Source organism: Xiphophorus hellerii, chromosome 15 (assembly GCF_003331165.1).
Source record: "Xiphophorus hellerii strain 12219 chromosome 15, Xiphophorus_hellerii-4.1, whole genome shotgun sequence".
In the NCBI taxonomy this organism is placed as follows: Eukaryota; Metazoa; Chordata; class Actinopteri; order Cyprinodontiformes; family Poeciliidae; genus Xiphophorus; species Xiphophorus hellerii.
The window spans coordinates 9,017,565-9,305,918 of record NC_045686.1 but is presented as its reverse complement, the minus strand read 5'-3'; the positions used below and the strand labels follow the sequence as shown (position 1 = coordinate 9,305,918).

Genomic DNA, 288,354 nt, shown 5'->3' with positions numbered 1-288,354 from the left:
CCATGGAGACTCAATGTAGACCCATCAATAAAGTACCAGGAAGACTTCTTGCTCTCGCTTATTATCCCATTTCCTACTTCCTGCACGTCTCGATCGTTTGTGATCTTGTTCAGTGTGTCTTATTTATGGGCTGTCTTGTTATTTTGTTACTCTTGAGGGCTTTGTGGGGAGTTTCATTACAGATCCCTCTTTAATTTCGACTGATCTGCATGCTTCATTGGATGCCCATAAGGAAAGTCACAGAGCCGGCAGAGAAGATTAGCTTTTTAGTGTAAGCAAGGAAGAATAATAGTTGGGTTTTTTTTGTGTGTTTCTCTCTTTTTTTTTTTGTTCCCACTTAGCTTTGACGAACAATATGCGACCAATTTAGCCCACGTTGACAAAGTGTTCACAATGCACATGCTGCAACGAACATATCTTTTCACTGGAAAAGCATCCCTTGCGGGCTTTATAAATGCACCCAGTAACTGGAGGGCACTTTAATTAAAATACACTCGTCGCTGTCACAGCGGCCTGTTACAGTCATTTAAGAGAGACGTTAGTTCAGTTAATTATTCTGTTAATTGGCCAGCGCTTCTGATAGATAACACTCAGGTTTTCAACAGGCAGATTTCTTTCTTTGTGTTTCTAGTCTAATTAAAGTGTTGCTTATTAAGAGCACAGAGGCTATTTGTGAGCCTCCCACACCGAGTCGTGGCTTCAGAGGGGGACCTTTCCTTACATACACGTGTCATAATGTTCAACTTTTCCACCTTTTCAATTGTTTGTCTTAAATCAATAATTGTTACAGATGCCCAGAAATGACAGCTGCTTTAGACTTTGCTCACCAGGAAGCACTGATGGGGCTTTAAATGTAGTTTATTTCCTCTAAAGTATTTTTTTGCCCAATTCTAATAGGTTCTGTACAACATCTGCAGAGAATACACTTTAGTGGCAAGAACTGGTTTCAGTATGTGCCATTAAAAGTTGTTGTAATGTCATGTTTGAAGTCAATGCAACTTATACTGTAGTTCCTCTTCTAAAGTCACTTGTTACAATGATTTTTTTTCTACCACTTACAGTTAAGTTAAAGAATAAAATTGCAAGTTGAGAACATGTTAGAGCAAAAGTTGTAAAGTTACATTTAAGTGCCTAACTGAAGGTTTTCTTCATTTTTTTTTACACTATGCAGTAGTGTAGAGGAATTTTCGCTTTAAGAGTTTGTCTGAACTTCAATACATGAATTTAACCAATTAACCACAACTGAGTTTAGTATTCTGATTACTACCAGTCCTGTCGAATGAAGAATCCCTCAAATAGAAAAGCCCAAAGTAGGTTAAATGATCTCAGAAAGCGTTACCTCATGCCCCAATCTAAGGAAATGCAAAAACAGATGGGGAAACAAAATCTATGATGTCTATCAGTCTTGAAAGCCTTTGGGAACTCCAGCATATCACATTAAAAGTCATTATCCACAAATTGGGGAAACTTGGAATAGTGGTGAACTTTCACAGGAGGGGACGGCCTACCATAATCATCCCAAGCCAAGAGTGTGGCAATGACTCATAAGAGAAACAGAACAACATCTAAAGGATTACAGCCCTATTCAATAATAAGAATTTGGGGGGGAATGTCATCCAACACAACACAAAGGTCTGTCTCACATTTTAAACCTTTTTGGAGGTAGTGTTTTCAGTTACATTGGGCCATCAGTGTGTAATCTTAAGCTCAAATGTGCTTAGGTTATACCACAAGTTTACTTCCAATAGTTCAAAACAAATATTTGAGATGCTTTGGCATGGCTAGTGTATTTCAGATTGAGTCATAGCATTTTTGTCAATTTAATTTTATGCCCTTTTACTCTAATTTGAAATATGCACAAGTGACATTTATATGCCAAATGCTGTCATTAATTTTATTCAGTACTATAAGCTATAAGTGCCTTTAAAACAAGGCAATTGGAGTCTTTAAGTTTCATTTCTCATTCAAAAGGCTTCCTCAGTTCTAATGATGGGTTTTCCAGGTTTTTATTATTCTAGTAATCAACACATGCTTTGCTTTTGACACAAGTCACCCATCCTGTGAAACGTTTGGGCTGTTGTCACTTACAAGATGCTTCCTAACGAGCTCTGAAGTGTCTTAGTCACGTGTTTCAAGGTGCAAATGGTTTTGAAACCACCTGGGCATGAGAGTTAAAGCTGTACTGTCTGTGTTTGGAGGGCGAAACTTCAAGATGTTGTCCCCCTTTAAGCTAATATTTCTTGATTTGAGTTCTGGCTTACACATGAGCATAGTTGCACCAATTCTTTAAATTACTGGTTTTGATTTCATCTCTTCCTATTTTTATTCCCTGGGTGTAAACAAACTATTGTGTAGCCATTCCTAAGCCAGAATTAAAGGTCCACTAATGTGCAAAATTTCACTTTTTGCATCTCCTGCTTCCAGAAAAAGTCCAAGGGCAAAAAGAAAGATACCCAGGTCATTTTTGGGAATAGGTAAATGTTCTGCTGATGTCTGAAACACAGCCTGTTTAAAGACCGGTAAATTGTTGGCGTCACAATTTGTTACCAAGCAACCTCAAACCAAGCCCCTCACCTGGCAACCCAAGAAGAGCACCGCCCACTTCATTCAAAACGTGAAGGAAAATGTTTTGTTATGGGTTGCAATACATAACTTGTGCCATGTATTTTCTCCCAGTCACAAAGAACAGAGTTGCGCGGCTTAATTTCGTTTTTGCTGGCTATGTCCCTGCGATGTTGCCAAAGAAGTTTGCGCTAATCAGTTTTGGAAGGAGTCCTCTGAAAACTACCAACAGAAAACGGCGAGATTTACCAAAAATACGTGGACCAAAGGAAGGTTCTGTTCCTACTGTTCATCAGAAATCAGCAGATGACAGCGATGTAAGTAGGCTACATAATAAAGTTATGTGTTTTGTGTTGTTGTTTGGCTGGAACATGGCAGTTAGCATAAGCTAACGCGGTGCTAAGTGAGGCCTCCTGTGTCACACTCACCGTAAGTTACCCGTTTACTGTCGGAATTGTTGTAAATCGTCGACAATGAGAAGATGCTGTGCTTATGAAAACGTGTCAGACATCTGGACATTACCAAGACTTTTTTTTTTTATCCCATGTTGAGAGAAGTGCTTCTTTTTTTAGCCTCACAAATATATAATGGAAAAGGGTCGCAATTGCTTTAAAAACATCTGTTTTTGTGCTGACTTATTGTGCTTTTGGGTTTGCTTTGGGGTCAAAGCTGTAAGGTTTTACCACTGTCTGCTTGCAACCATTTTCACGGGTCTGACGCGCTAATGTAAACAGAGTTAGGAGGGTTTGGCCAGCAGCAGCTCATTTGCATAATCGTTACGTAGCCCTAAAGCAGCGCATTCCTTACTGAGCTCAAAACAGGCAGAACTGATCTGGTGGTGGTGCTGGTGTGGGTCTGCGTTTAGGTTCTCTGAAGTACAGTTTTGAGCTTTCCAAGTCTCTTTGTGTGTACTACACGGTCTACATATTAAGAGATCTGGATTTAGGAGAATTTGCATGGTAGCTGAGAAAAAGGGGAGTCAGGGTTGTTTTCTCTAAAGACAGAGTTAGGAATACCATCTAGAAGGTACATTTGGGGGATAAGTGAGGATCTTTTGCATTTACTTACTGGAATATCCTTTTTTTTTTGTGGGGGAGGTGGCGGTGGATATTGTGATCAATCAATGGAATCAACAAAGTAACCATGTTTGCACAATAGTCTGGAGTCTTTTACAAGGCATTTCGCAAATCAAGTGACATGAACTGAACTGAGTTGAATGAGTGTAATGAAAATAGCCATTATGAAAACTGAAGATTATTAAAGATATTAAACGACAAGATGAGTCTTTAATGTATTTTAGCTAGATGGCTGGAATTAGCCTTATTATTTACAGCTGACTTGATATAGATGCAGTACTGTGAGAGCATATGTCCCCCATTACAAATTTTTATTACACTTTTCTTGGCAGGAGTGGCCTTTTTAAATTAGAAGGTGGGCAAGAGGTTAAATAGAGCAGGGTAAGAGATGCAGTAAATGGCCCAGGGCCTGGGAATTGAACCCAGAACAGCTGGGTTGAGTGTAGGCACAGCATATGGTCTACCTGCTTCACCACTGAGCCACAGGATTTACCCCATTACGCATTGTTTTTTCTGTTCTTACAGTGAAATATTTTAATCAAATGCTATTGTTGCACTCAAGACCGAAATTGTCAAGATTGGTCTTAGGAAAATATGTGCGTGGGTCGGGTTAGGGGGAGGGGAAGCAAAAATGGTAAGAGTATTGATACTTTTTCACAAATTGTATGAATGTACCTTTGTATTAGCTCAGTTTCACATAACTGCAGGACAGGATTGCTGTTTGCCTGTTTTCCTTGTGCACTTTACTCAGATTTTATGTGGTTGGAAATAATTGGGATCTCGTACATACAAAAGTCAACAAAACAAACAAAAAAAAAGTTTAGCTGTTTATATATCTTATAGCTGAAATGTTCTACATTGTCCCAGTTTTCATTGTCATGTTAGTGGAGAGTTGTGCTAACAAGCAGTTCTGCAAAGGCTGAGTTTGCCACAGTAGCGCTCTGAAGTAAATGCACACATCAGCATCCTAGCATTCTAATATTTAGCAAGTAATGTGCTTGACACCACAGTGCAGCTTTCTTTATCGTGGTAACATTTTCTAGCAAATACTCAAGTACAACTTTTCATATTTTTGGATGAGAGGAGAACCCCACAGTCATAGGTCAGTCTGAGTCTCGTGCATAAAAACATTCATAGCTTTTTTTTTTTTTTTTTTTTAGTAGCTGTTTTTGTTTATGTTTGTGACGAACTTAAGCTGCTCCCTTTCAGAGTGAATGCAAGCTGTAAATTGAGAAACCTTTCAAACTTGATGTACTGTATTTTGAAAAAAAGCTGGAACAATTACCATCAAGGGCAACAGTGTGTTTTTTAGGGCTGCTGCATATTGATTAAGTTACACTGATGTCTCAGAGTACTCAGTATGCAGCACAGGAATCTCAGCCAAGCTCACTGCAGCTGTCTTAAAATAACTTTTAGATGTAACTATAAAGAAGATAATTTAACAAATAGGATATTAATAAACCTAATAAGCCTACATTAAAGAGGGGGAGCGCATATTCAAGTGTCACTAACTAATAAGCTAGTTTTCCTTTGTTATACATTTGCAGTAAATGTCACTTAGATTCCTTAATGTGATACACAATAACTTGTCAGAGGAAATATTGAAAATGGCAACAAACCGTTTTATATGTCAGTAATATACTCTGTGACTTAAATAATAAAAGCAGATAAATTATTACCTATTGCAGAGACCTGCTCACAATGACGCACCCCCACAGACGTGGATTATCATGTACTCATGAACTTTTCTAATACATTTAATCATGTACATGGAAGAGTGGAGCAAATCAAGAAAAAAAAACACCTTTTTTTTTTTTCTTCTCCCATTGCAGTGATGAATAAAATTTTCTGATGTGGAAATAACTTCCTAAAGTACAAAATAATCATATTTTGTAAAACAATTCTTTGCTATATTTAAGGTTTGAGTAATTAGATGTAAAGATGGGCCAGGAAGCCATGCATGGGTCTATTTAGCTAGAGTATAATCCTGGAGGTAATTAGCTCTTTAAATGGAAACTAATGCCTCATATTGACTTTGTTTTGAACCAATCTTGAGGACTGCAAAACCCTGAATGGGCTATCCACATAAAAACCTATAAAGAGTGATCAATAGCTTTGGATATGAACTTTCTCTTAATACTTAGAGATTTCTGCCTGAAAGTTTCTTGTGTGGGTATAAATCTGTCAAAATATAAATTATATTATATAAAGATGGTCGGGTACTTTGTTGCCTGGTTGAAGTCTAATCTTGTAAAGGGCAGCTGAATTAATTCTGACTGAGTCATGAAAATAAAAAAAAAGGAAATGGGAGCAATGATTGTAGTCCTCGACGGGTGCAATCAGACCTCTGCTGACGTGAAAGTAACAAGTGAAAACTGTCCTATGATAGCTTCCCCACATCAAAGCAAAAAGGGAGCGATTTGAATTAGAAATTGTGAGGTTTTGTGCAATTCAGACAAGATTATAGATGTCAATTCCTCTTTATCGTAACAAAAAAAAATGGAAGCAGTTAAGGTTTTATTAGCTCAGTGTTTTTAAGTCCCACTCAACTCTTCTGTGAAATCTTATTCTATAGGGCTGATTTCTTGCAACAATACGGTCCAAATTAAGGTGGGAAATAACTCGGAGCAAGAAAGGCATTTTGTCAAATGCATGCACTCTACTTAACCAAGATCTCTGCAGTTACCCTCATAAATCAGTCCTTCTAAAGGAGTGGACAAAAGAACACCATATACTTTACATTTCCCGTTACATTCTGTGTTTTTCATCTTCTTGCAGTATGATGCAAGAAGATGATACTTTGTTGACAAAGTAAACAGATGTCTGCCTCCTTCTAAGCATTTTGGTTTAATGAGCTGAAATTTGAATATGTCCATTTTATATTGCTAAGGTCTGTAATGAGGATTATTTGAGATGGCAAAGAGAATATGAGGTCAAATGGCAGCAAAGAAAACAGACATGAAGGAAGATGAAACAAAGGCAGACAAAGAGTCCCTTGCTCTCTCATCATGTGACTTTGCCCAGTGAAATAGGGTTTAAGACTCTTATTTTGAAGTTGTAAAGGAAGTCATTATTGCATTGACCTTTTGTGTTGAAAGATTTGGTTAAGCTTTCACCACTTTGAAAATGTTTGTAGGCAAATATTTTGGGGGGAAAGACATAGCAGAAAATATGAATGAGCTATTGGCACTGTGGAAATTCTGACTGGCTAGTCCTTTACCTCTAAGGTTAGCATATCCCACTGACATAAATATTTACTCCGTTTTTTTTTTTTTTTTTTTTGTGTGTTTTGGACTACATTTTGACCATAGTTGGTAAAAAAAACCCCCAAAAACTAAATAGTATATAAAAAAAACAGACTGGGTGTCCTTCGTCACCAAAAACTCCTATTAATGCTTTGCCTCCTTCTCATTAGCCCAGTGTTGCATATTTTCTTGTGAGCTAAATATTTCATACTGTGTAGACCCATTTTGTAAATTAAAGGAAAGACATGTTAACAGAGCAGGTGATCTTCTTAGACATGATTGGTGTCAAATCTATATTTCAGATCTGTTTTACATAAACAGATATGCAAAAGTATGAAACTCACAAACGTCTCAAAGGCATTTGCCTGTTGAAATATCCAAGATTTTCCATGTATCCAAATATGTGAAAAATGTATTTGATCAAAGCTGTGAAACTGCACTTGCTCATCCTAGTCGTTAAGTTAAGGCCCACTGTTCCGTATAGTTCGCATCTAATATTTCAAACTACTACTTGGGGTACTTTGCGGTATCAATTATCTTGAAGATAAAATACGAACAAATTAACTGAGATGTAAACCTAGTAAGCTCAAACAACCATTAAAAAAAAAGAGTTTTTCAAGCACACAAAATTTTGTTTAGTGTGCTCCTTTTAAGGAAAAACTTCTCAAAAGGAGAGTGTAGAGGAACAAATATTCAAGAACTCGCATATGAATGGAACCAGATGGCTGTGAAACCAAAAAGATCTGGTGGCCACTCATGGAGTGTTTCATTTACCATCTGAAGTTGGATTTGGAAATGAAGTCAAAACTAATTCAACTATAATCCAGTCCCAAAATTAAAAACTAGTCGGTTTTGCCAATCAGTATGTTTGGTTATCAAGCAAACATAATAATGAATTTGTCAGAATTTATGTTTAACCCAAACAGGTTGTGTGGTGCTGTACAAGTGAGATGTTTGAGAGACAAATCAAAAGGATTAATGGTAAATAAAATAGAAATGGAATTTTTTTTTTAATTGCAGCTATCAATAAGTTTTATATAAAGGGTAGCCATGTTGGATTTTGAGATCAGGTTTAGTGTAATTCCAACATTGGCTGAACTATTAATTTTTCCATCTTTAACTTTTTTCCTAAGTTTTTCCTAATTTTTTTCCAACTTTCAACTAATTGTTGGTGAATACGTATTTATCTCTTTCCCAGTCGTGTTGTAACATTGCTTTAAAATGTCTTGTATTATGGTGGTATTTGGGAAACTGGATTTTTTTTTTTTTTTTTTTTACTGAAATGGTATTTGTTCTACAAGTTTTTTGGAACCACTGTTTCAGATGTTGCCCTTCTCCTGCACACCTGACACAAATGATTGCATCAACTCCCCAGCATGATGTCAAGTTTCTCAGAAGGCTATTAATAACCCACATGTTTAGCACTGGTGCATTGCATCAGATAAACATTTAAAGTATGCAAAATAATGAGCACCAAGGGTGAGAGGTTGGTAGACCACTGATCAAGTCTTTGCTCATGGATTTTAAGATTGAGATGGCACACTTTAAAAGTGACACTAACTTATAGTCTATAAGTCTGATTCTTCCCAGATATGTTTCATCAAAATTTGGTCACTTTGAATGTAAAAATAACTAAAATCATGAAGGTCAAGTATTAAAAACTAAAGCTTCAAACTGTTTTATAAACTAGAAAATTTTATGTTGACTCATCTTTTGTATATAGCATATGATCTACAGTCATGCAAAGTGGATTCCCAATAAGCTCCCTGAGTGCTTCTACTGATGAAAATTGGATGCAAGTGGCTTGGAGATGTTGACACTGAGAACAGCTGACGTAAGCAAAAAATAAAAAGTGTTTCAAAAGATTTCACTGATTAGATTTATAGCACTTTTTGGCCCAGCATGATAAAAAAAAACACAAAAAAAAACCAGGACTACTCCATTCACTCAGGACATTAAACTACAACTCATATTGCAGCCTCAGGTCCTCTAAAAAGAAGCCCATCTGCCATGGTCCGATTTAGGACTGGAGGGGAAGGAGTTGTGGATCTGCCAGAATGGCTCAGACTTAACTTTTTCTTTTGTCTTCTTAAAACATTTTTTTGATGTTTCAGGTTATAGAACATTTTCTGTTTCAGTCTTTTATGTGATATTTGTTCATGTCTTCATCTTCTTTGGCTTTTTTATTATGCTTATTTCAAGCAAGCAACAACAACCAAAAAATAAAATAAAATAAACTGTGCTATAAAATAAATTGCAAAAAAGAATTCATTTAATTTGAAAAATATGACTTTAGTCATCCGAGGAGATGGGTTGGACAGACAAACTTTGAATCAATATATAAATCAATAGAATAAACATTTAAGTAGTCTTCCTAATTGAGCCTTAAGATTTAAATTCTGATAAGCAGTTTGCCTCCACAGTAAGAGCAAGCTTTAAAGGACAATCTATCAGTGTCTGCATCTCAGTCATATTCCAAAAAATTAAAATTCTGTTCAACTCTTGTCAACCTGAAGGGTGACAATACTCCATGTTAACATGCGACTTTTGTCGGGAGCGCTGTGCTGATTTCCTAAATATCAGCAGAGCAATTCTGCAGTTGGAACACAGCTGGTTGGAGTCACAGATAATTGAGCTGCAGCTATTCGACTCTGCAGCTTCCCTATTTGTTGCGAAGCAGACAAAGCTCTTAGTAATAACAGCTTTGATGAAAGGCCAAGCATGTTATTAGCAGTGGTTTCTTAATAATGGCATATCAATGCCTGATGATATGTTATTATAATTTAGAACAGTTTTATTGTAAGATAATTGTGGGCTCTCCCAGTTCAGGTCTCAGTGTTTACATAGTCTGGTAATTTAGTAAAAGAAATAAGGAAATTTGTGAAATAATTGATGATTTTGAAACATGTTTTACAGTTTAAAGACCAAATAATCATTACTGCACTTTAAATGCATACTATGTGCAGAGAGAAGTAAACCCAGCAAAGCTTAAATGTTTTCAAGCAAATTTGTATCTTAATTTTCCACATTTAGATAATCTAGGCCACAAACTAACTACTGGACCTAAAAAAATCTCAATTGATTTGGGGAATTATGATTTTTTTTTTTTTTTTTCTTTTTGGGGGTCAACTGATGGGAAAGAATTTCTGCAATATTTTTTAAATAGCTTAAACTTAGAAAAACTCATGTTAAAATAAGTCTCATGCCATTTAGTCTTGAATTCTCAATTATTGATTAGATTTTCTTTTTAAATTAGGATTTGTAAAGTTCCCATCACCTGCACTGTTGTTAAAATGTCCCTTTATGACACAAAGTCTTCATTTCTAGTTAGTATTTCTTTTACTGGTTTGTATTGTGGAGTGAGAAACATTTTTTATTTTTTTGTCTGGGGAAAAATGTTCCAAGCCTTTTCACATATTGTGGTAATAATTACAGCTTTGTAGTCAATACACTGTATGAAGATGACTAACAATTGTTCTTTTGCTAGATAAATGTATCTAAAAGTTCCACCTCTTAACCAGCACATTTTCAGTGCAGAATCACAGATGAGAACTCAAGAAAAGAAGTGTTTAGAGTTTTATTTTGTAGTTAGGTGCAAGCTGTGGAAAACATGGAAACTGCACAGGAAGGCCCCCAGCAAGATTTGAACCTTTGATATTTTTGCTGTGGGGCAACAGTGCCAACCAGTCTTCCACCAAACTGCTAGTATTTCAGAAATCTTTACACACCTTGAGAGGCAGTTCCGCAAATGTTCCCAAATGTGCTGAATTGAACCACGCTGAGCAAACAGAGCTGAGTACATTTCAGCTCTCTGTGGCACAGTGCTTTGCTAAGCCAATAAACTGCTTTTTTTTTTTTTCCCCTCACAATGCCCCTTTAAAAAATTTAATAAAATAAAACTCCACATTTTAACTGGACAAGTCTGTGACCAACAGGTTGGAGCTTTCTTTTCAATAACCGAACCAGGGCTGAAGAGAGTGCTCAAAAGAAGAAACCCCATTTTTAATATGTTTTCATTCAAGTGATTGTAGAAAAAGAACATTATATGTGAAGGAGCATGTTTGATTGAATACAGATACTTCAAAGGATTGTTTGGGTTAAATCTGTGCTTTTGTTACATAAAGACAACATTGTGCAGTTAGACCTCCTTTGTGCATGGATCAGCAGCCGAATGGATGTTTTGGTGGAATGCACCGTTATCACCATGATTAAAGGAAATGGTTTACTATTACTCTTTGTAAGATGGACATTTCATAAATGGAATTATAAATGGGGTTCCACTTATTCCTTCCAACAGTGTAAACAACATACTAGAGGAGCATCGACACTAAGAAAGTGCTGCACTACTGCACCAACAAAACCAGACAACTTATTTTATTTTAATGCTTCATTGTTTCAAAGCTTATCTCATAATTGTGGATGAAATGCAAGTCAGTCTTCTTTTTTTTGACATTGGTAGAGGGAGAATTTGTTTTAAATTAAAAGCAGCCAATGGCCAACATTTCAAACTCATTTATTTTTTGATATTTGGCTATTACCTTTTTTTTAAAATAAATTTTCTTCTTAGGGTCAAAGTTTTGCCAATTTCTTTGGCTCTGATGACCATGGTTTTATAGGTTGAAATAGGCTGACTGAAACAGTAGCTTCATTCTTTTTCCGTGCCTATATAGATCTGATGGCAGAGACATTTCAAGTGACTCTCTTGCATTGGTTTTGGTGTAGTAGACCGGTTTTAGGACCGGACACAAAGATTCAGAAGCACACATGGATGATAACGTCAGAGTTTCTTGCTCCGAGACCCGACAGGTCAGAACTCACTGTGGTGAGCACAGTCATGATGATTGAAGGCTTGCTATTACTGAATGACTGTACTGTGATGTTTAAAAGCATGTAGTGTCACCCTAGCAGTCGCAGGCAAATGAATCACACACTTACGGCCCACAGAGCCACAGTGTTGCTGTTCATCCACAAACATAATTGGTTATCTCTTCAGGTAGAGTAGATTGTCTCTGTATTTTGAAATGGGTAAATATAACTCTAACATGGGCAGACTCGCCAATACATCAACTTCTTCTCCTGCGACTGCATTAAGAATAATACAGAGTGCTTGGCATCAAATTAAGCATGAAGCAAACATTGGTTTAGATGTTTGGTTATGTATGCAGTATGTTTTTCAATGATTTGATTAACCATTTGTGGTTTGTTTCTCTGATACTGAATATTGTCGAGGACTGACTAGATGGCAAAAGCTGGGCCATCATATTTTTCCCTCTTGAAAAAAAAAACCTAGTGGGATAAAGATTATAAATACCCTTTTTGATTATTTTTCCATTGACAACCAAGCAGACTGCAGTATAAAAGTAACTGAGCATGGTAACTTCATGGTGGCAATATTCTGGTAAAAGCAGGACTTTGTAAGTCAAAGTACTGGGAGCAACAAGTCTGTTTGGCTTTTTTCATCTATGAAGCAGCAGTATGTAATGAATAAACTTAAAATTTAATTAGTAACATGTATAAAACTAAAATCTATAAAAAAACATGTCTCTGAGCAAGTGGATATCGATAGCAAACCTCTATATTAAATCTACCGAGAAAAGGTTTTTCTCAGACTGTGAGTGCTTTTAAAACTAAAGTGGTTTTTCATTTTGGCTTTTGACAGAATCAATTCCTCTCCTCATACAATGATTTTCCAAAAAATTTGAAAGGTCTCTTCTGCGAATTCTGGGCTTCAGGAAAGATAATATTGTGTGTCAAAGGCAACATGGATAACTGAAAACATTGTAGAAGCACATCTGGATAATAGACACAGCACTACAGGTGACCTTGAAGGCACACTAACTTTCACTGAACTATGATTACTAACCCGTCAAAAGCTACTTTAATTCAAGAGAAATCATTAATCAGTCATCACTTAATTTCTACCAGTTTTTTGAATTTTGAATATGTGCAACTTGTTTTCTAGCTCATCTCTAAATGTACTGAAGGCAGACTTCATATGAATAAGCTCCCGAGAAGTTCCTTTATCCTTAGATTTCCTTTGTTTTTGTTTTTTGTCACACTAGAAAGTTTTAAATCAAACAAACTTTAAGATCAAAGATATTTATAATAAATCCAGATTCAGCTGACATTTGGTTCTGTTAAGGCCAGAGTTCATAGTTCAACAGAGACCACAGTACGAATGTTAGACCCACTGCTGGCCAAGAAATACACAAACACTTGTCTCGCCTTGATGAGAACAACTTAATAGTTTCTACAAATTTGGGGGAAATATTCTGTTGGCTGATGAAATCAAAGTGTCAATTTTTGAAATGTGGCCTCTGTGTAAATTTGACATAAACTAAATCAGGAACAAAAAAAAAAATACCAACAGTCAGACATGGAGCAGGTGGTAGTGTAACAATACTGGGCTGCTTTGTTACATCGGGACCTTCACGACTTACCTGATGGTTTGTTTCTCTGATACTGAATATTGCTCAAGAGCAAAACATTTTAAAGAGAGTATCTAATCATCAGTTTGTGATCTTAAACTCGAGCACACTTTAATCATGCAACTGAATAATGAACTAAAAGACCAGCAAGGCCACCCCAAAAGTAAAGATTTTGGAGTGGCCTAGTTAAAGTTGGAGTTAAATCTAATTGAGATGTTGTGACATAATCTTATAATTGCTTCTCATACTCTTAAAAACCTCCAATGTGCCTGAATTGAAGCAATTCTAGGAAGAATAGTAGGTTGCTATTACAACAATAAGCCCTTCCATCCAGGGATGTAAAGGACTGACGGCCAATCACTGCAAATGGTTAACGGCTGTTCTTGCCTCAGATTGTGGACAAAGTCAGTTTTTAGGTTTAGGGCATAATTACTTTTTTTGCAGTGCCAGGATGACCTGGGTATCTTCATTTAATAAATGAAATACTCATTTGCTTTTCGTATTTACATTTCTCTTTGTATAAATGTTTGATCTGAAACGATAAATTGTGCAAATATTGGGTAAATACTTTTTGACACAGTTGAAAAGCAATCTAAAACAGACATGTATTTCAAGCACAGTTTACAAAATAACACCTTTATTGTTGAAATTGTTGCATGGCCTCAAACACATCTCAAAGGTGTGTATGAAACTGCACTTAGGAGCAAGAATGGTTTGGTTATTTTAAACGATATTCTGAAATCTATATATTCTCTCTTGGGCCTTCTTTGATGTAAGATGGACCTGAGGAAAGGGGGGGACTGTTCTATATTCTTAAAAATTATGAAAGTCATCCAGCTTCTTTACATCTTCACATTGTTATGGATCTTAACTTTTCAGCTGTGTTCTGCCTAGGAAACGGCATTAGTAAGCCACACATCGATCAATAAACACAGGATCAGGAGAGAAACCTACACACTTCAATGCCTGCAGCATTTTCATATCCGCTCTTTTGAAGACAGTGTGACTTCTTTTGACAGAACACCTTTTGACTTTCCACGTTTTATCAGCATTTATATATGTTACAAGGAAGTTCAACCAGACATAAGTTATTTATTGTCTGGCACTGAAAAATGTACATCATCTCAATCCTTTATTATTATCTCCCCATGACCATAGATTCCTTCCTTCTTTCTGCATAGTCTATATGACATCTAATCTCACTTGCATTTCTGGTGATTATGCTGTCGCATGGATTAAAGTCTTGTTCTCAGCTAGTCTGAACATCTTGAGTTTAATGCTCCATGCACTTCTAGAATAATACTAAAACTTCAACACAACCAACTAAACTACGGAATAAAGTCCAACACTTCAAAATGATTATTCCTTAGCTGAAATGTGCTGATGCTGGAGTTCAAGTGTTTTTATACCACAGGTTTCCTGGATAGTGATGTCACGTTGTGAAGTAAAATAATGGGCATTGTGCCAGTGGTTCTGTCGGTTTTACTGTCCAGCGCTAGGAGTAATGTTCCTCCTAAAGCGTCTGCTCTCCCTCTGTGTGCCGTCATGAAGCTTGCTGCAGCAGCAATAGCAAAGCACAAACCCCGCCCTCTCTCCCTCCTCCCCGAGAACTGCTGCCTGCGGGGTTTAGCCCGCTGTGATGACCATTAGCGTCTGGCTGAGGCAGCAGGAGATAACAGGTGATTTAAGGCCCTGTACCCCGACATAGCCAGAGAGAAATGGCCGGCTGCTGCTTATCTCCCCCTCTGCTGTACTCCACACACTTTTACATTAGGCTCCCCCTATTCAGAGCCATCTGTCTTCCCAGTCAGGGTTTGATAAAACCTCCAGCGTTCTTTACGAAGAGGAGGAGCGGGAGACGCACACCGCTACCCCACCTGCATACTTATGCGCCTGCAATTCAGAGGTGGAAACTGACAACACCTCACTGCCTGAATACTTCATCTGCAGTGACTTGGAGCCTAGGGCGACACAGTGAGACTCAACAACAATAGCTTAGCGCAGCATGCAGTTACACGCAGGATACAGTTCCTGGTGGTGATAGGTGGACCTGTGTGTAACATCACCCCTGGACTAATTGCAAATCAATGATCTTGCTGAGATGAATGTAGTACATAATAATTGCCTTTGGCTTGGAGTGTATGAGCCATTCAAGACTGGTGCAATATATACCAGTCACAGCAAGAGAACTGATAAAAGCTGAGATGTTATCATCCCTGAACACTAAAAAAATAAATAAAAAGCTCTACTGTCATAAGACTTTCTACCTCTGAACAGCTCAAAGTCAATGATGGGAATATAACCGATTGCTCTGACAGCTTTTCTATGTCTATAGAGTGCTGATTAAATCTTAATACCATAACATATTGGGCAGCCTCTAGTCAGAAAGGAAAGGATTACTCCATCCATCTCGGATGTGCATATGTGGAGAAATATCTGCTATCTCTGGGGCACGAGTGGGGGAAAAAAAAAAAAGCTTGTTATCTTAAGGACAACACAGAAGATCCAGAGATTGGATGTAAAAACTGAGATGGTTAAATTCAGCTGAGGCTCAGAGCTGTATAATTGCCCTGTGTTTTCTGTGCTTCCTGCTGAGGAGGCTATGTGGGCAGTGGCTGTCTTCCTTTGGTCCCTGCTCTGCAATTACGGTGTCATTGTGTGACAGTGGAACAGCCTTGGCAGCAGTAAAAGGACACAAAGTTCTCTTGTGTCAAACTTGACAAACTGAAAGAAGAGTGGATTCTGTTTTATTCTTGAATGTCATTTCTTTCCTCTTGCTGTCTTCCATCTCTCTGCCTTTTATGTGCCAACGCTTCCATTAACCTTTGTCCCAACTAAACCTGAGGGCCAAGTACAAGTTGAGAATTACAATTAACTGCATTGAACAGGTTAATGCAGTCTTCTTTGAGACTTTACTGCAGGTCTTTAGGTCAAATCACAAGTGGAAGTGCAACTGTAAAGAATATACTCTCAGTAGTGGATGAGCCCAATTTATTCTCACAATTGGACGGCTGAATGGCAATGAATAGGTTGTCTTCAGAATATACTATCAGGATTGCATGTCGTTTTGAAGCCATTCAAATCTTTGTTGACAAATTGGATGACATTAGATTAAGGACCTAAAGCAGGGTTTTCAAACTCCAATTTTCAAGGGCTAATGTCCTGCAACATCTGTTAGAGGTGAGGCTGACATGGTTTTTTTTGTTAAATGGTTTTCCATTTTCTTCATGAATGTCAACTACTTTGTTCTGGTCTACAACATAGAAGTCTTGGATAATACATTAAAGTCTGCGGTTGAAATGAAACAAATGTTAAAAAAAAGTTAAGGTCGTATGAATATTTGACATCTTTTTTTACATTTCTTAGAAATAAAACTTACAGAGAAGCTAAATTCTTGCTCTGCATAATGTATCAAAACTGCAGTCCTCTTGTGAAAAATTTCACAAGATGTAATCCATTAAAACCAGGGAAGAGATGGACTGTGCTTGTGCCATTTCGACTGGAAGTTTTGCCAGCTGGCTCCTAACCAATGAAAAACTGTTTTAATACATTTCTCCGGCTGTGATAAATTTACTGCCACGTTTTGTAATAGACCTTCGTGCTGGCCTGCATTCAAAAGAAATGTCAGCTTCAGTTTGATTATGTCTACTTTCATCATATTTTAATTCAGGTACATGTATCTGACAAAACCTCTCAATTATCCAGCTCATATCTGAAGATGCAGCTGTTTAAGGAGCTTGAATGAGTGGTATTACCTATAAGCCTTATTACGGATAAGCCCTTACTTTCCTGAGCATGTTAGTCATCAGAGTAATTCGACTGAGGATACTTTCTCTGTCAATTATCCTTGTTCTCGTTTTGGGGAAGATTACAGGAGGCTGGTTATGGCTATTTTTCACCTTACTCCGGTATTTGATCTCTGTCTTTTTAGGTAAAGCGTATTCCGCCGGTTGATTCATCCCTAAACAGTTGATTTATGTGATGCTGACTTGCGGGATTTAAACAGCAAGTCTGGGTTTTAGGAAACTTTGCTCAGTAAGGCTTTTGTATTTCAAGTTGAGCTTTATTTCTTCCACGCGTATGAGTGGAGCCTTGAACTCTGAAGACACAATTAGACATGCTGTTAGATTGCTGCCTTAAGCAGCAGTCCCCCTGTGATGATGTCCTTGCCATTGACCCAGCTCTTCTGTCATCTTGGGTGTCAAACCATGTGCATTGACACAGTTGCTCACTTCGACTCTGCTGCAGCGGTCACCCTCAAACAGATCTCCAGCCTGGTGAACTGAGTTTCTCATTTTACATCCTTCTCCTTTCTGTTACCCTGAGCAGGGGGTGAATGAGCAGAAGAAAGGCAGCCTAAAAGGAAATCATGGCTGTGTGTTTAGAGTGTGTGACAAAGGTTCACATGGACATTTTTAATCTTTCGCTCCAGGCTGTTGTTGCCACAAGGTTACAGGCTGCAACCATGGTTGCAAACCACTTCTGTATTACAACTCCAAGTGGCATTTCATGCTGCACTCACCTTCACCACTCCAAAGTAATTTGAGACACAGTTTCTAACATATCTGGAATCTTGCACTACTCTGGATTTTGTTCAATTTACAGATGAATCCAATACTTTCATATAAATTTGACTCTTAGAACATTTTGTTCCTAAATGCACAACACTGATGGGATTAGGAGTGTCTTGTTAACAGGTAACAGGGATTTCTAATATTATAGAATTACAGGAATATAAAATAACAATCAATCATCCATACCCCATGAGGATCAAAAAGAGAAATGAGGGATTAGCTCATAACTATACAGCAGGAGTTTGACCTGGAGTGACCACAAGCACCATTGGCAGCACACCATGCTGGAATGAAATGCATTGGTGCCTCTTGCTATAGAGCACACATGTACTGTACTTTCATGAGTTTGCCAAGGAACATTTAAATGATTCATAGACGCCTTGGGAGAAATACGGTCAGATGAGACCAATATCAAAATCTCTGCCATCAAAATATGTTGCGATGTCTGGATTTAGAGAAATGTTGAGTATGATCTGACACAATCTGCAAATTCAACTGTAGTGGCATAAAATATGACTTTGGGCTGTGTTTCTACCAGCATAAAATGACTTCACCTTATTGAAAGGCTAATGCAAAGAGGTAAAACCTTTATCCTTCGATCAGAGTCTAACAGAAAGGCAATAGGGGTCTCCCCACATGAAAAAGGCAATTTTATCAAGGCAACAAAAGGGTAGCTTAAAATCTTGAGACGTATGCAAATATTGTGACCAACTGAAGAAAATACCTTTATGCTGTGCTTTGCAAATTAAAGTCTCTTCTTCATGTTCTAAGTCCTGTTTTGCTTTAGGGTCAAATTACATGGGAACCCATTTTTAACTTTATGTATTTTTTTCTAAATTACTTGGATGAAAGTCCTTTAGCAATTTGCACTTTGACAGTTAGTTTCTGTTGCCAGAAGCATAAGTCTGGCTGGCTTTTTGACCACCTTTTTTGGCAGGATAGGAAGAGCTTGTTTAGGCTTGATTACATGGAATCAGCTTTTCAGCGTATTCCAAGCTTTTTGTTTGCCTGCTTTATCCGAAATGAAACCCGTTGTAATGTGTTTAGAATATTTGTCCCGTTTGAACATTCAACTGCAGGCATGAGTTGGTTTTTCATGTATTTATGATGAACTGTAACGGCTTTAAAACGTGTCACTATGTCATCTAAATGAAAAATCAAGATTTGTGAATGGTAATACCAGTATTGCATAATGTGATTTATCAAAAACCCTTCAGTTTTTTTTTGTTTTTGTTTTTTTACCCCATCCTGTAATAATTTCACCTTTGCTCCAATGATCAAAAAGACTTACAGCGCCTTAAGCAATCACATAAGAGATCCCAGCTGCCTTTTGGATTTTTTTCCCCCTCTATCACTGAAAGCCTAAAAACCAGCCGCATCTCAACATGCAAAGGAAGTTGCTGTACACGAGCCTCTACAGTTGTAAAGCACTTCAGTAGGCGGTTTAAACCGTCAAACAGATCTCCTCCTTTGAGAACGTTTGCCCATAAATGCTGCCTGGCCAGAGCAAACAGCATTATCAAAGGCTCACCCACCAAAACCACATGTTTTTCAATCTGTTCCCATCTGGCAGCTATAGCAGAAGCTTACCCCCTCTCTCCAACAGCTCAGAAAGAGCTTCTCCCCTAAAGCGGTGACCCGTCTGATCTTCAGCACCGAGCATCATTGGATTCATTACTGCACTGTCTCTTTTCTTGAGTTTTGAATAAGTTTTCTTTATATTATTCCCACTATATATATATATATTTTTTTTTTTTCAAAATATGTAACGCTACACTGTTTGCAACAATGCATTTATGCTTGTCTTCATACTATTTTTTTCACTATTTATTAATACTTAATGCATTTCATTTATTTTATATAGTATAGCTGATCACATTGAGAAGATGCTTTGCTAAAATAAATATTTAACTTTTTATAGCACTTTTTTTATTTGACAGCCACAACTTAAAACTGTAGAGGTTATGTGTGAAAGACCAACGCCAGCTAGGGCATAGATGTCAAATGTAAAGATCATGACAAATGCTTTGATTTTTAGTTTTTTTAACAATCAAACATGTAAAGTGAAAAATATAGAGTGTTTTTCAGTCCTGTGTTATTCTGACACACCTAAATAAAGCCCAGTTAAATTACCCTCAGAACTCACCTAATTAGTAGGCTTTACCTGTGCATAATTTAAGATGTTCTGTGAAGGCCTCAAAACTTTGTTAGGGAACATTACAGCAACCTGAGGAGAGCCATTATTGAAAATAGCCATAAGTCATCACATTTTGCAGTTTGAGACAAGCCACACAGGGGAAACTTCTAAACAAATGAGAGATGCTCTAATTAACACACCTGTGGTCTAGTTTGACCACAGGTGTCAAACTCCAGTCCTCAAGGTCCTGCAGTTTTTAGATGTGCCACATGTACAAAACACTGGAATGAAATGGCTTAGTTACCTCCTTCTTGTGTAGATAAGTTCTCCAGAGCCTTGCGAATGACCTAATTCTATTCAGGTGTGGTGGAGCAGAGGCACATCTAAACGTTGCAGGACACCGGCCCTTGAGGACTGGAGTTTGACAGCCCTACTCTAAACAGACATTTGATGGGATACATAAAAATGGATAGAACTAAAATACAGGGATATGTGGGGATGAATTTGCCTTCCAGACTTTGTTGTTTGATGTTTAGTTGGAAAATGCTGAAATGCACCTACAGTATGTGTGGTCAAGCTTTTATGCATATATATATTATGCAGAAGTATACCATATATGCATATCCCTTTATTTTTCTTTTTTTTAAATGGATTTTTCTACATTGAATATATTGGTGTTTGCTGTTGGCAACATTGTGCGCATGTATGTTAGCCTTCGACACTTGTCTTCTACCCATTGCATTATGAACCAACTCAGTTCCATTCTTCTGTACAATAAGGGAACACTCCTTGTATTGCTGTATACATTTGTTGTGAAGCACAAAGGTGGATTAAGTTAATGCTTGAATGAGTATATCTTATGACCTGGAAAAATAAAATATTGTCCATTTTACTGCTTTCTTTGTTTCCTCCTGTCTGATCCCTTCAAGCTCTCTATTGTTAGCCTCACAGATTGTCCTTGGTTTGTATTTCAATGTGGCTCTGATTAAAATGTTTCCATTTTTCTCCCTCGTAAACACATGAGAGAGGACAAACAGGATTCAACTTTCTGTTCTTTCTATGTTGTCTTTGAGGTGTAATTCAGTCTTGACACTCGTTATAGTTTCTGTTAGATCCCATTTCCTGAAGCTTCCCAAATCACAGCTTTTCAAAGTAAATGTTCTGTTAGTTAGTGAAACATTAAACAATATTACTCTGTTAATTGCAGTTTCAGCTTGAACTTCAAATTATACAGTTAATTAACCAAACCCTTGCACATGGTGCTCATGCCAATTTTATCCCCATGGCCCTAATAAAAGCCGTGTCACCTTGACTGTCATCCCCTCTCAGCATGAGAGGCAGGTTGAAATTACGTGAAAGTATTTATTAGACTGCACAAGCACGCTGTTCATCAGCAGCACAGCAGGGGTAATCTCATTTCCAAGTTTGGTGGAAAATTTAACTTATTCACATCTTCTCAGATGTTTGCTAATTTACTTTATACCCATAGCATATGTTATACTGTTCCAGAGCTAAATTTGTCCCTCAGAAATTCTAGGTTACTCACCCAGGAACCGTCAGCGTCTGGATATTAGTAGACCAATCTAATGTCTAAAGGCGGAGGTTGAGTAATGGTTTAACAAACTGGATGATCTTTCATCAAAAGGTTTTGTTCTTACAGTTTAGGCTGTGATTTGCAGGGTAAGTTGTGGAGATTCCACATGTTTTTTTTTCTTCTGTTCATTCAACACTTAATGAGCTTTTAAATCTGTGGCTTCCTATGAGAAAAAAACTTGAGCAATTAACACTTAATTACACATTTTTGTAATTGAGTTACAATGATAAGTGACCTCTAATCATGTAGAATCAGAACACATTTAACTCTATTACTTTTAAAATTCTGTTGGATTTTTAATAGGACTCTGTTTATGCAACTTAACAGCCTTTTGTAAAGCTATAACTCTTTATTCAAATCCATATGCTGCACTTTAGTTGCAACATTGTTCCATTCCATGTGCAGTGTATACAAACCATTTTGTACCCATTTCATATCAGTTTGAAATCAGCCAGTCACTTAAATAATCTGACTACATAGATTTTTAATACACATACAACACAAATTGTTGGTGCAGAAGTTAAAACAGGAAGGTAGTTTCAATAGTTACAGCAAACAACTGCAGCAAACCAGTGAATACAAAGAAGGAACTTGTCTTCCTCGCTGTGACTGTTTCTGACTATTAGCTGTGAATTTCTGAAGATGGCAGTAGGACCATAAGGAAAATACGGAGACCCTCCCCCCCCCCCCCCCCCCCCCCCCCCCCCCTACCCTCCACGAGATTATCTCTCATGTTGTACTGTTACAACATAGTAACATTAAAAAATATATATGTACCAAAACATTTTTATACCATTTACCTACTGCAGCTCTAAGGGGATGAATAATCATAATGCTCAAACTTCCCTCACATTCGGATATATTTTTTTATTTCCTGAAAACTATGTTACACCCTGTTTCCATGGTGATAATCCTGGTTTCGACCTGGTTTCGAATCTTAATAAATATCAGAGAGCATAACCCCTGATCAAACCAAACTAATGTTGAGAGACCTTTTGTTGAAGGACACTATTTACTACAATCTCAAAAGCTGTCTTACTCCAGGCAAACGGACTTTTGGAGTATCAAAAAGCCTTTAAAATAATTTGAATTGTGATAAAACCTATTTTTTTAAATGCAATACTCAACAATAAATGAATTCTAACAGCTTTTTAGGAGCTTGAAAGCTTCCAAGATGAGTTACTGAACATTGGTCATTTTCAATCAACAGAACTTCTATTCTGTGGTTATCAGAGAAAATGTCTGCATGCTGCCTTGTCAGGATGAATATAAAAAGTGTATTACTTTTTCTATACATCTTGATCACAAGCCAGCTCTTATAAAAAAAAATTTCAACCTAGAAACAGAGACCACTTTATAAAACATGCAGATAAAATACAGGGACACACTCCATAAAACATGCCTGTGCACAGTGATGACCGCAACTGTGGAATGCTTCCCTATTAATCAGGAGTATGTTATTGTAATGATATTAAACCATCTTAGCCAGTAGCTTATAAATGTCTGTAAAAGAAAACAATTATAGATTCAAAAAGCTTTAATACATGCTATTATTGTTTTTCTCCTAGCTCTTAAAGACAGGCAGAAACTTTAGTCTCTAACAAGACTTCTTGGGTGTGACATGATTTTTTTTTTCCTGACATGATATAAATTGGTTTCTTCTCATGTCTGTCATCTGACAGCTCCATAGTCTCCCTCAACTGATCATGTGTCAACCAGCTGGATAAGCTCCTGACTGGTCCCTCATTTAAAAGGCATTCTGTTCCCCTTATGCAATTTCTCTGTTTCTCCTTTCTTTTATTTTTTAACCCAAACATTGGATTATTTTTTTTTTTAAATATTGGAATTTGATTTCATACTTCCTACTTTATAACTAAACCTGGCAGAATAGTTCTAAGTCAGATGTGCCAGATGCTTTTGATGACTCTAATATAAATGGCACAGTTCTACAAGTCACCAGTTTACTTCAAAGACAGTAAAAATATACAATATGACTGTTAGGTTTGGAACTACTTAAACCTACTAAACGAAATGTCCCCTCATTCCCCATTAACTCCAGCTACAAGTGAGCCTGATGCTAATCTGAATAAATCATTATTTAATATGAATAACAAATTACTATCTTTCTGAGTAATTTTACACACATTTTTCATAAATTCAACCTTCATTCTTGTGAAGACATCTATTCTTGTTGGTGTAAGATAAAACCGTGAATAATTCACCCAGTTGTGAAGTCACCTTGATTGCATCCAATCTTTTAAAGACTTGAGAACAATGTCTAATGAACTTCACTTTGACATTTGTCAATTTGCATAAATATACCATAAGCCTAAAGCGGATTGTGATGGGTTCATACTGTATCTGTCAGACCAGCTTGAATAATGACATGCAAAGCAGTAATGTGCCGCACTGTGTCTTTAGATTGTCACAGGATTAACATAGCTGAGCTTTTATTCATTCTGGGAATGTTTTTGCCGAGTGGGCAACTTCCTTTGCATACATTCTCTTTTATTGCTCTGCTCTTTTTTACAGCCACCATTCCTGTAGTGTATATCCTCTCTAGGGAGGTTTGCTCGAACAATTCTGTGTTGGATTTGTTGATGAAAAGAACCACAAAAACGCAGAAATATAGCCTCCTCGCCTGACAGTTCGTTTCAAGCAGACCTGGAAGAACAAAAATTATGGCTAATAAACTGAACATGGCAACAGAGGGTATGTTTCAACTTGCCTCCAAATTAATAATTCACTGACATCGATTGAGATCTAGAAGTCCCAGAAAAGTTCACGTCTTTGATATCTTTATATGAAAGTTCTTCTTTCTTTGTCTTGTGGAGCACCATCATGAGAGTTTACAAGACGAAGCCAAAATCCTAGTCAATCCACCCTAAAAGAGAGTTTGTCTTGTGTACTGAGGAGAAGGTTTCCAGCACAAGGGTGTCATAATCAATATTCCGGGGAGAAGCTGGCAAGGCTCCTGTGAGATGAGCTAAAGACAGATCTTATCTACTTTGTGTGTTCGAACGAAGGGGCTGTAGGGTGAACGACGAAGAGAAAGACAGATGAAACAAGAGTTAGATGGAGGGAGTTCGACATTAGCTGAACAGCCATTCTCCATCAGAGATAAATGGAAGAGGATACGCTCTGAATAATTTATATATACCAAAAATAAAATCAAAAAAGCTTTTCTTGCTCCTTACAAACTGATGAGTTTCCTGGAATCCTCGGAGACTTGGAAACAACGTAGGAAGAGTTAGAGTTTGTGCAGGGATGCTTATGCAGGTCCTTTTTAGTCAGCTGAAATATTTGCGGCGACATTCATAACTCGTTAATGATCATGCATCTTTCAACAGCGAATTTGCTGGGACTAATTTGTCTTGACAGGATGTATAGAATGACTCAAATTGCAGTTTGCACTCAATTAAAAAGGCTCTAAAACTACAAAGTGGACATACAATTTAAACTTTAGCACATTACTCTGATATATGCAAGTTGGCTGCTGTTGAGATTTATTAGGAATGGGTCCTTTATGACTGTTGTTTCAGAACGGATACAATAAAATGGTTTGCAATATGAGATAAATAAGACAAAGTCCCTGATTGATGTATGTTTACAGAGTAGAATGATACGGTTAAGTCGGTTTGGAGGTCCTTTTCACAGAATTTTGGGGTTTAAAGACTTATCCTACACTTCTGTACTGTAGATATGAAATGCACTTAAGGTAGGTAAAGGCCCTAGGCCAACTCCTGCTTACCCTGCAAGGTGAAAATGCAATGTCTTAACCAATGGCAAGCTTGATAGTCTCATAAATTTCTTTCCACTGGTTCTGACCTTTAAGGCAAGCCCAAAAAAATTGGATCAGACTGCAACCAAATGTCCTCCGGCCATCTAAAACTTTATTACTTGGACCTTGTAGAGACATTTTAAAAAATGTCCTGAAAGTTGAGCCTAACTTCTCAGATTGTACAAAAGTTACTGAAATCCATCTCTTTATTTGCTTTGTCTATTTTTCCCTGTTAAGGATGGCAGAGGAATGAATGGTAGACTAATACCTGTCTCTAATGACCGTCTCAAGCTGGCAAAAAGCCAGAAGCAGAGTAGACCCTGAATAGGTCGCCAATCCATCACAAAGAAAAACAACTGTGGACACACATACTCCTACCAAGGGAGAATTTATGATGCATCCGATTTGTATTCAGAAGGTATAACTTCTGAGTTTAAATTTTAAAAAATTAGAGTCCACTGCAGCCAGATTTGGTATTTTCCCCAAGCCACCCTGAGTTCAATATCCACCAAGGCTGTCACTCTTAGAAATATCAGAAAGGTTGTAGCTTAAACTTTGGCTATAACTTTTAGCTGTTTAAAATCTAGAAGGTGTAAAGAAAATAATTATTGTTTGGTGCTTAATATAGCTAATCCACGACATGTGTAAAGGTATAGCCAACACTTTAATTTGGAATAGTTTTCTGTTGAACATTTGGGAATTCAGCTGAAGAAGCAGGCCAAAGCAGGGCCTTTTTTCCTCCCCCTTTTGACAGACACAGCAATAAAATTTACAATTCCGAGAGAGCAGAAGAGACTTCTTGGCGCCTCTCCCCGTACCTGGCGCGGCCCAGGACGAAGTCGTCCGCCCTTTGACTTAGATAAAAGCCAGACATCGGAGCTGAGATAGGGGGAGTCCCAGGATCTCTGGGTGTTGAGGAAGTTTCTAATTGGTCAAAGAACGGAACGCCTTGACTGCATATATTAAATAGGGAAACACCTCTTTCATTAAAAGTACAAGTCAGCAAGCCAACGGAGAGGTTTTTTCATCTTTTCCTCCACATTTTGGGCGCCTTTGTCTGTCTTATGTGTTTCGTGTTGTCTGTTTTGTGTAGTCTGTATAAAATGTATATCTCTGTTCCTCTGCAGCTTTGTTGTTCATTGCTTTGTATGAGATTAAACTCTGTGATCTGTGACGTCAACACGTTGTGTTGTTTCGTTTTACCAGCACGCGGTCGCTGCACGTCGCTGCACGGAGAGCGTCACTCGCCAAGGACTCGGAAGATCCCGGGCAAGATTAAAGAGGAAAAGAGCCAAACGTTTTGTCCAAAGCTAGCATATAATGATCCTCATTTTTTAATATTTGGGGGCTTCGTCCGGTTCTGGAATCTTGGCGGGTGGCGGTCTCTCCCCGATCGATCCGTCCGGCTGGTGCGGTAAGACGTTTTTTAATTACTCTTTTGTTGTGCGCAGCCACGCGGAGTTTCGGAGCTGCAAGGGTGGATAGTTTTGCTCTTAAAATAGTCTGTTGTTAGTTATAATTGGAATTTAACGATAGCCTGCGGTAGGCTTTGAGTGTGTGGTACACTGTATGGAAATACGCATGTACAGCGGACCGTAGCGGGTTCAGACTGAGGATTTTGCGCTCCCTCAGTTGTAAAAGCTGGGTTTTCTTAAGTTTATGTCTTTTTCCCTGGAGACCCATGGCTGTGCTCCTTAAAGAAAGAAATTTAGGAATTGTGTATTTTGAAATAACCTGGGGTAGGTTTATTCAGTGTGTGGGACACTAGACAGGTCTGAGGTAGGCCGTCAGATAGAATTTGTGGTAAATTCATATTATAAGTTTGTGGTAAACTTTGAGTGTGTGGGACACTAGACAGGTCTGAGGTAGGCCGTCAGATAGAATTTGTGGTAAATTCTTATTTTACGCTTGTGGTGAGCTTTGAGGTTGCATTTTTATTTTTAGTTGGCGCCTTTTTTGTATTTTTGTTTTCCTTCTCCTCTTCTCTTTCTATTTGTCTATTGTTCTGTTTAGTGTTATCTGTATTTGTATGTTTGTGGTGTTTTTGAAGCTAGCGGCTCTTTTGTGTGAAGTGTGCGTGCAGAGCTCTGCGTGTGTATATGTGTGTGTGTGTGGCCGTGTGTGTGCGCGTGCACGACTTCGGGCTGGCTGTGTGTTTCAGCAGAGTGTTAAGTTGTTTGGATAGCGCTGTGTGTGTGAATTTGCATTGATTTTGCTGCGTTTTATTGTGAAGTTATTATGGACACTGAGTTGCGACACGTGCTGTACGCTATTTTATGGTCGGGGTTCGTTGAAGAGTCGTAACGGGGAAAGTACAACGATGGCGAAAACGTGGTCGTTTAGTTTAAAACATAAATAAATAAATAAAATAAATAGGAGTTCAGTACATAAAACTGGTACCAGAAAACAAAATTATTGGTTGTGGTTTGATTTTAACATACCTTTGAGATGTCTCTCTTTTTAAACGTGCACGGGGATTTAAAAGGTTACTGACGATTGGGGTTTAAAATTAATTAAATTGACACATGACAACATTGGACAATTTCTGAAGCTTCAGTAAATTTGATATAAATTTTAGTAAAATTGATATAAATTACAGTAAAATTTGATAGAATAATGACCACAGACTGACACTTGGGGACTGATGAAATTTTGACTGACTATAAAACCTGGCCAGATGTGTGTGTTTTGTGTTTTCTGTAATGTGTTGTGTGTTTTTGTTTGTGTTATAATTCATGTTGGTTTGACAGAGTGTGTGATTGGAGATAAAATACCATTTGGTATTTTATGTCATATAACTACTGAATTTTTCTCAGTGCTGTTTGATGGTGCAAAATTTCTAGTTTTTTCAAACATCCTCTGTGTTAAATTGAACTAACTTCTTAAAATTAAACAATAACAGCAGTAACTGTGACCTGCAGTGTACAGTTTGGAAGGTGATTAAAGGATAGAATCTTGATAAAATACATTATCTGAACAAATTGAACATAACTATGGGTTTTACGGTTAAATAAATGAATAATTAAATAAATAAATAAAGAAAGACAAAATAGACCAAGAAAATTAGATCACAGAGGATTGTAGTAATGATGTATTGGCAAATTAATAGATAAATACATAAATGAAGTGAATGAATAAATAGCTAAATACATGACTGATTAAGTAGAGAAATACATAAAATAAAACTGTATATAGAATTGAGAACTAAAATAGTAGATAAAAATGTTAATTATTCATTCTAGGCTGAGAAGGTAGTTGGAAAATAGGATAAAATACAATGAGTTAAAATAGGACCTTTTCAATGGGTTGAGGATACAGACAAAAAAACACAAAAGATCTTTAGAAAAACAGGCTCTAATTGTAGGAGGTAATTGTTCAGATAACAACAAACTGCAATATGCAACTGACTCTAGATATTTTCACGATCAGTCTTTTTCAAACAGACCAAAACTTTAAGATAGATAAAATATTGTTAAATCTACAGGACTTACGGATAATTAGACAGGATAAATTAGAAGTCACTCTCTTGTTAAATAGAAATTGGTTAAATATAGAAAAGTTTGCTAAAATTTACTAGATTTGTTGTTGAAGGATAACATTAAGTTTGAAATAACTTATTGGTTAATAAATAAAAAAGATTATATGGAACTATTGTAGAGAATCAATATTAAACTGTAATACGAGCTGATTCAATACTGCCTATAGACAGACGAGAGGGCTTCGAATAAAATGAAATAAGAAAATTAAGTAAAATAAATACATAGAACAAAACAAGAAGAAGCGACAAGTATGTTTATTTAAGATATGAGAATAATGGAGCTCAGGGAGGAGTTTCAACCCCCATTCACAGAAGTTCAGCACGGGAGAACAAGCTACAGCTGTGCTGTAATTTCTACCCCCACTAGATTCAACTAATTAACATGTGAAACCTTTTTTGCATATCACTAATTTTAAGTACAAAGCGACCTCTGCTCACAGCAGCTCAGCAGAAAAGAACAAACAACTGTAAGGCAAATAATTTTCTCTCCCATCGTTTAAACTACCTCCTGGAAAATGTAAAATATAAGTTTGTAGCATCGAAACACTGAGTCGCCTGTCACACACAGACACTCTTGGTAATGATTTTCTGTTTTCCTTTCATATTACTTTATATATTAAGTAGTGAGTAATTTAGGATTTTAATCTTTACATTTCTTTACATTAGTCTGATTTTTTATTTGGCTATTTGTGTCAGTTCTTTGTTTATTTTGTTAAATATAACGAATTACTTTTTTTTTTTTGAGTTATCAGTTTCCTCTGGACCCTTCACCAGGGGATAGGGAACTTTGGTCTTTAGTTTAATTTCTTTCATTTGTAGATTTGGTTATATTCTGACCAGTATTTTTCGAAATTTATCATTTTTAGATTTTCTTGACTAAGACTATATTTTTTTCTCTTTCAACGTCTCTCTGCCTGGTTTATGCATAACCTTCACTGAGTTTTTAATTGGTAAACACGTTTTGTCAAACACTGCTGAAAATTTTTGAGAAGTTTCTACAACGAATTATTTGATAATCATGAGAGTTAAATTGAATACTGAGTTTTGAAACTGTAATGTGAAATGTTTTTTGAACATAATAATCTTGAAGGTTTAAAGCATGCTACAATAAATTGTTCTGTTTGTTTTTGAAAGGTTTACTTTTTAGACGAGGGCAACGTTGCATATCGGTGGGATTTTTCTTAGCTTGAATAATAACCCTGTTTCATCAACATCGTTATTTCACATACTAGAAATAGTGATACATTAGCCAGTAATGTATCAAAGGGGGAGAAGATGCATGGGTTCATCTTTTATAATACTTAAACAAATTTTTGAAGAACATGTCTGATCTGTGCTACACATAAAAGTGAAAGGAAAATATTTTCTGGTAATATATGTGCTTATTTTAGATAGGTTTGAGTTGTTCTCCATTAAAAGATTTTCTGACAATGGGCTAACATATTTTGAGAAAATAGATAAATTTATAGTGATAATGAAGCATATTTTGGTTAATTAACTTGGGAAAATAATTATAGAAATTAAAATATTATTGTGTCAGCCATGTTCAGAGCATTAATTTAATGGAGCATGAATGTTTTAAGAAATGTTTTGAAGAATCTGTCATTGATTAAAGTTATCATTAATCAGGAAACGTACACAGGTGGGATTATAATGGTTTTTTCTAAACTTGATTTTTGTTTTGATTTACATCCATTTAAAAGATTTTGAATAAAACTTTAAATTCGACGACAAGTATAAGCCTGGGTACAATTGGTGTATTTTGAAAATGTCTGGATTTGTTTCATTATAATTTCTCCAAGTCTAACTTTTGAATTTTGTTTAAGGAATGCATGTAAAATGATTTACACAGATAACCAATAAGATCTAGTTTGTTCTATGAAAGTAATTTAAACTGGACTGTTTAATTCACATTGTTATTCATTTTTTGGTGGTACATGTAAGCTTTACAACTACATTTTTAAGTTTTTGTGATTGTTTTGTTTCGTTTGTTTAATCCTATTTTTACAAGATTGGTTTAAGAAAAGATCTGCATATGTTTAACATTCTGGGAACATGTTACTTTGGAAACATGTCTTTTGAAGCAAATGATTACAGGGTTTTGGTGTTTTCCATCGGTTAGGAGCTATAGTATATTATAATAGAAACGTAAATTGAAGGGATCACATCCACCATTTGATGAACAGAACTGGACAGAGTAGGAGATAAGGTTTCACGTGATGTGTTGCTCATGGTTTTACACACAGACTGCCCTGGAGCTCGGAGCTCCAGGACTCTGGACTCTGTCATACAAGCTGTGTCATGCGAGGCGGGGGTGGGGCTCCTTGGAGAAGCGGCTTCACACTTATTTCGAAGATAACAGCCACAGAGCCACGAGCGTTGGAGGATTCACTTGAACACAAAGTGAATTGAAGATGTTTGTGTTGAATTACACAAATGAATGATGCCTTTGGATAAATCTGATCTCTGTCTTGTCATTATAGTTTTGCAGCTGGTTTCCTGGTGCCCTGCGGATGTGGTCTCCTTCAAAGTCTGCGTTCTTTGATAATAAGGATTAAAATAATTTCCCTGGATGGAAAATAACAAAACAAATTTATTTTTAGGTGAAACCATCGTTTGATTATGCTGACTGTAATGAAGATGATATTAAAGAATGTGGTAATTGTGTTTCTGATGCTAATGAAATTCATGTTGAACACAAAATGTCTGTGTAATGACCTGTGACAGGTCGTTTCTTGAGGTTTCCAGTCGAAGAAGATCAAGCTGCAAGAGGATCATCATAAACTTTTATTGCGTGTTTTTCGTTCGTTGTGAACTCTGGAAAGGACTGTCGTTTTGTTTTTTGCGCGCATTTTTTGAACATTTCCTGACGAAGACTTCATATTTTTTAAGAGACTGTCGATGGACATTTAAAAAAAAAAAAAAAAAAAAAAAAAAAAACAGAAAAAGACGAGCAACAGATTGTAATTTTGTGTCTTTCTCATTTGACAGGTTGTACTTGGGTGGTGAATGTTGTCTTTTAAGTTGCAGAGCATTTCTTACTAATTTTACTATGTATGTCCCTGTTTTATTTTTTCATTTTTCATTGTGCATTTTGGGTTTTGTTTATCCTGTGTTTTTGTTTTATGATTTTATATTTCTGTAAGGATAAGTCGTTTTTACCCTTGGGTTTTGTTTGAAAAGGGGGAACTGTATATAATTAGGCTACGTCAACCTTTTGTTTTCTATTTTTTGTTTTGTTTTATTTTTTTAATACATAGTTTTGGTTCTGCATTAGAAGGCTTAATCAATTTTTATTGAGGTCTTTTTGAAGACCTCAAAAGGGGGAACTGTAAAGAAAATAATTATTGTTTGGTGCTTAATATAGCTAATCCACGACATGTGTAAAGGTATAGCCAACACTTTAATTTGGAATAGTTTTCTGTTGAACATTTGGGAATTCAGCTGAAGAAGCAGGCCAAAGCAGGGCCTTTTTTCCTCCCCCTTTTGACAGACACAGCAATAAAATTTACAATTCCGAGAGAGCAGAAGAGACTTCTTGGCGCCTCTCCCCGTACCTGGCGCGGCCCAGGACGAAGTCGTCCGCCCTTTGACTTAGATAAAAGCCAGACATCGGAGCTGAGATAGGGGGAGTCCCAGGATCTCTGGGTGTTGAGGAAGTTTCTAATTGGTCAAAGAACGGAACGCCTTGACTGCATATATTAAATAGGGAAACACCTCTTTCATTAAAAGTACAAGTCAGCAAGCCAACGGAGAGGTTTTTTCATCTTTTCCTCCACATTTTGGGCGCCTTTGTCTGTCTTATGTGTTTCGTGTTGTCTGTTTTGTGTAGTCTGTATAAAATGTATATCTCTGTTCCTCTGCAGCTTTGTTGTTCATTGCTTTGTATGAGATTAAACTCTGTGATCTGTGACGTCAACACGTTGTGTTGTTTCGTTTTACCAGCACGCGGTCGCTGCACGTCGCTGCACGGAGAGCGTCACTCGCCAAGGACTCGGAAGATCCCGGGCAAGATTAAAGAGGAAAAGAGCCAAACGTTTTGTCCAAAGCTAGCATATAATGATCCTCATTTTTTAATAAAGGTCATTAATCTTTAAGAAAATTAAAAACCAAGTTAAGAACTCGGTGTACCACCTGGAAACAAGAAACTAATAATTAACAATAATGGTGTCAGCCTTAGTATCTATTGGCCTGAATGTGTCACGTTGTACAGATAAGACACCTGGAAGACAGAGTAATGAAACCCTCCCAGCAAATGCACACAGATTATGATAAAACCAGCTCTTCCTTAAAAAGTGTAATAGAAACTATTTAAATTAGAGGAATTATTACAATGAATTTTGCTAAACTTTACTGACTACTAACTATCATTCTATTTACAAGATTTCTTAATGACAGCGTGTGTAAGGGTGTATGGGGCATGACAGACCAAAAATAACTGTTTTCTGGTTGGGTGTTGATACAGTTAGAATACTCTATTCTGGAAACAAGATGGCCACCACGAACAAAATGACAATCTAAAATAAAGCAGAACTGGGGGAGCACATGTTTTCATGTAAGATCACTTGTTTCATACAGATTATTTTAAAATGCATGGTAGAGAGAACAATGGAACTTGGGAACAGCAAGATTTCTAGAAGAAATATGTCGATCAAGAATTAGCCTCTGAGATAAATTGTTCTGATCACTCTGTTTCCCCAAGTCCAATTATATCTGGATTCAATTGGCTACTAAGGAAATTCCCACTAAATTTGTGCTGTTGATAAAACTAAAACGGAGCAATCACTACTCTACTGCAAGCAAGTGGGGCTTTTTCAGGAAAATGAAAACTTGGAATGGTTTCTTGGAGGTCAGGAGTCAAACTTACCATTGGAGGCATCTTTAGCAAAGCATTGCCTCAGGAAGATGCGTAAGGGAAGACATACTTCTCTTACGTCTTCCCTTGAAATCCTACTAGCCTCCTATCTCTACTTCATTCTATTTAGGCTTTCAAAAAGGTCCCTCTGTTAAAGGGTGGCAATTTTCCATTGTTTATTTCAGTCAGTAAGGAGTGCATGCCCTCTAAGAAAGTTTATGTAAAAAAGCCTCCCAGCCATGTTTAATTATCCTTTTCAACCCATAATTTAGAAAGCTAAAACAGTCTCATATATTACAATCAAAGCAAATAAACATTTTTCTAAGAACAGGAAAAAAACAAGGCATCAGTAATGTAATGTAAAGTGTGAAACAACTTTAAACTTCCGCTATATTCCGAAATTTACAACTCGTATCCAATATTTAGAAGCAAAGACATCATTAGAGTAAAAAAAATGTCTGTTTTTATGGTTGATATTCATACAGTGTTGACATAAGGGAATCGTTTTGCCTGAAGGGAATAATTTAGTTCAGGATGGAGTGTGCCTTAAAATCACTAGCACCATATTGTCATGTTTTTTCAGCGCACATTTAAAAATGGCCCTTTGAACATAATACTTATTCCACTAGACCCTCAGCACTATGTTCAGCTTATTCAGATAAACAACAACAACCAGACCATAAAATAGGGCAATCAAAGCTGAAGCTGTGGAAAAATAGAACAACACCAACAGTCTTCTGATAGCAGTCCCATGAGGGTGGAATGCTCTTCACTCAACGTGGAGGGAAAAAAAAGTGTTTTGTAGACCGAAAATGGGATTTCACCATCAGTGGTACAGAAATCACTTTGGCAAGAGCTCTGTTGGGGGAAATGCAGCATTTATTAATGGATTTAGACTCTCAGGAAGCTCGACAGCATCAAGTTTAGCTCAACTTTCATCACTCTGAGCTGCACTTTATTAACCTCATTTGTATGTAAGACTTGGCTGTGCTTCTAGGTGAAATGGAGCTGCACAACACCTCCGGCTCCAGTAGTTTCCCCACTCAGAAAGCACTGAGGAATGATAATTAGCATCCCGGTTGCTCTCACAAATAATGTCATGATGGACTTTGTAATTGAGGCAGAAACCCACACTGGTGTTGGTTGCTCCACTTCACTTCTCTTAGATGAGTACTACAATATGAAACGTACTAAAACAATAATCATGTTTCGAGTTAGGCTATATATACAACAGGCTGATTAGCTATGACAGATCATTGCAGTCCAATCTCCTCAATTACTGCAGGAGAATCAAATAACACTACTGTATTTGAATATAAAGTATTACACGAGCCAGAAGGCTGCAGGTACTTTTGCCTCTAGCTGATGAGGCGGCACATTCTTTGGCTTTGAGCAGTTATAATAAGTGAAACTGGAACCATTGGGTTTCTTAATGTTTAGGTTCTGTTTAGACATTTAAGCCATATGTTGGCTAGCAAGACATATGCTTAATTGCTTCCTGTTTGTTTTTTTTATTCAGTGTTTGTGAGGCTGAGGCTGGTGCTTTAGTTTAGTAACTGTCTTACTTGCAGCAGAAAATGATGTCATTGTTTTCACTTTAAGTTTTTTAACTAATGGACAGACGGAGCAGGGCCAGGAGAAATATTTATTAAGATAAAACAATATTGTAAACCTACAGTACAGACCAAAAGTTTGGACACACCTTTTAATTCAATGAGTTTCCTTTATTTTCATGACTATTGACATTGTAGATTCACACTGAAGGCATCAAAACTATGAATAGCACATGTGGAAATATGCACTAAACAAAAATGTGTAAAACAACTGAAAATACCCCTTATATTCTAGTTTCTTCAAAGTAGCAACCTTTTGCTGTGATTACTGCTTTGCACACACTCTGCATTTTCTTGATGAGCTTCAAGAGGTAGTCACCTGAAATAGTTTTCACTTCATAGGTGTGCCCTGTCAGGTTAATAAGTGGGATTTCTTGCCTTATAAATAGTCATGAAAATAAAGAAAACCCATTGAATTAGAAGGTGTGTCCAAACCTTTGGTCTGTACTGTACATGTTACTTCACATTATTATTTTAAAGAGCCTGTTTCGTCATATTTTGGCCGCAAATCTAAGTAGTACTAACGTAAATAAATCGGCTTCTCCTCCGTATTTCAAAAGCAGATGAATAATTTTAAAATTTTCTGGTTCATTAATATGCTCACGGAAAAATAAGATGGAAGTCTGCTGCTTCAGAAGAAATTTTAATTGATGTTAAATTTCTTACTGTTGCCAAGCACTTTTTTTGGACAGGGATGATGATTCAGCAAGTGACTCAAAAAACACTGAGAAGTTGGTGTTTATTTTCATTCCTGCAATTTATAGAGAGCTTTATTAGCTGTGATTAACCTGGAAAACAAGATTATTTTTTTCATAGAAATGAGTCAACATCAGTATCTCTGTTCTGCAGACTCATTACATTTTTACAGCACGTTTCTGCAGCTTGAAGATAGATGGCAGTTTTCATGGGTGAGAGCCGGCCTGAAAGGATTACAGCTAACGATGAGTGGATAAAATGTTGTTGTGCAACAATAGGCTTGATTTGGCTATGAATAACTATTAAAAAATGCAGAAAGCCATTACTAACAAAACTAGTAATTTAGATCAAAATTACCAGAAATTATCAGGAAATAGCTTAATAGTTATCAGTCTCAGTTGTTGTTAATAAATACCTTCCTGATGAGGGTTTGGTATTAAAATAACAGATGAAGAGATAAGTCCATCACTGGTGTTTTTTTGCGCAAGTTCTACACGCATACAGAAATAAGTTTTTAAACAAAAATAATTAATAGTTAAAATACTTCAATCAACAAAGTCACTACACTAGCAATCCTCAACTAAACTATTAAGAAGTAAAAGTGAAAGAATGGAAACCACTAAACTACCAATAAAAATTATGCAATTATGTCATGTTGAGTGTGAAAAACCAGATTTATGCGAGAGGCATTTGGAAATGAAGACAAGTTAGTTATCAAGTATAGTCAGCTTAGGTTGCACCAGAGCTGACTAAATATGCTGTTGATTACTCACACACACCAAATATGGAAAAAAGTTTGTGTATTGACTATTTGTCCCAAAAACTTAATTCCAAAATCGAAAAAATTCAAATCTCAAAAGTGATCAAAACAAAATGAAGTAAACTCAAACAGTCAATACTGGGCATCATGGGTTCTGGTTTACGCAGTCCAAACAAAAGGTCAAAACAGTCAAAATGCAGCTCTTTGTTTACTTTTATTCAGTTTTTTGGCTAAAACAAGTTACAGTCTTCGGATAGTGAAGATGCATAATAGCCCTATATTTTCTCTTCTATTTCTCACCAACTCCTTCCATGAGGACATTAGATGTGCTTTAACCCAGTTGGTCAAAGTTCAGTTCAACTGAACAACAGTGTAGCATGTCGAACAGGCACATCTTAAATAGTTTCCTTTAATAACTACCACAACATGCCTTCCAGCTGGATAAAACCTGAAGGAAACATAGAAATATTGCAGTTGTAACGATATATTGAACAAAATCCTTTTATTTAAGCCATAATGCAAATGCCTGGGAGCAATGTCAAGTGCACAACACACAACAAATAGCACAATTAAAAGTGAATATGTTAGCCCCACATTATTTTTCATTTAGCACATTCACAAGAGAAGTCAAACACAAAATATAATGAAATTGTTTTTTTACCCCACAAAAAATGGGATCTTGTCAAAGGAAACAGAAAATCAAAATAAATTCACAAACATGAAATCCAATAAAAACCAGCATATGAATCTATATTTTTCTCTGTATTGTGGTATGAAGTTCTACCCTGTAGGCGAACAGACAAATCTATTTATCACATGAATCAGATGAACTTCAGTCTTTAGGAATATGAGATTACTGTGAATAATGTGACGTCTTTTATTGAGTTGTTTCTGCACAGCACTTAGCTGCAGTTTTCTTATTCTTGCCATGTGTTTGTCCTTTCTTCAGTATCAATATCACATTTGACTAAATTTTCCCCTTAGCCGCAATGGGTCACTGAGCCATTTAAGTGTTCAGATGTTTAATATTGGATTTTGTACCTGAGGGAGAATTTGAAATGATGATTTATGCAAGGTTTTAACTGCTCCCTCAGTTGACATCAAGCTTCATTGTCTAAGTGTGGTTCTGAACGCCCCTGATGGCACAGCCAGATTCTCTTTTAAAGACTAAAATCCATTGCTCTTTAACATTTCCCCACGAAACAATATAGATTTTTTTGTGTTGCTATTTTATCTCTCTGTCTTTTTCACATTTTTTGGTTTTTTCCTTGAATCTCGTCAGTGTGGGGTACATGTGTATTCAGCTGACAAATGGGAATCCAATTATTTAATCTGAAGCTAAAGTGCTGACTTTACAGAGGCGCCTGTTGTCTCCAAAACCCATGGGTCTGAAAGTCCGTCTGCTCGGGGCATTCCCCCAAGAGTAGCATCTGTTGGTGCATGTAATTACTCGAATTAATCAAAAATTGTTACAGGAAACCAAGAAGGCTTGTGTGGATCTGAAAGCTGTCTGCAGATAGTTTTCCTAATACCCTGTGAATCCATCTTCTACTAAAAATGTCCGTAAAATTGAAAATGAAAGCTAACCTAACATTTGTTTTGCGTGTACGTTGAATTATACTTTTTTTTTTTCTACAAATGCTGTTTCCTCTCTGCCCATTCAAGTCTTCCTTAATTTTTGTCCACTTCCTAATTTTATGAATAATTTAAGGCCCCTAAGTAGGAACATTTCTCTGCTTTCCTGCTTTTTTGCTAAAGCAGCACGTTTCAAATGATCGCACATAAGATGATGTACCTGAGGTTTTAGAACCTGTTTGCCAACATAAAGTAGGGGGGAAAAAATCAAAAAGCATCATACTGTGCCTTGATTTGAAGAAATTCATGGACCAATGAGAAACAAAGCCACTTACCTCCATCATTCCACGTTAGAAAGGTTCTTTTTATAAGGCTTTGAGATTCCCATGAATCACCACGAAAGGCATCGTCCTTAAAAAAAGCTTGTTTTTGCTTAGTTTCTACTCAAAATCTTGTGGTTATTGAAAATAATAATAATAAATTAAGTTGTTTTCAAAATCTTTCACCAGTCTGCAGAAACTGACTTTAAAAAATCTAAATCAAACCCATCGCTGCTTTTATCTCTTTCCAATCCATTTTTTATTTAAAAGAAATAATTTTCCTTTCAGAGTTTTATCTCTAGATTTTTTTTTGTCTCCAATTTTCCTTCAGTTCCTCTTGTGGACTAAAATTATTTGACTTTGACCACATCTTACAGGCAGATAAGCCAAGGATCAACCTTAAATCAACAGATAGGACCTTCCCCGCAAAACTAAGAGATCTCAGAGCAGTGAAGGCGATAATCAAATCATTTGTCCAATCTCTTTATTCTTCAAAAACCCACCCGAGGACTAAGCTGCAGCAAATCTGATAGTTTTTTTTTTTTGTTGCCACATAATAAACACGATCATACAAAGAAACTGACAGCAAGGATAAAAATCTGAAAGTAATTGAAAAATAAATTCAGTACTCCAAAGGAGATGAGACTGTGTCAGTCCTCGTTTTACAGTTCAGAGAGAAATTTAACAGACAGGATTTGCTAATTTTACTTTTTTCTTTCAAAGAACCAATACAACTTTAGCATACATTATGCAGGGGTCTCCACTCTGTCCCTGAGTCTTCTGTTTTGTTTTAACAAAACGTTCACAAAGAAAGCGCCACACTTTCCTGCAGACGGCTTTCTTTGTGAATGATGACTTTGTAATTTCCATCCAGGAGTTTTTAGCAACTTGACATTTGAAGGCATTTTGTGATGAATCTTACAAATGTACATATTCCTCACCACGTCCGATAATGAATGATAAGAAATGAATTGGGACAGCAAACGTCTGACCAATCACACCTCATGTTGTGCAGAGTTCTGCAAAAAAATTCAAGTTTGGCGTCTCAACGGGGAGCAGTACATCACACGAGTCACATGATCAACAAGTGGATGAAGCCACAGGCAAAAACCATGAAGAAGACGACAGAAAGTAGTTGGATAATTTTTTAATGACTAATTGCGTGAACGACCTTATTCACGTGTGATTTTAATTAGAATTAATTTTAATTTAGTTAGGAAAAACACCAATGCTGAAATTGTTTTTTTTTTTTTTTTAGCAAATTATTGACAATTTTGTGAACATTTGTAATAGAAACATGACAAGTGTTGATCTTGCAGAAAAGCACAGATAAAGACAGAAGTACTTGGCAAGTAATACTGTCCAAAGGATAATGTTTACATTAATGGCAGCTTCGATCCTTGAAGGATTTTGTCCATAAAAATAGATGGTTATACACTGAATCACCAGGTCAAGTCTATCATCCATGAAAAGACAAACTGTGGAACTGACAGAAATAAACAGATAAATTATGGAACAGTTTTTAAAACTGCTCAGTGATGGGAAACATTCAGAAACCGTTGGGTTTAAAATGCACATAGCAGTCACTCGAGTTTTTAGGATTTTTAATCATAATCATATCACTATGATCTCTGCATCTATTCTCCCAAAGTTTTGATCTGAAAATCCTCAAAGACTTAACTGAAGTCTCAGGTGGAGTGTTTAATCGTTTTAGTTTTTGATAAGGGATCAAAAACAGAATTATAAACAAGAACTAGAGAATAAATATGTTTGTGACCAAATCTTGTTTGTTACCCTGAAGGACTCGGAAGCTTTCAGAAGTGTTTCTACATGGTGTGTTGAAGGCTCAGGGCTACTGTGCTTGTCAGATCACCAAAATCACAAGCAGTCTGACGCTGACATTTCAGCTGTGTGTGCGCGCGCCATTTCCTTTTACAATTTCAGGTTTTCCTGCTGGTGATCTTTACACAAAGTGTGAAAAGTAAATGTTGCTTTGCCATTCAACAGCATGTGCAAACCTGAGATTGCTCTCAACTAAAATAGTAAGGACTAAACGCACAAACGGAAAGAAACCCGCTTGTTCAATGCATATTTGATTTGCTGCTTTTACTTCTTCTTGTCACTTTTTTTTTTCAGGAAGCTCTTGTTTCCATGCAACCAATCCTGTCTTGTCGAATCTGCCTGTTTCTTGTATCTATTTCAGAACTACTTTGAAAGCCAGAGTATAATAAAAACACATTTTTATCATTAAGAAATCATGTAAATGGCCTAGTTCACTCTGCAGCAGAGTGAACTAGGCCTGCTGCTGGTGAATAGAAAATAAGTTGTTAAAAATATTTTTGTGGACCTTTATGTCCAGCTCCTCCTCGACATGCCGTAAAATTAATCTTGCATTTACATATTAGGAATTCCAGTATTTATTGCTGTGAAGAGAGCCATTCTACATAATAGCTGTTTTTGAAGCACGAAAGGCAGTGCTCTGTGTTGTTAATTAAAACATTAGGCAGGGTTGTTATTTCCTGTGACAATCTTCATATGCAACACGTTTATGGCTCTGCACAGAACTATGGAAGAAAGCGGCGCCAGCGAAATACCCGAGTGAACCTTTAACTACCCCACTTATGTGGGACTGAAAGGCTGTGGTGCTCATTTCATGGGTAAACATGTATTTCCACTTGGCTGCCTTCCATCTACCCTATGTGACAGTCACTCAGGCTGTGGCTTACAATGGCATTGTTGTGGGGACTGAGCAGAGGACGGAGCACAACACCATATCAATTTCTCATCTGTAGCTTTTATTTACACATTAACGCATGGGTACCTGTCATCTTTTTACGTCTCACTGTAGACCAGACTATGTTTTTCCTCTTTCTTTTTTTTCCCCTTCCTCTCCATTTTCTGCCTTCACCATCATCCTCCTTATCACTTCACACCTATGCAGGCTCACATGTGCTTCACGGATTAAGCTGCCGATGTTTTATGATGCATAAATCGGTAAGAAAGTAAAAATGTAATTTGTAGATTCTGCTAAGTAATTTCACATCAGAGTGACTTATCACTGAACTGTGGATTGAGACATATACCTCAAGGTTTTCAGCTGAGGATGGTATGGTGTTTTTCAACTGGAGAGAGGCAATTTTTTTGATGTAAATTAGCATTTAAAAAGCCATTGTAATTGAGGCAGTGTTCCTTAACATTGCAACATGGGAATGTCAAGTGATTTAAGCCATACCTTTGATTTGTTATCTGTTCAAAAATATTTATTTATTCTATGCCCGAGAAGTTTTCAATCCATCTGGCAAATTGCTCCAAGTACTATGGAAACCATTAGCCTCAGCAGCTGTTGCTATGGCGAAGATTTTTCCTGGAGGCATGAATATAAGATGGAGGGAACCCAGATTGCTTCACTGTTGCATCTGGATATAAAACACCATGACAGAGTTGCTAAATTGAACTGACTGGGAGAAGCACAGTGGCTTCTTTCTCTATTAGCTAAACAACAGTGACTGACTTTGGATATTTCTGTCATATTGATGTGGGTTATTTGTTGATTTTTTTTTTCTGTGTTTTGAATAAACAGCATTTGTTTATTCCAAACTTTTTATGTCTGAACATAGATTTATAACAGTTTTCAAACCATCTGTCAAATTAATTAATCCATGCAGGCTAGCTTACTTACAAAACACATCTTCTGTAAATGAGAATGACTAAATATTTTCTGTGAAGGGAATTAACATGATTGTCAATTTAGTCCAAAAGAACAATCATCTTTCTCCAGTTTTGTCTTGCAAAGTTTTGTAACTAAATAATCAGACTAATTATATTTATTCAAACACATTAGGTTATATAAAAGTAAGCCTGAAAACTATAAACTCCCTTGTATTTAATTGGGATGTTAAGTAACAAGTGGATTTTATGTAATCGTGAAGTGGACAAAGGATGATAAATTATTTTTTTAAAATCTTTTACAAATGAAAACCTTGAAAAGCCTGTATATGTAATCTCATCTGAGTCAATCAGCTGAACGTCTTTTGTTTGCAATCGCAGATGGATTTATTTTTGGAATATGTCTTGACCATTTAGAAGCATTTAGCAATATTTTTGTATTCTTTCTTGCAGAAAAGCTCAAGCTAGGTCACAGCGATTGATTGGCGTCTGTTGGAGCAGATTTTTAAAGACGTGCCACAAATTCTTGATGGGATTCAAATTTGGACTTCGACTTGTTAACTCTTCCATCGTAGCCCTGGTTGAGTGTAGTGTTGTCCTGTGGGAAACACAACTAAACAGTCTTCCTCATAGTCTTAGCAGGTTGTCATGTAGGATCAGCCTCTGATGGGAAGTTGTATCCATCTTTCCATCACCTCTTCGTTTCCCTGTCTGTTAAAAAAAGCATCCACACAGCATTCTTTTTTTTAGTCTTGCTGTGTGGATGTGTTTGCTGATTACCTAACTTCAATAAGCAACTGGCAGAATTTTATGAATACCATAAAATACTTTTCCTTGCCTCTGCAGTCACACGGGGCTTTGACTGCCGATGGTTTAAATGAGACGATCAAAAGTGCAAATACAGTTTATTGTTGAAACTTTCACCGTATGTTTTATTCGCACGTCAGGTATATTGGATTTTTAAGCCTATGAAAAACTTTTCGTCTTTCAAAAATGCAATTGCAACTTAATGGTTTTGTCTAGTTTTTTTTTCTGGCTCAGATTTTGGAAAATCTGACTTTCTGACTGTTTTTTTTTTCTTTGTAAGCTTTAGTACAAAGGTACAGTACTTAACACTATCCTCTCAGCTAAAACATTTTCAGACCTTTCTGTGAGGAGGTTTTTATGTGTGCGTTTCTCTGGTTACTCCAGCATTCAGCTGAACAGTCCTTGTGTAAGTAGCGAACTTTGACCGCAGTGTTGTGAAGCATGACTGTGGAGCTAATAAACTGAAGCTATACTGTATGTCAAAGCACTCCCGACGGAGCTGAACGTAGCCGATCAGTTTGGAAACAAAGTTCACACATCTCATATTGCACTCTGCATCACTGTTTTTCAGTATCTCTCTACCCTGATGTTTCTATTCATCTCCTTTTCATTGTCAGAACATTGTCATTGCTTTTGTTTTGTTTTTAGCATTAAACAGATGTTTAGTCATAGCTGACAGCACTGCAGCTTTGCACCTCTAAAACATAACCCATCTTATTATAAAAACTGAATTCACTACACTCCAGAAAATTTTACGGTTGCACACAAGGTTCCTCACTGAACCCTGTGGATAGCGCAGTCTTTATCCAGCCGTGACAAAACTAGAGTTAGGTAACAGATAAAAAGGTAGATTTTTCCTACCTACCTGGTAGATAAAGGTAAAAAAAAAGTATAATATACCAATACAAAAAATATGAATCTTGAATTTTCTTAAATATAATTTTCTATGATGTATAAAACAAATTTGTGTCATTCTCCAATTTAAAACCACAAAGTTATCCTTCCTTGCAGGCTTAGTCGACACCAGACTCTCTCTACTATGCTGCCGTTCTCTTGTGGTTTCACAGAAATTCTATGATTTAATATTTATGTATTAGTGTTTTTGATTTAGCTTCTGTAAACTGTACTACAAATGCAGTGACATCAATCACTACATACATATTACATATTAATTAGTGAATGTAAGTACTTAGATGAGATAATTAAGACCGCAAGGAATTCAGATTTCAAGATGCACAATGCATCTAATAAGGTGAAAGGAGAATTTAAGTGTTTTAAGCTAACATTAGGTAACAGAAATAATATGCTTGTAAAATAAAAAAAAATACTAAACACCAAATTTAAAAAAACATGTTTAACTAATTAAATTCAAAGCAATATCAGAATTGGGATTTGATATCTGTTTTCCTTTAAGAGAATTGAGTTTAATTTGTGAAAGATTTTTCAGATTTCTAAGTGAATCCCGAGCAAAGACTAAATTTCTCTAGTCTCTCTTTAAAAACAGCACATTGCCACAGAAACACTTTGGTAAACCACCTTTGGCTGAAATTCATGCTAATTAAAACTCCATTCTACAAAGGGCAAAAATAAACAAAACAAACGCCACATACTCTTCCACAAATGGGTATTTGAGTGCATTTTTGATGGACTGAAGTAAAGTGGAAACATTTGCTATTTGGGTAATTAAAATTATTTTGTATGTAATGACCCCATTAGCTGTGCAGTTATTTACAGTACTGGCACAACGCATTAGGGATTTTCTGCGTACTGGTACATTTGAGAAGGTGAAAATACACATCTGTTAGGACTGTTGGTTGTTTGCATAGTTATATTGTTGTGAGAAAAAGTATGCAATCATTCTGTACGTATCACCACATACTAGTTTCATAGTTGGCATATAAGCTGGCAATTCAGCCCTGGTATTAGCTGGAAATATTTAGAACATAATATAGCAAAACAACATTCAGTTCTGGACTTTTTTATTGTTTACAAATGAATAGAATTAATCTTAGAAATAACTGGGAAAGGATTGGTTAGAAGAGATGCGACAGCATTATTACAATTTTGTCATTTTTACATTTTGGGCATTTAAGATGCTTTTGTTTGAGTTTATCCAATATATACAAAATTAATGGAAACATTATGTTTACACAATGCCTGTTCAAAACAAAGTCACCACCAGGATTTAACTAAAAAGAAAGTATGAGCCTCCTGTTTGATAATTACTGCATGGCTGATCATCTGTCTGTTGGCAACAGGTTATTTAACCACAACTGATGCAGTGAGTAGTTTCTTGTTTCTTAAACAACTATGTCCAATTGTCCAAAGCAATATTAAAAATTGGAGGGAAAGTGGGGAATCATTGTCTTCCAAGATGACAATGCCAGTGTTATTTGAGCTCTAATTGTAGCAGTGGTTCAGGGATCCTGCATCGTCCACCACAGTGTCCATACCTTAGCCACATGAAGTATCTTTGGGATGTTCTGGAGAAGACTTTTTGCATTGATCAGATTCTCCCATCATCATTATAAGCTCTTGGTGATGGCAAAATATTATGTGACCTTTTTTGGTGGTAATTCTTTTTGTTTGGCCAGGCAGTGCAGTTATCTTTCATAGATGTAATATAATATGCCATCCATGGTTGTCTGTTGTGCATTCTTGCTACTACAGCAAGTAAAAAAGACAGCAAAAGACATATATATTTTTAAAACACATTTCCAACTGCACTTTTTGTGCAGGCAATAAATGTACAGGCCCAAGGTACAAATATTTTTTTATTTCAGACAAAAACATCAAACATGAGAAACAATGTTTTCTGCCAGGAGAGAGAATTAAAAATGATCCTGAACTGAAGAGGCAAGGCTCTATTTGAAATAACCTGTGCTTTGGGACTGAGGTTTGTTATTCCTTGATGCTTTATTTTGAGAAGAATGTGGGTTTTCTTATTTTTTCTTCTCAGTTATATGAGAATAAAATAAATTTAAGGTCCAAGCATTTATTATTCAAAACAGAATTGATCCAGTGCTAAGGAAACAGAACTCTGAGCAAAGAAGACTCAAATGACATAGAAAATCTATAAATACAACCTGCAAAGAACAAAACATGACTGAATAGGTCTTTCGGTCTTAACATATTAATATCTTGGTTATGAATAGTCTTATACAGCAGTATACATAATACTGTAACTGAAGACGGTTACAGTTCTGAAACTCGTAACTTTTCCTGCATTTTTTTTCTGCTGACTGAAATTCATCAAAAAGTTTTTTTCTGTCTAAAATGCCTTGGGTTAATTTTTTTTTTAGCCATTGAGGATAACCCATGGTTAATGAAAGAAAATTTTAGAAGTTATAATTCAACTGTAGTTTGGTAATCGCCCACATGTCACTGAAGGGAATAAGATTAGAATTGATTTTTTATATTATTTTTTTTAATCAGTTCAAACTTTTTTGATGGAGCCCAACTCTCAGAGGCTTCAAAAGTTAATCGAAACTGTCAGATGAGGTAGAGATATAAGGAATAACTGAATTTCTCCCTTTGCTATAAATCCATAAGAGATCAAGGGTATAATGATGAGAGGGTGAATGTCTGTACACTTGGAATTTAAATAAAAGGCCATATATGAGCAGAAATGCAGAGTATAGTTGGGGGGGTTTTTCAGGTACATGGTTCACTACAGTAAAGTAGCTTTAATATTTTGGTTCGGAGATAAATAAGTCTCATTGTAAAATGTCTACAACTTCACAGGATCAAAGATCTTGATGGTGAGTTGTCTTTAGATCAAATCTACTTCTAATCTGTGGATCTTTTTTTTTTTTGAGAAGTGGTTTGTAAACTTTCATTAGAAAGGCCACTGGTTCAAATCCCAGCCTGGGCTGTAGCTGCATAGGACTTACATGTTTTCTACAATATCTTCTACGCATAGATTACTTTAAATTGCCCCATGAGGAAATATGTGCACGCATGTATCTAGCACAGCTGGCCTGTGATGTACTGGCAACCTGTGCAGGTACCAAGCTTCTCCATTACTATAAACAGGTAATGGAGAATTTTTCCCTTTTATTTCAGTTTATTTATTGCAACTGCCATCACTTCATGTAGTACATAATGGGCCAGAAATAGCTACAGAAATTAAACAGCTGTCCTGTTGTTTATGGTGAAAGAAATGCTTTAGGTTGCATGTCATTTGCAGCCTAAAGCAGGACAACATATTTAGCTCTGTCCATCTTTCTGACAACTATCCATATATCATGATGCTTCTATAAATATGCAATGGCAGTTATTTTGACACACAAGGTTTTCCATGTTTAAAAAGTTCATCTAAATTAGAGGACCTTCTTCTGTAGGTACTATGTGGCTTATTGCCAGTGGGATTTGAGGAATGTATGACTAGTATTTGTCATACAGCCAAAAGATTTCCCTTCCTGTGCTGTTGATCTACCATGACTTACCATGGTCCTCTTGACTGCTTCTCTGATAATGATCTCTTTTCCTGGCTTGGAAGTTTAGGTAGACAGTCTTGTTTTGGTAGGCTTGCAGTTTTGGCATACTCCATTTTAGATTTCAGAAGAGAATAAAAGAAGACTTGAAAAGAAAGGTTGCTCTTTTGTAGCTAAAATAATTAAGGGGTTAATAAAAACAATAGATTTAGCCAACAATTTAATCAGATCCACTTCATCCATCTTAAAGGTATGAGATGGAGACTGAGAAAGTACCTATGCTAATAGAAAACCTAAACATATCATAGAGTTTTTCCAAAGAAATTAGGTAACGTAGCTGAAAGCAAGGGTAATTCAACATCTTTGATGTGTTAAATTAATGTAAAAATGTTACTTTTGCTTTCATCCAACAATTTCATCCAGATTCATGAGTGTGAAATAGTGTTTGGAAACTAATATGGTAACCCCTCTCTGGTTGTTGTTTTACGCTAGATAAGGTTTTACATGGCAGTTCTTTTTTTTTTTTCCCCAAATAGTCATATCGTATTTAATTGTACTTCTTATTTTTATCAAACATCAGAATGAATTCCACATTTGCTTGAAATTGCAATGTGGTGTTGATAAGCATCACGGAGTGGGATTTACTTCTGTGGAGGCGTGAACTAATCTCCTAATAATGAGGTCCGTCTGCAGCAGTGACAACAACCGCAGCACCTGCACTTTAATGCTCGACACCGGTCGACACGGACGACATCATACTGCCAGACTAATCGGCATTCACTATCAAGCCTGAATATAACTCACCATTTCATTTGAACCTCAAATATTGCTGTTGCCAGATACACCTGTTGATTGCTGCACTGCTCTGCCTTTGCACCCGCCTGTTGCTGCACACATGCACACCCCCGTACCGCCCGCTCTCCCTAAAATGGTTTCTCCTGCATAGTTTCCATAGAAACAGTCTAGTTTTAGTGATCTGTTGTTTAGCCTCAGACAGACTGGCTAATTTTTTCTTTTTTTTCTTCATTTTTTTACAATGAGGGTCTTTGATGATAAAGAAAGCTAGGTTGCAGGATTTACATAATGAATGGATGCCACGCTAGATCAGTCACAACCCAGAGCTGATGATTGCTTTTTGATGAATTTCTTTCCCCTGTGTCCTTAGGTAATTCAGCTGCAGAGGTCCATTCTGTGCAAAAAGGGCAATACACACATTTAGACATTTAGGTCAGCTTCTATCTGTTTATCTGAATGCAGCCTTGACACAGCAGTCATAAGGTACAAAACCAAAAGATTACATTTTACATAAAGCCTCACAACAAGGCCAGCAGAGAATGGCCACTTCACATTCAGCTTTATTGGGAAGTTTTGTTTTTTGAGGACATCTGAAGACTTTTTGCACCTCGGGGTAAACTTAGTCATCCATGCAAACATTGTGAAAGGCCTCTTCTAATCTGACCCATGCGAAGCACAAAGACGAGCGACAGGTATACATTTATATACATCCGAGTTTGCGTGCCACACTGAACGGAACGGGGAAATTTAATCGCTTCTCAACAGGTGTGAATGGTATTGATTTTTGCCTGCTTTTTGAGCTCCAAACCCTCGGGAAGGGACATGAACCCCTCAATCAATGCAACCTCCCCTTGGGGTCTAACACCACTCTAACACACTGCCTCCTATTTTTGTGAGTGTGTGTAAACAATGGATTCTTGTGCTTATGTCTGTGAGGGTTGTACAAAGGTGAGCTTTAATGTGCTTTTAAAATTGTTGTTTCTTCCTGTGGGGAAAAAACGTAAAGGTCTTAAACAGAATTCTGTTCAGTTTTCAGCTTGCAAAAATACTTCACCTGTTGCTGGGGAGAGGAAGAACATCAAATAGTTGAGGGAGTCCGTTTTGGCTTGGTGAGTGCTTACGTCGATAAAAGGCCTTTCCTTTTCCGTCTGTCAGAGAGCTGAAATTACGTGACCTCCGGCAGAAGCAGTGCCACTGTGATCTGACCCCTCTTAGTGGCATAATCTCATCTGCTTGCATTTTTTTTTTCTCCCACTCTTGCCACTCCTCTATCTATATCCAAACTCGCAAACTCCCACTTCTTTGTGACTCTCCAGTAATGCTTGCCTCAGCAGGCAGGAGGGCCAAATGGACTGGATAAAGGGACTGTGTTTACTGCCACAGCTAATATCCTCGTTAACACTAATCTGTGGGGAGTGTGAAAGCCATGGCGAGAGATGGAGGCTTTTCAAAGCGGAGAAAGAAGGGAGGAATGGGTAGAATGGAGTTTGGGGGGGCGGGAGACTAGGAAACAGAACCAGACAGACTGAGAGACCAGTGAGCTCGTCTGAGCTTTTGATACCTTTCATGATGGAATGAAAGGTATGAAATTAACTTCCCTCACCCATCCACTCCCCCCTCTGCAAGCCGGCTGCACTGCGCGCTCCCCATGCTGTGTATCTGGCACACAGACCCACACCTACACCGCAACATAAATTCCCTCATACATGCAAACAAGTATTCTCATTAACAACCCAATGATGTTGGCAAGCTTCCATGCATAATCTGTGTCTCCATTAGACACATACAGCTAATGGATCATTACTTTAAGTATGTTCTCTGTCAAGCATGAACCTTGAGCAACAGAAAATCCCCATGTGGTGCAGAGGCACGCAAAGTTCAGGCTGCTTGTTCAAAGGTTCTCTGATCATAAGTAAAAAGTCATTGTCTATGGCTTAGTTTTTTGAGGAGGGCAACTTCTCTGTAAACATAAATCCTTTTTGGGCCATCAGTAAAAACTGAACTGGACTTGAGGTTGTAAAAAAACCGTGAGATCACTGTTTTTTCACCTGTTCTGTCTAAAAAAAAAATGGATATAATTTTTGGTAATTTTGAAACCGTCTGTCTCAAAACACAAACGGCAACATCTGTATTTATTGACAACTCATTGTGTTAAACTTTGAAATAAGGGGTTTTATATTGCATCCATCTCATAGGACAAGCAACTCTAAAATAAAAATGGAGTAATATTACATCAGTGTGAAAAATAAAAATGATTCTAAGCATCCAAATTAAACCAAGAGTATTTTAAAAAGCCATCTTTGCTTTGTTTAACAATAATACTTACAGTAAGTACTACTGCTAAGTTTTGACTTGTCTAATTCTAAGGTTGTCCCAATACTAAAAAGAATTAAATGTGCTTGTATTTTGCATTTTTATCAAAACAATGATTTTTTTTTTTTCTTCATAAAACTCAAAATATTTTTTTTAACAATCCCTCTGTTCAGTGTAGCACCACCAGCTCAGGTTTGATCAGCCCAACCACAACTACAGAAACACACTTCACCTAATTGACACACACACACACACCTTTTTTTTTTACAAAATATTTGTACTTGCCCCCTCAAGAACCTCAGCAGATCAAGAAACAAAAGTTTCTGAGATCTTTATGTGAACAATGGCTGGAAATATGAACCTTTTCTTTACTCCACCTATTTTGCTTTAGCAGTCAGTTGGGATATCATAGTTCTCATTTTTTGAGGAAGCTGTTTTTGTTATTTTGTTATCTCGTGTGTATGCTGATTTTTTCTAAATCCATCTAAAGACATTAAAGATCAATTTAGTAAAAAAAATTACTTGGTGTAAAATTTTATCGCAAAAGATGAGTAGGACACTGGCATACATTTGAAAGTAGCTCTTTACTTTGCTATATTTTCTTAGATGCAGAACTGTTATAGCATTTGAAAAGCCAGATTCAGTTCAGTTACTCCTTAACTTGAGCTGGACACCATATAACTAAGATCAGGTTGAGATAATCTCTATCAGGAAATAGAGTTGGACCTCTATTTACTGTTCAACACGAGCTACAAAAGTCAACCAATTCAGAAGGAAGCAGAACTAACCCTTTGACATAATTTCTTATGTATTTTTATTTGCCAGTTGAAAACCACATTATGAGAAAAGAGCAAAACCTTTAAGTTGTCTATGTAATTCCACATCTGCTTTTGTTTAAACTGTAGCAAAGGCTCTTTTTTCTGTTTCTGAATGACAAATGACTCACATTTTTTCTTATCACACAGATTGTTGCACAAGACTCAACGTTTCCAATTCCACAGTCCTCTTGAAGGAGTCAAACATGTGTCAGCGCTCAGACCGACGATCAAAATTCAGCATGGAGAGTACTCGCTGTCAATTGGACTGGCCTTCCATTGTCAGCCATTTCTCAAACACACCCCAACATTTTGCTTGTGCTGCTCCCCACTTGCTGATTGCATCTTTCATGTCAAACCAGAAAGCAATTTTTCTTGCAGCTATGAATCATCCCTGCAGATCCGTTTCAGAGTTAGAAATAATAAATTGAAGCCTTGGACAAAAATAAAAAAAAAGGTTGTGTGCATCAATCTAGTGCATTATTTGCTACAACCCCCCCATCCCTTGAGGTTGCTTCACTTCTAGTACAGGTTGTACTATAACCGTACAAACTTGCCTGTTAAACAAAACCCATTCACATCTCCCTAGGTGCTGGGAGTTGTCCTGTTGTGGTTGTTATTTCTGGGTGTCAAAAAGTAATGACTAGAAGGTTGTTAACATTTAGCCTCCGTTATGTTTTATGTTCACATTACTATTAGATATATTGTTCAATATTTCATTTTGCGTGCTATAAATCCCAAGGACATTGGGTACACTGAGACTGTAAAGCTGTAAAACACTTAATATTGTGTTTCTTCCCCATGTGCTGATTTACCAACAGGTTGAGGGCAGTGGATGCAAGGAGCAGACAACACGTTACTGGAAGTCAGTAACAGCAATGCACTTTAGCTATAAACTATATATATATATATATATATATATATATATATCACATGTAATAGTGCTCAAAGTGCTTGAAGCTCCACAAATCAAATCACAGCAGGAGACAAAGGGTTAGTAAGACATAGGAATCAAAGTATAAATAAATTCCTAGATTTGCAGTTTTGCCAAACATAATTATATTTCAGGGCATCAGAATAAAGTGGTCATATGACAATCACTATTACATGCTAGGATTAACGGCATGTAATAGGTGTTAATCCTACACCAGCTTAATCAGATTATCTCTTCTAAACCTAATTTAGGGTAAGACTTGAGGATTTTAGAGATTTTCCGGACCCGTTAGACTGAGACCTGGTGCATGCCACACTTCTGAATTTTTAATAAATGTTCAATTGTAGCTCCAGTTTACTTGGTTTCCTTTTACTTGCACTTAACATGTCTGCACTGTTTTGTGTTGCTCCATAAGGATCTCCATAAAAAGCACAGAAGGCACTTATAGCTGACATGTTTTGTTGTTTTTTTTTGTGTGAAGGGTTTTGCCTGTTTCAAGAACGAGAGAGAAATGCTAATGCCAAGGAGAAGTCGACTGATGGTACAAACCAATGGCTTGCTTTAAGCATAAAACCATAAAGCTGATCTGATGAATTTTAAGAAATACAGCATCCCTCAACATGTCAACACAGATGCTGGCAGGCTGAGATTTAACGAGAACACGTAAAACTGATGCTTCACGTTTTACTCACAAGTCACAGTCCCACTGTGAGTCCATCCATTTTCTAAGATCACTCTGTTGTGCTTTGGGTTGTGATGTCTGGAGAAAATCCCAGCTGTCACTGGCATGGGTGTGGCACACTAAATGACCATGAAGAACAGAACACAAAGCACAATAACATTTCACATGGTGAACAAGACAAAGACACTTTCTCCTTTTCATTATCCTTTTTATTTGTTCTAAAATGATGGTTTGTCTGTGGTTTGATGTTGCTCAACTCTGTAATTGGTATTAAGGTTGTGCTAACCAAAACTTATTTCAAACATTTCTATCTCAGGTCAGGGTGATTTCACTTCGACATTACTGCCAGCTTCACTTTTTGTTATTAACACACATGCCACTCATAGGTAGCCTCTTGTCTTTTTTTTTCAGTGGGCTATGAAACATTTAAACTCTGCTGGATAAAGCTGGAGGTTGTTCGTTTCTCCTTTTGGACCATGTTAAAGAATTAAAAGCTTAAATGTCAAAAAGCTTATCCTGTCAGAAGATTCACCAGCTGTTAATCCTAGCATGTAATTGTTTCTTTTCCTTATCAGCACATTTACAACAGCAAACTGATAAATCTATGCTTATGGATTCAAATGTCAGCCTTACACAGCCTGCTTTTGCTCTTCATTTATTTCAAATTAACTTGTTATTTTTATCCTGTGGGGCGTGTTCAAGTCCTTGTCTCTCTCTGATTTCTGTTTAATGTGCACTATGGATTTGTCTTAATCAAATCGTCATTCACCATGAAAGCGACTGTTTTGGTAATAGCTATGCCTCTGAAAAGTAGATACAGCTTGCACACCCACTTTGAGTCACTGAGCAAATGGATAAAAAACATTTTTTGAATATATTCCATAGAATATCTTGAATTAGTCATTCCTGGGTTTTTTCTCGTGTATCAATATTCCCTGGGGGTTTAAAACATAAATGCTTCCAAGTTAGTGGAGATCCATGCTTACAAGTGCCGAGGAGTATGTCGTCTTAGGGTTTTAAAAGCTAGAAATCCACATTATTGCACTGTTTCTTATAATTTTTCATTTAGTTCCTCTGAGGTGAAAAGAGCCTTTTTTAAGCTCCATCTTTCATACTCTGAATTTTTCACTAACTGGGGCATAGGAACCCCATATCAGGTCTCCAGGTCAATAGCTACGAATGTGAAAAACTGGAATTACCTTTTGGGTCAGTTGGGTGGACTTCATATAAGAATGTATACGTGGAAGGTGGAAGATCGAATAAACTGTCAGGTTCTGTGTTTTCTGTGTTTATTTAGAGTTCTCTGTGTCCTTAAGTCTCTTCGTTGTCCTGTCCTCCCCTTGATTGTTCCCAGGTGTGTCTCGTTCTGTGATTACCCTCCCGTGTATTTAACTCCACCTGTGTTCCTTGTTCCTCGTCGGGTCCTCGTCTAATGTGCGTTCGTGTTGTTCCGTTGTCCATTCCTTTTTACGGTTGCTACCGGTGTCGAGCCCTGGTTTCCGCTCGGCCGTGCTGCCCGTTATTTTGGACTGTGTTTTGCTGGACATTCATCATTAAAACCATTAATTTGCCACATCCTGGGTCTACAGCGTCTGCCTCACCACCTCAACACACCGTATCATGACATAAACTGGCTTAGGAGTATCAATTTATTTTTGTACATTAAGTATCTGTGTGAGAAGGACAAAATATATTAGCCTTGAGGCTTGTTGAAAAATGCAGCCATTTCAAAGGAAAACAGGTTAAAGCATTTATATTTAATTTTTCTTCATTTGGGTGCATTACATCAGTATTTTTCAGCCCTACTCCTCAAGGCACACTGTCTTGCATGTTTTAGATGCTTCCCTGCTGCAACACACCTGATTCAGATGATTGTAATTTATCAAAAGCCTGTTAATCAGCCATCAATTGATATCAGGTGTGCTGAAGCAGAGAAAAATGCAAAGCGTGCAGAACAGTGTGCCTTGAGGGCCACGGTTGGGAAACACTCCCTTGGATTATGTATTCAGCAATCAATACTGATTTAATAACAGAGGATGGTACTAAGGAGCTACCATTGTTTTGGGTGCTGGAGTCAGATTGAAAGTGTGTAACGTAAAAGTATGGAGGGCCTGGCTGTCTTGCAGTGTCAGAGCAGATTTGCTCCACAAAGGAGAGTGGGAGATTCCTTAGACCAGTGGTCCCCAACCACCGGGCCGCGGACCAATTGGTACCGGGCCGCGCAAGAAATAATGAACTACTTTCGGATCTTTTATTTTGAAAATCCTAAACCGGATATTACCGATTACGTCTTGCGCGTCAAAATTGAGCCAACTTGCAGCAGAATGAGTAACAAAACAACATCGGAGTACTGCGCACCCCCCGGTCCGCAGCAAAATTGCGAAGGGCTGACCGGTCCACGCGACTAAAAAGGTTGGGGACCGCTGCCTTAGTCGATTAACTTTAGTGACGAATCACATCCCTTAATGGAAATCACAAGTGATTAAGTGGATAATTCTTAAAAGTTAAAAAGAAGTCAGGGAAACAACAACAATCACAACCACAATGGAAAAATAACAAAAATTAAATAAATCGAAATAGGAAATGTAAATAAAAGATCACGATATATAAACCAAACCACCACACAGTCTAAAAATGCTACATTTCCCCACATAAGAGACGAAGGTCATGCCCTTCAATATGAACAACGATTGCTCTCTGCAGGCATCAGTAGGATGTAGTTTATCCAAAACCTGTGACAGGTTATGACCTACAAAACATGGGATCAATTCATCTCCAGTAAATGCAAAACAAACACAAAAACAGTCATTCAATATTTTGGAAGTAAGGACACTTACTAACTTTTAAAAAATTAAATGTGCATCAGTTATTGTGAGACGCAGGCAAAATTCCAAACCGTAACCAAACATTTCCACTGAACTCTCAGCTGACTCTTCCTCCTCTTTGACTAAGTATCCCACTATTATCCTAAGGAATTTTCCAGCACACTCCACTGCATTAGGTTGTTCTTTCCATGTCCGTTTCCCCCTCCTCCCCCTCCTGACACCTCTTCTGGGCCGGGATGTCCGGCTCCACCTCCTCGATGGCCCTCTCTGCACTGCGACACTCCAGAATTTCCTTTGCCTGCTGCTTGACTGCTAATCGGGATTGGTGGGGAGGAACGAATGGCTGCGAGACATGGTTTTCCTCTTGAGCCTATAGAACTAGGCCAAGGTCACTCGTATCACTCTTTCGCTGCCACTGCCCACAGCCAGCGGCAACAAAGAGAGAGTGAGGGGCGTAGGACTTAAAGGAAAGAAAGATAAGGCTGAGCTCTGCTCTGCAGTCAAATGAGGTCTTGTGAATTGAAGAAAACACTAGTCAATAGCAAAGCTGTGGTTCATTTTATTTTTCAAATTAGCAATTAGATGGAAGGCACCGAAATATTATCATCTTATGAAATGCCTATTTACCCTTTTTGATGAAATATTCAGGCATGTCACCGTGCGTGAGAGTGAGCCCATAGGTAGCCTATTTTCTGCTCTCTCCTTGATCAACACTCATCAATAATTCACTCACGGCCCATTAGTTTTGTGAGAAATGCCAGAGAGCAACTTAAACTCGTCAGGAATTAATTTCTTACTCGCTGTGTGCCGAAACATATGGCATGGAAGCTGCTCTCATTGTGCATTTAGAGAGGCTTCACTGAGCAGAATAGTTACACCGTACACTTAAAAGGAAGACGGCTGGCAGTTGACCTTGAGGCAATATTTATATCAATTCCAGTCCAGATCTACATAAGATTGTTGGTATTGAGCGACTGGAGAGCCTCACCTCCCTCCTGTCCGATCAAACGCATTTGAAAGAAGGGTTTTCTTGGATGGCAAACAAGGGATTGTTATGATGTAAAAGCATTCAGTGGCCCATTTCCTCTCCATGCACACATTGTGTTTTATTATGAAATACGTTGATGGAGACTGGGACGAGGATCTCTGTCTCAAAAAGCACAGAGCGTTGACATCAACAAGATTGTTCTTGTTCCGGCTCATTGGTCTTGCTGTAATTTGCTCTCATGGGCATTGCCCCCTCCGTCTCCGACACAAGATGGTGCTTCAGGAATCACGGCTGGTATTCAAACCAGTGTTCACACATTTGACATTCGACATCAAGAGCCCGGAGACTTTGCTGGATCACTTGGCAAAAAGCAACTGTGATCTTAAAATGCAGCACAGTAGTAGAAGCTGACGCGTACCTGCACCAGAACGAGGCCTGTGGTCAGACACATATTTAATGATATTTGGTCGAGTGCCTGGTTGTACACATCAGCTATTTTATGAATTCTTGCCACAGGCAAATGTCTCTGCCAGCCCTTTTTATTTATTTATTTTTTCGACCTTTCATTCTAAACCCCGTCCCTCTAACATAATCTGGCTCTTTGTGCACAAAGTGCCATGTATCAACTTCCAGGTTACGTAACGCCTTTCTAAGTATTCATGCAAACAAAATAGTGTTTCATTAGGTCTTTTACAGATTACACATTTTCTTACTGTAAAAAAAAAGGTGTTGGGTATGCTGACTGGGTAGAAAGTACACAAAAGTTAACAGCTTAGTGTTGACATTGTCACGGTTAGTGTCAAGTTCTCTGAAATCTTTCATTATAACAGTGTGAAAAATTAATTTTCTCAGTTCAATTCGAAGCAAAGGTAATTCATTTTAAGCCCAATTTTTATGTCTTTTAACACAACATTTGCTGTATCTATTGGAACTTAATTTGGACATAATTGCTTTAGCTGAGAAAAGCACTGTTTTTACTGTGTACTGTTCAACAACCTGATACGATAATAAGATACTATAAGAGAAGGAAGCAGATTTAATTTACTGCATACCTGGTATCTATAGACCTAAAAAAGTTTAGAAATTCACAGATGGATGTTCTACGTGTAGCGTTCTTGTGCCTTCTATCACTCTTAAGAGAAAGAACTTTCTCATTCAAATCTTGAGGTAATTATTGTGGTCTGTTTATTATTTTGCCACATGATAATGACTGTTCTAATAAAGTATAATGCCCTGCGCGTTTTTCTTGCTACATTTGAAGCTATGCTGACTCAGTGTGGGCACAAATTGTAACCAGAGCGAGAATTAAGCACAGTGAATCCAAGTAAGCAGCTGCATTTGGTGGCAGCTTGAGTAACCGCAGAAAGAAGATGCTGACATTTCATAAAAGACACTTGCTCCATATGTTGCAACGCAGACAAATGTCAAGAGATGAGAGGGGTGTGGGCATAGGCTGGAGGCCTTGTAGTCTAGAGTGTGAAAAAAAATCAAAGCTTGGAAAATAACATCCAGTCTTCTTTATTGGAATGTTAAAGATTTACCATAACACATAAATTAAAATGGAGGGCATCAAGATATTTTTACTTTGACCTTAATTAAATAATATTCTTAGAATTGCCAAGAGAGTAAAATCCTCAGATTAATTCTAAATCAGAAAATGTCTGCTTGAATCAGCTTGTAATGATGTTGGATTCAGCTATAAACTGCTGCTTCCTTTGAGTGGTACATGATCTTTCCTGACATTTCCTACTGTGTCCTTCAGCAGTTCATGCAGACAGATTTGACAGATACGACAAGACTGAAGACAACAGAAAGGCATCAGATGGACATGACATTGTGAAGGACTTCATAGTCAGAGCGCAGCTGAGACAGGTAAGAACGACGATATCAAAAGCTGGTGGTAAGGTTTAGAAGAAGATGTAGTGTGAAACGCTTCATGAACAGCAAAAAAAATGCAAATATGGGTGTCAGTTTGCCCAAAACTCATTACAGAAGAGGATCCACCTTTTAGATCTCAGTCTAAAAGAAGGAAGAGTAGAAGAAAGACATCAAGGTGAAGAAAGTATAGAAACCCAATGTCTGGTGTCCATGATACAGCATAAAATTCCTAATCAGTCTAGCCTTTATTCTGACTTCTCTAGCCTCTCATGCCTTCTCGGCATGTCAAGCTCTGTAGAAGGCTGCCTACTTGATCACTTCGATTCAGTTGTGTTGGACCAAGGAAACATCTGAAACATGCAGAGTGGCAACTCTCTAGAATGAAGTTGTCCATATCCAATAGTCAACTCAATCCATTTATAGGGACAGATTCAATAACATACATTCCAATTTCCTAGTTAAGTCCATTTTATTATGCCAATTAGTAAAGTTTTTTTAATATTTGTCAAAACCCCGCTAATTGCTTCAAGGACTTTGCATAAAATCCCCCTGCTCCTGAATGAGTATGTGCTGGCAGTGAACCATTGATTACACAAAGTTGTTTACTTTATAGCCGTCCCTCATTCTAATCATGCATGTGGCAAGAGTGAAAAGGAAAGACCTTTTTAAGAGAGAGAAACTTTCAGCAAAACAGGACGTAGTGTAAGCAGCTCACAAAAACAAGGCAGCACTGACCCAGGAATACTTTTTAATGTTAGAATTAGAAAATATATCATTAGGAGAAGTTATGTGCATATATATTCTTAGCTTGTGCAAATTAAAAATAATCTGGCGCACCCAATTTGTTTTAATGAAAGATAATTGAAGTTCTATAATAATTTCACCTAGGAAAAAAAAAGCATAAAATAAATTAAGAGCACAAAAGTGAGTCACTGTACACTTCTGACCTGAAGTATTTCCATACCAATGAGTTATAGCTGGTTAAGTATCAGTAATTACATCATGTGTGGTACAGTAAATGAACAAAATCCCTCTTTATAATTGTTAGAAAACAAAAATAAGCTGTTTTTGAAGGGCAGTCTTGATAATGAGGTGCTAGAATAAGAACGTGATCACCCCCTCAGCAAAACATACTGCCTTTGAAGACATACACTCCCATCACTTAGAATGGTTCAGGCGTGAAGCTGGTGAACAGCTTGCAGGGCTCCTACAGGGAGGGATTTCACAGCCTCCCTTCGTGCTGTTTTGTTTTTGAAAATACAGCTGTCAAATGGGCTAGAGGAAGACTCGCCAGATCACAAAGAAGGCAGCAATCAGTTTCATTTTGCTATTGCACGCAGGTCTAATCCATTTCTGCCACTGGTGAAAAATGCCAGAGTAATCTGATCTCAAATGGAGCTGATTATTTCTAGGTTTACCCAGGACATGTTTAGTGGAGAGAATGGTATTTTGATTAGATGAGACAAAGTGGCGTGTTTCTCTAAACAATTTTTGCCGATAACGCTAATGAAGATGCAACCTGACAAAAGAAATAAATAACTTTTTTTGCTGGGGTCCAAGAAAGTAACATCTAAAAATGACTGAAAAATAATCACATTTTATCTGCAAGTCTATGCTTGAGTGATGCATTTTTTCCTGCGGGAATATTACTCATGGATCTCGACTCATGAATCTTCCTGATTTGACATGAACTTTTAAACAAGCAAGTCCTTGAGCTAGACCACAGACATGCGACTGCTTTTGAGTTAATTAGCGGCATGCATCATACGTCCTTTACTCCACCTACTTGTGGCTGCAGCGACACATTAATTGGGTCAGAGAATGACTTTGTGCTGGCAGAATGTCACAATAACTGTTTTCATAATCGTCAGAGATCAAGCTACCAAAATGAGAGTCAGAGCGGTCATGCATCTGCAGTACCAGTAAAGAGCCGCAGTTCTGGGCTGTTAAGCCACAGGTTACAAAAGTCCTCAATGACTAAGATTTTGAACTAATTGACATAAAAATAAAAATGAGCGCCACATAAGGAGACATTAAACTGAAGTAGTTTTTCACACATGCATAATTATTGGACAGATGCAATATTATTCCCTTTGACTTTTAGGCATGCAGGCATTAAAATACTACCATTAACATCATTACCACCATGAAAACAGATCAACAAGTCATGTTGAATTAGGGCTAATGTACCAGCCAACAGGGCACCCGGCTGAAACGCCAGCATGCTGTTCTCCGCTCAGTCTTGCAGGAGGTCTAATCTTGCTGCCCACTCACAACCCTGAAACACTTGCTGTTGTCACAGAAATGGATCTGCCTTTACTGATGTGCTCAGCTCTTTTGTGCATGTAGGGGTGTATTTGTGTGTGTGTGTGTGTTCTTAAATTGGATTAATTGAAGTAATGGGAGGTTGTCTCACCCTCCCTGCCACGCTTTTTATCTCGCACTAATTGCTCTCCTCTTCCCTGCCTCCATCTGTCGCTCCACCTTCACGCAGTATTTGTGTATATTGTCTCTTTCTTCTACTCTCTCCGTTAAACTTCTACATAAAGAAATGTCCAACTTTCTCATGTGTCTTCACTATTTGTTACTTATACGCTCTGAAAAGTAAACCATCATCGAAGCTAACAGTTCATAGTAAAACAGGACATAAAATGTAACAAGAAAGAGTAACCACCCATCATAAGAAGGATTTGTGAAACTTGTTTCCATGGTGAATGTGCAGATGAACAGCCAAAATATTAGAATTTTTTTACAGTAAATTATTTTTAGCCATGCAGTCAGATGTCAGTGAAAAGCAAAACTTCAGAAAATACACTGGACCAATCATTTACTTCTGCTGCCTTACTTGACTTATTGATGAATGATTGTTCCAGTAAAAATAACACACGAGGATCAGCATAATATGACTTGAAGATTTTGAGGACGTGGCACTGAGGAGACACTTGATGAACGAGGTCTGCGAAGGTTCGTGCGTTGCGACACACAATGAAGGAATCTGAAATTCACTTAGTGTTTGCTGTTTTATCACAATGTCTTGTTGTGAGAGAGGAATGCAACTGAAATTACAGAGAAATATAATCACAAGGTCTTTCAGAGAAAACTTTTCTTTTCCGAAGAAGAATTACTTGCCAGTAAGACCTTGAAAAAGATAGTGACCCGAAGCATACATTTAACAACCCAAACGAATGGAAGAGACATACATTCACCAACTACTAAATTAGGTCCACCTGTTCAATTGCTTGTTGATAACTGTAACAAATTGGTCAAACAAATGAGAGTGACTCTCTGTGCCTTTTGGCATCTAGATTTGGTGAAGATGCACCTAATATGGATGTTTGTGCCTGATGGGTTTGGCTGCGCATCTCAGAAACTGTTCATCTGCCTGGATCTTTTCACGCAACCATATTGTTGTGTTGACTGAAATTTCATGATGATGATTTTAGAGGTCAGCGTAGAACAGGCGGACTGGTTTCAAATGACAGAAAATCAAGAGAAGCTCAAATAACTTAAAGCCAATCTTAATTGGCTTTAAGTTATGACTAGGTGCCACCGCTGACTGCATAGAATATGAAACTGGGCTTCCAGTTTCAGAAGAATCATCCGTTGTGGGCCATGACAGACTGAGAAAACCTTTCCCAGACCAATGAATCTCATTCAGATGGTAGGGTAGAGATTTGGCACAAAGAGCAATAAGAGCATGCATCAATAATACCTTGTTTCAGTGATTCTGGCAGGTGGTGGTATTCATCTCAAATTGATTTTCCAATTATGGCAATGTGTTCAATGTGCAACAATTGTCCCCACAGTGACAATATCTTAGTGTAATAGCGCTCTTTTGGAATGTAGTTGAGCGGAAGATTCCTATTATGGATTTTTAGGCGACAATCTCCAACAACTGCATGACCTTGTCATAAAGAATTAAGGCCATTCTTCAGAAAAAAAGGGGCAACCCAACCTCAGTACCAGCAAGGTATTACTACTAAGTTGACCAGAGGGTGAAAAAGGATAATTATGTTGTTGACTGCAAAGAGTTGTGATGTAGCAATAAAAAACAAAAATTACAAAAGTTGCTTCAATATGCAAAAGGGGCAGTCAGAAGGTGCTGACGGAAAGGACCAAGAAGGTTACAGAGAGTTCCAGAAGACTTTTAGAAGATCAAACTCAATACTATGGCTGTAAGATACTTTAAAATAAAACACTAACATTAGAAGCAGGCATGGTTTGTGCTCATCGTGGTAGAACTGGGGCACCTGCTCTCACTGGTTCAATTTAAAATGGTCAGATAACATGTCCTGCACATACTTTTTGTGTGGGTTCCTACAGGAGTTTCTTTTTGTTTATGGATGCTCTGAAGTGAAGAATTTGTTCCAGTATTGATATTCCCTATGGCTGGTATGGTCAATAAACGTTATTTAGTAATATTTTATGTATTTCCTTACCCTTTCAACACTGTGAAAAAACAACCACATGCTGACTTTGCTTCCCCGCTTCAGTTATCCACCCCACAATCCTGTGCTATATTATGGTCACATACCTAAACAAATACCACATGGCCATCCTCCTCTTCTCCTCCTTCTGAGAAACATACACAAGTGGCAGCAAGATGGAAAAAAAGACATATGTTGTTGATATCTGCCCGGCTCTACTCATCAGACTAATATCGATAGAGAAAAAAAGGCCAACATAGGCCGATAACGATGTTAATACAGATATATTGTTCATCCATATTTTCTTTTCTTTTTAATTTACTGAATAAGCTCTGAAAATGAAAACAAACATAGGCACAGCCATTGGCAATCAAAGGTGGAGTTAAGGGTGCAAAACACAGTTTAAACATCCATCCATCCATTCATTGGATGCAAGGACTGTGGCCACTAGTCCTTGCAGAGTCTTAGGGGACAGGTGCCCATCTCCAGCAGTTATTGTGGTGAAAGCTTGGTACATCCTGAAGAGGTCAGTAGTTCATCACAGAGCAACACAGACACAGAGCAAATTAACCATCCACTCTCATACTCATACATTAATCGGTCTCTCTAAATGTACAAACACAGCAGAAGTTTTTGTACTGTGGGAGAAGCCGGATCACCCGGAGAGAAGTCCTTAAAGATGCTAGCTTAAGTTAGCTTACTTAGCCATGGAGACTCAAAAAATGGTGGAAATAGATTAACTTTCCTCTGTACAAAAACATGCAACTACTGGACATTTTAAATGTTTCGGCATCTTCATCCCATAAGAATATAAAAATGTTTAAACATTATAGTGAGCTTACAAGTTTTGGCACAAGAGGAAAGCAAACTCCTTAGTCCTGTTTGAGCTTTTATTCTTAGCTATTTAACTGGCTGCCATGTGAGCTCAAGATGTTACAAATAAAACTTGTGCATATTTTAGATTTTATTACAGGTGTGATAAAATAGGTATAAAACAGAAATGGATTAAAATAAGTCTAACTTGATCTTATAGGTGATTCTGGTAAATTCATCCACTGTAACCTTGACAAAAAAAACGTTTGCAGGGAAATTCTGTTTGATCACTTGCCTTCTATTTCAAATACAGTATGATGTGCTTTGTCGCTTTTTGTGTTTGTAACCTAACAAATGTGATAAGATTCATTAATTTTATGCTTTATTGCTATAATGCTTTTTTTTTTTTTTTTTTTTTTTACCCCTCCAGGGGGTCTTTTGTGGGCTCTAGTGTCCCTTATGTGATAGTGGGCTGACAGGAAACAGGGAAGGAGAGGGGGGAAGACATGCGGCAAATGTCGTCGGGTCCGGGAGTCGAACCCGCGACGGCCGCGTCGAGGACTCAAGGCCTCCAAATACGGGTCGCGCTACGCCCTACGCCACCACGGCACGCCCGCTATAATGCTTTTTAATTAAGCCCACAGTTCTGTATTAAAAATGTTTATTGCTCTGATATAATCAAATTTTAGATGTCATGATTTTATTAGTTGTAAGTAGAAAATCATCATAATTAACAGAAGTATAGGCTTTCAAACATCCATATGTGTGAATAATCCATTTAATGAGTTTCACTTGGTGATAAAGTTCCTAAAATACAATAAATGGGCTTTTCAATAATACTTTAATTTATTGAATGTGGCTGTATACCCTTTAATTGCAGTTTGTACATATAAAAACAACAGCTCATGTGTTTTGGGATTGGTTTCCAGTAATGCTGTAAGGTTCCTTGTCAGTCTCACACAAGCATTATGCATACTGCATGGGACCTTTATGGAGCATGGTCCATAATTAACTAGATCACTGGTAGGCAATCAGGTTAAAATAGAAGCTCTGCTCTGTGGGTAATCAATGGAAACAGATCAAAGGTCCAGGAGTGGTTAAATGTTTGCATGTGGTATATGACCTGCAGGAGGAACAAGGAACCTCATAAAAGAGAACCATCAAACTCAAATTAGTTATGTTTTCATCTCTTGTCTCTTAGTTAAAGGCTTCTGAAGGGGAAGGAGAAGAAGGTTTGTGACTTTTAAAGTCCAATTTCTTTTCCAATTCATACTCCAGACGGTGGACTGACACCCTCTGATAGGAAGAAGTGAATTATAGTTAATGACTGAGGAGACTCCTGCTGGCCAGAGGCTCCATAAATTCTACACTGGGCCATGTCACACTGCCCACACAAGTTCGCTCTAGCTTATTAATAGTAATTTGCCCACCTTGTGTTTGATGCAGTGCGGCTCTGGCTGGCCAGTTCACTGCAGGCCGCTCCCCTCTGTATTTCACTCAAGGTTCATTGTTGCCTTCTGAAAGCAGCAGAGCGGTTTGAGGGCTACACTGACACCTGCTGGTTACCAACTCAGCCTCTAGTTGATTAATCTCTTTCCCCATTAACCCGTGCAATGATCCCCACACTGAATTGATGATATAAATGTAACACAGCTCACACTGCACACCACAGTGGATGTATTCATATGATGATTTGACCATTAGCCTATGACTTTAGACAAATGGAGGCCCATTATGGAGGTGTGAAGGGGGAGAGCTAAGCCTCCAAGAGTGGTTTAAAATTTTCCCCAAGATATTAAATCATGCCCTACTTTCGGTTATATGTCTTTGAAAAACCAGCATTGCTTTTAATGAATCACAAGTTTGAGGTAGAATGATTCCCAGTACTGGTAGTAATTTATTTTTCAAACTTAAAAAAAAAAAGGAGAGAGAAAAGAAAAGTGGCCTCACTCTGAATATGGAACATTTTCCCAGACTGTTCAAACTTAAGTTTTCCTTCTCTTCTAAAACACTGTCCCTAGGCAACCTCTTCACTGTCGACTGGAGTCATTAATAGTTGAGAAAATGCAATATTAATGTGTGTACATGAGTGTGTGTGCTGTTTGATTCCTAGACTGGCAATGTAAGTATGCAGGTAGTTTCGAGCTATTTCCCCCCTGGGGCCTCTTCATTGCTACATTTGATTTTTCACTCCCCCATCATTTCTTTAAGCACTCATTTTCTCTCTCTCCTCATACATTTGTGCATGCGTGTGCATGCACACACCCACACGCGCGCACAACCCCGCACACACACAGACACACACACACATTTTCCCACCAGGTGATATTAAGTTAGCCTCCGAGGCGGAGCAGTAATATCTGCCTGTCAGAGAGACCTAATGGACACCCTTCTGTCAAATTTTAATCGGAGTTTGATGGATGAGTGATTAATGACCCATGACTAATTGATATTAATTTCCGGTCACATGATGCCCCTCCCCCCATCCGGTCACATGACACCCCTCCCCCCATCCGGTCACATGATACCCCTCCCCCCATCCGGTCACATGATGCCCCTCCCCCCATCCGGTCATATGACCCCCAGGATGTCTCATGACCTCAGCGTGCTTAGCACGTGTTACAATATATTCCCGCTAATTTCAATTCATCCAATAGAAACAGAGACAGGCTCCGAGTTTTATGAGTAATACAATTAAAGTATAAAAAACAATAAGTGATAAATAATCAAGAATAATATACGATATAATATATTTAAATAGAATGTTGTAATTAACTCCGGTTTTGCTCACCAAGCCGTACATGTTTGTGCGTGTGTCCGGGCAGAATACTGTACAGAGATGTCCCTCAGGATGTCTCAATGCCATACAATGTTTAAGGGGAACTCCTTCTGACCTCTATGAGTTTGAATTAGCCGATAGAAGCAGAGACAAGGGGTTCGGTGTTAGAAAATCATTAGTAACATACAATATATTATATTGAAATAGAATGTTGTAATTAACTCCGGCTTTGCTCACCAAGCCGTTCGTGTTTGTGCGTGTGTCCAGGCAGAATACTGTACAGAGATGTCCCTCAGGATGTCTCAACGCCATACAGTGTTTAAGGGGAACTCCGCGTGACACGTGTGGCAATGTATATTCCGATCATCTCAATAGGGTCTCTATCGGGGGTTGATTGATATGATGTTAACGCCAGCACAGGATTCATTCTCGTGACTTTAGGGAGGGTGGGGGTGGGAGGCCCCATGACAGTGCTGTTCACCAGGCCATTTGTGTGTGCGTGTGTGTGTGTGAGCGTGTGTCCGGGGAGAATACTGGGCACATATGTCCCTGAGGATGTCTCAACGCCATACAGTGTTTAAGGGGGAACACCGCGTGACACGTGTGGCTCTGTATATTTCCGATCATCTCAATAGGGTCTCTATCGGGGGTTGATTGATATGATGTTAACGCCAGCACAGGATTCATTCTCGTGACTTTAGCGAGGAGGCCCCACGACAATATTGCTCACCAGGCTATTTATGTGTGTGGGGGTGTGTGTGTGTGTGTGTGTGTGTGTGTGTATAAAGACATATAGAAACAAAAGTCCCCTCTTGATAGGGTGGGTGTGCTTGTCCAAGCAGATGAATGGACAGAAACCTCTTAGGCCTCTTTAAAAGGAGCTAGCATCTCTACGGAGAAGAACCACAGCTCTGCACGACGTCAAGTGACTTCTGGTACAACAGAATTTTTTTTTAGACTTGTAAACTTATTAATTTTCTTTAAAGAAGTATTATTTTGAATTATGTCTGACTTTTCAGGAAGATCTGCATTTTTAAGTTCCCAGGTTCTTTCAGGGTTGTTTAATCGTAAGTAAATTCAATTCTTAAATTATCTTTCTCTAATCATATACTGTACATTTATATATATATAGAAATGCATCATGCTTAATAATGATTTTCTTATTTTTAGATGCAGCCTCAGAAGATCCAAACATCGTCTTAGAATCGGAATTTATAAGCGGTAAGTATGTTTTCAGCATAGCTTTTCCTTTTTTCTTTTTAGTCAGAGTTGTAACATAATTTAAAATATTATTTGCTTACAGATCTTGCAAATACTCAGGAGACACACCAGGATCTTACAGGCTTAAACAAGACAATCGGTAATTTATTTTCCTTTTTTCTTTTTAGTCAGAGTTGTAACATAATTTAAAATATTATTTGCTTACAGATCTTGCAAATACTCAGGAGACACACCAGGATCTTACAGGATTAAACAAGACAATCGGTAATTTAGTACCTCTGTAACCAGAATTCTAAAAAGCGGGAAAATAAAAACTAATATCCATTTACTATGTATCTATCTTCTTACAGATGTCCAGGACAACCACAGAAAGTACCGCTTGTCGCTGAATAAGAAAAGAAATCACTCTGAACCTATCAGAACATCACCTCACACAGTGAATGCAGCTGTGACACAATCCGGTTCTGCTATTACAGGAATACAGAGTAAGTTTTTTTTCTTCTAAATAATAACCTATTTGAACCAATCAGGAAACTGATTTTTTTTTCATTTTACAGGCTTAACCCCTGATGAAGATGATGTAATCATTATTTCATCTGAATCAGAAGACGAACTTGTGGCAGACTTGCCTTCAGGGCAGAGATTTGATTTCAGCCCCGTCACGCCTCCTCCCACGCCACGGGAAGCTGCCGAAGCAAGGCCAGAACCTGAAGCGGAGCCAGAATCGTTACCTGAACCGGAACCAGATCAGCTACCTGAGAGGTCTACTAATTCTCTCCGCCTATGTAAGTTTAATTATTTGTTTTAGATAATAAAGATATATACCTTAAATGTTTCTCATGTCTGATTCCAATGCAAGTCCCTATTTTCAAACTCTTATTTTAAATGGAAAGAAAGATATATATCCGTAACAGAAACGCTAATAAAGTTTGTCTTTATAACACCTCAAAATGCGAAATATGGGGAGGGGTGTGAATATTTTTCTACACTGGGAACATGTTACTCAAGCCACCCCGACACACAGAGACAGAGACAGCAGAGGGGAGGGGTGTGTGTATGTGTGTCCAGGGGTGTGTAGGGCTGTGTGTGTGTGTGTGTGTGTGTGTATGTGTGTGTCCAGGGCTGTGTGTGTGTGTGTGTGTGTGTGTGTGTGTGTGTCCAGGGGTGTGTAGGGCTGTGTGTGTGTGTGTGTGTGTGTGGGTGTGTGTGTGGGTGTGTGCATGCGCTTTTTTGTCTCCAGGACATAACAGCCGATGGTCAGGGGTGAGTGACCCCCTCCCCTGCAGAAGATCCCTTGCTCTCTCTGTGCGTGTGTATGTCTAATGATTGTGCCATGATGTAATAAAAATTAGTTTGTGTGTATTTATTTCCCCACACACCATAATTTAAAAAATAAATAAATAAATACATAAATGCTTTTTCAGTAAAGTATTGTTTAGAATTAAAGCAGCCTTACCTAAATGATTGTAATCACATTAAATATATTTCACAGCTTTCAACGCTCGTGAAATACGAAAGAGGCTCACTGCAGAAAATCTACAAGCTCGAGTTGTTTTGCTGGACGGATTGATTACAGGTACATTATTTGAATTTATCTAGTAAAATCACATCTCATAACTGTTAGAAGTTTATTCCTAATTATTTATTCCTAATTATTTATTACAGAATCTTTTCTACTTCTGGACCGACCTCCAGCTCGAAAAAGACGACAAGCTCTGGCTCGCAACCGAGAAAAAGTTAAAATCCTGCTACAAGCCGTCAGAACAGTGCTGCAAAATGTTTCCTCCGATGCAAAGGTGATTGTGAAATGATTTGTCTCTTATAACTCAGTAAAGAATGGAAGACCAACAAGCTAGAGTTGAATCATCTCAATCAGATTATTCTCAACAAATAGCTGACAATATCCAAACTCTGCAAACACTTGCATTAGCATTGAATACTGGGGGAAATGACTTTTCACAGAGCCCTGCTCTTAGCCCTGCTAGATCATCAATCTCTGATATTTTAAACGCATCTGAACTCTCAGACTATTTCAGACAAATTAATGATGCCGTTCACGGTTTAAATGACTACATATCTCCGCAAAACTCACCGGCTGCCTCATCTGCGTTGGATGAAACTTTTCAAAATACAGAACCTCAATCAGATTATTCCCAACAAATTATTAATTCCATCCAGATTCTACAAACAATCGCTTCAGCTTTGAATACCGGGGGAAATGACTTTACACAGAGCCCTGCTCTTAGCCCTGCTAGATCACCAATCTCTGATATTTTAAACACATCTGAAGTCTCAGACTATTTCAGACAAATTGACGATGCAGTCCGCGGTTTAAATAACTGTATATCTCCGCAAAACTCACCCGTTGGTTCACCGGCTACTTCGTCTAGCATTTCATTAGATGAAGGTTTTCAAAATACAGAATCTGTGTTACCATCTGAAACAGTTTCTGCAGCAAATGATCAAGCACAGCAGCAACAGCAGCAGCGAGGAGGTAATCTAGATCAAAATCAGAGAATTGAACGTCAGCGTTTCAATAACATTGAAATAAGGAGATCGTTATCAATCGCGCCTCCAACCCACGGTGTACCTGACATTGCTGAATTCTACACCGCAGTTATGAATGTTTTAACTGATCTAGCTAATGCTGCAAGATCAATAGCTGTACGTAATGACGTTGTACAGTTAGAATTAGCATGGGGTAATATTTCTCATCACATAAATATCTCTGTTACTGATAACGATGCAATCCTGCCTGCATTTGAGGAATTTTTAGATGAGCTCGTTCAATCTAATGCAGAGCTGCCCTCAGAAAGTAATTTGGAGCTGATTCTCCAGATAGTCAAGAACCCAACAGGAGGTTCAAAACGCAAGGCTGAAAGAACATTGGAATGTGAATTGATTAATAAGAAGAGGCGTCACCTGTATATTGTAGAAAATACAGGAAATAAATTGTGTTTTGCTACCAGCCTGGCACATGTAGCTCACCCTGAATTTACAGATAAACAAGCTCTTGAACAGGGAAGAAAGTGGCAGCATCAGGCAGGTCTAACTGATCAGACAGCGGTTACATTCAGCGACGTCACAAAGTTTGAAAACATTCTACAAAGAAAAATTGTAGTGTTTCATCGAACCTCAAAAGATAGGGCTTTATCTAAATTTGAAACAGATTTCCAAAATCGTTCAAATCCCTGCTTTCTCCTCCTCCATAATAATCACTTCTATGGCATTAGGAATCTTGCAGGTTTTACCGGATCGAGATATATTTGCAAATTTTGTTACAGCGGTTATAAGAATTCTAACACCCATCATTGCCAAGGCTACTGTGGTGTCTGCTGTTCTTACAGTTGCACACAATTGCAGTACAATCCAGTACGCTGCGATGACTGTAACAGAATATGTCGAAACTCTACATGCTTCGATAGGCACAAAGAACCTCGCAACAGACCTCATGCTGAAATGCTTGTAAGTGATTGTGAGATGATCAAATTATGTTCTACGTGTAAAAGGCTGTATCACGTACCTATGACCAAAGAGAAAACTCTACACATATGCGAATCAAAATGTGTCGTCTGCGGTGAAAAAAATCTACCTCCTGGTACAGATGTAACTCTTAACGATCATCAATGCTACATTCAAACCAGTACTACTGATGACAAACTTCATGACAAACTTGTGTTTTATGATTTTGAAACATTTGTCGATCAGAGCGGCGTACATAAACCCTTTCTAGTCTGTTCAAAATCCATGACAGGTGTTGAATGGCACGCTTATGGCCTGGATTGTGCACAGCAATTCCTTCTTCATTTTAGAAGAACTATGTTTAAGGGATACACTTTCATCGCACATAATGCTCGTGGGTTTGACAGTTATTTAATGCTTAACTCTATGGTGCAGTTAGGTATCAAGCCTTTTCTAATCATGCAAGGAGGAAAAGTTCTTTGTTTTACAGAACCCGATTACAAATTGAAATTCATTGATAGCCTGTCATTTCTGACTATGAAACTGAGTGCCATGCCGAAAGCACTGGGCTTCCATGACCGCTCGAAAGGATATTTTCCCCATGAATTTTCCGCCGAAGAGCATCTCAAGTATGTGGGTGTGTTTCCTCCTTTAGATTCTTACGGCATCAAACTTATGAATCCAGATGAGTGGCAGAAAATTACTGATTGGTACGGTGAAGCATCCAAAGGCATTTTTGACTTTGAGAAAGAATCCCTGCATTATTGCAAAAATGATGTGGACATTCTTTTTCAAGGTTGTGTTAAATTCAGAGAGGAGTTTTTTAAGGAGACAAATGTGGATCCCTTTAAGAACATCACAATTGCTTCTGCATGCATGCAGGTTTTTGTGACCAATTTTCTTCCGGAGAAATCCTTGGCGATCCCATCCGCTGTAGATTACAGGCGTGGGTCCAAAACTTTCTCCAATGCTTCAATTCAGTGGCTAGAGTGGAAGATGGACAGTGAGAACTTACATATTGAGCACGCGCTAAACTCGGGCGAACGCAAAATCGGACCCTATTTTGTCGACGGATTCGCAGTAATCTCAGGTTTAGCCACCGTATTCTCTTTCAACGGGTGTCTTTACCACGCATGTCCCCGGTGTTTCAAGCAGACTGAAACGTGTCCTTTGAGAAAAGTACCGTTTGAACAAATTTATGCAGCTACGGTTGAAAGATCTAAGATTCTGCAAGCCGTTTATGGTGTTCGAGTCGAGACTGTGTGGGAACATGAGTGGAATGAAATGAAAAAGTCTGATCCAGGGGTAATCAGATTCCTGGAAAAATTTGATGCGCCAGAACCTTTGGTCCCTCGGAACGCTCTGTACGGAGGTCGAACTTGTGCTCTAAAGCTCAGGTTCACAGCTGGACCGGGTGAGTCCGTGCATTATGTGGACTTCACATCTCTCTACCCTTATGTAAATGCTACGTGTGAATATCCGCTAGGTCACCCCACCCTGATTTACAAAGATTTCGATGATCCCGTCAACTATTTTGGTTTTATCAGAGCTACCGTTTATCCTCCACGAGGCCTGTTTTTTCCAGTTCTGCCCTACAAGACATCTAGGGGTAAGCTAGTTTTCACTCTTTGCCGCACATGTGCAGATATTAACAATCAAACAGGGATCTGCACCCATGAGGACGAGGCTCGATCTCTGACAGGTGTTTGGGTGAGTGCGGAGTTTCAAAAAGCATTGCAATGTGGTTATCGTCTTGGAAAAATCACTGAGGTCTGGCATTTTGAGAGAAGCAGTAGCTCGATCTTTAAAGGCTACATTCACACCTTTTTGAAGGGGAAACAGGAAGCCAGCGGTTATCCCCCTGAAGCGATGGATCAGGAGAGCAGGTTGAAATATGTGAGAGATTATCAAATTAATCAAGGTATTCAACTAGATGCTGGGAAAATTGAGGTGAACCCTGCTAAAAGACAAGTAGCTAAACTGTGTCTCAATAGCTTCTGGGGAAAGTTTGCGCAAAGAAATGATCTCTCTCAGACCAGCTTTGTAAGTGATCCTGATGAATATTTCAATTTTTTTTTCTCAGGTAAATACGTGGTGAAGTACTTTCACTTTATCAACCCTGAAACCTGTCTGATCCAGTGGAATTACAGCAAACGTTGCATCGTTCGTCCTAACAAATCAAATAATATTTTCATCGCAGCATTTACCACAGCTTATGCTCGTTTAAAACTTTTCAGCTGTCTGGAGCGAGTGCAGGATAAGATTCTCTACATAGACACAGACAGCCTGATCTATGTGGTAAAAGATGGTGAGAGTCCTCTAGAACTGGGAAATTATCTCGGTGATTTAACCGACGAATTAGGAGGTGACACCATTCAGGAATTTGTAGCAGCGGGGCCTAAAAGTTATGCTTACCAGACAAAAAATCAAAAGAAAGTGGTGATCCGGGTGAAAGGCATCACTCAAACTTATGAGTGCAGCGAGACAGTCAATTTTGACAGCATCAGAGAGCTGGTGGGAGGGTACTTAGAAGGGTCCCGACACGGTGTTATCAAAACACCGCAACACACCATAAAACGCGATAAAAAAGGGTTCGTTTTAAGAAACGTGACATTTCTTAAAAGGTTTCAGGTTGTGTATGACAAACGCAGGCTTTTTCCTGATGGTTCAACTCTACCTTTTGGTTATTAGAGTTTAAGAGACAAGGAAAAAATAAAAAAATAAAAATGTCTTATTCCAACGATGTTCAAGAGGTATACTTTGACCCCAGATTCACGAAACCGTTCTCATGTATGATCGTTGGGGCAAGTGGTTGTGGAAAATCATACTTTGTAGGGAAAATGTTGCAAAATCTTGAGCATGTCATGAATGTTGTACCGGACAATATTGTTTGGATTTTTACTTCTTTTCAACCATTATATGCTGAATTGCAAAAACTGAATAAAAATATTAAATTTGTGGAAGGACTGCCTGCTTCTTTCGACGACGAAGAATTATTCCCTGTGAATCAAAGTCACTTGGTCATTTTGGATGATGTCATTTTCCAGGCTTCTAACCACCCTGAAGTAGCCAAATTGTTCACCCAATATCGACATCATAGAAATATGTCTGTTCTATATCTCACCCAGAATGTATTTCAGCAGGGAAAATACAGCCGCACCATTAGTCTCAACAGTAATTATATGGTGCTCTTTAAGAACCCTCGAGATAAATTACAGGTGGATATACTAGCGCGTCAAGTCTTCCCATCAGCTAAAGCAAGTTTCCTGGAGAGTTTTGAAGATGCAACCAAAGAAGCTCACGGATATTTAATCGTAGATCTTACTCCTAGCTGCCCAGAACGTTACAGGTTAAGGACGGGGATATTACCCGGCGAATGGCCAGTGGTGTATGTACCTAAATCAAAGTAAGTCAGAATGTCTGCACGCATAAAAAGGAATGCTCCGATGCTCAGGGCTCTTTACCAGGCCACCCCTCAGAAGCGTAAAGATATTTTAGCTCATTGCTCACCGGATTTTCTTAAAACTTTATGTGAGATTGCTCTGAACATTCTAAAAGGAAATATTAAACTAACACCTTCTCAACACCGGAAATTGAAAAAGCAGCGAAAAATTATCAGACTGTTGGCGGATAAAAGAACCGGATTAAAGCGTAAACAGCTGGCTCTTAAAAGTCAAGGAGGAGGATTTATTCTCCCCCTGCTAGCTGCTCTGACTCCGTTAATAGGAAACTTAGTGGGCGGAATCCTCAGCAGATAGAACAAAAGCAATGGCTCTTAAAACATCTCAAAAGATGTTTCTCATCTCACCTCATCAGTTTAAACATTTGAACTCCTCAAAGACTTCAATCAGAGACGCGGCGGAGGAGGATCTGGATTCTCAAATGAGAGCCATTTTGAATGAATCAGGGCTCACTGCATACGAGAAAATTAAGAAATATGATGCTTTGCTACAAAGATCTCTATCTTTAATCAAGCAAGGTCAACTAGAAGAGCCACAGTTATCTGTGACTGTGCAGCGTACCAAGGATGATCCTGAACTTAGAAACCGTGAAGATGATTCTATTCAAAAAACTACCGAATTGGATGAAACTGCTAATGAAGTTGTGAAAGCGCTTCCTGAAAGAGATCGTAAAAATGCTGAATACATTTTGAAAAAGCTGTCCAAAAGTAACAGCGGTTGGACATCTAAAGCAGAATTTGTTTATAAAGGAAATGTCACGAAAGGTTCTCATTTGGTTGATTTACTCAAAAACCTTCTGCTTCCGTTTAAAAGAAAATCCCAAAGCCTCCTGCCTGCAGGATGGACCGATTTCCTTTCCACACTGGATGAATTAAATTTCCCGGTATCGTCTGTTAATAATCCACAAGCTCGTGAACAATATTTGCGTGTCAAGACAGACGGTGTCAAAATCCCTTCCAGAAGAGAAAAAAAGAAGAGTATCCTATCCCCTAAATTTGATTTCGGGGATGAGGTGACGGATGTAAAAAGTACGCGTAAAAAGAAATTTATCTTATCCCCTAAATTTGATCTACAGAATAAGATCAGAAACAGACAAAGTATGCGTAAAAGAACAAAACCATCACGTTGGATTGCTTTCACTCCATAAACTCTCTGACAACAATTCTTTTTTTTCAATAAAATATTTTATTAAAGAATTTTTCAGGTGTACAGTCTCTTGTTTTAATACAATAATATTAGAAAATCACGTTAACAATTTGTGACAATCTTTAAACATTTGCATAGAACATGTTCCGTGGTGAAAAGAACAAAACTTTTGGTTTTTTACACAGCGTTGATATTTTCTCACAAAATCTGAAACCATGACATCGTTTTTTTTCACATCCCCGGGGTATGAATCAAGCACTTGTTGCATTGATAAACCACATGCTCTATTACATAAGTAATAAACACAATGATGACCGCAGACAACAGACAGAGTATCTTGAAGTTGATTATTATGATATATTATTTTTGAAGACCTGTCTTTCAAAAATTTTACGATGCTCGTTGGATAGAAATCAAAGTCTGGCCGAAAGCCATAGGAGTCAAAAAACGTGGCAATCCCGTTCCCTTCCAAAGTAAGAGCTAGCCAGTGTTCTCCGGGCATGTGAGCAGGATGTGTGTTCACAATAAAATATGCGGGTCCTGCGTACTCGTGTGAGAGCAAAGACAGTTCATCGCATGCCCAAACTCCGCAAAATACTTTCCCCAACAGCTGGTGTAGCAGACTCTCAAGTTGATGATTATTCATGATTAATAATAATCCACCAAAACCTCTCTTTTAGAATTGATCTCCAGAATGGAATCGTAACACGTATATACGACCAGAGTGGTCGTGTGGGGTAATGGGACTCTGAACCGGATCTCTAACCTCAAGTTTCCGTTAGAAACCGGTGATAAAGCTTCTGTGTCCTCTCCCGGGTTGAGATTAAAGACAAACAGTGAGTATCCCTGGTTAAAATCAGTTCGGTCTATGCTCAGCGGAAGGTCTTTAAGATGACGGCCTGATGCAGAGAATATGTTGTAAAATTCCCTGACCGATATTCCTTGGTTGAATTGGGGCTGGAAAGCTTTGCCCGGGATCTGTCTGCCCTCCTGACACAGAGCCAAGTACTCAACATCCATATGTTTAAAATGAAAAGGTGACAGGTCCCTTCTTCCTGTGAAGGCCTCGTGATGAACCATTCCCAGAACTATATACTTTGGTATAGCCCCCAAAAATAGGTTCTCCTGAGTACATATTCTTGAGTTTTCAGGGATAGAATATGTTTTAACATTAACTCTGGAAAGTGGGTACAACGCATTTCCCCGCATTAAAGCAGAAGCGTGTCCTAAACGGACCGCGGGAGAAACCGATACTTTTTTCACAAAAAGAGAAGCCCCCAAAATTTTCAATCGAAAAGTTGAGTCACGGGCTCCCATCAGACAAAATGCATCGCTGGCTCTTGTTAATTTAATCCTTAAATCCACAGAATTAAGCAGCACCCTCTCACAGAAAAATATATCAGCATGCAGTGCCCCCAACAGGTGCACTTCTCTGGACTCAGCGGTGAAGGAGGCCCTTTTATTTAAACCCTGGTTTGGACCATTATTTACAACTATAGAGTCTATGGCTCCCGCTGTATCTTTGTAAAAAAGACCTGCGCTAAATTGGCTTCTCAGCGTATCTTGAGAGAAATTAAGTAAAGTTTCAATCACTGCCCTGTAAGGATGGGTGGAACTCGACTGAGATATCAGCCGGTCTCCCAACGTGACGTCGCATTGGGAAAATATTGTGTTAAGAGGATAATTAATTAATCCCACAGCAGCATCATTAGCCAGGTTGCTACCATCGGCGTTGGTGATCTTGATGCGTAGATGAAGCAGGGTGTCGTTTAAGTCCAGATATTTCTCTCCTCCCGGGATCATAAATTCGATAGGACCGTTGTCCGTAAGAGCTGACAGCGGTAAAATTTCAGTGTAGACCTTGTCCTCTATAGATAGCTGGGTCATAGGGGCTGAAAATAAGTCTAATTCGGCTAAAGTGCATTCCGGTGATTTGTGATGCAAAAGAGCCATGTTTTATTGAAATATATCTTTGCTAGGAACAGAGTTCCTCGCTTTAGCCTTCCTTCTCCCGTTTGATTTCTTTCGCTTCAGTGCTCTACGTATTTGTAAGTTTCGCGCACGCTCTCCCGGTGGGCGCGTCCTTGCTCTTCTTGACAGAACCATAATTCCTGACCCTTCTTGACCCTCTTTAGAACCAGATATTTTATTCATAGCTTTGCCTAGAACATCCGTGGCAATATTGGCGGCTGCTCTTTTTAAGTGAGGTTTAGCCAGGGCGAAACCTGATTTGACTAGGGGCGACACAAATCTGAATAATCTTGAGAATACCGCCCCTATACCTCTGCCGTACATCACCGGCGCCCCATAGAAACCAGGTAACGTGCCCCCTACCTGGTTATGGTAATAATGTACAAACCGGTGAGGATCATCTCTCAGATTTATCTGACTCATGTTACCTAAGATTTATACAGTTCTTCTGTTAAGGTAAATACTCTCTTTCACGCTGCGAGGGTGAGCCCATATGAATGATGACCTTATCATCAGCCGTATTTTATACAAATGTTTCTCATCGAAGTTCATACAGTTATTATCTCAGGCTTCCTCGTGACCTCACAGGTCGAAAATGTAATTTCACGATTGCCTTTCCGTAGGTAAAATTTATCGGAACGTTCTGGTCTGATTTCAGTTCTATTTGAATAGATTCGATATGTTTCCGCGCCACAGGAAGATAATCGGGGGGGTTAAAGGTTTGAGTGATTATATCACCGAATTTACCGTCCACTTTAACCGTACGCAGCAAAGGAGCATAACTATCCCCCACTATTTGCTGTTCGACCACATCGCTGTAACAATAAATCATGTAAAATCCTGCTTGCATGTCCGTTGGTTGAGAAGCTTTTCTATCAAAAGTTAACCATTTTCCAGGTTCCATGCCGAGCATGTAAGCAATCGGAGCATGGAAACGTATTTGATATTGTCCTCCTGCTTGAAAGAATAATTTATTTACAAACGCGTAAATCGGTTCAAAGTAAATGTCGGATTTTATTTCTCTAAGGATAGGTTCGATTTCTCCAACCAGATGTGTCGTGTTTTTGTAGTGTCCGGGAGTAATACTTTGCCGAAACACCTTTTTCACTTTTCTTTCCCTCCATTCAAAGTAAGCTGATTCTTCCGGGACATTATACCAGGTGTGAGGATAAGAAATCTCTGTCAAGGCAACTTGCCAGGAACCTTCTAAATTAATATGCTGCGCTAAATTCACACGAAAACTTGAAATGGTATTATCCTTAAAAACATTTAAACCCGCATTTGAGGGTAAAGTAACGTAGAACCCTTCATCCTCTACCGAACGCTCCATGGTGTTGTGTCAGGTGTAAGATTTACTGCAGGTGTCTTTTATACATCTTGAAGGTCAGCCAGTCTGATCCAACTGTTAAATTTCTGAGGCCAATTTTTCCACCGCACAAAAACCTGTTTAACCCCCCTTACGGTGCGTCGGCTTAATATCTTTTCCACTTGGTACATTTTATCTTTACACAGTTTCACTTTCTGAAGCTCCTCCTCGTAAAAAGAACCTTGAATAGGTTCGTTATCAAGATCTTTGAGTTTATACACAGGAGGAGATCGAAGTATGGTATCAGTCACTGTAAATACTTCATCCGTAAAACTCTGCTCATATTTTTTATCAAAAACGCCGCGTAATTTAGATAATCGAACCAGATCCCCGGGTTTAAGCTTAGGTTTGGCATTCTTATGACGTGTGCTCGAGGATGTACCATACAGGTTCTGAAAGATTTGAAAGGCATTTTTTGAATTCACTTCCATAGGGGTAGTTTTAATACTTGCATGGTAGCTGTGGTTGTAGCTTTTCACCAAGTCTTGCACAACATCGACGTAACGACGGGTATTATTAGCGGTGAAATATCTCCACATTCTTGTTTTTAACGTACGATTAAACCTTTCAATCACTGAGGCTTTTGTTTCGCTTGCTGTGGCAAAATGCTCAATGCCGTGCTTTTTCATTAAAGCTTTAAATTTTTGGTTAAAAAATTCTTTACCCGCATCTGTTTGCAATTTTTTAGGAGTCTGACTATCTTTGAAAATGGATGCAAAGGCTTTTACCACTTCATCCGCAGTCTTCCTCTTTAAAATTCGTACGTATGCTCTTTTAGAAAATATGTCAATGACTGTTAATAAGTAATTATAACCATCATTTTCCTCAGTCAAAGCTTGCATGTCACAAAGGTCTGCTTGAAACTGTTTTAAAGGCCTCGTGACAAAAACTCTGTTTCTTGGGAAATTTATGCGTGCAGGTTTATGCAAAGTATAAGTGTCTTGTTCCGATAAAAAACCTTGTACCTTTTCCACCTTAACCTTCTTTCCCGTTTCATCCTCCAGACCTCTTTTCAGTCTCTCTATTCCTCCTAAACTACCGGGATGTGATGGAGTGTAATATACCGTCTTCATTAACCTTTTCTCCGCCATCCTTATGTCAACTGCTTTGGTGAGCGGATGTTAAATAATGAGAAAACAAGATCATGGTACAAAGGATTTATTCTTCCTTTAATAGTAAGAAATCACAAACAGTACAATTATTTACTAGAAATTACAATTAAATGTTTTAACGATAATACGTGTATAAAGATATATTTAATGCTAGTCAATCAGTCATAAAACACAGGTAAAGGATAATGAATAAAATACTTAAACATGCTAAATAAGATGAAAAAAAAGGATAATAGATGTACGAATTAAATACTTAAACATGCTAGATAAGATGAAGAAAAGGATAATACTTAAACTAAATCTATAGAACTAGAAAAATACAAGTCAGAACAGAAGAGAGATTACTTTTCATTCAGAGTGTAACACTCTGAAACAGAACGAAGCTGGTTGAGTTTTTCATCAGTGGACATGCTTTGATACATGTCGTTAATTGCAGTCTGGATTCCGAATGCCGATTTCAGTTCGTGTAAAACTGTTTCTGCAATCATCTTCACTTTTGCATCCTCAACCTGTATGTGGCGCTGTTTCAGCAGTTTCTGGACAGCCGGTATGAATCGTGGAGTCAGGAGTCGCTGTGTGATGCGATGAAAGTGGAGTTGGTAATATTCTTCCTCCGGTATTTCCAGGCACTGATGCTGTCGCTGGCTTGGGTGATCTGTTTTGCACCCGTAGCAGGTTTCCTTGACATATTTGGCACAAATTAAACTGAATAGATGTAGTAAGGCTGTTTTTACACCACCAATCAGCGTGCTCGGTATCCATCCATCAATTTCATCTTCTTGTTGAATTGGAGAAGGTGGAGGTTCGGAGTAGCCGGTTGCATGCTCTCCAGAATTCTCTGCTGCCGGTGCTGGGGGTTGGGGGTAGATGGAAGCAGGTTCCCCAGAGTACTCTGCTGCTGCTGCTGTCGGAGGGATACCCTCTTCAGCTAGAGTACTCGGTATCAGAAATTTTGTAGGAGAGAGTGCCGGAGATGATGCTGATGAGGAAGAGTATAAAACAGGAGAAGGCGGGTAATATGGACCCATGTTGTAGCTTCCAGGAGACGGAGGAGTGAAGAGGCTCTCTGTAGAATAACTGGGCTCACCCCAGTTTGATCCCCATAGTCCATAGCTCCTTACTTCTTCCATTCTAAAGGTCTGGTGTCAGAAGTCCCCGCAGCGCTCTCATTATATAGGGTAGAGGGGGGGCGGGTCCTCAGAAGAGGGTCGGGCCAGAAGAGGATGGCAGGACAGGAAATGTCAGAGTTTTCTTCACTGACAAAATATCGAGCCAGCAGCGAGATTTTCGGAACAGTTCTGAAATCCGATCCCCGACTTCCGTCATTTTCTCAGACCAGGCCTCAAATGGGAGAGCCAGCATGGTTCTGAATACACCACAGTCCACATTGAAAGCCTCCAACACAAACAGGTCTGGGGAATTCAGGCTCTCGCCCCTCCGTCTGCTCGCCCTTAAGGACCAGCGCCCAGATTCTGTAGTTTTCGATTCCCACACTGCGCTGAAGAGAATTTGTCCCTTTCCAATTTCAGTATCAGTCGGGAAACACTGTCTTCTGGTTTTCTTTGCAGATCGAGGGTCAGCCTCATCTTCTCTTGTATTTCGCTCTAAGACCAATTCCATATCTTCATTGGCACGAGGAATTGCAAGCCTTAGCACTGCCCAGTCATTATAGGTGAGGCTGCATGTATCCGATATCGGTGAAAGCTCCTCATCCTTGTCCAGCTGGTACAGGTAAAGCTCTCCGGTCTCATAACGGAAAACATAACCCCATGACCCCCATAGACCATGAGGTTTTAAAGACCAGTCTGCCTTGAGGGATCCAAGTACCGGGCTCTGCACGCGGCACAGATAAAATTTCGATTTCTTTGGGGCATCCGCTCTAGGCCCGGAGTTGTCATAGATGGATATCGGGGTCTCGCATAGAAGAGACGTTCCGCCTGTCACTATTTCTCTTTTATCCACAGTATTTGAGGCAGATGCATCAGGTGACGAAGGTGAGCTTACAGGTTTATCCAACACTGGGCCCAAATCCGGTTTCACTGCTATTGGGATCTCATATACAACAGCACGTTCTTCTTCAGCAAGCAAGTATTTGTTCATTAACGGTGTTGACTTCATCATCTTAGCGAATGTCTTAGGGCTAGGTAACTTCGAATCCGTATCAGCTGATGCAGAGGAGGTAGGTCCATTTTTCTCAGCAGCAGGATGAACTCGTTTAGTTCCATTCATTGTAAAGTTCTTGAACAACTCTTACAAGTAGAGTGCTTGATTTTTCCAGCATTACTTATAGCAGAAATAGTAAAGGTCAAACCCCCCTGTCTGTTTCTATTGGTTGAATTGAAATTAGCGGGAATATATTGTAACACGTGCTAAGCACGCTGAGGTCATGAGACATCCTGGGGGTCATATGACCGGATGGGGGGAGGGGCATCATGTGACCGGATGGGGGGAGGGGTATCATGTGACCGGATGGGGGGAGGGGTGTCATGTGACCGGATGGGGGGAGGGGCATCATGTGACCGGAAATTAATATCAATTAGTCATGGGTCATTAATCACTCATCCATCAAACTCCGATTAAAATTTGACAGAAGGGTGTCCATTAGGTCTCTCTCCTGTCATCCCGGGTCTGTTCAATAAAATCAGCAGGATTATATTGACACAGAGGATTAAATTATTTTACATGAGAGATTATAAATCCTCCTAGGGTATCTGGCTTTGTAAATTGCTATTAACACTTAATTCAATCTTATCTCTATTTTAATGCATGTCTCCTCCACAAGCCCACATTAGCATAATTTAATGCCTGGAGATTGTAAAAATCCACTATCTGCAATTTCAGAGGGATTCGGGATAACAAACATGACGTTTAGTGTTTGATTGGCTCGTGATGACGAACATTCAGGTGTAGTGAAATGAGATCACGCTGAGACAGAATGTAAAACTTATGTGATTTTGTTTATTTGAATTTACCTTGAAAAATATTTTTCAATGAAAAAAAACTATGTGGAAATGCTCCCTCTTGTGCTCTTGTGCATGCAGATTTGTCATATTAAACATTCAAATTAATACATCCAGATTTAAAATTACTTATAAATAAATAAATAAGGTGTCATAGTTTGGCTAAAAAAAACATCGGTCTTTTAGGACATGAGGTTCAGACAAATAATTTCCACGTTATTTCTAGTCAGCCATTATTTACGTCTGCGTTACCAGAGTTCAGGTTGATCTCTGGTAGGTTCACCACAACTCAGAAGGTTGTGGTCCACTGTGACTTTCTGCAGGGAGAGGCAGCTGCATTTATCAAATATTAACACAAGGTGGTGCTCTTGCTCTCTGGGAAAAAAAATGCTTACTATGTTTTGTGACTCCATAATGTTCTGCAACTTAAAGAGGCGACAAAACGTCTCTTAGAAGATGTGGCTTAAAATAAAAGTTGAAGTTTTCTGGAAATGTTTTATTATATCTATGACAGCATCACTTAGAACATTTTTTATTTTATTATCTATTTATTTTATTAGTTTACAGTTTAAAATGAACTTGTCACATGAGTAATAATTTAGAGTGAAAAGGAATAGTTTGAGGGGAAAAAAACAATATACTCTACACCTTCTCTCAAAAGTTAAATTACCATAAGCAACTAGGTTTAACTGATAAATATTATATGCTCAACTTGACTATAGAATATAATAGTCAAGCACAGTGGTGGAATAAGTTTGCTTTTTAGTAAAGCTACACAGCCTTGCTAAAGTATCCATACCCACACATTTAGTGTTTTTTTTTTTAAAGGTTTTAGTGGCTCTAGTGGCCTTTATTCGACAGTCAACCGACAGGAAAGTGGGCAATGAGAGAAGGGGGAAGACATGCGACAAAGGTCGCCAGGCTGGGAACCGAACCCGCGACAGCCGCGTCAAGGACCAAGGCCTCCCCACGTGGGCCGTGCCTAACCTCTGCGCCACCACAGCACATCCCACATTTAGTGGTTTTGATGCAGGTTTTTGTTATTCTTTTATTTTTTTTTTAGTTTTTATGTGACACACTAACAAAGTATTACATGTTTAGTGAAGGAAAGAAAGTAGCTATAAATTTTATTCCATATAAGCAGATGCATTTCTTATCATTGTAAACAACAAACAAAGCAGACATAAAATTCTAAGGATAAAATTAATTCAATCAAATATTTGATAAAGGATGGAAATGAGTAAAAACCTGGATAATCCATATATTCTTCAAATAGATTTAACCTAAAATAATTTTGCACCTTCATCCTTTTTATATTACTAAGAAAGTGTCATGGAAAAAATACTATTTCCAAGCACTGTTCAGGTGAAAACACTCAATCAGGTTTATTCATATATTGTGCACAATACAGAGAGCTTGTAGGACAATCAGTAATGAAGCAGATCTGGGTGAAAAGCTCTGTCATGCAGAGACAACACATGAGTTTTATACCAAGGATAAAGAATTAACAACAAGGGGTGAGACAGTCTGATTCTGATGAAACTGTAGTAAACAACTTCCAACCTTCTACATGTAACCCAAATAGTTCTTTTGGTGAGAGTTCACAATCATTCATATAACATGACTAGCAGATGTGACCTTAATGTAAATTTTCCATCACAGAAAGCAATAAATGTTTTGTGTGTTCAGTGTCAGATTGGATGGAGAACATCAGGGCACAGCAGTTTTGAAGTTTTGCAAAATGTTTGTATTCAGGCCTGAACTTTGGCTTCACCATTCTAACTCTTGAATTGACATTGATCTAAACCGATCCACTGTCTTTCTGTCTGTATATCTGGATGGAAGGTTAACCAGTCTCAAGCTTTTTTCAGCTTCTAACAGAATTTCTCCAGGATTTCCTTGTGTTTAGCTTCATCAGTATACTGTACCCAACAAGTCTAATTGGCTTTTCATTTCCTAAAATGAAACACAAGCTTCCCCCCAACATGATGTTTCTATTGCCTTCTTTTAATGTGGGAGTGGTGTATTTAGGATCTTAGTACCTTTGTACTGAGATGAAATTACACACAGGTGGACTTTGGAAGTTTGTTGCAGTGGATGTAATTTGGATGTCAGAATTTTAGTTGCTCAATTTGAATACAAGCTACATTTTTCCAAAGACTTCAAATATCTATTTCCTTCCACTTTACAGTGAAACATTGTTTTGTGTGTACCACAGTAGCTTGTATGACATACAAGCTATACATTTTCCAAGGGGAAAATTGTTGAACAACACAATTACATTGAAAATACAGGACCAATATTGTGTGAGGAGAAATATTAAGTGTTTGTTTTCACTTCCATTCGGAGGGCAGGGTACGACATCAGTAAAAAGGCACCTGATCTGTCTGCTTTGGCACAGGTCGTGTTAAATCTTCTAGAAAATTGACCAGGGTCATTTTAATGTCATTAAGACACAAATTGAGCGCAGTGCCCACCTCCTCCTTGTCTCTGGACAGTGCAAATGTCAGCCATGTCCTGCTAGCGAGAGAACAGAGCAAAGAGACAAGTGTGGTGCACAGGCCTCAACTTGCCTCCTTCAGGACAGAGGTTCAGGAACAATGTGTGTCTTTTTGTGTATCAGTTGGATGGAAGGGGGGGAGTGGTTGTTGTACAGCAAACACACAATCCCACCTTTCTTCCCTTCTCTCCTCCCTTCTGCGGCACTCTGGTCTCCTGACCATTCCCAAGTCATTTCAATCTAAATGCAAATTTCATCAACCTCCCACTAAAAAGACGGATATAAGTATCAAAGCCGGTGTGTTATTCATGCGTCGCGTGGCGTGTCGCTTACCATAGCATCTCTACTGCGTAGGCTGACCATCTCCCCCTCAGCAGCAAAAAATATGTCAGCTTTCTTTCCGTTTCCTTTGTAATAAATGCCTATATCTTCTCTTTTTTAAATTTTTTTATTCTTTATTTCCTCTCTTGTTCTCGCCAAACAGCATCTTCCATGAGAACTTGTCTGGAATCAGTCCAATTTGTTTCATTGTTTTAAAAAGCTCCTACACATTCATGCTTAGCCTCTTCCAACTTCCTTTTAGAGACTCTTGTAGTAGATGTAAATACTCCATGTGTTTTTTTCACCTTCTTTGCCCTAAACAGCTCATTGAGACTTTGCGCATGCTTGCAGACCAGCACTCATCACTTCCTGTAAGATTGTTGTACTCGAGCACACATGCACGGGAGAAACACTGTACTTAAGTGACATTAAGTCAACTTTATTATTTGCTAGGGAGAAACTATAGACTTAGAGCTGCATGTATAATTTTGATTATTATGTTGAAAAATTTCAATTAAGTGCGTGCGTATTGGCTCAAAAATAATAAAATGGGAAAAAATGATATTCATATCATTTTCTGTGATAAGAGTATGAAAAACTTCACAGAAAGGAATTACAGATTGAAGATTATTTTGGACCGCACCTCAGAACAGCATTCGCGCAGTCATTTTGTGATCTTTCATCAGCATGAAACTTTAATCCGTTTTTTAATCTGGGTAAAATTCTGAGATGCTGACAGAGCAGCTGGCAGTGTTTTATAAATATTTATATGATTTAAACAGGGCCGCTTTCTCAAACTACATGCAACTGCTAATACTAACTGAATATGAAATGCATTAAAAAATCATTTATAGCATATAGAAATATTTAGTATCAAGGAGACTGCTGAGAAATACTAATATTCAGCACCCTCTTCATCTTTGGCTCTCTAAACCCTGAACCCGTCGCAGTTTGGCCTATTTGTGTTGGTGTGCCCGTCACACGGCCAGAGGATTTAAGCTTTAAGCCATATCACCAGCTGAAAAGGACTCTGCTCAGAAAATATACTGGCATGGATGTGGCAAATCTATTTCTGTAATGCTTTTTACATTTGCAGGGGCTCAGAGATCAACAGCGAAGCCAGAGAAGTTGAAACAGAGAGCTATGCCTCTGCATGAGGTTTCCTCAAAGATCCTGGGTGGCAGTTTAGCTTATTCCCAACAGCAACATGCTCCATTCAACCCTGAACCACATTAAAGCAAAGAGCGATGCTAGTCGAAAACGTCAAAAGTGAGGCTCTTGTGAGAATAAAAAAAAAAAAAAATCAATCTACAAAGTGAAAGTCCCCTTTGATATGTACAAGGAACCCCAGGGTTGAATTACAGCATTCGTCTGGAACTGGTCTTCCTACATGAACAGCAAATCCTGTAATACATTTTAAATGGTTGCACTAAAAACAAAGATAGTCACAATCATATATAGGTGCTCAAGAAGACTTATTCTGACAGAACAACATGATTTACCTTCTTTATATTTACTTACCTTTGTGAGAATATATTGTTTGCAAATGTGGGAAGTACTACACTCAGTACTATCCCAGAATATTGTGTCAGCCTGTATATTTGCCCAGTGAAACTGGTCAGAGATGATGGGAATATGCCTAGAGCCAAAACCTTTGCACCAAATAATATTGTTATGTTGGCAGATTTCCAGTCAAAGTCCAGAATTCAAACGCAAATGAGAATTAGTTTGAAATATTTGAAAATTACAGTTGCTACATGCCATCTATCCAATCAAACTGAGCTTGACCTGTTTTGCAGAAAGGCTGGGCAACATTTCAGTCTCTGGTTGAGGAAAGCTGGTAGAGATAAACCTCAGAGCACCTGCAGCTGTAACTGCAGCAAAAAGTTGGCTTTATGAATTATTGACTGTGGGCAGCTGAATACAAATGCACTTCAGACTGTTCAGATTTCTATTTTTTTCTTTTTTTGAAAAAAAGGATCCTTTTCCTTGTATTATTTAGTTTTGCACTGCTTTATCCTAATTATATTACATAGGTTTGAGATTGTTTACTCACAAAATGTGTAAGTTCAAGATTCAACAATGTTTGTTAAAGCGTAGCATCGTTGCTTCTATCTGCATACAGTATGAATGTTATAGACATGCTTGTGTGTATTTCTAACATTCTCCAACACAAACCATTTCCAGACATGTTCCCACAACAAAGTCAACAGAAGTTTTATGTCGTGCAGCATTTTTCCACCCACCGTCTCTTTTTGGCACTCAAAACACTCAGGTCAAAACTGAAGCGGGAGAAGCTTAACATTTATCAAAAGTCACAGCATTGCAACCAAATAATTGCATGCACAACCCACAATCTGAACTCTGACCCCTGCATGACACTGTTATTGGATAACGACAATGGGGAGGTTTTCTGACAATGCAGTTGCTGTTATGCTGTGACAAGTGCAGGGGATTGTGACAAGGATGTTAAGAAGGAAAGCTCATTTAGAGCCCCAGCGCATGTTGACGGTGTGCAGGCCCAGCATTCAACAACTGAACCTGACCTACCAAGGACACACTCGGGCATGAAAGCCAGATATTGAATGGAGGGGTATGCAACAGAGAGAGAGAAAGAGAGAGCGCCGCCCCTCTGGTTAAAACGTCTGATACCCTTTAGTGCAAGCTTTTATCTGGCAGACCTTAGTGGCCCACCTGAGAGCAAAGCCAGCTGGGGAGCAGAGTGTTAAGCTGTTGGCTGTAGCTGTGTCACGTCTGTGTGTTAACAGGAAGCCGATTCTGTGCCGCCGTTGCTGCTGCTGCTGTATCCGAGGTCTTCTGTGAGATGCGTGTTGCAGTTTGATGAGTGTTTCTTGCTGCAGTGCGAGAAAGAAGGAGAGGCAGAAAAATCCCTTCACATCAGTGCTTCACGTTTGCAGCTGCTGCTGCCGGCGTGGCTAGATACACATCTGCATGTAAACAGGCACACGCACGTAGAAGACTTTCACTCCAAAACGCATGCATATGTACTGAAACGCTGCACCCGTAGAGGGGAGAAGTGCTTCAGTGACCCAGTGCTGCAAGGTAAGGCTGCTCTGCAATTCAGAAATATGCAACCTGCATGTTAACAACCCCTGGAGCGCAGCCTCCCCGGGGCACCGTGCCTCTTTCCATCAGCCTCCTCACCACCTTGCTCTCAGTGCACCTATCCTCATGCTATCCACCTATCACTCCGGTACCTCAACTCACCCCAACTGACTGCAAAATGAACGCAGATGATAAAAAAAAAAGAAAAAAGAAAGATGGATTCTTAAGTGACACTACAAGTTCACATTTTTTATACCCAGATTCTGGCCTAATTGTGTCTGTTTTTGACCACTTGGCAGAAATCGCAGCATTCATTTTAAACATAATCTTTTAAATATAGTCAGCAACTTTTTATTAGAGTTCAGGTTACAAATCTCCAAGGGCATCGAAGCTTCAATCAATCAATAGATTTATTCACTTCACCAAAACCATTCTCTTGTAACAATTCATCTACATGAGTGAAGAGGAGCAGGAAGAAGAAAAACCTTATAAAAACCTGCCCCTTTCTCAATAATTACAAAATTATTTTTTCTGTTTTCATTGCCGCATATGTAAAATTGAGAATATAAGTTACAAATAATATATAATTCTCCTCATTGTTAACTCATAAGTGTATGACATTATTTTTTTAAAATTGGTTTAAAGTAGGACATTTTTTCGAATCCTCATCCAAACTATTCCATAATTTGACTCCATGCACCAAAATGCACATTTGTTTTAAAGTAGTCCGCACAATTTTACTTTTGAAATCATACTTACTTCGGTTATTTCTGAGCTCAAGACAAAAAACTTTTGTAAAGCTTAATGTTGCTTTTGAAGCAGCAACTTACCTCTTTGTCAAAACCCTTTTACTTGATGTTAAACTTAAACTTGGTTGGTTTCCTGGCACTGACTTGACTTTTCAGCATAGTAAACAGACTTTCAATTTGGTTGAGATCCAGGTGTTAGTAACCTTCCAAAAAACTAGTTTTAATGTGTCCTTGGGATCATTGTGTAACTGAATCACACACTTGTCCCAGTTTCAACCATCTGACCCTCATTTTTATTTTTAGGTTAAATGCAAAGTTTCACAGAGATACACAGACTAAAGGTTAAGCCACAGCAAAATTAACAATGTTTGAAAGAGTCGAGGTGAGACTTTTAAATCTAAAAACACTGACAACTGAAATAGTTGCATCATTCTGTACAGTAGACCGTTTGCTGCACAAAATGGAAGAAATGAAAATAAAACAATACCTCTAAATTCTTTAAGCTTCATCTCAGTTCAAACATAGATACCATAATGTTTTTTCCAATCAGACAATGATCTTAGACATGCGCCAAAACTAGCTTTTCAGTGGTTTATGCTTGTAGAATAACCACCGCTTTAACTTTATTGAAAATGTGTGCAACATATTTAAAAGCAGATACTAGAAAATCAAACAATAGTGGTTGAATTGTAACTTGACGAGGGACATTTACCCTGTATTTATTTGAGGTTGTGTATGATTTTGCATTTAAAAAATTCTAAATGTATTCATTCTTTCATACCAAATACTTATTTTTAGCAACCAGTGCAGTTCTATATTGTGTAACCTTTCCACTCAGAAAACCCAGTTCAAATGCACCAACAAAAACCTAAACTGTGTTTACATTGATTTAAAAAAAAACCAAAACACAAGTAACTCCCCCAGGCAGATGCAAGTTTCACTTTTGGTACATTAAATTATTTACCTGTATCTATTGGTCTCGGCAGAAAACAAAAAACTTTTTAAGCTCTACTTGGTTAAATATTCCCTTCTTGATCATCTTAAATTGTGAATTAGTGGCTAGTCTTACAAACACAGACTGTATATTATTCCTTCCACTCATTTTCCTTTCTTTATCACTTACTTGGGAAAGTGTTTATAAAAGGTTGCGTGCCTTCCTTCACTACATCGGATCTTTTCCACATGACTGACTCATTTTTTCTGACTGGCCTGGATGTGAGTCAGGGCTCCTGCGGTGAAATAGGAGACCATGCAGTGGTCACCTGGGGTGACAGCAATGGGTCTTCATGCAAAACAAACTTTTAAAAAAATCAAAGAAAGTACCCTGAGTGCAATTTTAGGAGCTGCCGATGGGAACAGGGAACGACCCAGACCAGAGGGGGGCAAACTGTGAGGCTTCTGCCCCGACTGTCAGGATGACTGCTTGGCTAGTTGATTGACAGGCTGTCAGATTGACAGCTGCAGTAAAATGCCAGGAGGCATGGATGATGCTCAGAGGTCCACCAAAGGCCTCAGTGACCAAGAAGACATGTAGATCTAGCTGCCATGACTCTTTTCCCGTCCTCGCAGCAATTTTACTCGCAAGATGAGGCGTAGAGGCTGGAAATTATATTAATAAGGCAGTATGGGAGTAAAGGGCAGAAGCGTGTAGACATGGGCGTTCCAACTGGCTGCAACATGTTTGCATGTTAGAGCTTCAGGGGAGGAGCTCTCTGCAGGAAGGTGTCCAATCCACTCAAGCCACGCTGCTGATTCCTGGCTTCTGCATCCGCTCGCAGGCCTTGTCAGGTCCAGCTTCACTCTTCCTCTGCCTCCTTCTAGTTTCTTACCTCCCCCCTCCAAAACGTCCACCCGCCCACCTCCAACTCCACCATGGAGCTGACAGCTTGGCCCCAACAGCTCGCTAACCACATTACCTGCACTCACCATAGTCATTATCCTGCACTGGACCCACTGGAGCTTGAAAGTCATTCCAACTTCTCTGCCGGTAGAGGTTAATAGGTGTGTGGATGTGAGATTACATCCCGAAGGCTGCGCGGCATCGAGCAAATCCCAGAATTAAATTCTTTCCAGGGAACGGCTTGGAGGGACAGATGCCAGAGGCGTGTTTTTTTTCCCCTCCCTCCTTTCTCTGTAATTCAGTTCACACTACCTGACTTGCATGTCAGAGCTGATGATTAGAGACAGCCACAAGTGTTCTGAATCAACAGTGCATGTCCACTCCTGGAGGATATGGTTCTCTTGTGCTCAACCTTTAATTACGTTTGAAATTTTGTGCCATTAATTTATTTTAGTGACTTATTGCTGGTCATATAGAAACGGACATTTCTTATTTCAGCAAAACCTGAACTTCTTTAATACATTTCACAGAACTATGGCTTCAGGTTCTCATCAGTCTTGATTTATCTGGTAATGAACAGGAAAGTACAAAGAGAAAAGGAGAATAATATAAGGTGGACCAGTCGAAAAATGTTGGATTCATGGTTTCTACATGTATAAAATGCATTCCCCATAGGTCAGATTACAATTGAAGGAAAAAAAGCGCAATTCAGATAGTTTAACTCTGATTTGACATGTGTAAAGAAAGCAAAATGTATGCATTCCTGAAGATGTTCAGATGTAGGCCTGAGTTTGGTCTAATATCAATTTATTTACAACTGAAATGGGAGAAGCTAGTAAATGCATAAAATCTGATATTTATAAGCAGTTTATAAGAAGACACACCCTTTTTTCAGGTAGCATGCACTCACTCAGAATACTGAATCTGAAGTAAACCTTGTAGCAAAAGTAAAAACAACCAGAGAGAGAAAAAGATTGATTCATTTATTGATTTGTTGATTATGTGATTGTGAGGCAGCCTAGAGATGCAGATCATGTGTTTAGGGGTCTACACTACAGCACAAATAAAATTTGCAAAGTCAGCTTTTTTATGGCTTCTTACAAACACAGATATGTTACCACCACTGTATTTCACTCTGTGTGCCACAGTTTGGTTTCCTTAAATCAGTCACATAAAAGTTTTTTTGGGGTAGCAGGTTTCTGTGTTTGTCTCCTCTGCATTAGGAGCCAATTACACAGCTTAAAAAATGACCTCGGTTAGTGTAGTGTCCGAGGTTGTTTATGAGGACATTCTGCTTTTCAAATGCCAGTCTTTTAATTATGCAAATGGACTACAGGGAGCATGTGTAAACGTACAGCCCCCCTGTCTTGTTTGCACAATGCCATATATCCTGAGAGTTAATAAAGACAGCCAGCCCTTGTTTCAAATCGATACAATTTGAAATATGAAATAGCCCTTTCAGCTGCAGCAAGCCTCCCCCTGTCGGTATCCCTCTTCGCATCTCAGGCCTTCAGTCTCCTCCCCTGTCCTCTTTTTCTTTTTTCCCCTGTGGTCCAGCTCTGTGCATGCCGATACTATGAGACACTGGCCAGCTTTAGCGAAAGCAAGTCCACATTGCATTAATTCTGAGCGGTAAGAAATCGGGTATCAGATGTAATGGGTTTGATTCCAAAGCCCCGCGGGCCAGTGTTCAGCACTGCTGCAGTGGTGGCGGGAGTCGGCGGAGATCCTGCACTCATAAGAAAGCTGCCTAATTCTCATATGCACTCTTTTTTCCCCTCTGCTTCTCCCTCTTCCTCCATTTATACGTTTCCTCGGATGAGCGTATGTGTGCTCCAGCATGCCTTAGACCCGTACCAACCTCCATGTCATGTTGTTGCCAAATTACTGCCTCTAAAGAAAGGACTTTGTCTCCAGTAGTCCTTAATTAACTCTGTGCAGCTCATTCACAGATGGATAATTGTTTTTTCTGTCTTCCTGGCTGACATTACCTCTTCAGCTGGGGCCAGATTTAGACAGGTATTCTAGAAAAAAAAAACATCAAGGGATAACACTGAACAAGCCCGAAGGTAAGTTTGACTATCTTGGTGTTTTTCTTTGGGAGATATTTCAGTAACCACTGCAGGGCGCGTTTCCAAAGACAGGCTGTGACTGGATACAGGAATAATGACATGAGCCAAAAAAATTACCCTCTACCTTGTAAATGACAGAAACGCCTCAACTCCCTTTTACAGAACTAATATGCTGTCGGCCAGTCAGATGCACATAAAGTGCAATTTGATGTTCAGCAAGATGTCTTCTGCATGAGGCGATCAGGTATCATAAAATGTGTTTAACTTTGCAGAACTCTTTAAAATTAAAAGCTGAATGTTTTATCAGGTGTTAAACAACTTTAAACTTTTCAGTTGAGCAGCCGGAGCAGGCTCTGGATCAGTATTGAAAAGTTTTAGGGTCAAGTGGCTGCACGTTTAGTTTTTTTAATTGTTTACATCAAGATTTATTTAAACACTTTTTTTGGCCATTTCAAAAATCATCTTCAATAGCATAAACAATAACACGGTATCTGAAAATATGGCATATTGCAGACATTACCTTGCAAAAGTACATACACCTACAACGTCTTTGCATTTTTATCAGGTTCTAACTACAAACGTCACTGAATGTTATTTGAATTTTATGTAATAGACCAACATGGGGCAGCACATAACTGTGAAGCGGAAGGGGGAAAAAAATCACTTTGCTTTTCCACACCGCCCTTTCAACAAGGATGGTGTGCAATTGTATTCATGCCCAAACATTCACTCACCATCTTTCAGGGTACGTGTCAAACATTACTCATCTAAAGGCAGATGTTTTGGGGGGGTTTTTGCCCATTATTCTTTGCAATGTTCAAGTAGTAAAGCTCAAGTCCCACCACAGATTTCTGGCTGTTTGGTGTTATGATTCCCCATAGCATAATTCTGCCACCGCCATGCTTCACAGTGGGGATGGTGTTCAGGGTAAGTCCAGTTTAAATGATCTACTTCACTTTGTGCTCTGAATTTGGGCAAAACGTTTACTTTTTAATCACATCTGACTTGAGTACAATCTTCAACTATTGCTTTCCAGACATCTACACCAATGTCTTAGATGAATAGAACAAAAGTGTAACTTTTTTTAATATCTTCTCCACAACAGCTGTATTTATGCAATGGTCAATTTACACAAAGGTAGACTCTATTTATAGACTCTCTTTTCAGAACTTTATTCATAAAGCTATTGTATTACCTTTCTCAATTATGTGCTTTTTGTGTGTATCAGTCACAGAAAAATCCTTATAAAATGCACTGAGGTTTGTGGCTGTAACTTGGAAAAAAAGTGTGGAAAAATTCACGGGATATAAATAATTTTGCAAGGGGCTGCATGTGTAAAGAAAAGAAAAAACAGAAACCCACTGTTCTCATGCCAGACTGCTCACCTGCCTGAAAGTGTACCATAAGCAGATCTGACTTTGCATAATATGAACCCAACCAGCACCACTCGCCCCCCTTCCTTCATCTGGCAGTAAGGGACTTCCCTGTCTGAGCTCACCATGAACTACAGGACCGTTTACTTCAACAACTTCTTCTTTCTGCTGAGGCTCTCCTTAACACTGGCATGGATACAGTGGTGGGGTCTTATGACTGATAGTCCCTGGCTACATTATCAACCCATCTGAGATCAGTGTGCAGCTTTACTGAGGATTAAGCGATTACATCATCTTTACAAAATACTCGCGTGCACAAGCAAATTCATTCTCATGCAACATAAACATGGTCTTCAAGGTTCCACGTGGTTTTCCTGGTGTCTGGAAAACCAGAAAAACCAGGTTTTCCAGGTTTTTTTCCAGCCACTGGGCTTCCTGTCTCCTCCTACACATCTTGCTTTCTCGTCTTCTCTCAAGCTTGACACCGACTGGGGATTTTCCAGTTTTGATGGAAGCCTCTGGACCATGAAGTGGCCTTCATGTTTGTTTGTGACTGTCTGAAGAAGTATCTGCACCTGCATTGGCACTGCAGAGGTAAATATCAAAATAATTCATCCGAGAATCCTAATTCTCTGTATTAGAATGTTTTTGTTTAATGTTTGTCTTTTGCTATGGACAAGATGACAGATTTTTAATATCAAGATGAAAGATCAGCAAAGTAAATAGGTTTTTTAATACACTTAATATAGTTGTTTCAACTATTGTGGTGCGTCCCTTCAAAAAATGATTACTTAGGTCTGCACATCTAGTGGACAATCTCACACAAAAGTTTTATAATAACAGCTTAATAGTGTTGAATGAGACTAAATGTTCCCATTTTATCACGTTACAGACATACACTTCAATCTAATTTTATTGGAGCTGTATTGGGATTTAGCTCTAACAACCCAGAACAGCTTCCCTAAACCTGAAAAAAAAAGACATCCCTGCAGCATGATGCTACCACCATTGTGTTTCAAAGTGAGTTTTTCTACCTGAGCTGTGAATCCCTGCAGCTCCACCAGAGTTACCATGGGCCTCCTGGCTGCTTCTCTGATTGTTTTCTCATTTGTGTCTGAGTGGGATTTCACTTCTACCAAATGTTCCAATTTTATATGGCTTGAAACAAGCCATATAAGATGTTCAAAGCTTAAAGTATTGCTACTAATTCAGTGACTTCTGAAGGCAGTTTGTTACACTGGATTGTATTTAAAGGTATCAGAGTAGAGAGGGTTCAATAAGGATGCGTGATCCAGCTTTTAGATTTTTATTTGCTAAGAAGGTTTGCAAATAAACCCACTGTAAAATTAACTACTTTAAATTATCCAATCATACAAAATCTTTTTACATTTTTGGTCTGAATGCAAGAACATTTGGAAAACTGTAGCTACAATATGCTTTATTTACTTTATTAGCACCAATGGGAAAATCTGTTTTGTTTTTTTTCTTTTTTCATTGTAACGCAATAATATTCGTATTATTCATAAACTTCTAAACGCAACATTGTTATAGGGGGAGAAAACTAATTTGTCTAAATAAAATCAAAGTACCTCAGAGGCAAAAATCATGTTTGTTCCACCTCAGGGTCTAAGATATGATAGAGCAATTTTCTTCAAGTAAGTGCAGCTGTAATATGTGGAACATTTCCCATAAGTTAGTCATTAATTCCTTTAAGTTATCTCTGCCGGTCCCAGGCAAGTGTCAAGCAATGCATTAACACAATTTGCCCTTGTGAAAACGGATTACTGTTTGAAATTGGAACACGAGGTTGTAATTAATGTAATATTTTGGATTTTAAAAAAACTATTTAATCCTGAAAAACCCCATGTTTAAAATACGTTCTTGGCTAATCTTTGAAGATATACGCATTTTGTTTGTAACAGAAACATGTACATTTATGTAAACATAAGAATGTTAACTATTAAACCATGTGTAGCAAGAAAAAAAGAGGAGTTATTTGAAATTAAATCTTTATAAAAGCCTGGATTCTCTCTATTGTGTCTTTGGGAAGGATATATATTTTTGAAAAATGTATCTGTGTATAGAGGGTAGAAAATGTGCCATTTCTCGCTGTCATGTCACAAGACGCAAACATAACTACATTACCGAGGTGATCTTTTTTGGAGTTCTTTCGTTTCTGAGCATTATTTCTCTGTTTCTATCAGAGCCTGCATGCCTCGCTTAATGAATTATGCATACTGATTGATTCCCAGCAGATGCTGGAGGATGGACCCTTTCTCCATGAAAATAAACAAGAGACATTATACACCATGGACGAATGCAGGGAGTCTATAAATAGCACCTTGATGCTTGTTTAGCCCAGAGATGCAAACTTGCATTTTTAAAGGGTCAGACTGAAGTAACGCTTCTGCATTGAAAAAAAGAGCCGTTCATTTGTTTTAAAATGGAGAAAATGGTTGTTGAGGAGAAAGCAATTGAGTGAGGAGGTTGTGTCTGTGTCATTGGGTTTTTAAGCTAAATTTATTCATTGGGTTACAGATAAAATGTTAGGGGCCCCATAGAATAAATCTTTTTCCTTTTTCCCCCCCATATCTACAGCATGATTCTACATTCATAATTTTACAATAAGATGGTTAGTTTGTTCTGGGTAATGTGCAATGTTGGTTTTACTGCCGCACGAAATGTTTGGCATGTATGCAAAAAGTTCAGTTGTGTTCATGTGACCAGATGATCTTCCTCCACATGCTTTGCCACCTGCCTGGCTAGAAACAAACTTCAAAACTTGATTTTTATAATTTTCTTTCCACAACAGGCTGATTTCTTGCCACTCTTTTATAAAAGGGAGAATTCTATAGTATACAGTAAATATTACTGGTTGTGTAGATGGAGCACAGAACTGGGGATTTCTGAAGCTAATGTAGAATTACATTTTGATTGCTTTGTTGACAGCCATGTCTTGGTAGGTTTATAGTTCCATACACTATTCATTTTAAGTTGTACGACTGAACAGTGGGTCATGATGCTTTAAAATGTTCCATGGCTTCTTCCCTGACCTGTCCGCTGTCTTACTAGGTCGTTATGATGCTGATTATTTTTCTAATATTCTCCTGCAAGCCTCTGAGGGCTTCAAACAGCTGCCTTCACACAGAGATGCAATTGCGCACAGGTGGACAATATCTAAATATTGGATCACTTCTGAAGGAAAATGGTTGTTTACAGATATCAGAGTAAATTTCAAAACATGTTTGCTTCTTCGAAATTATGCACCACATATATTATATAAAATTCCAATAAAATACATTGAGGCTTAGCGTTGTTCTGTGACAAACTCTGGAATAATTTAAGCAAGAGTGGTCTGTATGAGAATTAATCAAAACTACAGACTACTATGATGGCAGCCGGCCAGCTGAGTGATGCGTGCGGTTTTAAACCGCCCCAGCATCCAGCCCTACTTCTCTGTTGGCGTCCTAATGATCACTCGGCTCTCTACTCATAGCGTCTGGCTGATTTTTTTTTCTTTTTCTTTTTTTTTTTTTGTGCTGTATTCCAGCCCTCTCTCCTCCTCTTCCTCCTCTCCCTCCTCATCCTCCCCTCCCCTTGACTCTTCCGAGTTCGATGAGATCGGCTCTGGGCCCTGCCGTGAGTTCTCGGTGCGGGCGACAGCGCTGCTGAACATGGCGTCAGACGGGATGATTTTAACGAACCACGACCACCAAATCCGGGTCGGAGTCCTGACAGGTAAACGGCACAGCCGCCAATCTGTTCCTTCACATCGTTCTCATCTTTCGTTGGGTTGATTTTACGCCGGCTGTCTGTCTTGATCTTTACAGATGTCTGCTGATTTTTTTTTTCTCTCCCTACTTTGTGCGGCGGCGGCGTCTCCGTTTCTCGCTGGGTTTTTCTTTTTTCTTTTTTTTTTGCATCCTCTTGGAGGCGACGCAGGCTTACAGTCTGGATTGTTCCCCTTTCCTCTCATATTTCCTGTATACATGAAATCCATGCATTTAAATCTGTAGACGTGCGTTTTGCACTGTAAATGTCTTTTCCAGCCGTGCTTCCCCCCGCCCTCCCCATCCCCTCTGCTTGGGGAAAAGGCGCACAGTTTATGTGTACTGAATAATTCATGTCTCTATCAGCTTGTCAGAGCTAGAAAAAATATTACAGCTCACGGTTTGTTGTTGGATCACTGATAAAGATGCTCGAATTTGTGTTATTGACATTCAACTGACCACAGCGATTTTTGAAGTGTTGCTCACGACAGTCGCGTTAGGTAAATGATGAGCGCATCCTTGGCCTTTTTTTTTTTTTTTTTTTTTTTTTTTTTTTTTTTAAAGAGCAGGACGTGATGTTTGGAGGAACATTTTTCTTTTTTTTTTTTTTTTTTTAAAAATTGCATACAGACATTAGATGTTGCATATGTTGTGTGAATAAGGAGAACTTTGTCTTGATGAGGCTCCGCACGCCAATAAATCCTGGCATGCTTATTTAATTCAACGAGTTTACGGCGTGTCTCCGATGTTCGAAGCCTTATGCGGATGGTGTTGGAGCTGGTCGCCGCCGGCCTTCATGTCTCTCATTCTTTACATCTGCGTGCGTGTGTGTGCGTGCGTGCATTTGTGTGTGTTGCTATGTCATGCTCCTGAGCGTCAATCAGGCGAAACCAGCGGTTGCGGTCATGATCGGCGAGTAAATCAAACAGATTTTGCGGGGAATGTAAGGAGGGAGGGGTTTGGTGGAGGTGATGGTGCTGCTTGGGTGGATACATGATAAATGCTGTCCAAAGAAATACGCTCCTCTCCCTCCCCTTCCCCTCTCCTCTCGGCTTCTTTCCTCTCTGTCCATCCTGTGTGAGGCAGGGTCGATCAATATTGCAGGAAAGCCACGCACGGACCCCCCCACCCCTCCGCTCCTCCACACATACACGGATACGGTAGGCTATTCCCTCCATATGTAAATCCGCAAAAGGAGGAGGCGGAGGTGGTAGGAATCACTGTGTAAGACCCTCTACTAAAATCTGCCAGGGAAACCCCCACTACCGTCAACACTACAGCCACTCGTCTCCTTCCTCTCACCCCCCTCCTTTCCTCTACGCCGCGTTGGAAGGAGGGAGCGCGCTGTCCGCGGTGCTGAAATCCAGCGCCGCTCACAAATCAGTGCGGCACTCAGAGCCGGCTCAAGGTTTTATGAGAACCTGGGCAGATCTTCCTCTGGGGGTCAATTTTTAACTTTTCTAATACTCATTTTAATCATCTGTTAAAGGATTTTTTTAAAAAAAATCTGACTAAATTGTGCTCTATTTTCATTTTCACTTCAAGATAATGGTGTATTTGATCTGCATTGAGTCATTTCTTATTAACTTCTACAATTAAGTTGAAGTCAAAAGGCCTCAGATCTGACAGACTAGAATTGTATGCTAATGTGTAATGTACTAACGACTCAACCAATTACATGAAACCCATACGTTGTGGAGACGACTTGTTCAAATGAAGCTGCCAAATTAGGGGAAAATGTTATAAAAGTGACGTTGAATGTGGAATGGTTATTGTTGCCAGACAGGCAGTTTCAGAAGCTGCTGACACAGTATGTTTTTTTTTTCCTCTTCACCAAACCATTTCTCTTGTTCAGAGAATTTCCAGTGAGTTGTTGTTGTTGTGCAGATGAAATTGCCTCTTTTTGTTGCCAAAGGAGACTGGGCAGACTTGTTTCAGATGAAAGACAGCAGCAGATTCAATAATCACTTGTTGCAATAAACAACACTACACCACACTAAACCTACAGAAGCTGAAGACCAAACCAGGTACCTGTCCTGTTGGCTTAGAAAAAGGAAACTGGTGCTACTGGACACACCCACCAAAATTAGAATATACCAGATTGCCCATTCCAACAAGTTTCCATTTCAGCTATGCCATTAAGATGGCCATTTCAGCTTGCTTTGTATCATTTATATAGACTTGTGGTGGTGCTGCATCAGTGTGGAAGATATTTTTGGCACACTGCTGGTGTCTTAGTACTAATTGAGGATTTCTGAAATGCCACAGCCTACATGAGTATTGTTGATGACCATGTTCATCCTTTTATGACCAAACTGTTCCCATCTTCTGACTATTTCCAGTATTTCAAAGCTCAAATCAACTCGAGCTGGATTTCTGATCATGACATTTCTATACTGTACTCCAATGGTTCCCACAGGCCACAGATCTCTGTACAAATATGCACCTTTGGAATGCAGTGAAATGGTGTATTTGTATCACAGATGTTCAGCCAACAAATCTGCAGCAATTATTTAATGCTGGTTTGTCCCTGTAGAACAGAATCTCTGAGGAACTTCTAGAACAACCTGTTGAATGCATACAGGGTAATTAAAGGCAAATTAGGGTTTTGAAGGGAAAACAGGATCAAGCCAGGCGCTAGCAAGATGTACTTAATAAAGAGGCCGGAGAGTGTGCGGTCTTTTATTTATTTTTTTTAATGTGAAGCCTAATAAGCAACAAGTTTATTAACTCAGACTAAATATGCTGTTTTGGTTTTGGGAGGCATTATTTTTCATTCTCAAACCACTGCAGTGCAGACAAAAAGGATCATACTTGCTGAATTACAAAGTTAAGCTGCCCTTAAAATATTTGCTAACACAAGCAGCTCAAACCACCAAATTACCTTTCATATGTCCATCACCTTATAACCACTCTGGTTTCTCTCTAGTATGACAGGGACCACATTATGATGGTTAGATAAATAGGTACGACCTCTAAAACTGTAGCTCTTGTAGTCAACAGTGATAAACCCAGGACAGGGTCATGGCCCCTCTTGGCATTTAGACAAGCTGGTTGCTTACATGTTGCTGGACAAATTTGCTTTACTAAAATAATATCTCAATATAGAAATTGTATGACTGGCTTTTTAAATCTAGACTGCATCCAACATCAAAGGAGTAAGGCCAAATTGCTGTAATAGTAACCCGTGTTTGTCTGACCTTCAAAAAGTCAGATTATTTACGTGTCACTGCCTTCCTTGGTGTGCTTGGGGTGGGTTAATGTAAATGAGCTAGTTTGTCACATGGAGGTGCACAGTTGTTAGTGTTGAAAACAGTAGAAAGCTGGCAACACGCAGCACCCAAGAGCAGCAAAGGACATGCAGACTCGGCTCTGGAATGCGTCAGCAGCTCCAGGTAGACCAACAACAGACGCCATTCCAGGGCAGCCCTATGTCCTGCATAGAGGTAGGTTGTCAGGGAAGCACAGGAGTAGCTGCCCCCTGCCCAAAGAGCCACAGCATGAGGCAAAAACTGCTTTGCATCAAGTAGGAGAGACCCCTCCAACAAGGCAGGCAGGCAGCAGCCCACTCCTACACCCGGCAGTTGGAAGGACCAAGGTAGTGATGGCACGTCACTATCCCACCTGGGTGGCCCACCAGAGCTCAGCTTATTCTATGTGGTCAACACAAACACGCCACCACCACCCTGATGCTGTCTAGTATATATAGTATATTAAACACGGAGGTATAATCATGCCTGAAAACCTGAAGTTATCTATTTAAATATTAGCTACTTGTTACTAATATTTAATGCCCAAATTTGCAAAGATGTGAAATGGGCGAAATGAACATCACTTGTTTGCGCAGCAGGAAATGAAAAGTATCTGACATAAAACAAGTAAAAATAAGAACATGTTGTACTTACTGCACATTTCAACATTTACAAACAAAATTAATCCAGAATTTAAGGAAAGTTGACCGGAAACTTGTTAGGACGTGCAACCTAACCCACTGACTCTACTGTATTTGATCACCAACAACAAATATGAAGCAAAATATACGGAAACATAAATTAAGCAGAGCTTATTTAATACATTTCCATATCATTGTTTACTTTCTTAAGAAAGCAGTATTCCTATTACTTGTTGAACTGAATTAATTTTATATTTAAGTCGCAGCTGAATGTTGACCATTTATTGGTGTTGCACTAAAAAATACAAAAAATGCTATTTATTCCTTAAATGGTGTAGTATTGCAAAGTACTGCCTTCAAAAACTGGTCTTCTGCAATATTTAAAATTACATACAGTAGATATTGAGTTTTAATTATTTTTTGTATTGTAATATTTTCAAATCGCTTTGTCTACACTAAAGCTCAGTTAGCACTAACAAAATCTGCATGATTAGGAATCTAGAGGTCAGAATATATTCATGTCATGTCCCGTCATTTCTATTGGGGCCCACCACCACATCAGAGGGGGTTAATGTCTCCATGTGTCATCAGTCACTTGGAATCCTCAACTGCATCCCCTCCGTTGTGACAGATTGCCAGCTTGATCTCACTGTGCAGTGTTGACAATTCCTGCATGCATATGCAGACGTTGAGATGCGTAGAGACACAACTGACAGGCTTATTTGTCTTTTTGATGTATATCTATGTGCAAGAGAAGGAGGGCTTGCATTGGCAGGGAAACGGCTTCAAAGGAGCAAGGGAATAAACTCGGGGAAAACTGTGCACAATGCGCATTTTATCTGACCTTTACCATGAAAAATTGAACGATGACAATTTTGATAAGACAATTTGGTTATTGCAGCAAAGCTCAGCCTTCTGTGGTGTCACATTACGATTAAGGGAGTTTGTGTGAGCAGAATGTTTATGAACTTCAGAGGATTGGATCAATCATTTGTCTCTCTGGGGTCAAAGGTGAGACAGCGACCTTGGCTCACCTTCCTCCATCACTTAGCTCCACATCCATTTAGACAGGAGACAGACAGCTGTGTTTAGACCTTTACACTGTGGGAAGGAGCTGCATTTAACATGTGCATGTATTTTGTGGCTTGCATGGAGAAGAAGTGGGGCTTATTAATCAGGAAAGGGAGAGGGGAAACGTGAGGTAGGATAACTGGGGGTGAACATGCTGTCACTTGTCAGAAATGTCTTATAAATCTTCGCTTATAGAGGCGATGGAGGCTTCTCACGCTGTGCTCCACATGTTAGGAAGTGTATTTAAATCCTTGTGTGTTTTTGAATGTTGTGTATATCGCTCGGTGTTCCTACGCAGTCTGAGGATTCGGCCAACAATGTCGCTGAGTTATGCATATTGATTTTTAGATACAGTTCTTGAAAAATTCTTTATGGGCTCCAGATTCTGTTACTGCAAAATATTGCAACTGATGGTGAAAACCATTTTGAACTTGCAGTGATGTAAAATTTATTTTAACGTGACAATTTTACATTTTGAATGTGTCGGCGATGGGCACAAAAGAATTCTCTTATTTTACCTTGTTTGTAAAATGCATGTTTTTTGGGGGGGGGTTTGTGTAAGACTTGATGCATGAGCATCTGTTGTGCGTTCCACAAATGCACCTCTACTATGGGCAACACAGAACACAATATGTACCGGGAATTTTTGGTATCAAACAAATATAGCATTTCTTAAGCTAAACAGATCCACAATTTTTGTGCAGAACCGAGTTCACTAGTGCTACTGTCCATTGTACAACTTCAGAAAGAAATACCAAAATGGTCCTTAGAACATCTTTTTGTGAGGAACATTAAGGTTCCTTATTCAGCTAAAGTGAGGATTGAGAAAAAAAGAAGCTCTGAACCAAGCGTTTGTCAGCTTTTTTCAACACTTAACTTAATTATTCAACAGAAACAACTTTAGCTGAATATAAACACCACTGGTATTGAAGAGAAAATTGCTAAGTTTCACATTCTGTTGCGTGTAGTATCACTCAATGGGCCTAAAATGCTGCATGGTAGCAGACATGTTGATAGCATTCCCTGAGAAGAGAGGGGATAACTCAACAACTGAACATTTAAAGAGCAGATAGGGACTACTCATATGAATAGAATAGAATAGAATAGAATAGAATAGAATAGAATAGAATAGAATAGAATAGAAGTACTTTATTCATCCCAGCAGGGAAATTACTTCGCAGTTGCAGCATAGAGACAAGACACAATAACAACTACCACTAAGTAGTAGTTGTAGATAAAATAAAAATAAAAAATAAAATATAAAATGCTATAGATTGTAAAAATATAAAATGCTGTTAATATAAAAAGCAACTTAAGAGCAGTCCTTGCAAAGATTCAAAAAATGCAGATATGTATATGTAAATATATGTACAGCAAGTGTGCCACAGTGCAGTTGTGCAAAATTGGACTGATTAGTGCAGAACAATGATTTAGCTTTTATTGTACAGTGAGATGGCATGTGGCAGGAAGGATTTCCTGTATCTGTCCCTACGACAGCGGAGCTGGAGCAGTCTATGTGAGAAGGTGCTCCGCTGTCTGTCCACTATGTGGTGGAGAGGGTGCTGTGTATTGTCCATAATAGACAGAACCTTCTTCAGTGTCCTCCTCTCCACCACAGTTTCCAGGGACTCCATCCTTAGAACCAGTACAGAGCCAGCTTTCCTGATGATTTTGTCCAGTCTATTAGAGTCTTATTCCAACATTCCCTGAAATTGATCCGTGGATTGGCTATCACTGCTTATAGTTGATTAACTAAAAATTATTATGAAAAATAAAAATCTCCACTTTCGTTTTATACTAGCTACTCTTTGATGATGATACAATCAAACTAATTCTTTGTTCACTGCTGAATAAAGAAAACAGAAATGATTAGTTTCTTTCGATCAAAGCATACAAACACAAACTGAGCCACGACTTTGAAACTGATCTACGTTCTCGACTGATTTTTGTTTACTTCACTAAGCTTATTATGCTTTTAAGAGTTTTTTTCTATGTTAATAATCAAATCCCAACATAATATAATTACATTGGATGTAATTATCATAATTTGAAAAGTTTAAAGGGTATCTAATACTTTTGCAATGCATTACAGATACATATACCTATATTCAATAGCTTATCAAAAGGCATCCAATTGATTTAAATCTGCATAAGTTCCACCTTGTGTGTGGATGATGCCACATGGCAAAATTAAACCGCAGCACACCATGCACAGCTATGGTTGCTCTTGAATGTGTGGTGTAACTCACTGACCATAGAAAGCTCCATTGATGCCGATTGCTGAGTGTGTGACTTAGCTTGAGGCTTTCCTCAAAGAGACTCAGATATCCTCTCACCGGCCAACTTCTGAAGAGGACAGGGAAACTAGATCATGCGACAAACAGTTCAGATCATTTTCTGTTCTTTCTCTCTATGTACCGGGTCCATCTTCATTTCTGTTTCTCTCTCCCTCAATTTTTTATGTGTCTCCCTTATTTGCAACAACTGAGACACAGAATGTGCTGCTGGGTTTCCAAACATATACGTTTGTCACAAGGACATACAGTTGTGGCATTGAGTGTTCCCATAATAGCTGCATTCAGTCCCTCTTTGTTTGCAATCACGCGTCCCCTAATATGTTGCCACTTTATATGGTTATTGTATAAAATGTAGAAATAGAATAGTGTTTATAACATCACTGTCTATTATGTGAAATGTAAAGGTGTCAAAGTATGTCTGTTTACAGATGGGCTTGCAAACTTGTATGTGAAACTACATGTGTGGGTGTTCTGTTGAAGGTTAATGATACATTTTTAATATAATTTAACACCTTGATTTGTGTTGAGAGATTACTAAAAATGCACATGTACTAAAGAAGCCGAGAGGAGAAGCTAGAAGTTGGATTGATGAGAAGAGAATCTTGAATCTGGACAGTCTTCCTGTCCCAGTATAACCAAAGCCAGCTAAAAGACTCCTTTGAGGTTAGGATGCCCCCCTGGATGCTTCCTTTGGGAAATGTTCTGAACATGTTGGAAGGAGACCCTATGGCAGACCTAAAACTCACTTGAGGGACCAAATTATTAATGATAGGAATAATGGGAAGTAGAAGGTAGTAGTAGAAAGGTGTGTATAACCTTTCAGTGTCAATGGGATTCATAGGTGAGATCAAACTTCTCCCCAGAAATCCCAAATTAGGCAAAACAAAATTGTATATTTCAACAATAATGTGAATGTATTTCTGTTTCTCTTTAGTCTTGATGAGTTTGGAACTTTTCAAGGTTTTCTCTATTAGTTTCTCAATGTCAGCTGTTTGATCCTTAAACCTCTTTCACTTGTGAAAGGTGCAAATAATGATGGATGCGAACAAAATTCTCCAAATGCTTGGACATTTTACACCTTTGTAGTTGTGTTTTTCAATTATATCCTTTTCAAAACTTCAGCTCTGTTTCTGTGTTTAGCTTTTGCATCGCAAAGTCTTATGTGAACATGGCGATCCTATATTTCCAATTTATGGTCAAATATAAAAGCTGTTATATCCTGTAAATGAGTACTAGAATAATGGCTAAATTAAATAAAAGGAAGGACCATCTGTTAGCAATCATCATTTCATTTGTGCGTTTTGCTGCAAATTACTTCTGCCAACTTACTGGGCTACCCTTAAAAGTATTTAAAATCTCTTTATTCTCTTACACTGGAATTAGTGGGAAAATAAATGTTTGGCTTATACGTGGTCTAAAAGGGATTTGTTCCTATTTTCCTTTTGTACCTGAAACTATGACACAAATGAGAAGTCAGATGAATTAGACGTCTTAAACTGTGGGGGGAAAAAGTAATGGTAAAAAGAAAATTTTCTATCACAGAAACTGAAAGTTACATTTTGAACGGCAAACAAACATAATTAACTACAATGCAACTAAATAGCAACTTTCATGGCCATTTTTAGAGAGATTTTCAAATTATTTGCTGGAAAGAAAAAAAATGTCATGCTGTTGCCAGACTTGCGTGGGTATTTTTTTCCCCACAGTGCGTTGGCTTTGCTTTAGATGCCCACATGCCTAAATTAGATGGCACTTTTAAGTTACCCATAATTAGGAAGCTGGTTGTTTACAACAGGGGGTTCACTTTCTTTCTCCCAGCATCATCTTGGATCAGCTTGCCCTCCCGAAACCTTCTTAGACGGTCAAAAATTTGCCAGTGCATAGATGGAAGACATATAAAGTGACCAGCAGAGGCAGAATACTTTTATTAATACTGGGATATTATTAAGACATATATTTCCCAGCCCTAGTGGGAAATATACTCCCTCCCAGGTAAGAGATGACATTTCATACAGTTTTCTGGAGGAATTCATATTTTGTGTTTGACAGTATTTTAAGTACCTCATCATAGAAAGTATTAAACATTTTTTTAAAAGTATTTTCTCCTCAATCTTAGTGCCTTTGTTATGTCACAATGCCTACTTTCCCCATGTCTCCACAGGGGACGCCAAAAATACACCACTAAACTACAAAGCAGACATTAAAATAAGTAAGTACTTACTCCCTCATGGCCACTGGTGTGTCTCTGCTTGCATTAGCAACAAAACATTATTATCCTTCCCTGTTTTCTACTCTGCTGACTCTGAGTGGGACAAATGTAACATGCTGATAAAGGTGACATCACGACTTAAAAAAAACAACAAAAAAACCCCCACAGAATATAAATGTTACCTTTCGGTTCAGTGGTGATGGCTGTTGGATGAGAATCAGTGAGCCCTGGGCATGTGACTACACACTAACATGATTTTTGCTCTTCATTTTCCTGCTTTGACCCAACTGTCTGTGTCTAAGTGTGTTGGAGTCCTTGCTGCGCTGCTACTGGGTGATGTCTTGTAATGATCTGTGGGCATCTGCTCAGCAATATGCTAGTTTGAGAGGGATATGCTTGAAACAGAGGCGCTTAAATGGAAAGAGACATGACAACTTGGGCATTTGCTTATTTCTCGTGTTTCCATATTTTAATGCGTTTTCTGCATTTTACATTTGTAGCCCATTAATTCATATCTCTTAAATCTTGTTAACATTTTGTCATATTACAACTATGTTTCAGTATACACAACATATAGCATAGCGTGTGAGAAAATAAATCATGCTTTTCCAATTTTTTTGACCAGTTTTGAACATCTCACATAGTACTCTTTAGTCTGACATTCAAACCAACCAAGAACTCACCATCAACCAAAAGTGATGGGGAGAGTCAGAGAGGCAGCCAAGTGGATCATAGCAACTTTGGAGGAGCTGCATAGATCTACAGCTCAGGTGGGAGAATCGGTAACACTTCATTTGACGGGTTGTGAATAAGACTGTCATGACACCATCATAAACATGACATAACACCTGTCATGAACATGAGTAAGTCTTCATGAATATTTATGACTGCTGTCATAAAGTGTCATTCGGTAAATCATGACACTTTTAATACAAAGCTGACATTATTCAAAATGTCTTTGTTACCAAGAAATCATGATCTGACATAAATTATTACTATTATTGTATTATAAAGTATTACTGATTAAACTTTAGCTTTAATAACAAGCAGACTATGGAAAACCATGTTGGTGGTAGCATCATGCTGAGGGGTGCTTCGGTTCAGCAGGGATTCGGTCACTGCTGAAATTTATGGGGAAGAACTGAGCTAAATACAGGACAGTAAGTAGTGGTAGAAAACATGTTGAAGGGTGCAGGACCTGAGCTTGAGACTGGAAAACACCCATTAACTAGAGTATTACAAATTAATGGTAGTTTTATTTTTTAGAGCATATGTGTATTACAATGGTCCAATCAAAGCCCAGACTGGAATTCAGTTGAGAAACTTGTCCACTATCAAAATCTTGTTTCTTCCTCTTCATAATTTTTTGACTACAATTATCTTAAACTGCTGTTTTATATCAAATTAGAATAAAATAGTGTTTGTTGTTATATGTGGGAAAGTATAAAAGATTTTCAGAAGGCATTGTATTTGAATTCATCATAGACCATCTTTCTTACAAACTTTTGTTTGCATGCAGCTACAGGGGGGATTTATTTTTCTTTTGGGTGGGGCGTGTGCCGTAATGAAAACACAAGCAGACCCTCATTTAATTTAACTTTATTCCTTCGTCCTCTCTGTATCAAGCACTCACACACACACACAGACACACACACACACAGCTGTCACAGAGGACAGCAGTAAGGCATGTGAGCCACATGACCAGAATAGACAATCTGGGATCAGAAACATGGACACAGAATGTGAATTAAGCCTTTACTGCAAAGGAATTACTTTCAGTGTTTAGCTGGGAAGTGGAGTGGGTAAATGTGTGTTTGGCTAAAAGGAGTCATTCCATTTTTTAACATGCCATCTCTGTCTCTGTGTTTCACTCATTTTCTATCTGCTTTAATAGAAATGATCATTGTGCACTCTAACTGGACTTTGGTTGTAGTTGCAAGATTGAACAAGAGGCAGAGGGTATGTGACAGACAAGTAGAGGAGTCTCCTGCAGACTCTTGTCGAATCTTCAGTGACGAGGTCTATCAGGGCTGGCTGGAGAGCTCTTCCAAGACTGTGTGGGAATGTTTGCTGGAATAATACAACAAATAAGTGGAAATACAGGTGTGTAAACTTAGAAACGTACTCAAGATGACTTTAAGATGTTAAATTACCCAGTCTTGGGTTAAAATTCCAATATGTTGATATGAATTGGCCAAAGGACAAATTAACCCAGAACCCTCTTGCCTGCTTTTTAGTTTCCAATAATTAGGATACAAAATAACTGACTTTACTATTAAATGGCAACACATAATTTCTCCCTCCTTTCTGGCGAGTCCCTTGTGATAACCTGTTAAAAGAGAAACCGTTGAGTTATGATGACAGAGATTGAGATAAAGATACTGTAGAGGTTTTAACTGATGAGTCACCCTAAAAGTCCACTAGCTCCTGGATCCTTGCTTCAGGTGTTAATTTGAGCAACATAGAAAAAAAAGATCCACAAGTAAAGAAAAGTGAGATAAAAAAACCCCGACAAATCACCACAAATTCATCAGGATGCTGTCATCCTATTCTTTTTTTTTTTTTTTTTTGGCTTTTGTCTAACAGGGCTCTGAAACGGACACCTTTCTCACATTTCACGAGGTCAGCTAAGTTAAATATAGCACTAATAATACAATTTGTGGGTTTAGTTTATTTATCATCCGCATTTAGCCACAGCAATGCTGCCACTATTCTTACAGTGGTCCACACACACGAGTTACATTTCTAAAACAGTTTACAGAAAATTAATAGAAATAAAATGGAACAAAACAAACCAACAAAACAAAGTCATTGAAGACATGGCAAAGTACATGGAATTTTAGGTTAAACTCACAGTTCACTATAGGGTAGTATTTTCAATTCACATCCAGGAACTTATATTGTCTGCACTTTACTAAAATACAGTTTTATCCATCCTTAACATTTTTACTATCATTAAATATAACATATGTCTGCAACTGGGTGTATGCTACAGAGAACTACATCTACAGAACAAGAGAACTAACACTACAAACCAGATGTAGCCAATTATTAGCACCAGACGTTTACCTTTTGACATCAGTGATCATTTTTGCCTGTTTGAGTTCATTGTGCAAGCTAATTTTCAATGCTCTGCTTGTTGCGATCTATGCACATATTGTGCAACGTAGTACTCGCATAATTAACATTACTGGAATGATTATTGACTTGAAAGTGGTTTCTGTGCACTGGATTTATATCCATCTTAGTTGTCTGATTTACAAGGTAATGCTTACACAAAAGTCACCTTGTTAGACTGAATCTCAATGCAAGTGGAAAAGTTCTGTTTTTATAAATAAGCAATCGAATGTCATAAGATTGCCACATTAGCTTTAATTATTTAAAAGCAAAAACTGGGCAAGTGTAATTTTGTGTAATCAGAGTTGCAGCTTCATTTGCACCACAGTAAGTCAGACTGATGTCCTGGGCTGCCTCTGATTACACCTAAATAAACAAGATTTTTAAGCATAGTTAGGATGTGGAAGGTGTCCTGTCGTTTCCATGATTGAGTTAAATGGTAAATAGCCTGTATTTGTGTAGTGCTTTTTCAAGTCAGAGGACCCTAAACACTTCACACCACATTTAGTCACGCATCCATTCATGCACACACATTCACACGCTGATGATGGCAAGCTACATCGTAGCCACAGCTGCCCTGGGCAGTCTGACAGAAATGAGGCTGCCATGCACTGGCGCCACCGGGCCCTCTGACCTCCACCAGCAGGCAAAATGGGTGAAATGTCCTGCATAACATAACAACTGAGACAAACAGAGCAGGGATTCGAACCAGCAAGCCACCGGTTACACCGTCCACACTGTAACAATACCTGAAGTCTTTTGTAATTAGCACCTTTTTCTGCTGTGTGTGATCTATCAATAAGATTTGGTATGTTTTCACCCTGAGAAAGAAGGTCTTAAATATAAAAATGCTTTGTTAGTGAACATGCTGTAATTTCAGTGAACATTATTTCTGGCTAATCAGATTTTTGAGTTGGGCAGATGGCTATTTTTTTTTTCAGTGGTGGATATTGGGTACATTGGGTTCAACAGGCAGAATTAATGTAGCAAAACCTACTATTGAGTTGCATTATGGGGAAAATATCTCAAGTAGCCCAGTGCTAAGGTACTACCGGAGTACAATTTAATAAATTTTTATCTTGCATTGATGAATCCATTTACACATGAAGTAATTTTTAATATTTAGTTGCAAAAATCATGGTTGACTCTTCGGTCCCCTGTTAAAAATATTTGCATCTGGCAATTTTAGTGTTTGCTGATTGAATTTGTTAAATAATTTGTAATGAAATAAAATAAATATTGTCCTTTGCCTGGAATCAGTAAAAAGACTCATCAAATTACAGCAATACTGGAGAGTGCTTCAGATGTCTTGGGAAATGCAATAACAATCAAATCAAAATTGCTTAATGAAACAGCGCTATACACCATCATGAAAATAAACTGAATATCGTTGCATAATATTGCATAAACGGTCAATTTTCAAAAATTTTAATATTTGAGTCATTATAAGTAGTCAAATATTTTCCTCACTAATCTCTCTCTCTTTCTCCATTATCACAATGGTCCCACCACTGTCTTTAAGCTTAACAGCGCTGCCCCTAAAATTTGTATGCAAGTTGTGAATATCAAGGGCAGTGAAGGACCATCCAAAAGTCAAGCGATATTCCAAACACCCAGAGTGTGAATGTGTGGTGCTTAAAATGAAAAAGGTCTAATAAATATTGCATACCAGCAAGCAGTCACACATTGATATTGCACTGACAATCTTGATTATATATATTATATTTTGCAGTTGACAAAAACAAGGTGAAGGTGTGAAACTGGAAAACTGTGGCACTCACTTATGGAAACTGCCCGTCTACATCGTCTTTGACAGACATCTAGGATGTCCATTGACTTGCCACTTGAACAAAACTCCCTTCTTCCCCCACGATTCTGCCCCTCCTGAGGCCACAAGACCAGTCATGCTGAGGCGTGATATACTGATTGATGTGTTTTGCTTCAGGGTTCCTTCGTCATCTGATTTGTTTCATGGTTTTGACATTACCAATGCAAGTGTAACACATTTAGAATAGAGTCCACTTAGCAATAGCAATAGAATAATACATAACACGGTTACAGATATTAGGATCTTTGGCCATGTCTCTCTTTGCACAAGATTGTCCAGAGTGGTTGCAGATGCTTGCTTTAGCGGACCCAACATGCTTTCAGTTGGATCTAGGTCTTTGGACAAAAAGTTGTAATTTGTGTTTCGATGTTATTCTGCTGGCATATCAATGGCCCATTTTTATTTCCAGTCCCCCAGCCTCACAGATCGTCCACTTTACGTACCAGACGTCAGGATTTTTCTTGCACTCAGGCCAAAATCCACCTGAAGTGTTTTTTGGAGTGAAGATAAATCTTGGTCTCCTCTGTTCAAATCACACAATTTTAGAAGTTGACCAGGCCACACCCGCAGCTTGACAAGTGTTATTTTTTTTAAACACTGCATTTTCATTTAGCAGTGTGGTTAATCAGATGCAAGGCAATGATATCTGACACTTGGCAAGTGTTATAAGGCTCAGAGCTTCAGAAATAAACATCACAGGCTCAGTCACTCTCCCACTCGTATCACATTTTCCTTTTAGACCATATCTCCTCTTTCCACACTCTATATTTGTCCGGGTCTCCTCACCTCTCGCTCTTGCCATTTTTTTTACATACGTTTGCTGTCTCTCTTTGGTCAGCTCACTTCATTTCACCAAGAAACAGTGAGGTGTATTATAGGCCTCTGTTCAAATGTGCACGTGAATAATAGAAGAGGCCAGCTTTTTTCTAACAAGGTGTGCTTGATGGCTAAATCTGGTAATGTGTGTATTTGGGGTTTTTTTCAGTCTTCTCTCTCATTCTGCCTCTCTATTATTTAGTATCACACCTTTTCTGTTTCTACTACAAAACCCTTTTAGATTATGGTAGCTGGGAATCAAATGTTAATCGACACCCACCCACACACCCGCACATTTCAAAGCAATCTGCACACACACTCAAGACAACCTGCTTGACTATCATGACTTGATAGATTTATTGCTTTTTGCATCATTTATAAGCTTACAACAGAGCTGACAGGTGGTTTTTCAATCCAAGCACATGGCTGTAAACATTGGTAACAGTGAGTCAAGGAGTTTCTTTAACATCAACTCTGTTCAGCTAAATACCCTTTCAATTCTTATTTTTATTTTAAAAAATTGTCAGTGAAATGAATCCGAGCACTTTTGACTCATTTGAATTCAATTTGAGATGTTTGTAATCAGACATTTCCAAATTCAAAAATATATGAATGAAATTACTTAAATACAAAAACAGATATACGTTTAGTTTATGTCACAAATGTAGACTGTTAATCGTGTAAGCAATTATATCCAAGAACAATTTTAGTCTTGACTGAATTTTTCACTGTAGCAAAGTTTTCTTCCAGCTCTGCATTTTAAAAACAAGTGAATAAAAAAGTACTAAAGTTATTCCAGAAATCAATGTTCTTTAAACTTATAGCAAGTCCTGCTATAACTTTACAGCAAGTTTTGCTATAAGTTTGTTTGTTTACTATTTAAATTAAAAACAGTACAAGTCAATATATTTCTTAGTTATCAACTGAAAAATTTCTTTTGGCATTACAGTAGTCATGCTAATGAGATTTTATATTCAGACTTTTGAATGTTCTGTGATTTGTCCTTTGAGATTGGAAAGCCTCCTTGCCATCACCCTAATCTTTAGTGTTAGTTCAAAATATCACAAACTACATAAAAAAATATTGGGAGAAATGCTTGTTGCTCACAGTTTCTGTTCTGCACTAAACTCTACAATATTCACCAAAATCATACGACTGAATTGATTAAAACATTGCTTGTGTAAATAATAGAAACAATGGAGTATGAAAAAGTCAGATTTCAGGCACAAATCTCACAAATAATCTGCGCACACAACTAAAACCAGGACAAATTATCTGATTATTCCAAACTGAAAGACCTGCAAATAGTGATATAAGATTCGTGAGCCTTAATCTCACTGATATGCAAAAAACCTGTAAATGCAATAACGGTTTGGCTGTCTTCACTGCTGATTTGAGATAATGTTTATGATTAAATTGTCCATGATAATATCAAGCAATAGAAATAGTCTTGTGTATCTTTGCGCCATCTGCCACCTAAATAAAACTAGAATTGTATTCCAACTAAAATATTTCTTTGGAAATATCACATGCTTATAGTGAATTTGTCAGAAAAAAAAAAAGTTATTAAATAATGGCAGCCGTTCTTTAAATGTAAAGGTCACAGATGGAATATATTGAAGATTTAATTGGACAGAAAAATGACATCTTCTTGAACTTAAAAATAACACGTAAATTACAGGAAAGGTGAAAAGACATACGTTTGTGTGGCTCTTTCCAAGACAAAGTAAAATGTTCCTAAAAATGGAAAAAGCTCCATGAGCTGAAGGTCACACTGAGCCTCATAGGATGTGGGCATCTAAAATGAGTAGTAACTAATATAGCAAGTAGATTAATCCACAGTGAGAATAATTTTCAACTGCAGACCTTGCAGCTTGAAAGATTAACATAAATTATTTGAAGGTAATCTAAAATATTTTTAGATTTGGTTTAGAAGTATCTTGAATTTCTGCTCCTAAAATGGATCCCTGCATGCAGAAATGTACGATACTCATTGTGTGCTCTGTATTGCACATTACAGAGGATGTACAGATGGAGTCAGAAGGGTGTTTGTTGCCATCATATTTTAACCAAGCGTGCGGGTGTGTGTGTGTGTGTGTGTGTGGGCGTGAACATGGGTGAGCTCTGATAGTGGGAAGCTGGAATGTAATTGCAGCCACCGTCCAGAGGTTTGAATGTAATGAAGGCAGCTGCTTACAGGCTTCATCATTAGTACAACTCCGCATGGGGCACTTCCTGCATATGTGTGTGTGGGCATCTCTGTTTATGTGAACCAGGTATCAGTCATGGATTAATGGAAGTGTGTCTGCATTTTTATCGGATTGCTGCTTTTAATTTACCCCTTAGTAAGTTGTTCTACCAGCTTTCCTTGGATCATGTTTTTAAAAGTCAACAAGAAAAACCATAAGAATAAATGATCAGTGGTCATTGCTTTGACTTTTTCACAAGATTTTTTTTGTCTTTGAGTACATTGGAGACTTCAACTAATGATTAGTTTATCTGTCTGGTTTCAGAGATTAAAATATTGCACTACTCAAGACTCCAGAGTAAATCAAATCAATTCACTACATTTACTTCCATCCATCCATCCATCCATCCGGGCGAGAGGTGGGGTCACCCTGGACAGGTCGCCAGTCTGTCGCAGGGCAACACAGAGACATACAGGACAAACAACCATGCACACACACACTCACACCTAGGGAGAATTTAGAGAGACCAATTAACCTGACAGTCATGTTTTTGGACTGTGAGAGGAAGCCGGAGTACCCGGAGAGAACCCACGCATGCACAGGGAGAACATGCAAACTCCATGCAGAAAGACCCCAGGCCGGAAATCGAACCCAGGACCTTCTTGCTGCAAGGCAACAGTGCTACCAACTGCTCCACTGTGCAGCCCACTTACTTTTAACATGTAAATATAATGTTCAAATATTCACTTGTTGTTTATGGAACAAGTGAGTATTTGAAAAGTTAAGTGGTTTCATGATTGGTCATTAAATGAGCTGTCATGCAGTAGTAACTAATAGTAGCTAATAACTATCAATTAGTGAATCTTGGCACTAAATTAAGTTGCACAGCCTTTTTTGAGTTGCTTCTTAGGGCTATGTAGAAAAAACAATTCAAATATGTACTTGAGTATAATCTAAGCGTCAACTGAGGCAGGGCTCTAAAAATATTTGTCTTGACTCAATGTTATCATCACAAACTTGGCTGTTTGGCCAGCACCCAATCACTTTTGTTTAGGTGTCTTTTTCTTTTGTGAATGTTTCTTTCACCTTTTTAGAACTAGTATCACAATCTTCTTTTCTTCCACTGAATGATCTTGAGCTTATTACTTTAAAATTCTGTGCTGTACACTTTTTGGGCTCCACTGTGCTTGTCCACTGATTTCCCGATGATTGTGGACACAATTTGCCAGAGTCGCAGCTGTGCTGATCAGGCTTTCGATTCGCCTTTTCAGAAGTCAGGCTGGCAATAAAATGGGATTTGTGGGCAGAGAATGGAGGCTAGTCATGGGAGGGAGGCAGACAGTGGGCCAGACGATGATGAGGCTGCCATCTTTGCCACATGGGGACCCCATGGGGATGCAGTTTAAATTAACTTTCCACTTACTGAACAATGTGTCACTTACAATATGGTCTTGTCGGGTGCCCTAGAAATCAGTTTGACAGGTAAATCTCTTGAGACGTGTTTGTCTCTATCAGGGTTTGGCTCAAGATGTGCATTTTTTCTGACCATCAAATAATGTCTCTACTCAGCATAAATGTGTGACTTTACTTTGATTTTGGATCGCTATCTGTCAGCCTAATCGTGATCTGCAACACTGACTGCAGCTGCACCATAACCCATAACTTTCTTTATAAAGACCAATCAATACCTAATCTGATTAGACCTCAGCAATGGCTTGCAACTAACTCTGAAGGGCACAAGATAAAGAGACACATTGTTAATATTAGCCAATAACTATCATTTACAATCCCTGGTCAGTTACCAACCTTCCATCCCTCTTTTTTCTTTTTTTTTTGAGTGACACACAACGAATGACTTTTGTGTTACCATGCAGATTTACACTGCTTGTTTAAATGGAACCTCTAGCTGGTGCAGCCCTGGGTTTCCCTGCATCAGCAGCTTGGAAGGATGCGGGAGTAGGAGGAGAAGGTGGGTGGAAGAGGCTTGGAAAGAAGGGAAATGGAGGCAGAGCAGAGAGAGAAAGTAAGGAAGAGTCAAAAATGTGCAGCTATTGATGCTAATGTAAGCATTTCTGCTGAAATCAATAGAGCTGCTTTCAACCAAATTTGCTTCAAATGCGAGAATGGTGTATATCTTATTAATTTCCCTCCCCCCTCCACACATTTGGGTAAACACATTTGTTTGTTTTTCAATGGGCCTAAAACAACTTTAGTCATTTTGACTTTTAAAAATGTTTCTGAGCTACACAATTCTGCAGGCCAGTGAAAATTAAGAAATTTAACAGTCGCAGTCTTATGGAGCAGTTGCAGTGATGCTTGAATGAGATTTGTGTTGCCAAGCAGGACAGCAAGTAGCAGCAGCAGTTTGCAGTAGTGTCAGTATACATAGCTGGTTCTGTTGTTGTTCACCTTGTCTGTGTCGGATCACTTGAACAACTACAAAATCCTAAACAAACTTGCTTACACTGATGTATTTGTAAATGAGGGGGCTTCCTGAAGAGTAAGTGTTTCAAGTAAGTGTTTCTTAGCATAAGGGACAAAATGTTCCAGTCAGTTGTTACAGTGTACAGTGTCCCTCTCAGAGTCAGCCTCTTCTGACCCGTCCTATAAAGAGGATCAGTGTTGTGAGTCCAGTCCAGTTTATTGTTCAGGTGAACACCCAGGTACCTAGAAGAGTCCACAATCTCAATGTCCAATCCCAGGACCAGTGCCGTGCACGGACTTTTTGTGGGGCAGGTGCTCGAGTGGGAGAAAAAAAGGGCATCTTGTGCGGCACACGGATCCACCGACTACCTTAGTAGAATGGGACTTTTTACTGGAACAGCTTGAAGATAATGTCTATATACTATTGATTTCTATGTTAAAATCAATAGCCAAATGCTATGTTGGGCTACATACAATACATTGGGAAAAAAGATGTCTGAAAGGCAATGTTTTGATCAGAAAAAAAGGCAGGTGCTCTAGCACCTCCTAGTGTCTACTTGTGCACGTCCCTGACCTGAATATTCGCCGGGTCATGGAGGTGGGTCTGCATCTACAGAAATCCACGATCAGCCTCTTGGTTTTATCAGCGTTGATCAGGAGATGGTTCTGCTTGCACCAGTCTACAAAGTCTTGTGTCTACTGTCTATACTGTGAGTCATTCTCACCTGTGATGAGGCCCACTACGACAGAGTCATAGTTTGTAGATGGCAGCGTGGGGAGTTAATGGAGAAGTCTTCAGTGTAAAGGATGAAGTAGTATGTTGCCCCCACGGTTCCCTGTGTCTTCACAGACTGTGGACGGTCAGTGAGGTTGTCCAGGATCCAGTGGGTCAAGAGGTTGTCCACTCCTTTGAAGCACTTTGAATTGTCTGTGACTGAAAGGTGCTATATAAATAAAGTTGCCTTGCCTTGCCTTCCTGACATCTCCATCTTGTCCCTAAGCAGTCCTGCCTGGAAGGTGTTGAAAGCACTGGAGAGATCAAATAAGTCAAGTCAAGCTAATTTGTATAGCACATTTCAGCAACAAGGCACTACAAAGTGGTTTACATCATACAGTCATCAATTATGAAACAAGCAATAAACATTACATTTTGTCAAATGTCATCATCAAAGTCATCAAGCAAATTCACATCAAATATATTGATCAATGTTTCACTTTCTTCTAATCAAAGACAACTCTAAACAGGTGGATTTTAAGCCTTAAAAGAAATCTGTTTCAACTGTTTTGCAGTTTTCTGGAAAATTGTTCCAGATTTGTGGTGCATAGAAGCTGAATGCTGCTTCTGCATACTTGGTTCTGGTTCTGGGGATGAAGATCAGACCAGAATCATAAGACCTGGTCTGCAAAGTTGATACAACAGCACCAGCACGTATTTTGGTGCTAAGCGGTTCAATGAATGATTGGCGAAGTGGAGTATTTTAAAGTCTATTCTCTGATCTACAGGGAGCCAGTGTAAGGACTTTAAAACTGTAGTGATTTGCTCTATTTTCCTGGTTCACGTTCTCACCTGCGGAGTGAGAATGCAAGCAGCAGCGTTCTGGATCAGCTGCAGCTATCTGACTTTTTTTAGGCAAACCTGTGAAGACACTGTTACAGTAATCAATGCAACTAAAGATAAATGTGGGTGAGTTTCTCTAGACCTTGCTGCAATCTTTGTCCTTTAATCCTGGAAATGTTATTCAAGTGGTAGAAGACTGACTTTGTAATTATCTTTATGTGACTCTAAAGGGTCAGGTCTGCATTCAGCACTGTATCATGGTTGCCTGAACATGATTTTCACAGTACTTCCAGTCTTCTCCATAGCTTGGTGCAGGAGGTAGATGATGGTATCATTCTTCCTGATGCCAGGCTGGTAAACAAACTACACCACAAGGAACTACACCACAAGGAGCTACAGAATAAAAATCTGTAGCTCGTTCTGTCTAGAGGAGTAGTCAGAGATGAGTCAAAGATGGTTGAAGACTAATCTCTCAAGTATCGTTACCAGATGCAAAGTTATAGTGCTGAGGCTCTTTGGATGTTTGATCTTTGGAACGGTCTACCACAGTCATGGTATTAACCCCAGCTTCAGGCTCAGGTTGAACATGAATCCCATGACAGCACACAGTTGACCAGCTCAGTACCTCTGGACTTTGGAGCTGACCCCATCCAGATGGTTCACACGTTGTTCATCACCTGTGGTGTGGAAAGAGACAAGATGGTGGTGGGGGAACAAGGTTGTGGGATGGAGACCTCTGAAATGAGGGTAGTGGATGATTGCAGAGAACAGAGGTGTAACGTTACAGAAAAAATAGCAGAACTCTGATGGACAAGACACAAATTAGTAACCATTGAGAGATTGCTGCAACTACCTATCTGTTAGAGAAGCAGTCTGATATGCTTTAAGTCTTGTTAACCCCTCTAGCCTGAAGACTATTTCATATTTGTGGGTTTTTTTTTAACAAATATGGCCAGCATTTGATCATCTGTAGTTCAAAATACATACTACATTGATGTAATTAAATGAAATGTACTTTATGTTCTAAAACACAAATATTAGCATTTGAATCCTTGTTTAGCATTAGAACCATCATGGACAAACATAAACCACAGTGTTTGATCTAGACAGTTTTATAGGATCACATTTGTGATTTGTGAAAAAAACTAATATTTGGAATTTTTAAGTTTCTAAAGGTACCGTTTAAATTTGGTCTCATCTTTTTCTTGTTAGCCACCAGTATTGTTTTATGTCCCATTTGGTGAGCTAAATGTTTTATTATACTCATATTAACAACATATTACCAAATTGTGTTGTACAACACTGTATGTGACCAGATTAATGTTATACATTTTACCAGATGTGTGAATTAACTGTTTATTATTTCAGCTGTGACCTCAGGTTATCTGTACTCCAGCCTTGGATTGCAAGATTGGGATATGAATAATATTTATACTAGGCTATGAAACCATACAAATGAGCATTACTCATTTTAAAACAAAGACAAAACAAATGGGCAGGAAGTATTTTAGGCTAACTCTAGATCTCCATCTTATGAATTAGAGCAACACTGCAGTTAGTGTAACTAACATTACAAAGCAGTTGTCCATATTTGTTTATAATAGAGTGTAGATCCTAACCTTTAATTTTGGTTTTCCAAAATTCACCAAGGAGAAACATTGAAATCTCAAAAGGGTAAATTAAACCAAACTTTCTGTGCTCAGTTTAGCCTTCCTGTTATCTACAAAAAGACATAAACATCGTGTTCTCTCTCCACCTGATTGAATTCCCTATCATTTGCATTTCTGAGTAATATAGAAATATCATTTTAAAAAACGTCAGTGTAACTTTAGCAACTATTTGTCTTCACTTGTTTCTGTCTTTCAATTAGTGCTGACTAAATAGTGTTTTTTTAAAGCTATTTTTTTTTTTATCTATATAGGAACTTTACAACACATCTGATAATCATCCATTTGGTATTTTATACCATTTAAATACTTAGTCATATAATTGCTGATACTACTTGCTTTAATATATTTCTGTACATTCTATTGAGTTTGTATGATGTGAGTATCAACAACTGTTTGAAATGTCACAGAGAGCTAGCATGCTGCAGGCCCTTTACCATCAAAATGTCACGCGACCTGGAGAAATGTCTGCAATACCTCATCGCCCAACAGCCACGCTGCTGCCTAGTCTTTGCACTGCACAAGCTCACGTGCCTACACTCCTGCTTGGGTACAAGATAATGCGATGTCGAGCCACGAACACATTCATCATGCCTGTTGTCATTAGAAACAGGGCTCATTATCCCCTGCGCCAGTGATTTATAATTAATATTCGCAGGAGGGTGTGGCAGATCGTCAAGCACCTCCAATCCATTGATTTCATTCAAATAGAAAAGTATAGAGGGAGAAGAAGACAGAGGTTGTTGAGGAGGTAAAATGTGTGTGGGGGGTTGTGCGTACGGCTGTGTGTGTGTCGAGATGATGTTGAAGCTGCTGGGGCATTCCTTTCATGGCAAGTGAGACAAAGAGCATAGAAGGTAGAAAGGAGCACTAAATACTCAAGGTCACTGCATGTGTTCTCTGGTGCTGTAAATAGTCCACAGAACTTTTTAACGTGGCTTCATTAGTATGTGTCCTTTCAATATTTATGGACACATTAATAAAATATCAGTACGTCAAGCCTTTGTGAGGAGCTGCAGGCTTTTCACTGCTGCAGTCTTGGGCTGTTCGCTGATGTTGAAAGGGGAAAGAAAAGTTGATATGAATGCTACGTAAACTGAGAAGTGAAAACTTGTCTACAAGCTGGCTTATAATAGATACACATGGAGGACAGGAGCTTTTAGAAGTTTTCTTCCTCCTTGGAGGTTGCATAAAGTCACAGCTTTCATCATAAATAAAGGTAATAAATAAAGCAGTTAAGTTAATCTGTGAACCTTAATTTTAAAGTCCACAGATTTTCATCTGGATTCAGATATTTACTTTGACTAGGCAAGGTAACGTATAAATATTCTAATCTGTTCCACTGTAATTGTAGTTCTATATTTGATTTGTCCTGCTGGAATTTGAACTTTTATTCCAGAATTAAAAAACTATTTGCAGGAACTGAATGGATTTAGCTCCATTCAGTACCTCATCAACTCTGAACCCTCTTCTCTGCCCTTGCTGAAGAATCTCAAACCCACAGCATGATGCTGCTCCCACTATGTTTCAGTTTCTTCATGGGAATAGTCTGTTCAGGGTGATGAGCACTGTTAGTTTTTTCTTACATTTCACATGTTCCCTTAAAAGTTCAGTTTTGGCTTTTTCAAAACAGATCTACACTTCAACCCTTCCGCACATGGAGAGGCGGTTCAAGGTGCTTTACACAATAAAAACAGAAAATTATGAAGTTATGAAGGAAACACCGTACAGTCAACAATTGGACAAACATTACATTTTGAGGAGTGCCATCGTCAAAATCATACACATCAAACATGTTGGTCAATGTTTCATTTATTATGGTTCAAAACCTTTAAATCTCAAATTCTCATGCAACCACTGAACCCTCCAATCATTCTGACTTTCTTGTCCACATTACATTAATACCTTCATGTCAGACACTCCCCTCACCAATAACTTACTCTTTTTCCTATTTTCCTTTACTAGGAAAATGAGTAAGTTATTTTTTTTCTTTACTGATCTCCCTGTTTAATATCATAGTATCATCACTACTGCTTCCCTCTCCCTGCATCCCCACCCCTTCCTTTCATTCACTGTGATTTGCTCTCTTAATCCTGTCAAGGTTAGACTGCAGTTCTCCCACTCTAAACTCCACATGCCAACTTTACAACCTCTCCTCCTTCACCACCTTTACTGTGACTGGGTTGGAGCTTTTTCTGCTCTCCCGGGACACAGAGCCGATGCCAGGGATGGGCCTTGCCTGCATGCTTTCCTGAGACACGGCTGCAAAGAACTAAATGGTCTTTCCCTCGTCCTGTTTTTTTTTTGTCTTTCTTTTTTTCCCTCCACACATCTGGTGTGTAGGGACCGGGCGATGTTGTGCTGTTTTGTCCTTGGCTCAGTGTGGATGCTGGATTTTGGCTGAGCTTCACTGAAATATCTTTGGAATTCAAATGCAAAGCCGGCCCACCGCTGTGTCCCCATAAACCTGCCGGACCCGTTTGGTGTAATAGCAGTGATCAGTGAACTCCAAAGGTGAATTATTATCAGCAGTGTTAGCAATGGTTTGGTGCAATTTCTTTTCTTTTTTGTTTTGGTTCAATTCCCTTTTTACCAGCTCCTGCCAAGTCAGTCACCCAAGAATGGCAAAGTGTTGCTCCCTTGTATTATGTAACTCCACCCCAATTTAGATCCAACTTCAAATAAATGAAAATTAAGCCACTGGTTGGCTTCTTTCCCTCTAGATATAAATAGCTTTTTCTAATCTTATCTAGAAACAGTGTTGTAAAGGGGGCTACGCTTTGAAATGCAGCCCAACGATTAGGATCCCATTGTTCCGCTTTACACCCCCTCCATTCTCCCAGCTGCTTACAGTAAGCCTCAAGATCTGTGTGTATGGGTGTGTGTGTAGTCCTACATGTGTGTGTGCTGTCACAGGCATCACAGTGTGATTGAGATTGTGGCTAAAGTTAAGAAAGCATGTGTGTGTGCCTCGTGTTGTGGATTTGAGAGTTTTGTGAGTAATTGGTGTTTGCGTCTGTGTGTGTTGCTGCTGGGTGTGTCTTTGATGATGAATACTGTGCCTCTGCTGCTTACCCCACCGCTCCCCTCAGAATTAACAAGGTTGCTAAGATACAGTGGTCTTATATTAGATTAGGTTATCTGCTGTTATTGCTGTTACTATATTTTACCTAGCACCATGAAGCCTTTATTAATTTGGAAATTTATCCTGCCATGGAATGAAGACACTGTTATTTGTGCATCATTGCTTTTCTGTTCTTCTAACTTATAAGAAGGGTGTAGAACTGAAAGCCCCCCCCCTAAGTCATGTGTCTACATCAACCCATTACAATCTGTAGGAGGATCCAACCCTCTGTTCATCATTAAACCCAGTTAATCCGAAGCCCGAGGCCCAGTGTTTTCATTTGACACAGAACAAGCTAATAATGCAACACTGGTGGCAGTAATATATTTTTTGGATGAGACCTATTGGTGGGGAAAGGTGTTATCCCTCCCACCAGCAGAGAAGTCCGTCCAATCCAGTGTGTGATCTCCAATTGAGCTCTTCTCGGCTGAAGGGTCATTTTCACTGCTGCAAGCAAATAAAGAACAATGGACAACAAATGTGCAAAGTGGGCTACTGGGACATTGAGTGGATGTTCTTCTGTTTCTTTCTCGGAAGACTCTCAAATGTACCTACCCAGATGCAGTGAGCAACCAGGTTCAGTACTTTATTTAGTTAAGCCTGTTGAATTCTTGGTAATCGAGAGGGTTAAGTCTTGTTTAAAGTTTATCACATATCATGCTGCTTTTCCACATTAAGCTGAATGCACCCACTATGTTTTTTTTTTTAACTTCTTATGGTCTCCTGCCAGAATGAACCTGCCTGAAAAATCAGATTTGTGCATGCCATTAGTTAATGTCCTCCACTTTTAAATCCTTTTCTATACAGACGAATGGCTGATTTGAAATGCATTTGAGAACTCCTTACATTTCTTACCAGCTGCTATAACCTGCTTTCTGAAAACTTGAGACAGTTTTTTCAGGCTTGCTAAACATATGTGCTTTTGTTTCTTAACAAGACCCTTACAGGAAATAGAATCTTAGATTTTGTATGAGATCCTTACACGATATCCAAAAAGTCGAGATGTCAAGATCTTTTAGATTTGTGTGAAGCGCAAAGTTTTTAATATCATGTGTGTTATACAATGTCTTTCTGAAGGGCTTTTAAAGTATTTATTCAGACTTTTTATGGGTTGTTGTTTTTTTACCAGATAATTTCAAAGGAATGTTACTTTGTTTAGGCCTTAACTTTGAGGTTTAGATAATTCAGCCATTCAGTGGCTCCTTGACCCAGTGATTTACTCAGAACAACAAGCGTAGGAAGAAATTATATTAAATTGAATCCCTAGTGTTTTTCATTCTATGTAGCCTGCCACGAAGCCAAAACTGTTCTACTTCTAACATCAGTTTCTAAGATCAGAGTTGTTAGCAATACTTTAACAACTGTTGCTCTGTCCTGCACTATGATCCACGGTTCAGGCCCTTCTATGTTTCGAGGCTGCATGTTGAGGTAACGTTAGGCACCTGCACCTGATAATATAAGGCTTTTGAGGAGTTTTATTCTTTTCACACATGTCACTGGAGATGCAGACACATTTGATGTGAGGGATGCATGCGAATGAGAGCAAATGAGGGCATCCTATAAGGGAAATCCCCATTAGTGTGGGATCCCATGGAGATAATGAGTGCTGACTGCTTTATGTCCCGGAAATGATTGAGTGGAACATATTAGCAGTTTATGAACCCTCTCTGCCAGTCGCTGACAGACTGACAGCTCACAGCCTGCTAGCTGGCCAACCTACTGAATTAGAGATGCCTCATGGCTGCATGCTAAAGTAACTGTTTCAGAAAATACACCTAAACTGCAATGCCCTTGCTAATGTGAAGTCACCTCTATGTTCCAGCAATTCTGTTCCCCAAATTTTTCTTCTGCTCAGCTAAAAAATGCATGTGGTCCTGACTTTCACTTCTTGGTATCAAATATTCCTTAAACATCCCTGGTTCATATGTATTGAATTTCTAAACATCACACCTTGGGAAAAGAGTTTAGTTCTTTGAGCTTCTTTAAAGTCTTTACTGATATAAAGTTCTCTGAAAAAGTCTTGAGTTATTAATCACATCCTTTCCAATGAACTATATTTTTATATGGTTCCTTAAAGGTTTCCCTCACAAGAGAGATTTTATCTTAAGGGAATTCCTGGTACACTAATGGTTAAATAAACAGTCTTGAGCAATTCATCTTCCAATAAAGGATAATTTAAGTAACATTCTTAATGCGTTTTATGAAGTATTAAAAGTCCACATTCTATTTGAAAACTTTTAAATTCTGCTTTAAACGTCAACCTTTAATCTATTTTCAAATGCATTAACATCAGATTTAAGAACAATACATCTGTTTGCTTTTTTTCCTCCTGTTTTCTAACTCTCACTTTTTCATTGGACTTATACACCAAAACCAGTTTCTTAAGTTTAAGCTTGAAATTTTGATCAGGAAAAGACAATCATTTGAAATAAATGTCTGCCTCGTGTTAGAATATTTAATCTTTAGCCTGTAGTCTGACTTTAAATTTTTTTTCTTCTCAGATCCGCTCCCTTTCTCTTGGCCTCTTGATACTATTCTCTTGTGTCCTGACCTTCTTTGCACAGCCACAGTTTAGCATTTAACCCTTTTCAGAAGACATATTCACCAAGCTTGGGCTTGGTAATCTGGATTACATACACAAGTGGTGTTGCCTGGCATAATGCTTCTGAAGCACTGGCCTCCTGATCTCCACCCACTCCTGTGGCCTGTGGACATCCAGGCCTCTGAACTCACACCCGCTCACAAGTGCAGACAATTTATAATAAGAGACAGTACAAGATATATGCCCTACATAATAATTTTATTTTGATAATAAAGTTTGCTTCTTGACTTGTAAGTCTTGTAATATGTTATTTTTTGCTAGCCAAGAAAAAATCTGTGATCGAATTCAAACATCAAAAACATTCCTTGCAAACAAATCAAGAAATCTCATGAAAGAAGCTGGTCCTTGCAAAAGAATTTTCTATACTTATTATGAATAACAAGTAAAGAAAATGATGCCTGTCTTGGAATTGTATTGACATGAGGAACTGAACAAAATCCAGACTGAATGCTAACTTCAGAATATAGAGACCTTTATTTGTCAATTTTGTACCAGATGTTTAGTCATTGAGAAGTATTGAATTTTAGTATTTATGAAAAAAAAAGTTCTCATTTCCAATGTATGGTCATATGCAAACTTTATAGGCCTTAGTTAGCTTGAATTTCATGACACTAAACTTACAATAAAACTTGGCTTGTTTAGAAGGGTTGTCGAGTGGGGGGAAAAAAAATATGGAAGCACAACTGAAGCTTGCAAAGCTGCATCTCAATGAATCAAAAGACTTGTGGAAAATGTCAGATGATGAGATGGGACCAAATTAGGGATGTTTCGAAATAATTTAAAGCATCCTGTTTAGAGAAAACCAACAAGTCAGTACAGACGATATAAACTGTTGAGCATAGTGGTGGAGGGGTGATGATGTGGGCTCAGTTTGCAGCCACAGGACTTTGGTTATTGACTGGAACATGAATGTATTGTAGAGTAAAATATGAGATGGCAGATAAAGATATGCCCAAACTGGGTCATCAACAGAATGTGACTCCAGTAAATCTACGACAGAATGGCTTAAGAAAGAAAAGAAATGCAATGGCCTAGTGAAAGTCAGAACCTCAACCTTACCACACATGTTGGTGGAGTCTTAAGATAGCTGAGCAGCAACGAATGTTTGTAAACCATATGAAGGACATTGGGACATAATTATGTACAACTGACAAAAAACCCACAATAACAAATATTTAATGTTCCTGCTGCTAAAGATGGTTCTACAGGCTACATAATCCAGAGTAGGGATGAAACAATTATGTATTTCTAATATTTTATTAAATAATCTTAAGAGTTAACCACATTACTCAATTAATCATCAGAATGAACGATAGAATAATTGACTTAATCTTTAGCTGCAGATCTAATCCAGAGGTGGGGTTCATGTCTCTGATGAAGACTTTAGTCTTTGTTTATTAAATATCCCCAATATAGAATATCCTATGTGGTTTGATGCGCTTCAGGTTAAACTTAAATCATTTTAGAACCTGTCAAAGACTGGATGTCTTGCATGTCAAAATTCCCTGAATTTAGGATAAGCAGTCTTTTTTTATCAGGATTCTACAAGTGGAAGCAGATCTGAGTGGGATTAAGTTTTATTGATTTGCTCCAGGTTTTTTTTTTTTTTTACAGTGTTCAAGAAGATGCAATGAACGTCTATATGAGCTGCAGCTTCACCTGGAGAAAGGTGCACAGCCGGAGCGAGCGATGTGGGAGGGTGCAGCGTCGTAAATTCTTTTGCTCTGCTTTCCCCTCCTCCATTTCTTCCGCCTTCGTCTCTTCCCCTTTCTTCAGCTCTTGCACAGGATCACATTAATATTCCTTTGAAGCCTGTTTCCACTGCAGCCAGATCTCCCTGTCCCTCTCTTCCACTCTCCTCTTTTCTTCCCTCTTTTTTTTGCTGCTTTCCTGCTCTCAATTTCAGTTTTATTTCCCAGCCATTGTTTTATGAAAGGGATTGCTTTTGCAGCAGGGGAGGGCAGTTTTATTACCTTCAGTTAGGAGTTCCCTCTTGTTGCACATGTGCGGGCGACTACGTGCGTGCACACACACACACTCAGAGGGGTGGTGGATACCGATGCCTTTGACAGACCGTGTTGATTGGTTCAGAATGGTTGCTGCCTCTTGTAGGAGAGAGAAGCAGCTATTTTTAGATCAAGGGGTAGCTGGGAGAGAAAGACTGAGGAAGGCTCTGAGTGTGCGTGTTTGTAAGGAATACTGCAGTCTTGAAAGAAGTTTCCTCCTCGCATACAAACATATGCACACGCGTGGATTTATGCAGCTATGGCTCTCCACAGCAAAGGTGTACTCCATGTTTTTGCATCCCCGTTTACTCTTTTTTTTTTTTTTTTTGCTTGCTTACCTCCACCCTTTTCCAGCAGTCTCTCTGTCTGCGTTGTTTCATCCTCTCTTCCCGAGTTGACTTGGTGTGCAAATGTCAGCACTTTCCGATTTATTTGCCAAAGCCCAGAGCTACATCCAGCTTCTTGTGTTTACCTCTCTCTACACAAAGGTGCCCCATCAGCAGTGCCTTGTTTTTATCACCCTCCTGTTTAAACGAATTTTCCTTCCTCCCATCTTTATATTCTCCCGCATCTTTCCCTAAATCTCTCAGCCTCATCTTCCCCATCCTGATTGCGTGCCTTACTGGACAGCTTACTTCCATCTTGTACACCCTTCTTGCTTCACTCCCTCCCTTGCTCTGTCCCTTCTCCCCCTTCCTCTCGTTCATGGATCATAGCACTTCATTTGAGCAACATCATGACATTTTCAGTCTTGACTACTTCTAGCACATCAAGTTTTTTGACTTAAATCCACCACACCAACGCCATCACCCTCCAAATTGTCAGGTTGACTTTATTTTAGAACACGACCATGTCCACTCATGTGTGACCCCTTCAGATAACAGGATGTATCGTCTTTCTCCATCTTTCTTAACTGTCCCCTTTTCTTGTCTTTGTCTTCCTCAGCATCTCACCTTATTTGTCACTTTGTATGACTGTGATCACCATGATGACTCACACCTGCTCTGTAGTCAAGGGGCAGCTGTGGCTTTGTAAGGAATGCTTGGAGACAATAAAGGTGCATGGTAATGACAGGATTGGTGGATTGTATATTTCCTGTGGTGACGACATTTATGTGTGGTACAGTATTAAAAGAAATACGTTTTTTAGTCAGTTGTGATTTGGGGGACTTGTTGTTACTTATGAAAGGAATTGAAACCAAGATTCTTGTCTGACTACTGTTGGTAAATTGTGGTTTGTAATTGTAATACAACTAAAATAAAAAATGTATGTCAACATATACAGTACAGACCAAAAGTTTGGACACACCTTCTAATTAAAATGGGTTTTCTTTATTTTCATGACTATTTATAAGGCAAGAAATCCCACTTATTAACCTGACAGGGCACACCTATGAAGTGAAAACCATTTCAGGTGACTACCTCTTGAAGCTCATCAAGAAAATGCAGAGTGTGTGCAAAGTAGTAATCACAGCAAAAGGTTGCTACTTTGAAGAAACTAGAATATAAGGGGTATTTTCAGTTGTTTTACATTTTTTTGTTTAGTGCATATTTCCACATGTGTTATTCATAGTTTTGATGCCTTCAGTGTGAATCTACAATGTCAGTAGTCATGAAAATAAAGGAAACTCATTGAATTAAAAGGTGTGTCCAAACATTTGGTCTGTACTGTACATTTATTTTCTTATTCAATGTGACACCAAATGCCCTATTTACAATTTTGAATTCCACAAAGATGTCTCAACATTAGATTAAAGTGCAATTTTTTTTAAAAAAAATTTATTCATCTATTATTTTACCAGCAAGTCCACATAAGGCCAAAGGCTGCACTGTATTTTCACAATAACTTGTACACAAAAATTGATAACATATTATACTGAATATTACAGCTATTGAAAATTAGTTAATTGTGCCAAGCATTATGCCTCGTATTATCATCTGTTTTAAACAAACCATTTATATTTTCAAGCCAGCATTACTGCTCAAGGGATATATTTGTTTCATCCCTTTAATTTTTATGGCTTGAGTGACTGTTTTCTATATTCAAGCAGACAAATGTGACCTTCCTTAGAATAAAGTTAAAACATGCATTAGTCTTTGTTGACTCCTATATGTTAAAGAAGACTTTGACCAGCCATCACTCAATTTGTTTTAATCCAAAACCTCAGCATTTTTTTTTGTCATCCCCAAAAAAAGAACTTTAAAACATAAACATGGTGTGATGTAGTTTTCTTTTTTACTTTTGTTACCAGGTAAAATATTTGATTACTAGTTCTCATCTACAAGAGGGTTCAATAGTTCAAGTATATAAATAGAAAAAATAAGCATGATAATCATGAATCAACGGCATAATGAGGAGTGATGTTGTGCTGAAGGAGGAGTGTTGGAAAGAGCAGGAGCTTCTTAAAGAGACAGAGCTCCAATTTTGGGACTCAAATCTCTTTTTAGTAATGTTTAATAGCAATGACACAATCTAATACCAGTAAGTAGATACATAATAGCTCATAATCTGCACAGAGATCTTTTTAGTCCTGTTTGGAATTTTTTATGTCTTACGCATGTTGGGCAATCCAGATGGTTTTGAACATACAAAAAAAAAAAAAGCTGGGGTTACTGGAAATCATTTAATTTTATAATTTTGTTTAGTGGACAACTTGTTTTCACTATTTTCTGTACTAAATATCTAAAGATATATCTAATTGTGTCCCCCTTATCCCCTCATCACATTGTGTTTTGATTAGTTCATGTGTTGAAGGTAGAAACTCTCTTTATGATGGTAACTTTTTGTTTTATACCAGCACATGCTCCATAAATCAGAGGTGATATATTTACCTAATTGCAGTTCAGTAATATGACAAATGACACAGCAAAACTGTACAAGAAGATCTTGATAAGTACTCGATTGTTTTGCGTGGGCACCAGATTTCTGATTAATAGATGAACACTCTGCTGAGCAAAAGCCTCGACTCACTCCTCGTGTCTTTTCCTTTTACCTTCAAGGAGTCAAACTTCCTGTACATTTTTAAAGTGGTCTTGAGCACAAGTAAAGTGACGTGTGCTTTCATTCCATTGGGACATGTTGTGGAAAAGTCCCTCAGGGGAAGGCCTCAGGGCAGACCAAGGATTTGCTGAACAGATTACAACTCCTGGCCGTCCGGGGAATGCCTCAGCATTCCCATGGAGGGAGTTGGGAATTGTTCGAGGTCTGTGGTTTGATGGATGGATGGATGCTTTTAAACAGTATTTGCTTACACTTTCTGAAGGTCTTTCCGATATTTTCCCCTTGACCTTGACTTATTTATTACTTATTTTCAATGCAGTCCTTGTATCTCAGCTAAACTAATTAGTTTGTGAATCTGTTTGAAATGGACCTCAGTATAAATCATCCCAGCAAAAAGCAAGCCAAACCAATTAACCATTGCTGCGTTTGCCCATCACATAAATTTTGAAAAAAGAAAATTGTTTTAAAAAAACAAATAGAAAGACCAGTGTTTTCCTCCAGGTCGGTGTATTTGATTTTCTCCTAATTCTTAAGACCCTCACTTGCATAAAGTCTGTCTGTTTATTATAGATCTTTGCAATTAAAATCATAAAGTCTCATGTTTTTTTTTCTTTGCTGTGATATGCCAAACATTTGATAAATAGCTCTTGACTCATCCTCTTTTTTTGGTGAAAAAAATATTTGAAGTCTGTCAATTTTTTTTTTCATTCTTTCTTTCTTTTAAACAATAAAAATAAAATATGTCAACGTGGCTAAGCTGTCTTGGGCTACATTAAGTCTTCATTGAAAAGTCCCTATCATTTTTACCAACAAAAACTATTTATGATTATTTAAACAGCACAATTGTATTCCAATTGAAATTGAAATATGTTGTTTTTTTCTTTAATGGGTGAATATTTGCCAAGAATATTATTTTCCCATATTTCAATTGAATCACATTGTTCTGTTCATGCTTTTGTTAGACTGGATGAGGTTTTCTCACTTCAAGAGTTGCTTGACATGAGAATGAGTCATTTCTCACCAGTTAACATTGGCTAAACTCTGAAGCCCTTCCATGTATTGCACTAAATTGAATTTATGCCAAATAAACATTCTCATTTTTCTATGTCTTTCTTTCTAGTTAGTGACAGCTGTTTTCGGAACCTAGCAGAGGACCGCAGCGGCATCAACCTCAAAGATCTCGTCCACGACCCCTCCTTGTGAGTATTGACCTCATTTTTTGGACAATTCATCCCCAAGCTGAAAAGACAAAAAAAAACTTCATGCACATAATCGTTTAATCCAGCTGAAAGGCCTCTTAAATCTGGGCTTCACTCTCACACAAAAATTCATGCTTTTGCATCTTTGTGTATTCTTTTAGTTAAATACTGCAACTAATGGATTAAAATGATCTCTTCAGCCTAAGAAAAATATCTTGCATGCAAGGAAGAAACATGAGCCTTGGTTTTTTAAAAGATTAAATATTTTCATCAACAAAAATATAATTTAACAATTCTGTAATGCTCGTTTGTTTAGTTTTTAACGTTTTTAACGATATGTTAAGTTTAAATTAAATTAAATTAACATGCTCTTGAGAAATAGACCCAAACCGTTATGCCATATCTGTTCCAGATTTGTGGTTCATAGAAGCTGAATGCTCCATGTTTTGTTCTGGTTCTGGGGATGCAAAGTAGACTAGAACCAGAAGACCTGAGTGGATTGGAAGGTTGATACATTAACAATAGATCTTTAGTGTAATTTGGTACTAAGACATTCAGTAATTTATAAACTAACTGAAGTATTTTAACGTCTATTGTCTGAGTTACATGGAGCCAGTGTAAGGAGTTTAGGATTTGAGCTGTTGTCCAGGTTTTAGTGAGAACATCACCTGGTAACATAGTAGAATAATTACAGGAAAGATCTTTGACATTACATCATTCAACCTTGTTTCAGAACTGCTTACTATATTTGTGCATATGTTCATGTACATGGTGACATTTCTCTATGGTGATAAGTTCAAAATCAGGCAGAAAGTTGCAGAGTTTGGTCACAGAACTCTGTGAACCAATTCCTGATCTCCAAAGCTCTGACCTTTGGAGACAATTTTTTTTCTACCCCAATTTCTGTTAGAGATTAACAGTTGTCAAAATATTTATTGGACCCTTTCTGTAATTGGCAGTCAGTTATTATTTGTGTTACTAGGGAAGGTGATATCACAACCTTTGCGTTAGAAAAGCAGCTTTAAAAATAAATTTACCCAAGAAATCAACTTTAACTCCATCTATAATCTTATATTAGGAAATGCCATGATACCATAATGTGGTTATTCTTAGCAACTGTAAACATGAGTCTCTTTCTTGTACCTAAACTTAGAAATTTTCATAAGTTTGCCAATGTTTCCAAATCCAAGGTTTACTGAGGGGAACAATTCAGAAGAATGACATTTTTATTTGAAAAACTGTTGCCCTCTCCCTGTATCTGCTGCTTTCTTCAGGAGGGTAGTTACAGAGCTGCTTTTTCACACCCAAAAAAAGTAGAATGGTGCAAAAAGACCAAAACTTTAAATGTACAAAATGGCAAAGTAGTGAAATGATCACATCGCTTACAGTTCCTGTTCTTTTTTTTTTAAGTTTAAGTCTTCTTTCTTCAGTTAAAATTTCTACAGCAGTCTTGTAGTTTAGTTTGTGTTTGAGGAGTGCACCAATTTGACCAAGATCAAATTTTTATGTTTCCAAAGAAGAGCATCTTTGATATTATTGTTATTTTGTAATCAGCTCATCAGCAATGATTTAATTCAGATTATTCATACAGCACCAATTCACAACAAATGTCATCCCAGAGAACTTTACAAATAAAGTAAGCTAAGGTAATGTTGATGTTCTTGCACAATGCAAGTCAATTACTGAGATCTGAACAAAATAAAAAAGTAGAAATATTATTTTGATAAAATAAAGCTACATATTTGTGTTTTGATGATCATCAGTTGGCACCAAGGGGCGATTAAAGTATAAGTATTGAAATGCTAAGAGCTGAAAAAGTCTATTCATTTTTCTACCCAAGCTGTCAATTACATTTTTGATTTTTTTTTTTTCCTTCCTGAGAGATGAACCAAATGGGAAAATCAAAAATTGTTTTCTTAAAAATGACCATTGCTTGTTGCTTTTTCTGTAATCTGACTTGCTGCTTTTGCTTACCTGCTGTGTGTTTGGTGCCACCCTTTGAATACTGCATTGTCCCTACTGGTACACACAGTCAGCACAGCCACACAGATTGTGGCTCAATGTTGTTACATGCAGAAACTTCTAGGGGACCCACGTTGGTTCATGGATACAGATGACAAAATTTACGTCAATTTAGCAAACTGTGGAGAAAATACAATGTGTATAAATCAGGCCTTGCTAGGGCACACTGGACTCTCTGGCTGTTTTTGTACTAAAAGCAGTCATTTGTGTCCTGCACTGGTTACTGTTTTTTGGAATGCCTTACTGCCTGACATTGAGCTGATGGTTTACATAAAATCTCTTGTTTGTTGCTGCTTACTCCATCATGACCAGCTTGAACACTGTTTGTTCAATGTGTCATAGCTGCCAGAAATAATAAAACAATTGGGGGGGGAGAAAAGGCAGGATAACAAAAGGAGGAAGTGAAGGAATGGAAGGTGAGATTTAGTGAGGCACCACAGTAGGACATTTAAACTATAATCACAGTATCTCTCAAGTAGGCTTTGGCACGTGGAATCAGTCAGTCTAGTTTCACTTTTGGGAGCATCTAGAGGTGTACCGGATGATGAGTGGAGACAAATGAAGTGAAGCGAAGGCTAGACCTAGCAGCAGAGGGGAGATGAATAAAAAACGCTGAGACTCAAGGACATGGAGGTGAGGAAGCGGTGGATGTGTATCCATCTGGGTGTTCCTATATGTGTGTGTGTATGTAACTGTTTTCTTCACATGTTTGCCTCTGTGTGAATATTTTTTTATGAGTCAACAGTTTGTCAGCACCCTTCACTGACTTGTGTTGCAAAGATCTTCTTCAGTGCTGCAAACTGCCAGGACTAAAAATAACCAGAAAAAAAATCAGATGTGTGACACAAGAACTAATTTCACTGTCTGATCAGGGACAAAGACAAACCTGAAGGCTTCCAGGGCACAGGGACAGACCTGTGGTGAAGACTGTTTAAATGAAGACAACATGAAAAATCCCTGCACCAGATCAGTCAGCTTCTTTGCTGAACACTTGTTGCTCTATGATTTTTAGTATATTTACTATAAATTCTACTATATATTCTTCCGGTGTGCCAATGTTGTTGAAAATTGGACCAGGGTTCAGTTGCACATTACCTGATACTAAAAGTAAAAGTAGAATGAGTCTTTTCCATTGACCATTTACATTTGATACCAAGCCAATTTTCCTGGCCTGAGCAAGGTGTATAAGAGAAGATTCATTTAACACAAAACAGCTCCTTAGCTAGTGTTTGTCTAGATTTGCTCCAAAAATATCCAAGGGAAGAATTGCAGAGCATAAATGAATCCACTATGACCTGTTCATTTTACCACAGATGTTTGCATTTAGGTGTAGCTGCTATAGTTTAAAGAAAGAAATTAAACTTGAAAGCCAGAAACTGTCAGAAATGGCGTAGCTGAAGCATGGTGACATTTATTCCATAAATAACCCTTGCAGGGTGGAGTGTTTCTGCACACTTTTTAATATTGTTTGTTTCTTTGGGGTTGTGTGCACATCGTGCGTGTGAGTGGAACGCCGTGGTGGCCACTCTCAGCTCTCAACACAGTAGGGGTTTAAAGGAGTGAGCTCATTCTTTTCCTCCACCTTTCCCACTATCAGCAAACATGTTGAAAGGTCACCCCTTGAGAGCTTTCCTACATATGGATGAACCAACAACTTACCTCTAATGGGCTCAACTCTATGTTACTACTGGGAGTGTGGAGATGACCGAGGAGGCTTTTGTCTCCCCCCTGGATGTAGGGGTGTGTGCGCGTGTGTGCGTGTATGGATGCAAGAAAAATACAGAGAGTGAGATTGAGTGCTTTCTACAAAGAGCGTGTATTATTAATGAAATCACCCTGGCAGATGGGTCTCTTCTTGGAAGTGTCCCACAACCACTGAGATTTGCAGCAGCCCTTTGTGCACGCATACACATCCACACACACGTACTTCCAAATTCTCCCTCTCTTGTAAAGTGTGTCCCTTTTTTGCACTCTTTTCACTTTGTGCCTCTCTTTGTTATTCAGGCTTCCCATCTTCATCCTTCTTTCTGTGCTCGTCTTTTATTCATTGTAAGATTTGGCCGAGATGTCCAAGCTTTCAGGCCAATACTACTGCCACTCTCTCACCCATCCACCCCCGTTTTCCTCCCTGTCTGCCCCTCTTCTTGCGTCTCTTCTTCTTTTTTTCCAGCTGCATTAGGATCTGTCCACACCGAAGGCAAAAAGCTATCTTCAGCGCTGACTACCTTTAGCCAAGCGTTTGACAAATAGATTTCTATTGTGTCATAAAGATATATAACTGCATTACAAAAATAGAATGTTACGTTTTCCTTCTAATAAAGTCAAACCCTTTACTCATGATAACATATTATTTTGTAAGCAGAACAAATTCCTTCTGCATCTAAATTTTTACACAATATGATGTTGCCATCCCTATAATTTACAGTTTAGATGAGGTTCTCAAGCCGTAAGTTTTCCCTTATTTTCTCCAAGCGCAACAATGACCATTATGGCCAAAAAATTTAAAAATCATTTTGTTTTCTTCCTTGCCGAGTGGACTTTGTTTGCTGAAATGAACAAGAATCTAATTCTTACAAAGACATGATATCATCATCTGAGCTTCCTCAAAACGTTCAGGCATATTACTACTAGCATATGTAAAAAAATATCTGACTTTGAAAAAAAACTCATATAATATTTCTCAATATTTTGACATTTGCATGTAGAAATAAAGTTTGTGATGATGCCTGAAGTAAAGATAGGAAGTTTAAGTTTTTTAATTTTAAATACTGTTTGGGGGAAGTTATATGTATTTAAATATATGGTTTCCATTGTATTCCCTTAAAAATAAACATCTGTAATCTGTGTGTTTTTGCATTTAAATATAACTACATGTTATTTTTTTCAGCTCATTATTAAAATTGTTGTCTATGTTTATCATTAGCATTGCTATTATTCACCCGAGCATCATTTAAGTTCGTAGTTCACTTTCCATTGCACTGTAATTTGGCCACCTGTGCAGTTTGGGAAAACATTAGCAATGCTTTCATATGTGAATCAAAATGTCTGACTGGTACTGTTTTGTCTCTTAATATACACATTATTGTTACACAAATCTGTAAATTGCTTACTTGTTCATCATATACGTAAAACAATGCGCCTGAAGATCTTAAATACATCATAGCAAAGAAATGTGATCCCTGTTAATTATTAAAAAAGGCACAGAGGAGCTCTCACACGCTCCCAAGCATTATACAACACAGCAACCAGAGTCTCCAGACAGGAAGAGCTGCCAAGGAAACACTGGGAAGGAACTCCAGTTATTTGTGAAGAGCGTATTTTCATTTGGGCTGAAACGGAGAGGCATGAAAAACCCCTGGAGCACACAAGAGGTGATTTGTCCTGACAGCTCCTTTACTCTGGCGAGGTCTAACGCAGACACACGCAAACACATAAACCAAGGAACTAGCGTACGTGCACAAACGCATATAAACACGCATTAATCCATACAGAGCTGCCAAAAGCCGCTCCCTTCCCATCAAAGCACACTAAGCGTTGGTAAATCACCCATGCCACCATGTCAGGTGGGACGACCTGTGTTTGTGAATAGCCTCCTCTTCATCCTAAAGGTGCATTTTTTAAAATAATTGCTCTCTTTTGTCAAAGATCCATTTTTGACTTTTGCACAGTCAACCTGTTTCGGTCAACCTGTTAGAGTTTAATATTTTGACTTTATGTATGCTTGATAACTAAATATTCTAAAAGTATTCCAAAAGACTGTAAGATAGAGGATTAACAACAATTAACTGTTACAGTGCGTTGGCTGCAGGAGGGTAACATGACATTTACGTGTCATGGAGGGGAAACATGATGCACTACAATCACAAAAATAGATCTCTAAAGAAAAAAAAAAGAAAATTGTTACATAAGGATTTTCTGCAGATTCTTCACCTTCAGTCTGGGTATTTTTTTTTAGACAGTGTAATACTGTGTCTGACCACAGGAGGGCGCCATGGTCCGACGTTCACTTCTCCGAGCTTCCTCTCTCTGGGCCATCCTGGGGAAAATCCTTTCATAAGGAGTTTTCAAGGGCATTTCCCCTCTTGTTTAGTTGCAGTGTTTCTTGTTACTTTCATATTTTACATGGTTTATGAGTCTACATAAATATATCCCATTAATGACCCCATCTCTGTTAGTAAAGTATCATGAGACCAAACAGATTGTCAATTAAATACCTAATCACCTTATCACCTTGGGTTTTAACTCATCTTCTTTGCATATAACATGCGTGTCACAATTTCTCCAGCCATGAGAACTGTGCTGGGTTTGTAATGATAAAGAAAATAACTTTCTTTCTGTGTCATGACATTGTGTTCTTCCTTGTCTCTAAGGTTGGGGGGCATGATTGTGGCCTACAAGATAGTGCCAGATGAGATAGATGAAATCAAGGTAAACATAATTGGTCTGCTCCTCTCATTGTATTGTAGTGATGTGTATATCTTCACATACGATTTCCATAAATGTGCATTTTGTGCATGTTTACCAACAGGAAACACTGGTGGATTGGTGTGATGAGAAAGAACTCAACCTCATCCTCACCACCGGGGGCACTGGCTTCGCCCCAAGAGACGTAACACCAGAGGTGAGCTTATGTGAACTTCTTGTCAATCAAAAACTGCAATGTTTTGTACTTTAGCAAACCCTGGAAAACAAAATATGAAAAAAAAAATGAATGACAAGATATATAAAAGTATAGCTAACCAAATTACAAAGTACATCATTAATAGATTTTAAAATCTAAATCAAATTAAGATATTTTTTTTCACACGTAACGATAACAAAAAATAAACACCAAGATCTTTTGATCAAATAACTTCCTAACGTTTCTGTGAAACTGAATGTATGTTGTTGGACGTTTCTTGTTATATCAATTTTTATCAAGCTTTTGTTTTCGGATCTCCTGCTTTACTTTATGTTTTTTTACTCATTCTGACATTTCAAAACAAAAACGCACAATGTGGGCTTAATCTCAAAGCTGTACATAAGGGACAGTAATTAAAATTAAAAAATATGAGCACAATTCCAAAGCAGATTATGCCATAATAATAACACAGAAACTTATTTTTGGTGATTGCGTTTTATATTGTTGTTGTTGTTTTGCTTTTTAAAAATAGATTATTCAAAGCCAAATTCAAAATTGAACATTAAATGCACAGATTTGATTACAGGAGGCCAAAATTAACTTTATAGTCCACATTCAACACACTTCATGTCAGGAAACCAATCACTGCACATCACTATAAACACACCAATTGGATAGTAAGACATGGTGGAGGCAGTATCATGCTGCTGGGATGTTTTTCTTCATCAGCTAAAGGGGAACCGGGCAGATCTGATGGGGAAAATGGATAAAAATAAATATAGATAATGCCATAATAATAACAATACATTTCCTGACAGAAAATGTTTTGGATACTGCAAATTTTTCTCTACAATATTAACACTAAGCTTACAGGAAAAGTGAACTTTATGTAGCAATAATTGCAAAGAAAGGGAGTTTCACAAATATGACTCAAAAAGCATGACCACAGAGGCACATCATACTTTTTGAAAGCCAAATAGTCTATTTCTTTCATTTGACAAAAAGCATGCTGAAATCCCAATAAAACACACACATGTCTGTGGTTCTAAAGTCACAACATAAGAGAAAGTGTAGGGAATATACACACTTTTGCAATATGTCTTGCTTATGAGACAGTTCTGCAAACTACAGGTGTGATGATCTCTAATGTAGGTCGTAGACGAGCTTTTTTAGGTTTGAATGTGTGTTGAGAGGCACATGTCTCCTGCTGCTGCATTTGCTTCATTAGCAGCTTGCTTTTGCTGATCACACGCATGTGTTGCAACACTGATTACCACTAATTAGTCCTGTGGTCAGAGGGGAAATAAAGGAGTAGAAGTGCTTCCTTTATCAAAAGCTTTTTCTGTAAGAGGAATGATAGTTTAAAGACAAAACTTAATTTCATATCTAGTTATTATTTTAATAATCCCCCAATATTTTTTGATATTTTAAAAAGTTCCCTCCGTTGTTTTATGCTAACATTTTCATGAAATAATTGACATTGTATACTCTGTGATTACTAATGTATTCCAGAAGAAATTAAATGAAGGGAATTAATACAAAGCAGCTAATCAGGTATTATTTTGCTGTGTAATATTTTTGTGTTACCTTATTATGTAAAAATGAAACTTTACTGTTGCCTAATATGAATTTTGTGGATTATAGAGACACTCCTCTTGACCACTTGTCATTAATGGTTGGCTGGTCACCACATTTCTATTTTGTCTCCATTTGTCATTTGATGGTATATTGTATTTCGTGGCTGTTTTGATTAGTATTACTGATGTTATTCTGCTTTGTATTTACATTTTATATATTATTTCTTGTTTTTATTGTGTAGATGTAAACAAAAGCACATGTAGGCATAGACATTGAAAATTATTCTTGGAGGTACATCTTAAAGAGTGCTGTGTGTGTCTAATAAGAAAGCTTTGCTGCAAAATAATGTTTCTTCCCAAACACAAGGTGGATAAAATGTTATTAAACCTCAGTGGAAGACAGGTTTAGATCAGTCATTATTTTAATTAATAAATAAATTATTTCTTTTTGTGTAACTTAACTCCATTGTTCGACATATACTGTATGTCTAAATACACTACAAAATGCTTTTTTTGTGGACAGAAAATACATAAAGTCACATTCTATTTCGGAATTGCAATATCAAATTGTTTCCAAAACTCTCCATGCGTCTGTCCAAATTGTCTGTGTCTGCTGTTAAATTTCGCATGTTATGTGTTTTATTGAATCCATTACCAAATTACCCAGTCTACGTCTCGGCTGTCTGAACGCTGAAAAGAAAGCCTTAACTATCTCTTCCACATCTACATTTATCTACATTAGCAGTCGATATTGATTTGGTCTCTTAAATCACTGGGGAAATATCTTCTCTTCCCATTAAACCCATGCAATTAAACCTTTGGATGTTAAACTCCTCTGCTTTGGAAAGTTGATCTCTTTTTTTGTGGAAGCAAGCTTGGGGACGGTTGTTTTTTTTTAAGTTCTGGAAAAGTGGATGCTGTATTACAAAGTGCTACCAAATAATATTACTCTTATCTTCAGACCAAGCTAATTAACTTTAAAAAAGGAAAATAAAACCCCATCTTGCTTTCATTTACATTAAATTGCTGATTATGAAAAATGTCATTTCTCTGTGATAAAGGATATCACTGTAGGCCTTTCTTAAAATCTAATTTTCTAATATTTTATAACCTCATAGTCTGGTTCCAACTAATCTCCATGTTGATAGATTCTCTGCACATAATGAAACATAATGAAAAAATCTAATTCATTATCTCGCTAAGCAGAGGAACAACTAAAACGTAAAAAAAAATAACTAGTTAAACTAGAATTTACTTCAAAACAAATCCATCCCAACACTTCTTCTGGTCTCCTGTTTCCTTTTTTCTCCCTTCTTTATGTTCCTTTTCACAGGATGCATATAAGGGACTCCTCCACTTTTAAATGTTTTCTCTGCATTCCTGTTGTTGAGTTTCAAGAATCACTTCACTCAAGGTCATCCAACATAGTTTTTAAAGGAGACTTCATCTTTCCTGCTGCCTATCAGTCAGTGCCAAATACAGTAACCAAATTACTTAAGGATGTACATTACTTTGGATTCTTTAAGATTCTCAGTTTAGTTCAGACCTTCTTCTTGATGCTACTATGGTCCAAAAGTAAATTTTTTTGTTATCTTGTAAGCAGTGATGTCGGACCACTTTTTTCAGTAACGAGTAATCTAACGCGTTGCTATTTCAAATCCAGTAGTCAGACTACAGTTACTTATTGAAATCACTTTGAGTTACTGTGCGTTACTGTGTGTTTTCTTTTCTAATTAAATTTTATTTCCTCTGCGCGTCTTGGGGAGTGACCACCGTTTCTATGCGAGAGTATCAGCAGCGACAGAAACATGAACAACAGATGGAAGAGGGAAATGTGCATTTTGTTGCTGGAAAAACAGGAACTATTTTTAGTTTCTGTCACCAAGTCCGATTATTATAAGCAGCTTTTGGCTTGTTTTTTTTCTAAAGTCGCTTGCAGCACATTAAACAATCTCCGCTTCAGTACAACCTTGTAAGTGGAGACACATAGTTGATGTTACCATTATAAAATAACTTGCAATTAAGTATTGGCAAAGACCAGTGTAATTTTCACAGGTGGCGGAGAGTTGTTGTTAGCAGCTGCTGAGAGTAACTAAAAAAGTTACTTTTAATGTAACTTAGTTACTTTCCAAATCAAGTAATCAGTAATCTAAGTTACTTTTTCAAGGAGTAATCAGTAATCCCATTAAAGTTACTTTTTCAAAGTAACTATGCCATCACTGCTTGTAAGTCGTCCAAGCACATTTAATTAGTAATTAGTAATTAGCTCCTTTCTTTATGCAGTTAAAGGACTGATTTTGTAAGTTGTCTAAAATTAAAGCCAGTTCAACAAAACCAAAATAGTCACTAGGTATGAGCACAATCTACCAGATTTGTTTTAGAGTGATTATTAAACATTTAAAATATTTTTTGTGTGTAAGAATACTTTACATTATTATATATTCTTGTGTTTTCATTGTTAGATCTTATATGTTGAAAATGTATTCTTTAAACTTTCTGTAATTGAAGTTCTAATATAGCAAAAACATGTATGGCTATTTGATTGATTCTTCATTGAGGTCCTATATGCTATTGATTACAACATGAGAAAATTTGCAGTATTTTATTTTGTTTGCTTGTTTTATTGGGGTCTTTTTTTACCACTTAAGATTAGATTTGAGGGGTTTTTTTATACTTTGTGAACATTTGTCATTTGAGTCTTGACATTTTTATCATGACTGTATAGCCCAGAAAACCAAACTCAAAAAGTGCATCTTATATGCACTTTTTTTTTTTTGCAATTTCATTGTTTATGAATAGATCAGACAGAAAGTGTCAAACTATTTTTGCCAAGTTATATTTTGCATTTTAAATAACTAAATCTGAACTAGAAATATCAATAAGAAACATATTTTGTATTTCTGAGTTGAATGACACCAAAAAAACATTGTAAAATAGTTTTAATTTCTTTGATTTCATTCAAACATTTGAAGAACAGGTCTGCAGGTTCATATTTTTAGACTGATAGCAGAGCTAGCATAATTTTCTAGACAACAATCACACTTGGTTCTGTGGTTCTCCGTGTGTGTGTTTCTTTCCAGGCCACTAAGGAGGTGATAGAGCGGGAGGCTCCTGGGATGTCTCTGGCAATGCTGATGGGATCCCTCAATGTCACACCATTAGGCATGCTTTCCAGGTCCAACAAACACAACAACACAAATGTAACATTTAAAGACAAATCCTAAATGGTGACATCAGTCAATACTCTTGTCCTTCTTGGTGACATTTGCAAATGATATTGCAATATTAGGATGTCGAAATTGATTACAATAATACAATATTGATGTGCAATTTTTTTTTCACATTGACTGAACATGCAGTTCATGTTGTTTCATAATGGCTCTGTGTTCACAGACCTGTTTGCGGTATCCGAGGCAAGACGCTCATCATCAACTTACCAGGAAGTAAGAAAGGCTCCCAGGTAGGGAATGATAAAGTTGTCTGTTGTTCACATGACGCATACGATTGTCCACCAGTTTCAACATGTATAGCAGAACACAAAATCCACATATGTGTCATGAAGCGGTGTGGTGTTGGTGGTGAGGTAGACGCAGCGGACCCAGGAATGATGAATATGATGATTTAATGATGAAATAAGTCCAGTAACAACGAACAGCAGGCACAAGGAAACACTGATGACACAGAAGCTAACATTGACGAGGACCCAACGAGGAACAAGGAACACAGGTGGAGTTAAATACACAGGAGGGTAATCACAGAGACGAGACACACCTGGGAACAATCAAGGGGAGGACAGGACAACGAAGAGACTTAAGGACACAGAAAACTCTAACTAAACACAGAAAAACACAGATCCTGACAGTACCCCCCCCCCTCAAGGGCGGCTACCAGACGCCCACAAAACAAAAACACAACAAGGGTGGGTGGAGGGGCGCTGGACGGCGGGCCAGAGTCCAAAATAACACAAAACAACCCACCGTTGTGGGCGGAAACACCGGGAGGGCCAAGAGTCCAAAAAGAAACAAAAAACTACCCACAGGGTGGGCGGAGGCAAAGGAGGCGGGAACCACGGAGGTGGTCCGGCGGTCGACAGCGGCGCTGGAGGCGGGAACCACGGAGGCGGTCCGGCGGCCGTCCGCGGCGCTGGAGGCGGGAACCACGGAGGCGGTCCGGCGGCCGTCCGCGGCGCTGGAGGCGGGAACCACGGAGGCGGTCCGGCGGCCGTCCGCGGCGCTGGAGGCGGGAACCACGGAGGCGGTCCGGCGGCCGTCCGCGGCGCTGGAGGCGGGAACCACGGAGGCGGTCCGGCGGCCGTCCGCGGCGCTGGAGGTGGCAATGGGGAGTCCCGGGGGCCGCCCACAGACGGCGATGACGAGCCCCTCGAGGCAGGGTCTCTGGTGGAGAACAGGGGGTCGGGGTCTCGGGTGGAACACTGGGGGTCTGAGTCTCGGGTGGAACACTGGGGGTCTGAGTCTCGGTCTCGGGTGGAACGCAGGGAGTCTCGGTCTCGGGTGGAACGCAGGGAGTCTCGGTCTCGGGTGGAACGCAGGGAGTCTCGGTCTCAGGAGGAACGCTGGAGGTCAGGGTCTCAGGAGGAACGCTGGAGGTCAGGGTCTCAGGAGGAACGCTGGAGGTCAGGGTCTCAGGAGGAACGCTGGAGGTCAGGGTCTCAGGAGGAACGCTGGAGGTCAGGGTCTCAGGAGGAACGCAGGAGGTCAGGGTCTCAGGAGGAACGCAGGAGGTCAGGGTCTCAGGAGGAACGCAGAAGGTCAGGGTCTCAGGAGGAACGCAGAAGGTCAGGGTCTCAGGAGGAACACTGGGAGTCTCGGAAGGAACACTGGGAGTCTCGGAAGGTGCGCCGGCTGGAACGCCGGCTGATTCGGCCTCGGGTGCGCCGGCTGGAACGCCGGCTGATTCGGCCTGGGGTGCGCCGGCTGGAACGCCGGCTGATTCGGCCTCGGGTGCGCCGGCTGGAACGCCGGCTGATTCGGCCTCGGGTGCGCCAGCTGGAGGTGAGCCGGAGCAGACCCTCGGGGCCGGCTGCGGGGGCGAGCCGGAGCGGAGCCTGGGAACCGGCTGCGGGGGCGAGCCGGAGCGGAGCCTGGGAACCGGCTGCGGGGGCGAGCCGGAGCGGAGCCTGGGAACCGGCTGCGGGGGCGAGCCGCAGCGAAGCCTTGGAAACGGCTGCGGGGGCGAGCCGGAGCGGAACCTGGGAACCGGCTGCGGGGGTGACAGCTCCGGAAGGCGACGAGGGGCCGGATCCACTGGCGGCTCACGTCGCTGTCTCCGGGCAGACAGCGGAGGTGGCGGCTCCGGAGAGCGACGAGGGGCCGGGTCTGCCGGCGGCTCACGTCGCCGTCTCCGGGCTGAACGTGGAGGTGGCGGCTCCGGAAAGTGACGAGGGGCCGGGTCTGCCGGCGGCTCACGTCGCTGTCTCCGAGCTGGCAGCGGAGGTAGCGGCTCCGGAAAGCGACGAGGGGCCGGGTCTGCCGGCGGCTCACGTCGCTGTCTCCGGGCAGACAGCGGGGGAGGTGTCTCCGGAAAGCGACGAGGGGCCGGCTCCACCGGCGGCTCAGGTCGCTGGCTTCCCGGACGGAGGTATCGACGGGGGCCGTATCCGGGGGGTGCCAACACCAGTCTTGTCCCCCGGAAAAGCTCCCGCTGCAAGTCCGCGAGGGCTTCCGCTAGCTCCCTCTCCTCCCTGCCGGATCTCCGCCTCCTTCCGCTCTGCTTTTTAGGAGTGAACCTCACTCCAGCTGGGTCCATGATAGCAGCCTCACCGATCGGTATGGTCGGGTCCTTCTGTCATGAAGCGGTGTGGTGTTGGTGGTGAGGTAGACGCAGCGGACCCAGGAATGATGAATATGATGATTTAATGATGAAATAAGTCCAGTAACAACGAACAGCAGGCACAAGGAAACACTGATGACACAGAAGCTAACATTGACGAGGACCCGACGAGGAACAAGGAACACAGGTGGAGTTAAATACACAGGAGGGTAATCACAGAGACGAGACACACCTGGGAACAATCAAGGGGAGGACAGGACAACGAAGAGACTTAAGGACACAGAAAACTCTAACTAAACACAGAAAAACACAGATCCTGACAATATGAAGGAAAAGAGTGAATCTGCAGAACCATTATTTCAAGACTAGAGAACATTACTTAAAATCAAAGATTTCTGAAAGGCTGTCAATATTTTCAACTCTGACATATTTCATTACCGAAAACCTGAATGAATTTTTAAAAATCCCTTTTACTCAGCCTTCCCTTTATCAGCTGAAAAACACAAATTCACCAGAAAATCTTACTTTGAGTCTTCTCCATTCAATAACACCATCCACACTTAAGAGTGTTTTATCTCCAGGACCTGGTACTTGAACTTTGTGGCATTCTGGAAGAAGATCCAATTGATGAGTTTTCAACTTTCTGGAGGTTGGAATATGGCTTATTTTGGTTCTGTGCGATGATTGATCAATTGGAAACGTGAACTTTTTTGCTGCATCTCTAGTTTTTATTTGGGATTTTTGATGCAGTGACAAGAAATCATTAAACATCAGTTGCCCCAGAGGCTGTACATGGATGTATAAAAGGGCATACTTCTAGTTTATTGACTGTATTTTTAGTTTGTCTGTGAATTGTGGAACAAATCTACAGACCATTGCCAAGATTTTCTGGCCACCCTTATTTTTTTTGTTGTTTTGCTTCTAAGGAGCCAAACTTGCACATAACGTAGTAAAGTGCCTCTTGATTGACTTTGGTTGCTTTTTAAATTTATTTTCCATTAATTCTCCTCACACCTAAAATAAAAACAAATAACAAGTGTCTTAAAGTCTGTCCACAAAACTCATAACAAATGTATTATAAGAATGAAAGTTCATTTGTTAAGCTTTGGCCTGTTTGTATGGAGATCGTTGTCTTTGCATTCTCCTTGCTCCAAGACACGAGACCCATTCGTGCTACATATATTAATTTATATGTCGATATGCATAAACTGTATATTTGTAAATTTAATTACTTCTGACTTAATGTGAAGTTCCGTTTGCATTTGCCAGAATTTTTTTAATCAATAGATACATTAACTATATTTTCCTTGGGGTTTTATTGCTTTGCCTTCCGTCTATATGAATATCCAAACCATGTAGGTCCACAAGTGTCTCCTCTCTCGCTCTTTTGTTCTCCCTCCTTGCGATGGTGTCCAACACATCCGTCTCTGTCTTGTTACACGGTGGCTTTACTTGATCAGTTTTATTTTCCGTTCCATCAATTACACCTCATTCCTCCCCCATCTGCTGCCATATTAGTGTCTCCCTCGTCAAACCCCAGGTAAACTTAAAGGTCCTGGCAGCTCATTGGAGGCTCTTATTACACTGATCTCTTCTCATAAGGATAAGAAGGAAGTCCACTTTAGCTAGGCAGATGAAGCCTATTAATGTCAAAGTGTTCATTGTGAATTTTTAGCTGCAGAAGTCAAAAACGACATAGACAGATTGTGTGAATATTTTAATAGCTGGGATTTGTGGGACATATCTTATTAAATGTGTATAAACTAGACTAATTTTAACATTGGTTTGGAATCTGTGGTTTGGAAAATAATGTGCCAGTAATATAGTTTTTCCATAAAGGTAATAATTTTAAAAAGAAAACATTCACATGGATTAATACAGTTTCTCCTCTGGTCAATTCAATTAAAAGACAAAGATCAAATGAGTAAAGGATGAAAATTATCTGACTATTATGCAGGAATAAAATCTAACGATTAGACCTTGTCTTACAAATGTCTGGAAAATAAATATCTCTGTTCAAACAAAAAGAACAGAGATACACTGCAATACCACTTCCAAGTAACCAGGTGGCAATAACATCAAAATCAGACAGACATTAATGTATTAAAAAAGAAATATCCACTTACTTTGATTCCTCACAATTGTTGATTGTGTTCATTTTAGAATAGAATAGAATTCAACTTTATTGTCATTGCACTGTCACAAGTACAAGCAACGAGATGTAGTTTGCATCTAACCAGAAGTGCTCTACGAGATATAAATATTTATTTACAGATGTACAAGACTATGTATGGACAATAAGGGGTTATAGCAAAGAGATATAGATATTGTGTATAAATATAAATATAAATATGGGAGCTGTATGCACAGATTATACAGAATATACAGATTATACAAGAATTCAGCACATAATAGAAACAGTCTGATTTGTGCTAAAAGAAAATGGTAAAAAGATGCCATTGCTGTTGTTTCTAGTGTGGAAACTGTCTGTTTCTAGATGCAAATATGATCAGCGGTACCACAGATGCAAAAGATTTCCTCTTTTTTTTTTTTGCATAAGTTCACATGATCCCTCTTAGCTACAAACACAGCAGGTGCAGAAGTGATCGACTAGATTGGAAAAGAATAACAAAATGGAAGAAAAACCACTCAGAACTGTAATAAAATCTGTATTAGGATTGCTCCAGAAATTATGATTTTTATTTTTTTTTCTTTAAATTGCGGTTATGCAGATTTTAAAAGTTGACAGATTTTTAACGCAAACTCCTCTGGTCTTTGTGAATGTGATGCAATTTGCTCTGGCTGTACTTTATATAAATATGCTTTATAATTACTAAATATCGTTCGCCTAAATTCATGAATGGTGCCACAATATGTAACAACTGCACCGGAGCAAAGATATGTTTTTTGATTGGTGGAGTGAATGCAGAAGCAGTTCTGCCTTTGGGTCTAGTTTATGAATCAGAAAAAAGTACAAACACCGGTTCGGAAACATGTAGCGTTATGAATGTGCACATTACTCTAACACTGCCCTGCATAAGACAAAAGCTTGGCTATAGAAAGGATCTGACCTATTTTGGTCATACTTGAATTCACAGAGGATGTAGATGATTGGATAATAAGTCTAACATTTTATAAAAGTCTCACCAGTTCTTGAGCAGATGACTTTGTAACCTCCCCAAATGTTTCTCCTTTAACCTTATAGATTTTGAAACTCAATTCACAGTCACAAATTATTACCCGATTAGGTATGCAACTTATTGCTTGTTTCAATTTTATATATATATATCGTCAGTGTTACAATCCTGTGGTTTTGGTTTCTGTTAAACTCTCACTTAAACCATCTCTCCCTTGGTCTTCAGATCTTCCTACCCTCCCCCATGACCCACTCTGACAACAACACTACTCCTTTTCCTCTTGCACTTTTGTCCATTGGCAGTATAGCCTGTGACTATGCTCTTTATTGTTCCTGACATTTACTCTCCTTTAGGACAAAACGGTGAATAAAAATAAAAATAAACACTCTTGATGTACCTTCAAAATGTTCCTAGGACTCAGTGAAAACTCAAATTCGGAGAGAAGAAATATCTCCAGGCTCTTAACATCATCTTTGCTCCATCTCAACTCACCACCTAGATCTCCAGATTCAGATTAGGCTTAAAACATATTATGATTAGCCGTTAGCAGCCTTCAAGGAAGTTGTTGGGCTTCTTTGTGTTTGAACATTTTTGTACGTCTATTTGGGTTTCTACAGCTTCTGGAAACAGTTTAAATGCTTTAAAAAGACACCCAGCCATTTTTGGCAATAAGTTAATATTCTTTGGTGTCTGGAAAAATTAACCGTTTTAAAAACCTTAAAATTGTAACGTCACAAATTAGGAGGCATTGCCTAAACCCTAGACCCATCACCTAGCAACCTAGGCTGAGCTCCAGCATGTTTGGGTCAGATGGTTTTATGCTGTATTGGTGGTACAACGGCTGTTGGAAAAGAGCATTTCGTTGTTGACTTGCCATCCAGAAACCACTTGCTGCATTCTTGTTGGTTGTGCAGGAGGCTCAAATTCTGCTTTTCAAAGTTGTACGGCTGTATATTTGCACATTTGTTTGCAGCCAGTTAACTCACGCCCCCCCCCAACAAATAAGTGAGTTGTGGCCAGCGGCATCTTATTTGGATTTAAAGTGACAGGAGGCCCTAAAACAGCTCATTCTGAAAGGAGCTCGAAATAGGCAGAACTGAACAGACTAAAATCTCATAAACTAAGATTTTCACAAAATATGTAATGAAAATGTTTGGTGTAGCTTATAGGCCCATCCTAACCCATTCAAGGAAGCATAATAGATCAACTTTAATACAAAGAAATGTGTGCAAAGGTTTCCTAGCAGACATTACACTCTATTTCTGAGATAAACCACTTTTTTTGTTACACTTGGTTGTCCAATAGTCTGCCTTAAACATGCAGACAGGAGGAAAATGCTGTTCCACTCATGCATCAATGTCAGTGTGGGTATATGGAATTTCCTCAAATCAAGGTTAATCCTGCCAGATTCAGTCCATCTTAGATAGCAACAGATTGTGGAGTGGAAAGCTTGCAATGAAAGCCCGTTGGCAGCCAGTGTAAAGTGTGTGGTGGATAAATAATGTATCCACTCAATGCTTAAAATACACAGAGCAATAAATAATTTCACAGATTAGCTCTTGTCTTGAGAGTGAAGAGAATAGAGCATTTAGCACTGCTGAGAAGCCCACAGGCACACTGATACAGAGAGGAAAACGGAGCTGGAAAGACATGGAAAAGAGAAGCACTTTAGAGATTTGGCCTCTAGTCGGCACTGTGACGAGCTGGGGCTTCACAGAAAAGCAAACAAGACTCTCCTTGTAAATTCCCAGACTCCCTGTCATCTCTCTCCTCAGATTTGCATTGATACAAGTATGATTTTTCACAGCCTGAAATGTAATTCTTTATCTATCTTGGATTTGCATTTTAGTTTTATACAGAGGAAGTGTTCTGACAACTCAACAATATGATGCATAACACCATTTCTGTTCAAAGCTAGTTTTCAGGGAGTCTTTTTTGTCATTAGAAAGAAAGATATTACATATTTAAATAGTTGTTGGGTTTAAAATTTATGCAAAAAAATTCTTAGCTTTGATTATGTTTCTACTGTTGATGTTATTTTCAAAAAGAGCTACAAACAAGTGTGTTTAATATCAATCTGCCCCAGGAATGCTTTCAGTTCATCCTCCCAGCGCTGCCGCACGCCATCGACCTCCTTCGGGACGCGGTGGTGAAAGTAAAAGAGGTGGTAGACGAACTGGAGGACTTGCCTTCGCCACCGCCACCCCTTTCGCCGCCTCCCAACAGTTCGCCACGCCGCCAGACAGAAGACAAAGGTGTGCAGTGCGAGGAGGAGGATGAGGAGAAGAAGGACAGCGGGGTGGCATCCACCGAGGACAGCTCCTCCTCCCACATCACCTCTGCATCCATCACTGCCAAGGTACCAGGACAGATGAGAGGGGAGGATTGTTCACTTTATTTTGTTGTCGTCAAGCTTGATTGCATCCAGTTTAAGCAATTGTTTTTGACATCTTCGCACATCATTCATGCAAAGCATTGTGTTAAAAGTCCCTGGTGTGTCACTAAACATCACTCATTGCCAATTAATGTTAAACCATGTAAAAGACTACTGTACTTCTACATGAATTTGTGTGCGTACAGCTTTTTTTATCTGTATCATCAAGTGCATTATGTCATCATGTCATTTCCTAATCCTGAGTTGAATAGCTTCATGTTGGACAGTGAACTCTATGCCAGAATGGATTAGCATCCCGGTGCTTTGGTTTAACCTTACATAAGATACACCTGACGGCTGAAGTCTGCAAATTTTGCACACAACTACGTTCTGAGAGAGCATGTTTCCATTCCCATCATCCTGTCCTGTCCTGTCTGCAGCACGGATCCTTCTTAATGGCTGTGTTGTCAGGGTAACATCCCACCTCATTGTCCAGTCACAGATGCATTTTGGTAAGACTCCACCATGCAAAAATCTCACCCATCGTTAACAACACTTTTCATCAACATGTCCTAAGTGTGAGAAGATTGTGTTTTCATCTTCATCAGCACAGACTGACGGTTTCCTCTTACAAATGCTAAAAAATTGATTTGCTGTCGCTCGTTTACGTGTCTATGTCCAAATTTGTGGATTATATGTGCAGCCATGGGATAAAATTACAGTTTTTTTCTCAAGAAATGTTCACATATTGATTCCAAATTTTATTATTGTATCTTTTTTAACTTGAACAACAAAATGTGCTTTGCTTTACTAAGTAAGCAAGTCAACATAAATTTGTTTTCCTGAGGATAAAGTTGGGACACCCTACCCCCTCACCTTAGGCTAAAATCACTTTCAACTTCAACATTTATATGTCATGTGCACAGAAACATGTTTCCTTGTACAATAAAAAGACACACTTTGTTGTCTGAAAGAATGTCACTTAAAAAAGTGCAAGAAGTATAAAATAGCCCTACAACAATAGCAAAAATATCTACAAGTACAAATCACAAGATGAAAGTAATAAACATGTGCATTTTAGACAATTTGAATACAAAAATCACATTATTTGAGGCTTTCTTCCTGGCAACATGATAGTAAAACTATTCCTAAAAGTAAATTTTTTACAGAAAGTTACCGAAATAAATGTAACTGAGTAGATGTAACTACTACCTACCTCTGGTGAAAAATCTCTAAATCTCACTGTTGATGAATTGCATTTTGGGGAGACTTACTTACAGTACTTAAAATAACTTCTGTAAGCATTTTGTGACTGATAAATGCTAAGGGAGCTTTAATTGGAGTCATGTCCTATAGTCATATAAAATCAACACAAAAGTTTTGGCAACAAAGTTAGGCTGTGTGAGAGATTACATAGTCTGTGTGTTGTGTTTAGATGACTGCGTGTTTGCGTATATGTTTGATCTCAGATCCCAGACTCCATCATCTCGCGGGGTGTGCAGGTGTTACCCAGGGATGCAGCCTCTCTCAGTACCACGCCCTCCGAGTCGCCTCGCGCCCAGGCAACCTCCCGCCTCTCCACTGCTTCCTGTCCCACACCCAAAGTGAGTGGACACTCTGACACAAACAAGTACACTAACCTCAAATATACACACGTCACTATCAGGTGTGTGTTCATCGGAACACCAAAAATGTATTTCTTCTGTTAAGTTCTGACATCTTATATTTTTTAAATTTGCTTTCTTTTATTTACCTTCTTTCTCTATTTTTATTATGACCTTTCCTTTCAACATTGCTTTATTTCAACAGGCCGTTGTTTGATTCAGAAGATTTTTGCAATATTTATTTCATTGGGTAATAGTCAAATAATTTTTGTTTTTAATTAATTGTACAACCTCTTACATGTTTTACTTGCTTTGAGTTGTGCTGGGAAGCAGTTAGAATGCAAGCTAACTAGCTGTCACAATTTCTTCACATTGCAAAGCTAGGAAACAAGAACAGAAGAACTGTAATTGTAGATGACAAACTTGTAAATCTGTAGTGTTTTGGCTTCCTATTCTGAGATCTTACCTTATACATGGTGAACCAGAACAATAAATGCATCACACTTTAAAATAATCTATTTCAATAGCACTTTACATTAATTTCAATGAAAATTTTCTTGCTTCACCACTCAAATATTCAAAACAATTCCTGAAATCTTCAGCTTTCTATCTCTTCCCATCTTCACGTTAGATTTAGTAGTAGTAAAGTGAAGTAAAATAAAGTTTGATAACTTTGCCACCTACAATAAAATTTAGTAAATGCTTGACAATTCCTAAAAAATGTTGCTGTTTTTTTTTCTAATTCTGCTTTTCTTTTCTTTTTTTTAAGATGATTGGGGTTTCTAAGAAAATTTAATTTGAAATCCATGACCTCCTGTCTCCAAAATTTAGCCATTGTTTAATATGGGAAAGACAGGAGAACATAATTTTCAAGTAAGGCAGATGTTGCATTGCACTTCAGGGGTCAGGAAATAAAAGTTAATTTATTCACAAATCTTTACCAAATGTGTTAAATCTGGATACTACTGTATATGAATGAGGTCAGCGGTTTCAAATACAATCAGAAATGTGCTGCAGGCCTCTTGGCTAAATTTAGTATAATTTTTAGATGCTCAATAAAAAGGTGGTGAAAGGTTGCTTTCAAAGTGCAGTTGTGATCCTTCCCAACGCCCAACCAAAGTGTTTTGAACCTTTACCTCATTAAGTTTTTGGAAAATCTCAACCTGCCAGTCACATAAAAAAGAGTTGTTCACCATCACATCTTCTTTTCTTCTTAACTTGTCAGTCCTTTACACCATCACGTCTTCTACTTTTCTATTTAACTCATCAGTCCTTTACAAAGTACCGATCAGCCCTTGTGACACAAATTTCATTGGCTGCCACATCACTCCACTGGTTTTGGCAAAACATCAGTCTTTGATATGCCGAGATGGCAGTATTTTCCAAAAATAAATGGTCAAACTTTTCTTTTAACTCAAGCCAGAAATGAAGAGTCTCGGTCATAGCAGCCTCTGAGCTTGCATATCAACACAAACTTTTTCCAGCTTAAAATAACCTTTACTGGTTTAAGTCTAAGCCAAAATAAAACTCTGTTTTCTAAAATTCAGTTAGTTCGTAACTTAGTTTGAAGCCAAGCATTTGCATTGATATCTACCTTAAGTAAGAAGCCATTTCTCTGCTCTTTGGGGAATAATTGTGGACTCAAATGGAATAACAGTGATTGTGAAAAAATCCCTTCTTTTCTCTTACTGCTCAGTTTTGTTTATCATGTTCTTTATTACCGGTTTATTTCTTAATGCTGGCTTTTGTTATGCTTTTAACTTTTTCGCTGGATCAGATTATATTCTTTTCGCATGATTGTTGTCTTTTATTTTATCTTACTTGTGTTTACATGTTTTCCTTTTGCTGTATAAATGGCAGCAGACTGCAAAGTTACACCTCATAACAGCTTGACACGATACACATGTACACTGCAAAGTTTCAGTGTCTCCTCCTGAAATGTGTTCATGTTGTTTTTATGTGAAAACCTGATGTTGATTCTGTTGGTCCTTATTTTTGTTTATTCATAGAGACAGCAGGCAGTGAATTTTATGCCCAAAAAACATCTTTTGTAAAATATCACAGTATCTTCTGTCTGTTGTCTCTTGGAAAGGATACTAAAACATTGTTATACATGTATGTTCCTGACATCCTGTAGTTGTCATGATGTTAATTAACAGCACATTGGTTCTCTTGAACAGAACTGGAAGAGACTGCTGTGTAAAATGTCCAAGTATCCCTTCTTGCTTTATCTGATCTCTCCTACAGGTTTTTAAAAATATCAAATGGCATCAGTTCTCTTCTTTCCTCTCTGACTCTTCTTCCTGCTCTCTTTTACTTCATCTCTGTGTCAACTCTCCACGTGCCTCTCGGACAGCAGGCAGGTGTCATGGAAATGGAGGATGGGGTTGCCATGGGAACTAAGAGAGGGATGGGATTTTAGAGACAGAGGAAATGAGAAGGGGGGCAGGGAGGGTGAGGGAGTGCATAGTTAGGTCATGCAGCATGGGGAGCCTCCTGAAAGTACGTTGTCTTGTTTAGGTGCCTATAGGGTTGTGAAAGGTCAAAGACAATAAACCACCACAATGTGTTATTCAAGAAGTCTGATTGAAAAGTTGCCTGTTGGTGTGAACAGAGGTGAAAGTAGGATAAATACTGATTAAATCTCGTTGTCTTCTTAATGTTATTTATCATCAGAATATAATGAAAATCTTCCAATTTTAGGTTTGGGTTATATTATATATTTACTGCTCATGCATTTTGTTTGTCTTCATTGTAATTGCACTAGATTTGTTTATACAGGTCCAGGCGTTTGTTTTTGGTTGGCAACTTGGTCTGTTGTACTTTACAAAAAGTGCAAGTAAAACTTCAGGTTCCAGGACTGCTTTTGTTTGGTGTTTTCTCAAATTGTCAGTTTCTGGCTTCTATTTTTATTCCTCTACTTGCTAGTTGTGATCAGAGCCTGTTCCAATGATCCAGCAAAAGAGCTTCAAACTCAGCTGTGTTGTTTTGATCAGTTGAGTGTGTAACTGTGAATAATTGGAAAAAGGGGAGCTTTAATACTTATGCTAGCTTCAGTGGTGCATTGAGGCTCTCGCCCCCCCTTTCTGACTGCCGACATGTCTGTTTGGTGAAGCCTTTTTCTGTCAGCAAGCTAGGCCAGAGTTTGTAATTTACATGAGTATCTGGGCAAATGTGTCTTTGTTCATAGTGAGAGATAACCTGGGATTGATGTCTCATAAAGGTATGCATATTTGCTTTCCTGATACAAACTGTTTCCCGGCGACAAGCTGCCATATGTACTGTAGTTTAAAATTCCCACTTTGCAGTCAGATGCAGATGGTGTGTGCACATTGTCCCTGGAGCGAGAGGCAAAATGGCTCTGTTCACTGATGTATTTTAATGTCACTGAGATTTTGCTGTTTGATAGCAGGGTATAAGCAATGCTTTGTGGCCTTAAGAGGGAAAGAGTGGTAGAAGATTTCAATCCTACACTTAGCTGCTGCTGCTGCTGCTATCATTACACAAGGCTTCATACTGCACAAAGAAGAGTGTTTATGTATGTTTCATGGGTTAAACAAACTCAGCAGTTTATTCTGTTCATGATTAAATCCTGTGTTTGTTCATATGGAAGAAAGAAGAGCACAGAATTGACAACTGATGTCCAACCCTGCCTGTCTGTTTGCACAGCAATAACTGGGAATGCATGCACACACACACACGCACACACACCCCATGCACACCCCTACACCCACACACAACAAATCTGCACTCAGAATCCTCCTTAAGGGAGAAAACGTGTCTCCATCTGACATGCAGTACAGAGAAACCCAACAAATGCAGACTACAAACTGAGCAACTCTGCAGCCATTCATTCTACCTAATTTTCTCTATCTGTCACACATGTTTCCTGATTCATGCACACTCAGACAGATGCAAGCAGGAGCGCACGCATAGGCAGGATTTAGGGAGTCGCTGCACCCTTACACTGCTGTGAGCATTTAGTACGGTTATGTAATATAGAGTTTGGATTAATGAAGCATATGGGAGATGGGGCTCTGACTCAGAAGATAGCTGACAGTGTATGTATATGTGGGGTTCAGGTTGTACCTCCTGTTCATGTTTTAATAACAGCAAACTGTGAGGCATTATTTTTTTGAGTCAAAAACTCATGCACGAATGCTGTTTAAGTTTAACTTGTGGTTGAAAAATGTTCCTTTTTTTTTCATCCTTCTGTGAATCATGTGTGAATGTGCTGGGTGGTAAGTTGGATTTTGGAAGAACTTAAGGTTTTAAGGTAAAGAAAGATACTCACCAGAAACTATTCTGGTCTGTTATTGAGACTGGAAAACAAACAAAATCTGAAAGTTTTCACGTCATTTTTGTAAACAGTGATGTGTTGGTTATCAGTTTCAAGATATACCCTGAGTTTAAAAAAGGTTAAATTTCTAATTGCCCTCCAAATTTTCCATCATGATCAATCATCTTTATTGCTTTGAAGCACTTACTCATGAAAAAAGATAATCTCTCAAAACATTTTAGTGTTTTCTCCTTGCAAGCAGAGTTTGGCCAGAAGTCTTTACTCTGCTTCTCACAATCTCTGAAGCTTTAGGAGAATGGTTGGTGTTCATTAAATTTTTTCTTCTCATCCTTTGAAACAGCTCTGCTTAAACATGTATGAATAAAATAATTAGGTAATTATGACTCTGTAATTATCTAATTATTTAGAGGAAGTTCAACCATTTGATTCAGGTTTGCTGAATCAGAAACACATCTAAACAATCCAGGAAACCAGTCCTTGATAGCTACAGTTTGACAGCATTCAGAACAACTAAGGTTGCATGTTGGTCTACGTCACGTTTGACTGGGACAAGGATGAAAAATAACTCCTCATGCTGTTTGGCTCAGGCCCAGTCTGCACACAGATCACAGAATCATCGCCTCCAAATAAATGGTGACAGAGGATCATTGACACAGTGAGGTGATGTGACAGATGGAGATGAATGATTTATACCCTGACTGTTAGCGAAAGCACTCCTACAACGTCAGCGCAGCCGGCTGTGGTGTGACAGAGCTGTAATCTTAAAGCCAGCATGGGAGGTTTCTGTCTTTCTGCTTGAGGAAATGGATGATAGCAGTGGCCTTTAAGTTCTCTTCAAGTTGAGGTCCATCCTGTCCCTCAGACGGAATTAATTTTACATCTTTGTAGACAATTGGAAAAACATAAGTTGATGTTTCTCAGCCAAAAGAAACAAAAGTCTTAAATCTAGTCACAGGGCAGGCAGATGTGATCCAAATCTGCCTTTTTTGGGCCCTTAAGCTACATATGTCCATTTTTTCATGGCAGTCTGAACAAACCGATTCCGATATTTTCACCTCCCGAATATTGGATCTATGCCACTTCTATATGTGGTTCTAATTTGGATACGTATCTGATTGTTTTCAAAGCGTCTGCAATCTGAACGATCATGTCGCATTTTATCTGGCTTTTATGTCATTTAGGCATCATGGTTCTGCACCAGAAGAAGCCAAACGCAGTAAACTAGGACAAAAAACAATCACTAAAAATTATTATTATAAAATTATGAAAGATATCTATGTCAGTGCCCATTTCATCTAATCAGACTGCTCTACAGAAATTGCAATCTATGCTCCACAAAAGACCATCGCTATTAGTTGTGCTTCTTTTTATTCCCTTTCTTCATGTTAGGATCTTGTGATGATCATGCCGGCTCCCATTTTTGAATCAACTTAAAAATTGATCCATAAACGGCTCCATCTATTATTACTTTTGTAAACAGAGCGCTGCTGTGTGTCCTCGAAGTTCTTCTGCACCTGAGGGTCACTTTGTGGCGTAAACCGTCTACACAGAAGCCTCATTGTAATTAATAATAATATTAATGGCCACATAACAAAAAAATCTGATTTCACCATAAAAATTGGAATTAAGCATCAACACCTGCTGAGTGAATGTAGCCATAAGCTCTGAAACGCAGTTCCTGGTAGACATATTTTACATGGTTATTGTGAACATGAAAATAATATTGATGTTGGTCTATTAATGTCACATCACAGCATGCAGTTTATTGATTAATGAGTTAATCTATTCTTGACTGATCTTAACAATCAGCTAATATGTATGGATAAGTGGCCATTTTCTCCTGTAAGAGGGCTGACCATCTTTTCATAACATGAAGGGCTTCATATGTTATCAGTCTAATACCAGAAATAAATAATTTATGAATAAATCAATAAAAATCTCACACTCAGGTTGCTGCTAAATGATAAAGCGCTCTTCTCTTTCCCATTTGGGTAGAAGTCTTCTTGTATGGGTGCCCCAGCACACAGTGTGCTGATTTACCTCAGGTTTTATGTTCACACTGATGTATATGTAAACCACAGGCTTGGAGCAGACAGGTCTCCAAAGAACACACTGTGACACTGGCTCTGTATGCTGCAGTGCACAAGTAACGCACAGTGTCGCTGCATTTTTTTTTTTTGCACTGGGAGCTTTACTGCTCAGCAGAAACAACAGATAAGACTTGTTATATGACTTTGTCGTCTCCCGAAATTATTCAAGTTTGGTTTGAACCTGACAGTATCGACTGCAGATTGATTGCCGAGGTGTGTCTGTGTCTCCTACACTCAGGCAGCTTCCAGATACCTGTTATTGTCCTCCTCCAGTGCAGTAAAAATGCTCATAAAAATGACTTCTCCTCTCTGCGCCTGCTGGAGGTGTGGAGAATTTATGATGGAGAGAGTAAGGAAAAACAAGGGCCTGAAGGAAGAGAAGTGTGGGAGAGAGTGAAGAGAGCGCGAAAGGGACAAGGGAGCTAATGAGTTTGAGAAGACAAGGGACAGGGAGGGAGTGGGAGGTGGGGAAAGGGTGATGAAACTGCAAAGAGGGACTGTGTGACCAGCCAAGCCTGTGCTGCATGATTTGTCTCTCTGTTTGCTTTTTGTCCATCAGTACTTGTATGTCCAACTTTCAGGAGTTGTGCCTCAGTCTTGGTCTCAGACCAAGTCATATAGAACTATAAAAGTAGCATAAATGAGGATGGAAGATGTGAGGGGAAAAAAATTACATTTTCCCTGACAGAAATGCTCATGGGAAATGCACAGAGCCTCACACAGAGAGCCACAAACACAGACTTCAGTCAGTCATGCGTGGATGATTTCGTGTACAGCGCCGCATGTGCAGCCACTGCCATCCCCTACTCTTCCTCTCCCCTTCCTCATTTCGACTGTTTTGTTCCCTCGCTGCTCTCCTGGTCTCTTGTGCATCCTTTCCAGTCCAGCCTTTCCTTGTTCTCCCTCGCTCTCTGCTCAGTCTTCCTCACCCTCGCGACACTCTCACAGTTACCGAGTGTGTAAAATTGCGCGTAAGTGTGTTGGCGTGTGCATGTGACGAGGAGCTTCATTCTGTTTCGACTCCAGGCAGAAGATGGTAAGTAATGTCGTTCCTTCTGCATATCAGAGAGAATGTTTACAGGCTTCTGTTTGTGTGTTTAATGAGTGAATGTTTTAGTGTTCTTAGCTGAGTGGGTATGGGCCTGGATGCATGGAGTGTATATTTAGTGAAATCTAATTTGTACATGCTCCTGATGAGCCCGAAGAAGGTACACTGTCAGGCCACAGAAGGGGTTAGGAGGTAAGAGGCTCAGTTTTGGAGCAACGAGGTTGTCGACAAGCTTAAAAGTATCAGTGGACTGCAGAGTCATGAAGAGAAGGAAGTTGCTGTTGTGCTCCTGCAATGTTGGAAAGTGGCAGACATGGTTACATAAAACAGCAGGATGAGGAGTGGGGATATGGAAGGCAACATCTTACAGAGCTCAACTCTAGTCAGTGTTAAAGCTGAGCAATCTACTGAACCTTACAAAAGGTAACAAAAAACAACTCTTGTTCTTGATTTTTGTCCCTTAAGGTACCTTATGGTGTGTTTGAAGCACTGACACTGCTCAGCTGCAGCACTACTGTACATGGATGAGGATGAAAAATGGATAGATGGCTGCTCGAGAAACAGTGGAATTTGATTCTGATGAGCTACAGTGATCAGTCTTTATTCTTTTCTGTGCCAGTTTTTAGACAAGTTCTGTGATTGAAGATGCAGAGTGTAAAGTGCATGTTCCGATTTCACATCACTTTAGAGATTAGAGTTTGTTGAGGGCACAATCTTAACATAATTTCCATTCTGCTCATGTACAGTCAATGTTATGCAGTAGTAAATATCTAAAAACAATCAAAATTCAGCCAAATGCCATGGAAATTATTTTAAATATTTTTTCAAAAAGGCCAAACCAAACCGCTGTGACAAAGCATTACCCTCCTTACAGATGGCTTCTGTTTTAACTTTTACATCACATTTGAATGTTACAAATTTTATATTTGACAAAAGTAATCTGAGTAAATACAAAAGGCTTTGAATCATTGTTATCCTGCTTAACACAAGTGCACTTAGGCTTTAGGTCACAAATTAATGGGTGGCAATTCTAATCCAGGATTTTCCAGTCGAGGGCAGAATTAATGGTCTCATCAATTCAATTAAGACGTGTAGGTCCTTCTGCAGCAAAGCAGCCCCAGACCATCAAACTACTATCCACCATGTTTGACTGAAGTTTGGTGTTCTTCAGAAATGCTTAGTTAATTTAAGATCAAACACATAATCCAAAAAGTTGCAGTTTTGTCTCTCTAATAAAGTGGTCGTTTTATCTTGAGGAACATCAAGGCCTGTACTCTCAAAGAAGACTAAAACACGAGTAGTGTTGTTTACTGATGTTTTTTTATTATTATTCTTAGTTCTCAAATTCAAAGATTTTTTTAGATTTTACCTCATAAAGCTAAAGTTTGAAGTCACAAAGCATCTTAAGCCTTAAGATAACTGCTAAAGTGAAAATAGTCATAGTAGTGAGGAACCTTTTAGTGAACCAAAGAAGGGAAGATGGCAGGAATACCGAAAGAGATATTTTCTGAAAACAGATAGTTGTAAAAGTAGCAACATTGCGAGAAGCCGGAACAAATCACACTAATGATGAGGATGTAAGTAAGGCGCGATCAAACATTTTGATGCCGTCATGACACTTTTCTTAACCAGTCTAGATTCAGAGATCAATTATTTTTCTCTCAATTTATTACTGGAGCCGTATTTTATTATTTTATTTCCTGTATCAACCAATCACAGCGTCACAACTACCAACAGGGCCAACCACACCTTCTCACCAATATAGGAATATTTTTCACCTCTACGCTCAGAGTTGCTCTCAGCAGCTGCTTGAATCACTCTTAAGCTAAGACTCCTTCACATGAATTTTTAGACTAAAATTTAAGCTTTCAGAGAAGACTTTGAGAATACAGACCCAGGATGTTTTTTGGCAAACGTGAAATTCGCCTTTAGTTTCTCTTTTATCACTGAAACCTGTCATGCTGTAGATTTTGCTCCATGTGCTTTTGTAACCTCACTGAAAATAGCATTTTTGTTGACCAGCCTTTCTTGCGAAGGTTGGAAAATATTCATCTGGCAACTACATGTTGGCTTTTTTCTTTGTCTGATATATTTCTTACCATTTTATCCAAAACATTTTAATTTACAAAAACAGAAGAAAACTTTAGAGCCAAATAATTCTACAAGGGCCTTGAAGGTTGATAGGTATTTTTCCTTTCGAACCTATATAAAATAAAGAACCACAGACAACGTATTATGAATTTTATAGCCAAGCTTTTGCAAAAGGAGAAAACACAGAGAACTGCTCCTCTGACCAGTTCACCATGTGTTCTGAAACTCTGCAGTAGAGCTTGTCTTTTTATTAACACAAAACAAAAGCAAAGGGGGCTGGTGCTGATAAGATTAGGAGCCCCCGAAACGAACACAATCAAACACAGTTTTACGACTAAGGAATTTCTACCTAGGGGACAGTCAGGAAAAACAACAAAGGTCGTAAAACTTCTGATACAATCAACTAGCAACCCAGTTCCTAGGTGTGATAACTAATCAAAGGTCTGAGAAACACATTGTTAACTGTTTCACATGAAGATAAACAGACAGTAGTGACTTCCAGGTCAGTTCATACACACATAAGGAAGAGAATCACTTTAAAAGAAAATCACAATGTTCTTTAGACTGAATGTAATCTGAAGGAATAATAAATGATAATACCAAAAAATCTCTAACAAAGGTTATCCTGCAATAGTCAGCCCCGCCCACTCCTCACTACTTCCCAGGGCTGCCTACTGACCAGTTCTCTGTCTAACAGGTCCGGAAAATCTCTGAGACCTGGGTATTACCCTAAAAGTACTCTATAAGAGATAATCTATTTAAACTGGTGGCGAAAGTGATTCGTCTAGCTCTAACTACCTCCAATCCGGAAGTTATGACCCTTTACAGTTAAGAAACAATCAGCTGAGTAGCCCTCGCAGCTGCATAATTCCAATAACCACTTCTGTTAACGGTAGCTCACTTTCTAAATCATAACTTGCACTTGGAACCGGCTAGATTATGTTTAGTGACTTAGATGTAAGTCCCAGGGTCATTATTTAATCTCACCAAAGGAAATTATGAAGCCTCCTATTTACTGGAATCATGTATATTAGTTTTACCTTAATTAAAAGAACTGGACAAAGATTAAATGACTCTATTAATTCCAATGTCCACCAACCTCATTAGAATTTTGTAGTATAAATTTATTAAGCAAGCTTAAGCAGGGATATGCGACATACAAATCAATAATCAATCGTATATAGTTCAAAAACAGTGTAATAAAATTTACATGTACAATCATACTACCCTGTCTCCTTTCCCTAAGTTAAGTCGCACGTTCTGAAATGGAATTTCAAGGAGCAGATTCAACTCATACCCAGACGATGATGGATCTTTTGGCAACAGGAATTTCTAGCATCCTTGGTTGAGGTCTTTGTCTCGTGTGGAAAAATCCTCCTTAGAAAAGAAACAAAGCAGAACGGGTCCGAATCCTTTTGCAAAACCCAGTTTCTCATCCCTGAGGGACCTTTGTCCTTCCTCCAAGTCTTGTTGCAGAGTTTGAAATTGTTGGGTTGAGACGAGACCAACGGTCGTATAAAGAACCAGAGATGGGGCGATGGGACCCAGTCCTTTCTTAGCGGTGTGAAGTCCGAGCTCCCCCGTGGTTCTGAAGTGCGGTCCGTAGCTCAATCTGCTCCTGCAGGTTGTCTCTTCTTCTGCGCCGCCGGACTGGGAACAACTGGTTCCTCTTTTCAGCCCGTTTTTATACATTTCTCCACCATATGTGTGTATGGGGGGGTTTGGTCTACGTGACTTTCTTCACATCTGCTGTCTCTCATGAAAAAGTCCCCACATTTCCCAACCTGTTTTTGCTGACCGTAGTGGAAGTTCCCGTACTTCCCCATTCCCCGTTGCCTTCAGCCAAACTCACCGCACCCCCCATCCTGTGCGCCCTGGCCATCTGTTCAGAACTGCTTGCGACATTTCCTGTTATCAGGGCTGTACTGCATTCCTCTCTTTTCTATAGCTCACTATCATTTATTATAACTCATTAAACACATTCAACCTGTTGTTAAACCTGTTTGAATTGATTTCAAATGATCACAACTTCACATTCATTGACAATAAATCACATCTCTTTCTTATTGTTAATCATTAACATAATCATTACATAGTTAAATCATTACAGATCATTAATCAGAGATTCTTTGCAGAAAGTTATTGAGTGATTACTTATACTCATATTATTCAGACTTATTCAACTTAATTATCTTTTAATCAAACCACAGGATTACTTTATTTCTTCCAAGCCATTATGCATCTTTTTCTGCGTGTGCCTGGAAAGATCTCATACCCTTATGCCAGTTTTCTTGACAGCCTGTACATGATGAAATCTGTGCAGCCAAAAAACAAGCAAGCCGATCTACTTTTCATATATATATATATACGTATATATACGTATATATATATACATATATATATATATATACGTATATATATATATATACATAAAAAAAAAAATATTCCCTTCTCACCCACCGCGGGTGGTTCTTATCCTCTGAGCTCGGGTCCTCTACCAGAGGCCTGGGAGCTTGAGGGTTCTGCGCAGTATCTTGGCTGTGCCAAGGATTGCACATTTCTGGACTGAGATGTCTGATGTTGTTCCTGGGATCTGTTGTAGCCATTGGTCCAGTTTGGGGGTGACTGCCCCGAGGGCCCCGATGACCACAGGCACCACTGTGGTCTTCACCTTCCAGGCCCTCTCCAGTTCCTCCCTGAGGCCCTGGTATTTCTCTAGTTTCTCGTGCTCCTTTTTCCTGATGTTGTAGTCGCTTGGTATTCCTACATCTATCACAACGGCTTTCCTCTGTTGTTTATCCACTACGACAATGTCTGGTTGGTTCGCCATTACCATTTTGTCTGTCTGGATCTGGAAGTCCCACAGGATCTTAGCTCTGGCGTTCTCCGCCACCTTTGGGGGTGTTTCCCACTTTGATCTCGGGGTTTCCAGTCCATATTCTGCACAGATGTTTCTGTACACTATGCCTGTAACTTGGTTATGTCGTTCCATGTACGCTTTCCCTGCCAGTATCTTGCACCCTGCTGTTATGTGCTGGACTGTCTCAGGGGCCTCCTTGCACAACCTACACCTTGGGTCTTGTCTGGTGTGGTATATCTGGGCCTCTATTTCTCTGGTGTTTAGGGCCTGTTCCTGGGCGGCCAGGATGAGGGCCTCTGTGCTGTCCTTGAGTCCAGCTTTTTCCAGCCATTGGTAGGATTTACTGATATCAGCCACTTGGGTTATTTGCTGGTGGTACATCCCATGTAGGGGCTTGTCCTGCCATGATGGTATCTCTGGCACCTCAACCTCCGTTCCCTGTTGTCTGAGATATTCACTGAGCACATTGTCTGTTGGGGCTTTGTCCCTGATGTATTTATGGATCTTAGTTGTTTCGTCCTGGACTATGGTTCTCACACTCACTAGTCCTCTGCCTCCTTCCTTGCGGCTCGTGTACAGTCTCAGGGTGCTGGATTTGGGATGGAATCCTCCATGCATTGTTAGTAGTTTTCTAGTCTTAATATCAGTGGCTTTTATCTCCTCCTTTGGCCAGCTAATTATTCCAGCAGGGTATCTGATTACTGGCAGGGCATAGCTGTTTATTGCGCGGATTTTGTTCTTGCCATTGAGCTGGCTTCTCAGGACTTGCCTTATTCGTTGGAGGTATTTAGCTGTGGCTCCTTTCCTTGTGACCTCATCGAGGTTGCCATTTGCTTGTGGTATACCTAGGTACTTGTAACTGTCCTCTATGTCTGCTATTGTTCCTATAATAGCAGACATATATATATATGTCTGCTATGTATACATATATATATACATATATATATATATGTATATATATATATATATTCTTGCTTTTCCGTCACAGTTTGTTTAGTTTTTCTCACTACAACTCTACCCGAAAGCAAACAAACCTTTGCAACAGAGAGTTGAAGACAGTGGAAAAGTAACATTTTCAGTCCAAAGGGTCTCCTGGGTGGTTTTAGGGGCAAAGAACTTAAAAATAAATGCCAATTGCATCATCAGCAAAAGGGTCAGGAACACAGTTTTAAGAATGACACTTCTCTGTTGCTTTTTTCACAAATCTGCCTAGTTCAACCTTTACATAGCCCAAAGGCAGCTGTTAGGTATCCTGTTAACCAAAAGGAACCGACAAGTTATAAGAAATAGAAGGTTAAGGGATACTTAATTGTATATTTTAATGCAAAATCCAATTTATTGGTATTAATATTTTGGGTTTTTTTATATAAGACTGAATGAATTACCCAGTAAGATGTGAGATGTATGCTTGAAGAAACTAGATGAAAGTAACTAAGGCCAGAAGTTGTTTCTTCCTTATTTTGCCTTGCAGTGTATTTTGACCATATGGGTCAAACTGCTGTGGGCTTCAAGTCAAACTAATTTCAGTCCTTTGAGTTTGTTCATGTGTGCAGGAAACATTCTGGTTTTGTTCTAAAGACTTGTCCCATCAGGTGTTTAAACATAAACCTTCTTCAGCTCACATTCAGTATTTACATGTCAGGATTAGGAATCATCTTTTTAACATGCAGGGGTGTGTGCGCGCTCGTGTGTGTGTGCGTGTGTGTGTGTACGTGAAAGTTTGCGTGCACCGTATGTGATATTATATTTGTCTCGACTTACTCACACCCACTGACTCTGAGAGTTTGCCTGGAGGGCAGTGGAGGATGGAACCAGAGCGAGAGAGCTTTGAATAGCAAGACAGACAGAGAGAGAAAGAGAGAGCAACAGTCAGACACAGAAGAGGGGGAAGACAAACGAAAAGCCTTGGGGGGAAAAAAGGGGATTAGACTGTCCAAGCAGCTCTACCGAGCATGCTCACTCACCACGTGGGCAGCAAGGAAGCGGGGGAGACTGGTGAGCAGCAGAACATGTGCCTGTCAAATCAGCTGTGTCAGCTCTCAGTCTCTGCTACATGGGAAATTTTCTCATTATTTCAGCTCATTATTTTTCTATACATGTAGACATGGAGGGAGCCGTGAGGGGGCCGCGATGAATGAGGCTAGATTAGACGGCTTGTGGTTGTGGTTAACATCGTCCGTGCTTTTTCAATATAAATTCTCAATTCATTGACTTATGTAATTATCTCAAAGTGGTTTGAAACGCATTGTTCCATTTGATTACTTTTGATCACAAAAGTGTGATTTTTTTTTTTCGACAACTTCCTGCGTAATGTGCTTTGTAAAAATATACAATTATAAAGGAAAAATGTTTTCCAAATTCCAAAAACAAAAAAAATTAATGTTATAACAATTCATTTGCATTTTGCAATAGGTTTAAGATTGTGCTCAGATTTTTTACTGCAGAAAAATGTTGAAAATCAAACATTATTTTTGCTTCCATTTTAAATTAGATCCTAGTTTGTATTGATTTCTCACTCAAAATCCCAGTAAATCTGAAAATATGTAGGTGCTTTTGCAGGGCCCTGTAATCTATTCTGTTTATTGTTTGTCATTATTTTACTGAGAGACACCTTCAACTGTATTTCTCAGTGAATACCGTTCCACTTTCCATTCTGGAAGGTTTTCAGACCAACAGCAGTGTCTCTGCCAGCACAGTGTCCCTGTGCTGTTTTTGTTTTGATGTTTATTTTGTTTTGTTTTTTCACAAACTAGCACATGGAGAAAAAGCAGAACAGCAGCTGCCTTTGATTCAGTGATGAATTTTCAGAGGAACAGATTAAAAACAAAATAACTGTAACTGATAAACGCAAACGATCTGATCTGCTCTACAATTTAACTGTTCAGTGCAACCTAAAATTATTTAACCGGAACTTCTGTGTAATTGAGACCACCTTATTATTTAATATGTGAAGCATAAGTGCATAAGTATAAGTTCATGCCAGGAAACAAAATGAAATGATGTTTGAACTGTGTGATTATCCTGTGTGAAACCTCTGCTCCAGTTGATCTGGTGAAGACTGAATCCCATTGAGACTCCTACCTGCTGTCCTGACCTTTCTTGTGCTTTCCTGTCCCGTCTTGTCCTGCCATGTCCACCCCGTCCTTGGCTGCCTAGGCCCATCTACGACAGTCACACAGAGACCCGTGACCTAGACGTCCTGAATGACAGAGGGCTCCCCCTGTCAGTCTCTGTGTGCCTCTGTCCCCTGCTCAACCCGGCTTTTGGCTCTGTTAAACCTCTTCTCTTCTCCCCTCCTTTCTCTCTCGCGGCACCAGGCGCGGCTCCCCTCCTGTTCATCCACCCTAAGCATTGCTGAGGTACTCCTGCATGTGTTGTGATGCATCGTAACCATGGCATCAGTCGATGCTTCATCCTTCTTGTGCAGCACCTTTGAATCCCTGTTGTTTCCGTCATGTGTTTCTGTGCGTCTGTTTCGTCCTGCCTGCTGTTCCTCTGCATTTTTCTTTTTCTTTTCGGTTATCCCTCTGTGTTTCTGCATTTGATGTCACCTCGATGTTGTCGTTTCATTGTGGATTTTGTCTTGGAATAAAATGGGACCTCCTTCTGGTGAACATTCTGTTTCTACCTCTTAACTTGTCTCCATCCTTTTAGACCCAGCCAAATAACTAAACTTTCATCACTTTACATTTGCTTAACTGATCTTTCAACCTCAGCACAGTTGAAAGATGCTTGTTTTGTGTATCTGAATGTAAGTGATATTGCTTGCACAATGTGCATTTCTCTTCCTCTTTTGCACATACAGGGCTTCACATAAACATCAGCACATAAAAAGCTGATTAACAGCTTTCACAGCTCTGATGTTTGCTTGTTACCTTGGTAATAGTCCAGTGATTGTGGTCTGTAGATGTAATAATAGAGATATGAGCTCAGTTGGAAGGAGTAAAATGGGAAGAATGTTATAAATTCATTAAGTAATTGTATCTGGGAAAGCTTCAAATAAAAAACCACACATCCCTAAAGATACCTTGTTTTTATCAAGTTTTTCCGAAATACCAAAACTATCTTAAAAATCGCTACACACACCAAAAATGTAGCTGTTTTTTTTTTCATACTAAAACCAAACATGCATTCAGAGTTATCAAAAGCTTAAAGGCATGAATTTAGAAATTCATTTATTCAAGTACATCTTCTTCAAGGGTAGAAAGATCACATAGCTTACAACTTATATAAATAATTTGGTGCTCAAGTTGGAATTTATTATTAATTGTCCTTAATCCACACAGGGTTGAAACTATACACATGATTTTAAATATACACACATGTAACTCAAGTAATGTTTGGTTAAGCAAGTTTATAAGTTGCAGAGAACCTACATACTTTTTGTATCAAACCAGGAAGCTTCTGGCAGAAATCCTGGAACTGATTTCAAATTGTTGGTCTCCTGCCACAGACTTTTAAGCATAGTTCATGAATCTCCAATATGCAATTCCAGAAGCCTAATGTTAGCCATACATTAATTATATATCTGCTCGCTTGTCTCCAGGGTGATGGCACAGACAAACCTTTCTTAATGTCAACAGGACGATATTAATAAATACAATCATTCAGTTCAATTCAGTAAAAAGCAGTTTATTTGTATTGGACCAAAAGAAATTGGTCCAATTCAGACCCAGTTATAGCAAATAAAGTTCAGTCCAATTTGTGTTTAGTCCAATAATTTCCAACACAAACTTATCATACAGTCAGATTAAATTAAATACAACCCAGATCAGTTCAAATGAGCATATAATCCAATTTTGTTGAACTTATAATGTTAACCTATCTGAGAAAGTCCAGCTGAGTGAATTGAGTCATTTACTTGAACAGTCAGCCCACATAGATAAAAACTGGTTGATTTTAAGTACCTCTGTTTATTTTATGTGACAGTACTTAAATGATTATGTTAAAATCATTAAGCCTCATTAAAACTGTGATCTTTCCTGCCTGCCATTTTTAATCTCGAGCATAATTTGACTAATATTTTAATAAAACCATAATTTTGTCATTACTTTATTTCTCCATAGAGAGGTCTTTGATAGTGTCTATTTTAATAATAGATTAGTGTCTATTTTATTGCATACACTGAGATATGTGATCACGCTCTCTGCTAGAACTGCTTTAAATCTACTGAGCCGGTGCGGTTCTGTTGTGTTTTTGGAGGTTACAGTGAGATATTTGACTTTTTGGATTTTTATTTGGTCTGACTGAAGAGTCAATGGAGCACTAGTGGCTATTTTGTACATTGTTTGACTCTCTAATCAAAATGGCTGGAATTGTCTGGATAATCTAAAGGCACCACTAACTGATCATTTATGTCCGAGTGGGTGTGCATGCCTTTTCTAGCTTAGTACTGTATGGGTGTGGGTGTGTGTGGTTTGAAGATGAGTGACTATCCTGTGGCTTCCCCCAGGCCTCACGGAGAGAATTCAGGGCTCACCTGGATGAGGTCATCACGCTCAAGTCAAGGTACTCTACCTTGGACCAGGTAAACCCGCTAACCTTCTAGCAACTTATTTACTGGCATGCAGGCTTCCCACAGAACACCTGACCACCTAATACAAGTGACATGCACTGCCACTCACACACACAGGCAGAGAGGCAGTAAGAGAAAGGGGCTTTTTAATCCCACTGGGCTTCAGTTTGGTCTACCATGTTTCACTGGAGCATTTTATTAATTTCACAGTCTCCAGTGATAAACAAAATCATTAAGTACACTCAAATGAGGCCTAGGTCACATTGTAAAAGCATTAACTGTGAGATTATATGTGATAGACCTCCACAAAGTATAATTTTGCTTGTCTGTAAAATCTCACTGAAATCAAATAGAGAGCATCAGAAACAGCAATTGCTAAGGCTTGCCAAAGATTTTCATTTGGATTTATTTTATCTAAACAATTCCATTGCAGCTCTGTCTATATGTTTAGCATCAGAGTTGTACCATAAAGTACATCTCTACCACAGCATTAAGTGTTTCACAGTATCTTAACATATTTGCTTGCATTAGGGCCCTGTATTTATTTCCATCCATTTTCGCCAGGATAGTACTGCTCCAGCGTCAACGGGTCAATGAGTGCTTCTCTGATTAAAGATGTTCTTATCCTGCCTGTCAGTTTAAGTGGACAGCCATGTTGGTAGTTTTGCAGCTTCATCTTTCTGTTTTTGTTCACTAATTTCCTCTAGCTGACCTCTGAGGCCTTTGTAAAAGAGTTGCATTTATACTATTATTAAATTACATGCAGGTAGACTCTATTTTCTATTTCAATAACTTCCAAAGGCAATTGGGGGCAAAGGGTTTTATTTAGGGCCAGCACAGTCCAGGGGGTTAAATACACATTCACACCACACTTTTCAAGTTTAAAGAAAGGAAACAAAAAAACAAAACATATTTTTTTCCACTTCACAATTCTTGTGTTGGTCTATCACATAAAATATTAATACAATACTTTAAATTCTATTGTTTTAAATTTCCTCATTATGTAATTGCATATAACTGTAATTTGACTGTACTGTTTTCAACTCCTTAGAATTAACTATGAATTTGCCAATCTGGTCAAATTTAGGATAACTAAATTGTTTTACAAAGTAGTAATATGGCCTAAGTACAAAGGCTGGTGATAAATAGCTAGATAAATGTGTTGTCAAAGATTACATATTGATTTGATTAAAGTTTTGGAGCAAAAACATCTAAAACTTGCTACCCCAATAATTTTATTCAGCTGTAAATGGAATATGTACTGTGGTGAGACACATAGCAACATCTAATTTAGTTATTACTGAGTTGTAAAGTCCACATTTGTGCTACCACCTATTCTGATCAACAACAGTTCTCTGAATCATTGCCTCTTTCTCCAGATCTGCACAAGCACTCATTCTTTTTCATTCATTGTCCGTCTGATCTTTTGTAAGGCTTGATTATTGCCTGATGCTGTTTTGTTTGAGTAGGGGGTATTTTTGTGCCAAAGACATGAGATATTTCGTGCTATTATTTTCCACCTTACAGATTTCTTCTGTGTTGATGTATTGTCACATTTGAATGTTTCAGCTCATTGAATGAAATTTGATGTCGGACAAATAAGACCACATTGAAATCCAAACACACCCAGGTCAGATTACTGTAATACCAATGTTTTAAATAAATCACTCAGATAGAACCTGTCTGGCAACACATAGCAGGCAAAGTAATTCTTAAAAAGCACAGATCTAGAATAAATTCAAGAACAGATGAGAAGCAAAGTAGTCAATGACACCCAAAAGGTGCCATCAAAATGGTTACAAAACCATTTCTAAGGCTTTAGGGCTGCAGTGAACCACATTAAGAGCTGCTAGTCACAAATACAGACAACAGAGAGTATTAGTGAATAGTTGACTTACCAAAATTACTGCATTGACACATCCATGAGTTCTTAAAATAATTAAAGTTCATTTCATGCATTGACACACAAAACCTTCACTTTTAAGCTTTTAACGTAAAACAAACAAATTATATTTTACATGCAGTTTAAATTATAAAAAAATAAAATAACAGAGGATATGAAGGTTTATTCAGGAGCTATAGAGGAGACCTCTGTCTTTGATGTGGACACTTCAGAGCCGTCATCCACCTCTTTCCCAAAGAGCTGCATGATGCATGTGCGGAACTGTCGGTTCATGAAGACATAGATGACCGGGTTATAGACGGTGGCACTCTTGGCAAAGTATGCAGGCATAGCAGCTGCTAAAGGGTGGAAGGCATACCCGGGGTTGGCTGCAGCAAAGCAAGCAAAAAAGGTGTAAGGTCCCCAGCATATACAATAAGCCAAGATCATGACAACAACCATCCTAGATACTTCCTTCTGGGCATTCTGGGTTGACTCGCATTCCTTCTGCTGCATAGCAATGTCACGAATGGCCAACCACACTGCCAGGTAGCACAAGATGATGACAGCCAGAGGAATGATGCAGCATGTAATCATGAGGACAATCATGTAGGACTTGACACCAGCGTCCTCACTTCCACTGAACACATCGGGTCCACAGGAAGTTTTCAATCCATGAGGCCAGTACCTGCTCCATCCAAAGACAGGAGGAGCACACCACACTGCCGACCAGACCCAGGAGAACATGATCCCAGCTGTGGCCCATTTGGCATCAAACTTGGTATTTCCAAAAGGTTTGCATACAACAATCCATCTCTCCCAAGAGATGACAGTCAGGGACCAAAGAGCAGCAATACCACAAGTTGAGACAATGTAGCCTTCAAAGACGCACATTGGATGTCCCAAAATAAAGTATCCAAAAAACTGGTTGCACACGCTTATTGTGCTGGCAAAAACCGTCTCTCCAAGATCTGCAATGGCAAGGTTGACTAAGATCCAGTTGAGGGGATGACGGAGTTTCTTGAACTTTGCTGTGGCTGCCAAGACCAGGCCATTTGTGAAGACTGAGAAGACGACCACAAAACACATCCAAACTGTTGTTATATTGTAAACCCATCGAGGAGCGATGTGGTAGTTCGGTCCTTCAAAAGGATCTGGAAGCACAAGTTCACATTTTAGTCTTCAACAATCATACTATTTACTGGCATGTAGGCACGGAAAATATTGTGTAAATGCAGATTAATTAGTTTGTCTTCAAATCGAAGTGAACTAATAAATCAAATTTCAAACACTTCACTAAAGTTTACTTTGTGCCAGCAAGCATTTGTCTAAATATCACTGCACAAACTACAGTATATGTCATTCTGCTTATACTGTATTTATAGTGTAAGCATATAGTGTAAGCACTGTAGATATTTAACATATTAATTTAATCTCTGATAACACTAACTTTAACCCAAATTGGTTCAAAATTAAAAGCATACCTTTTGTATGATTGCTGTTTGTGTATGTGAAAGCAGAGCCCCTTGTAGTTTCTTCATTGTTCTTCCAGGGAGCAAGCACCTGTTTTCCCCAATCTTCTGCCATCCTGATCTTGGAAAGACGATCTGAGCTGCTTGATCTTCCTCTGGCTTGTAACCTTGTGGGTTTGTGCGGTGCTTATCCTCATACTTTAGCTTATACACCCGCAGTTCACTGAACTCTGATGGGATTACTTTAAGACCAACTAAAGAAGCCCATCCCCCCATCCGGAGCGGAACCCTGGCATACGGCCATAGCAGCTTCTATCGTAGGTTTGAAAAGTCATGCATCCCTCATACTCCTCCACATTTCACCCTGACAAAAAAACTCAACCTGGACCACCTACCTTACTCTCCTCAGAACCCCCTGCCTGGACGAAAGATCTCTGAGACAGATGTAAATATAAGCTCTTCTAGCACCAGATAATCAGGAAAGCTCAAGGATCTGTTTGTGTGTCACCATCTTGTCTGAGAGCTTGCACTAACTGGTTCCCATCTTCAAGTCTCTGGATTTGTGAGTTATTCCTACTTCAGATAGTTACTTTGAATAACTGATTCAAAACCATGTGAAGAACATCAAACCCGTCCTACTGGACCCGCTGCACACCACCAACTCCACTAAAAATGTAAATAAAACTAGTTAGTCTGTAATTAAATCCAGTTTGAACAGTGTGCTAAGACCTTAAAGAGACTATTAGATTTCTGGGGTAATTACTTTTTCACTGATGGCCAGACTGGTTCAGATAGCTTTGAAAATTGTTTTTCTTTAATCATTATTAACATTCGATTGATTATCTGAAACATTTAAGTGTGAGGGGAAAACAAAGTGAAAAGAGAAGAAATCTGTAATTGGGCAAAGACTGTTTCACTGCACTGTAAGAACTGGAATTAACAGAGGAGTGATGTGGGAGGTAAAAAGCATCACTACTACACCTATACTCATTCCTCCTCTCTCCAGCCTGGAGCTTTTTTTGCATTATCTTTGGGTCATTTTGCCAGGCCCTCTCCCAATCTGACTCCATGCCCCCTTTTTAGCATTTAGTCCTCTGCTTGATCCCAGGGCGCAGAGGCAACCAAAGCTAACTAAAACACCTTTCCTCTTTTTTCCCACAGTGAATATTAAAAAAAAACCTCTCCTTCTTTTGCATAATTTCTCTGACAGCTTCTCTGTTTTGTGCTGATGCCAGCACCACAGCAGTTGCATCCCATCATTTCACTAAAATCCGTCTTTGCCAGCTGATCATCAAGCTTATCGACCCCCCTCCCTCAGCTGCAGCTCACCCGCTCTGAGCCACATGTCTTGCGAGCTTGGGTGCACTCGCTGCTCGGTGTCTGTAGTCATTGCTGCCACTTGCTCCCTGCCACATTGATCTTCCTGACACATCTCCATTATTAGCATAACGCTGTTAGTTAAAGAGTCAAGATTCTGCAACTCAGATCTTTAGATATACACATAAATATGCACATGCCTCTCAGCGGCAAAAATTGTATTCACTTTTTTGGGGGGGCGGGGGCTTAATAAACATATATATCCAGGCTGTTGTTTTTGTGTTTGTGTATTTGAGTACTTGTAATCATTTTTTGCATCCTTCATACTCATATAAACCTTTTTTTCCATCTTCACATGGTGGTCTCTCATTAGTAAAGGGGGGGTGTTGCAGCTATGGACAGACCAGACGTCATTGTGGAAATGTTTGACAGTCCTCTAACTATAAAAAAAAAAATACAAATCTGCTTTTGCACTCACATTTCTCATATTCTCCTCACTTCCCCACACATCTACCTGTCCCTCCTCCAGCTCACTCATATCTATTTGCAAACTGTCTTTGCCTAAGGCTTACTGATGGTTCTATCTTCTGCACCAAAATGTTTTGTTCTTCTTTTTCTTGTTTTTTTGGGTTTTTTTGTACCCCCATAATAAGCTTTTATTTTTTAGATTAATGTGAAGATTTTAGTTGTATTCTGTAAATCAGATGAAGGTCTATTACTATAAGGCTTATGCAAAATTGGAAGGTAGAAGGTAGCTTTATTTTTATTGTTGTGATGTGATTGTTGTGACCAGCAAGGTAGGGAGATTCTTATGCGATTCTTCATCTACGATCACATATTTTCTTACAATTCTGCATTTTCACTGCTTTTAGGCCTAGTTTTTGATTGTTACATTGTTTGTGCTTTTACCTGTGTTCAGGCTCGATCTGTGTCTTGCTGTAGCTGCTTTTAGCTGCCATAGATCTTTTTTTTTCTTGCATTTAATTTTCCCTATTGCTCTTTTTTAGTATATTATATGGCCAGTTCTAGCACAGATTCTATTGTCTTGCAAATTTCCAAGGGTTTCTAATATGAGTCCCCTGAAAAGGACTTGAAATCAAGCAAAAAAGAGCTTAATATTAACAAAGCAATTATAATTGAAGAACTGAAGAATTAATTATAATTCTTCAGTGTAAAATTAATATGCATCTATCACATTGTCTGCTTTAAAATACACATATTTTTTAATTGCAGTAGGAATCTCACTTTATTTTTTGTTGTAGCAGATTTTGATATAGTGCACAAATAAAAGGTTAAAATTTAGTTAATTTTCTATTGCTTTTTGCATGTTTGTCCAATAGGAAATGGGCTTCTCCCAGTTCGGTGCACAGTGTAGGAATGAGGGATGGATATGATGCTGATGTTGTATCTGATTTATGGGACGAGGAGCTAAAACAGGAGTTCGCCCAGCGTGTAATTAATGCAGAAACAAATTTTTGCTGAGTTGATAAGGAAATGCCATCAAGAACATAGATGCATCACTAAACTAACCTAAAGGAAGAATTATAAAGTTTAGAACTGGAATTGAGACACTAGATGAGGACCAGAAACCCCACAAAAAATGAGGGCATAATGTATGACGTTAAAATTTCTCCAAAGATGCTTTTTGTGTAACTGTTTGAGATTATAGTCTTGTAATAAAAATATGCATGTATTTATAGCACATGTTTTGCTAGGGATGTCAATAATCTACAAAGTCTCTGTGCAAATCTGCATATGTGGAAGATTCCAGTTTGTTTGTGGTCACACAACAAGATGTTAGAAAGATCATGGCCCTGGAATCTGAAACCCTGAAATTTGATGGACATTATCAAGAGTCACTTCATACAAAAATCCTAGTGTTTTGCATGTCATAAAAATAAAAAAAAATAAAAAAAACAGGGAGACCAGGAATAGCAAAATGACCCAAATGCAAGTTTATTAATTACAAAATAGAGTGTCAGAGGAAGAATGCTGACACTGTATGCTTCCAGGACAAAAAGGACCGAATTTAAGTCAAAGAAAAGCAAATGGTAGTGAAAGTGAGAAGATAGTGTGACTTTAGATCATTCTTACAGAAGGTAGAAAATATGAGTCATTATATCTTTAATGATGTCCAAAAATTGCATTACTGACGACTGGCTTCCAGGTTATTCAGCAGCAGAATATAAAACAAATGAAATGCATCAAACCTATATCCATATAGTTAAATGTTCAATATTGGATACCTATGTTTTTCTGATTTCATGAGTCTTTTAATTAAATTTTTTATCACAACTGAAAGCTATACTTATTTAAAAAGGATAAAGTTATTTAAAGGTGACGTACATTGAAAACTGAGATGATTAAGGACAAACCTTTATCGGTTTTAAAAAGTAGTAATTTGAGTTTAAACCTTTTCATTTTTGATACATAACCACATAAATAATGCAATATTAAAATCCCTCTCAAGAGCAAGGCCAAAATAAAACCCACAATTATCACGGTCTAAACTGATATATTTACAATTAACTGATCGCTGAGTACAGAGTTAGTCAGCTTGATAGCAATCTTTTCATTTGGATTAATGGACCTTCAAGGAATAAAGTCACTACAGAGCAATAATTTACTAAGATGAAATTTGTTCTAACGCAAAAAAAAGAAAAACACACACACACACTTGGAGACCAGAGAGTAATTTGCACTTAACAGCTTCTCAGACTTGAATGAACCAAATGGGAATAAACAAAAACAGCACAAACATAACTTGAAGGATGCAGGGTTAATGAAGTCCAAATTCTGCAAGCTTTTACTGGTTGCCATTGGAGAGTCTTCAATGAGGCCATATAAAAAAAAACAATTTTTTGTTTCTTTTTTTACCCCGTCTCTCTCTTTCTAAGCCCTCTCATTGCTGCACCTGCCAGGGTTGCTTGTCGTGGTGGATACCTGTCTGTGTGTTTGTTCCTCCCGTCCGTCTGTTTGCCATGTCTGACTGTGCTGTTGTGGTTGCTGGGACAGATGCACTGATGCCTGTGATTCAATGCTTTATCTCCACTATAGCTCCATTGTAGGTTGGAGGTGCTTAAAGATGATCGCAGGAGGACCTTCAGCTCTCGAGTAACTATCCCGCCCCCTCCCCCTTCCCCCTCTCCTCCCTTGCCCTTCCCTCAACCCTCCTCACAGGAGCGTGCAAATCAAATGCCCCGCTCTTTGTCCCCCTCCCCGCCCTCTTTCCCTCCCTCTTTCCCCTCGCTTGCCTAGCTGTTTCTCTGGCTATCACTCACCGTTCTCACTTTCTAAATCGTCTGTTTCTTGTTCTCGGCCTGTCCCTCGTTTACTCCCGTCACTCTTTGTCTCGTTATTCCTTCACTCACTCTGTCAGGATTCTTATCCTCTCCGTCTTTTGTCGTTTCTCTCCATCTCTCCCTCTCTTCCCTCATCTGCCTGGCTATCTCTGTTTCTGTCTCTCCGGTTAACGTGGTCTGCTTTCAGTAGTTTTTGTCTGGTGTGCTGGATGTCTGTTAAGTAGTTGCCATTGAGACCACTTTATTGGTCTTTACTGTTTTTGTTTAGTTTTGTTTTTTGGTTGTTTTTTTCTTCTCTCTGCTATGTCGCAGCTCTGTAATTTAATGAAGTCTGTCCCATTTTTAAAATTTTTTGTTTGTTTGTTTGTTTCCGGGCTGCGGGATCACATCATGCTGATCGCCATCGTTCCTCGCCTCCCTTGGCTATCAACTCACCTTTCCTGTCTTTTTCACTCTCCATCACTCCCCACCACCTATGCTCCACCCTTTCACCTTGGCTGTTTGGTGTTGCAGTATCAGCTTAGGGAGGGAAGGAGACAGCGAGGGGCGGGTAGGTGATTAGAGAGAGACCTTCACCTTCACCATGGGTGTCTCAGTTCTCCATACATCACACGCCACCCGCACCCAGCTTGGTTTTTTAATGATTAAAGGTCACAGAAGCCATTGAGATGGAAGGGATGACTTAGAGAGATCCCAGAGTGAGTGAAGGGCATGTTAGGACAAAACAGATAATGACTGCAAACAAGGCAGTTTCAGCTGACGCGACTGAATATTAAAGTCTGACACAAAGGGAGACTGACGCTCCCTTAGTTTGGTCTTTAATTTGACCTGTATTCATTAAGGTAAATAAAAGATAATCTCAAAAAATATGAAAGCTGTAGCTCAATTAAGAGCATTCAGTCATTGCTCTTCTTGTATTCCTTTACCCCCATGACTGAGATCCCAAAAGCATAAGAAAACATCCTACATGCATAATTAAGCAGCAATATGCTAATCATGCACCACATTGTATATATTTCATAAACTTAAGATTTTAAGTTGTGCATCAGAGTCCTATGAGTTCATAATATTTTTTAAATGGTGCTGCAGGAACATATCACTTCAACACATTTAGTATGATATTCTTATTGCAGACAATTACAAAATATAATTTTAAAAAATGTGTTGCATTAACAAAACATTGTCCTTTATTCCTTTTTTTTCCAAATTGTGCTCCAGGGTTTTAATAAATCCCACCAATGCACAACATTTTTTGAACTTGTTAACCGCTACAGATCATTTTAAAACTTTGTTGCATTGATGAGATCCTAAAATATTTTTAAAAAAATAAAAATTCTGAATCTTAGTGCATCAAATTTAAAAAATGTATTACAGGATCTTAACGATGCACTACTTTTATTACATCCTTCTGAAGGTGGAGTTGGAGAATAAGATTTGAAATATTGATGGCATTTGCAACTGTGATCTTTCTCTTTGCATTACACATAAAGGAAAAAGCCTTGTAATCCTGAGAACACTATTCCAGCTGTTCAGGGACTGATGCACATCACAAACTAGTTTGCTTTAGTTACAAATTGTCTAAAGACAGTAAAGTCAATGTTTTGTAGTGACAATCACAAAGACTTGATAGAAAATTGGTGGTCAGAGTCAAACAAATGCATGTGAGCAAGTCAGCCGGCAGAACATGTTTGATACAAGTCATATCATTCAAAGGCAGTTCTACCAAATACAAAGGAGGCGTGATGACTTTGAAGAAAACCGAAGATAAAAATTCTCACAAATCATTTTACTAATGCTAAATATTAGAGAGTGGAGAAAAAAACTATTTTTATGCTGTGTATTTAAACATGTATCTTTAATGAATCTCCTTATGTCTAGTGGCAGCATAGGAATTTTAAAAATGGACTCTAACGTGTTTTAGAGTAAAACTAAATCCTTCCTCAGTTTTGGCATATAATTTATGTAGAATCTTGTGTAAGCAGGTACTTATTTAGCTGCTATCTGTGACCTTTCCTCTAGTTGTCACTAAATCCTCCACACTAACAGTACTTCTATAGGAAAAAACCTTCAATTTAATCATACTTGAGAGCAATCTACTCCCAAAAAAGGGGTTATATCTTTAAACATGTTGCTATTCTATTCTATTCTAAAAAAAAATTAAAAATCTGCTTTGCATGTAGTTTCTACAGCCAAAGAGAATGTCATTCATTTTGGGTCACATCAACAAAACTACAAAGTTGCCATTTTCCAGAACAAATCCATAAGACTAGGGTTGTAATTACATTGGCATCATGATATTTGTTACAAAAAACAGTTTTGTGTGTTTTGCTGGAAACTCACCTAATTTTATCCATCTCTGCTCTCCTCCCCACTTCACCATAGAGTTACGAGAAGCTCCCACTCAGCATCCAAGATTCCCAGAGGAATCTTTCCATCCCGCGCCACATCTGAACAGCCGATCAATACTCAGCACAGCATTTTCACTGCATTCAATGTCAAAGTCAATTTATGATATGATTTTTGTGATGTGATTATCGTCACTTTGTATGTTGTTGCATTTGTCCGTACAGTCCTTTGCTCTCTTTAACGACAGCGTGACATGTGAGCGCATTTATCTGTGATTATCACTTGTGCTGTTAGTTTAAATGTTTAAAATGTAAAGCGGGAGATGCAGCCATCTCGCCTAAGCTGAACAAAGAGCACAGTGTTGTGTGAAGCAGCTTTTGCTAGTGCTTCTGAATGTTGTACGACCAGCTTGTCACCTCGACCGTTTTAAAAGATCAACTTGGTTTATTTCATATGACTTCATTTCAAAAATTACCACCTTTGTTGTTTCTCTTTCTCTCCATTCCCCCGTTGTCTCTATCCATCTCCAGGTGCAGTCACGATGCAGCAGCAAAGAAAATATCCTAAGATCAAGTGAGTTCCAACTACTTTCTTCTCCCGTCTGCTCTCCCAAGCTCATAAATAGATTCAAATGTGTGTTTTTTCTGTGTGTGGCTGCTGTATTATGCTTATGCATCCATGTGTGTGCCAGCAGTTGTTAAGCTTTATGTTAAGCTTTAAGAATATGCTGCAGAAGCGTAAGTGTATGTTTAAGGGAACGAAAATTAGGTCAAGGGAAATCAAAGCGTGGCGGCTATTCTTCACTGGGAGGCAGAGAAGCAGAGGGGGTGAGAGAGGTAGGAAGAGATAAAGACAGGGGGAAAGAAAGCAGATTACGCATTAGTTACACATAGCTTTGTTCCTTTTTACGTTTGGAATTATTAGAGAGGTATTATTAGATCATCGCAGCTGCTATCGAGCACCTGAATCATCCAGCTGTGCTCCACAGCATGTGAAAACAAACATGTCAGTGTGTCTTGCCAACCTCTGCTCATGCAAATTGTGTTCTTGCACATATACACCTGCATGCAGAGGAGAAAATAAATCTTGTTAATCCAATCCTCCTATGTTAGTGTGACTGTTGTTTTTATTTATATAATTGTATATTTCAGACTTTTTCTTTTTCCTCAAAATGCACAAATCATTTGCAATCTGTCATTTACTGCTTCAGCTGCAAGCTTAAGTTATGCAAACTAATAAAAGTCTGTTTTAAAAATAAAGAAATGAAGACTTTTAAAGGTAACGTGTTTGCCTCTGGAGATCTGGAGTGGTCCTGTTTCTGGCATTGTTTATTCTTATGTGACAGAATCCCAACGGAGCGCTGTCAACTTCCAAAGACCTTTCAAAGTTTCTAAATAAAGATCTTAAATGCTAAAAAGGTTAAGCTTTATGTCTTTGGAGGAACATCTTGTCATGTATGTTTGAGAAGTGATGGTAGAGTGACACCCAGAGAAGAATATTTAGGTTTTTTGGCCAACTTCTATATGTTGGTGTGTCCAACTTTTATCTTACCCACAGGTCACAGTGCAGTGGACATCACAAAAGTTGCCCGGAGACACCGCATGTCCCCTTTCCCCCTTACCTCCATGGACAAGGCCTTCATTACTGTGCTAGAGATGACCGCCGTCCTGGGCACTGAAATCATCAACTACAGAGGTAAGGAGGCAGACGCTCCTGAAGCAGGTCAAATCTTGTGCTTGTATCATCTTATTCCTCCCTTTTTGTTTTACATTAGTTAACATCAGTTCCTTAAGGCTGCTGGGATGTTAAGCTCTAACACATTTCACTGTGAGGACACCTCACTGAATCAGCTGTCTCTGTATGCATGAAAAATGTCAATCTCCATGACACAAATTTTCTTGGCTGCAAGGGCATGTGCATAACAAACAAACCTTACCTAAAAATAGCTGCAAGCAAATGTCAGGGCCATGAACTTCAATAGGACACAGTCAGCATGACAACTTGATCTGCCAATGCATAAAAGATCTTTTTTGACAATTGTAATGGACTAACAAATAAATAAATAAATAAATGTTAACATTACTGATTGAATACTGTCTGATAACCCACATATAATTAGGTAAAAATGACCTATTTTGATCTCTCTTATTAAGACCAAATTCTAGTATTAACAATCGCAAATAAAGTTCAAAATACATTTTTTTTAATCTTTGCAAATTTTGGTTTAGTCAGGTGACCTTAGTAGACTTTCAGAGAGTTTTCTTAATGATACTCACTGTGCATAGGTATGAATATGACACAAGCCATACATCTGAAAAGGCTGACCAAATGTACATGTATGTTAACCTTTGAATTTGAGGAAAGTCACAAAAAACTTTTTTTTTTTAATTTTGCTAAGTTTTCAGGCATTTAGCAAATAGAAATTATTTTGCTAATTCTAACTAAGCTAAAACAAGAGAAGTTTGGTCTGATTTAACTTCACAGCGAGGAAAGAAAATACATGTTTGTCCTTTTATTTTGTGTATTTATCTGGTTTTCAACTGAGCATGCCCACTTGTCTTTCCCATCTTTAACAGAGGCTGTGTAAATAAAGCAGACGAATATTATTCATAAAGTAAAGCGTGTTTTTAACATCAATAGCAGTTTTGTATTCTGTGCGTTTGACTTATCTTACACAAATATCCACATTTAGCTACACAAGGTTGTGTAATCCTTCCGGCAGAACAGGCCAAGCACTGGTGAAGGGTGACATGGAGCCAAGCTGAGGGCCAGAGAGCAGAACATAGACTCAACCTTTAAAAAAACAATATAGAGACGAGCACCTCTGGCAGTAATGACCTCAACACACTTAAATGATGACAAAAACAACCCCAAAGTTTAAAAATATGTTTTATTTCATGATGAGGTGCGGCTCAGTTACAAGATTTGCATGTTCAGAGCAAAGAACAGGACAGCAGGGAGGTAGCATCAGGAAAATGAAATATTTATAGAGACAGCATCTGGAGAAGCTCCTCTACTGAATATGGAGCAGCCTGAGTGTATGTGTGAGATATATTCTTTAACAGTTCATTGATGTCATTTATGTTTACAATTTAAAATTAAGAAAATGCACTCTAGCTTTCCAGCTTGTCGCTTTATGCTTTGCTGTCACCTGACCAAAGAGCAAGATGGACGCACAATCAAAGATGGTTTGGGGAAAAGAGCATCTTATCAAACTGCTGCAGCACAACATCACCTCTGTTCTATTTTTAACCTCAGCTCAGCCTCAGCATATGTTTCCAACAGGCTGTTTAAGTGGCAGCTTGGAAGGAAATGTGAAAAAAACAACAGAATTTCTCTGATGAAGTGCTGTTAAAGACTTGGACAGAACCTTGCAGGTCCTCATCTGCAGCTGGGATGAATCACTTACAACACCGTGTTCTAACTGGTGTTTAGTATCTGCATGACTGTGGGCGTCTTTGCATGTACATGCATAATGTTTTGGGTTTTTTTCCTGGGTTGATATCAAAGCTTAGATCTTTCATATTAAACACCCACATCATCACAGCAATAAAGCTCAAAGAAGAGCTATATTTATCCACGGAGCATCTCAAGGTATTTTTGTTGGAATTATTATTTTTTTTACTTCGCCCACTCATACTGTGATTTCTTTTCCTGCATTTCTTTCTTTCATTGAGCTGTTTTGTTCTGAGAGTCTCTGATCCTCTTTCATTAAAGTTTGGAAGTTCCAACCAGAAGCAATGTAATAAAACCGAAGCACAAAAACCTCACACACGTCGCTCTGTGTGTTCGCCTAAATCAGATGCACCATCTCACCCTTTACGCATCTGCTTCTCTCCAGCTGTCACAATCTTCCTCTCCTCCTCACTTCTCATCTATGTTCTGCTTTTCTCTTCTCCGCAGATGGGATGGGTCGAGTCCTGGCTCAGGACGTTTATGCCAAAGACAACCTTCCACCCTTTCCTGCTTCAGTAAAGGATGGATATGCTGTGAGAGGTGGGAACAATAAATTATGGCTGATGGGCTGTTCTTCTCTCAACACAAAATCTTCTATCTTTTTCAAACTTGGCTCATTTTATGTGTTATGTAAAAATCACCCAAAATGCATCAAATGAGAGATAGATATTTACCAAAAGATCCATCCATTCAAACCGGGAATATATTCTTTTTAGCATGCTAATGTGATATTGGATTTGTCGGTTTTTGCTTTCTTGACCTAAAAGTTCGTTTCAGTGACTAAACCAATCAAACACTTTCATCTCCTCTCATGTCTAATTTATTTAAACCTTGTTTTTGTCAGCGGCTGACGGCCCAGGTGATCGCTTCATCATCGGAGAATCCCAAGCTGGAGAGCAGGTTTGTCACGCTTTCACAACAACATACTCACATTCTATCTTTGGACATAAAATATTTGACCAACAGATTTATTGCCTTTGCTGTCATTTCACATCAGTATTTTCTGCATAGTAAGAATTTTCCCCTCTAAATGCAGGATAAACTCTAAACACACCTAAACACACAGTGTGTGCTCCCAGACATGTGCTAGATTTTGTCTTTTATCAGAAAAGCTTTATTTTGTTTCATACTTGATATGTTTTGTTCAGATAGTAAGAACACTTGAACCCTTTTTCCACAACAAATGAGACAGTAATAGCTTCATAAGAGTATGAAAGCAGTCACACCTTTTAGTTGACTCCTCATGGCTTCAATCACACATTTTTATGAAAGTAACAAAATCTGTATTCTACATTCTAATATTTATTTTTAAGGTTAGACACCATTTTAGACTTCTGTGATCAGTGATCGGTAGACAAAAGCAGCTTAAAACAATCTATTTTCTCCATGTTTAAACTAATCAAATCACCAGGAGTGTTTTTTAGACTAAGACACAGCATAACTTCTTTTTAAAAATGTGTCTATTTTGCCCCCCATGTTAACTGTCACATTAAATGCCACCACTTTAAACTTTCCTGCTCCCTCCAAAATCCTAGACTTCACATTAATTGTTTCCTCTGTAAAATTAAATTTTAAGCATACAAACATGGGAAATTATTGGGTAAATGGTTCCCTGAATGAGCCCTTGCTGATAGATTACTAATTAAACATTTTTTAGGTGGTTTTATTTACTTTAAAAAAGTAATGTTTGAAAAAAAAAGGTTCTGTTTTCTTGGGGGTAAAAGTTTAGTTTTTTTTCCTCAGAGTAAAATAACTCAATTTGCAAGTTTTAGGGTGTAATCAAAAGAAAAGTTCATATTGGAGCTTTCTTTACTATGTGTAAAAAAGGTTTTAGTAACTGTTGACAATGGTGCTGTATATGATATAAAGATTTGCCACCATTACTGGTTTTGTCAGTTTTTCCTTGTTGTCAGAATCTATTTGGCCACTTTTGGAATACATAAGTTCTTTTCTGGCTTGTCCATGTTGTAATTTCATTTGCCTTCTCTTTGCATGTGAAGCCCACCCACACAGTGATGCCTGGGCAGGTGATGAGGGTGACGACGGGGGCCCCTATCCCCTGCGGTGCCGATGCTGTCGTCCAGGTGGAAGACACCGAGCTCCTCCGCGAGTCTGAGGATGTAAGCGTGGCATTTCACCCACCATGAAAGCAAAGGCCGACAACAGTGAAATGTAGAACTAGATGTTACCAAGCCTAGAGATGATTTTGGCTGTACGGGCAGTGAGTTACAGTTCTTGGGCAGAGAACCGTGGTGCCCATTACTGCTTCAGTAGCTTAACAGTATTTTTTTCTGATATGTTATTTGTTATTTAGGGGACAGAGGAGTTGGAAGTTCGAATTCTAGTACAAGCCCGTCCAGGACAGGACATCAGGTTGGTTAAAATCTGAAAAAATTAGAAGTTCAATTAAACAGCATTTTCTGTTTATTTGACACTTTAATTTGCCTAAAACAGAAAAGCCTACATGACAAAAAAACAAATTCCTATTATCCTTGAGGTGCACTCTAATAAACAAGATTTACATGGAATTATTATATAATATGGACTTTATCATAATCAAATAGGGAATGAAATCAAATTTTACTATGTGATTATTATAAAAATAAGTTTAACTAAAACCAAGGGGGTGAAATGTGGCAAATTTTATTTCAGCCTAATGTCTTATGTCATTGTTCATCTGATGGTTATGTCATATTATGTTTTTGTTTAACGTTTATAAACTTTCCTTGAGGAAACTTGTGTCAGCTAAAACACTTAAAATTTTTCCCTGGAGAAATAACTTCTGGTGAAGCAAAGGTCCAGACAGTCGTACACTTTCTTCAGTGCTTATGATTTCTCTGCTTTGCTCAAAAGTGTCTAATTTTGTAAATTGTCCTATTCTGCGCAGAATATTAATAAACATTTCTGGGTGATTTTCACCTCAACAGTGCTTGGTAACATAGAAAACTCTTTCTGAATTTGTCCCACTCAGATTTCTGTTCATTTTGCTACCTTGTTACTTTACATCCATTAATTCTAATTATGGCCAGAGGCCAAAGGAATGCTTAAAATGCATAGCATGTCTCTAACAGAATGTAAGAACAGCCTTACAACATCATTCAGGGATTTTGCAGCTTTTTTAATTCAGTGTTTGCATCTTCACAGGCCTATCGGTCATGACATCAAGCGTGGGGAGTGTGTGCTGGCGAAGGGCACCCATATGGGCCCCTCTGAAATTGGCCTGTTGGCCACTGTTGGGGTCACAGAGGTGGAAGTGCAGAAATTTCCTGTTGTGGCGGTCATGTCCACAGGAAATGAGGTAAAGCTAAAACTACATAATCAGTGTTTCAGTTATGACCAAAGTTTGTGTGTTCTACAACGTTCACAGAAAATCACATTTTGGCTATAAATCAGCAGGTATTAAACAACTATGTTGACATTTTTATGCAAATGGATTTCATATTTCCTTCATCAGCTTTCCCATCAGATTATCTGTTAGAAAAGAGGATTAAGTTGAGCTCAGATTTAATGTTATTCAGCAGCACTCACTCACAAAATGTTTCTAATTTTACAACCAATAATTTGAGTACATTCTTGAATATTAATGCAGTAAAATTAATTCTGACATGTGAAGCTAATATTTATAGACACACTGCTTAAAGAGGTACGTAGCTTTTTTTTTTTCTCACCATTTATCATTAAATCCGATTAAACTTTTCCTGTTTCAGGTCAGTTAGGAATCCTAAAATGATTTCTATTTGCTTAATGTCAGATTAATGAGAGAAAGATTATAAGAGAGGCAACTTGAAACGCCATCCTATTTTGAAAGTAGGATGGCCTAACCCTAACCATAACCCTATCCCCTAACCCTAGTTTCTGCGGGAGGGGCTGGTGCACTTCTCACAAATAGAAAGAGCATTAAGTGGAAACACTGAAGCAACATTTCAAGACATTTGGCCCAAATAGATCTTCCAAATAGACAATCGGCCTAATCATACTGCCAAAATAGTTACAATGTGTCTTAAGGTTTTGGAGTGGAGATCACAAAACTCTGACCTCAGTTCCATAGGAAATCTGATGGTAAAGCCAGCATACAGAACTTATCCAGTTACCCCAGGTTTGAGGAGGAATGGGCCAAATTTACAGTAAGCTATTGTGAGAAGCTTGAGGAAGAATGCCCAAAATGTTTGACCCTGTAATACAGTTTAAAAGATAATCCTGCAAAATACTATCTAATTTTTTTTATTATTATTTGAAGAGAGTAATATGTACACTTTTTCATTTAATACAGTTTGGTCATCCTGACTTTGCTAAAACAGGAAAACTTTAACTGATTAAATATCATACAGGGATCCTGCTATCAACTGATCTAAACAGACACTTTGTTCTACATAAAAAAGTTAAATGTTTTTTTTCTGTGTCTAACTTTCCACGTTTCATCAAATTAGACCCAAATTATATTATCTGCAGCTACTGTATGTGTGTGTCCCAACAAGGCTTGCAACTTTGAGTGTAGAGTAATTCTCGTTATCCCGTGACATATGACCATTGTAAACATAGTATTACAGTTTTATGTGAGACATTTTTCATCACTTGTGGCATTTTATTCAGTCAGAACCTAATTATTTTGCACACACTCCAAATACTAAAACATGCCTTTATGTTTGTAACCAAAAAGGATACGCGACAAGGGTCATTAAATACTCTCCCTGTTAATTACTTGCTTCTTTATCCACTTTGTTAATATTCATTCCATTCTGTATTGCTTCTTGATAGCTGTTGAACCCAGAGGATGACCTCCATCCTGGGAAAATTAGGGACAGCAATCGTTCCACCCTGCTTGCCACAATCCAGGAACATGGCTACCCCACTATCAATCTGGGAATCGTTGGGGACAAGTAAGGTTCACATTAAGTCTGTGCCAGGCCTTCTTTCATAAAATGGCCTGCAAATGTATTCATACCCCTTACACTTTTCCAGATTTTGTCAATTTATGTAAGCAAATATTTAATTTCAATCCTGTGTGATAGACCAGCAAAAAGTTGCATATAATTGTAAAGTTAAAAGAAGACAAAATTTGATAAGACATCATAAGTAACAATGTGTCTAGTTACCCAAACCTCCTATCTTCTACTACATAGTTTATATCATAGCATATAATCATAGCATCCTGAAAAAATATGTTGCACTAATGCTGTAACATGATGAAATATAAAAACATTATGCATTGCAGATTTTTTTCATGTAACTTTCTTTCTCTCTGAAATAAATTGGTAGTTAATGCTTTTGTGTATTTTTGTTTCTCTGTTTTATGCCTTGCAGCCCAGATGACCTTTTGAACGCTCTGAATGAAGGCATCAGCCGTGCTGATGTCATCATCACCTCAGGAGGAGTGTCCATGGGAGAGAAGGTACAGTTACAAGGGGTAATAATGCTGTTTTACTGACACCTTGTGGTAGATAGCGAGATAGCAGAAAGAAATTTAACAAATTTCATTAGTATTTGGAATTTTTTTTTACTTTTAAAGCACAGAGAACGACATTGGATTTCAATGTCATTTTTAAGTTTGTTAAGAAATGTGCATTTTAAAATTTTGCCTTTTAAATTTATTTTTCAGGATTACCTCAAGCAGGTGTTGGATATTGATCTTCATGCTCAGATCCATTTTGGTCGTGTTTTCATGAAACCAGGGTAAAGCAAACAGAATGTGATTAATTATTGAGACTGTTTAAATCATTTGTGTTCTTCATAATTATTTTTCTGCAATGACATTTGTTGTTTTATTGTACTATTTGTTTTTTTCAGGCTCCCAACAACATTTGCCACCTTGGACATAGACGGTGCTCGCAAACTAATCTTTGCCCTCCCAGGTAGTGTGTGAAGTTGAGAGAAAGAGCGATTCTACCAGCCATGCGCACAGACTCATTACTCAGATATTTTTCTTTGTGCTTTCTCCTCTCGTCCTCCTCCCTCTGTCCGCCCGTCTGTCCTAGGAAATCCCGTGTCCGCTGTTGTCACCTGTAATCTTTTTGTCATCCCTGCTTTGAGGAAGATGCAGGGTATTTTGGACCCCAGGCCCACCATCATCAAAGCGAGGGTAGGACTCACAAAGCATATAAGGGAAGCCAAAAAAAATTTCTTGGGTTCATTGCTGTGCTTTCAGTGTACAGGCATCAAACTGCAAAATAAATAAATAAATAAAAGTCAATGTTTGCACAAAACTACTCAAGTCTTGCTGCATCTTAAATCATCAAGTAATTGTGTTTTCATCATCCTCCGGATGCATATTTATGACCACAACATTTTGCTGTGACTTGGCAAAGACATCAGCAACCCCATGGCCTGATCCTCTGTCTTGAATATTCATAACCATAGAGTGGGTAAAAGAAATCACTAGAATATCATGCACCCAGAGCAGGCTAAGCTTATGTCCCCCATCAAGCATTAATAAGTAAAGGATTTGGTTTCCTGCCATTATGCTTGCCATCCAGCATGCACCTCTACATCAATTGCAATTATAACGCAGTTAGAAATCAAGTTGAATATATTAGTGCCGCTTTTGCTGTAAAGAAATTAATGGTCTTAGGGCATAGTTGCATTAGGGCAATTTTCCCAAGTAGATAGCATCAGATTTAGATGAAATCTTCACTCTTGCAAACCAGACTCAACGAGGCAACTATATTTGATTGACCTCTGGTCTTTTTATCCATGTGGCATATTTTAGTGCTGTCTTCAGCTGTTCTTGTCTTGGCCAAGACCCCTTGTAGATGACATTTTAGGTTTAACTTTAAAAAATGAGTCAGGATGAGATTCCTCTGGCCATAGTAAGACACAAATAACAAAAAATACATTTAATAATAATAAAAATATATCAATATTGTTTTTACACAAAAAAAATTAAAACAAGAATCTATAACATAATTGTTGGTTTGGGATCCAAAATCAGACAAGTCCAGCCATTATAGAGCTCTAAACTTTTTTTTATATCCGTTCTTTGCACATTACATGACAAACTGACAAACATTCCAAACAAGAGGGAGCCACCCCTCTGATTCAAACCACCTGGCTTTTAAAACATGGCCAGGACTAATTAAGGGGCGGAGACAACAATTACATTTCCAAGTAAACAAAAGAACAAACATTTGTGCTAAACAATATTCCTAAACAAATATTCACAGAATTACAACTAACAATTTAACAAAAACAAAAATAAACTGGGACCAAACAAAAAATAAAAACATCTCTCCTCCTCAAACAATGGACCTTCCCAGTAGGTAAATTGGAAACACCAGGTCCTAGGCATCACTGCTCATGGGCGCGCCTCCATGGCAGCACATGACCTCAAAGGAAAGAGAGGATGATCAAAACAAAATATTAAATAAAGCAACAATACAGGAAGCACAAAGAAAACAACACCTGTTGAGGGGGGGTAAATCCCTCACACTTCTCTCCCCTTCAGGAGACTCGCTGTGGTTCACAGCGAGACAAAAAGTCTGCAACTGTGTTCTCTTTTCCTGGAATATACCCTATCTTAAATCGATAAGGTTGAAGAGACAGGAACCATCGTGTTATGCGACTGTTTGTGTCTTTCATGGCTTCCAACCATTTCAGTGCCCGATGGTCAGTCTCAAGAGTGAACTCTCGCCCCAAAAGATAATATCTGAGAGAGTCAATTGTCCATTTGATAGCGAGACACTCCAGCTCCACTGCCGAATATCTGGTCTCTCGCGGAAACAATTTCCTACTAATGTAGGCAACTGGTTTCTTCTCTGCTTCTCCCTGCAAAAGAACCCCACCAATTCCCCTGGCAGATGCGTCGGTCTGAACTGTGAAGGGTAAAGTGAAGTTTGGGCTCTGTAGTACAGGTTCTTGACACAGTGCCTGCTTCAAATCCTGGAAGGCCCTCTCCTGTTCTTCTCCCCACACAATTTTTACTTTTGATGTCCCAGTGAGGTCAGAAAGAGGAGCTGCTCTAGCAGAAAAGTTTTTAATAAATCGACGGTACCAACCTACCAGGCCCAAAAAGGACCTGACTTGTCTTCTGGTTGTTGGTCTTTCTGCTGCTTTGATTGCCTCAACCTTGTCTTTCATTGGCTTTATGACTCCTCCACCCAGGATATGGCCTAAATATTGGAGCTCCTTCTTTGCCAATGAGCATTTCTTGGGATGAATAGTCAGGCCGGCTCGCTTAATGGACTGCAGCACCCGTCTCAGATGAATCAGGTGTTCTTGCCATGAGTTGCTGTAAATGACAATATCGTCAAGGTAAGCTGCAGTAAATGACTCCATACCTGACAATACCTTATTCATCAGTCTTTGAAATGTGGCAGGTGCACCATGAAGTCCAAAAGGCATCTTTGTAAACTGCCATAATCCCTGCGGGGTCCTGAAGGCAGTGAGAGGCTTGGCAGCATCTGTCAGAGGAACCTGCCAGTATCCCTTGCAGAGATCTAAAGTACTTATATATTTAGCCTGGCCAACACATTCAATGAGATCATCCAACCTTGGTAATGGGTAGGCATCAAAATCTGATTGAGCATTTACCTTTCCAAAGTCAATGCAAAAACGGATGCTCCCATCCTTCTTGATTACCAAAACCACCGGGTTGCTCCATTCACTGGTGGATGGTTCAATCACGCCAAGCTTCAACATGACCTCAATTTCCTTCTTTAACACCGGAGCCATCTTCTCCGGGATACGATACATTCGTTGCCGGATGGGGCCACTGGCCTTCAGACGAATATCATGTTCCACCAAGTCTGTTGAACCTGGTTGTTCCTTGAAGAGATCTGAAGGAATAATGGTCTCCAACTCCTGTTGCTGGGTGAGGGTGAGATGAGAGAGGTCAAGTGAAATAGAGTCTTTAACAGTTGGCAACTCACCCTCATCATCATCTTCCTCTTCCACAGCACGCACAAAGCACTGCTGACTAAGGGGCGGAGCCCGGGATTTCCACTCCTTAAGCAGATTGATATGAAAGGTTTGCTTTGTGTTCCTTCTCTCAGGCATCTCAATCTCATAGGTGGTAGCACTTAGCTTCTTTACAACAGTGTATGGTCCCTGCCATTTTGCTAAAAGTTTATTGTCAGATGTTGGAAGTAGTAAGAGAACCTTCTGACCTGGTTTGAAGGATCTGCATCTGGCCGTTTTATCATACCAGATCTGTTGCTGCTGCTGAACCTTCTCCAGGTGCCTTCTGACGAGGTTGGTTGTCTCCTCCATCTTCTGTCTCATATTTAAAACGTAGCTAATGACGTTCGTTGACTGATCCTTCTTGCCAACCCAGGACTCTTGAAGAACATCCAGAGGACCCCTCAGCTGCCTGCCATAAAGAAGTTCAAATGGCGAAAAGCCAGTGGACGCCTGTGGAACTTCACGATAAGCAAACAGAAGATAGGGTAACCACTTATCCCAGTCTTTGCCATTGACAGAGATAAACTTCTTCAGCATACTCTTTAATGTCCTGTTGTACCTCTCCACCAGCCCATCAGTCTGTGGGTGGTAGGGGGTGGTCCGAATACCCTTTATGCCCAACAATCTGTAGACCTGCTTAAGATTGTTTGACAAAAAGTTAGTACCTTGGTCAGTAAGTACCTCTGATGGAATCCCCACCCTAGAGAACAACTGGAGTAAAGCATATGCTATCTGTTTAGCTGTTATATCTCTAAGGGGAAAAGCCTCTGGATAGCGAGTGCTATAGTCGCATACAACCAGGATAAACCGATTTCCTGCCTGGGTCCGTTCAAGTGGTCCCACGATATCCATACCTATTCTGCTGAAAGGAACATCAATAATAGGTAATGACTGCAGTGGATATTTTGGGACATTCTTTCCTCCTGACAGTTGACACACTGAACATGATTGGCAGTACTCTTTTATTTGATTATAGAGACCTGGCCAATAAAACCTGGCATAAATCCTGTCATAGGTCTTTTTAAAACCCAAATGTCCTGCCCAGGGAGCACCATGACCCAACTTTAGCACTTGTTCCCTTAGACTTTGTGGAACCACCAGTTTCTCAGATCCTGTTTTCCCCCCATGAAGGTAAAGCAACCCATCTCTAAGGATATAATTCCCCCCATCAGGATGTTTACCAATTTCTCCATCAGTGATAGGAATTGCTTGATCAAAAAGACCCTTCAGTGATTCATCAGACTGTTGTAATCTCTTAAAGTCAATTTGTGAACCCACAATGTCCCCATCAAGATCTGGCAATCCCAATGATGTTTGCCTAACTGTGCCTGCCATTTTATGAAGCCTTCTTTGATGTTTGCTTTTCCTCACCTTAACCACACACTCGGACGGAATGTTAAAATTAAAGAAGGGCAGTTCTTGCAGAGGATTCGGCTCATCAGTAGGCTCAGAGTTTATTTGTTGGCCTGTCTCCACAGCCTCAGGTATAGGCTCAGAATCCTCATCACCAGCTAACTGTTTAGCTTGTGTTTGTGATCTGGTTACAACATACACTGGCTTACAGGCCTGTATCAGTTCTGGTAAAACTGGAATATCCTGACCCAAAATGACTTTATAGGTAAGACCTTCCACTACACCAACACTTAATAGATAAGTTTGGTTTGCCACCTCTAAATAGACTGCAGCAGTGGGGTAAGTTTTATGATCACCATGCACACAGGAAATATCAAGGCCTGGGCCCCCTAGATAGCATTGATTTTTCAAAATAGCAGGGTGGACTAAGGTCTGTACGCTTCCTGTATCTAAAAGAGCAATGGCTGGCTTTCCATTTACTTTAACCTCCATGACTTGTTTCTTACCCTGAAATTGGTCTTCTACAAACACTGGCCTTGGTACAGTGCAAAAATATGCTGATTTAGCTTTTCTCAATGGGCACTCTGGTTTTATATGACCCTCTTGACCACAGAAATAGCAGACAATAGGTTTTGTTTCTGACTTAGGCTTAGATGAGAATATTTTCCCCCTTTGCTTCTCTACACCTGCCATTTGACCTGGACCACCACCCAAACCAAACCCCACAGACTTACCCTGCATTAAGCCGGACTTCTGTTGCAGGTTGTATCGGAAGGTTTTTGGTCCCCGCCTTGCAGCCAGGAAGTTCTCAACAAGTTCTGCCGCTTCTTGTGCCGATGCTGGGTTCCTCTCTTTGACCCAAACTCTCAGCTCCGGTGACAAAGAACTGTAGAACTGTTCCAAGATGAGAATCTCCCCAATGTCCTCCTTTCTTCTCCTCCGAGGTTGCATCCACTTCAGGTAAAGGTCTTTCAGACGGTTGTAGAACTCTCGAGGGGTTTCATTCACACGAATCTCTGGTTCTCTAAATCGTTGTCGGTAAACTTCTTCATTAATCTCATACTTTGTCAAGATTGCTGCTTTTACTTCAACATATTCACAGGAATCCTCTGCAGCCATGGCCACATATGCTGCTCGGGCCCTGCCGGTAAGATGAGGTACCAGCCTTACTGCCCAGTCCCTCTCGGGCCACTGGTATGCCGTTGCTAACCTTTCAAAGGTTGTCAGGTATTGTTCAATGTCATCTCCCTCCTCAAACTTTGGAATATCAGATTGAGTCCATGCTCTTTGTACTGGCTCACCTCTAGATTGATGCCCAGAAGCTGGCTCGCCATCTGCTTCTGATGAGGGGCCTGATTGAGCTTCAGCTTTCTGCTGCTTCTCCAGATCATCTCTTAGATTGATAATTTCAACCTGCATCTGGTGCCATCTCCTTTCTTGCTTACACTCTTCTTTGTCCCATCTGTCAACAAAGTCACTCTGGAACTGAAGACATCTTTCCAACATGGCAGAAATACTGTTCATGTCCACAGACGCAGTTTCAACACTGCACTGCAAAGTCGGCTGGCCTATAGCTCCATCCTGCTCTGCATCCTCCACTGGAGCTGCTTCTGCCACTTTGAGGCCTTTTGTCTGCTGCTTTGGACCCATAATTAGCTCTTATCTGGACATCAGCGTCGCATCCCACTCCTGACACCACAATGTTGGTTTGGGATCCAAAATCAGACAAGTCCAGCCATTATAGAGCTCTAAACTTTTTTTTATATCCGTTCTTTGCACATTACATGACAAACTGACAAACATTCCAAACAAGAGGGAGCCACCCCTCTGATTCAAACCACCTGGCTTTTAAAACATGGCCAGGACTAATTAAGGGGCGGAGACAACAATTACATTTCCAAGTAAACAAAAGAACAAACATTTGTGCTAAACAATATTCCTAAACAAATATTCACAGAATTACAACTAACAATTTAACAAAAACAAAAATAAACTGGGACCAAACAAAAAATAAAAACATCTCTCCTCCTCAAACAATGGACCTTCCCAGTAGGTAAATTGGAAACACCAGGTCCTAGGCATCACTGCTCATGGGCGCGCCTCCATGGCAGCACATGACCTCAAAGGAAAGAGAGGATGATCAAAACAAAATATTAAATAAAGCAACAATACAGGAAGCACAAAGAAAACAACACCTGTTGAGGGGGGGTAAATCCCTCACAATAATGTAATTGGTCTTTCTTAAATTGAAGCTGCTCCAAAATTATTAGATCACATTGACTCTTATTGGTGCAATTATATTACTTATGCTTTATTTTAATTTTGATATGGACTTTAGAATAAATTGTCAGTGTCAAGTTTTTATTGTGCAGAATATTACGCCATTATTGTCACAGTGCTCTTTATTCACCAACGCAAGTATAACAATCTCATATTAGCTGGTTAATTAATCTGTGACAGTTAAAAATTTAGACAATTCACACTGGTGGATTTGCACTAAATCCCGACATTTTATTTTTTGTCTGTGTCATGAGGCTTGAAAAAGCATTGAATTCTAGCAAACTACCTAAAAAGTGTAAAATAGAAAGCACTTTAAGAAAAATAGAGGAATGCCCTACATTTATGTTTGTAGGGGTTTAATAAAGCTTTAACTTGTATGTTTGTTTATAATTTAGTTGTCATGTGATGTGAAGCTGGACCCTCGTCCTGAATATCACCGCTGCATTTTGACGTGGCATCACCAGGAGCCTCTGCCATGGGCACAGAGCACAGGTACAACAACGTAAAGCAGCAAAAATTTATTTTTAAGAGCAACAGAAACTTTTTTGAAATAGAGAAAGTAGTGACAAACTACCTTGTCAGTGTTTAAAGTACTGACAAGTAAAGTAAACATAGAGTAAAGTAAAAAGCTATAAGCTAAGGCGAACTCAAACTGTGCATCTTTTTGCTTTCTTTCAACGATGGCTTTCTTCTCACCCAGTGTAAATAACTAAATGTAAATAAGTACAAGCTCTCTGTTTGTGGTCTCCTCGCAGGGAACCAGGTGAGCAGCAGACTGATGAGCATGCGCAGTGCCAACGGGCTCCTGATGCTACCTCCAAAAACAGAGCAATACGTGGAGCTGCACAAGGGCGAGGTGGTTGACGTCATGGTCATTGGACGGCTATGATGTCATCAGAGGGGGACGCCGGACGACGTCACATATAGCGAGCGTTGGAATGGGTGGTTCACGGTGCATGTCCACATATCATTGACTATTCTGTAATATGCAACGGCACAGCTAGTTTTTATTGATTTGGATAACGTTGAGGTATAGTCAACATCTTGATCACAACCTAGATACATATTTAAAAAAAATAATTTAAAAAGATTATAGTATTTCAAACAAAGAAAATATAACTTTTAATGAAAAAAATCTAATTATAAAAAGAGATTTATTCTGTAATATATTATTATGATTATTATTCTTATTATTATTATCATTATTCTTCTTATCATTATTATATTAAGGTAACTTTGTTCCTTTCATTGCAATTGCTTTGTGTGTTCAATGCTAGACCTTATCTATAGCAGTAGCATTTTAATAGACCGCTGTAGGTGCCTGCCAGGACAAAAAAAGTAAATAAAATTATTATTTTCTCATCTTTAGTGGAAAAAAAAATCAGTTTTTTGAAAGTGAAGAAAACATGGAAAGCTCCAGATTTCCTACGGTGCTCAGTTTAGAGGAAAGAGGCTGCATATCAAGGCCACCTCCTCCTCTGAGGGCCCATCAAGGTGACACTTCTGTTTTTTCCCTCATTAGTATGCATCATAATGGCTTCACAAAGAGCTTTGCTTGTTGTTTATCTTGTGAGTCTTGTTTATGTGCGCAGTGCCAAATGCCTGGACAGGAAGGAGGCGATATCGGGAGGGTGAGGTGTGTGAGTGTGTGTGGGGTGGGTAGGAGGGTGGAGGGTGGTTTGGGGGTATTAGGGCACACCCACACCAGCCAGGCCCAGACCCTGAAGCTTCCTTATATTCACTTAAACTCCAAACCCCACCAAGGTGACAAGCTGAGCCGGGGAGAAATTATCATTTTTGTTTTGTTTTTCTTTTTCTTTTTGATCAACTATTTAAGAAAAAGATTAAAGAAAAGAAACAGCTTCTTTAAGTGCTGACAGCCTTTTTAACCAACTTCACAAGAAATGTACAGAAAAAAATAACCATATTGTACAGATATATGTGACCAGCACTCCTAAGGAAATTATTAAGCAATGAGGAGACATTGATCAACGCTGTACAATAACATTTTCTGTAATGATATGAAACTGATGAAAGAGACTAAGATAATAAATCCTTGATCATTATGTAAAAAAGGGTTCTTGTTGGCTTTCGTTTTTTAATAAAATATATCTATGGAAAAAGTGGGAGGTTTTGTCATTGGTGCTGAAGGTTTAACAGCTGATAAATCAGACTATGTGAAGAGTCTTTGTTAGACTCTTCAACAGGAAGAGTCCAACAAAGACACAATTGATCTGTAATGAAACTGGTAAAAAGGTATATATCTGAGAAAGCGTATCTGACTGCAATAAGTGGTTGATTTTGAAGCAATTCTTCATGCTAACTATGTTGCTCTATCAAAGAAAGAATGACAGTGCAAGGAGTACTTTCGATGGGAAATTAAAACCAAAGATAACACATAGTTAATGACATGAACAGCTTGGTCAATGATTCCAAGAAAGAGATGCAGAATCACTGGCTAATAGTACTTTCTACAGGAAAGAAAAGCAAACAGAACACAGAGATAATGGCATCAATAACTTGATCATATAGGAAAGATACAGTTGAGCACCAAAGCATTGAGTCTTGGCTACTTTATATGAAAAAGAAATACCGAGAGACATAGTACGAATAACTACGTCCATAACTACAACCAGGAAAGCTGCTACTGGACCAAGAGTACTGTCTTTGCTTTTTTTGAAAGAAAATCAAAACAGAGAACATGGCCAGTGACTTCATCCCAGAAAGAAACACAGCTAAACACAGAAGCACCTAGCTTAGAGAACATCCAGGAAAGAGTAACGTTAAACATAGTGACACTGGATACAGAGTAATTTCTCTGTGGAAGCTTGAGCAATGATTCCTTTCAAGAAAATGACACCGTTTAGAAACCCTAAGCCAAAATTACTTTCTATGGTGGGATAAGAGAAAAGAGCATAGATTTAATGGGAGACATCGTTCATTCATTGGCTAAACCCCCTATTCCTGCAGGGACCTTTTTGGTTCTATGTTGCAGAATTCAGCATGAAACCAAACAGGTCCCCAAGGGACAGAAGCAAAGGGCAGGGACACAAATGCATCAGAAAGCACTTCAAATCTGTGGAGACCCTAACTGGAGGCATCCTGAATTTCAAGAAAACACTCAATTCAGTCCAGACGGAGAAATGAAAACGCAGAAGAACACTGAGTGGCTGCAGTATCTGAGAAATTAAAAAAGATACCTTCTAAGCATAATGTCCCAGTGCATTTTAACTAGTTTGAAGACAGCGATGTGCACATTTTGGACTGGGCTGCAGGATGGTTTGAAACAGGAGTGTTAATATCTGTTTTTGAACTGTTAGAGGACGTCAAAGCGCCAGGGAAACATCCTTGTAGGGAGAACATACAACCTCTTAGCTTAAAGTGTCAGCCAATATTTAAACCAGATGTAAACCTTTTTACTTTAAGATAAGAATCCTCTTTGGTTAAACTCTTAAGCTGAGATAATACTAGAGTGTTGATCCTGGTGTGAGCAAGTTGTGGCTGCGTGAAGGAATGTGTGTGAAAGAGACATTTTCCATCACTTCTCCCCAAGTCAGGAAGGTATTTTATGTGTTTGCCATTAATGTGGTTGTTGTTTTGAAGGCTGCCTTATCAGAATTAATTATGTAATATACATATTAATAAGGAAGGCATACAAAAATGAGGGCTAGGAATAGTTTCAAGGCTTTTTAAAGTCAGCAAAAAGTGAAAGGACACACACAGTTTTCAGTCTGATGACTCCACCCATAACATGAGGTCAGCACTAGATTGTAGGCAGTAAGAACGTAGTAATCAGATGGCCCACAAACAGTCATTTGGAGCTTCACTGTCCCAATTATATGTTCTTAGAACTGAATGGCTTACTTTTTAAGACAAGTTAATGGTACTGGCAGGATCAGACAGGTAGCCACCTGTACGTGGAAAGGGTCTGTCAAAGGTAATGAACATGCAGCTAGCCCATGTGTCTCGTCAGCTTCTTGAGAAACATTGTACTGCCGACTTTTCAGAAAAGGATTTCACTGGAAGCCAGTAAGGGCAAACCTATATTGACCATAAGGAATGGAGCTGTGGAAATTAATACTAGGGACCATCTTAGACCTTCCAACAGCACCCACAAAAGTAGTTCATAATTGTTTAGTTAAAAGAAAGTTATGCATCGTTTTAAGTCAATAGTTGGTGGACTGTCCCTTTTAATTCTATAAAATTCTATTTTTAATGCCATTTTGTAAAATATTGTCTATTAAAGGAAGCCTAGCCAATTGCATTGAGCTTTCTATGTGATAACATTCTCACTGTAGATAAGATTGTCAGTTCAGTGTTGTTTATGGTTGGTGTCCTGCTGGAAGGTGAACCTCTCCTCCAATTTAAAGTCTTCAACAGCTGTTCTCTCAGAACTGTACTGTATTTTCTGGATACATTCTCCCATCTACTCAGACCAAGCTCTTTGTTCCTAGTAGGGTCTCCACATTTGCTATTGTTTTGATTACCGCAGTGCAGTCTTAGCTTTCATCTACAGGTAATGTTAGCCAGAAAGTTTTATTTTTTTCTCAGATAATGAGAGCACCTTTCCAATGTGTTTTGCTGTGTTTTCCACATGCCTGATACCAAACGTAAGAGGTTCTGTGAATATTTTTGCAAGTCATTTTCTTAAACATTGACTAAATTACATTTTTGTCATCTTTTTTTGCGCTGTATAGCAGCATAATTGAGCTGCACTGAAATCAGTAGCTACAAACCACATGAACCTTTTCAGGAAAGAAAGTATTTAAGAATCAAAAACTGGCAAGAATGAGTCTCACAAGGAAAAGAGGTTGAAAGCAGAGCTGTCAGAAAAGATTACTCTAACAACAAAATGCAACTGGGGAAAAAGGCAGCTCTGGTCTTCTTCCATTTTCTTTTTTTTTTTCCCCCAAGAAGTGGCCTAAGATTAGATTATTTCACCTCACCTCTTCCTTGCAAGATGAAATGACAGCACATCCTATTAGGTGGAGATTGTTAATGTCATGACAAAAAAGCAGACATTTGATTATGATGATGAATAAAAATGGGGTAAATGTAAGAGGATCAATAAGATGATGACAGTCAGAAATGAAGAGTAATTCTTTTACACTACCAAATGAACCAAGTCTTTATGTATTATAGGAAACCATGTGTGTCTAATATTCTTGAATATACTGAGCAATTGAGATAAAAAAGATAAATGAAGTGATGTGACTAGTTAAAGCAGGCCTGTGAATATATGCATGCATATATTCACTTTTAATAAAAACTATGTGCCATTCCATGTATATATTCAGCAGTGTTTGCTTTATCTAACCATTTGCAATATAACTACCATATTATTTATTTTTGTTTATGTTTAATTTTCTTCTCATATTTTTCAAAAGCGAAATTTTATGTTCTGACGTATTTGTCATTTAAATTGTAATCTCAATTTTTTTTAACAAAGCGGGGTTATTACGTGGTTGACCTGTAGGAGGCGCTGTGGTGCTATGGTGTTGCCAAGGAAACGACTCACAACAACCGGCGCAGCTCCACCAACGGCAGCAGCAGCCACAAATGTCCTGTTTGTGCTCGTAGCTGTTGGATGCGTCCCGTTCAGACTGAGTTAGGAAGTTGAGGAAGTTTTTCAGTTTGTTTCTGCATGAACAAAGCTGGACAATTAAACAACGACTTTGTCTTACTACAAGCTCAAGAAGCTCGCTGGTATTCAGGAGGTGAGTAACCCAATCTTAACCATCTTTACGGGACAATTGCCGTCCTGTCGAGCAGAGTTAGCGGGACAATGCTAGGTCTCCTCCGCTATGCTAGGTCCCACGTTGGCGCAGAGAAGTAAAAAATAAATCTAAACATACGTTTAGAATAACAGCTTGTTCTCAGCGACTTTCAGTGAGTGTTTTTATATGCTTCCCAAAATACAAGTTTACCTCAGGTCGTATTTTATAACAATTACTCCAACAAGCAACTAGTTGTTAAAGCAGATGAAGCAATATTACAAGAACAGAAAGTTTGTCACAAGAACTCGAAGGGTATACAAGAGTATAAAAAACAGAAAATTATTGTGATGTAAAAGTTTAGTTTCTTCTCTCATAGTAATGATTGTTTACACAGCCTACATTTTAATATAATTAATAACAATATTATAGATGATGTCAGTTATCTTTTTATTACTATTATTTTTTTTCCATCGATTTTAATTTCTAACGTCTCTCTGCTGGTATGTCATTACGTTTCTTATTTACTTTATTATTTATTTACTTTACTTACTCTATTTATTTGTTAATCTCTTTTTCACTAAGAGATTAACATTATTTAATAAATCAATCAAAACGTGTAACAGTTTTTTACAGAGATTGAAAGCAGACGGAAAGAAAAACTGGAGATGATCAAACTAAGATAAATAGAACAGTAACATAAAACAGATGAGTACACAATTCTGTGTTTTAGGAGGGAAACATTGGAAATTAGTATTCTAAAAAAACTTTATAAAAAGAGTAAGGGTAACAATTCCAAAATAATCTAAAGTAATCACAAATATGATCAAATTAAGTATTTGTAAATAGCTAAATAGTTTGTTTTGGCCTTTTTTTTGCTGTTCTTGTGCATGTAAATAAGGTGAATAAAAACAGTGGTTTATATTAGGAATTTAAATGTTTGTCATTTGATTCTGGTCTCATATAATGAGAGCACCTTTTTCCATGTGTTTTGCCGTGTTTCCCACATGCCTGATGCCAAAGGCATGTGGGAAACGTGCCTTGATATGATATTTTAGTCTCATACAAGACTAAAATGTGTAGTCTTGTATGAGCTCATGCAAACAGATTTTATTTACATTTTTATTAGTTTTTGTTATTTCATTCCATACACTTTGTGATACTAGTTGGCCACTTAACATATGGCATGACAATTTCTTATTGTATTTCACAAACATTTATTATAATTTCTGAAATTCTGCACAGGACTCATTGTTTCTGGCCCAAATTTTTCTTCGCAGTGTGTGTTTTTTGTCTGTGTCACATGTGCTACTTTTCTACCTTGGCGGATTTCTCTCTCTCTCCCTTCGCAGCATCCCTCCCAGTCCTTCTGTGGCCACCGAAATCCCAAGCTTAATTAAGCCCACGAGAACAGATGGCCTCCTGGCAGTCTCTGCTGTTTGTCAGCAGTACCTGGCCACACTAACTACTGCTAAATGCCTCTGTAGGGGAGAGATTTAGTAGATGCGGTGACAGACATACCCAACGTTATTAGCTCTAAAGACTTGGTGTAAAATGAGGCCATTTAATTTTGGGGAATGTCAGCAATTTTGGCAAATGAGCTAACCAGTCACAAGATAATTCTGTTTTCTTCTTCTTTGCACAAATTGACCTAACAGACGCCTCACATCAACGTGCCTTAGTCAGACTCTCAAATCCAGATTTGTGTGTAGTATCCCTCAAAATAGGCCCTAATCTATAAAAGTCACAACAGTGGTCAGTCAAGTAGTGATAACTACAATGTGGTGGAAAGTTGGGAACAAGCATGGCAAAACAAATGGCTGGATAAGGTTACATAGGAGAGAATTAAATGTGATGGAGGCCAGAAAGCGCTGTCTGTTCTTACCTTGATTAGTGGACAAATAAGAGTAAATAGGAGTAAGACTTGATCTTACTTAGTTGTGGGACTTTATTCAAATTTTTAATCAAGGTAATAAGAGGGTCTGTAATGTAACCCCTACAGGGCCAAAAGGAGCACCATTTTTGTTTATTGCTGTTGTGGATGTTGCTTGTGTGCCACAGGCATACTATAAACACATAAATGCAAAGATTTGGCTCGAGACTTTTGCAGGTATATAAAAATGTGACTAATTGCATTTAAAAACAATTTACTCGTTAAAATTGAATCAAAATTAACAACTGCCCTTTTTAGGACATCAACAGCACTCTAGCCCACATTATATTTTATATATATATTTCCTTTATTTAACCAGGTAAACCCCGTTGAGATCTTGAGCTCATTTTCAAGAAAATTTGCAATACATAGCAACCTGGTTACAAGGTAAAAACAATTAATACATACATTAAATCCTCTTCAAATACAGCCGATATCTGCCCAACCTTTTCTGTTTTTAAAAGTCTTCAATCTGATCGATCCTTGCATTAGGCCCGCCTCACTTTTTAAATAGAATAGAATAGAATAGAAGTACTTTATTCATCCCAGCAGGGAAATTACTTCGCAGTTACAGCATAGAGACAAGACACAATAACAACTACCACTGAGTAGTAGTTGTAGATAAAATAAATATAAAATGCTATAAATTGTAAAAATATGAAATGCTGTTAATATAAAAAGCAACTTAAGAGCAGTCCTTGCAAAGATTCAAAAAAAAAAAAATGCAGATATGTATATGTAAATATATGTACAGCAAGTGTGCCACAGTGCAGTTGTGCAAAATCGGACTGATTAGTGCAGAACAATGATTTAGCTTTTATTGTACAGTGAGATGGCATGTGGCAGGAAGGATTTCCTGTATCTGTCCCTACGACAGCGGAGCTTCCATCAAACCTTTTCTTAAAAAGCTTGGACTCCTTTTTAAGAAAAGCTCCTCTCAGCCAAATAAAGAAAATATAGAAAAATTTGTGGCTTACCGTCTGAGTTTCAACATAAAACATTTAATGAATACCAATCTGATTTTCTCTTGCCCTCATGCTTAAGTTGGAGAGAGAAAGTTGTAGCAGCCTTTTATAAATAAACCTTAGTTACTTACTTAGTAATGTATTCCTGAAGTTTCAGTCTGAATATGTTGTGTAAACTGTGTTAAAGCAAAAATCTTTTTCTGTGTTTGTATACCAGGATATCACAGGAACAGAACAAAAGGACAATATTCCACAATGGGGGTCTTGTGACTCTTAAGTTCAGCAGTAGTTCCTCATAAAGCTCCAGCAGACCTCAGGAAAGGCTGGGGTGGTTTGAACTGTACCCTGGTGCAACAGGGATGATTGCATCCCGTACAAATGGTTATGTGCAAGAAGCCTCCGCTCTGGCCGTGAGCCACAGGGAGCGGGCTGTGGACTGTCCGGGGCAGGAAGGTAGCCTCAACAAATCTCCACACTGCAGCTCCCACATGGAGAGGATCCAGCATTACCAGGAGGAGCTGAGGAAGCGGAAGGAGGAGGATGGCAAGGGGAGGCATGACATCGATCCCAACGCTTCGCTGAGGCTCAAGAAGCTCTCACAGAACCCAAAGATCGGCATTGACAATCCCACCTTTGAGGGGAAGGAAAAGGCTACCAATAAAGTGACTTGCCTAGATCCTGTGTTGGGTGAGTACCGTAAGTTAGAGCAGCAGGGATTGTTGAGATGTTTTCAAGAGGGTTGTAGAAGTTAAATGGAGGAAGGAAGGGACCTGACATGCAGGTCAGGGAAGAATAGAGGCTTTTCAAAAAATCTGGGAATACAAAAGGAGTCAAAACAATAACCAGTGAAAAGGCAGAGCAGAGGCGGGGGAGGGGGTCTGTGTTTTATTGGCTATCTGAGATTCCCACTCTTTTTTTAAACCACATTGTTCTAGGACAATAAAGGATGGAGGAGTCATATATTTAGGAATAACCTTTTAGGCTGAGCCACTCCAATGGTTTTTTTTCATGAATCTCTTTGTATGGTTTAATATGACGATAATTTGATGAGAAGCAGCTTAGATTCTCACTGAATAATCAAGTCATTTAACAGCTACACTTGGTTTTGTCAATCTAACAAATAAAAAAAAAGTTTAGAAAGAGTCTGGTGTAAATTCTTAAATTTATTTTAAAAACTTATTGGAAGAATATTCAACATATATTCAACTGTGTAAAGCAGTGGTGCCCAAAGTCAGTCCTCGAGGGCCGGCTTCCTGCATGATGTCACACATGTTTTAGTTCTCTCCCTGGTGGTAATAACAACCTTTTCAGCATGTCAATGTGTTTCTTAGGGCTTCTAATGAGCTATCATTTGATCCAGGTGTGTTAAACCAGGGAGAGAACTAAAGCATGCAGGATGCCGGACCTCGAGGACAGACAGTGTAAAGTCTTTTAAGCTTCTGAACTGGAAATACTGATATAACCATCTAACTTTCTAGAAAACTCCTTTCTTTGGAGATACACAGATCAGGGTTTTTTTTAACTGATTTACAGGCTTTTCCTAACATGCTGCTCAAAATTGTGAAAAATCTCAGGTTTTGTAAATAACAGTTTTATAATCAAAGTCAACTAGCCCCCCTGATAAAATTAAACTGGTTGTCACTCTATTATTTTACTTGTAGAAAATATTTTTATAGATACCTTGTTATTTCTGATTTTTGTTATCATTCTGTTTCTCCAAACATCATCTGGTTCCTTTCTCTGTACCTGTTTGTCAGAACTGGATGAACTACTACAGGTTCTGAAGTGGGTCCAGCACAGCTTGAGTGACTCTCAGAGCCAGCAGGATGTGGAAGTGATAATGCAACTCCTTGCTAAGGAGGAATTCAGGAATGCCTACACAATCTACAACGTTCTGTCCCAGCAGACAAGCAGGATCAGTCCCACCTCACCTCTGACAGTACAAGCACAGGATCTCTGCCAGGAGGTATTCAACTATCCATGTTGCAGATTTATTTAGGCTTTGCAATTCAATGTAACTGGGTCCAAAATATTGAATCCAGAACTTTTTGTAGATTATAAAAAGTTCTGGGTCTCAGCTGATGAAACAATTTTGCATCTGGTCTGGTACCTGTTAGTTTGACTTTGATGCTTTTTTGTTAGTGTGTCTACTGGCGAAAAAGTGACGCAAAAGAAGAAAAATAGGCAGAAAATTGGAGCCACATGGCAAAAATGAAGATATGTTTCACTGTGATTGCTGTCAGTTGCTGTTTCCTTTTCGGATTCCATCATTAGCACAGAAAATGACAGTGAAGTGAGCCATGCTGTATGGGAGATGTTCAAAAATAACCACAGCACAGTTATTGTTGAAAAACAGAAATTATGATGTGAATTATTAGGAGTAACACAGCAGATCCATTATATGCTCCAGCTACGTATGGCTATGTTAACACACCAGGCAAATGCCAAACAAATCAGATTTTTTTGTTTTGCCCATATGCTTAATCTGACTTTTTATGACAATTTGAACTTCCCAATTAATATGTTTTTCACCTCGAAAAAATCCGATGTGATACTAAAACGGATACGTGTCTGATTGTTTTCAAAGAGTCGGCAGTCTGAACGGTCATATCAAGTTTTATTTGACTTTTACGTCACTGACATGAGACATGTCAGTATCATAATTTTGTACCAGGAGACACCAGATCGGACATAAATAATTCCATAATTATGGAATTATGAATGACGTCTATTCCACTGAAGCACGTCATATTACATATTGTACCACTCCCGATTCTAACATCACATCCAAACAAACTTCTCTACAGAACGTTGCTGTCAACGCTTTACAAAATGGCACCGCTTTCTTTGTATCTATTAATTTTGTTCGTCTTGTTATGATTGTGTGACAATCCCGTTGGCTGCCATTGCTGAATGAAATTTAAAAGTGATCCATAGACGGCAGTATCCATTATTACTTTTGTAAACAGTATGCTGCCATGTGATGTCAGCATTCTTCTTCTGCACATGTGGTATGTTTGGGGACGTTCACACAGAAGTATGATTACGATTACATCATTCAGTAGTATGAGGGACCACGCAAAAAAAAAAAAAAGAATCGATTTCAGCAAAAAGATCAGATTTTTTTACTTTCAATTTCTGTTTTTTACAGGTTCTTTTTTTAATGTAAGACTTCTGTAGAAAAATCTGAATTAAAATAAAACTGGACTTATGTTTACATTTTAAAAATAGGCTAAAAATCTGTAAGTCTGGAGGAAAAGTCTGGCATTTCGACATGAAAAATATGAATGACCAGTGGTAATACAGAGTCTTCAACGCAGCCAGCTTGTTGCAGTTTATTTCCAGTTTCCAGCTAGACTTGAAGTAATTTTGACTCATTTTGACTTTCAGCCAGAGCAGTCAGCAGTGGTACATGACTGTTAGCTCAGTCAGCACAGGACTGATTTCAAGATAAACAGCCTGCACACACATGCAGAGACTAAGCATGAACTCACACATCAGACACAGAGTGTTTCAGCTGCAGTGAAACTAAACTAACTGCCTGCGTTCTGTGATACTCACACTGACCATTATGTAAACTAATCTCCCAGCAGCCCTCTGTGTTGGCTGAGCAGTGGAGCACAACGCAGGATGAGGGCCAGGATCTGCGCAGCCAGAAAAAGAAACTCCAGCAGCTTACAGCAGGCTGGGCTGAGGTGCAGCTCTGCTGCTGGGGGAGGGGGAAGTGCGTCACCTTGTTAGTGAGAGCTTTGATTAGTGTAATGGATGAACTAAGCTCTGAACAGGAGATGAAGAGGCCAAAGGGCAGAGTAAGAAAAGACCAATTTGCCTGACAACACAAGAACCGTATGATCTAAAATAGAAACACACAGCATAGTGGACAAATAAAAAAACATCCCGGATCCACTGGACAGACTTTTAAAGCTAAAAATGGTAAATAATATAATTCAGAAGGGATTGTAACATTAATATTTGCAGCATTGTTCATGAACACACATGAACAACAAGAATTGATACATTTTTTTGTTTGTTTTGTTTATTCAAGAGAAAGATCCAGCTTTGGTGCAGCTGGAATTTGGAAATCCTACTGTGAACTATTAGAGTGTAGCCAAGTGAATAATCTGTGACTGCACATGTTCTTACAAAGCAGTGAGACAGACCTGTTTCCCACAAACGTTACCGGCACATGGCTAAAATGGCCAGGAATGGATGTTTTTAGTTTTTATTTTTAATTTTCAATATTTATCAGTAGAATACAGAATGTTAGGCAGGACCAATCAAATTAAACAAATGATGTGAGTTCAATAGTTGATGAAAAAAAATCATATTTAGGCGGTGTGTATGGAAGACTTCTCCTGCCAAAATTTGCAATAAGTAACAGTTGATAAAATAATTAATGTGTCAGATATTGTATCCAAATAAAATAATTTCCCCAACTTATTTGATTGTACATTGAGGCATTAATTAGCATTTGTTTATCATCCTCAACAGTATTAATTTTACATTACTACATTTATTATCCATTTTATTGCTAAATAAAAGAACAAAGGAGAAAACAGAAGGGGAGAAAATGCAAAGAGGAAATATTAAAGAGAATAAATCAATTTCTGCTAAAAAAAAAATAAAAAGCCATACACAGTGCTGTATACAGTGTATGAAAAACTGAGGAAAGAATAAATGATAAAATAAAAATGAAACTAATAAATATAATGAAACATTGGACATAAAATGGAAGACTAAATAGTAGGGATAATGTAAAAATAAATATAAAATTAAGTCACACTGAATAATCAAACATGCTGGAAAAGTTATTCTTTTCTGGATTAAATGTTTGTCACGTTAACTACTTTAACAAGGCATATTTTTATTTTTATTTTATATTTATTATGATCATTATTGTGGGAAACTATGTTTTCCCACTTCTGCTTTCAGATCTTCTTACATTTCAAAAATGTAATGATTTCAATCTCATTAAATACAGAGATTTTAGATCTGTATGTAATTATATTTTTACATTTAAACTATCTTAGACTTAAATCTGAACGAAACAAAAGAAAAATGTTTAGAACTTCCTTTTTTCATTTTTTGGTAAGACCTAAGTAATACATGGAAGCAGTTTAAAATAGTAGTTTATTATTTTCTGTGATCTGCATGTTTACACGTCTCAGTGGCTGATTTATTTGACTGTACTGTGTCTTTGCTCAGGTCCAAAAGATCCTCCAGACAAGTCAACAAAAGGAAGGTTTGGAGCTCAGCGCGCTGCTCACCAACCCCCATCTCCAGGTCAGAGATCAGCGACCCTTTCTTGACATATAATATGATTAAAAGGCAACATAAGTGTGTCTGCAGAGCCTATTAGGCCAGCTCATTTATTTAGTTAATATTCTAATAATTAAACTGCTGGAAATATAATTAATGTTATACATGGCTGTCTCCAAAAGGGTAATTGTTTCTCCTGCACCTTCCACTGGGAAGGCAGAGGTCAGGGTTTAGCAAATTAACATCTTGATGCCTGAAAGGCAGCTGTGAAGTTTTAAATGTTCTCCTCTCCCTTCTTGTTCTTGACAAGGAGAGTGATGAGGTAATATTACTTATCATCGTTTGGATGAAATTCATTCATGTGCTCCAGAACATTTAAACATACGGAATAATTATTTTGTATATTTGTATTACTTGATTTGTATTGGTGCAGTTGGTAGCACTGTTGCCTTGCAGCAAGTAGGTCCTGGGTTCGATTCCCGGCCCGGGGTCTTTCTGCACAGAGTGTGTATGTTCTCCCTGTGCATGCGTGGGTTCTCTCCGGGTACTCCAACTTCCTCCCACAGTCCAAAATTCTCCCTAGGTGTGAGTGTATGTGTGTGTGTGTGCGTGGTTGGTTGTCCTGTGTCTGTTTCTGTGTTGCCCTGCGACAGACTGGCAACCTGTTCAGGGTGTACCTGGACATTCCAGACAGCTAACATTCTCGTCTGGAATGTTAGCTGGAGATAGGCACCAGCACCCCTCCGGACCCCACAAGGGACAAGGGTGTTAGAAAATGGATGATTTGATTGTAGTTGGTTTTAGAAAAGGCAAGTTCTGCATAAGATGTTTTGTTAAACATCTGTTACTACTTTTACTACTACTAAACGATGAGCTCTGGTGAGGTGTGAAACCCTCTCATTGTGTTGAAATTAGAGCACATTATGTCAATTTCTTCAGGAAGCAGAAAATTTTATGAACAACATCACATCTAAAATAGTTTAGGCATCTAGTGAAGGATGGAGGTTCTGGCTAGACCACTTCTCTTCTTTTCTTTGGTTTCTAAATCTGAAGCACCTTGTTTTTAAGCATATGAAATCACCAGTGTTCATTGATGTGTGATGTTGCCTTTTGACTCCTAAATGCTGAGGGTAATTAAGACGAATTGTGCGTACGCCTAAACTGCATCTGCTCTCTCTGTGTCCCTCTGCTGCAAGACAAAGAAACTGCGTAATTTTCTGTGATGTATATTAATTGTGGTGCATAAAAAAGTGTGTCACATTAAATAACCTAAAAGCGCAATCTCTGTCCTGATCTTGGCTTGGAACGCTCTGCATAAAAAGGATGGCAAGGGTTGAGGTAGAATTGAATCACTCCTTTAAACTTCCTGCAGCTTGTGTGATGACTGCTTTTAAAGCTAGCTTATGACTTTTCTTGTATTTTAAAGGGAACCTTTCATTGTCTCTCTGTGTGTTCATATGGCAGGCACTGATGCAAGCTCATGACAGCGTAGCGGTGCAGGAAATTGCAGAGGAAAGCGTGACCCAGTACCTCGGAGAGACAGTTAAATTAGTGCGGCTGCAGAAGGCCAGAGACACTCCACTGGTGAGATATGATGTGTTTGAGTTCCTGTTACTGTCTGGCTTTTGATCTTTTATTTCCTTATTGCCCTGTACTGTATCTGTCAAACGTTTACTGTGCGTCCGTTCTGTTTAGAATGGAGTAATCATTTAGTGTCCTCTAACAGCACTTTTGTGATTGGATGTGTTGCTATCAGGGTGCAACAGTGCGTAATGACATGGACAATGTGGTGGTGAGTCGTGTAGTGAAAGGCGGCGCAGCAGAACGGAGCGGACTCCTCAGTGAGGGAGACGAGATCCTGGAGATCAACGGTATTCCTATTCGTGGAAAACACATCAACGAAGTGCACGACTTACTGGTAACCATTACTGTCAGAATGATGTCAAGTAACAAGCACTTTTCACTGGTATCATTAAAAGCACTCACAAGTTAAGACAAGTTTATTCATTTATCACATTTCAGCAACAAGATGACTAAAGATAAACGAATGGATGAGTTTTTCTAGATCTTTCTAAGACATTAGTCCTTTAATTCTGGAAATGTTCTTCACGTGATAGAGGACCGACTTTGTAATTGTCTTTATGTGTCTTTGAATGTTCAAGTCTTGAGTCCATCATTATACCCAGATCATTCACACATTACAATTCCATTTCTTAACCCACCTAAAAATATACAACCACTAACCTCTCTATCGCATCAACATGACAAATGTGAAAGGTTTTTGGGGTGTGAGTACTATAAAGTTGTGCTTTACTCAGTCATTTTTATGCTTTCAACAGCAAGAAATGCAGGGAACTCTGACCTTCCTCCTCATCCCGAGCTCTCACAATAAACCTGCTCCCCACAGACAAACTGTGGTAAGTCTATTAAGATGAGAGAGTGTGCGTGAGAACTGTCGCTAGCATGCAAACAAACACTAAACTTGTTGTTGTAAACCATCTCCTCAGATGCATGTGCGCGCTTACTTTGACTACGATCCCTCTGATGACCCCTTCATGCCATGTCGGGAGCTGGGTCTGTCCTTCCAGAAAGGAGATATACTCCATGTCATTAGCCAGGATGACCCCAACTGGTGGCAGGCCTACAGGGATGGAGACGAGGACAACCAGCCTCTGGCTGGCCTCATTCCTGGTAATCTCTCTGTGGCATTCTTTATAAAAATAAAAATAAAAAACATGCTTTTTTTCCAGTTAACAAGGTCGTATTCATTGTTTAGTATTTCAGTAACAACTAATTTAAATTCTCATGATAAAAAGACACACATAATTAGTTTACAAGTAACTTTTCAGCAAGATATAGGAGTTTGTTTTTATTGAATAATTCCATAATTTTGGTGAAAAAGTATTAGTTCCACTGGCACTTTATTTCACTTATAGCAAGATATTTTTCCCAAGTTATAAGTGCTATAATCTGCCAGTGGAACTAGAACTTTATGAATACTGAGAAATTATTTACTTAAAACAACCAAAGTTACTTATAAGTTTTGTCTTCCTTCAAGTGTGCTAAGATATTTGCACTAGAAACTAGACCAAAAATACTTGGTATAAAAAAAAGGGTTTAAATTTTTTTTTTTGCAATGGAGAGTGCTTGAAAATCATGACAACCATCTGGCAGTGTGAGTGCTGCTTTGACATTGATCCTCCAACCAGATGATGAAACGGTTGTATGGAATTATGACAAGTTAGCTTGACGCTAGTGCCAAAGTAAAAAGAGGAATAACATCACATCTAACTCTCGCGCAGTAAACTAGGGTACCGAAAAAAGCTCTTTTGGATGCTAATAAGCTATACATTTCTGCATGTTTTCATATTTATCCTCCAGCTCGTGTAAATATGCTAATAAAGCACAGAGGGAAAAACAGAGATCATTCAAGAAAGTGTATTTAGCAGAGAGAAATACATGAAACATGATTAGCTTTTATTAGATCAGTGTCGCACAGGTGGCTTGCTGTGAACCTAATAGGATAGTGGAGATCTCTCTGTCTGTAGGCGTGTAAAGACAAGATGTTAACTTAGGGCACCTTTAGCAGCACAGGATAATGTGTTCAGTGAAGAACTGGTCTTTGCCTTCTTGTCAGGGAACCATGTTGGTTAGAATGTCGCTGTTTGTAAAGTACTAGTACAAATTACTGGAGTAAACTTGCCTTTTAAAAGTTGTGTTTAAGTGGGCGGTTTCTAAAGTACCCCAACTTACTTGAAATAAAATAAACATGATATCTGCAAATACATTCTAATAGCTCAATACCTGAGCTGCAAATGACAGCTCAGGTATTGGAGTAATCATTTGTATTGATTATTCACTCCTTCACAAATGAGTTTGAAGAGACAAATGGTTAACCTGGCTCTGCTTTCCTGGAAAGATTTGTCTACCATCTGTTGCATCCAGCAGATTAAAACAAACACCTAGGAATTCATTGTAATTACACTCTGACCTAGAGACTGTTGGGGGTCTAAGTAAACAAAGCTTAGTGCTAAAAATGGAAAGTTAGCCATCTTTTGTTTTCGTTTCTTTACTTGGACGTTTAGAAAGTACAAATCCGAGCCTTCCAAACAACTTCTAATGTTAGCTTGTTCACTTTCAGTGCAATGTTTTCCAAAGTTATTTATACCTCTTCACTTTTTCACATTTTTTCACATTACAGCCACAAACTTTCATTGGGATTTTATGTAGTAGATTAGAATACATTTTGTGCGTAATTGTGAAGGGAAAGAGGAATATTCATTGTTCAAAATATAAAACATGCCACTGCTGGTTGCTGCACCTAACAATTATTTTAGTATTCAATTATTATATTGATTAATCCGTTTTTTTTTTAATTGGTTGCAAATTTCTGAAGATTTTTCATTTAACCATGTAAGCCTTTTTATGTAGTATTAGAAATGTGTTAAAACAAATAATTCAATTGCTTTTTAAAATAAGCAAATGAAAATTTTAATTCCTAAAATGCAATAATATAACATTCCTTTAGTGAATTTGAACCAGGTGAAGCTAAAACTATGCCACTTGAGGAGCATTGGGTAGAACATTCAAAAACACTATGACTATAGTAAACATAGTGGTGTCAGCATCATGATGTAAGGTTGTTTATCTTCAGCAGAAACGTGGAAGCTGGCCCCAGTTGATGGGAAGATGGGCAATCCTATTACAAACTCTGTTAGAGGGTGCAATAAGCTTGGGACTGGGCAACAGTTCACCATCAACAACCCTAAATGGGTTAGAATGGACCAGTCAAGGTTTACAGATTTACAGACCTGAATCTTAACTGGGAATCTTTTTTAGGACTTGATTAATGCTCAATGTATGTCCAGTTTGAGGTTCTTTTTTTTTTTAGCAAAAGCTTCACTTTCCAGACAGTTAAAGCTGGAAGAGATATGTTTTTGATTATTGGTAACAAACATAATAATAATAATGTATATATATGAATACTTTTCCAAATTCAATGGATATTTAATTTCTGTGGATTTCTTTCTTGTCTTACTTCAGGTAAAAGTTTCCAGCAACAGAGAGAGAGTTTAAAGAAAACGACACCAGACAAAAGTCGAGAGCAGCAAGGTAACAACTGCAAACTTAAACATTTCCAGCAATCTAACAATGTGAAATGAAAATGTGTATTTTAATCCGAATTAGGGAAGATTTGGTGTTCAAAGAAAAGCAAGAAACTGAGAAGAAGGAACACATCAACCTTGAACAGAAACACTGGTAAGACTTCCTTTATTTCTTTTAGCGGTTTGAGGTGTGAACTTGTTTTGGACTGAGCGCTGTCTGCACACTTAGCTCCCTATCAGTCCTCATTAAGCACGTATAAAAGAGGGTTTCAGCGCTGGCCAGCAGCCAAACATCCACCGCTGTTAGCATTACGCCCACACATAAGCTGAAGTTGACACACCTCGTCTTTCTTACAGCAGCTTGTCCAGACTTGTCGTGTCACAAGTCAGATTAGACTTGCCTTCACAGACCGGATCAGCGGGAGCTTAAATGGCTTTGAGGGACGTGCAGTTTTAGGGTTCACACATACAGCAGAGACACCTTTAAAACAAGGAAACACACACCTGAAGTTGCTCATCTTTAAATAGAACACTTTCATTGAACAACAATATTGTAAACAATGTGATCTTTTTTACCTTTACTCTCTGTTTTTCTCGCCATCGGCAAGATTTCAAGGTTGAAAGTAGTTGCAGAGCAGGGGGTTAAAAGCACAAGGTGCATGTTGGGTCAGTGTTGCTTCTGACCCAACATGCCTTCCTGAACTGTCTCCTCAGACTACGATGATGTCCTGACCTATGAGGAAATGTCCCTGTACCACCAGCCCGCTAATCGGAAACGCCCCGTAGCTCTGGTCGGCCCGGCCAACAGCGGCCACGACGAGCTGCGGCGGAGACTTTTATCCGTCGAGCCGGATAAGTTTGCCGTTGCTGTTCCACGTAAGTCCACACTCATACAGACAGTTTTTTCTGATTTCAGAGGATAAACACAACACACAAGCAAGAAAAAAAACAAAAACAAGATTTACTATCGAAGCTTATTGTGTTCCTATAAAGTTTGGAAACATCTGGAATATATGGGATTAGATTTCAGTATTTTCCAGGTCTGGATAAGTATGAAAAAAGAAAATATGTCTTTATTACCTATTCCCTTTCTGGTTTTTGTTTCCTCTCATCCTCCTTGCTTCTTTCCTTCTTTCACTCTTTCTTTCTTTATTCCCTTCTTAGTTCTTTTCTTCCTTCTAACTTTATATCTCTCCTTAGATCTGTTCTTATGTCCTCATTTCCTTATTTCATCTCCTTCTTTGTGTCCTTCCTTTCTCTTTTTTTCCTCCTGTATCCTTTCTTCCTTCCAGTTCTTTGTTTTTTCATGTTTCATACTGAAAGCCTACCAATAGTATCAACTATAAATTGCCTTTAAGACTTTCGGACAGAGATCTGAAAAGCTGAACCTGGAAAAGTCTGGAACCAGTTTTAATTTTAACAGATCTCTCACTTTTTAACTCTTAAGACACAACCAGAAGCCCAAGGATACATGAGCGAAATGGACGCGAGTACCACTTTGTCAGTCGCTCGTCCTTCGAGGCTGACTTGGCTGCAGGGAAGTTCATTGAGTCAGGGGAGTATGAGAAGAACCTGTACGGCACCAGCACTGACTCTGTCCGACACGTCGTCAACTCCGGACGCATCTGTTTGCTCTGCCTTCACACAAGGGTGAAAATTTGTTTCTAATGTAGCAATCACTGTTGAGTGTTACAATAGCTTCATATATTTCAAATTTGTGTATTTTAGTAAGATCTAATTTAATATTCTCTGCCCTTCATTTTTCCCTCCCAGTCTTTGCAAGTACTGAGGTCGTCCAACCTCAAGCCATATGTCGTCTTCATTGCTCCTCCTTCTCAAGAACGACTACGCACCCTGCTGGCCACAGAGGGGAAAACACTAAAAGTAAGCTGACCTTCACACACTTCTGCCTGGTTGCCTCTGGAGTCCATTATCAGAGCAGAAAAAGTGAAAATCTCATGCACACTTTCAACATTCACACCAGTTGTTTTAAGTGTCACTTCTGACATCTTTTCCCAGCCGGAGGAGCTAAAGGAGGTCACTGAAAAAGCCCGCGAGATGGAGCTGAATTACAGCCACTTCTTCGACGCGACCGTCGTTAACTTTGATCCAGACCAGGCGTTCCAGGAGTTTCGGAGATTAGTAGATAAACTGGACACTGAGCCGCAGTGGGTGCCGTCGTCTTGGCTCTGCTAGAGGTGGCCGTGTCCAGACACGAAGAATCTCAGTGAACGAGAAGGTAAAGAGGAGACGGACAGTATTACAGTGACACTGAATTTTCACTTGCACATTTTTTTTTTTCCTTTTTTGAAGCTTAATTGCTACAGGATGCTGCAGAGACAGACACTGTTGTATTTGATTGTCTTTTGTAGATTGTTTTCTTCTATTTTTGTGATGGCTGTTCAAGGTCTTAGTTTTATGCAAAATCTTTTGTTTTCCAGATAGACTCATTTCTATGCTATTTCTTTGACTTATTTATAATTGTAAATATATATTCTTTAGACAGAGAGGTGAAATATTTTATTGTTACGCCAGAAATTGCGCATTTGACACATTTTTAAAGGCATTCTGGTGAAACATCGAGCCAAAACATCATCAGGCAAAGAACTGAGTAGAAATAGATTCATTGGATTTAGTGTGAAGTCTCCCATCTGCTGTTGATGTCTCAGTGTCAGTATTGTCTCATATGCCTTACAAAGGTACTTATACTTATCGAACTTTTTACCATTTTGTCACATTTCACGTCAAATGTCAAATAACTTCCTTGGATTTCTTGAGACAGATAAACACAAATTAGAAAATAACCATAAAGTAGATGAAAAGGGTTATTTATCATTTGCCAAAAAAAAATCTAATCAATAGGAGATTCTCTGTGAATATGAATTTTAAAGTCTTGCCACAGATTCTAAAATGTATGTAGGTCTGCATATGTTAAATTAAAGTAAGGCTGCAACAAACAATTGTTTTAGTAATTGATTATTCTATCAATTATGCTGACGATTAATCTAATAAAAAAAATTGACATATTCTGCAGATTTTTCATGTAACCACTTAAACCTTTTTATACAATATTAGAAATTTTATTGCAAAAAAAAAAAAAGAAACTAAGAATTTTAAAATAAGAAAATAAACATTTTATTGCCTAAAATACAGCATTCCTTCATGAGAATGTGAACCGGGCGAAACTAAGCCTATGCCATTCAAAGAGTTCTGGGTAAAACATATTTATAGACAAAGATGTTTTTATCTTAATTGCAAAATCTATATTTCTTTTATATAATTTTGGCTTAACTACTGCTCTGAATAAGTTTTCTTTTTTCCTAGCTAATAGCATTTAAGTCTGTACATTCCAGTTAACAATTAATCAATTACTGAATTAGTTGACAATTATTTCAATAAAGGATTTATCACAATTATTCCCATTAATGGATTCACTCCCACATCATAATGCTGCCACAATCATGCTTACCATAACAGTGTTTTCTACCAGACACAGCATTTCCTCTGTAGCGCAGAAACTTCTGTTTTGGTCTGATCTGACCAGAGAAAAGTCTTCTGGCAAATTTAAAACAAGAGTTCCTTTTATGATACATAAAATCCAAATGAAACACATTGATGTGTGTGGTAACGTGACAAAATATAAAGTTTAATTAGTATAAATGCATTTGCACGGCACCATGTACTTTAGTAGTGCCCAACTACATTATCTGTGTAATGCTGCGTAATATTGTTGAGATGGTCATCAGTATTGTACAATTGTGACTTATTATTGAATCTTTAAAAATTTGGGTAATTCTTAAGCACAACTTTTCAAAAGTGTTAATAAATTAAGATTTGAAAAGATATTTTGTTGTACTTTTATTCTGCTAAGCGATTTGTTTTTTTCCCTTTTTGTTCATGTTGACGCAGAACTCAGATGGACTGTTTAGAACATCTTTAATTATATGAAGTGCCTGGCTTTGTTGACTCACGCACATTTTACAGTGTTACATTACAGAGAATCTGTGTGATGATAAACACCCTGATGTGAGGTCAGGAGCTCAACAGACTCTGAAATCTTCAACCACCTGGAGACTTACGGCATGCAGCGGTTCAAAACATATCTACAGCTGATCCAGTCAGAAGGATTGCTTCTTGCCTCATGTAAACATACTTAATATTTTCTTCGGCTGTTAGACTCTCTGTTGGATAAGGATTTTTTATTTTTTTTGGAGAGGGGGGAAGGGGGCAACACTTGGGCTCCTGTACAGAGACACACTTGGAAACTTCTCATATTTTCCAACACAAAAACAGCAGAACATATAATCACAGACGTGAACACACAAAAAAAAAAAACTTTCATCACTTGTCTGAGAAGACATAAACACGGCCAGAGAGGCACAGAATAAATAGCATGATGATGAGTGTCGGACTGCAGAGGGGGGGCTTCACTCGAACAGCAGGTCCTCGTCCGTCTCCTCCGTCAGCATGTTGGAGGGCTCGGCGATGGGTCCGAGGGCGGCCAGCCGGGCGGCGATCTCCAGCTCCGTCCTTTCCCTCAGCTGCTTCTTCTTCTCTTGGATTTTCTTCAGCCTGTCGGGTAAGAAGAGTCAGGTGCAGGTTGGTAGTAAGCTGGGGCATAAATCTGATAGAAAAGGGAAATACCTGGCAACACAACCTTTAATGTACTTATGAGATAGACTAACAAAGGCGTGCATAACTGAACTGAAAGAAAGGGATACATGGCTTTCAAAATAAAATGAAATATTTGGTGAGAATAAGGGGCAAAAAAATTTAGTAAACTTGCCCCATAAAACTGGCAGCTATGAAATGTAGAAAGGTGGTTTTAAAAAGTATGAATCCAACTCCACGCCATACTTCTCAGATTTTTATTTTTAATGCTTTTGGAAACCATGTATCGTTTTTCTTCCCCTTAACAATTATCCACTACTTTGTGTTATTTTATTATATAAAATCCCAATAAAACATGTTCATGTTTGTGGTTCTAACATAATATTTCAAGAGACATGTACAGTTTGCGTGTCTCAGGTCTGACCAAACTGATTTTCCCCTTTTGCAATGCTTTAATTAATATTTAAAAACATGTTAGACTATGACATGGTTTCACCTGTAGAACTCCTCTCTTTCTCGCTCATCCAGCTCTGTGATGATGTAAGTGAGAGTGCGGTCAATCCTCGGAATAATCACTGCAGAGTGGAAATAAAATCACACAAGCAATAAATAATCTGATATTCTTCTGAAGTCCCTGATGCGACCATTGGGTTTGAGCTTACCATGCTCGATAGCATTCACACGGCGGTTGGTGATCTTTATGGCTTCATCCAGAGTGACAAAAGATGTCTGCAAACACAAATATGAACATGTGTCTTTGTTTTCTTAAAATGCAGCTGGAATTTAACGATATTGCAGAAATGGAAGAAACCCAGGCAATATGATTCTATATTTGCAACAGCGCCCTCTACCTGTAAGGATGCTAACTCCACCAGCAGCTCCACCGCTCTGGCGTAGTTCCTCTTCAGCCTGGACAGCTGCTCTCCACCCCTGGCCAGACCGGTGAGTTCATAACCTGACAGAGACACGCAGGAAGGAACAGTGTCCAAAAGCTGATCGTGACAAACCCGAACTGACAAACTGGACTCCACTTACTGTCTCCGCCTTCTTGGTAGTGTTCAAAAACAGGAAGGGTGACACCTGGGAGGATAAAATCAGAACGGATGAGTGTGTCCCAGCTCACAGCGATGATTTAAATGAAACACTTCTGAAGCCAACCTGCCACGTTGTCCTTTTTGGCTCGGACCTTCACCTGGGCTTTGTTGACATTCTGGATGACGGTTGTGCTGCGAACAGGTGACACTTTCTCAACACATCTGCTCCGAACTGAGCACAACCGTGAAACCTCGTAGCACTCCTTACCTGAAGTCTCCAGCTGTAAATTTGGCCTCAGCCAAGGAGAAAGCCGCCTCTCTCATCACTTCTCCCATCTTGGTTTTGGTCTAAAGGAAGCGACAAAAAGAATTTTAGGAACTGGAGGCTCTTTACCCGAAAGAAGCAAAGATACTGGAATCTGAGACACGACTGACTTCAATAATTTTACGGAGGATCTGACGGAAGCGCATGGAGAGGGCGTCGGATTTCTTCTTGAGCAGGCTGCGGCCGGTCTGCGCTCCTTTCAGCCGGGCCTTCATGATGGTCTGAGCCCTGCACACACAACGACAACACACACCTATAATGATGGACTGGCTGATAAATTGCTGATTTTAGCCACTGCAGCTGCTGAAGACGAATGGTTTCTTTGTCAAATTTATACCAGACTGATGCCATGTTGAACGTAGCTCAATCATTTCCTATTTTTAGTAATTTCATAATTTTTCCCACAGATTTTGAACAAAAATTTGATGGAAAACTAGGATGAGAACAGAAAGTTTAGTTTGGATTTTAATTAGCTTTTCCGGTCTCAGCCTTATGGATGTTCTGTACTTGTGTGCTGTCTAAATAAAGTGTATTTTAGTGTGAATCCATACAACTTGGAACATAGTTTCCAGAAAGTCTTCTGAGATGTTAATATTGTCGAAGCTTTGTATACCCCTTCAGCCTGTCGCAATATTTATGCTACGATAAATGAAAATGAGCTTGATCATTTCTAAAGATTAATATTTTTTTAAGGGCAATTTTGTTTAGAGACACCACCGTAATCAATTTCATTTATGGTTGTGGCTATGAGTTTTTTTCCACTGCTTTATTTATGTGTTTTATTTTGGATATTTAAAATGTCTTCCAGTTCCAGTAAGTGTTCTTCGCAAAATCGAAGTTTATTGGTCTTTGAGAGGAAAAATGTGCATAATTCTGCCTTTATCAATATATTACTTGAAAATTGTCTCAAAAATAACAATACTATTGTTTATTGCAATGATTAATTCATCATCCAGCAAAATTTGCTAACATGACAGTCCTTGTAGCTCTTCTTGAAACACACCTAAACATTTAAATTATTACATATTTACCTTCCTTTTTGAGGGAGGGTAAGATAAAAAAACAGAGATTAGTGGTCCATACAGACAACATTAAACATGGACTTCTACATGTCTTAGAAGCAAGTCTGACGATTATCCATCCAAGAATTGAGATACATCTATCAATAGTTTTAAGATTTGCTCTTTTTTTCTTAAAATCTTATGAAGCTATTTGGAGAGAACACTAACACTCCCATGCCAAATTTAATATTTCCATTTACCCCCAAGTATTACAATATCTTCCTAAAGTATTTGTGTCTTAAACCTTTTGACATTTTGTCGTATCACAGTAACAACCTTCAGTGTATTTTACGCATAGTGGTGGAGTGAAAGGAAAAGGTGGGTCTCACTTTTTTTTCTCTTTTTTACACATAGAAATCCTAAGTCTCATACTCATATTTATTTATCTATTTATTTAAGATAACTGTGGAGTAGGTGCAGAACTCCACAGCTCAGGACCAGAGTCAGGGTGAAATGAAAATATGGAAGAAAAAGACAGTTTTGTGCTGATCTGTGTTGATCTTTCACATAAAATACATTGACGTTTGAAGCTGCAGGGTGACATTGTAGTCCAGATGGAAATCTCAGATGGACACTTCACACTTAGACGCTTTGTTAGAAACATCACATGACCACAGAAGGGCTCTTCCTCTTTCAAACAGCTATCTGAATCGTATATAAACTATGACTGCATTTGAGTCACAGTGCAAAACAAAATGTCCTCCCGTTTTAGGAGAAACGTGCAGATAATCACCAATCTCGGTTGAGCAGAAGCAAAACAAAAACAAAGAATGAAATTATTTCGTTTACGTTATAATGACTAGCTACGAAACGGGTAGCTTACATTCTGGAGGGGAATATGTCGATCCTGTCCTTTCCAGACATCTTCTCGTCTTTTAGTCGACTACGGCTGTCTTCTGTTTACTTCCTCGGTTTGAACTCGATCCTGCCGAAGTACTTTTAGTATCTATTTACAATTCTACTAGTAAATTATGATAAAAACGCGTTCATGTAGGATTAAGTGCACAGATGAAAGCTAATGGTCGTGATCTTGTCCGTCCGTGATGATCAGCTGGCCCCTGGTCATGTGACTACACCACAACTCGCTCTGCACATGCGCGCGTCGTGAAGCTCCACGAATCCTTTCCGGGTCGCAAGAAGCTAAGCACATCCATGAACGTGAGCTAGCGGGCCCGATTTGTCATCTTAAAAACACAAGAAAGCGTCTTCAGCGACACATTTGAACGCGTCCAGCGCAGAAATTCCCAGTTTATCGTCGTGTAACCACATGACACCGGTGAGTTTCTATTGATGGCTAAGATGTTCGGAGCCGTTCGGAGACGTGTGCTGCTAACAGCTAGCCCGGGCAGGAGGCGCATGTGATTTGGGAACCGGGTTGTTAGCATCGCAGCTAACAGATGTTAAAGTGGCCTTTTCCCCCCCACTTTAGTAAGCCATCAGTGTTCTTTTCGCTTTGGCGCTACAGATTTAATCACAAAATCTGCTTGAGTGAACTCTCCCCGGAATTGATACAATCATTTTGAAATGCTATTTTTTTTTTCGTCCCAGTAAATGTTCATGTCAGTTACTTTAAACGATTTGCCAGCGTTGCATCATCCCATTCAAACACAAAACTGCGTATAAAATAAAATATTTGAGCCTGAGCGTCAAAGTAGGCAATTATTCCGATAACCGTCTTTACATGTGAATGCATCACATGTAAAGACGGTTGAAAGACGGGGATCATTTTTGTCTATGTTAGATTGCAGAGATCACTGTCTTCTGGTTCCATACTTCCTCCATACGCCCCCCATGGATTTTGGTGGATATTTTATAGTATTTCTAATTGTAGGGACAAATACACACTTCTTTTTGCTGCTTAATGCAAATCTACTAATATGTGGCTTTTTGCTGCATCACACTAGCTGTAAATGTCTCATATTTACAGCTCAAAAACCTCTTTCTGTAAGGTAGTGGTTGCTGGTCCTCGCCACCTATTTTTGTAGCACAATTGAAGCAGTAATTAAGTCAGTAACTTAACTTACTTATGTCCTAATTAAAAGTAAATGGTAAATTGTAGTACTTAACTAGAATTTTAAGCCAATGAATAAAAGTGTGTTCTGTTCCAAAGATGTCTCCACTAACAGTCTGGTGGCGCAACCAAGAAACCTATAAACGGTTTAAACTGGATGCTGAAATCAGCAAGATGCCTGCACAAGTGTAATTATATCTTTAAGCTAATTTAATCCCCATACATGCTTGTAGATCTCAGATGTTACTGTGAGGCCTTAAGGGGATCATAACAGTTTCCTGAGGTAGATTTAAAGGAAACAAGTGTTTTGACACAAAGTTAAGTATTGCATATCAAGAAGATGGAGCCTAAGTTGTCTTTTCCTGGTTTTTAAGCAACTGTTCAGCTCAGATAAGAATTACTGCCGCCTTTAACTCCTTTGTGCATCCATTCAGATATGCTTTCTGCTGGTTCTTTTTTTTTGCTGTAGCAACCTAATTGTGAACATTTCTTCCGTTTCTTTCCTCGCAGCGATGCCGGGTCTAAGCTGTAGGTTTTACCAGCACCGGTTCCCAGAGGTGGAGGACGTCGTCATGGTGAACGTGCGGTCAATCGCCGAGATGGGGGCCTACGTCAGCCTCCTGGAGTACAACAACATCGAGGGCATGATCCTCCTGAGCGAGTTGTCGCGGCGACGTATCCGCTCCATCAACAAGCTCATCCGCATCGGCCGCAACGAGTGCGTCGTCGTCATCCGAGTCGACAAAGAGAAAGGTGAGCGCGGACGGGCGGAGAGAAATGAAAATTAAGAGCATTTTAAATGCACAAATAATCACATGGACGCTAATCGTACTGACCTTTGACGTCATCAACTGACCATTTAATTAATCCTATTAATCTCTTGTTCCACCTCTGAATCTTCTTCAGAGCATTTTGGTTACTGTACTCCAAAGAAGTTTTGTCCAAATGTATTTATTTGTCAACATATTTTATTTTAATAATTCGATGTTGCTATTTTAAAAAAACATCACAAAAGCCTTTCAGCCAATCTTTGATCAGTTAAATAGTTTTGTCAGTGTGTTTAGCTCTGAAATGCAAGCAAGTCTGAGAGATAAGTTTACTTCGATGGTGATTTTCCAACCTTGGTAGTTTTAAATAACGTAGCAGAAAAAATTTATAAAATCCTTTTTATATTTGTTGTATAACATGACATTGCCTCTTATTTTTATGGTTGGCTGATTAGCATCGCAGCAGCATAACCGCCCTGCCAAATATTTGCTATTATGACTCAAAATAATATTTAAGTTGATCCTATAATTAACTCATATTATTTTGCGCATTGTTCAAATACTCAAAATAAACTACATAGTTGTTTATGTATTGTATAATCAGTGCTAGACTTTTGTTTTAAGCTGCGTTTGTCAGCAGGTAATTGCCTCCAATGTGAATAAAACATATCTAATCCTGGACTTTCAGTTGTTTTTTTAAACGATGATAAATGTTAATTTTGTTAACCATCCACACTCTGCTTTCGTTTCCTGTCTAATGGAATCGTTCCCAGATTTTTGGGAGGTTTTTATTTCTATTTTAGCATTCATCTTTGTTTTGTTTTTTTTGGTTGTTTGCCTATAAGCCTGCAGGTTGAACTGTATGTTGGCTTAGATCAGTCATCCATTCACATCTTGCTGTTGGTCTGTTAACAGGAACTAGAGAACAGGAAATGTAAAACTCCAGTTCTGGTTTCACTAAACTGAATGTTGTTTATGTATTTACTTTTTAAATGTTGCTACTGGTTTCTACAGTTTATGCACACTAATAAATCACTTTAAAATTTAGCAGATTTGCTCTATGAAAATGAAGGACAAAAGTTTCTCTGTAAGAGTGACCCTGCGCTTTTGTCAACGTTTCCTGTCCAGGATACATCGACTTATCAAAAAGAAGAGTTTCACCAGAGGAGGCCATCAAGTGTGAAGATAAATTTACCAAATCTAAAACTGTGAGTTGTATAATTTATCCTCGTTTTCCTGCTTTAAATTATTTCTTTACTTTTCAAGGAGGATTAGGGAGTCAGCTGACGTTTGCACTGCGCCGATTCCTGCAGGTTTACAGCATCCTGCGGCACGTGGCGGAGGTTCTGGAGTACACCAAGGACGAGCAGCTAGAAAGCTTGTACCAGCGCACCGCCTGGGTCTTCGACGAGAAATACAAGCGTCCAGGATACGGCGCTTACGACGTCTTCAAACAGGCCGTGTCGTGAGTCCCACGCAAGATTCCACCCAGAGTCTGAATTCAATCAGCTTCCTGTTGGTTTTTACAGCAAATGCTCCACTTTAACAGAGATCCCACCATCCTGGACGGTTTGGATTTAACGGAGGAGGAGCGCAGCGTGCTGATCGATAACATCAACAGGCGGCTAACGCCACAGGCTGTCAAAATCAGAGCAGGTTTGTTAATTCTCGGATGAATTGCGCAGGACGCAGATGAACGGATGAGTAGTTTATTTTCCTCTGCAGATATTGAAGTTGCATGCTATGGCTATGAGGGCATTGATGCAGTGAAAGAAGCTCTGAGGGCCGGACTCGCCTGCTCCACAGAGGTCATGCCCATCAAGGTGATGCTGCCGCCGTCTTTTCTATTATTAATGTTTGATTACCGCCACCGTAGCTAACTGTGGTTTCTGTTTGTTTTAGATCAACCTGATCGCCCCCCCTCGATACGTGATGACCACGACCACCCTGGAGCGGACAGAAGGCCTGTCTGTCCTCAACCAGGCCATGGCTGCTATCAAGGAGAAGATAGAAGAGAAGAGAGGCGTCTTTAACATCCAGATGGAGGTGAGGAATTCCCACTGCCTTTAGGAACCAAATATTTTATCAAAGTTTCCACAATGTTTTCTTTAAGTTACTGCAGTTTGCAGGGAAAATGCTACCTTTGATTTTTCTCTAAAGCAGATAATCCACCCCTGTAAAGAAACGTCATCAAAACAGCCGATTGTAGGAAATCAAAGATGAGTTTACATACATTTGGTTGAGACATCCACCAAGTCTTTTAGTGGATCTCTGTACCCAATGTAAACACCGTGAGACAAAATTATACATTTTTGTTGCGAATGAAGCTCAACCTGAGTTAGATTTGATGGAGAGCATCTATAGAACATCAATTTCTAGTCTGGCAACAGTTTCTTGGACTTTGACTAGGCCATTCTAGCACATGAATAGCTTGGATCTAAACCGTTTCATTGTTTCTAGCGTTGTGACGTTTGTTCTGCTGGAAGATAATTCTCTGTTAAAGTAGTTTTTGGAGCCTCAAAATGGGTTTCTCTTTGGATTGTCCTGTAAATAGCTCCATTATGTTTCCCATAAAGCTTGACAATCTTTGGTTTTGCTACTGAAAAAACATTTTTTCTTAACAAAGGTTTGCATATAGGGCAGAAAGTTCAGTTGACCAGATCATCTTGTTCCACATGCTTGCTGTGTCCCCCTACCCGGCTTATAGGAAACTAGAAAAATTGATTTTTTGTGGCCTTTTTTTTTAAGTTCTCGCCTTACTTCCATAAAGTAAGGCGAGAACATAACTCTTCTCCTTAACAACCAATCCTGACCAGTTACCATGGGCCTCTTGGCCGCTTCTGTGATTAATGATCTACTAACCAACTGTGATTTTCTCCACTTTGTTCATCTCCTGTGCTCTTCATGTTCTCTAATAAACCTCTGATTCCTCCTGAGGCATCAGCAGAACGGGGGATGAATATACTGCCTTTCTTTTCATATGTAATGTTGTTACGTTACATGTTCAAAGGTTTACATGTTGTGCACTTGAATAAGACGTTATTTTTGTTCCTGACAGCCCAAGGTGGTGACGGACACGGATGAGACTGAGCTCGCCCGGCAGCTGGAGAGGTTAGAAAGGGAGAATGCTGAGGTGGACGGAGACGACGACGCTGAAGAGATGGAGGCCAAAACTGAGGACTAAAGAGACAAAGAATCAAAGGAAAAGTCGTGGAGAGGCCTGCTAGTCAGTTTCAACTTTCAGGTTGCAAACATTTAAGTCATATTATTACTCGATTGGCAAAAGAAAAGGATCTTCTCAACCCCACATGAACACAAGGATGGCTAAGCAAGTTTAACAGCAGGATAGTTTCAGTCTGAATAAACAGAAGCTGCTCAGTGGTCTTCACTTACCTTTTGCTTCAGAGCTCTGCCTCTTCAGTATCTATGGCTCCAAATCTCCGTGTGGTCAGTGAACGCGACTGACCGAAGGGACAGAAGAAGCTCATGTATCGACCGCATTCAGTTGTGATATTATCTTCCAGTTCCAAGGTGTTTTACCAGCAAGATCTGCTCTGTGTGTAGCTCACATGACATCAATAAATTTCTGGAAATTTTCTTCTCAGTGTGTCTTGTTCAGTGAAAAGCCCAAACAGGGTGTTCGAGCTTCCGCTAACTCATCTTTACTAGCTGGCTAGCTTTTTGCATCTGGTGGATAATAGCAAATATATTGCCTATTGGCTAATGTGTCTTTAAAAATCTTAGGTCTTAATTAGACCTGCCTAAATGCTTTAATCAAGGAGACCAATCCCAAAGAAACATTTGAATTAAATCATTTAAAACTAAACATAGCCTGTAATTACCGTAAACATTAATGGCAACAATTTGGGTAAAAATGAAAACTGCACATGCATAAAAAAAAAAGTTTTAATCAAATGTTCACCATTACAAAAAATAAATTTTCACAACTCCAAAAAGACATTTTTCCTGTTCTTAGCTCCATTTCTTATAGTGGTTGTGATGTGTGCTTTCTCCTCGAGATTGTTGCCACCCATAATTCTGTTCTGCTGAGGTGGTTTGTTGACAAAGACGGATCTAATTATCAGGAATGTGGTAAAACAGAAAAAGGCTCAAGTTGTCAATCCCCTAATAAATACGCCCCTGTAAAAAAGAAAAAAAGGAAAAGTGCACTCTTTGAGGAACGCATACATCAAAGTCCAGGTATGCAAACAAGCCATTTTCTTCAACTTAAAACCATGTTTGGAAAATTGTAGCTTAACTGCATGTGTGGAAGTAAAAGCACAGGACCAATGGAGACCGGTAGGACTCGACTCTATGGAGCCTTTCATTACAGCCAAATGATTCTATATATACAGAAGCAACATGGACGTCAGCACCTGCACGGAGCCCGAGTGTGTTTTACAGGAAAAAACAAACACATTTAATGTCAATGTTGCAGTTTGTTCTGGATGACACAATTTCACAACACTTCTATTAACAGTTTGGGGTTGGGGGCGGGGGGTATCTTCATTCAGTGGTTTCTTATTTCACCAGTCCAATTTTCTTTGCTTCAGTTTCATAAATGAGCAACCGCCACATTTTCACAATGAAGACTTCAGCCTCTTCATCAAGTACCTGAGCAGGAGAGGAAAAACATTGGTTTTAATGGTAAACTTTGATTAAAGGTATCAATGTGAACAGAATATTGCTCACCATGGCAACATCATCCAAGATACTTTGGGGCATACTGTGAGCCATCACCTGAGAGCAGACACAAATATCAGCACAAACATTTCCAGCACCAGACTCCGTCGTTAAAATAATACAAATAAACTAAAGAAAACTATTATAAATAACTTATGATATTCATTACTGTCAATATCTTATAATAGTATCCTACAGCAGCGACAAGGTAAACAAAAAATATATATATATATATATTGAAAGGTTTTTCTTACATCCTATACAGCTGACTGATCTAAGAAAGTTATAAAAAAATATTGAAAAAATTTTCCCCCCAGGTTTTCTAGGATTTGGCAAATAGAAATAATTTTGGTGATTCTAATTTACCTAAAACAAGAGATGTTTGGTCTGAATTAACTTTAGATTGTGATGGAAAAATGTCTTTTTATTGTGTTTAAATATCTGATTTCAACTATAACTCTTTTCAAATGTTGCATTGCACTTTCTAAACATTGAAAAGCACTCATACAAACCCTTTTGTATCACTTCACTTTTTCTCAAAAATCAGAGACATTTTCTTTTTTTTTTTACCTTTGAGCACACAAAGTCCACTAATGTCGGCTCTTCCTCGCCGATGTACTCGATGATTTTTTTATTGATCCAGGGTCGAACACGTCGCTCCATTAACGTCTGCGAAACGAGATCACAACACAGAAACTGGATTAAGACGTGAACACACCATGTCATTTACCAAAGTAAAATAAAAGGTGATCTTGGTCATTAGAAGAAAAGAAAATGTGAAGAAAAACTTTACCGTGTCGACCATGGACCAGTCCAGAGAGTAGGAGAACAATTCTGGTTTGGCTGTCGGTATCTTCTCTATCAGACTCTTGATGTGCTTGCGTTTCTCCTCTGTGTTGGCTCCTTTTATGCTGGACAGTCCGGCGCCATCGACGCCCAGGCTCTTGTCGTCGTCGTAATCCAAGGGCACCAGCTTCCTCTTGCGTGGCTGTTCATCTGCCTCCTCATCGTCGAACTTGTTGAAAACGCTGTCCACTGGAAGCTTCTTCCTCTTGACGGCATTATGCTGGCTGGGGCTCCCAGTAGCACCTGCTGTGGACAGAGGTTAATCACTTAGTCCCCCCAGCTGAAAACATCTGGTTCTGGTTACTGCAGGACAATCTGGAAATCTGTCACCATCTCATTTTTTTGTTTTTTCTGTTTAGAGGTTTATCTGAGCAAATCATCTATATGAACTTGGAATATAAATTATTGATTGAGTTAATCTAAAGTTGATTGATCTTAGTGCTTGATAGTTGATTGATTAGTTTCCATTAGTTTTGCTTTAGAGGCTTATTTACTCTAAAGCAAAAGAAACATCTTTTCCACTCACCCAGTTTTAGGCTCAGGCCGATCTTGGGCCGGTTCTCATCCTGTGGCAGAGCGTCTGGCGGTGAGTTTTCGTGCGGGATGATGATGCCACACGGCGACTCCTCTCCGGGGGTGTTGGGAGACACATTGCCACTCGCTGACGATACCGAAGGAGCGGCTGTGATGGGCCGCATCATGGGCTTCAGCTGTGGTTTTGCTTCAACGTTGTCTTCATCATTGTCATAATCTTCCTCCTCGCCTTCTTCTACCTCCTGGTCGGACTGATGAGGATGAGGATGAGGACGAGGCCGTGCGCTGGGTTTGGCCTTTTCCGGCTCTTGTCTATGTTCCCTGTGATCTCTGGGCCCTCTGTGGCGTTCACGCTGCTCCTCGGGTTCGGGCTCTTGGATGATGGGCGGCTGTCTCAGACGCTCCTCCTCCTCTTCTTCCATCTAGACCAATCAGAAGCAGGTAAGAGGAAAGCAGCATCCAATGGCAGAATAAACAAGGAAAGCTGAATATGAAAGCTAATGTGCAGAGAGAGACTCTGAGGAGAAAGTGACCTTCAACAACAGACAGCATGCCTCCTCACCACCGCTCCACAGAAACACAGTGAACCTGAGTTAAAGAGACAACGATACCCTGCGCAGTTCTGCGTCCGGGTCTGGATGTCCCTCGTCCAACAGTCTCTGTCTGATCTCCTCCAGCTCCTCCTTCTCCCTCTTCCTGTCACGCTCGTCTGCCTCCATCTCCTTCTCTCTGTCTCTAAGACGCTTCTGCAGCGCACTCCCCCTAGTGGTCGCAGTGAAAAACAGCAGCTCTCAGAACAATGACCACAGCTGCAGTATTGCATGATCGGTTGAGGTAGATCTGGGTCACGCATGCTCAGACTTTCTACACATTTTTCATGTTATAAGAACTGTTTTCAATCATGTTCTCCCATTTTAATAGAAATGAAAAGAGAGATAGAGATATTTCTGGTAAATGGGCCTTAAATTTGACACCTAATTTCACAGAGAGAAGAGAAGGAATGACAAAAGGAAGAATATCCAAGGATGAAAGTGAGGAAGGAATGGCAAGGAAGGTCAGAACAGAAAGATGACAGGAAGGAAAACAAAAAACAAAGTGAATAAGGACAAGAAAGACACAAAAATGACAAGGAATTGAAGAAGCAAGGACAGAAGGACACTAAGAACAAATGTCGGACAAGGAAGAAACTGATGAAAGAAAGAAAAAGAACAAAGAAAGAGGTAAGAAGGAACAAAGGTAGATAAAAGGAAAGAAGAGACAAGTAATGAATGAAAGAAACAGGAAATGACAATGAAGAAAGAAGGACAATGAAGGACAGATGGTGGAAAAATAAGAAAAACAAGGAATGCTGAAGGGAGAAAAAGACTTAAACTGAGGAAAGTACAAATGAGGACAAACAGAAACAGAGGATGGTGAAAATAGACATATTTCATGTTTTCTCCCCCCGTACTTATCTAGACCAGGGTTGGAAAATAGGAACTGTGCAGAATAATTAGGTGACAAGCTAAAGGTTCATCTATATTTGTTATGAGTTGGAAATTTTCAGGTCATTAGCATTAATATTTGTGGAATCATTTCTGTATAATCTATCTTAAGTTCAGACATCTGCAGCTTTGCTCTGGTGTTCTTGCTCACCTGTAGTATTTGGGGTCATCTCTGTCATCATCGTAGTCTTCAAGAAACTCCTTCAGTCGTTTGCCTTCTTTAACCTAATTTTAAAAAATGTAGAAGCTATGATCCACGTACGCATAGTACCGACAGTTCCTCTAACAAAAAAAGCTTTTTAAAGTTCATAAATACTTTGTTGGACAATCAAGTGCTAATTGACTTTGCACGTGAAAAAAGTGTGAATTTTAATCCTGAAAAATTCATTCAAAGCCGGAGAGTTCTGCACATGTTCACCCTGCTCTCACCATTTCTCGTCTGCGCTCATCTTCTCTTTCCGACTCCTTGGCATAATCCCGAGCCTTTTTCCGCTCCCTCAGCTCCCAGTTTTTCAGACGCTATAACAAACAATTAGGGTTAAATACAGACACAAGAAATTTGATATTTTAGAGAAAAATTATAGGTAAAGACATTTCAATTTTACTGGGAAAAAAACCCTTTTCTGTAGTGGTCCTTTTGCGGGTCACTAGATCTTGATGTAATTACAATCAGAAAACTAAATTCTAACAGATTGAGCACCTTTTGATATACAATCTTTAATCATGCATTCTTTATTTTTTACTAAATTGTTTTACCTCCTGATATGCCGCCTCCTTATCTCTGAGTTTTCGTTCCAGCTTCCTGCGTTCATAAGCGTCCTCTTCATCTTCTTGGTCACGCTTCTTGTCCCTCTCCCGTTCTCTTTCTCCTCTCTCCCTCTCTCTGTCTCGGCTCAATTCCCTATAAAAAAAAAGGTTTTGATACATTAGATTTTAATATCCCCTTAGATGAACATGGGTAATAAACAAGTTAAAAAAAAGTTTAAATCTTCAGAAAATGAATTGTCTGCACTGACTTAATGGTTTACTTGATAGTATGTTTGCTCATCATCTCTGAAAAGACTGTATAAAAGTCATTAAATAATGTGATAGGCACATGTGATAAGCAACAACACAGTTGTACTTTAAAATGGAACAAAACATATTTACACAGGTAATTAGACTATTAGATGCAGACTACAATCTGAGGACACAGTTTTACTGTTTTTGTTAGTTTGATGACTCCACTCTGAGTAAACAAGCAGAAAATGTAAAACTACTAACACAATCTGGACTTCAGACTGTGGGAACTTAAAATCGCTTAGCAGTGAATTCCTGAAATTGGCCCATTTTCTGAGTTATATCAGACTGTTTAAAATAAGAATCTCAACATATTCAAGGTTCATACTGAACGTTTTACTTCACAAATGTGTTCTTGGCTGCAACAGGTGCACATCTATTACGTCACCTTGATCGGCTGCGCTCGGCGCTCCGGTCACGGCTACGGTTTCTCTCCCAGTCTCGCTCTCGTTCTATCTCCCTGTTCTTGCGGTCACGCTCTTTATCGCGGTCTCTCTCCCTCTCCTGTTCCCGTTCCCTCTTCCTTTCTCTCTCGCGCTCCTTCTCCCTTTCGCGATCCCGCCGTTCTCTTTCCCGCTCTCGTTCTTTTTCTCGCTCCCTCCTTTCGCGCTCGAACTCCTGCCGCTCCTTCTCCCGCTTGTCTTTCTCCTCTTCGAGTTTCTGCAGAGCAAAACACACACAGGCTCAGGATTTGCCACTTGACATCCAAGAGGAATCTGCAGTAAGCTTTCATATGTACACAGATCAAGTGGTTTCCAGAGTTTGAGAGGTTTCCAAGGAACATGCCCTAATAACTATGAAGCCACAATCCTATCTGATGGCACAGAAGACTCCCAGTCACAGAGAGACTTCATGTATCTAAAGCAACATGGTGTGCTTTGTTGCTTCAAAAGGTGAAGGCTAAAACTAGATTTTAGCAAGAATGTAACTGGAAACCACTCAAATAGCGGGATCTGTGGAACACATTTGACTTTTGGCATTCATAACAACAAAATGCAGCAAATGAAAAATACTTTTTCTTCCTTAAGATCCCTTCTTTCAGGAAAAAAAGGAAAACAAAAAAACAAGAAACAGGCATCAGTCTTTGGTTGAACTAGTTGTTTGTGACTTACAGGTGTTGAACTATGGACTCAGGCCTTCGCTGCCCCTACAAGCCTTTTAAGTTAGGCCTGGGAGGAAAGCAGGTCACACGGTATATAAAGGAAAAACATTATGGGATTTTTGTCTTGCTTAAGCATCAACATAATCATCAACAATAGCCTTTCATTTAGTGGCTAACACCGCATTTGGAGTAACTCTACATCAACAAATGAACATTAGTTACATTTCTGCACAGATATATGAAATTGTAGAAGCAGTCTTACCCCTGCAGAAGTCTTCAGCTGCTCTTCTTGACTAGTCACACACACACACACACAACCCAACCATACAATTTAGCTGAATTACACACAAGGCTTTGAATGCACTTCAGGAAAAACATTTATTTTACTTTGTGCTGTTATAGAAAGAAAACTGACAAACTGCAACAAACAGACTAACAGAAAGCCTTGGGTGTAATACAAGTTGAAAAAGAAAATGTGACAAAACTGTGACCTTAACATCTAGAGGTGTTGTTTTTAAAGTGCATTACTTTACTATCCTGAAATTAATTTGCATCTTTCACTGACTTGTCCTGTGCTCTACTGTCCATCTAGACATGAAACTGGCCTATTCTCTATATACAATTTGTTACCAAAGAACCACGACTTTCTGGATGTCTCTGTCCAGTTTTGATGCTTCCCAAACACCCATACCTACAGCAATACACAATCATGTCTCCAAAATCCTTTAAAAAATGCATAAAGTCCTAAATGATTCTTGCATTCCTGCCAGATAACAGAAAAATAAAAGTTATGACTAAAGATGCACAGAGAAATTGGCTGGTTACTCTAAACCTACTCATAAGATGATAGACTACATAAAATTTAAACTCATGTCATTTTTAATTTAGAAACATTAGTTAAAACTTGTTGAACTGCAGAGCTGTGTAACGTTGACTGCTCACCATCTATGTCTCAGATGCACAGTATTTTGCCTTTGGTCTTCATAGAAATGATTAAAAACTTAAAGTTTGGTCATAAATAGTTAATTGAGCAAAAACATTAGCCATCTGGCCTGTTTTCACCAAACTAGAACAACTACTAATGATTCCAAATGCAACATCGCTTATCTAACTAAATACTGAACAAAAAGAAGTAGTAAAATAATATTTAAAAGAATATTTTCAGGAAAAAATGAAAAACTTATTGCAGTGTTGAGTTTTTTTGTATTTATTTTTTTAACTAATGACACTAAATGTTATTGCTCTTTAGGACACAAAGGCTCAACAATGCCATGTTCCATAATAAAAGCCTATTTTTATTACTTACCTCTGTAAGAAGTACACTGATGTCCAGGTCTTTTGTTTTTATTTTATTACATAAACATTTTAGTTGAAAAAAGTATTCTAACTTCTATCGATAAAATCATCCTGTAATTAAAGAGCTTGGCTTTTATTTATTTATTTATATGAAGAACCATGTGCTTCTTTTAATCCTTTACTCATAAATCTGACATTTATTTGGTGTAAGGAAAGAGAACAGATTATATGATGAGTAGGTGAGAGAAAGGAGAGATTTCATGACACACACACTCATTCTCACACACATAGAGCACGTACCTCATCAGTCTTCAGATCATCATACTGCTGTGGAGAGGGCGCCCCCACCTCACACGAGCATAATAAAGGTTACAGCAAAAGTCACTGCAGTGGTTACTGAGTCCTTGTGCTTCAACATGAACACCATTAAGACAGACCATCATATATGGAGAACTTGCACAGGTTCACTGACTCTGGACATTTCCAGGAACCCGCCAATGCATTCATGATTACGTAGCCAATATGTCATTTTATTACCGTATATGATAGACTGAATTAAACAATTTTAGCCCTGGTCACAAAGGAAGTGTGCAGTTGCCCCGATGCAAGTCCTCAAGAGGGGGGCGCCCAGTATATGTATAAAGGAAAAGAAGGCTGATACTTACATCCTATCCTGGCAACTTTTTCCAAAGCTCTGAGATTCATCTTGCTTTAGTCACCATATGATCACTATCATAATGGTGGGGTTTAATGAATAGATTAGCTTTAATGTAACTTTACATTGTCTCCATGCATTTTTGTGTGATGAATGAAGAAATGGATCTAGAAAAGGTCACACCTAATAATTTCACTAAGGATTTTTTTTTCTAAGCTAAATGTGCAGTAATGCATATGGTGTAAATGTTTGGTGGAGCCAATTTGTGGATGTGTGTTACAGACATCAGTTCTAATTAAAATATGCCAACTCTAGAAGTGAACTACGTGAGAAACTGTTGTCCAAAACCTGTAATGTCAATTGCAAAATAAATGAAGCCACTTTACCTTGTGAGTGTCGCGAAATTTACTAATCTCTCTGGAAATCAGGTCCCGCTTGTCCTCCTCGATGTCAATGGTGTTAATGTCGTCCTATTGGAAGGGGGAAAAAAACAAAATCTCAATTCCTAAACTGATTCATTAATTAATTTCAAAATTCATGCCAAACAGAGTAGAGTTTGGGTTTACCTCTTCTTTCTTTTCCTTTTTTCTCTTTCGTCTCTGAGCGTCATCATCCTGCGAAGGCGCGTTGAGTTCTGCGGCGTATTCTCGCATCAATCCATCGATGGCGTCTTTCACTACCTGATCTCTTTTCTTCGTCTCCTCATCAAGAACCTCCACATCGTCACCTCCTCCATCTTCTTCATTCTTATTTTGCTAAAACACAAAATCATTCAAGCTTTATTATCCAGTCCGCCTCCAATTAAGACACTACAATAACAGACTATTTTATTTTTAGTGTGTATGCATACATTTAAAAGTTAAATATGAAGCCATGTGCATGATACATTCTTGGAGTAAAGAATGGCTTTTATTATTATTAATATGTCAAAACTAATTCACACCCCATTTGCTGTCTTCTTCTTGGCCTTCCACTCATCCAGCTGAGCTTTAGTCTTTGCATCCACCTTCACCAGCAGGTTTTTGTCTCCAATCTGCAGGTCATGAAGCAGCCGGAGAGCTCGCAAGGTGGACTCCGGCTCTTTGTATTCACAAAAACCAAACGCTGCAATAGATAAGTTAATGAAACGAGACGTGAAAGCCTGATCAGACACAAGAGGTTTAGGAGTTGAATGCAAAATCATAACGGAGAAACAAGCAACACCAAAGGCAGGTTAGTTGTACTGTGGGGAAAATTTGTTCAGGAAACAAAGACATTCTTTAAAGAAAGCCTTTAACTACAGATTTTAATGTTAATTGTACTGAACCTAGACTGGTTGCAGCAAATTTTTACATTTTACCGTTTCTGGTGTAAAACTCCTTTGGGAAAACTTTCCTTGGGGAAAGTTTTGGGACAACCAGGTGTCCAGGAATATATGTTGTAAACTACAACAAGCAACAGCTTAACCCACGGTTCCTACAAATCTTTGCCAGATTTCATATTTATCTAGAATCAAATTTCTAGAATATCTTTTGGACATTTGAGTACTAAATATTCACGCCTTGTGTTGCCAAAAGGAGAATTGGAATTTGGACTTGGAAAACATGTGTATCTTACACTTTCAGAAGGAGTTTTATATACAGTGCAATAAAATAAGGCTGAACTACTCAACGAAAAAAAAAAAAAATTAGTTTTCCAAGACATAATGATGCTTGAACTACCTTGAAGTTTTCCAGAAGCTCCTTGAACTCGTTTCCAGCTCAAAACAATACCACATTTCTGTAAAAGTCGGACAAAAGGAAAAATCCGTTCACAAAATAAGAAATATTGTATGTATATAAATACTACCATTTATTGGAAAGATTAAATAAAATACTGAGCTCATCTTAAATGCTTCATTTCTTTTCTTCGTCTTACCGCCAGCAATTGTCTGATCAGCATGTCTGAAGCTTTCTCCGATATGTTCCCTACAAACACTGTGGTTGTGGGCCCGCTGCTCTCCTCGTCCTTGGCTCGCATCGCAGAAAGGTCTTTCTTTGGAACAGGAGGCTTACTGACCACCGGAACAGAAGGAACCATAACTGCAGGGGCCGGCGCCATGATGCCCATGTGAACTGGGATCATTGGAGTTCCTAAAACAGAGGAAATGCATAAATAAAGCAGAAACAAGGCTGCAAGAACAAAATATATGTTAAGATAAGCCATGAGAACATGCAAATCCTACAACACCCACCAGTATGCAAGTTTTTTTGCTATCAGGAAGGGCAGTAAAACAATTCATTCTGTGATAAAACTCTCAGTCTCATGACTACACTCAAAATGCTGTTTTTTAATTGCCTTTTAAAACTGTCCTATTTCTTAAATTATTGTGTGTGTATGTGTCTGCATCATTTAAAGTAATGAAAACTGGAAAAACATTTATTGACCTCCTAGGATTCCTTTAAAGGCAGGTAAAATTTTAAATTAGCCTGAGTGGAGAGTCTCATAGTTATCATAGCATGTAAAAATGATATTTTTATTGTATATTTGTTAACCTTCCCAATAAATTGAGAAAATAAATTGGCTGCTGATCATTTTGTTCCTTCACAACAACCTTGTAGTTTCTGTGATTTGAAGTAATTTGCTCTAGTCTACTGTAAAGAAATGAAACTGATATGTGAAATTAATAATACATGAAATTGGTGAAAACAAGGAAGAACTGTTTTAAGTCAATTTAACTCCAGTGTTCCTACAGAAAAATGAATTTAGACACTTAAGTTTAAGTACATTGCTATAAACTGGAAGTAGAAAGAGACATGATTGAGTTATAAGTTGGTGAAGGAGCAATATTTCATCAGGGGTGACCATTGTGATTCAACTAAGCAAAAATGCAAATAATTGGCATAATCATTTTTTTGTTTGTTATTTGTACCATGCAAGAGGAGAGGAGGTCGACTATTATTTTTTGCGTTTTCCAGTAGCACCAGTCTGTTGTATATAACTAATTTTAAAAGAATTACACAAAAAACAATGTTACATACATAAAGGTAGCTGATTACCTGAGGGGAAGCCAGCATACTGATGAGGTATCCCAGGAGGGGGCAACAACGGCCGGTTTAAATGAGGGGGGAAGGACATTCTGAATGTGGTTATGACCTAATAAGCACAAACAAACACCTTTAATCATGTTATCAATTGTGATTATTTAGACTTTGTATATAAATATATCAATATTGTACAATAATTGTGTCTAAATTAGTTTTAACGTCTAGGGCACACAAAAAGAAACACTTCCTGCTATATTATCTCAATGTTTAACCAGAAATCGGCAATGATTTTTACTCGACTCAATTGGAAAGTTACTTAAAAATAGGTAAGTTTATCTGGAGGGCATCAACTAATTTAATGCTGTGAAGTCCAAAGCTTCATAAACTGCTAAGTAAATTTGAGCGTGATAACTAAAAACAAGCAGCTAAGTTGGCTAAAGCTAGCACTGAGCACGTTCCTACACCCGGCACAACCAAATAATGCTAACCTGACATTAGCCCCAGTCGCTCTTACCTAATATACAAAACTGGCTTTTAATCGGCTAAAAATACGTTTTTAAAAAACCCAAATGTAAATGTATACATACCACAAACCCAAGTGGCGCACAGTAAGATAAAATCCACTATACAGAGTTTAATTATGGTGATAATTCCGCTAACGTTTAGGACGTTAGATTAGCACTGCAACTAGCCGCGGCCTTCAAATAACACTTTCGCGCAAGCGCTCTACGCACCGGGGTAAGGGCGTTTGTTTTGTGTATCAGGACGTGGCTGTTCAGGCGGAGGGTAACCCACGTCCCACCATGGTGGACAACATTATATTTCCAGTTTGGTAAAGTCATCAAAAGGTCATCCACACACGTAATTTTTATTTTTTTTTTAACAAACAGTTTTACAAAGAGAGCTTACCAAATTGCGGATGACACTTACAAGCAGCGGCCCCAACCCTTCTTGGCCCTCAGCGCGCAACGCGTAAAAATAAATTAAAAATCCCAAAATTACGGGCCACCGTATAAAATAATAGAATCCCAGGTTAATTTAAAGTCGGTAAAGCTAATTCCAATACAATTCAAACAATCATACTCAGATTCAATACATTCCATGTAATTTCATATAATAACACAATGCTGTTAAAGTAAGGGCTGGTTAAGTAATTTATCAGAGGCAACTAACTTGGTAACAAAGCATTTGTTTACGTTGCAAATAAAAAAAAAAAACTTTGTAGCACATGTTATATCTTGAGATATCAAACAGAATGTGTGTGAACTGTCGCTTGTGATAATCATATATTCAACTAAGATCAAGGTGGGAAAATGTCACATTTTCTATTTCCATTCTTTCTGCTCAAGCGTTGACCTTGACTTAGCGAATAAAAAGTATTTTTATCTTCAAACTTCAGCTTTTGAAATCTAAATTAATTAGTAAACGATCTGGTTTTCACTGATCTGCCTTGTTTTATTTTTACATACAAACGTTCAGAGTTAGAAGTTTTGAATATACTAGTTTCTCGCCCCTTATTACTACTACTACTACTACTACTACTACTAATAATAATAATAATAATAATAATAATAATAATAATAATAATAATAATAATAACGGCTTTCTAATACTCATTTCCGTTTCCCCTTTGCAACTTCGTGACGTCACGCACGGGCGGGTTTTTGATGGAAAGCGCTAGAACAAACGAAGCACACCCTCCATGTTTCGAAATATCCATCCATCACATTAAAAAGATCTGTGTTCTTTGTCAAATTACACGGTAAGCAATGGCGTTCTCTGAATGTCGACTTTGTGACCTCTTTTGTCATATGCAGATTGCCTTGCACCTCTATTTCAAGACATGATCTTTAATGTCCAGAAATGTCGTCTCTTTTAATAAATGTTTAGCTGTTCCTCAAACTGCCACATGATGGAGACAATTGCACACCGAGATCAGAAGGTTTAATTTACTGAATTATTAAAGCACACTTTGTTTATTAGAATGTTTGGAGGTTTGGTTGTTAATGAGTGTGTTTTTGTTGTTCGTACTTCAGCAGTATAATTTCATTACAGCTAACTGAATTTAGTTAACTCATTGTACATTATATACTAAATAAAATATTAATAATGTAAATTTCATCATTTTAAAATTCTAATTTATCTCACTTTAAGTATAAACTTCGTTTAATTCCATGTCCAGCTGTATTTACATTTGCCCTTACTTGAAAGTCCGGCTGCAGTAAACGAGGTGCCGCGGATGGATACACTAGAACCCACGTGTATAAAGACTCCCTGTGCTGTAACATAAAGTTCCTTTCCTTTTTCTCCCATCAGTGAGCGCAGGGGGCTACGCTTTTGTTGCATTTTATTCAAGAAAAGTCAACTAAATTAACAAGGTACGCACACCAGTTTTTCCGACTTTTAACGCAGATAATGTATATGTAAATATTTTTTAAACTAGCTATCTAGTTATGTAGTATTACATCGCTGATTAAGAGTTCATGAGTCATGTCAACCGTTAAACGCAGTTTTTCGTTGGAAGCCGCTATAGGCCTTCGTATGAGCTAACTGTATACGCATGGAGTTAATGATCGATGTTTAATTCGCTTAAACTCGTGTTTGTCCTGTAAACATACAGTCTGTTGAGCGGTGATGCTGGGCAACGTGAATGCGGCACTGCTGCACCGTGATGCCAGGCAGGTGGGGTGGAGGTTACGTCTCTGAGTCAATGGACTTCAGTGGGCTTGCAGTTAAACTATTAACGGTCACAATGTCTGGATGTGGTCACAAAAATGGGAGGGGGGAGATTCTACGTTAAATGTATTATTAAGAAAATTTCAGTTGTTACGAAGCGAGCATAAATTTCAGTTACGTAATCGAAGAATGCGTTTTGAACACCGACCGTGATTCAAGCTTAAACTACACTGCAATTTTCTTACATTTTAAATTATTCTAATAGCTAGTGGACAAATGACGTGATTGAAGACTCTACGTAGATTTTGAGCTGGAAACTAATCAAACGTCGAGTGTGCCAACGGTTTTTGAAACGGCCGTTTGTCCAACTGTCGATTGTTACGCCAACCGCTGGGATTTGGGAGCTTTTGCTGTCCGAGTTGATGGGTCCTGGTTTTAGTCATTATGTTTATGGAGTTGCGTTGGCTTGTTTCAGGCAGTCCCGACTCCGTTTTTACAGTAAAGTGGAATAACTTTGCCGTTTTGCCGCTCCTAAGCACGTGTTTTCGGTTTCATTGTCTAGGCACAGACGCCATGTTTGTTAATGGACACTTCCGCTAATGTGTAGTAAGATGCTGGAAACGGTCCCAACTTAATAAAGTGGGGACAGTTATAAAAAACACATTATAATCCGCGATTGACTTTACTTATCTGTTCCTTCAGAGAACTGAAGTGCCATATTATTAAAGATGATGGACCATGTGTTTTTATAAATTTAGTTTTAGCTTTGAAGTTTTAAATTAAATAAATTCAATATGGTATGATTTGGGAGGAATCATGTTTGATGGATGGTTATCCATCCTTACTGTTAAACGTTCTTAAACCACTAGGTATTCCAAATGTTTACCCCTTTAAAATATAAATTTTTTTATATAAATTTGGTCTTGTGGAATACATTGTTTTTTTTGTTTTGTTTATTTCTTCCGAGTTCATTTTTGATCTGATTTTGAAACAATTGTAGACTATAAGCACATAATGGGTGCATAATTAAGCTGTACTACATCATAGAATTTTAAAGGTGGAAATTTAATGACTTTCTTAGGAATGTTGTCTTCTGAACCACCTGAAAGTAGTCAAGCTTGTTTTTATACTACAAAAAAAATTGAGTTTAGTAGAATTACTCTTTGCCTCATCAAAACTGTGTGGCGGTATTGAAGAGCAGCAAAGGGCTTAAAGTTTGTTGATGTTTGTTTGTTTATCATAACTTACTATTGACAGTTTGCTCCATCCTCACTGTACTCAGGTCCTGTTCTAGATGTATGTTGCAGTCATTAATGAAGTAAACTTGACTGCTTTCTTTTTTCCAAGTCACTTATGACTTGGAATCATCAATCATGATTGATACAAATCATCAATCATGATTTTTATCACCCAACTCAGATACTTGTGGAACATCACTAGTAACCTTCACTAAATCAGTCTATTTGCAATTATTTGAATTACTCACATCTGAATCTTCTGTGCAGATGCCTGAAGAAATGCACCAAGAGGAGGAGGTTGAGACCTTTGCCTTCCAGGCAGAGATTGCTCAGCTGATGTCCCTGATCATCAACACCTTCTATTCCAACAAAGAGATCTTCCTCAGGGAGTTGATCTCTAACTCATCTGATGTAAGTGAGCAAGGTCTTCTGTTCTCACTGTACAACCTTGAGTGAGAGTATCAGCTTTTTAGGTCGGTGAATACGCAGTATACACGCTTTGCATGACAAATCTGACTTTCTGCATCCTCAGGCTCTGGACAAGATCCGCTATGAAAGCTTGACCGACCCGACAAAGCTGGACAGCGGCAAGGATCTGAAAATCGAAATCATCCCAAACAAAGCAGACCGAACCCTGACCCTGATCGACACTGGAATTGGTATGACCAAGGCCGACCTCATTAACAACCTGGGAACGATCGCAAAGTCAGGAACAAAGGCCTTCATGGAGGCCCTGCAGGTACTCAAACAAAGTTTAGCTATTAAATTTTATTAAAAACCTGATGGGTGTAATTGATATAACTAATTCTGAATTTATTTATTTTCCTAGGCTGGTGCTGACATCTCCATGATCGGGCAGTTTGGTGTGGGTTTCTACTCTGCCTATCTTGTTGCTGAGAAAGTGGTCGTCATTACAAAGCACAATGATGATGAGCAGTATGCCTGGGAGTCGTCTGCTGGTGGTTCTTTCACAGTCAAGGTTGACAGTGGTGTGTGTCCTGAATAAGGTTTTGTAGTTTTAAAATCTGCAGATGCTTTTTGTCTCCCTCTCAATAAATCTGTGCTTCCAGGTGAGCCCATTGGCCGTGGAACAAAGATCATCCTGTACCTAAAGGAGGACCAGACCGAGTACATTGAAGAAAAGAGGGTCAAGGAGATCGTCAAGAAGCACTCTCAGTTCATCGGCTATCCCATCACTCTGTTTGTAAGTGCTGAAAATGCTCTCCTCTGATTGGTGGAAACTGTTAATTGGCAAGCATTTAAACTGACTTTGCGTTTTGCAGGTGGAGAAAGAACGTGACAAGGAGATCAGCGACGACGAGGCAGAGGAGGAAAAAGCTGAAAAGGAGGAGAAGGAAGAAGGCGAGGACAAACCCAAGATCGAGGACGTAGGGTCAGATGATGAAGAGGATTCTAAAGACAAGGACAAGAAGAAGAAAAAGAAGATCAAGGAGAAGTACATAGATCAGGAGGAGCTGAACAAGACCAAGCCCATCTGGACCAGAAACCCTGATGACATCACAAATGAGGAATACGGCGAGTTCTACAAGAGTCTGACCAACGACTGGGAGGATCACCTGGCCGTCAAGGTATGTAGAACCTCTTGAAGATGGCAGACTCTGAATCAGACTAAACTTGAATGAAAATGAACTTTGACTCTGTTTCAGCACTTCTCAGTGGAAGGCCAGCTGGAGTTCCGGGCCCTGCTTTTCATTCCCCGCCGTGCACCTTTTGACCTCTTTGAGAACAAGAAAAAGAAGAATAACATCAAGCTGTATGTGAGGAGAGTCTTCATCATGGACAATTGCGAGGAGCTCATCCCAGAGTACCTGAGTAAGTTCTAGGTCTCCTTTTAATAGTCCTGGCTGTAAACCAAAGCAGTGACGACATTAAAGGACAAAATGATAGAGCTATTACTTTTGTCCCATCAGACTTTGTCCGTGGTGTGGTGGACTCTGAGGACCTGCCCCTAAACATCTCCAGAGAAATGCTGCAGCAGAGCAAAATCCTGAAGGTTATCCGCAAGAACATTGTGAAGAAATGTCTGGAGCTGTTTGCTGAACTGGCAGAGGACAAAGACAACTACAAGAAGTTCTACGAGGGCTTCTCCAAGAACATCAAGGTACCAAATGCTGCATCAAAAATGACTTCTAGACTCTGCAAACAATACTTGGTATTTCATGTTTAGATAGTTGAGGGAGGTAATTAATTTTATTTTTTTTTCACATCTTTGTTTAGCTGGGAATCCACGAAGACTCCCAGAATCGCAAGAAGCTTTCAGAGCTTCTGCGCTACCACAGCTCCCAGTCTGGAGATGAGATGACCTCCTTGACAGAGTACCTCACCCGCATGAAGGAGAACCAAAAGTCAATCTACTACATCACAGGTAAACTTCAGTCATGAACAAAGTCTTTGATGTTTAGACTTTATTTTTAAAATGTCTCAGCTGATTATATCTTCATTCTGTCTTCAGGCGAGAGCAAAGATCAGGTGGCAAACTCTGCTTTCGTTGAGCGTGTCCGCAAGCGTGGCTTCGAGGTGCTGTACATGACCGAGCCCATCGACGAGTACTGCGTGCAGCAGCTGAAGGAGTTTGACGGAAAGACCCTGGTCTCCGTTACCAAAGAGGGTCTGGAACTGCCGGAGGATGAGGAAGAGAAGAAAAAGATGGAGGAGGACAAGGCCAAATACGAGAACTTGTGCAAGCTCATGAAGGAGATCCTGGACAAGAAAGTGGAGAAGGTTGGTGACTTGAAGGCTTGACTAGACTGAGTGTGTTGGGATTGTTTAACTTCATCCTTTAACGCTCCATCCTGCCTTCTTTAGGTCACCGTGTCCAACAGGTTGGTGTCGTCCCCCTGCTGCATCGTTACAAGCACCTACGGCTGGACGGCAAACATGGAGCGGATCATGAAGGCCCAGGCGCTCAGGGACAACTCCACCATGGGCTACATGATGGCCAAGAAGCACTTGGAGATCAACCCAGACCACCCAATCATGGAGACCCTGAGGCAGAAGGCTGAGGCTGACAAGAACGACAAAGCTGTTAAAGACCTCGTGGTTCTGCTGTTTGAAACAGCCCTGCTGTCCTCTGGATTCTCTCTGGATGATCCACAGACCCACTCAAACAGAATCTACAGAATGATCAAACTTGGCCTGGGTATGGGCACACTTAAATTAATTTATCTAGCTTTATTTATCTCTCGTATTTCAAAGATGATTCAACAACTGCTCGTCTTCTAGGTATCGACGATGAGGATATTCCCACAGAGGAGGCCACTTCCACATCTGTCCCAGAAGAGATGCCTCCTCTAGAAGGAGACGACGATGCTTCACGCATGGAAGAAGTTGATTAAGCTGACCCTTCACTCGGATTCCAAACACTTTAGCCCCACTTTTGCCGTTGTTCATCCTTTTAAAGTGCAGTACCTGCAAATTATTAAACATTCCTGTAGTGTAGGTCCAGTGTTGCTGGAGCCATACACTGCAAGACCTTTAAAGAGAAGCAGTTTTCATTTTTGCTGTGAAAGTTTAAGGTGACCTTTGTTTTTTTTAAGTAATGTTCCAACTTAAATGTTAATGGTAAATGTTCTAATATGGGACTGTTTCATTCCATGATCAAAGTCCAGAGTCTCTTGGGGAGGGGTAATGTTATGTGCAATGCTGCATGGAGAGAAGACTGTATGATTCCTTTGCCTGACTGCAGGTTCAACTGTATTCCAAGTCTTGTTTTTTGCAAAAAAAAATAAAGATGTAATACCTTACTTTGCATCTCTTCCTTCATTAGCAAGGTGCATATCTGCATACAATTATTTTGAAACTATAAATTCATATTCAGTTACATTGACTGTTAACCCCACATCTCTCCACTAGGGGGAGATGCAGCTCTAGGATGTACATCTCTTAGGTGGTCCCACCCCTTCAGCTGTTTACAAAAGCTGTTTCCATAACAACTTGCACATCTCAGAACAAACTGCTCAGCTATTGACTGAAGATTTAATACAGAAATTGAAGTGACTTGTGTTTTTTTTTTTTTTTTTGTCCTTCAGTGTTTCTACCTCAACCCCCACAAATGTTTGACAAATCAACTTGCTGAAAAGTGCTCCATCTGCACCTCAAGCCTGTCTTTCCTCAGTTCTCTTCAGTGGTCCTTTTAACTGAATTGGGGAAAGGTGATTGAGAAGAGCATACCCACATGGTTTCTTAAAACCATTGGGACCTGGATGACATGTAATTGGAACCATGATTTATACTTGCACATAAAATCTAAGATAAAAAGACCAGTTTGATCTCAATCACAGTTGTTATGCAGCAGGACAACCCCAAACTGTATTTTTCTCTTTTTTTGTAGAAGAAAACACATGATCTGCTTTGTAACTGTTTGAAAAGAAGTTAAAGGACATGAATGCTTTCTGGTAGCAAATACTGGTAAATGTGTAAATAAATGCACTGGTTAGCTTATTTTCACACCTTTGTACTTGTATAACATGGCAACATTTCTCTTCACCTTATAATGGGGAAAAAAATCAGTTATGATTTTAGAGAAATCTGAAAAAGCAAAGCATAAAAAGGTACACTAAGCACAGATATCTTGAAAGTATGAGACATACGCTGCGTTTTTGAGGGAAATGTATCACCTACAGGTTTCCTGGAAGTCATGTGCTTAAAAAGTGTGAGGGGGTGGCATCGGCAGCTTTTCTGCTACTGTCAGTAAAACTGACATGTGGGTGTCTCTCCCTCCTCAACACTGCAGCTCACATGTGCCACAGTCAGAGTAGCTGCGGGGAACTTCAGCTGTGTCATTTAAGGAAAAAAGGACTATTTTTACACTTCCTCAAGCTAAGATTTTAGCTGCATGTGACTGGTATTAAATTTCACAGCTATTGTTTTAAAAGACTATTGGGGAAAATATATTGGAGCCTATAAAAAAGTTAATGTACAGCTGCACTGAAGCAAAAAAAATCTCTAATCCTCTTGAGTTTAATTTGACCTCAAGAAAATTAGATCTCCTCTGTGAAGCCTTCAGAGGTTCGTTAGAGAACAAGCAGCGTCACAAAGACTGAGAAACAAAGAAGATATCTCATGGATAAAGTTAAGAAAAAGTTAAAAACAAAGTTAAAATATAAAATAATATTCAAAGTTTGCACTTTATAGTGTTTAGATGAAATAAATCAGAATGGCCCAGTCAAAGTCCAGATCTCAATCCTACTGAGAACTAGCAGCAATACTTATAAATTTCCTCAACCTGTTTCAGTCTGAGCTGGTTTGTGAATAATTGAAAAATATTTCAGGGTCTAGATGTGCAAAGCTCTGAAAAGATGGGCAGCAGTAACTGCAGCAAAATGTTACAAAGTATTGATTCACAGCGACTGAATACACATGTAGGCAACACTTTAGAAGTTACCAAAAACAAATATTTATTTAAAAAAGTTCATAATAATCCATGATTTTCTTCCATTTTACAGTTATGCATTGCTTTTCTATCAATTAAATTCCCATTTAAAATGTTCATGGGTATAGTATTAATACCAGAGGTGGTTAGTAACTAGCTATATTTACTCTGTTAAATTTACCTGAGCAAGTACTTTTAGGAGTAGTTTTACTGCACCTTCCTTTTTACTATTACTTTAGTAAAGTTATTATGAAGTATCATTAAGCCTATTTGAGTATAATTTCTGGATACTCTCCCCACTGTGAGTAACTTCACTGAATGAAGAACAAACATACTTGGACCAAAAATGCTTTCACTTTAGTTTTCAGAATAACCAGAATTTGAGCATCATTTTATATTTTTTAGTTTGTCTGATGACATTATGAAATATGAAATCTGATTGTACTTTTTCTTTTATTTCGGTAAAAGTAAAAAGCTCCTGCAAGGGTCCACCCTGGGGAGAGACCCAGTTTAATAAAATGCCTCTCAATTGTACATTCTCTAAAGATTTTTCACAATGTCCTTCAGGTAACTATTGAGGAATGTCCCCACAATTTATCTGAATCAGTTCTACTTACAAATATCTATTTAAAGAAATTCCCGAAAGCTTCCAGGTCAGCTGGAAGTCCTAGGGTTTTACAAATTAGGCATTTGGGAACCTTTACAGTACTTTCTGTGAAGCTTTCCCAACATTGCATGTAACAAACAACTTTACAGAAAGTTCTTTGAAGGCTGCTAAATCTAAGATCTCAGGGGAAACATGTATGTATCATTACCTGAATGTTTTCTTTTACAGGAAATGAGCTTTAAAGTAACCTACTTTTTTTTTAAAAACAGGCGGCTTACTGGATGACATATAAGCAACACTCATTTAAACCTGTGCTTTGAACTTTAACAGGTTTAAAATCAATACAAGCCGATGACACACAGTGAGGGTTTTGTTGGTATCTGTCCGTATATGTGGTCTCAACATTTCCGGAAAAGAAAAAGAAAAACAGATCAGTGGATCTGGTTTTTTTCATTGTATCTCACATTATCAGTTTTTGTTTGGTGACAAATATGAAGAAGTCTTTCTGTTCTTGGCAGTTGGTCAAGATTGAAAACGATGAATCACGCAACATGAAAGGGACATTTTATCAAATCTCTCTGCTGAAGTCGAGTGCTACTGGAAACAATCTCAGTGAAAGTCATCACGAGTCAGCATGTACTTCCATTTTCATTCAGTTCAAAAGTGAAATGCTCAGACCTGATTTTCCCTCCATCACTCCCCCTTTCAAAACGGAAGACTTCCTGTGGAAATATTCGGGTCTCTTGTGTAAATCTGTTCTCAACCACAAATGCAAATTGAAATATTTCAGAGTGGGGGGTCCTGGTGTGTCAGTGGGCTTTGAGGTATAAATACATCTTGTGACCTTTGCAGTTCTACGTGTCTGGTAATGCAGCTAAGTCACCTTTAAATGTGGCAACCATCAAACTAAATGCCTCTCGTTGGCGAGTCTTTCAGTCCCTATGATTAATTTCTGACATATTTTGCTTAGCGTCTCTGTGTGCCTTTGGCGTGTGTCATGGTGCCATCGATTACTAGTTACCTCTATTTCACAATCAACGATAACACAACCGCAGAGAGTTACAGTCATGAACAGAGTTACAAATACAGTCTCAAGAAGATAAGGTGAAATTTGACATCATATCCGGCATGCCAGCGTGCTATCAGGTTTCAATGACATTTAAAAGGCTCAATGTGAGCGTAAACACAGAACTACTACTCATGATCTGAAACATTTCTGCTACGTCAGGAGGTAGTGGGTTTGACTGAACCTCGTAAACACTCGACAGGAACAAGATTGACGCCCACATCAAGAAGACATGAGCTAGATGAGATGATAAAAAATGGCCTGCAGAAGAGAATTGAGCCCTGCATCATGAGGTATAAAATGCAAACACCCACAGTAACCTTTATGATTAGCTGAAAGCGGGTGAACAATAACATGTGGTCTGTCACTCAGTGTTTATTCTCCACTTTTACTCTACAGCGTTGTGTGACGGTGTTGGAAATGCTGTGGTTCAACTGCTGCTAAAAGAACCAGTGTGTAGGAATCTTTCAGCATTCACGACCAATAACACTTCCACTTTCCGTGTGGGGAGAAAAGTTACACATGTGGAAGTGAGAAAATCAGTGTGCAAAATCAAAAATGGAAAGTAGCACCATTATGGTTGGGGTAACACACCTGCTAGCACTGGTGTGAAATATTCAAAAATGGCTGGTTCAAAGACTTTACCTGACAACAACAAAACTACAGTGGATATGAAAACTCTACACACCCTTATTGAAATGCCAGGTATTTGCAAAGTAGAAAACATGAAACCAGAAAAAAGTATCTGAAAATGTTTCCCACATATAGTGTGGCATACATGTACAATTTAACAGAAAAATAAAGAAATCTGACAAAACGTAAAAACTAATCATTTGAGTCATTTGTTTATTTAATTCCATGTTATTTTCTCAATTGTTGATTTAAGTTTTGCAGTTGGTTTACAAATGATGGAAATAATCCTGATGTGAAAAAGTGAGATTTGCATCTTATAAACATTTTCATGAATGATAGAAGTTCAGTAGCAGAGAGTCCTGATAACTGTAGCTAAGAGAGACAATGGCAAAGATGAACATTGTCCAGTTAGTTGGTGAAAAAAACTAAAAGCTCTTACCAATTATGGAAGTAAAAAGCTAGCTAGCTAGCTAGCAAGGGTATGTTAGCAGTTAGCTAGCAGTAGCTGCAGCCGCCTCGATTCGCAGAGTGCAGATGTCAGCTTGTGACTCAAACTTTCATGTAATAATAAAGTCCAGCGAGAAAAAAGAAGACTACATAAAATATACAAGATTAAATAAATGTGCCAGAAAAAAAATAAGACGTACAATTAACGTAACAAAAGCTAACTTATTTTTTAAATTAATTGAAGACAATTTAAGACCTGAAGTTTAGATACATTAATTTAAGGCTTTTTAAGGATGTGCGGACACTCTTGGAGCAAATCATGTCTAATTTAAGAAGCTAAGTCATAATTGTAAATATGTACAATTCACAGTAATTTATCTTAGTTGTCGTCTTGAAGCATATTAAATATATTATAAATTAAAAACACAGTATATCATAGAAAAATGTAAAATGTACAAATCTATTGTGGCGCAGTATTTTGTTTAAGACTGAAGTTTTAATATTTGAGTGTGACATTCTGTACATATTTGGCCATTGTGCACAGTTCCTATCTTGTTTGTTGATCATTTTTAAAACTGTACCTTGATAGCTCAGCCATTAAGAAACAAGACCAACTTGATTTCTTTCCACACATTCAGTGAGCAAGTATATCGACAAAACTGGAAACTGGTCCAACTGGTTTAAAAAGCCCTAGACGCACATAACTCAAACTCTATGCGAATGTAATTTTTTTTGTTTAGCACTCAAATTGGGTTTCTTTTCATGTAGCAGATGACTAAAATAAATTCCTGATTAATTTAGGTTGCTCTTTGTGACTGTGGTCTTACAAAAGCCTTGGAGGACAGATTTCTTAAAATAGTGAAATACAGTCAAACCACAACAGTCTTTTTATTGCTCTTAAAGCAGTTAAAATATTTTAAAATGCACAGAAATAGCCTTTAAAGCCACACCCGTCTGAAGCAAAACGTTCACTACCATATACAGCAGTGAAAAATTACAGATTTGATCTGTTTTGACTTTTGTTTGTATAACTGACATGTTTTAGAGAATTAAACACATTTTAAAATCAGAAGACAAGCAAGAATGTTCTGAGTACATTAAAAAAAAGTTGTGAAGCTATGATTTTGTCATCTAAGAGGAAGAAAATGTATCCAAACCAACTTCTCCATATGTGAAAACTATTAACCAGTCTTGTTAAATCATGAACTAACTTGTAATTAACCACAATTTTGGGCTGGATTCATTTCACATCCCACACCCTGGCCCAATTTCGGAGCAGAGAAACAAAGTCGCTGGCATCTATCGGTCTGGAAAGGGTTGGAAACTGATTTCTAAGGCTGAGGAACTTCAGTGAACCACAGTGAGAGCCATTATCTAGAAATGGAGAAAACAGAACTAAGCATAACAAAAGAACCACGGATAACATCTAAAGCACTGCATGACTCATTTGCCTTGATTATAATCCAGCAATACAACAAAAAAACTGGACAGAAATGAAGCGCAGTTGCAAGATGAAAACCACAGCTGACCAATAAGAAAACAAAAGCTTGTCTCATAATTACCAAAAACATTACGATGATTCCCACAGCCTAGTCAAAGTCTGGATTTTAAATACAATTGAGATGCACTGGCATGATCTTAAATAGGTCGCTCCTCTTTGAAACCCTCTAATGTGGCGAAATTAAACAAAATGTCTTCACGGTGCAAAGACTTGTGGGAAATTAGCACAAACGCTTGGTGGAAGTCTTGTTTGTATTACACTTGGTGGAATGAAAAGGGTTTCTTACATTTCATTTTTCTCCTGTCCACCAGGCTAAAGTGGAAGGAGTTAGATCTCCTACTTGTAAACGTTCCACTTCTACCTTTATTAGCTACTTCAGTGCTTGGGATTTTTTTCCAGTGTCTGAGCCAAATGAACAACAGTTTGTGCATCACTACAATTACTTTGTTCTAAACAGGATTAGGATATTTTAGGAGAAAAAGGTACAGTGGAAGAAAAGAGATTTACAGATTGGCTGGTTTGACTGGACTGCCAGTCAGAATATTCTGACAGGGTCCTCAGAATAACGTTTTGACAGCTACATTACTGTAGAGCAGCTAAGTCAAAAGAAATACAGAAAATCTAGAAAAGAAGCTCCCCATATAAATAGGTCATTCTCCTTTTACTCTGTTCTTTCCTGGCTAAAATATCATGTTTTTCATTTGTTTACATCATAAAAACTAACTTGGGGGAGACAAGTTATTCCATAGAGCCCTTAAAATATCCAATTTTCACCTTCTTCCAGTCACTGCTGCTTATTTTTTACACAACCACAGCAAGGCGAAAGGTACTAGATAGTTAAATCAAATGAGCAAAGCTGCTCAGACCAGACAGAAAAGTATGACCATCAGCTTCATTGTGCTTGAATTTTATTATTTTTCCAGTCATTTGGCTGCGTAGTAAATTAAAGGCTAACTGGGCTCAGCAGGGAGGGCTTTTAAATCCCTAGGTAGGGTTCCATTCCATCTGGTCTCCAAGCTACTGCTTTCTAACAACCTCTCTCTCTTTACCGTCTCTTCTCCTCACTGAACACATCTCTATATATTTGCCTCATGCTCACATTCAAGCTGGAGACATTAATAATGTCTTCTTTCTTGGACGACCACTCTACATAATATCACTCTCCAGTGACATTTTTTTTTTTACATCATTTTCAACATTCAGAAATGGAAATGAATGTAACTATCTTCAGATGCAAGCCTTGAGACAACTGAAAGGGAAAAGTGGTAAAGATGATGATGCATGACCTCTAACCTCTCCTCCAGAGAAGGCACTGTTGAAGATGAAAAGATTATTTCGGGAATCTCCGGATTAATTTAAGACAGCTGTATAATTCATGGTGGCCAATAAAGAGTCAGAGTTCTTGGTTTGGTTGTCCCTGCAGTCAAAGCGAGAGTTCAAAGTGACTGGTCCACCAGGGGCTGAAATCAGAGGGCAATGTGTCTGTGGTTTCTCTTCCATCTGACCTTTCTTGTCTTTTGGTAACTCATTTGAATTATTGAAAAGAGCACTGGAAATGCTGTGACGATGATGCAGCGTTACATTAAACCTTCTGAAACAAGAGGAGCTGGGGGATTTCCCCGCTAGCATCTTCAGATTAATGAACAAGGGGGAAACGCTTTCTCACACTTCACAGTCAAACCCGGTCTTCAGTTTGATTTTCGGTGAATCATAAGAATGGATTGGTTAATGCATCCGTGCAACATGCAAAGAGCACTTCAGACGTATTTCGAAAACAACTCTGGTTGGCGTCGCTTCGAATAAGAAAGAGTGGAATGAGTACAAAAAATATTGCCATGTGGAAAAATAATTGAATTACTAATTTAAAGTGTCCTGAAGTCAAAATACAAATGAAGTGAAGCGTTTAATGAAAGTGTTGGGTCACCAATAGAACAATTGTACCTTTGATTATGGGTGTAAGCTAGAGGTTCTTCATCTGGTTGAGACTACAGTGATGCTTGTTGGGAGAGAACGTCACCAACAAATCATGAAGTTCAAACTAACCAATCTGAGGGGCTTTGCATTGATTTGGTGTGACCATCCAACCCCTGCAAACTAAACTCCCACCACATCATGACAGCACATACAGAGACAGAGACAGTGCCAAACATCGCCCTTTTCTTGCCACACAAGTCATCTGTATGAAGGGGAAATCATCTCAAAATGTTAATTTACACGTGCTCAATGAGATCTCGCTCAACCAGGTCTTCTTCCAGGCTTTTCCTGCTGCGCTTGAAGAAAAGTATGACCCTGCCACCACCACGTTTTACTGTAAATCTGGTGTGTTCAGACAAAAAGCTGAAATTTTGTCTCATCTGACTAGAGAACCTTACTTTATATTTGTTGTGCCCTCTACATCAAATGTGTCTAACCTTTTTGTCTTTGGGGAATAAAAGTCAAAAGTGCTTGCCGGCCAAAAAATAATAATTTTTTTTAAACTAAAATGTATTTAAGAAAAAGATATTGTATATTTGTGATCCTCTTGATCGAAAAAACAAAGACTGGAAGAGGAGAAAACTTGGAAAATCTCAAAATTTCCATGGGTTATCTATCAAATTTTCAACTTCTTAAGTTCAGAAATGTTCTAGTTTTTTTCTTAGAAAATTTCTGATAGTAATCTCAAAATTTCTGAGTTTTTTTTCTAGAATATGTACTTCTTTTTTCTATCAACATTGGCCCAACTACACCATCACAGACTTCTGACAGTAACTGTTGGTTTCATTAGTACGGGGAGGACAGTAAAAATGTACCCCAAATGTTTTCTGATTTGTAAAATACTTAACAGTTACAATCTGTAACATAAAAATTCTTATGAAACACATTCAAATGTTTGGTTGCAAAGTGACAAAAGGGATCTGAATACTTTTGTGAGGCGCTGTATCTGTAAGCGGTGTGGTTCTTAAGTCTGCGTTCCCTTTAAAAAAAAAACCCTTCACCAGATAATGTCACGTTAATTTAACAGGTTTTATTATTAATCCATTTACCAAAGAAAAGTAGTAGAATGATAAAAACCAAGTACAAGTAACATTGCATTTCCCTTGTGTGCATTCTGACCCGAAAACTACAGTAACATCACATCTTTGTGACAGTGTTCATCCAAATATTCACATAAAAACAAACCAATCAGTCATTTAGAAAAGAAAAAAAAATAGACAAGCTCATTGGAAAGAAAATAAGACATATTTACATGTTTTTGTTTTTTTGACCAGATGTTTTAAACTTAAAACCAAACTAAAAATAAAAATGCAATCGGTGCTATGATGTCTAATTAAAATTATGTACTTTTTACAGTCCATTTGTTATTTCCCCCAAATATGATAATGGAAGCTGCTGAAATATTGGACAAGTTAACAGAACTGCATCTAATGTGTTTACAAAACTGTGGATCCAGTTTTAAAATATAAAATTTTACATAAAGACACAGACGTTTATTCTCAGCATGAAACTGTTTATATGGTATTTCTGTAACCCGGAGATAAATAAAGCATCTTTAAGAAAACGTTGACCCATTTAATGTTTTTTGGATAGCGTTGATTAATGCTGAGGCATACAGTTACCTTAAATTGGCTGCAAAAGCCACATATGGTGGTTAAAAGTAAAAAAACAAACACGTAATTCAAGAGGGATAGAGCTTCAGAGGCTGTTTGAAATGTAAGACAATCATATAGGCACTCGAAGCCTCTGACCATTTATGCTTTGTTGGCCCCTTAGGGGCATCTGTGACAGTCAAAACTCCCTTTTTTGTACCGATATCAACAAAACCAAAACAAACCATCCAAAGTAAAAGCATAAAAGAACTAGGAAACAAAATGCAAACAAACAAAAAGACAAATAGCACCACAGAAAACGTGGTCGTACTTCCTAGTTTGGTGCGCCTCAGGAGCGCTACACCTTCTGCGGCAGTGACGACTGCCGGCTCGACTTCATGCGGCTGCGCGCGTAAACCCGCAGGAAAAGCGCGATGAAAACCACGGCGACGCCGAAGCCCCCGACGATGGTGACGGAGTGGCCGTAGAGGAAACAGGAGAGAAGAATGGCAAAGGCCTGGCGCAGCGTCATGATGATGGTGAAGACGGCTGCGCCAAATTGGCTGATGGTGTAGAAGATGAAGAGCTGTCCGCACGCCGAGCACACGGACAGCAGCACGGCGTGGAACGCAAACTCTGAGTGGCGCGTCATGAAGGCCAGCGACTCGAAGAAGGCACCCTGCTCCAGCAGCGAGCCGACGGTGAAGAGGCAGGAGAACAGGTTGACCCCAAACATCATCTGCACAGATGACATCTTGTATTTGAACAGATTGTCCTGCCAGTTGGACGTGAAGCTGTCGAAGACGATGTAGCCGACGAGGATGACGACGCCACTGAAGGTGGTGACGGTGGACGGGTGCTTGCTCGTCGTGCTGGACAGCAGGAACATGCTGACGCCGACGGAGATCAGCACGGCGGTGAAGTACTCCCAGTACTCGTAGCTTTTACGAGAAATGAGCTTCCCCATGAGCATGACGGGAATGACCTTGGAGGCCTTGGCCAGGACTTGCGTGGGGAAGCTGATGAACTTCAGGGCCTCGTACTGACACCAGCTGCTCAGGATGTTGGAGAGCGAAGCAAAAGAGTATTTGTACATGGGCGCGCCGTGCCGAGGCTGCTTGAACAACACACAACAGAGTCCAGACACGGTCAGCGCCAGGATGCGGTTCATGAAGACTAAAAACTGGGAATCCTTGAACTTCTCGCCGTCGTGGTCTGGAGCTACGGCTCCATAGGAGCGAGTCATCACTCTCTCCTGGAGGACTCCCCACGTCAGATAAGAAGCCTAAGAAGAAGATGGCAAACTTTAGCTCATCAGATCTAGACCAAAATGTTAATTAGAAAAGAATGGATAAGTGTGGCGAAATTGATGCTTAGTCTAACGAAACTTGTATGAAACTTGAATGTATATTTATTCTGAAAAGAGCTCTGATTGTTTGGACAATTTAGTTTTAGTGATTAAGAATTATTTTTCATAAAGTGCAGCTTAGAAAGTCTGTGCATCCATTTCTTGCCCGTACACTGTGTGAGAAGAAATATGACGCAGTTTCATTGTTAGCTCCATGTTTACAGTGACTGTTGGTTCTGGGAGAATCCCCTACCTGAAGTCCGGCTGCGCAAAACATTAACTTTATAGCCTGTTTGACTGATGAGCCTGAATCAGGCTCGTTCCTGCTTGAGACAGACACATCGTCCAACAGGCCGCTCTTGTCCTCGCCGCCAAACACGCAGGTCTTTATGAGCGGATAACAAAGTCCACTACCTGAACGTTAAGGGAGAGAAAACAAAGACATATTTCAAGAAAGGAATTAGGTGAAAAACAGTCTGTTCAGAGAAACCAAACGTCTCAAACCTCTGTCCAGGTAATTGGAGCGTTTGAAGTAACTAATGAGGAAATATCCTGGGACGATGATGGTGGCGTATCCCAGCATGTTGACGAGGAAACGGAAGAACCAGACATCGTGCCAGCTGTTCAGCAACGAGGGATCTTCTGCAATTACTGCGCAGGGGAAAAACAGGTGTACAAGTGCAGGCCAAACCCTAAAGGGGTGAAGGAAAGTGTTGTGGTTTAACAGAAGAATATATTATCCCAAACATCAACCGTGTAACTGACCATTTGTAAAATATATATCAGATTTTAAAATGAACATGTAAGCATTCCGTTTGTTTCATTCCCTGGGAGAACAAGTTGCAGTTTACCAGCTCATCATACCAACTGTTGAGCATAGTGGTGGCAGTATTATGCTGCAGGGCTATTTCAACACTACCGGATTGTACAAATCAACAGCTACATAGGTGTCCTAATCGACAGTGATCACAAAAGGATATCCGATGGATAGCAAGTTAAAGTGCTGAAAATATTTAGTCTATGAATAAAAACCAGGATCATGTAAGGAAAGGAAGTAATTTAAAACAATTTAAAAATTCTGCCAAGAAATTTAAATTAAATTAAATTCATCCCTTTGTTGCATGTATTTAAACTTTTCTCACTGATAACTGCAAGTTACAAAGAGCCAATAATCATAGAAATAACAACCTCAACATTTAATAAGGCAATGAGAAAAGCATTCACATTTTTGGTGGAAAAGCAGAATTAATTTTAGATACACTGGTAACAGGAAACAGTACTGAGCTTTAGGAAATGCTACGTCTTCACCTCAACTTCAGCCTCTGGATTCGTTGTTGACGCAACGTCTACGTCAAAAACCTCCTTCTGTGTACACTGTAATTCACAGGTGCGGTGGAATGAAGTAAAACCACACTTAGCATGTACGTAAGCCGACTACACTATAGTCTGTTTAATCAGAATATCACAAGCTGTCAAGCTAGTCACAAGAGAAAACAGCTCCGTCCTACATAAAGGTGATACTCTTGCTGCTGAGTGTAGAGTATCCTCTTCAGAAAGAGGCGGGCCCTCGCCTCCCAGGGGCCTGACCTGAACACAAGATCTCTTTGTGCGCTGTGCTCTGGTCAACCAACAGCCCACTGCACCACGACCCGGCCTCTGAACAAGAAGTCCATTACATGGAGGAATGCAGCTCACAAGCTGCTGCACTCCAGAGAAAACACAGCCGAATTTCACCTGAGAGGGGAAGGAGTGTTAGATGTGTCCTGTGAGGGATGCACAACAGGAGACGCGCAATGAAATACGAGATGCGAGACGTAACTCTAATTTCTTGGCTCCCGAGGGAGACAAATTAAAGAGATTTTCTGTGAAATCAAAAGAGCTTCACTTATTTAGAGCAATATCTAAAAGGTTTTTTTTATTTCAATGTAAATCATTATTTCATGAGTATAAAACTTTCGGAAAATACATTTCCATACAGCTCTGGAGAAATCACACACTGCACTAGGCAAATGATTGAAGCTCTTGACTACATCCATTTGTATTTGTTTTCATCTATTTGCCTGTTTTCAAATGAAATTACCCCATCTTAGGCATTTACTTGAGATCTGCATGGCTGCAGAAAAACATCTGAGCTGAATGTGGGAACACCAGATGGATCACAGAAAAATTTGGCACCAATAAAACACATAGAAGCTGTTTGAGAAGAGAAGCCGGGCAGACTGCAATGACCTGATTCTCTTATTGAAGATCTCCAGCAATTTATTTAGGTCAAGTTGTGCTAAAACTCATATAGTCTGACTGATGAATTTAATAAGGAAGATGTTGACGTTCGATGTTGAGCTGAAAGAGGAAAAGATTAATTGGAATCAGTATTTGATAGGATATTATAGTAGGATTTACTAACTTCTCTTGTTGTTTATACTTAATATTTCAGTGAGCTGTGATAATACAACTCACAATGACTGGTTGGCAAATTGTGTAGCAGTAAAACAAACAACATGTCACAAAATTCAAGTTACTCATTGCAATTTTCAGCAAGATTTGCACAATTACATAATGTGGAGCCTATATGATGCATTGAAATCTTGGATTTGATCTTAACGTTATAGTTCCCATAAAAATATATCATGGACAAATACCTAATAGGACCCCTTGCAACTCAAATACTTCATAATCTTTGTCACAATTTATTAAAATTGCTAAATTATGCATAACTTTAGCTAAAGTCAATTGAGCAGCTCAATTATTGGGCCTCTTGTGATGTCACCGACCCAAATAGACGAATAAAAGATTTTCCATGTTTCTGCTTAGAAAAAGTTTACATTTTGCAAAACCCTGCAGTGGAAAGCCATACCTTAATTGCTTAGCCGTGAATTTATTGTCAGTGTACACTTGTTAGTGAGAAAAACACAAAAGCTGAATAATATCTTTAATACGTTTTTTCACGTTTTTCATTTGCAAGTGCAAGCTTTTCGACGTGTGTAAATGTTTTCCCACATATTTGGAGGCTCCAACATTCACCTAAACAAAATCTATTATCTCGAACATCATAAATACAGTAATTAATGATACAATATTTAACCAAAAATATGCACAACATCGTTAAACAGTGTACATGTTACAACGCCTCCTTATTTATTCATATTTGTTGTTGAAAAACACATCCTTAACTTGAGACAGCTCAACTTATCCACACCTAAAACACAGCTCAGCAGGTCTTGCACGTCTGAAATAAAAAAAGAGGTTACCTCCACGAGAAAGAAGGCATTTTTTCCCCACTCTCAGTGGCCCCACACCCGGCTCTCAAACGTCTTCGCGGTGACGCAGCATGAAGCCACTCCGGTGGGATAGGACGAGATGTTTTAAAATGTTAGGACCTGTGTCTCTGCTCCCTGAATATCCGCCTTTAAGCCAGTTTTTTCCACTTATCATCTGAAGATGATGTGTACACTTCAACAGGAAAGCCTCCCTTCTTTTTTTTTAATGTACACCAGTAGGATGCCGGAGGTTGAAAACGTCCCCATCCCGCCGACACTGCATCCTGTTGGCCGGGAGAAGGTACTGCAAGCCAAACTCATGTATTCAACAATAGTAATGTCAGAAAAACTGTAAATGTAAGGAGTACAAGAAGGTTAATAAATATATATATTATTATATATATTATTTTTTTAATTAATATTTTTATGTGTACTTTTGTAATTTTAGGTTTTTGGTCCATTTTCTAGGAAAAACGTTTACTGTATTAGTGTAGCTATTAAGTACTCCTGGAGCTAACTGTTAAAATTAGAAATTTTAGTGTCGGTTACTGGGACTTCATATGGTAGATAAGTACCAAGTACCAAATGGGTACAGCCATTTTGAATGTTTGCTTACAATAACCAATCTGAAAAGTTCAGAGTATGTAGGTAGTCCTCTCACTTAATACATTTTTAGAAATGTGTTTTGCTGAAATTGTAGTTGCAAGTAATTGAGGGGATAACTGTAAGCTTTTCATGTCTAGTAATTCAAAATGCTGTTCCTTATTCTCTGTGAAATAGCCCGAGCTCAATAAGATTGGGTGAATAGTAAGGGATAGATAGACAACAATTTTGAAGTCTCGCCACACTTTTACTGAAGAATTTTAAAATGTCAAGATGCTTTGATTTAAACTGTTCCATCGTAGCCGTGGTTGTGTGCCTGATGTTGTCATACAGGAAGATGAACTTATGCCCCAGTTTCAAGTCTCTGCAGCCTCTAACAGGTTTTACAGTATCGCGTTGCTCCATTCATCTTATTTTTAGATTTTGTTTACCTTTGTTTTCTTTAACACACTGGTTTGACTTTTTTTTTTAATTTCTTTATCCACAATTTACAGAATTGGGAAAACACTGTAATATCATTAAATCCAACCTTTCAGACTAATTTAACATGATACATCACCTTTGTTTATATTACATATTCTGTCTATTCATGAGTGAAGAGATCTATAAGATCTTCATATCTTATTTATCTTCTTGTAACTCACGCACTGTCTTCCTGTCTGACTTTTCTGTTATGCTCAGCGGGGGTTTTACACCTCCTAAGGTTAGAGCTTAATGTAAGACTGCATACACCTCAGTAGAGCTCACAGCGGAACATTTTCCATGGAGCAAATTAAAAGAGAATATTGAGGGTGGTGCGCAGAAGGTAGAGAGGTCAAACAGTAGGAGGAGATAAAGAAGGGTAGGTATGATTACTCAACCATGACCTAGTGAAGTGCCAGATTTTTCCACTGCAAATCAGAAAGCCTCACTGAGCTAACCTAGAATATCAAATACAAAGAGCCAGACTCATGCGCTACTAAACTGTGTAAACAATTTCATTCTTATGTCAAAGTGAAAGATGTGGAAACCTTTTGTATCACAGTTTGCAGAAAACTCATACTATGGCATTTCTGCCAGTCAAAAGTAATTTTGCACAGTAAAACTGATCCCTTGGTTCTTTTCTGACAAATGGTGACATCAGCAGTAATGTACAAGATACCAAAGAGCAATTTCAAGTTTAAGGTCCCTTCCAAAAAGTATTCACAACCCTTTATATCTTTCACATTTTTGCACAATCAACAACTTGAATGGGAAATTGTAAGTCCTTCTCTCCTTCATCTTTCTTTTTATACTTCAAAATTGTGCTCTATTTTGTGTTGGCATATCACAAAAAAATACATTAAAATTTAAGACTGAAATCTAATAAAATGTGAAAAAGATCAAAATTGTGAATAATTTAGCAAGAAATTGTTAAATAGTTGAATTCTCTGCATATTTTAATATGGCTTTATTTTATCTATAACATCTTTTGAGCTTTGAAAGTTCTGCACAATATAACTTTTAGCTCCAGCAGCATGCAATGCAGCATTAAATTATGTGTGGCTTGTTCGTAGAAACAAATTACACACTAAATTAATTATTTGTGGAGATTTTTAGTGTAAATATTTGAGAATTGGTCAAACATCCTCTCACGTCAGTAGCTGTATGAACTGAAGTGTTTAGTGCAGTAAGCAAAATATTTTCTAACAAAATTCCTGAACTTCTGAGTAAAGCTAGTTTTTTTAAAAAGTTTTTTTTGCTATGCTTTCTATAGAAAACCACACAATGCTTAGAGCCTCTTTCCTGCAGGTCTTTACCAGAATGACCAACAGAGACACAAAACACAAATAGCTTTAGTTTCCCAGGTCACAGTTGAATAGGGAAGTAGGTACAGTTGCATAACAGTGTGTTCCAGCTGTTTACACAAGTATAATCATTTTGTACTGGTCTGAATTTACCAGAATTTCTGCACACGAGCCTGCTTGCAACGCAGATTACCTGGGTATCATCACATGCAAGAGAGTCTTTGTGTCAAAAAGCCCTCCATGTGAACCAGTTTTGCTGCCGGCGTGTTTACAAATGAGATCCAGTGGGGTGGAATTTCCAACCGCCCTGTGTTCATTGTATTGTAAATGCAATAAGGAAGAAGACACTTACAGTAAAACAAAAGTTACACCTTGCAGGGGCAGGTGACAGGAAACGAAAAAAGAACTTTGTCATGAGGGTAAACCGTGCAAACTGAATACAATCATAAAAGTTGACCTAAAGTGCATGTTTTATATAATTAAAAATTAGCTCTGGTCTTTAAATCATCTCCACTCAAATTATTTCTATTTTTCAAACAGGCTCTTGCGTGCATGCCTGAATTGGTTTTAAGGATACTTGAGTAAACCTGGACTTTCCACCGTAGAGCAGCTAATTCGGGTTAGGGTGTGCACCAACAAAAGCGGTGCCAAAACACATTAATGAGAATCAAAACTTCCTTTTCCCAGAAAAAGAACACACACATGCAAATGTTGTTTTAACTTTTATTACAAAATAAATGAACTGCTCGTTGCAGCAAGAGAGGCCAGTGTAATTACATGCAAAAGAACATCTGCGGCTTTCTGCAGACAAAGAGTACAAGAAGAGATAAATAGATACTTTGTCCTACATCACAAAGCAGCAAACCTTAAAAAAAAAAGAAGAAACATTAAGCTGCGTTTTATTTTTTAATATATTACATTTTTTATACTGGCTATCAGTTTGCTGTCATAAGCAGGGGTGCAATTAGTTTGCAGAAAGGTAAATTTTGCAATTTAAAGGAAACCAAAATATCATCTGCTTACGAATGCATTCTCTAAAAACCAAACATGAAACATGAACACAGACTGCCTTTAAAATGAATGCAGCTAAAACAATTTCCATTTGTAGAAGAGGTAGCATTTTTGGGGTCACCTACGTTGATAGTTTGGCACTTGCATCGGGGCACATTTTGAAGTTGAGAACAACACATCCTGATCCTGTTTTTGTAAATCAGTGTTCAGTTTAAGCGAAATTGCTCCATTTCCCATCAGAAGAGCAGACTAACATGGTGCACATTTCTCACTAGATATTAGAGTCAACTACGTATAAAGCCACTATTTTATAAACAACTTAGTTAAAAAACTTTAATTATTTAAATCAAAAAGTTCCAGCTGCATTCAGGCTCCAGGTGTGCTATACTCCATCATCTGGCAGTGTTCAAAACGTCACCACCGACCTTCCGGAGATCTGGATGTCATCAAATGGAAACAGCGCCAGAATCTAGAAGAAAAACAGAAATAAGTGTCAAAATAACCTCAACTGAGATTAAATGCATTTTTTTTCTTTCAAAAGACATGTAGTTTGACAAAAAGTAAAAACACAGAAGTACTAAGTCTTCAGTACATAAAGTTGCTAAAATGTTTTAGACTGTATACATTTCAGCTGCCTGTTTAATCGGCCTTTTCTCGTAATAGTAGATGCACGCGATGCTGGGATCAGATGTCTGTGGGAGTCGGTTAGCGGACTCTTTATTTTTCTTGACACTGTGTGTAGTTTTTAGGACTCTGACTTTGTTTTCAGGTTTGCTTGAAAGCTTGTCTGCAAACCATCTCACTCATCACCCTGTGCAAACACTGAGACATTTCTTCTGTCTTCTGTCAATTTAAAGGCTTTGAAAAGTTGTGCAACATCCAAAAAACCCGAGATGAAGTAACTTAACATGATCTATAAAAACTGCTTTGCTAGAGTGACTGAGGCTTTCAGATTTAAAGACAAAGAGAATTAAACTGTTGAATGAAAACAAATATGTGAACAAATAAAGAATTAAAAAGTAAACTGGGAATTTTACAAATTACAAGTACAATGATCCTGGGACTTAAGAGGAATATTTTTCGTTCAATAATAAATCATCTTAGGGCTTCGGAGTTACCATGGAAAAACTGCACCAGATTCAGAGATGTACAGTACCCTCCACAATTATTTAGAAAAATCTGCAAATAGCTGATTTAAATATATGTAGACATTTCCAACCAATTAAGGAAGTCATGAAATACAAATGAAAAGTTTTTTGACGATTTAAAGAAAGAAAAGTTAAATTGAAAAAAAGCAATCAGGCTACATTTATTTTATAAGAATTGAAAGGACTATCAATAAAATGATTTCCCTCCATCAAATTAAAAGGTTTAATTTAAAAACAACTTGTTTTTGGGTATTTTAACCACTAGATTAAATATCCCAAAAAAGTGTTCCTGTCACCTAGTGAGTGTTTTTAGACAAATCTCTGACATATGTCGCATAAACAAAACCTAGATTTTAAATTCTGGTACCTATTATTTCTAACATTACCAAAAACAATCACCAGCTGCTTACATCATTGTTTCCGTCGGCCAGATCCAGCGCCGTCTCGTCTTCCATGTTTCGCAGCATTTTGTCGGCGCCGTACTGGCAGAGGAGGTCGGCGATTCGTGCGTCTTGTCTGCCTACGGCGAGGTGCAGCGGCGTGCAGCCGTTAAACATGGGAGCATCCACGTTGGCCCCCTCATTAAGCAGCAGCTTCACCGATGTCATGTCGTGCAGCTCGACGGCGAGGTGGAGAGCTGTTTTGCCGGCAGTTCCCTCCTGCGTGGGGTGAAATTAGCAAACTAAATCAAAACAGTGATTTAAAGTGTAAAAAGCTTTAAACGTGTTCGCTTGAAATTAAGAAGGACGAGTCTAGAAATTACAGCGTATGTAACAGTTTTAGTTAGTTTCTGAATGTGAGACAGAGCAGCATATTGGGACGGTGATTTAAACTGAGAGGAATGTCTGTGGTGGTTCTAAGATCAACAGCCATGTTCCCTTCCATCAATAGAAAGTTAAGAGCGGCAGGCGGCCAGCCTAATCATATCTCAAATCTAATTATGTCTCCCTGAATCCTGCAGGAAGCCCTGAGCTCAGCTCGTATCACTATCAACATAGGACAGGTGCAGCAGATTTATAAACGGGAACACAAAGTACGCTAACATGCAGTAAACAAGGCGGGAGAAACCGACAAATGGGACAAATATTATCAGGAGAATTCATGGTTTTTAAACGGCTGCAAAAGCCATTCTTTCACCTAGTTTACTATTCATGTACAATATTTGCAAACATCAGGGAGGATTTGGTGTCAGTTTCCTGCAGGTGGACAATTAATTAATTAATAATTTGTTAGTTTCAAACCAACTTTAAACACTGAATTGCAGAAAAACACCACAAGTTGCATCACAAATTCGCAGACTAACCTGGATGTTAAGATCTGCTTTTTTTTTCATCAGGAGCTTCATGATATGATGCTGCTTGTTCAGTGCTGCCAGGTGAAGACAAGTAAGACCTGCAAGGAGGAAACCCACTTATTTAAAGCTTTCAGTATGAGGCATAAAAACAACAATAAGTGACGACAAACAAGAAAATTAATTGATTTTATTTTGGATTGATTACACGTTTAAAATATTGCGCTAAAATTTCTTGAAGCTACTTCCAAATATGATCCCCATTAAAAAACAAAACATGCAGTTTTCAGAGGAGGAGACATGATAACAGCTTTTGTCTAGGCGTGGGTATTTATCTTATGGCTTATCATTTATCGTGAATAATTTTTTATTTTTGATCTAATCTTGTCATGATAACGTTCAATTATTGATGGTAAATAAAAAAATTTTAAAAACTCAGTGTGATCGCTCTGTTTCTCAGTTCCACGAGAGCATCAATAAATTAAAAAAAAATCATAAAATGGAGTTACTGTGTGATATAAATCCCAATTTAAGAAAAAAATTCAATGTTTCTCAAGAACAATATTTGTGTTTGTGGTGCTATGAATGCTGTGCGATGCAGGGACAGCCATAGAGTTACCTAAAAAATAAGTAACAAATCGTTATCTTTATCATTATCATTAACAAAATAGTACCACAAAATATCACAATAAAATTCTGAGTCCATATTGCCCACCCCTACTTTTGTCTCCATTTCACACACACACAAAAAATTACACATTAACAGCACAATAATCGGTCTTACCTCTCCAGTTCTGGGTCTGCAGAACAGGCGTCAGTGAGCTCGGAGGAAGGTCTCTGGTCATTTCTGTTGCACACTCTTGTTGCCCGTGCTGGCACGCCACGTGGAGCGGCGTGTTCCCGTCCTGGTCCTGCAGCTCCAGGCTGGCCCCCTTCTTCATCAGGGTCGTCACGACTTGCGTCAGGTCCAGGTAGGTGGCCAGGTGCAGCGGGCTCTGAGCGTCACCAGCAAATAAGGACGGAGTTAAAAACACATTTGTCTCTTAATACCTTACATTTATTAGTGATGCTATAAGGTATCAACTCTGATCAGTGAATGCACCATAGCCAGAGGTGGGCAGAGTAGCCAAAAAATTTTACTCAAGTAAGAGTAGCTCTACTGCAACATATTTTTACTTAAGTAAAAGTAAAAAGTAGCTGTCTAAGAAATTACTCAAGTAAGAGAATAAAAGTATTTGGTAAAAACGCTACTCAAGTATTGAGTAACTGATCAAAACATCAATTATTTGATATTTAAAAATTAAATCTTCAGACAGACAAAAATATAAAGTTGTGTGGAATTTTTGGCTTTTAAAAATCAAAATGAAAATAGTTCATATAAAAAATAATTACAAAATAAAATCAGGCAAAAGAAACTGTTTTACAATTTAATTTCTTTCAATATAAAACTATAGGTGATTTTATTTAGTTCAAACAAGCTTGTTCTTTATTCAGGGAAGCTACTCACAGTGGGTAGAGCATCCAGAAAGTTTACTCAAATAAGAGTAGCAATACTTCAAGATAAAACACTCAAGTTAAAGCAAAATGTGCAATGTAGTAAAACTACTTAGAAAAGTAATTATTTTTTAAAAAACTACAAGAAAATGCAACTAGTTACTACCCAACTCTTTTCATAGCCAACAGTAAAGACACATTTGTGACTGCTTGAGAGAGGGAGAGAGCAAGACTTTCCACAAATAACAGGAAGGCTAAGAGCAGTGCAGGGAATTCTGTTTAATTCTTTGGAGCTTTTATCACATTTTAAAGCATGCTGGGTTTGGTACTGTTAGCAGTCTTTTGGGAATCTTAAAGTTTTCAGCAGTACACATATTGAGATGGCAGTAACACTCTGTTCTTTGTTTTAAAGTAATAAAACCCTGTGCAGCAATTACTCTCCCATGCACACAACATGTTATCTGTTCCTAATAAAAAATAACTAAAGCATGAAATGCTAGAAAATACTTTTTCCAATGCTGTCCTTATATTTTTTTTTATAAAATAGTGCTTTGAAAAAGTTAGGAAATCAGCATTTGTTTGGTACGTCTCTATTTTTTTTCATCCACAAAGAACAAAAACAGAATATTTCCTGGTTGCATCTTCTCAAATATCAGGTCTGTTGATTTCTAACATTTAAATTTAAACAACTCGAGTGTGTCTGCTACCAAGATTTCAAAAGAATGCCTTTAACCAACTACAGAGAGCAGGCCTGTACCTGTTTACACACCTCATCAAAGACAACCACAAAAAAAGCAGTTCCAGCTGAGAAAGTGAGAGTGTAGCTTTCGTTCCAAATCAAACAAGAATTCCTGCTGTGCAGCTTTCTGGCCCACGGAGGTTAAAGCAAATGCAGTAAATGATTAGCCTGCCTCCATTGAATTTACACAGAATTTGCAGAAAACCTTAGGTTCGAATAAACTTCAAAAACAAGACCTTTTGTACGTGGATCTCTGCATGTCAACTCAAGCGTAATTTTTATCTGTCTTATAATGACTGTTGAGAGGAAATTATGCAACTGAGGAGTGCAGCGCAAACTGAGTCAACATATGAAGTGCTGACTCGTTATTTTCAAATGTTTCCAACTGACAGCTCTTGTCAGCCTGCTCCGCGTTTGAGGCTCTAGATCCGACTTCCTGAAGGCCTGGAACAATTCCTCCACCCACATCCACACAAGGATACACTCCAACCAGCTCCCTGTGGTTCTATTTCTACACAAGGTAGAGGAGGGGAGTTTCCATTCAAAGTCCCTTATGAGCTAACGCTGGAGCCACCCACAGTGACGTTCCCAAGAGGGGACGGGCTGTGCATAAGGAGGAAGAAAACTTCTCTGGAAGTACACGAGATATAAATATTACCTCTGCTTCTGCATTCAAGGTACTGGAAATGAGGAAGCAACATTGGGGAGAAAATTCCTAGAGGAAGCTGCCATTTGCTGATCGACCAACCTGATATAAATTGTTCTGGATGTCCAGGGCTTCTTTTGGGAACAGCTGTATCAACTCTTGAGAGATGAATATATCCTCATGGATGATCGCTAGGTGAAGGATTCTAAAGGAGAGACACAAAGACGAACATATTTACATTTATGTTACAAAGAAAATGTCACATTGAGCAATATTTCGCTATAAGTGGGTAGACAAAAAGTCAGCACTTCAACAAAATGTTGCATCACAATTTTCCTCAGTACTCATCTCAAGACAGTAACACTTTGTGGGCCGTATGGCAAAACTGAGTGATCGGGATGTTGTGCAACACAGAGAAAATTCTCAAGACCATCTTGCATCAAGTTGATACTGCAAAAGGAGGATAGTGATTTCAACCTGTAAGACTATGGTATGATTTTGGGAAATGTTTCCGTCAATGTGAACGGCAAAACAAAGCAAAAGCACTCTAACCTCAAGGCCTGCGTGGGAAGTTGTAGCAAACAAATGCAAGCACAAAGCAGGAAATGGAACAGAGCTTTGGTGCTTAATTTAGATCGACTGAGAACAACACAACGAGGGCCTCGCCGGAGAAACATCTCAGCATATTCAGAAGAAGGCCTGACTTCCACGTTTTACGTGTGCAAATGTGCAAATTCAAGAAAACGTACACTAATTCAGAGCCACCAAAACATTGCGCTCTGAGATGAAGTGTTACCACAGTGTGATGTCAAAGTCTGACAGTTCTCGCTTCAGACTAAATGTCAAGCAACCAACCAGAAGTCGGACACCGATTCAGAGGCAGACAGAGTGGGATCAAAAGTTCCCACAATATGTCGCTGCACAGACTTCTCATTCAGCTTTCTGCGCTGAAAGAGGCATGCAAAAATGTCAACTTTGTCAAGTTACCCATCAGACAACGTGGTGAGACATAAAGAAGACACTAAACTAAAGCACTAATCCTATTCCACAAATTACAAAAAATAATCAGAGAAAAAATTTTCAGAAAATTAACAACTGTATGTTTATTTTACATTTAATATATGCTACTAGTGTATTATTCCAAGTTTAATGAAAAAGTATTTTATGAGATAGTACAAAAACATAGCTTAGTTTGTTTTACGATTCAAAATATTTCTTAAAATGTTGCAAAGTGTTCAAACCTTTAATAAAGTTAATTACTCTATATAGTGTGTGTTCTAATGCACTTTGATATTCAATATTTTTCCAATAAGACCCCTTTAACACACCCAGTCTTGTATAATTGGTTACAAAGCATCTTTTGAAACAAGCAAAAGTAATTTTTTTACTCAGATTTTTCTGTTTTTAACCAGAGATGCTAAATTTGAGCTAGTTCAGGCTGAGGTTTATTAACTTTTGTCTTGAACTGAATTGCAATAATCTAATAAATACTATTAAAAAATATATTTTCTGAGATAATTATGGAAAGTTGCTGGATAATTTGGGGAAAACACGCGAATGTGAAAGCAAAACTCTGAAAACAAACTAAAAGTTACCTTGGAAAATTAAATGTTTCCCAACCTGTTTTTGCACATTTGCAATAAAACATTAATGCCGACAGATAAATGTGGGATTATCTGAAGGTACCTTTGAATGAACTGACTCATTCAAATGTTTGCAGACTAGTCAATGTGCCTCAAATAGAGCTCTATTAGCAATTTGGCATGAAAGGGACTTCCTGGTTTGGGTAAATCTTGAATGAATAAGACCTTAAAGAATCACACAGGGAAAAGCTAGAGTTTGCATGCTTCACTATCAGTGTAAATAGCCCAGTGTGGTGCGTTTCAGGTGTTTTTCCCTGTTCCCAGCAGGTATCTAAAGTTAGAGTGCGAGAATGAAACCATATGGCTCTGGCAATCAGCAAACGGAAATCAAAAGAGGTCAGAGACACAACAACAGTTTCCGCAATTCTGCGACTGCATCACTCACTGGGCTGCACTGGTTGCAGGACTCGTTTGACACAGTCCGTCATTTGTAGTCGAAACACACCTGAGTGGCAAAGGCAACACCGGTCTACTGAGGCTATATATGGAGGTTGAGGTGTCTAGATTTGGTGCAAAACAGATGAGGTTTCACCAAGTCAAACTGAGAACTTAAAAACGCTGCTCTGTCAAAACTGAGTTTTCTTTCTTTAAAGAAACATGCTCTGGTTAAAAATACACAAAAAGGTGTGATTTATGAGGAAAAATAATATCACATGCACATAGATACTGTCCTGTCAAACAAGTTTTCTCTGATCTAAACCAAGACTTTCAGCGACCTCTGCAACATGTGCTCTGCCTGTGATGCAGGGGAAGTCCAGGGCTATGTGTTTCACTTCTGTTTTCTGACTGACGGCTCCTAGCAGACTGTCCACATTCATGACATGGACAAAGTTCAATAAAAGCCTCCATGTTCACACTTTGAAATCCCCTTCAATACCAGTTATCATGGGAAAACCAAACTTTTAGATTCACAGGAATGAAAGAAATGCCACTTGCCCTTAGATGGGTGTTTCAGGTTCTCAGATGAAATAAAAGCATCTACTCTGATATTCTACTTCTATAGGGACTTTTTGCTCCAGCAAAAAAAAAAAAAGGCAAATTAGAATAAATTAGTTCTAAGTGAAAAAATGTAAGAAGGGAGTAACTGTTTTTTTAACATAAGAAAATATTTCCAATGCATACTCAAAACTGCATTTCTCAAGATATAAAGAGTTTGATTTTACTATTAGTAAAATAATTATTTTAGATAAATATAATCTAATTTGACCATTTTAAGAGTACTTCTACAGAAAGTGGAGATATTGATTGTAAAAGGAAATAAAACCTACGTGTCTCCATCTTCTGTAATAGTTGTGAGTAAATTCTCTTGTTCAGAAAGTTCAGGCATCTTTGCTTGCATATCCTCGGCGTTGGAGATAGTGCAACCCTCTACGATGTCCGACAGGCTCTCCACCGTGAGGGACGAGGACGTGTAGGCTGAGTCCAGGCGCTCCTCCCCGGTGGAAAACTTGTCCCTCGGCCCGCTGAAATCGCTGCTCGGTTCCCGGGGCTCCTCCGAAGTTAGTATGGAGCCGTAAGACTCAATGCCCGAGTCCATGCGGATGTCCTCTTGCAGGTCCTCTTTGCCACAACCGTCGCTCGCCATGGTGAACTCTGGTGGCCTCCCTGGGTTTCCCCCGCTACAGCCGCCTTCCGTCCCGGATGATTTACAGTTTTCTAGCGGGTGTTGTAGCCGCTGGCTGCTCGGTGGTGAAACCCGTACAGGCTGCCTCCGCTCCTTTATAAGAACAGAGAAACGAGCCGCTAAGTCTCATTCCACTAACCGATATAAAGTACTTCCCCTTGGAGTAACAAACCCTCAAAACTAAGAGATTGTTTGCTTTTGTAACATAAAAATAAGAAGTATTAAACCATGACACGTTACTCTAAACGCGACGAAAACGGTTTTTAAAAAAAACAACAAAAAAAAACAAGCGAATAGTGGTGAAACGGCTCTGCTGCCGACTAGATATCCGGTAACAGCGTGAGCTCGAGGCGGAGAGCATATGAGCAATGAAAGGCGAGAATTGGAAGAGCTGTTTTTGTCAACCGGGGGAATCCCCAGTGCGCGTGCGGCAATAAACACTCTGTCTTGCGCGCATGCGCGCGCGCATACATACGCACACACGGAACAGAAAGCAGCGGCCCTCGTTCTCAAGGCGGAAATGCGAACGAATTTCAAAATTAAAGCTGGGAGAGTTGAAGCTTTCAACTATGAACGGTATCAAGTAACGGGTGTTTTCAGTAGCAGCTCAGTCTAATTCCTGTCTGCCGCTCTAGAGATCATATAGAATAAAACAATAACCAGACACAGCTACTAAACAAGCAACGGGGAAATGTGACTTTTGTTTTCAATCAATTCAAGAGACAGTGGGACCATGTTTTATTGTTCTGAGAGAAGGGGACTGGTACAAATTGCAACAAATTACAACAAATTTCAGCTGGACATACAAGAGGTTTTAGATCAGATCTCTAACATGGAATTTTATTCTTTTTTGTTGTTTTAAATTACACTAATATAGTTTGTTTTTGTGTTATAGTTTATAAATACAGCTGACCCCCATCTATTTGCACATTTTCTTGTGAAGCCTAACCAGTGGCCCCTCAGAAATTTTTTTTGTGATGGGACCCTACTGACTCATGTATTTTTGCTAATTCTTTTGTGCAAACTAAACTATTTGAAACAAAATGCAACTTGTAAAGGTAGGAGCAATGCTACTTGACGCACTATCGGCTGGCATTTGCAAAGGCAACCAATTCAGGAGTGCTACTTATTTTGATTACCTGTAGCTGATGGACAAGAGTGGCACGAAGGAAGACTGTACATAATAGTTTCATTGGTGCACTGTGCACAATAATGTATATTGAAGTATACTTGATGTTTGTACTATTAAAATAAGCAATTATACACATTTGGATATTTTCCTTTTTACATCTCAAGCAGGCCTATTTGCAGATTTTAACATATGTAGCAATTTAGTATCGCGATTCAGATGGGCAAAGGTAAAGGTTTCGCTCAAACTCCTTAGCTAAAAGAAGCGAAAGTGTCACAGGATAACTCAAGCCTCTCCCCGTGTGGGAAGTGTGGTTGACAGCAAACACATCGTGATCGTTCTATTCTGAGCAGCAAACAGGAGGCACTGATGTGGACATGGGTGCATCTACTCTCCATTGACAACATGTGTATAAAAGCATTAGAAAAATGTGTTTCAGTAAATAAAATGAGAGTTTTAACATCCTGTTTCCAATGCCGCCCTGGGCGCTGCCTATAATTCATATCATGAACTGACCTGCATGATGTGAAAGGACGCCATGGTCGCTAAAGGGTAGTCTTTGGTTGTTTATTTACTGTAGAGCTATAATTTGTAAGCGGGAATAAGTGACTATTTGCTGGTACTGACACTGGAAGAACACATTTTCTCAGAAGAAAACCAGTTTGCTTTTGCTGGTTAGTTCTGGTGGCCAAGTCAGGCTCCACCACCTCTGGTGTTCAAATGTTTCAACAAAAGTTATTAAGCAGAGTAAAACACCTCCCAGTGGAGGAACATCTTAAATCATATTCTTAAATGTGGCAAAGAGTGTAAGAAATATCCTCAATAAGCCTGCAGCAAAACAAATAATGTGAAAACACACTCGCCCTTATTCCATGGAAATTGCTGACAAAACTCCTTCTAGTGAGGTTCCTGTTTTTGTTCCTGACCTTCAGGAATTTAATTCCTGATGCAGTGTAATTATAACACCTCTTTATGAAAATGTGTTTTATTTTTAAAAGCAAAAAACAGGAAGTAGCCCTTTGGCTGTCACTGGTTGCTGCAAAGCCACAGATACACTATCCATTAAAGGCAAAGTTGTTTTCTACAAACAAGCAAAAACTGAGCATTTCAATGTAAATATCACCATGTTGTATTGGAAAAAGATGCAAGTCAACAATGTGGTAATTTTACCTACCACGATCTTGTTGTTATTTAAAATAAAAACAGGATCGTGAAGTAAAATGTACATCATGTTTCTGTGCAAATCTGCATGGAGAAACTAATAATTTTTTCATGTCAGAGCACTCATATCTGACACCACAAACATTAAGCGAATTGTAGAATTGTAGCCTATCTCATCTTGCTTCTTTTCTTTTTTGTTGCTGTGGCTCGACCTTTAAAGGGCCCACATCCACAGCTGCTGCTCTGCTCTCAGAGGACCAGATTAACCATAAATGCAGTCCATGAAACAATCTGACTGCCGGAAATTTTGTATTACTCAGGAGCTGCCAACTGCTTTCATGTCATCCACTGTCATGTTTACTTGCTCCACCTTGTATCAGCCGTCCGGTCCAATGTCCAAACTGTGGGTGTTGCGAAAGAAACAGGGCTGTGTGCCGTGCATGACTGTGGTGAAAGGATTTTTATATAAACAGAAGGAAGAAAATATTTTTTCATATGTACTTAATCTCCCTATTGTCGTTTTTCTCCTTCTCACATGGCAAAAGCAGATTATGGTGTCTCTATTGTCACGGTGTTACATAAAATCAAAAGAAATATGAATTTTTTTCAGCTCAAGCTGCAGTGGTTTTATATGGATAATTCAGTTTTTTGAGTAAGCTGTAAAGAATGGGGAGATAATATTAGTTGGCAATGTTTTTAATCAAAACACATAAACATTTTTTAGAATAAGAGTCAAAGTAGTTCTGAGAAACTGAATTTTTCTTCTGGCATATTTTATGTGAAGTGTACAAACACTAAAATAAATGTGGCTAAGCCAGTTGTCATTTCAGGAGTACAAAATACTACGTTTATGAAAAATAAAGAAAAAAGTGTTTGCTTTTTCCCCATAAAACTACTGTTATAATAAATGCAACCACTCTTTAATTTTGGTGTAAGCAACATTCTCACAGTAAAACTACTAGATTATCAGCAAATCTAAAGTGGAAAACCTGTTTATACCATGCTACTGTATATGTTTAGCAAAAATTAAAATCGACTGCATTTTAATTTGCAGTATAACATCAGAACACACTAGCGAATAATGAAATAGGTTGCCGCTTCCAATTTATTTTTGGGATTTTCACTCCGTTTGTGTTATTTGTGCTTGTTTTCTATGAGATGTTTCAGCCTCCTCCTAGTTGAAACAGAGAGACTCATACAGCAAAGCTTGTGTTTGTGCCCAGTGGAACATCAACATGTGGCAGGAGGTAAGTATAATCAAACCCACAGCTTTTGGATCACAAAACAACTACTCTTCCCACTGAGCCGCAGTCAACCACATGTAACGTTAAGTTTCATTCTCAGTTTTTCAGCATTTTTCAGCAATAAGAGCACCAGGGAGCATCAATTATTGTTTTTGGCAGCTTACTCTGCATTTTTAACACCATCCTGGAGATTTAAGATTGTTCAACTGTTGTTGTAGATACATTTTAGCTTTAACCTTTATTTTATTTACAAAAAGCTAATGAATTGTTGTTGCCAGCCGGCCACCTTTGTGACAGATGATTTAGATTATAGATGGTGGATAAGAAGGTTTTTAGGGTTTTGAATGTATTGCAAAACGTTACATGTCAGGTACTGTTTAACCTCTTGCAACTCATTTGCAAATGGATTAATTCAAAATCTTTGTAGAAATCTGTCAAGAGTTGCTATATTTCTCTTCCTCTTGTGACGTCATGCAAAAAAAAGTGCATTATTTCTCTTTCAATGCACGTTTTGAACACAATGTAACTAGTGATCCTGCAGGAGAAGTCAACATGTCATAACCCAGCTTTGTGTGTTTTTGTCAGCGCACTTTTTTTTAGTGCGAAAAAAAGACAACAAAAAAAAACTACACTACTGGGTTTAATCTTTAAGCCTATAAGGTTGTTATCTCTACCTCGCAGCCAGAGCGCGTCTTCAGTGGTGTGCAGAGGGTAGTTCCCTGTGCAGCAGCGCCTCTCCGCGCTCCTACGTGTATTATTTACATTGTACTGTCGGGCTGGCTGCTCACACGTGTCCCACCGTCTCGCCTCTTTGTCCTGCATCACACTTTCACTGGCTCCACCGTCAGCGACGGAGAGAAGCTGACTGCATGCCGCGTTTGCCCTTTCCTTGCACTGCTTATCCTGCAGCGGACTGCTCAGCTTTTTGATTGGATTCCTTTTCAATAAAGCGGAACGCTTCCCACCTGAAAGAAGGAAAGAAAGAAGGAGAAACAGAGGCAGGGATGCTGCATCTCTCCAGCCCTTGTCCTCTGGTTCCGGACGGACTGGGACGGGTTAGATGACGTGCGGAGGGGGTTCTCCGGGTATTTATGTTTCGCCCTGCGTTGAAAAAGACCCATCCCACCGGGAGATCCATGCTCCGGCTTTTGTGTCGCTGTCATCATGTCCCCAGCATCGGCTCCAGAGGCCAGTGAGAGCAGCACAACCACGGTCCAAGAGGAGGCAGCGGCCAGTCCCAGGGAGGAGGTAAGAAGCTGTTCGCAGTGTTTAGATCACTCCAGATCAATGGGAGGAATAAATGAATGCAGCCTTTAATCGGTTTGACTGATTTAATTAATAGGCTACCAGGATAGGTCTCTGCAGGCTAATGAAAACAACCTGATTAGGGTTTAATTGGAGTCAGTGACTGTACAAAGGCCATTGCTGTGCATCTTTCAAAATGAGGCTCAGTGAGCCCAATGAGGCTCAGTGAGCCTCATTGGGGATCCTGAAGTGGATCCCAACAGGCAATCAAAGGTGTGAAAAGAAGAAAAACGAAGAAAGGGCCACACAAGAGCAAAATATACTCTGGCAGCGAAATATTTGATTTCCTCACTATAAAAACACGCAATTACTCACATGATTGCATGTAATTAAACTTGTTATTGATGAGTTGGCTGAATTTTTAAAAGGTATAATATCACATCTTTCTTGGAGACTGCTGGATAAGTTACACATCCATTACACAAGAGGCTTTTTATGTAACCTAGCTGTTCTTATTATGTCAAGAAAAAGTATCCTTGAATGTGTGAGACATTTATTTAAAGGCACAATGAAGGGTTTTTTTTTCACTCAGGAAGACTGCTGTCCTGATTTGAACTGAGCGCATAAAGTATCATCTCAAACTGTGGAGGCTTTTGTAAAATATACTGTAAGCTGGTGAGATACAAGAAAATTAAAAATGTAAGTTTTCCGTCTATGTCTGTTTTCTTTATATTTGGTTGTAAAATGAATGGAAGGGCTAATCAATGACTAAAAAAGGCAAATTGAAATAATGTCATGAAATATATTTTCCTTAAAAATTGGAGATTTGTGAATTATTACAAATATTATTATAATGTCTAGAGAAGCTGGTTACTCACAGGGTGTTGTATTCAAGCACATTCATATAAAGTTTAGTGGAAGAAAAAAGTGTGGTTGCAAAAAAAAAGTTTCAACAGCTAACACACACTGAAGTATCCAGGACATGGAATGCCAGTGTTGGATTTATTGTGTTAATCTACTTCTGAACCAGATACAACATATAAAAGTAAATTTTAGCATTTTAGTTGGAAAACAAGATGTCTCCAGACATCTCAGAGTGTGGAGACAGAGTGGAGAGAAACATAACCCAAGGTGCTTGAAATCAAGTGTGACGTTTCCAGTCAGTGAGGGTTTAAGAATCCATGTCATCTGCTGTTGTTGGTCCCTCTGCGTTTTATCAAATCCAGAGTCAGTGCAGAAGCCTACCTGGACATTTTAGAACAGTTCACATGTCCCTCCTCTGAAAAGTTTTAAAGAGACGGTGGTTTGTTTTTCCAGCAGGACTTGGCACCTCCCCACACTAAATAATGATTCTAACACTGTGACTGATTAACTAGCTAACCAACCTGAGACAAACCTCATAGTGAATCTATTTTTGAACTGAATTTCGGGAAATAAGCACATTGTTGATGATATTCTGAGATTCAGTCCTCCAGACTCTTGAATGCAAAGCATCGACAGAATACCAGTAAATACCAGTAAATGTTGATGATGAGGGCAAATGTTTCTGAAATCTGTAGTGAGTTTAACCTGTTTAACACTTCGAGGCATTCTTGTGTAGCAGTTTGGTGTTATTTACTAAGTGCAGGGGTTTTTCTTTGTTATTGTAACAGAAATGTCTGCCCTACAGTGTTTATAATGCTGAGTCATTTCCTTTCCTTCGCCTCTATCGGCTCTAATGACCAGCTCTTTCATGTTTTCAGGCTGTGGATATTTAATTGGCATCTCATTTGTTGCAACTAAAATTTCTGTGTAATGTTCCTTTCACATCAGACCTGATCAGTTTCATCTAGAAAACAATCTTTTACTGCACACAGGTGCATTTATTTCCAAATTTCTTACACTCCCGAATAAAGTACGCATAAACATCATTGCCGTTGGTGTTTGAACAGAGCTTGTAAAATGTAACATGAGCCTAAAAGTATGTCATGTTGTATTGATTATTACCAGTGGAGTAAGAGCAGGGTTCTGTTGAGTAAATAGTCTTCCTGCAACTGGTTTATCTCAGTAGGGAGTTTCACTGTTTATCCCCTTTCCCCTGCAGGATGTTGCCTTATAGGTTGGCAAGACACTTGGGGATCATGTGACCAGGGTGGGGAGGATAACTGTGGAGGGAAAAAACATCTATTATTTATGTTTGCCTGTCACTCAGAGAGCACAGAACCAATATGTCGGATTCATTATGAAACTAATGCATTAAACATGTAGAGTGCAAAAGTATTAGTCACGACCTGATTTAACAAGTCTAATGTAAATTATTTTGCTAGTGTCTCGCCTTCCTGAGGCTTTTGAATCTCAGTAGCTCTTCAGATTGGCTGTTAATGCTGCCGTTGTGACCCGCTTTTCTCTGGGGTGATGAATGATGCCATCGGCTTCATGCTACAGAAGTCAAATAAATGTTTGGCTTTATAGCTGAACCCTGCCACTGGCACCGCTGGTTACTAACTATTTTACTGAATTGTAAGTACACGTATTACTTATTCTACTGCAGTAATTTAATCTCAAAGTAAAGAATAAATAAAAACCCAGTCTTTCTTTTTGAAACAGTTATTTTACAAAATAACATGAACAATTCATGTAAAATACATGTAGCTGAAGCCTTTTTAACATTTATAATATTTATATAAAACAGCTTTTTCTGAAGTACTGTATAGATCTGAGGTGAAATAACAGATGAAGATATCCTACTGTTAGATACAGTGGATAACCTGTAATGCTACTTTTCTTGCAATCTTGTAAAATCCACATTATAATGGACTATTTAAAACATAAAGACATTTTAAATGAAAATCTGAGCATCTGAAAGAAAATTTTAAACCGATTTCCGTAGGCGTTTTAGCTGGATAATAATCTAAAACTTATATGGGTAAATCAACCCAGAATTGGATGAAAAGAAACACATTCAGCTTTCTTTCTTAGTTATTTCAGTCCTCATACCTAAATCCCAGGACTACGATAGAGCTATTCAGCAGCAAACACTCAAGGTGGATTTGGGATACAACATATAATAAATATTTATATTTTTTTCACTTTAAAAAAAGAGACTGCCATAACAAAAATATTAATCTAGATATTGAGTGTTTTTGGACACTGTTCATATCATCTAAGATGGCAAGATTTCAACCAGTCAACCCATTGCAGATCAAAGCAGGCTTATATGAGACACGGTTCATGCTAAAATAACAAAAATAAAACAATAATGTACGGGTTTTGCTGTTTTTATGGTAAGACCTACAAGAAAATCCGCACAACTGCAGTAGTTGTTTTGATTGCTGTGAAATCTTGCTTTTGTGAAGTTATGGACTGGTAAGAGATAATTACTCTATTATAACCTTTAATAAAAGTGGTTTCACTGTATGATAGTGTTTACAAAGATATTTAAATTAAACATGATCTAATTTCTTTTATTAAAAAAAAGAAAAACAAGCTGATATTTCTGCTGCAACTCACAAAATAGCATTAATTAATACAGTTATTATATCTTTTCTTTATAATTTATGTTTTGCTATTTTGATATTATGCAAAAACATAGAAAACGCATTTTACTTCACACATGTCTGCTAATAGCTTCCAAATTAAAGCTTTACTAATAATAACTGTGGTGCATGGCATCCCTGCAACATTGCCATGTTTTTTTAGCAACCACACAGCAATTATCTGTGTTCTTTCACAAATGAGACATTTATAGACAAATGTTTCCTTTTTGTGAGCAAGAAAAACAGTGTAGTAGCCTTCTTTTAGTCAGCTGACTGGCATTGCAGATCAGCAGAGAAAAAATTATGGGTTTTGGAACGGCAGTCTTCAAAACGATCTACCGGAAACCACCCCTTGCATACTTTTATGAAAAAACTGAGCCAAGAAACACATCACCTAAAAATGTGAGACAGTATCTCAGTTGATTGGACCAGAACAAATAAATAAAAATGCTGAGCAGGACAAACTTGGACACCAGGGTCCCCTACTCTTTTACCAAATGTATGTAAACCGATAGAAATGACAGCTGCTGATAATAAGCTTTTAGACTTGTCAGAAATGTTTCCATTGCCAGTGTGTGAATCAGGTAATTGTTTATTGACTTGCACAGTTCAAAACATCAGGTAGGTTGATAGAACTCATGCATAAACTATACAAAAGCACTTATGAAGCAGAGGATTTTTATAAATATTTTAGTTGCATGAGCCACTACCTTTAACTTTTGTACTTACATGTTAGTTCATGTCAAGTTTTGTTATATTTGCTGTATTTAAAAGAAAATTCAAGTTTTGTACGATCTTGATGTTTCTACTGCTTTTATAAACTGACCAAGTGCTTAAAAAAGCCACACAGCTTATTGCTATTTTTTTTAAACAATAAGTTAATGTCTTTTGGTGTCTGGGAAATGAGCCATTTCAAAAACTTCCAGAATCTAACTTTGCAAATCAGCAGGCACTGCCCATCACCTAGCAACCCCAGCAAAGCCCAGCCGGTCACCTGGCAACCCAAGTGGAGGTCCAGGACGTTTGGCCAGCTGATTTTGCAGCTGTATGCGCTGTACAACAGCTGCTTTTAAAGAAAAACAAGTAGTTTGTTGTTCACTTACCACCTAGAAGCCACTTGCTGCTGCTCTACTTCTGCTTTTCAAACAGATGTGTATTATTGCAAAACTGTTTGCAGCCATTTTCAAATTGAGCTGGGGGGCGTGGCCAGCAGCAGCTAATTTGGATTTAAAGTGACAAGAGGCTCTAAAACAGCTCATTCTGAAAGGGGCTCAAAATAGAGAGCAAAAAATGTAATGAACATGTTAGACCACAGACCTACCCTAACCTCTTTAAGGAAGCATAACACATCACCTTTACTATTACTGCTGACTTCTGTTTGCCCTTCTTTTCTTGCAGCAGCATCCTCAGAAACAATCTCTGACCAAGTCTTTGTGCCAGGAGTCTCACTGGAAATGCCTACTGCTGTCCCTGTTGATGTATGGCTGCGTAGGAGTGATAGCCTGGTGCCAGGTGACCAAGGTCACGCGTCTCTCCTTCGACAGCGCCTACAAGGGAAAGTCCATGATGTTTCACGACAGTCCCTGCTCCAACGGCTACATTTACATCCCCCTGGCTTTCCTGGTCATGCTCTATGTGGTCTACCTTGTAGAGTGCTGGCATTGCTACGCCAGGAACGACCTGCTGTACAAGGTGGACGTGGACAGTGTGGCCGAGCGCATACAGCGAATGCAGCAGGCCACGCCCTGCATCTGGTGGAAGGCCATCAGCTACCACTATGTCAGGAGGACGCGGCAGGTGACGCGTTACCGCAACGGAGACGCATACACCACCACTCAGGTTTACCACGAGAGAGTGAACACGCATGTGGCTGAGACAGAGTTTGACTATGGGAACTGTGGTGTTAAGGACATCTCGAAGCAGCTGCTAGGTTTGGAGGGATTCCCCATTAGCAGGCTCAGGTTCACGAAGTGTTTTAGCTTTGCCAATGTGGAGTCAGAAAACACCTACCTGACGCAGCGGGCTCGCTTCTTTACAGAAAACGAGGGCCTGGATGATTACATGGAGGCCCGCGAGGGGATGCACTTAAAGAATGTGGACTTTAAGGAGCACATGATTGCCTTTTCTGACCTGAACCATCCTCCCTGGTATGCTTCCAACTCTGCTTTCTGGGTGGCAGCTGCGTTCACTTTCTCTTGGCCACTGCGGGTGCTGACTGAGTACCGTACAGCCTGCGTGCACTACCACGTGGAGAAGCTATTCGGCTTTGACTATGTGCCAGCAACGCCATCCGAGGAGCGTCCGTATTGCCGACACATCCCACGGGTCAACACCATCGACAGCACGGAGCTAGAGTGGCACATCCGCTCCAACCAGCAGCTGGTGCCCAGCTACTCGGAGGCAGTCCTGATGGATCTAGCCCAGCTTTCTGGGAGCTGCAACAGCTACTCCACAAGTGGACGGTACGGCAGCTTCAGGCAGAATTGTGAACGCTGCCACCGCGCCATCAGCAGCTCCTCCATCTTCTCCCGCAGCGCCCTGAGCATTTGCAACACAGCAAGCCCTCGTATCCCCTTCAGCGCCAGTCGCTTCTCCCTAGGCCGGCTGTATGGGTCCAGGCGGAGCTGCCTGTGGAGGAGCAGCGGGAGCCTGAATGAGCAGTCCTGTCCCACCGAGAGCACTCGCTGTCTGTCAGGTCAGCAGACTAATGAGGAGAACCCTCCGGCCTATCAGGACGCTCTGTGCTTTCCTGTGCTCATTGTGCATCGCAACGAAGGATGTCTCAATCACGACCACCGCTCTTTGCACAGGAATGGCTCCTGTGTGGAGACGTCCCTTTGACTCACAGCTAGCCCAATGTGATGACACAAACTGAGGCTGAGAAACATCTTTAACCCTGGCTTGCGAGGGTGTGTACATTTACAATGCTTTGTGAGTATGCTAAGTGAGTACTTACACTTACATTTTGGTGAAATGTAATTGCATTTGACCAAAATGTAAGTGAGTACTTACATTTTGGTCAAAATGTGACCAAAATGTGGTCATATTTTGGCCACATTACAATCCAAAACTTCAGCACAACACAAGTTAGTCCATGACAGTGAAGTGGAAGGAAAATCCTCCATCCACCATTTTTTACAGGCAGAGTAGAGCGAGGACAATCCAGTCCGTCTCAGGGCATCATGACAGATTCATACATACAAAGACTCACAGCCATTCTAAGAGCACTTTGATCATTTAACCTAATTTGCATGTTTTCATACAGAGGGAGGAAGCAGGAGTACC

The 288,354-nt window shown here is 38.8% G+C and overlaps 10 protein-coding genes and 1 long non-coding RNA gene across 20 annotated transcripts; 6 read left to right on the top strand and 5 right to left on the bottom strand.

The window, feature by feature from the left end:
* Positions 1 to 23,501: 23,501 nt before the first annotated feature.
* LOC116733766 (uncharacterized) lies at positions 23,502 to 37,115 on the top strand. The gene is made up of 3 exons (XR_004342109.1): positions 23,502 to 23,513; positions 35,760 to 35,767; positions 36,895 to 37,115. It is a non-coding gene; the product is annotated as an uncharacterized LOC116733766 (long non-coding RNA).
* Positions 37,116 to 99,125: 62,010 nt separating this feature from the next.
* On the top strand, positions 99,126 to 201,754 carry gphnb (gephyrin b). Of its 9 annotated transcripts, none has more exons than XM_032584608.1 (25): positions 99,126 to 99,270; positions 134,223 to 134,301; positions 140,694 to 140,751; positions 140,852 to 140,944; positions 145,602 to 145,696; positions 145,915 to 145,981; positions 153,535 to 153,807; positions 155,292 to 155,426; positions 171,133 to 171,174; positions 173,268 to 173,342; positions 181,059 to 181,115; positions 184,180 to 184,222; positions 185,207 to 185,344; positions 187,553 to 187,645; positions 187,950 to 188,005; positions 189,106 to 189,225; positions 189,420 to 189,478; positions 190,250 to 190,403; positions 191,861 to 191,982; positions 192,392 to 192,494; positions 192,702 to 192,775; positions 192,890 to 192,957; positions 193,078 to 193,181; positions 200,026 to 200,122; positions 200,386 to 201,754. In XM_032584608.1, the coding sequence occupies exons 1-25, from the start codon at positions 99,207 to 99,209 to the stop codon at positions 200,517 to 200,519; spliced, it is 2,403 nt and encodes an 800-aa protein (XP_032440499.1). In that variant the 5' UTR covers positions 99,126 to 99,206; the 3' UTR covers positions 200,520 to 201,754. The 9 variants fall into 9 exon arrangements, with proteins under 9 accessions (XP_032440499.1, XP_032440501.1, XP_032440504.1 ...); XM_032584610.1 differs by having other exon boundaries at positions 99,127 to 99,270; positions 192,890 to 192,954; XM_032584612.1 differs by having other exon boundaries at positions 99,128 to 99,270; positions 192,407 to 192,494; positions 192,890 to 192,954.
* Positions 173,349 to 181,052, bottom strand: LOC116733789 (red-sensitive opsin-like). Its single transcript, XM_032584622.1, has 2 exons — positions 176,697 to 181,052; positions 173,349 to 176,366 (listed from the first exon to the last, which is right to left on the bottom strand). The coding sequence occupies exons 1-2, from the start codon at positions 176,797 to 176,799 to the stop codon at positions 175,396 to 175,398; spliced, it is 1,074 nt and encodes a 357-aa protein (XP_032440513.1). The 5' UTR covers positions 176,800 to 181,052; the 3' UTR covers positions 173,349 to 175,395.
* Positions 201,755 to 205,087: 3,333 nt separating the features above from the next.
* On the top strand, positions 205,088 to 221,563 carry pals1b (protein associated with LIN7 1, MAGUK p55 family member b). Its single transcript, XM_032584621.1, has 14 exons — positions 205,088 to 205,347; positions 208,460 to 208,929; positions 210,000 to 210,208; positions 213,448 to 213,525; positions 214,966 to 215,085; positions 215,258 to 215,419; positions 215,841 to 215,918; positions 216,009 to 216,192; positions 218,545 to 218,613; positions 218,689 to 218,760; positions 219,321 to 219,482; positions 220,054 to 220,256; positions 220,380 to 220,490; positions 220,626 to 221,563. The coding sequence occupies exons 2-14, from the start codon at positions 208,602 to 208,604 to the stop codon at positions 220,800 to 220,802; spliced, it is 1,953 nt and encodes a 650-aa protein (XP_032440512.1). The 5' UTR covers positions 205,088 to 205,347; positions 208,460 to 208,601; the 3' UTR covers positions 220,803 to 221,563.
* Positions 221,564 to 222,525: 962 nt separating this feature from the next.
* atp6v1d (ATPase H+ transporting V1 subunit D) lies at positions 222,526 to 226,686 on the bottom strand. Its single transcript, XM_032584625.1, has 9 exons — positions 226,461 to 226,686; positions 224,687 to 224,804; positions 224,520 to 224,599; positions 224,376 to 224,443; positions 224,253 to 224,297; positions 224,069 to 224,172; positions 223,880 to 223,946; positions 223,714 to 223,792; positions 222,526 to 223,178 (listed from the first exon to the last, which is right to left on the bottom strand). Exons 1-9 carry the CDS (start codon positions 226,499 to 226,501, stop codon positions 223,034 to 223,036), a joined length of 747 nt encoding a protein of 248 aa, XP_032440516.1. The 5' UTR covers positions 226,502 to 226,686; the 3' UTR covers positions 222,526 to 223,033.
* A 69-nt stretch (positions 226,687 to 226,755) lies between these two features.
* On the top strand, positions 226,756 to 232,019 carry eif2s1b (eukaryotic translation initiation factor 2, subunit 1 alpha b). Its single transcript, XM_032584624.1, has 8 exons — positions 226,756 to 226,913; positions 228,159 to 228,401; positions 229,544 to 229,623; positions 229,729 to 229,880; positions 229,965 to 230,071; positions 230,141 to 230,238; positions 230,318 to 230,461; positions 231,474 to 232,019. The coding sequence occupies exons 2-8, from the start codon at positions 228,161 to 228,163 to the stop codon at positions 231,597 to 231,599; spliced, it is 948 nt and encodes a 315-aa protein (XP_032440515.1). The 5' UTR covers positions 226,756 to 226,913; positions 228,159 to 228,160; the 3' UTR covers positions 231,600 to 232,019.
* A 284-nt stretch (positions 232,020 to 232,303) lies between these two features.
* On the bottom strand, positions 232,304 to 243,816 carry rbm25b (RNA binding motif protein 25b). 2 transcript variants are annotated; one of them, XM_032584618.1, is made up of 17 exons: positions 243,667 to 243,816; positions 243,092 to 243,188; positions 241,971 to 242,185; positions 241,775 to 241,832; positions 241,018 to 241,178; positions 240,641 to 240,829; positions 240,461 to 240,544; positions 237,410 to 237,681; positions 236,719 to 236,863; positions 236,392 to 236,481; positions 236,114 to 236,187; positions 235,090 to 235,240; positions 234,471 to 234,900; positions 233,892 to 234,190; positions 233,669 to 233,767; positions 233,108 to 233,155; positions 232,304 to 233,029 (listed from the first exon to the last, which is right to left on the bottom strand). In XM_032584618.1, the coding sequence occupies exons 2-17, from the start codon at positions 243,168 to 243,170 to the stop codon at positions 232,937 to 232,939; spliced, it is 2,487 nt and encodes an 828-aa protein (XP_032440509.1). In that variant the 5' UTR covers positions 243,171 to 243,188; positions 243,667 to 243,816; the 3' UTR covers positions 232,304 to 232,936. The 2 variants fall into 2 exon arrangements, with proteins under 2 accessions (XP_032440509.1, XP_032440510.1); XM_032584619.1 differs by having other exon boundaries at positions 233,892 to 234,187.
* A 1,510-nt stretch (positions 243,817 to 245,326) lies between these two features.
* hsp90ab1 (heat shock protein 90, alpha (cytosolic), class B member 1) lies at positions 245,327 to 250,757 on the top strand. Its single transcript, XM_032584620.1, has 12 exons — positions 245,327 to 245,457; positions 247,261 to 247,404; positions 247,526 to 247,732; positions 247,823 to 247,982; positions 248,064 to 248,197; positions 248,277 to 248,582; positions 248,661 to 248,826; positions 248,925 to 249,115; positions 249,232 to 249,379; positions 249,467 to 249,735; positions 249,820 to 250,153; positions 250,237 to 250,757. Exons 2-12 carry the CDS (start codon positions 247,261 to 247,263, stop codon positions 250,347 to 250,349), a joined length of 2,172 nt encoding a protein of 723 aa, XP_032440511.1. The 5' UTR covers positions 245,327 to 245,457; the 3' UTR covers positions 250,350 to 250,757.
* An 8,866-nt stretch (positions 250,758 to 259,623) lies between these two features.
* On the bottom strand, positions 259,624 to 265,051 carry slc35b2 (solute carrier family 35 member B2). Its single transcript, XM_032585946.1, has 4 exons — positions 264,802 to 265,051; positions 262,058 to 262,245; positions 261,807 to 261,967; positions 259,624 to 261,490 (listed from the first exon to the last, which is right to left on the bottom strand). The coding sequence occupies exons 1-4, from the start codon at positions 264,819 to 264,821 to the stop codon at positions 260,564 to 260,566; spliced, it is 1,296 nt and encodes a 431-aa protein (XP_032441837.1). The 5' UTR covers positions 264,822 to 265,051; the 3' UTR covers positions 259,624 to 260,563.
* A 2,837-nt stretch (positions 265,052 to 267,888) lies between these two features.
* nfkbie (nuclear factor of kappa light polypeptide gene enhancer in B-cells inhibitor, epsilon) lies at positions 267,889 to 277,185 on the bottom strand. The gene is made up of 6 exons (XM_032585962.1): positions 276,420 to 277,185; positions 273,611 to 273,713; positions 271,414 to 271,624; positions 270,642 to 270,730; positions 269,749 to 269,997; positions 267,889 to 268,659 (listed from the first exon to the last, which is right to left on the bottom strand). Exons 1-6 carry the CDS (start codon positions 276,734 to 276,736, stop codon positions 268,597 to 268,599), a joined length of 1,032 nt encoding a protein of 343 aa, XP_032441853.1. The 5' UTR covers positions 276,737 to 277,185; the 3' UTR covers positions 267,889 to 268,596.
* A 3,803-nt stretch (positions 277,186 to 280,988) lies between these two features.
* Positions 280,989 to 288,047, top strand: tmem151ba (transmembrane protein 151Ba). Its single transcript, XM_032585522.1, has 2 exons — positions 280,989 to 281,557; positions 286,468 to 288,047. Exons 1-2 carry the CDS (start codon positions 281,474 to 281,476, stop codon positions 287,908 to 287,910), a joined length of 1,527 nt encoding a protein of 508 aa, XP_032441413.1. The 5' UTR covers positions 280,989 to 281,473; the 3' UTR covers positions 287,911 to 288,047.
* Positions 288,048 to 288,354: the final 307 nt, after the last annotated feature.

What these genes read in the sequence shown, in the direction of transcription:
- gphnb (XM_032584608.1), top strand. Translation starts at nt 99,207, where the DNA reads ATGGCGTCAGACGGGATGATTTTAACGAACCACGACCACCAAATCCGG. An exon ending in AATCCCAAGCTGGAGAGCAG is followed by an intron (nt 188,006 to 189,105) that starts GTTTGTCACGCT and finishes TTGCATGTGAAG; the next exon opens with CCCACCCACACAGTGATGCC. An exon ending in AATCTTTGCCCTCCCAGGTA is followed by an intron (nt 192,958 to 193,077) that starts GTGTGTGAAGTT and finishes CGTCTGTCCTAG; the next exon opens with GAAATCCCGTGTCCGCTGTT.
- LOC116733789 (XM_032584622.1), bottom strand. Translation starts at nt 176,799, where the DNA reads ATGGCAGAAGATTGGGGAAAACAGGTGCTTGCTCCCTGGAAGAACAAT. An exon ending in AAACAGCAATCATACAAAAG is followed by an intron (nt 176,367 to 176,696) that starts GTATGCTTTTAA and finishes TTGTGCTTCCAG; the next exon opens with ATCCTTTTGAAGGACCGAAC.
- pals1b (XM_032584621.1), top strand. Translation starts at nt 208,602, where the DNA reads ATGATTGCATCCCGTACAAATGGTTATGTGCAAGAAGCCTCCGCTCTG. An exon ending in TTGCCTAGATCCTGTGTTGG is followed by an intron (nt 208,930 to 209,999) that starts GTGAGTACCGTA and finishes CCTGTTTGTCAG; the next exon opens with AACTGGATGAACTACTACAG. An exon ending in CTCCCCACAGACAAACTGTG is followed by an intron (nt 215,919 to 216,008) that starts GTAAGTCTATTA and finishes CCATCTCCTCAG; the next exon opens with ATGCATGTGCGCGCTTACTT.
- atp6v1d (XM_032584625.1), bottom strand. Translation starts at nt 226,501, where the DNA reads ATGTCTGGAAAGGACAGGATCGACATATTCCCCTCCAGAAT. An exon ending in TCCTCCGTAAAATTATTGAA is followed by an intron (nt 224,600 to 224,686) that starts GTCAGTCGTGTC and finishes CGCTTCCTTTAG; the next exon opens with ACCAAAACCAAGATGGGAGA. An exon ending in GAAAGAGAGGAGTTCTACAG is followed by an intron (nt 223,179 to 223,713) that starts GTGAAACCATGT and finishes CTTACCCGACAG; the next exon opens with GCTGAAGAAAATCCAAGAGA.
- eif2s1b (XM_032584624.1), top strand. Translation starts at nt 228,161, where the DNA reads ATGCCGGGTCTAAGCTGTAGGTTTTACCAGCACCGGTTCCCAGAGGTG. An exon ending in CCGAGTCGACAAAGAGAAAG is followed by an intron (nt 228,402 to 229,543) that starts GTGAGCGCGGAC and finishes TTTCCTGTCCAG; the next exon opens with GATACATCGACTTATCAAAA. An exon ending in AATTTACCAAATCTAAAACT is followed by an intron (nt 229,624 to 229,728) that starts GTGAGTTGTATA and finishes CGATTCCTGCAG; the next exon opens with GTTTACAGCATCCTGCGGCA.
- rbm25b (XM_032584618.1), bottom strand. Translation starts at nt 243,170, where the DNA reads ATGTCCTTCCCCCCTCATTTAAACCGGCCGTTGTTGCCCCCTCCTGGG. An exon ending in AGCTTCTGGAAAACTTCAAG is followed by an intron (nt 241,179 to 241,774) that starts GTAGTTCAAGCA and finishes TATCTATTGCAG; the next exon opens with CGTTTGGTTTTTGTGAATAC. An exon ending in TGGACTTTGTGTGCTCAAAG is followed by an intron (nt 233,156 to 233,668) that starts GTAAAAAAAAAA and finishes GTCTGCTCTCAG; the next exon opens with GTGATGGCTCACAGTATGCC.
- hsp90ab1 (XM_032584620.1), top strand. Translation starts at nt 247,261, where the DNA reads ATGCCTGAAGAAATGCACCAAGAGGAGGAGGTTGAGACCTTTGCCTTC. An exon ending in GCTCATCCCAGAGTACCTGA is followed by an intron (nt 248,827 to 248,924) that starts GTAAGTTCTAGG and finishes TTGTCCCATCAG; the next exon opens with ACTTTGTCCGTGGTGTGGTG. An exon ending in AATGATCAAACTTGGCCTGG is followed by an intron (nt 250,154 to 250,236) that starts GTATGGGCACAC and finishes CTCGTCTTCTAG; the next exon opens with GTATCGACGATGAGGATATT.
- slc35b2 (XM_032585946.1), bottom strand. Translation starts at nt 264,821, where the DNA reads ATGCCTTCTTTCTCGTGGAG. An exon ending in ATGCCTTCTTTCTCGTGGAG is followed by an intron (nt 262,246 to 264,801) that starts GTAACCTCTTTT and finishes TCACCCCTTTAG; the next exon opens with GGTTTGGCCTGCACTTGTAC. An exon ending in TTTGCGCAGCCGGACTTCAG is followed by an intron (nt 261,491 to 261,806) that starts GTAGGGGATTCT and finishes TCTTCTTCTTAG; the next exon opens with GCTTCTTATCTGACGTGGGG.
- nfkbie (XM_032585962.1), bottom strand. Translation starts at nt 276,736, where the DNA reads ATGGCGAGCGACGGTTGTGGCAAAGAGGACCTGCAAGAGGACATCCGC. An exon ending in AAGCAGATCTTAACATCCAG is followed by an intron (nt 269,998 to 270,641) that starts GTTAGTCTGCGA and finishes CACCCCACGCAG; the next exon opens with GAGGGAACTGCCGGCAAAAC. An exon ending in TGGCCGACGGAAACAATGAT is followed by an intron (nt 268,660 to 269,748) that starts GTAAGCAGCTGG and finishes TTTTTCTTCTAG; the next exon opens with ATTCTGGCGCTGTTTCCATT.
- tmem151ba (XM_032585522.1), top strand. Translation starts at nt 281,474, where the DNA reads ATGTCCCCAGCATCGGCTCCAGAGGCCAGTGAGAGCAGCACAACCACG. An exon ending in CGGCCAGTCCCAGGGAGGAG is followed by an intron (nt 281,558 to 286,467) that starts GTAAGAAGCTGT and finishes CTTTTCTTGCAG; the next exon opens with CAGCATCCTCAGAAACAATC.